Source organism: Taudactylus pleione, unplaced genomic scaffold (genome assembly GCF_031769625.1).
Source record: "Taudactylus pleione unplaced genomic scaffold, aTauple2 ptg000007l, whole genome shotgun sequence".
Classification (NCBI taxonomy): domain Eukaryota; kingdom Metazoa; phylum Chordata; class Amphibia; order Anura; family Myobatrachidae; genus Taudactylus; species Taudactylus pleione.
The window spans coordinates 20,299,057-20,543,707 of NW_028284410.1; the positions used below are offsets into that span (position 1 = coordinate 20,299,057).

A 244,651-nucleotide genomic window follows, 5' to 3' on the forward strand; every position below is an offset into this window, starting at 1 on the left:
AAGGTCTTTCTCATAGAATTTGTAGTTCATTTTTGCTGGGCATCATCTTCTCCACATTTTGGGGAAGTAGTCTCAGGCCGATCACTGACATGGTTCCCAGCTGTGCTGAAAACTCTTTCTGAGTACACACTGGAAGGTGGGCAGCTCAAGTAAAGCGAAGGCAGTTTTGTGTAAGGGCCTCCAAATTGCCTCTTTTTCCTGTCAGTAGTTATTTACATCTCTTCAGATCTGTGTCCATTGGGAAGAAAAAACAATGTCTTCATCTCTTCTGGGATGAAAATCCACTCCCAGCAGCAGGTATGGCGCTCAAGAATTCTCAAGAAAGACACAACGTAAAACTTAAACCTTAACTCTTAAATGTTGCATTTGCTACTCTGTTCTGCTCGTCCACAATATCTGCTCCGGTTAAGTGGATAGTGGGTACAATTGCAGTTTGAACTGAAGGCCACTAACTATGTTTTTTTTAATATCCCTGTACAGGTTGGCAAATGCCTTTATGGAAGGTTTGAAAAGGATTATTTAAGTCAATTGTTTTTGGAAAGCACTCTTCCTGGTCTCCTTCTGGGATGAAAATCCACTCCTAGCTGCAGAAGCAGGCGCAGGATTCTCAAGAAAGACACAACGTAAAGCCTTAAATCAGGGGTAGCCAACCTCGGTCCTCAAGAGCTACTAACAGTTCACGTTTTCCAGACCACCTAGCTGGTGCACAGGTGTATTCATTACTCACCAACATATTTGGAAAGATCCACAGGTGGAGATAATTATTTATTACACTTGTGATTCTGTGAGGAGACCAGGGTTGGCTACCACTGCCTTAAATCATAGATCTTACAATTGTCCACATATCTGTGCTGGTTAAGTGGCACTTTGAGGCCACTAACTAACTATGTTTTTTTAATGTCCCTGTACAGGTTAGGAAATGCTTTTCATGTGGAAAGCACTAATAGAAGTCTACCTGGTCCCCTTCTGGGATGAGAATATCCACTCCCAACAGCAGCAGCAGGCATGGCCCTCAGAGATTCTTCTGGGGCAAGAACTGATGTGAATGCATCAAATATTTTTTTGTAAATGCCTCCTCCCCTCCCCTTCTCCCTCATAAATCTTCTTTGAAATTAAATTTACTACCAATCAATCCTTCCTGTGCCTGCCCTGCCTTCAACTACATACATACTCCAACTCCCTCAGGCCTCTCTTGAATAATAAAAACATTTGTTTCCTGATGTGCCATGTTGGAAGTTGAACTGCCACGTGTTTGTGCCGCCCACTACTGCCGCTTAGCTTAGTCAGTCAGCTAGCTTGGTGCAAATGTTGGGCCTAAACTGGATGAAAACAATATAGTGAGCTGTGAGGTGGTCAAAATTGACTGGAAACGAGTTGATATAAATGTTATTGAGGTTAATAATAGTGTAGGAACAAAAACAGCCCCATTTTATGTGATTTTAGCTGTTTTTATGATCTTTAAAGAAAAAAATCCAGATCCAAAAACAAAAACACGGAGGTGAGGTTTTGGCAAAACCAATCAAGATCCAAAACCAGGGGAGATCCAGATTCAAAACATGGGGGTCGGCGCACATCCCTTGTAGAAATGAAACATTTGTTTCACTAAATCTCTTCCTAAAAATTTTGCATAAAGGTGCGTATCCTCTACACGAGAGTGGAACGACTGTACGATTACAACATTGTAATCGTTCATCATCCTGTGCAGTGGATAATGTGCCCACACTGAACGATATGTCGTTCAGTGTAGGCACCCTCCCTCATCCCCGAACATGCACAACCTGTCGATCTCATCAGGTTGGCCTGCATGTTCAGGCGATGAAAAGGACCAGCTGGAACGCGCATCGCTGGCTGGCATTTTACTGCACGATTAATGAACGATTGAGAGATAACGATGTCGTAATCATTCAATCACTCATTTTTCTCGTGTAGTGGATAGGTGCCTTAAGTGTTCTGCATCATATTCACGCTATTATTTTTCTTCTGTCCAGTTTTTCCAGCCCTACCCTAGCCACAACACAGTTCATAATACATTGACTGTCATCATCCCAAATTATGCAAATTTACAATATAAAGCGGATTAGCCTTTCCTTAGTATGGAGGAGCAAAAGTGCCACTCAAAGATTGGGATGCTGGATATCGCATCTCTGCACGATGGCATATTCCACAGAACAAAGGCCCTCATTCAGAGCCGTACGCTCTGAGCAGAGCGCACGCTCTGAATGAGGGTCGGGCTCCATTTTCATGGAGTGTCCTCCTGGACGCTCGTATAGCTGTGGGTCACCACCCACAGGCTATACGAGCGTGCATTGTGATGGCCGCGATGGTCGAGACCATCGCGACCATCGAAATTGCGAGCCGGAGCCTGCGGTTGAGGTTTTCAACCGCAAGCTCCGGAGTGATTTTGGCTCTATCAGAGCCAAAATCACTCCCACTGACATCACTAGTGATGTCAGTGGGCCGGCTTCTGACGGGAGGCGTTCCCGTGGGAACGCCCCCGTCAGGGAGGCACACCCCCGGCACGCCCACCAAAGGGGGCGTGCTGTCAATCAACATTGACAGCACGCCCCCTTTGATCGGACACAACGAGCGAAGGACTTTCCTTCGCTCGTCGCGTCTGGCGCATGCGCACGACGGAGCTCCCTCCGTCGTGCGCATGCTCAGTCCATAACATCGACCCACTTGCGAGCGGACAGCCGCTCGCGAGTGGGTCTGAATCAGGCCCAATGTTCTCATCTCTGCTAAATGGATTTCTTTGGAGTAGATGGTTGATTTAGCATAAACCCTTTATTTGGTCTGAATTAGTAATAATTTCATTTTCAGCCCAGGTACACCTTAAGTATGGAAGATTGTGTGGAACATATACAGATTTTGAATAAAAATTGATAACTACTTTTAAATGTGAATGTATTCAGGAGATTTGTATTCCATGCTCTCCCAGCAGGGTAGATTTATGAGTACACTGAAAATCGAATAAAAAAAACAAAAACATTGTGTTATCTGGTACCTAGGTATTTAGGTTCCACACAATACTTCCACCCCATATATTTACTCACAGACTTGTCTCGCTGCACAACTGCTCTGTAAGACCTTGTAGCTAATAGGAGTAGTGCTTTCCTATGAAAAAAAGAGTCTGGTAATACAAATTCCAGGCAGGAATGTTAAACTATTTTAGCAATGATGGTGCTGTAGAAGAACTTTCTATAGGTGCAGGTACTCAGAGCCGTTTAGTACCATCAGAAAAAAGCACTGCATAAGAGCATATTACACTGTCAGAGTGTAGCCCCATATAGACAGGAATAATCTACGGTTGGATTAACAATGAAAGAAGAGATGGAATTAGAGGAATGAAATAGCAGAGTTAGGAATTTAAGATAGATGCCAATGAAGGAGTGAGGAAGAAACAGATGGGATTATAGTAGTAGAAATAGCAAAAATGTATAGGTGAGGGTAGAAGTGTGAAAAAGAATGGAAGGCAGTGATTACATTATAAACTGCTTTAAATGTTAATATAACTATTTACTGCAACACAAGTCTTAAGCTATAATGAGCAATTAATAGTAGTGATATACTCCCTGTGTATTTAGAGCAACATGTATACTGTACCTTTATCACTGTATATTTACTTTACATGCATCTAACTGACTTTGGCTAAACAGGAGCAAGGCATGTTGGAGAGGAGAATCTGACAATCTTTGCATTATGAGAAATACACCAGATATTCAATATATATGGTCATCAATACATTAACTTTATGCTTATGGCATGTTGATGACTTTATAGCAATGTGATAAATGTACTTGGTAGATATCTAATAAATGTGGTATCTGATACATGGACTTTTAGGCTTTTGAATGGAGCTTAGGTTACTCACCTTAGAGCCATAGCTTGTGACATGGAAGGTTTATTGACCTCTCTTTCTATGAGACTGACAAGGACACAGCTAGGGCTAAAAATTAAAACTACCAAGTACACATTTCAGAATGTAATCTTTTTGCTAATACTGTAATGTAATTCCTTTATTTTGTTAATGAACAGCTGTCATAAGAATATATTTTACAATACACAATCAGTTATTTGGAATGCTTCCGATTAAGGGGGTGATTCAGCAGAGGACACAGGTGCTTATAGCAGCTGCTACCAATATTATGTTAATGCAGCAGGAGGCGTCATGCCTCCTGCATGCATTACTTATCCGAGCTGCGTCCAAGGATGCAGCATCGGACAATCTGCGATCCCATCGGCCAGCAGAGTGACATGGGGTCACACAAGCCAGCCGCCGCAGATGCAACAAAGTGGTCAGGAAATCTCCATCAGCGACGATCCTGGGATCTTCCCTCCTCCCCAACAGAGATGACACGCCTGCGTTTTGTGAAACAGAGGCCGCTGCCACCCCGCCAAACCCAGAAATGGCAGCAGACTGTCAATAACTGACAGTCTGCTGCCACTCTGCGTGCAATCATGCAGGACCTGTTTTGCACATGCAGAGAATGGGTCCAGGCGCACGCACAAATTCCCGACTATCGGAAATCTGCGTGTAGGCACACATCCCCTTAGGCCTTTGATCTGCTAGAGTAAAAAAAAAAATTCTTCTTTGTGTGTTTTATTACAGGTTTGGGAATGGAATGGTTCCAATGACCCCATAAAGGGCCACTAGCATTTGCACTTGTGGTCTGGAGTGTTTGCGCAGTGGTGCCGACAGTGGTGTCGACCTGTTTCCCCTCACCCACTGCCCTAACATTGCTTTCAGTATTGCCTAACAACGCTTACAGTGACTGTAGGAAGAAATACTCGCGAACATGTTTGTTTATGATACTATTACTGAACATAGCATTATTGACTATGAACCTAAATTCTGAGTTGAACGCTATTGGTGCAGCAGCTACGATTTCCCAAGGCAGCTGAAGATTTGTGAAAATATGGCAATGTATCAGCCACCGGGACTTGTACTGAGACACCCACCAGAGCTACCACAGCTGTCGGTACACATACGCAACATCAGACGCAGATCGTGCAAACATCCTATGGTCACTCAGAATGGCCACCGCAACTGAGATGGCGGAGCCATGTTATCTGCATACTGAATTGCAGACACAGACGGAACACACCCTGAAAACAGTCGGAACACGTCTCCATTTTAGCTGTCACTCCCCGTTACCTCCCACAAAACGTTTGCTTTCTGTCAATCACTTGCGAATGAATTTTAAATAAAATTGTAATCACTAATCAATCACCGTGCGTGTGCATTGTAGCTGTAACTCATGCGCAGACCACCAATAATCACTCAATTGTGTGAACATCGGAATAGCATACAACGCTGAATCAGGCCCTATTTTCTCTATGGTTTATGGAACAGAATAGAATGGAAATCCTCTACAGAGCCCAGGGGCAGCTTAAGAGAGGAGGGGACCCATGTGCATTCTCCATGTGCCCAGTGATTTCTCAGTTGCACATGCACAGATCTTCTATCAAATGACCACATCATTTTCCCAGCGATTTCTGTGGTGCCAATGCTGGAGAGGGAAGTATAGTAGGGTGTGTGATGTGGGCCCCCCTGGATCCTTGGCCCATGTCTGTGCCATACCTCTTTTTCCCACATAATTACAACATACCCAGACTGCCCAACACCTGGTTGAGTATGGCTTTCTGCCACCAGGTCAAACTATTGGCACACAAGTGGGTTCTGGAAACACTACACTAAGCCAGGGCTCATTGACATTGGAGGCCACATCACTGCTGCCAGTGTTGCAATAATCACAATTATGATGACATTGAGAGGACCAGGGCCCCTAGCTGTGACTCCTATGAAGCTCCAAACCTGCAATAGCAGAGATTCTGGTAGCTGTCACTCACTGCAGATCCTTGACTGCTGTCAGGTTATAGGACCAGTTTTCAGTGATTATAGTCCTGGCTGCACAATGTTCTCTGAGTACCTCTGTGTTTATAGAGACTCAGCACTATGAAATTCTCTATGATCACTAAGAACTATAAGGGGTATATTTACTATAAGTGTAGGTTTTTAGAAGCAGAGAGGTTGCGCGAAGTACCGGCAACTCGCGAACGGCATTCAGAGACTGAGTGGGCAATCAATAAGGGATTTAAAGTGCACATGGACTACAGTCTGGTTAACACCCTTGAAAAAGTCCCGTAAACGGGATGAAACGCGTTGGGAACATTGGACATTAGTACATTTATTGTATTACGATTATAATGTTCTTTTAACTTCTTTATAATACATTGATTTTATACATAGCTAGTGTGAGCATCACTTTGGCTCACCAAACCAAACGCATTACATACAGAGGTCCACTTACCCCCATTCACTCGACAGCTGAATTGGACAGAGGAGACCAGCAGAGAAGGAGTTAATGGGTGAGTACATTCTTATCACCTCTCTGCATTCTTAGTGTCAAATAAGAAAGTGATACTGTCCCTATCCTTGTTACTGAAGGTGCTGAATTTTGGAGTGGATTTCTGGAGGATTGTAATGAGGTGGACCCTGTGAAAAAAGTTTTGAAGGAACAGTGTGCTATACTAATCACATTCTTGGGATTTATGCAAAGGACATTGGAATAGCTACAGTGACTTTGGATATTTCAATTGTACAAGACTTTGGATACCATATATTTCATTTGTTTGGGACTATGAGTAGCTACAGAGACATTGGCTATATTGTGGTACGTGACTGAGTTTTATTGAAGGAACATACAAGATTATTCAGTTATTTATTTACTCATTTATTCATTCATATATTTATTTATTTATACTCTTTTGCTGGGTAGACATCAGTATAACCATATAGTTAACTATATATTTAATCATTCATATAACCACCATATATTTAACTACACACAACTGTACAAAGTCTAGATGAGCGCCGCATGTGTATATTAATTTGAACCATTCGAAAGGTTTCTGTGATACCTTTTTATGCAGGCAGCTGTCTGTTGATTTTGATTTACATTTGAGAGTACTGAGCGCTGGTATTAAACAGTCTCATGTTGCGCAAAGCAACCAATCAGATTCTACTTAACATTTATCTAGCACCTTATAGAAGCATAATAAGACCTGTTACTAAGCTGCTGATTAGGTGGAGGCTGTGAATATACTGGTAGGTTACTTGGCTCCTGACAAAAACCCTAGTATGTATGTATGTATGTATGTATGTATGAGTGTGTGTACATGTGGTAGGGAATATAGATTGTAAGCTCCACTGGGGCAGGGACTGATGTGAATGACCAAATAATCTCTGTAAAGCGCTGTGGAATGCCACCTCATTCATATGTATATCAGCAGTTTAACAAATAATAGTGATGTACTGTAGAATGTTTTACTAAAACTATAGCTGAGGAATCGCTTTCCAGCCCTACGTCACACACCCAGGGTAAAAAGGTAAACGGTCAAATGGCTGACTGATAAAAGGTTGACATGGAATTAGATTGACAGGGTCAAATGGTGGACATGATCAAAATATCGACACCTTTTTTTTTTCATGATTGTTAGGGTTGGGATAAGGGTTAGGCACTTGGCAGAGGGGTAGGGTTAAGCTGAGGAAGAGGACGGTTAGAGATAGGCACCAGGGGGAGGAATTAGGGTTAGGCACCAGGGGGAGGGTTAGGCACTAGGGAGAGGGTTAGAGTGAAGATTACAGTTGTACGACCATTTGTATGTCTACCTTTTCACAATGTCTACCATTTGTCCCTGTAGACCCTAATCCATGTCGACCTATTGCCTGTTGACCATCTGGTTTCGACCTATGACTGTATCTATACACTGTTGATGTTTTATACCACACCAGAATAGCAGCAGGGGTCTCTTTGCTACAAGGAATGTGTGTGCTGCAAACGGTGTAGTCTGTATATAAAAGAAGGACTCTGTCCTGCAACTTGGGTCCTCCATGGTGCAATGTAGAGTATATAAGCAATGGTATGGTCCCTTTGCTAGAAGCTATACTCCCAGTCTCGCAGAAAAGAAGATGATGTTACACCAACCCTCTTCCACATACAGAAAGAATGAGAAGGTTACTTAAGGAAGGAGGGTACTAAGGTGCTGGCCACTGGAGGGCACCGAGTTGACAAAAAATAAATAAAATGAAGGATGTCTCTTTCAGTCGTGGACTACTGATGACTATGGCTGATGCAGGAACTCCCCCCGCCCCTTGGCACAGCACTCTCACATATCAGTGCAGTAGAGTCAACAGCAGTGATGGGCACCCATTCCCTCTATTCTAGTTCTCTCTTTTATTCCGGGTGGCAGCCTGTCACTCATATAAAAAGTTCCACCCCACCCCCAAACAACACGAAGAGCTGTTGCTGCTGAATGGAGCCCAGTAATGTATTTTATAACTTTTTGGTGAGGAGAAAGGATTAATGGGCCGATGAGTGTGTGCGTGAAGCTGTGGGGGGCTTGTGTGTGTTAATGAGTGCAGACAGGGTTAGTGTCCGTGCGTGTGTGTGGGAAGTGGTTTTATTAAGGGCTGACAAGGTTAGTCTGTGTGTGGGGTGGTTGGTTTTATTGAATACTGGCAGGGTTAGTGTGTGTGTATGAGGGTATGAGTGCTGTCCAGGTTAGTGTGTGTATGAGGGTATAATGAATGCTGGCAGGGTTAGTGTGTGTGAGAGTATAATGAGTGCTGGCAGGGTTAGTGTGTGTGAGAGTATAATGAGTGCTGGCCAGGTTAGTGTGTGTGTATTAGGGTATAATGAGTGCTGGCAGAATTAGTGTGTGTGTTGGGGGGTCATCTTATTGAGTGCTGGGAGTGTGTGTTTGTGTGTAAGGGGGGTTAATGACTGCAGGATGAGTGTGTGTGTGGGGGTTATGAGTGCTGGCAGGGTGTATGTGTGTTAGTGAGTGCTGAAAGGGTTAGTGTGTGTGTGTGTTTTAATGGGTGCTGACATATATTAGAACACAGATGTGTGGTTTAAATATGTCTTGGGGCACAGATGTGTGGCATAAATATGTATTGGGGCATGGGTGTGTGGCATAATAATTAGAAGCACATCTGTATGGCATCTAAAGAATTTGGAACATGTGGCATATGTATTGGGGGCATTGTGTGGCATAATTTATGGCTATATGGCATACAATAAATTTGGGGCACAGCTGTGTGGTATATTATTTATTGGGGGCACAAATGTGTAGAATATTATGTATCGGGGCACAAATTAATGACATAGTTTATGTATTGAAGGCATTGATGTGCAGCATCATTATGAAGTGGGGATACAGCTGTGTGGCATATAATGAATTTGTAGCACAGATGTGTGGCATATTATGAACTAGGTGCAGTGTTATGGGGTACTTTATGATTTTAGGGCTCTGCAGTGAGGTATATTAGCTGGAGCATTTATATATAGTGTATTATGAATTTTGGACAATGCTATGTGGCATATTATAAACTGGGGACACTAATGCATGACATATTATGAATTAGAGGGAGCAGTGGTGGTGGGTGAAATGTTGTCTAGGACACCCAGAATCCTTGCACCGACCCTGGGGGCACTTAGGAAATTTGTGCTGGCACTGCTCAGACAAATGCTGGTCACCTCTGGCTGCACACCCATACCTCACCAACGTCTACAATTTGCATTGGGCTACAATAAGTATTAAGTACTCCCCAAACTTCTAAGGTTGTATGCTCATTTGAGCAGGTCCATCTTTGTCTAAGTGTAAACCGGTCAGACCATGACCATAAGGAAACATGCACAAACAGTATTTTCTATCATTTGCTGTATCCTAAATAACAGTTTATTATAATAGGTTCACCCTTGAGGAGAGATAAACACATAGGCAGTATGCATGGAACACATAGACATTGAAACACATAGGCCAGCGGTTCCCTAACTTTTTTACTTCATGGCACCCTTAGGGGTATATTTACTAAAATTAGAGTTTTTAGAAGTGGAGATGTTGAGATGTGGAGATGTTGCCCATAGCAACCAATCAGATTCTACTTAACATTTATCTAGCACCTTCTAGAAGATAGTAGCTAGAATCTGATTGGTTGCTATGGGCAACATCTCCACTTCTAAAAACTCTCACTTTAGTAAATATACCCCTTAGTGTCTTATCAGTTTCTTGTGGCACCCCTAGGCCAAAAGAAAATTCCTAACTTTATATCCTGACAACTAAGTAGCTGTTATAAAGAATGGCATAAATAAATAAATTGAAAAACAAAAAGCAAGAGGTAATCTTGCCGATATGTGACAAAAACAATAAGCCACAAAAGCGCACTTATCATTTTTTTTAATAACAACTTGATGATTTTCTGTCAGATGTTTGCAGATAATGTAGAGAAAATGTGATGTTTTTTTACATTATCTGCTTTCATACATACTGATTTTGGTTTCAGTGACAAATAGCTCTGGTTATAGTATTACATTGCTATAGATATTTTAACTAAAGATAAAGTGCTCAAGAAAAAAGTGTATATGTCTTATGCACTTTATTTCTATTTAAATATCTTTAGCCATGTAATACATTTACCATGGTCTGCAATAAATCCTTCCACCCCACACCAGTGCTAAATATACATCTTATTTAACAATCAAAAATATAATGATAATAAAATAGAGGTAAAATAAATATGAAATGATATATATTTAATTTTAATTAATAATAACAATTACACAACCTCAAAACTGCATCATTCCTCCTCTCCATCAGTATCTATTCCGAAAAGCTTTCATTTTTGCGATGACAGCTTTTCAGAAAATAGATACTTTTCCCTGCCTGCTCTAACTTACCACAGCTGGAAACAGTGCTGCGCATGCGCTGTTATGTTCGGCGCATGCACAACACTACTGCGGTAATTGTGTTCTGTCAGAAGGATTGATGTGCCAAAATTAAGTATTACTACCCAAACGGGCGTACGTTCATCTCTACATCAGCTCCATCATTTTTACACATCTAACAATAGTGAAACTAGGCCTTGTGTCCTAAACAAAGCTTGGGTGTACTGCAGTGAACAGTAGAAATTGATAAAACTACTGGAAAGGTTTCTACACAAGATGATAACAAAACACAAACAGACATGTACAGCATGTTTTATTTATTGTTGAATAGCATTAGCTTTCTTCAGAATTCACATCTATCCCAAATAAAACATTCAGATTACCAGCTGCCATAACTGTAGCTGACATCTATGGCTTTGGGGTATTGCCCCATGTCTTCTTAAGCTCTTCAGGTTCGTCACCATGCTTAAATACACTTACAGTCACTTGCCCAATCTCTGAACCATACTTATTTTTCACAGTAATGCTGTACCGCCCAGAATCATCAGAACAGATCTTCTCTATGGTCATAGTTACCACAGTACCCTTCACATCCAGTTTATAGCGATCTTTGAAGACCACCTTCTTCTCATTCTTTACCCAGGAGACTTCAGGAGCAGGATCACCAGATATGTGACACGTTAAACACAGAGTCTAAAAATACAAGAAGAATTTGAAATCTGCATTCTGCCCAAGAGTCAACAAGCAATTACATATAGTTTGTGTAAACATATTGCTTAAAGAGTAAATACATGCTTATATGTAAGTATCGATAAGCTGAAAAATGCTCCTCCATTACATATTTTAGTGATTTTTCAAGTATATTATCCAGTAACCCAGAGAGTAAAGACCGTTTGTACTTTTCCGCCATGCAGGTCAATTCATGGTCGGATTGTCTCCCTAACCTGTTTTCTAAAAGTGTTTTGTGAGTGACGTGCTGTGCTGGTATTTTTGGCGATACTTTGTGTTGTTAACATGAACCCTACGATACAAAATCCCTCTGACTTTGAAATGTGGAGGGCTATTCAATTCTTGAAGGTACAGAAAGGTAAACCTGACGAAATTTGTTGTCAATTAAAGGATGTGTATGGTGATGTGAGAAAATAGTGTGAAACGATCAATAATGGACGAACAAACACGTATGACGAAGATCGACCAGGACTCCCATCACTTGTCACAGATTTGGGTGAGAGGTTTCAATCATCCACCCTATAGTGTGGACCTTGCTTCAAGTGACTTTCACCTTTTCACTAAGCTCAAAGATTCCTGGATGGAAAACATTTTGGCAGTGATCAGTGGCGTCACAATGGGGGTGCGGGCCGCACCCGGGTGTCACCCGCCGAGTCGTGACACCAAGGTGCAGACTGACACTCCTCCACAGTGACAGGAGCCGGATGCAGCACTGTAGTATTAAGTGCAGCACCCAGCTCCTGACACTGAGGGAGCCGGCACTGCAACACAAGCAGTCAGCACCCCCTGCACCCCCCTCCCCAAGTAATCTTAAGAAAGGGACCACGGGGGATCGGGCCGTGAGGCCACGCCCCTTCGCACGAGGCCACACACCCCACCCCACACTGGGTGACACCGCAGGGAGGGACACCACTGGCACTGATGATGAGTTGCAGCTTGCAGTCAGCAACTAGTTCAATGGACTGGAGGCAGCAGAGTACCACAAAAAGTTGGACAAATATGATAAATGTTTAAATGAAGAATTTGATTTGTTTGTAAAAAAGAGAAAAGAAAACAATTTTTTGTTTATATTTTTAGCCATTTGGTTTTTACTTCCTGGATTACCCTCATATATATTTAATGTAAATGCTTCCTTCCATATGGGGCATATTCATCAAGTTAATTATGTTCTTAAAACATGCAGAAAATGTCTGTTTACACATGTTTAAGGACAGAATCAAGTATCACTAGAAGCTTTAGTGTCACCAGCCCTCACAGGAGCCATCCCCATAATTTTCTATTGGGAGAGTATGTAACAATCTCCAAAAAGTTTAGCATTTTGAAGCTTGCATTAGCTAACAACATCTTCAGATAGCGCTAACCCGCTAACCTCAGTGGAGCAGCCCTGCTGGAGAGTGATCCTGCAATCCCTCTCCGGTTGCCTATCACAACTTTTTCGGACTCTGCATGCGCAGCAGGATGGCTGTACATTTGCAGTTGTGCTGCCAGGTCTGAACCCGAAAGTAATTGTGAATGCATAAGCGACCATTTTAGTTTTTACTGGTCACTGGGACATGCTTTTATCAGAACCTAGGTACCGGTGGCTGAAGCAACATAAATACCATTCCAAAAATAGTCCTAATATCCACGATATGTGGCGATAAGGAATTCTTGTTTTGGGGGGCATATAGCAAATTTTCATAAATATGCTCCACAGTGGTTAATAAAGTGTATACATTTATTTTAAAACTTAAACTCTCAGTGTCATGTTAGAAGTTGCTGATGTTTCCTCCATTACCTGCACAAAGTAACTCAATCATTGGTTAATGCCAAGTCATGTTAAGTTTTCCAAATTGCAATGTTATATAAAAGGGGAATAAGAGCATAAGCCCTCTGGAAGCATATCACAGGAGCAACATCTACATCATGGTCTATATAATCTTCTGTAATTAGGCATTCCTATAATACAAGCTTGAAACATACTAAATGTGGCGTAAAAATGTCCTCTTATAGTTCAGACTTTTTTCATTTTGTGTAGTGGAGATGTGACCACATTGTTTAAACTTTACATTTTAATGTGGCTTTATGACATTGTTAACAGTACCTTGTCTTCCATTATAGTCGCCAGATCTGGAAGCCCTCGGACCACTTTAGCACGATCTGATAATATAAACCACAATGGCACAAATTATTAAAAAATAATTGTGACTTCATAGAAACTGTTTGTATATGGGTATACACTGTAGAAATTACATTGGTGATATATATATATATATATATATATATACACATATACATACACATATATACACATACATGCCCATCAGCCGTAACATTAAATCCACCCATCTAATAGTGTGTGGGTCCTCGTGCCACTAAAACAGCTCTGACCCGCTGAGGCGTGGACTCCACAAGACCTCTGAAGACCTCCACAAGACCTCCTGTGGTGTCTGGCACCAAGATGTTAGCCATAAAATGAACAAAAGAAGCAAAGTATTCCTATATCGGGGCACTCACGGATTAATCGTGATGTACTCAAGTGACCAAACAATTAATAAAACATAACTTTTATTACGTCCTTAAATAATAAAAAAACAAAAGCGAAATATATTACTAAATATATAAAATAAGTGTTCTCTAGTAATAATTATTGTGTGGTAATCTTATAAATGTGCTATGTAACCACTATGGGCATATTCATTCCACACAATATAGTTTAATGTAGAATATCTCACCAGTAAACGTCTCGTACCATGATTGAAACCTATGTGAAATGGATATTGGTGATTTACTGAAGAGACTGGTGCCAGACAGCACTCAATCAATTCATTATAATCCAATTACCTCAATATATGATTGTTCTATTATTAGAGCTCTACACTCTCACAATCTTCTGGTATAGCCACAGTCTCCTAATATACCACAGTGCTGTATTGTGGCACCTAAAGGGGGTTAGAGTAATTTAAGCTGTGATACACAAGAGTAAATTGATTTAATAGCTTAACTCACAACACAGTAATATTGTCCGTTTAGATTCTCTCATGAATATTCACTGTTCTTATTACTGAGCTCTGCACCTCCGTAGTCTATTAGAACATAAACAGTGTCCTGATCAGCTGCTCTATCTGGCAGTTCTTTACTTGCAACATAGTAGCATATTACGTTCTGTCTACTTAATGAATATTCACTGCTCTCATTAGGGAGCTTTTACACCTCCATGATCTGTTTGTATTTAAGCTGTCTCCTAACCCACTGCTCTATCTAGCGGCTAATGATTATCTAATAAATATTCACTGCTCTCATTAATGAGCTCTGCACCTCCATAATGTATTAGAACATGAACAGTGTTTTGCTGCTTAATCTAGTAGTTCTTTACTGGCAACATAGTAACATATTACGTTCTGGTTATTGTGTCAATATTCACTGCTCTCATTAGGGAGCTCTAGATTTCCGTGATGTGTTAGTACTTAATGAATAATCACTGCTCTCATTATTCATTAAGTACTAACACATCACAGAAATCTAGAGCTCCCTAATGAGAGCAGTGAATATTGACACAATAACCAGAACATAATATGTTACTATGTTGCCAGTAAAGAACTACTAGATTAAGCAGCAAAACACTGTTCATGTTCTAATACATTACGGAGGTGCAGAGCTCATTAATGAGAGCAGTGAATATTTATTAGATAATCATTAGCCGTTAGCGGTGGGTTAGGAGACAGCTTAAATACAAACAGATCACGGAGGTGTAAAAGCTCCCTAATGAGAGCAGTGAATATTCATTAAGTAGACAGAACGTAATATGCTACTATGTTGCAAGTAAAGAACTGCCAGATAGAGCAGCTGATCAGGACACTGTTTATGTTCTAATAGACTACAGAGGTGCAGAGCTCAGTAATAAGAACAGTGAATATTCATGAGAGAATCTAAACGGACAATATTACTGTGTTGTGAGTTAAGCTATTAAATCAATTTACTCTTGTGTATCACAGCTTAAATTACTCTAACCCCCTTTAGGTGCCACAATACAGCACTGTGGTATATTAGGAGACTGTGGCTATACCAGAAGATTGTGAGAGTGTAGAGCTCTAATAATAGAACAATCATATATTGAGGTAATTGGATTATAATGAATTGATTGAGTGCTGTCTGGCACCAGTCTCTTCAGTAAATCACCAATATCCATTTCACATAGGTTTCAATCATGGTACGAGACGTTTACTGGTGAGATATTCTACATTAAACTATATTGTGTGGAATGAATATGCCCATAGTGGTTACATAGCACATTTATAAGATTACCACACAATAATTATTACTAGAGAACACTTATTTTATATATTTAGTAATATATTTCGCTTTTGTTTTTTTATTATTTAAGGACGTAATAAAAGTTATGTTTTATTAATTGTTTGGTCACTTGAGTACATCACGATTAATCCGTGAGTGCCCCGATATAGGAATACTTTGCTTCTTTTGTTCATTTTATGGTTATATTATATTCCTGGGAGCACCTCCATCCAAAATAGTTACGTATTGAATTTATGATTATTCATATGGAATAAGGGAAGGATAATCTTCTATAGAGTGGTCTGTGCGGACATTTTTCTTGTTTCTTCACCAAGATGTTAGCAGCAGATCACTTAAGTCCTGTAAATTGCAAGGTGCGGCCTCCATGGCTCAGACTATTTTTTCCAGCACATCCCACAGATGCTTGATCAGATTGAGATCTGGGGAATTTGGAGGAAAAGTCAACACCTTTTTGTAGTGTGGCGGGACGCATTATCCTGCTAAAAGAGGACACTGCCATCAGGGAATACCATTTTCATGAAGGGGTGTACTTCGTCTGCAACAATGTTGCAGAACAGAGACGCTTTGCCGGGACCTGGTGGCTTACCATATATTTGCAAATGTATGCAACTGAGATCTCTGCAGTGCTGTTTTCAGGTATAATATCAAGCTCTTTATGCTGACCTGCTTGCCCTGTGCTTGGGAAGTTATTTGCTGTTATTTTTTAGTCTAGATTAACCCCTCCCTTTCATGTACCTGTGATGGGTTAATAAATTGACTTGAGCAACTTCCATTCTGTGTATCATGTTTAGCTAGAAACATAGAATTTGACGGCAGATAAGAACCACTTGGCCCATCTAGTCTGCCCCTTTTCATTTATCCTTTTGACAACTTCCACCATATTTGCTTCTTAGGTGGTACGTGTCAAAGTAACATCTACATGAATGGCAGGACCCAAGGTTTCCCTGCAGAACATTGCCCAGAGCATCACACTGCCTCCACCGACTTTCCTTCTTCCCAGAGTTTATCCTGGTGTCATTTCCCCAGTTAACTGTTTAACTCCCCAATTAAACAAAGCACACACACCTGGCCATCCACATGATGTAAAAGAAATGTGATTCATCAGACCAGGCCACCTTCTTCCATTGCTCCATTGTCCAGTTCTGAAGCTCATGAGCCTATTGTAGGTGCTTTCAGCAGTGGACAGGGATCAGCATTGGCACTCTGACTGGTCTGTGGCTATGCAGCCCCATACGCAGCAAGCTGCAATGCACTGTGTGTCCAGACACCTTTCTATCAAAGCCAGCATTAAGTTTTGTCTGCAATTTGTGCTAGAATAGCTCTTCTGTGGGATGGGCAAAACAGGCTAGCCTTCGCTCCCCATGCGCATCAATGAGACTTGGGTGCCCATGACCCTGTTCACCAGTTGTCCTTCCTTGGACCACTTTTGGTAGGCACTAACCACTGCATGCCAGGAACACCCTATTAGACCTGCTGTTTTGGTGATTCTCTGACCCAGTTGTCTAGCCATCACAATTTGGCCCTTGTCAAAGTCGCTCAGATTCTTAAGCTGGCCACACATCTAAAGATTATCTGTCCAACCAGCCAACTAGTTGATTGGTTGGAATGAAAATCTGGTAACGTATGGTAGTAAATGATGATCAGCAATTTGCTCCTAAATGGCAGAAAATAGATGAAAATGGTCGTCAGACAAGTTTGTTAAATGTTTGATCTAAACAATTTGTTCAAACAACAGTTTTTGTCCATTTTCCGGCCTTTGGGAACAAATTGCTGATTGTCATTTACTCCCATACCTTACCAGATTTTCATTCCAACCAATAAACTAGTTGGCTGGTTGGACAGATAATCTTTAGCTGTGTGGCCAGCTTTACTCTTGCCAATTTTTACTGCTTCCAGCACATCAACTTCTAGGACTCAGTGTTCACTTTCTGTCTAATATGTCCCACCCCTTAACAGGTGACATTGTAGTAAGATAATTAATGTAATTTGCTTCACCTGTCAGTGATTTTAATATTATGGCTGATGAGTGTATAAAATATTCCACTGATAATTAATGTGTAGGCGAATATTTAATTTAAAAGACCACTGGGGTCTAAAGCTGGCCACACATCTAAAGATTATCTGTCCAACCAGCCAACTAGTTGATTGGTTGGAATGAAAATCTGGTAATGTATGGGAGTAAATGATGATCAGCAATTTGCTCCTAAATGACAGAAAACAGGTGAAAATGGTTGTTCAGACAAGTTTGTTAAATGTTTGATCTAAACAATTTGTTCAAACAACAGTTTTTGTCCATTTTCCGGTGTTTGGGAGCAAATTGCTTATTGTCATTTGCTCCCATACCTTACCAGATTTTCACTCCAACCAATCAACTAGTTGGCTGGTTCGACAGATAATCTTTAGATGTGTGGCCAGTTTAAGATTATCCTGTCTCTCCTAATCTCACATGTCTCCCTATGGTTATAGCTCCTGCACCAGTTGTCCTATTACCAATCATAGATAAAAAGGGAGTTATCTGAAGCACTTGGTGGTCTATTAAGTACAGGGCTCAATATCAAAAATGTTAATAAGTATTATAAATTTCAAACATTTGCGACATTAAGGGGTCAATCCAATTACCCGCAACGAGTTGCCATTGCAACGTCATACAAACGTAGGCAATAGCACCTGAACTCGCACCTTCTCATACTGGACTCACACAATCTGCAAGTCCAGGGGTACCGTAAATGTGGCATACAGCCACACTTATTGGTGCTGCTAGGGGACTCGTGACTAATTGGATTGCCCCCTTATATCAAATATGATTAACCTGACCACAACAAAAAGACTAGATAAAACGCAGAGTATGGCAAACTAATACTTAGCCATTTTAGTCTTACATGATATTAAAACTTTGTAACATGGGGAGAACAAGGATAATATAATGACAGGCCGAAATCTATGCCAACTGCATTGCAACATCCTATAATTGACATAACTCCTAGCACAGTGGTTCCCAAACTGTTTTGAAACACGACGCCCTAGAGTATCGGCATTCTTTTCATGGCACCCCTAAGCCAAAAATTTGACATTGAGAAATTCAGAAATAAATGTAGTAAAGTAGTAAAGTGAAGTAAAGTGTGCTAACCTGCCATCCTTAGGTTCACTTATGTGGTGTGGACAGGTTTTAGCTTCTGTTTGTACACATATTTACATTGCATTGACCATAAATAAATAGATTTTGAGCTGGACCACTAACCTGAGGCACCCCTGCAAGTGTCCCGAGGCGCCCCAAGGTGCCACGGCGCACAGTTTGGGAACCACTGTCCTAGTATATAACATTACAGCAAAAAACATTGACAATGGATCTGAAATACTTGAGCTCTATACAGCCCAGTGCTTTCATGGGTCACTTACTTTTCTCTATCACTGCAACTTCCCTGAAAAAAGAATGTCATACAAGACATATATTACTGTATATAATACTATGTTACAAATGTTATTGTATAACTAGAATATAACATAATGGACACATTTGTCAAGAAAAAAGTATGATTTATGTTGGTTTTGGCCTGAATAGCATTTTTAACGTAAATGTGTAAACAGGTGAAACCTAAGCGGCTTAGGATGCAGCACTCGGATCTGTGATGCAGCCACAAGGCTTCTATTTACACCAGACACCTCCTGCTGTATTTGCAGATGAAATGTACGGTATGCACAGCAGCTTCCTGCACAGGCCCTGCATGCATTTGCAGTACAATATTTTTGGGGGGATGCTGCTTGTTCTATTTCAGTGTATTCAATGCCTGTCTGCTCATTATGTCCATCCCCACTAGGTGGTAACAAGCAGTTTAACCATCCTTGCAGTGTATTTTTACCAATCATGTCACTGTCTCAATTATTCCAATGGCTCATATATTTCATTGGAGTTGTGTGTTACATTTAGAAACGTATTTTAAATGAATAGGCAATTACATTAAACACTTAATATTATTATAAGTCTAGGGATTCAGGGTGTGAAGGTATTCCCGGAGCTATCCAATTGACCACGCTGTTAAGTCTAACTAGAACCACTTAAATTGGTACTGGGTACCGCGCCTTAAGCTGGGTGTTTAGTTGCGGTAACTGGGATTCTCCAAATTAAGTGCTGTCCGGAAGGCTGTTAGCTACGCGTTAAGCCGGAAAACACCATCGCGGCTGGCTCTTAGAGTAAAATTTTTGTTCGCACCTCAGGAGGGTGCGAGCAGAATCCCCTGATCGGACTTAACAGCGCAGTCGATTGAATAGCTCAAGGAACTGCTTCCTGGGGCTATTCAACATGGTGCTGAATTGAATCGTCTCCTTAGGTCCTAAGCAGGGTTACCATATTTCTCAGTATAGCCCTGGTATCCACACCTGGCATTTTAACCTGGTTCCAACCAGTTTGATGCTGAATTCTTTGCAGTATTATTTATTGCAAGCCTTCTATATTCTTTGGTTGAGGAAGGCCCCTATAAAACCCTAGGAGCATCTGTTGTGTGACATGTGTCCTTTATAGACTCACCATGTATATAATATGCTTTTATACACCTTCATTTGTGGTTTGAATATAATATCAACCCTATATTAAGCGAACAAAATAAGGGCCTGATTCAGAGCCGTTCGCTATTTGCGGTCGTTCGTTCATAAACAAGGGGTGGCTATTCAAATGATCCGTTCGCAAATTGCAGTCTGTTCACACCTCTAAGTCTGAACGAGCGAGCAAAACATACGCTCGTTTATTTGTTAAAAACGCCCCCTGGCCGCTCGCACCATACGTCATGTCCGCTATTTATTAGATTAATCGAGTACATCGACCAGCGTATGAACTGCTCGCTATTCTTGTGGCTGGTGTTTGCTACCACAAATTTGTGAGCAGTTCTGGCTATAAAATAACCCAGTGACGTGGTCAATGACGCTGCTGTATTAATTATGCACACCCATAATACGCCCGTTTTGACCTTTAAGCACGCCTGCGTTCGGATCTCCACTCCCCATTTTCAAGCACCTTCCCCTGTTACCACCCACATACGCCTCATTCTGTCACTCAAAATAGCAGGCACTCGCTATATAGCGTACAAACGATTTTTGGCCGCACTGACTGGTTCGCGCATGCGTACTAAAAACCGTACGCATGCGCAGATGTGCAAACATCGCTCGGAACGAGCGTACTGCCGCTAACGAGCGGCTCTGAATGAGGGCCAAGTACAGCTGTTTCTATCTATAACCAATGGCAATAAGGAAATACCAGTCTGATTTTGAAACAGTTCTCTTTAGCTTTTTCACCCTCTAATGCTTAATTTCAATATTTTGTTGGGACAAGATCTTGCATATTTGGGCCTGGCTCAGAGATGTATAATAATGTCACTGCAGCTGTGAATTTGTGCACAGGGTTTGTGTGAAAATATGCAAATGTCTAAGCTGTATCAACTTGTATTAATACACCGACTAGCAGCTTTGAAAATACAAGTAACTGCGTAAAAAAACGCAGCATATGTTTCAGATCACTCGATAATAGGCCTTTGAGTAACCCAATAGTCGTGCGGAATGGCCGCGGGAACTGAGAAGCCAGAGCCATTCTTATTGTGTACAAGATCGCACTGCAGACTGATATACGCCCTTAGAACGGTCACTACACGCCTATGTTTGAGTCGCCACTTACCTATTGCCGCCCACTAATGCTCCCTGCCTGTCAGTCACTTTGCAAATACCTCACTGCGAGCAACATCAACAATGAAACTTTGGAGTATTAGGGATCAGCACAGGATACAGAAGAAATATTTACACATGGGATTATATGCACCAGATTATAATGTATCAATGTGAAACTACTTTACTACTTTATTTTATGCACATTTTGCAGATGCACAGTTTCAACAAAGTTGTGCAGCACTCTAATATATTACAGTACAAAAGGAACACATTTTGTAAAGGTGAAGATGTATGATACAACATTAACTATCCTGGTACATGCAACACATGATGTCAGCTATAAATTATGCCAAGATCACATTTGATGTGCAGATTGAAATTTTAAGAATACTGGGATAGTTCATTTTATATTATAAAATATTCTGAGCATAACTGAGTGACCAGACTATTTTTTTAAACAGTTTCATTGGTATTCTCAGAAGATTGAAAAGGAGACAGGCTCTATATAGGGACACGGCCTGATTCAGAGCCGGACGCTCTTTCAGAGCGCTCGCTCTGAATCAGTGCCTGCCTATTGTATTTTTAGAGCGGCCTCCTGGCCGCTCGTATAGCTGTGTGTGACCACCCACAGCTATAGCGAGCGGCCAGGAAGATGGTCGCGATGGTCAAGACCATCACGACCATCGGGCTTGCGACGAGACCCTTGTGGTAGGGTCTCATTGCCGCAAGCCCTGGAGTGCTTTTGGCTCTATCAGAGCCGAAAGCACTCCCACTGACATCACTTGTGATGTCAGTGGGGCCGGCCCCAGATGGTAGGCGTTCTCATGGGAACGCCTCCGTCTGGCCAGCCACGCCCCCGGCACGCCCACCAAAGGGGGCGTGCTGTCACTCAACATCGACAGCACGTCCCCTTTGTAGCGAGACCCGGAGCAACGGTTTGCCCGTCGCTATCCGGGTCTCGCGCATGCGAACGACGGAGCCGCCTCCGTCGTGCGCATGCGCACTGGGCCAACATCGACCCACTTGCGAGCACTCGGCGCTCGCGAGCGGGTCTGAATCAGGCCCACTGTTCCCCAAGAGAGCTATATATCAAATACGAATGATGATTGGTTAAAGGAAATGTATGAATTAGAGAGTTTGCTAAAAAGCGAAATTCAAATTTGAATAAATGGGAGACAATAACTCTTCAAGACTTGAGTAAAGATGATTCCATAATAATCAAGGAGGCAGACAAAGGGGGGGGCGTAGTCATTCTCAATAGAGATGGCTATGTCCTTGAGGACTTACGTCAATTAAATGACAAGATCTTTTATCAGACATTAACCTCTGATCCTTCTGTACAGTATTAAGATGATTTCAAATTGCTTCTCAATGAGGCTCTTGCTGAAGAAATCATCTCCAGGGAGGTATACAGATTCCTCCTAGTTCCTTTTCCTGTCACCCCCATCTTTTATTATTTAGCCAAGATCCACAAATCCCTCACTGCACCCCCTGATTGCCCCATTATATCTGGTATTCACTCTTTAACATCTAATCTTTCTCACTATGTGGATTCTTTTCTCCAGCCTCACGTTACACGGCTAAGGTCACATCTAAAAGGACACTACACACTTCCTTAATTCCATTCAAGGAATTACTTGGAATGACAAGTATGCCTTTCTCACACTTGACGTGAAAGCGTTATACATCCATATCCCCCATAAGTTGGGGATTAATGCGATAGCAAATTGCCTTTTGGAAGATGGTACCTTATCCGTTCAACATCAGGAATTCTTATTACTTGCTATACGGTTTATTCTTACTCACAATTTCTTTATTTATTCTGACACTTTTTATCTTCAGGTGCTTGGGACGGCCATGGGGAGCAGGTTCACCCCGAGCTACGCTAACCTCTACATGGGACAATTTGAGTCCCAACATGTGTGGGGGGGGGGGTGAGTTGGGGGGGAGCCTGGTCTTTTATGGCTGTTACATAGACGATCTTTTTATTATTTCGGATGGGGACATCACCAGTGCACAGACTTTTGTTTCTACTCTAAACAATAATTCATTTAACCTCTCGTTTTCTTACACGTATAGTAGGAATCTGGTTAACTTCCTGGACCTGACCTTGGAAATAGTTGACAATCAGATTAAGTCTGTCAACTATTGTAAAGAAGTGAATTCAAATAACTATTTGCATTATAACAGCTGTCACTGTCAACCTTGGAAGACAAACATACCAAAAGGTCAACTCATGTGCTTAAGACGCAATTGTTCTGACCTTAATAATTTCAATGAACAAGCAAAAACCCTTTGTGAGAGTTTTTCTGAGAGATGCTATCCATCGGATTTGTTAGAAAGAACCTATACTGAAGTTGCAGTTATAGATAGAGCAGAACTTCTACGATCTAAATTAAAAGAACATAGTGAAAATAATATGAAAAGCAACTTTGGCTTCATCTCAAAATATAACAACTCCTCGGGGGCTATTAAAAGAATCATAGAGAAGAATTATTCGATGTTACAACAATATGATTCGGTATGAAAGCATATACTACCAACTAAACCGATAGTTATTTATAGAAAGAATAAATCTCTCAAATATAAACTAGCACCAAGCTTTTTGAAACCAATACATAAAAATCCTTCTATATCAGGTTTCGGCTGGTTTCCACAAAAACCTCTTGGTTTTTATAAGTGTGGTCAGAATAAATGTATTACTTGCCAACATGTTGTAAATAAAACCAAAATTGTGGATGTCAAAGGTTTAGAAAAAACATATACTGTAAAACAGTTTATTAACTGTAATTCCAAGTATGTGGTGTATCTGCTGCTATGCGGCTGCAGGGATACTAGATATGTGGGAGAACTATTGGAAGCCTCCGTGAGAGATTTTTGGAGCATAGGAGGAATATCTTCAAGAAACCCTGCTACATAGTGTATCGCAGCATTTTTTTTAAAAACATGGAGGGGATGTTCGCTCCCACCGTGGTATAGGACTAGAATCTATACCACCTACTCTTAGAAAAGGTGATAGATTCAGGACCTTATGTAAGCAAGAAATATATTGGATATTTTCCAATAATAGCTTGTTTCCAGACAGTCTAAATGAACAAATTGAGATGAACAGTATCTTTTGATGTGATTTACCATTGGTCTGCTAGTTCCATCCTCTATCTGTCATCCTATACATTTATATCTCTGCCTTTTTAATTCTTAATTTTTACTTTATAATTATTATTCCTATATTCTTATTCCACAATTTAGGTTTTCTGCTACTCCTTTTTTTGTTTTTGGACAATTGCTGTAAAAAGATACTATTCTCTTCCTTATTAGTCAGAATATATATGTGAATCGACTAAGATTAAGCATGTGATAGTATATTTGGTAATATAATATCTCTCAGTTAATTGCTGTTTGATGTTGAAATGAGACAGATTTATCCCTTAGGGGTCTATTTATCTCTCCTCTTAATTGATAGAAAACCGCAAAACAACTGTTATAATTAATTTTATTCATGTTCATTTACATATATAAACATACAATATCTCTACATTAAATGTTTAGTTATGATTATAGATAAATTGTGTTCATATTGAACAGAATATATTGTCTCCAGTGTTTGCTTTTAACGATCTTACCTTGTTTCACTCAGAACGGTTACTAATCAATGCAGCTGTTTGAAATGATTACACATATTGACACTATTTAAACCCCTAAGAATTGAATAGAGGCATTCACCTTGAAAAAGACTTGAGGAGGACGTCAAAACGCGTAGGTGCCTCCTACTTACCTTCATCCTGTGAGCATTGAATGGTAGCACTTGCACCTTCCCCAGCAGCTCACAATGGACACTGTTGATCTGGTTGTCATAACCTGTGAGCGGCTTTACCCATAGCCCCACATCCTCGCCTTCCCATTCATATGTGGAAATATCTACACTGAGACCTGCCGGAATCTACCAGTCACACGGACCCTCCAGAGCGGCTTCTTGTCATCACGTGAGTTCCCATCAGACCGGGTTGAACACCGGAGCCAGCCATCGGTGAACGCGGTGTTGCTGTACCGCTATTACTGGAATCCCTCTCACTGCAATACGGGATGGTACCATCACTTTTTGCAGGTATTATTCAGCGCTGTTGAAACTTCACAGGACACTTGCTCCTTTGAAAATATATTGATTTAGCATGTGCACCATCTATAATGCACCCACTATGGAATAATTTCCTATCGAGGAATATCACCACTGCTATCATTACTTAGGGGTGTTTGACTCCAGGATTTTACTGTTCATTGAAGTACAAATTTGTGCTCTTTTATTGTTACAGTCAGGTGCATAAATATTGGGACATTGACAGAATTTTCATATTTTGGCCTCTATTCACCTCCACAATGGCTTTGAAATGAAACAAACAAGATGTGCTTTAACTGCAGACTTTCAGATTTAATTTGAGGATAATTACATCCAAATCAGGTTAACGGTGTAGGAATTACAACGGTTTCTATATGTGCCTCCCACTTTTTAAGGGGCCAAAAGTAATGGGACTATCAACTCAAAAGCTATTTCATGGACAGGTGTGGGCTAGTCCCTCATTATTTCATTATCAATTAAGCAAGTAAAAGGTCTGGAGTTGATTCTAGGTGTGACATTTGCATTTGGAATCAGTTGCTGTTGACTCTCAATATGAGATCCAAAGAGCTGTCACTATCAGTGAAGCAAGCCATCATTAGGCTGAAAAATCAAAACAAACCTATCAGAGAGATATCAAAAACATTAGGTGTGGCCAAATCAACTGTTTGGAACATTCTTAAAAAGAAAGAACGCACCGGAGAGCTCAGCAACACCAAAAGACTCGGAAGACCACGGAAAACAACTGTGGTGGATGACAGAAGAATTGTTTCCCTGGTGAAGAAAAACCCCTTCACAACAGTTGGCCAAATCAAGGACACTCTCCAGGAGGTAGATGTATATGTGTCAAAGGCAACAATCATGAGAAGACTTCGCAAGAGTGAATATAGAGGGTTCACCACAAGATGTAAACCATTGGTGAGCCTCAAAAACAGGAAGACCAGATTAGAGTTTGCCAAACAACATCTAAAAAAGCCATTACAGTTCTGGAACAACATCCTATGGACATATGAGACAAAGATCAACTTGTACCAGAGTGATGGGAAGAGAAGAGTATGGAGAAGGAAAGGAACTGCTCTTGATCCAAAACATACCACCTCATCAGTGAAGCATGGTGGTGGTAGTGTCATGGCGTGGGCATGTATGGCTGCCAATGAAACTGGTTCCCTTGTATTTATTGATGATGTGACTGCTGACAAAAGCAGCAGAATGAATTCTGAAGTCTTTCGGGCAATATTATATGCTCATATTCAGTCAAATGCTTCAGAACTCATTGGACGGCGCTTCACAGTGCAGATGGACAATGACCCGAAGCATACTGCAAAAGCAACCAAAGAGTTTTAAGGCTAAAAAGTGGAATGTTATGCAATGGCCAAGTCAATCCCCTGACCTGAATCCGATTGAGCATGCATTTCACTTGATGAAGACAAAACTGAAGGGAAAATGCCCCAAGAACAAGCAGGACCTAAAGACATTTGCAGTAGAGGCCTGACAGAGCATCACCAGGGATGAAACCCAGCGTGGGGTGATGCCTATGCGTTCCAGACTTCAGCCTGTAATTGCTTGCAAAGGATTTGCAACAAAGTATTAAAAAGTGAAAGTTAGATTTAGGATTGTTTAGTTTGTCCCATTACTTTTGGCCCATTAAAAAATGGGAGGCACATATAGAAACCGTTGTAAGTCCTACACCGTTCACCTGATTTGGATGTAATTACCCTCAAATTAAATCTGAAAGTCTGCAGTTAAAGCACATCTTGTTTGTTTCATTTCAAAGCCATTGTGGTGGTGAATAGAGGCCAAAATATGAAAATTCTGTCAATGTCCCAATATTTATGCACCTGACTGTATATTGTCACAGTCTTCACTGCAGCTGCTACTTTTTATTATGGTATTAATTATTATATGCTTATTGCATTAATAAATCTTGCATTCATTTTTAGTACTGTTCTGAGTTTTTTTCACTTCCTAACCCTTAGATACTACGGCTGATTTTTGTTCTATTTTCTGTTGTGATTTGGTGAGAGTGACTCCCTCACTCAGCTGAACCGTATCTTTAAGGGTTATTTAACTCCTCAGCACCTGGGTCCCCTTTTGTGTTTCATTGGTATTCTCAATTATCTACACCATCACTGAGATTTTTTGTTTTGCAGTTTTAAGGATATAATAAAGATTCTGGGCCTCATTTATCAACGAGTTTTATCATTCACTAGTGATAAAACTCGTTAAATATGATAATGGTGCTCCAGCCAATCAGCTCCCAACTGTCATCTGTTTGAAAAGTGACTGTTGGGAGCTGATTGACTGGAGCACCATTTATCATACTCAACAAGTTTTATCACTCGTTGTGAGTGATAAGACTCGTTGATAAATGAGGCCCTAAATTCTCATTATATTGCTCCATGAGGGGCCCTTTATAGAACTTTTCTTTTTCTGCTACAAATTAGCTTGAATTTGTGACTGCTCAGTTTGTTATCCCTACAGTAAAATATTAACAGAACATAGAGAACACGAGTAATACTGTACTTGCATTCATGTTTATGTAAATATGACTTTCCCTCCACTTTTTACCTTAACGATCAGACAGCTGCCAATAGAAGAAACAAGCAGCAATTTATTCTACTCAGCACCATGATATCACTGTAATAATTCAACCCAATTTCAGGTTTGGGCTTCTGTTTGGAGCATATTGGAACTGGAATTGCAATAGGCAAGAACAAAACATCCCTGCATTTCACCCAGGGCCATTGAGAGCAATGACAAGCCCTGGTGCTGGGGATGGGGGCGTGACCAAATTGAGGAGGCAGGACCACGCCACCTACAGAAAATTGCAAAAAACTATGCGCTGCACACTGTACGGAGAGGGGGTGCTGGGGGCTGCACAACCAGGGGCAGATCAGGGGGAGGCGTGATCAGGCCATACGCCCGCTCTCCCTCACACATCATGCAGGGAGAGATAGGTCTGCTCGCTGCTGCGCATATTTGCTGCTGCATGTTACGGGGAAAGAGGAGGTGGAGAGGAACCCGGGCAATTCGCAGAGACCCTCCAACAAGCCATGTAAAGTTTACTCCCTCTGCGTAAGATTCCTGTAAACATATTAGTATTAGTACATCTTACGTAGAGTGCATCTCATAAAAACATAGAATTTGACTGCAGATAAGAACCACTCAGCCCATCTAGTCACCCCACTTATATGAAGACTTGTAACAGTATCCTAAATGAGGACTTCTAACAGAATCATTCTGGCATATGCTGTGGAAATGCCATGGGACCCATAGGTTTTGAAACCCATGTGTGGGACGACAACCACAGAGCAGAAGTATTCAATTCTCCGCTAAATCCCAGGGTATGTTTGTTTAAAATATCATTAAAAGAGATTCCAGGTAAGCATATGCTTAAGTATTGTTTAAAATTGATAACTTTTGCCATTTCATTGTTGCAAGGGTATGGATAGCACAAGAAAGCCCTGAATCCTTAGTTGGGTGGCCTTTGTCAATGACACAGTGGGTCATGAACGTGTCCTAAGCAGAAATTCTATACCTAAATTTAGCAAAATCTGGTTGACATGGTTCAGTTCAAGGTAGGCATAGAGGCCACTGGAAGATAAGCCTGAATGAGGAGCGCTGAGGCTAATCAGTCTTGTGAAAAACATGCACAATTTGTAAATATTTCGCCGAACTCTGTTGAACACATTCTTGCCCGATACAAAGCTTGTTACTTCCTTTACCCTACATTAACCAATATCTGTGACTTTTGTATAGAGGTCCTGGTTTGTCAGATAGTTTTTATTATTCACTTTTAAACTGCTGAGATACAGACCAGAGTGTGCTAGAAGCACCAGAGCAGAGAGTGACACCCCAGGCAGAAAAGAGGAACTGCATGGATTGTGACAGGTGCAGGGTGCTAGAATGAGCACTACACACTGCACATCCCTCCTCAGATGGTTGTGCTATGTAACCTACCTGCATTGAGCAGTAGAGATCACGCAATGTTGAAGTTGGCTCCTCCGGATCAGTCTTAGGGGTATATTTACTAAAGTGCAGGTTTTTTAGAAGTGAAGATGTTGCCCATAGCAACCAATCAGATTCTAGCTATTATCTTTTAGAAGGTGCCTAATAAATGGATCGTCTTAATATCCATGGGTTTTCCAATCCCTCATGTGACGTTACAGCTGCACGGTTTTATTTGTAGCGATGCTTGTGTTTTAGTTGATTGTTATTTTAAATTCTTAGAGCTCTAGTAAACAACAAGATACGTACAACCCCTTTAGCACTTGCTAAAGGGGTTATGTCCTCCTTTCAGTATTTAGCGAACAGTTTGTCACTGTACTGCTTATGCCATTTATAGATGGCGATAGAGATATGATCCCCATTGCCGGCAATAGGGATCAAGCCTCAGTCTTTCCGATTTCGGTGAAGCCTTCCAGGCATTACCGTGTTCCCGCTGGGTGAAGTGTTAGGCACATGTGGACACTGACTATCACGCAAGCGCATGATACAGCAGCCCATCGCCGGTAGTGGTAGGCTGGCAGCAACAACGTGGAGGATTCTGCCGAGGAGGGGAATGTCGCTGGGCCTCGCCAGAGAGTTGAGTAATGTTAAATACTAATGGCATATTCATTAGTTTCACTGAGATACTAAACAAAATAAGTATCTGTTAATATGTACGGTATCATTGTTAAACGGAGCCCTAAGTTAGTTATTTGTTTTGCAAAAGTCTTTATTAAATAATGAGTTAATTTTGAGTTAAAAAAGAAGCCATTTTGTAACACTTACTTGTATTTCTGATGTTGTGCCATTGCATCATCAAATGCTGAAACAAAAAAAAATCCAGACATTTAAAGAATTAAAACTGTACATAAGTATGTTACTAAGAAGAAATTTAATGCACTAGATTAAAAGAAAATTGTTATATATCTCATATTCCACATATATTTCCCAGTATAAATGAATAGCAATTGATGATTCATCAAGTTTTTTTTTCCAAATCTTTTATTCAGAAGTGTTTAGCTAATATAAGGACTTTTAAAATATAAGGCAATTAATTATAACTCTAACAATAGAGATAAAAGCTCTAAACCAGTAAAGAATGTAAAACTGACACACACAGTACGCTACTGAAGAGCTTTGTAGTGGATAGTTGCATATGGTTAATAAACAATGTTAAGGCAATATCTTCTGTGTATAGGAAAATGGTTACCAAAATAGTCAAATATAAGTGATTAATTTTGTTATTTTATATTTTGTCAATCTTCAAGAAATTATATTGGTAGAAAATTATTTTTTTTAATTCAGAGTCATCTGTGTGCTTAATAAATAAGGTGTTAAGCAGCGTACACACTAGCCGATATAATAAACGATTACGATATCGTTAATTATATCGGCCAGTGTGTATGCCGTCAATGACCAATGATGCGCGCTCCTGCTGGTCGTTGATGACATCGTTCATCGCCCAAACCTGTTGTCCAACCTGACAATATCGTCAGGTTGTGCAGGTTCGGGGATGAGGGAGGCACTTAACAATATCGTTCAGTGGGTGTGCTCAAGGTTATTAACGACATTGAGCACATCACTGCCGGGGGAAACACTAAACGATATCGCTCATGGAGTATGCAGCTTTACATAGAGGCCATAGTTCTAGTCATGGTCAGCAGTTTTACTCTTGGCCCAGGATCTAGAGCAGGGGTGGGGAACCTTTTTTCTGCCTGGGGCCATTTTTATACATACTGTATAACATTATTTGCGGGCCTGGTACAGACCACGCCCCTTCTCCGTATGATGTCACAAGGGGCGGGGTCACAATCACCGGTGATTGCAGCAATGCCCAGAGCATCCTGAGGATGCTCCGTGGAGCTGTAAGGGCAGTGGTGTGACTGTCTGAAGCGTCCAGATGGCACTGCTGCATAGATTGTGGTTGCAGGGTGCAATTCTAGGCACCCTACTAGCCAGATGAGGCTAGCAGAAAAAAGATCAGAGGGCCAGACCAAATGACTCCGAGGGCCTTATACGGCCCCACGGCCTGAGGTTCCCCATCCCTGATCTAGAGTATGAGAGTGTTTCTTGTTTGGGCTTTCATTCCCACAGTGCAAGTATGACATGGCAATCTGAATCATGCAAGTGCACATCCGTAGAGACTGACCAACCAACCAATAAATTAACTTGTAGCTATCTCTGCTATATTTTTTTCTTATAAATTACAATAAGTGATTTTTTTTTGCCATTGTAAGCAGCTATATAAACTATAATTCTTATCACTACAGTGTGGACTCTAATAGATAGGTCCCAATGTATTCCATTACACGCCATTTACGGATATGCTGAAGAGCTGTGGACCATTGTGCTGAATCTGAATTCACTTTGGTTCAATGTACAGTAAGTACATATACTGTATACATGCATTTCATCTCCCCCAAATACCTTCACAACTGGAACCTGTAGTACAAAGGAAGGAGAATAAGCACACAGTGTTCATGCTAGCATGCTAGCACCCTGCACCTGCCACCACCCATGCAGTTCCTTTTTTTCCTGCCTGGGGTGTCGCTCTCTAGTCTGGTACTTCTAGCACACTCAGCTGATGCAACAAACTGCTGAGATACAGAGCAGAGTGTGCTAGAAGCACCAGAGCAGAGTGACACCCCAGGCAGAAAAGAGGAACTGCACAGGTGGTGACAGGTGTAGGGTGCTAGAATGAGCACTACAAACTACACATCCCTCCTTTTCAGATGGTTGTGCTATGTAACCTATCTGCATTGTGCAGTAGAGATCATGCAATGCAATGTTGAAGTTGGCTGCTCCGGATCAGTCTTCTGGTGCATACACACGGTCCAACTTAATAGAACGATATAAACAATAACGATATAGTTTATCGTTTGATTGTTTATATCGTTCCTTTTTCAACCCCTCTAATGACCAAACGATGGTCGATGTGCGGGCATGGATGGTCGACGTCGATATCGACCATCGCCCGTGCATGCAGGCCAACCTGGACGATATCGACCAGGTTAGCCTGTTTGTTCTAGGGACCCGCTATCATTGATTGTTGAAGTTGTTGGGGGGGTTGGTGCATGTTGCTGGATGTTCGATATCGAACATCCAGCACATAAAGGACGATCAGACAACGATATCTGATCGACCCGTGTGTACAGGCCATAAGGGGTATATTTACTAGAGTGCAGGTTTTTTAGAAGTGGAGATGTTGCTCATAGCAACCAATCAGATGCTAGCTATTATCTTCTAGAAGGTGCTAAATAAATGTTAAGTAGAATCTGATTGGTTGCTATGGGCAACATCTCCACTTCTGAAAACCCGCACTTTAGTAAATACAGCAAATCAGTGAATAGCTCAGATCAAGGCCCTAACTCGGAGTGTGCGGTCGGTGCGACCGCACAGAGCGCAGGACTCTGTGGGTGGCACCGTCGCACCCCACGGCCCCTGCTTCTGGCTGTAGGATGTCTGGAACGCCACCCTGCAGCCAGCACCGCTGTGGCAGTGCTGTCTGTAGCGTCCATGGGACGCTAGACGCTGGCACCCTGTTATAATTACAGCTGCCTGGAGCATCTTGAAGACCCTCCAGGCACTGCTGCAGCTTCAAGTGCCGGCGGCCATGTTCCCTTATGGGCAACGTCATGACGTCAGGGCCGGATTAAGGCCCACTTGGGCCTGGAGCTGAAAATGTTGAAGGAACTATACTGAGAAGGGGAAGAGCTGTGATCGGTGCTGTGTGGGTGTGGTCAAAGTCACCTTGGTGTGTACACCCCCTAAACTATTGAGACACAATGTCTCCCTAACTACATAAAAATAGAAAAGTTGCATAATTTTTTTTAGGGGGAAAATTTAGAAAAACTATTTAAATACTTAAAATTTATGGCCAGTTAGGCAGCTGGTAATCATACTGTCATGTTGATGGGCCTATTTTTATGTGGAGGCCTGGAGCTGTAGCTCCATCCGCCCAATTGTTAATGTGGCCCTGCATGACGTCACACGGAAAAGGGGCGGGGCCAGCACAGGGCGCTCAGAGCCCTAGTTACGGCTCTGGCTCAGATTACAAACAGCTGCCTTGGGACAAATCTGCCCCTGCCAGCATCCATAGCATCGGCAGCTTGGAGTCACAAGTGGTTTCATGAAGGAGTTGGGCCATGCAGACACAAGTAACAGGTGCTTCAAATATTTTGAAGTCGTGCAAGGGAGATACTGTATGCATATCATCTCTTAAAGATGCACCCAGTAGTATCTCAAACTAGCTGAAAGAAATAGACACATTTGTTGTATGCACTTAATGTACAAGTTTTGCTCTCAAGTGTCAAATCAAAATTGCATTTACAAGTGAATTACCCCATAACCAGCATATAACAATATAAAAAAAAACTATAGTTAAACTTAAGTTTTAAACACACATGTGAGGTAACTTGCTTTTACCTTTACCACTCAGGTCGAGGGTCCGTTTATGAGTGTCCTTGCCATCAAACAGTTCCAGTGTATACAGGCCTCGGTCAGAGTCGGTAGGATTATTCACATTAAGCCAGACTTGATTTTCTGTGCTTCCTGATTTAACCCTCTCTGTACTGGACAATTTCTGATTTCTGTGTGTAACAGAAAATTACATTATTTGTTGTTCTTTGAAACTGATTTAAAAAGCAGGTGCATGATTTAGTTGACATTACTATGTTTCCAAGATTGTGTATTAGTAGCAGAATAATATATACATAAAATACATTTAGTTATTATAGTAAACTAAATCTGTTAATTATACCATCTTCCACTCCTTTCACCCTTGTGTTACAGGTTGTCATGTTAAGAAGCATGTGCATTTTTATCTGAGTCAGCAGAGTGTGAATGACAGACTTGTAGGATTCATAAATATTGCAGGGCCAGTGAGGTCAAAGGAGTTTAAATGACAGAAATGTCAGCATTTTGACCTGTAACATATTCTAACATAAATACACATACTGTAGGTTCCTGCACAATCGATCAAAATATTAACCATAATGTAGGCAATATATTATTCCCTCAAAAGGTGTTCCCAATGGCCTGGGATCAAATAACACTTCTGGTGGTGTTCCCCTAGAGTTTATGGATATACATAGAACAGCAAAAAAAAAGAAGAAAAGGGAAGGGAAAAATAAAAAGAGAGAGTTTTGTTCCTTCTTTTGCTGTGTAATTCAGGAATTCAGCTGTGTAAAGGAGTTGTATTACTCTATTAAACTTTTTGGGGGGGATGTCAGGTTAACAATATATTTTATGTGTTTCATATATATGTTTTGTGTTTCATATATGAAAATGTAAATAAATGTGCCCAGCATAAGCGTTCTGCCAGTGTTATGCCCAGGCCCAGATTAAGGGCCTACATTGAGAAGAGGCAGAGCTGTCACCAGTGCTAGGTGGGCATGGCCAGAATAAAGAGAAAAAAAATGCAGAATTTAGTAAGAAAACTAGAAACAACATTTTAATTTATGGCTGACTGTGTGGCATGATGATGGGCCTATTTTATGTGGAGGCCTGGAGCTGGAGCTCCACCCCGCCCCCTGTTATTCATACAATCGACGACTGATATATCATCCCGACCATCTGGCGTTGTGTACACAATATATATGCGACGACGACTTTCACATATATATTGCTTCAGCCGTGTAGCACGGCAGATTTGATATATCCTGCAGATATATTGTTTACATTGCTTGTGTGTAGACACAACTAAATGACCAACCCATATGCTGTCAAAGGAACCAGTGGAAAATACATCAAAACTGATTCTTCTGGACAGACAAATTGGGCCCAGGCTTGCCTACCCTCCCGATTTGGTCGGGAGCCTCCCGAATATCGAGTGCCGCTCCCGACCCCCCGGAAAGGCAGGCAAGCCTCCCGGTTGCCGTCTGATCTCCCCGACTACAGCTAGAAACCCCCTATGACAAGATTCATGCTAAATCGCGTCATCGTGGCCCTGCCCCCTGCTTCACAATGCCTTTATTTTCGGCATTGTGAAGAGGGGGCGGGGCCATGATGACACCCCCAGGAGGAGTCAGCACCTGGCCACGCCCCCCGCTTTGTGCAGGCATTCAGCTCCCTCCCAGAAGGAGTGAGCTGAATGTCGGCAACTATGATTGGGCCTGACTCAGAGTTGAGAATAGAGTAATATAGAGTAATATAGGGCAAGTAACTGTGCATCTTGGTAAAACCATGCTGTACTGCAGGTGGGGCTGATATAAAATGTGCAGAGAGAATTAGATTTGGGAGAAACGTGTCCTAACTGAAATCTAAATTGCAGTGTGAAAATAAAGCTGTGCAGAATTTGTGGGCTAAATGCAAAAGCAGGCAGTATTTATTACCCCGCATACACATTTTTTTTCATGTATTTGCACCCCTTGCATTGCAACATAGGTTGTACAGCTACACAGTTACATGCAATTTCTTACTCTATTCCCAACTCTGAATCAGGCCCATTGTGTGGCAAATCGGTAAGTGTGTATCCACAATATTGTTTGTGCATAACCTTACTAAATCTGCAGATCAGCCCGCCGGACAGCCGATAACGACATTCCAGTGTGTACCCCACATTACTCAAGATCGGTCCTCATAGAACCCTATCTATGCATTTTTTCAAGTTAACTCAGGGATAATTAGAACCACCTGTAGATCTATTGTGTTAGTCAATTAACACCTGTTCCCAGCACTGTTAGGGTTCCATGAGGAAAAAGGTTCAGAAACTGTGTTATGTAAACTATATTTACTATTATAATAATAAATGATAATATTAAACAATAGTATAATACATTATAATAAAATCATATTATTTCAGAAATTGTGTTATATAAACTATATTTAATATTATAATAATATCTTATTATTTATTTTATTATTATTATTATAATAATAATAAAATATAATTTCGAGCTGGAAAGAAAGAAAAGGAGACTCATCACATTTAATAGGATAAGACAATACTTTTATACAGTATTCATGGTAGCAGAAAACATAGCACATTTACAAAGCAATAGGCGAATCTGGCTGGATAGTGACATCTTCTCATAAGAAATATACAGCCAACTGCGCTGTTCTTTCTGCATACATATTTTGTGCAGGTGCTAAATAATATATACAGCTGTATGCTAGGAAGAGATTTTGCCAAGGACATTTAGCACCGAAAAAAAAGAGCAGCATATTTTTCCCTGGTTACATTCTAGAAAAGAAAAGCTATAGATATGTGTACACTCACAGAGTTCTCTGTCCTACAAATAAATGACATTAAATCAGTGCAATGCAGTTGTACATGAGTTATCCAAACATATCCTCAACACACTGGATTCTGCAGACACTGCAAAGTGCACTTGGGGGACCATAGTAGGTGTCACACATACAAATGGTGGGGCCTCAAAGTGCGGCTTAAAAGAATAAATACCTGGAGTTTCTCTGTACTAAACTTTTCCTTAATAGCACTCTAGCACTAATGGCTATTACATAGAAATCCAAACCAAGATCTTGAATGAGGATTACATATTCATATTAAATTTTGGTCACAGACGTGCCAACGTTTCCCATCCTCATCCTGACTATGAGCCATAAATAACATACTTGTGGTGCCACACCGGATTCATGCTCTCCGTGAAGTATTTCACATCGCTGTAGATCTTTATACCTTCAGCTGTACCTTGACATTTCAATGGGGTGGCAGAGAGAGCTTGTGGGGGAGAAATAGACAATGAATCAATTGTTAGAGCCGATATAGGAAACCCACCAATGAAAATGAGTAATGAAATCAGTTGGGCTTAAAAAGGATCATTCAGTGGGTATATCAAATATTAATTGATTCATTTGTTACATTATCATGTTATATATTCATCCTTAATTAGCAATCTTGGAGACTTAAGTGACTTATGATTTTATTTTCTAGTAAACTGGAACTAAACCCCCAGAAATCTAAACACATTTTAGAATTTCACATATAAGGTAAATATAAATATATACAGAAAGAAAAAAATTATAATTGGATATTATATGCCATGTTACATCATCTCTGCCATATAATCTTTGTAGTGCAATACATAACTGAAATGCTTCATGGTCTATTTTTGGTGCAAGTGCAGGTCAGAGATTATACTAGCTGTGTCCACATAGATAACTGTACTGCAGGTAAAACAACATTGTTTTATCTACTGTGTATATGAGTCCTTAATGTCATTTTGCAATTTGTATTTATAGGAGTGTAGCCAAAGGAGTGTAGCCAAAGCATGAAACACTTACCACTTATTCTACAAATTTCCTTCATTATTTCTTCAAAACCTAAAACAAAACCAAAACTATATAACTTGTCTCCATTAAAAAGAAGAACTTTTCTGTTTAACTAAGCATAACATTATTTACATTAAACAAGCCTATGAATATAATCAGGGCTGTAACTATGGGTTAGCGAGGATGGCACTGGTCAGGTGCACTGGTCGAGGGGGGCATAATCTGGCTCAGCCTGTAAACTCCTAGAGGGCCAGTCTTTTACCCAGATGACCCATTCTAAACCTTTTTTTTATTATTCATTACATTGGGCTTCATTTGCTCTGTTCAGCGGTGTCTGTAATGGATTCTTGACAATCAGAGGGAGGAAACGGAGCATCCCATGTCTAGTGCGGGTCTGCAGACTCTGTATCTTAGGTCTGGTGGCTGTACTCAGACAGCACATTGCAGGGAAGTCAGGCTCTGTGATGACATTTCAATGATATTACATCGGCACTGAAGATTTAAAAGGTGCCCGCAGCTAGCTATCTGGGAACTTGTCACCCCTAGAACAGTGGACACCAGGAGCTGCAACGTGTCGCCAGATGGGGGTGAGCTTCATTACTGACATGTTTGTATTGGTTTTGTTAGTATAGAGAAAACTCATATCGTTCTGACAATACCCTGCAGAACATTGTTCAGTGGGAGTGTAAAATGACATAATATCAGGTGGAGGGGCAATTACCAGGTTATGGAGGGATGTGACTAATGCTTTAGAAGATCCCATCTCCATCCAAAGCAATATTGTGCATAGGACAGCTTGTTGCGGCACTGTCTTGATGTTGTTTGGAGCTGATGGACTCTACAAGGTAATGCACCCGTCTTTACACTCTAATGCATTCTCTAGATTTTGCCCCATGTTTGCATATATCCTACAAGGCCTCATATCTTACTCCTACCTTCCTGCCACTGTTACTACAAGGTCTCATCCTCCTCAGTTTCCACTAAGGACAACTAAGTCCATTGTCCCACCACACCCTATTGTATCTTTCCCCTCCTTCTACATTTCAGGCCCAATATAAATAATGGTTAATAAATAAAGTCCTGAGATTGGTGGGGGGAGAGAATACTATAACACTGGAATAACAACATAAGATCTGTTCCCATAGTGCACTACATGTAAGATCTGCAGGAATGTACTGTAGTAGAGTTGCTGCTTCTATGTATATAGTTGAGGGAAGAGGTATATAACATAATGAAGAAATAGCAACAAAGTATTTATGTCATTATAACAAACGGAGATTGCAGGTTGTTACAATAGGTATTGGGGTGCAGTATAAAAATTAATGGGAAATTTTGTGCAATATGATGAACTTGAACTCTGATTTAAATAGCTTGTGGCCTATATACTTATGGTTATTATAATTCTGATATATAGATGATAGCTATTGGGGAAAACAGCAGGTCAAGGATAAAACAGAAATACTGTAAAAAGCTGTTTTAGTACAAACAGAATGAAAATGTAAAAACTTCTTTATACAATATATCAAGGCTGAATGCCTGACAGAAAGGTTAGTAAATATTCCATATCCTGCCCTATTATTCACTATTATTTATTGAAATGAAAGTACATTATATTAAAATTATTTGGTGACTTGGATATTATAAATTAACTGTTTGCATATTATAATTAATTATAGTGTATTTTATTTTTTAACTCAAATAATTTTTATTAAAGAGAAATTTTACATTGCAGATCATACACATCAGTAGTCATAGATATACAACAATATGGTTCCACAATCTCAAACCATTATATAACACAAAACAAAACAAAAAAAATAAAAATAAAAATAAGGAAATAAATGAATAAAGGAAGGGAAAAAGACTACTCATGAGTAGGGAGGGAAAAGAGGGAGGTTAAAATAAAAATAAAATGTACACACCCCTACTTAAGTATACTTAGGTTTACACAAAAATAAACAATTGCTCAGAAAAAAAAAGTATTTAGGAACAATATACCCCTAGGTGAGAATGAATAGAAATAATAAATATGAAATAGAAAATGTAAAAAATATAAAGGTGTTACCGGGGGGAATTAAGTAGAGAGAACTTTAGTTGAAGCCTTCTTAGAAACTTCCTGAGAACCATAAAAATCAGACTAAGAGGACCATTTAATCAGTGGTGAGGAGGAAGTGGAGTATTTAAACCCGAAGGTTTCCATTTCAAAGCTTCTTTGGACATTAGATATTATTTTTGATAAAAGAGGAGGATCAGGTCTTTTGCAATATCATGCTAAGGCCACTCTTGTAGCTATAAGGATATGCCCAATAACATATTTGTTGTGGGCTTGTACTGATAAGGGAAAATAAGGTAAAAGAGCAATTTCTGGAAGTTGTGGAAGAACCTCCGAAGTAACCTGAGTAATTAACTTAAAAACTTCTGTCCAAAGGGAACTAATTATAGGATAAGACCAAAACATGTGTACAAGTGTGCCCATGGAACCACAAATTATTGTGTATTTTAAAGTTTAGAAAGACATACTTTGTACTTTGAGGCAATTCCCCCCTCGTTACAGGCACACACAAAGCTCCATCCGGAACACCTTGGAGATTAGTGTTCTCATCCTACCTTCCTTGGTAAGGTCCAAGTCACTAATGTCCTCTCCTCTGTCATCCTTCACCACAGCTTTATAATGTCCTTTCTCTTCACTTGTAAACTATTGAGAGAGTATAAAATATTTTGCTAGCAATTAAAATGTCCGCCTGAATTTATAACCTTGTAGCCATTTCAATATGTTCATCTAGTCTGTGTGACCTCTGCTTTGCTGAACTCCATTATGTTACTTTAATAAAAGTGCTTCTTATACTGTAATTAAACAAGTAACATACCTATGTCTATAGTGATGTCCCCGCTATAACGTAACCACTGTTTAATCATATCCAGTGGTAAACTGTATACAAACTGACCCACAGATTGCATGTGACCTGATTTGTGGCTTATTGGAGGTAAACAATAAAGGTGCATACACACGTAACGATTTTTTGAACAATTTAACTATAACAATGTCGTTATCGTTCAATCGATTAAAAAATCGTTCAGTTTCTGAGTTATAACGATGAACGATTATTGTTCATGCACGTTTCCATTTGTAGTTCATTCTGACTGACCAACTGAACGATTTTCATTAAGGGAAGTTACAAAAATCGTTTGTAGTTCAAAAAATCGTTCATTACACTTTAAAAAATCTGACAGATAATCTGACAGAAAATCATTCATAAAATCGTTGGTAACAAAATCGTTGTGTGTGTATGCAGCTTTAGGGATATTGATGCAATGCAGGATATGTTCTCCTCCGTACTTACCTTTTTGATTACCAGTTCTCCTGACCCATTCTCTTCATTATATTGCCCATTAGAAAGGGGTTTCTTGTCAAAAGCCCATTTAAGAGTTGTCTCTTTCTTGGTATTTGTCACCTGTTGGGTATATGCATTTTAAGGCAAGTTCAAGAATCCCTAGAATTTTCACATATCCAGTACGGCTAGCAGAATCCCATCAACTCTATTTAACTCAATTTATTTGGTACCAACAAATTATTCATCAATACTGCCCTGAAGTGCCCTGATGCTTTGGTATCAGAGTTGCCGAAAATTGCAACGTCAGATACCATATTACCAGAGCAATTCAATATTGCTCCGGTGCGGGGACAGCTGTTCTGAAAAGAAACTGTCCCTGTGATCCCTACCACTGCCGATTGCCCCCTAATTATCAGTGGCGGAACTTTACACAGCAGTGTTAGTAAGGGCAGGGGGCACATTGTATGGAGGGGGATCCCTCTTTTCAACCTGGACCACCTCACTGTTGGTCGTAGCAGAGCTCCGGGAACCGACACCATCTGAAGATGGTGTAGGTTCACACAGGCAAACTCCGAAAACATTACATTTTCGGAGTTTGCTGAATACTAGGTGGCCATATTGGGCCCCTAATAATGAATAGGCCCATTACTAAAAACAAGTGCAAACTAGTGTGTAACGGGTCCATTTGTGATGATGAATAGGCCCCATGTCTACATTCAGTATATCAACATGGCCGGAGCTCGATATGTCAATTGTGGATACTCACAATGTCGACATTGCCAGAATGTCGACAATGCATTTTTGTAATGACATGGTAAGTAAACCCTAAACCTAACCGCAGCCTATCCCTAATTGCACCCTAAATCTAACCCTAACCCAAAGCCTAAAATCGGTAAACAATTCAAATGCTGACATTTACAGTGTCGATTATATGCCATGTCGACATTCTGTTATTGTCTACATTGTGAATATCGATATGTTGAATGTTAACATTTATGTCGACATTCTGAACGTAAACCCTCAGTACTGAAGTTACGATTTCCTAATATAAACTGTTTAATAGGTATAGACAAAACTGAAGGATCGTATCTACACATATTTTCCTGAACAAATAACTTGCAGTGTTCATGTTCTGTCATTTGTTCAGTATAATGTTACATCTCCCATTTCAACATAGGGATCAATGATCCTTTCAATACTGATCACCATTCTGTTAGTGGAACAAAGAGAATATTACTAAACAACTATTTGTATGAGCCCGAAACCTTCTTCAGCCAATACCTAAAGATTCATAGTAAGTTAATTTAGTTACTGTATGTCTCTTATTATCTTTCATTTCTTTCATGTGATATGCTTCTAAGACAATTTGCCTCATTATATAACAGTAATATAATAATAAATGTAGGATCACTCACTTTGCATATTATTAAAACATGACAGTCTTCTGTAACCTTCCACTGCAACTGCTCCAGAAAATGGGGCCCTGCCATGAATAAATTAACTTCAGCGATTGTTAACCAGGTTCACTACAAGATCAATTAAGGATACAAACTTAGCAACTTCAGTTTCACTTGTATGTAGTTTGATGCTAGCGGTAGCCCTTTCACTATTTATGTTCTGTTAACTTCTTCACTTCTTCCTTCAGGGTCAGACTGGCCCACAGGTGTGCAGGGGAATTCCCTGGTGGGCCCCACTGGCTGAGGTCCCATATCCCCCTCTAGGGGTTAGGTTCCAGACTGTGCACTGCAAGTATACATTGTTACTCTATTACAGTGGTTAACTTAACTCCAGTTCTCAAGTACCACCAGCAGGTCATGTTTTGTAGATTTCTTTAATCATGCACAGGTGAGGTAATATATGCTGTTGCATCAGTAATTATCACACCTGCTTCCACAGCCAGAAATCCTCAAAACATGACATGTTGGGAAAACTTTCGGGGGGGATTGAGAACCAATGCTCCACTATGGGGTTAGTTACCTGGTGGAGCATCACCACTGATAAATATGGGTGTTTGGTTCTCTTCTATAGAAACTACAGTAAGATTTGCCCTCCTGACAATCAAAGTGGGGTGTCACAACACAACTCTTTACCTTTTTTAGTTGGTTGTGGGCTTTAGCATAATGAACAGAGGGCCTGATTCAGAGCTGGTCGCTCTGACAGAGCGCTCGCTCTGAATCAGGGCCGGTCTTTTTTTTTTTTAGAACGGCCTTCTGGCCGCTCGCATAGCTGTGGGTGACCACCCACAGCTATAGCGAGCAGCCATGATGATGGTCGCAATGGTCAAGACCATCACGACCATCGGGCTTGCAACGAGACCCTTGTGGTAGGGTCTCGTTGCCGCAAGCCCCAGAGAGCTTTTGGCTCAAACAGAGCCGAAAGCTCTCCCACTGACATCACTTGTGATGTCAGTGGGGCCAGCCCCCAGACGGTAGGCGTCCTCATTGGAACGCCTCCGTCTGGGCAGCCATCCCCCCGGCCCGCCCAACAAAGGGGGCATGCTGTCACTCAACATCGACAACACGCCCCCTTTGGTACAAGACCCGGAGCGACGGATAGCTTTCGCTATCCGGGTCTCGCGCATGCGCACGACGGAGCTGGCTCAGTCGTGCGCATGCGCTCTGGGCCACCATGGACCCGGTTGCGAGCGCACAGCGCTTGTGTCCAGGTCTGAATCAGGCCCAGAGTTCCTGCCAATGATTGGGATGGCATAGTAGCTCCACAGTCATTCACTAACCTACAATTAAGTCATCCCAGTAGAAAAAGTTTATATAGCTGATTGTATTTGACAATGGCATGTATTTCAGCTTTACTATACCTAATGTAGCTCTCATTGAGTTTGAGATAAACTGGGGACTCCTATCACTTGTACAGGGCATTAATGTGGTCTAGACAGGATAACCATCATGTGCTTAATTATTGTACATAAGTTACTTTATACTGTACTGCATTCCCAGGACTATGGTGTATTCACTAGGGTGCATTGCTGTTATTAATATGGTTCATGATCATGTATGCATTACCAGTATTTACTATATACATTTATTAAGGGGCCCAGCAGGGGCATATTTATAGTAAGTGCAGGGTGTGCGGTGCACACTGGCCCCTGAGTACAGGGGGGCTCACACCGCACACCCTGCACGCATATTTAGTTTATACTTACCTCTCCACAGTCTTCCGAGTCCTGCTCTGCAGCGCTGCTGAGCAGCAAAAATCATAGGGAAAATATCGGCGGACATTTTCCGGGTGACTCGCGCATGTGCAGAAAAGATGACCCCGGGAATAAGGTGCGTGCGCCATTTTGCCAGAGACCTGCGCATGTGCAGCAGATTCTGGCATTAAGCTAGAATCTACTGTACTCAGGGGCGCAAGCGGAGGCTGCATACAGGCCCCCTCCTCTCTTAAAACACCCCTGGGGCACAGTCTCTAATGGTTGGCCAAGCCTCTGTGATGGCTGACCACACCTCTTCATGTGGCTGACCTCAACTCTTAAGCCTCGGCCCCTACCATTAAATTCCCCCAATGGGCTCTTCAAGTCCAGTCCCTTCTTGTCGCACATCCTAAGTCGCACATTCTAAGGAAGTGTTCCTCACGCAATATCTTCAGAGGATTCTGGTGTCTATGTACTAAGCCTTGTAGAGAGATAAAGTAGATGGAGATAAAGGTCCTCATTCAGAGTCGATTGCTAGATACAACCGGTCGCTCTGAATAAGGGCGGCCGCTTGTGGTGTGAAGTGCGGCCTCCTGGTCGCTAGCTAAGCTGTGGGTTACCACCCACAGCTTTAGCGAGTGACCAGGTTGATGTCCTGACCATCACGACCATCGGGGCTTGCGATGAGACCCTAAGGTTGGGTCTCGGCAAGCGCAAGCCCCAGGGCATTGCTGATGTCAGTGGGGCCGCCCCCAAACGGCAAGCATTCCGTCGGGAACGCCTCCGTTTGGCCGGCCATCCCCCCTGCCCACCTCCCAAACGGGGCGAGCTGTCAATCACCATCAACAGCTCGCCCCCTTTGGTGTGAGACCCATTCTGACGGAGCGCCCGTCGCTAGCCGGGTCTCGCACATGCGCACGTCGGAGCCGGCTCCGACGTGCACATGCCCAGTGGGCAAACATCGACCCGGTTGCGAGTGCTCAGCGCTTGCGACCGGGTCTGAATAAGGCCCAAAGTCCCAACCAATCAGCATCTAACTGTATTTTTTCAAACACAGCCTGTAAAGTGACAGTTAGGAGCTGATTGGTTGGTATTTTATCTCCGTCCACTTTATCTCTCTCCAAGGCTTAGTACATAGACCCCAGAGTTTGTCTTTGTGAGTTTTATTAAAAGCTTTATGCTTGAAATACAGTAAGCTATAGTACTGTATTTGATATTTTAACATTTATTTTTCAAAAACAGCATTATTTATTCATATTTAAACAAAAAAAGTGATTTAGGTATTTTGAAAATTCTGTAGCACAGGCCTAATTATATAGTAGATCAGTTTAAATTGTTGGAACCAACTTGGAAGGAGAAGACTGGCCGTGACTGTTACAGTACCTTTTTTTTAAAAGAGCTTCACCTTTATATTTAGCACCAGTGGCGACTCCAGAGGTGGGGCTGCAGCACAGCCCAAATTCAAAGAGGGGAGTCACACCAACTACCAGTGAGTCCTGACCGGCGATGCTTGGCAGCATTTGGGGTTGCAGTTGGTGTTTGAATTTTGGACTGCGCTGCAGCCCCGCCTCTGGAGCCATCACTGTTTAGAAATAATATTGTATAGGTTGTTAGTTTCTTAAACTGTACAGACATATTGAACATTGCCTATTGCTAATAACTCCCTAAGAATAATATTAATATATTTGCCACTATTTTATATGTATAAATTTGCAATTGCTGTAGAGCAATAAAGGGGATTATACTAGAATTCAAAATTGTTGCATTATTGTGTAAAATATCGACAATCAATTTTCCCATTCCTACAGCATTATATAATTCCAGCAGTATTGTTATAATGCAAAATGTGCTGCATACTGTAAATTACATATATAGTGAGTAATGCAGTAAGGAAATATACTTTACCATTCTTCTTTTTCCATTGTTTGCTTTTTTTATTGGACTCATCAAGAATTTTATTAAAGTCTGAAAATAGAAAATACTTTTTTTTAAACAATACAAATGTTTCTACAAGAAATAACAGTTTGGTATGTTACAGTCTGACACAGGAATGTATTCCCTTTGGGGTTAAAAATAAAAGTAGCAATATATATTAAGTAATGTAAATGAAAATAAATTATACAGCAAAGCCAAAGTAAGCAGAGCATATAGTTCTTGCAGCAAATCAATAATATCCTTGTGAGGAATATATCTGGCTTGACACCATGACTTTCGATGGGAAGAATGTGGATTTAAAAAAACATTCTTTATTGGTTTTAGCTTATGCCTGTGGCAAGTAAATACTACAATGACTGTAAACTCCACTGTGTGGCAGATTTTTCCAAACATTTCTTACATATTGTTTATTAAATATTTTACCAAACCTCTACCTGCTTACATTGTGCCCTATTTATATAATTAATTTACTTCTGCAAATGCCACACTCTAAGGGATATTTGATAAATACACTGTTATGATCACTAGTGTTTGTTTACCAGTGGACTGAAGACTAAAACAACACAGGTTTCTATATTATTATTATACAGTACTTTACTGGGGCTTTCATGTTCTTTTGTATCCTGCAATGCCATCGATCACCAGCTCCTCATCGAGGTATATAGGCCCTGTTTCCTGCAGCTTCTCAATAGATACAGAGTAGTATAATAAAATCATATAATTAATAATTATCGACTTCGACTAGGCTGTTACTCTGCCTTGAATCCTGAGGCCTTTGATTTGCTGTTTGGATTCAATTTCTACTTTAAAAATCTCATTAGGATTTGGGATTCTTGTTTTTTTAATAGTGTTTTCCATGTCTCAGAGTTGTTTTTTTATAGATATATTAGTACTGTAATCAATCAGTCAAACAATCAATCCTTTACTAAAACTCCACCTCTATTTACCTATGCTTGCCTCAGGACTCTGATCTAGTTCTTGTATATTGAAAATATTCAATAACATTGTATAGTTTATAGTAAACTGCCATTATGTTTCATAGATGTGCTATATTCTTTTTTAAACTGCCATGTGGTTGTACCACTGCTCTGTCGCTTAGTTTAGCAAGCCAGCTTGCTGCAGCCTTTGGCAAATATGGGTGAAAACAATATTGTGAGCTGTTAGGTGGTTAAAATTGTCTGGAAATAAATGTTATTGATTTTAATAATACTGTAGGAACAAAATTATGCCCAAATTACATGATTTTAGCTGTTTTTATAAATTTTAAAGAAATCCAAAAACAAAATAGAAAAGAACCAAAACACTTGAATATGGTTTTGTCCAAATCAAAACTTTTGAGGGTGGTTTTGACAAAACCAAAACACGGCAGTACGCTTACATCACTAGTTATTATTGAGAAGAAAGCAAATAATGAAGAATTAAAATTCTACTTTAAAGAGAATGAGTACATTCTTTTAGAAAATATTTTGTATATTAATTGGTTCAATAATTACGTGTAATTTTTGGGGTGAAAAAAAAGTGGCCACATATTACACCAAAATCAACCTTTTCATTGTTTTATGCACCTCAAATTAGACTAAAGTATTTATTTAAACAAAAAAAAATAGCTTTTTATTATACATTTTTTATCTTACAAAATGGCCTCAAATTACCCGCAAATCAACTTTTCGATTCAGATTTTTCTTTGTAAATGTTTTCTTTTTATTCATATTCAATTAAACAAAAAAGTTTGCTTTTTATAATTTTTTTTTACATTTGTAAAAAAATATACAAATCAGCCAATTTAAACATTTTTAAAGGTCTTTTTTTTCTTTGGGACAGTAAGTAACATCTATACCCAATATATTTTTTTATTTGATTTCCACATTTGTTTTGCAGCAACTATTTTTTTCCTATTGGGGTAGCACGTGAATCAGGAGCACTCATACCCACTTTAATTAAAAATGGCTGCCGTAATTTTCCCCGCAAAAAACTTGTCCCATAGTGGCTAGTGCAAGCCTTGTTTTTCACCACCTATGACCAACCCCCACCTGGCAGAGAGCATAAAAAAACAGGGCATGCCTGTAAAAGGGCCCTGACCTGTCATCTTAAGCTGCACCCATGCTAATCTTTGCTCTCTCCTGGATAGTTATCTTCCTACATCACAGATACCCTGCCTCACAATTGCATGTGAGGCAGGAGAACTGTGTGAAGAAGACTACCCGCATATAGGGCAGAGGTGGCTTAGAAAAACTGATTTTAAATTTATATTTGACAGTGGAATGGCTTTGGAAAAATCTATTTAGTTAAAAAAAACATGTTGACTTTAGATTGCATTATTATCTGTTATATTTGACATGTTACTCTGTAATCATGTGTTCCAAGAACCATCAATTAACTGAAAAACTCTGCATACTGAGCTGCGTAAACATGTTTTGGGACTAAATGTAATCAGAAAAACAGGATGCGGTTAATATACCGATACTGGGGATGCCGACTGCTGGGATCCCGGCGCCGGAATCCCGAATAGCGTGGGAAGACCGGCAATGGCTGGAGATGTCGACGCTGGAATCCCAGCAGTCGGCATCACAAATGTAAGTATAGTGGAGCCGGGTAGGTGTTAGCCGCGGGGGGGAGGGTTAGGTTTAGGCTGCGGGAGGGGGGAGGTTAGGTTTGAGCTCCAGACAGGGACTATTAGGGTTAAGCACCACTGGGTGGAGGTTAGGGTTAGGCACTAAGGGGGGAGTGTTAGATTTAGGCACTTACCGGGAGGGTTGGGGTGCGGGATAGTGAGGGCTAGTATCAGAGTGTAGCAAAGGAGGGTTAGTGGGTAAATAGGACAGGGGAACAGTACTCACCGTTTCCCCTTCAGGATTGTAAGCATTGGAATGCGGCTGTCAGTATATTAACAGCTGGCATCCCAAGTGTCGGGTTATCATACCCAACCCCAGTAAAACAATGAACCACTTTTGGTCTCACCATGTTTTGCAGTTAGCTTTACATAGCAGAGGTTTATGAATTACCAAATACATTTCAAAGTGTCTTCAACACAACATAAAGTTCAGTGCAGAAGACAAGAATTGTGTAATGTGATAAGGCAAATGCCAGACTTCAGTCATGAAGACCAAATAAGGAACACATCAGTCTTACATTTGCACCTTTTTTGCAATTATAATACAGAATCAAATGAATATGTTATGTCACTGAAATCACTAACAGTGAAAAGGCTACAGTATACTGATATCCCAGTGTACACACATGATATAGTATAGTTTCTGACCTTCTCCAGTAAGAGTAACAGTGAACTGGTTCGATGCTTTTCCATCTACCACTTTGGCAGTATAAGTTCCTTTATCTTCTTCTCCAAAGTCTTCCTTAAGGATTTCAATGAGACCATTCTCCTTATCAAACTTTATTTTCCGTTTCTACAATGAGAAGAATTTGTTTAACATTTGTTCTGATTGTACCAACACTATACGTATTGTTTCCAACAAAGGAACAATGGCTTTGGTTTACAGTGATGAAACAAGGTCTCGGAGACATAAAAAGTTAATGAGGACCAAGAAGGGTAAACGTCTGTTAGAGAACATAAAACAATTTGGGGATATCATTGGGGTCCGTGTGACTGCTAGCTAGTGCAGATAGTGCCTCTGCATATGCACACAGAAATTTTATGATGGATCATGGTGAACCGTACATTCAATACATGAATGGATGTAAATTTAACTGAGATGATATTGTGTAAAATTAACTAGCTGTGTATGTCTCTCTCTCTGTGTGTATGTGTATGTGTGTGTGTGTGCATGCGTGTATGTATGTGTGAGGAGGAGGAACAAGATTTATCAAGCTAATTAAACTACAGCATGGTACAAGTACAGTATAGGTGAAAAACAGACGTACTGGTGTATTTTCGATGACTTTGTCGTTAAGAATCAGCTCTAAGTCTGCAGCAGGAGACAGTTTCTCCACCTGTAACCAGAGGCGCACATCCCCAGTTTCCAACACTTCCACATTCCAGCCTGATATTCTCTGTATTACTATAAATGTAGACATAATGTCATATAATGTTATGTGCAGCCCAGATATGAAATATCACTCTCTATATGATCCTATAATATTAATAAGAACTCTAGATGTATGTCTCTTTTTCACTGTATAGTATTTACATCTTGTGTCTGCTGTTGGTAAAATCAACAACTAGTTTAGTATAGCAATTCTTCTCATCACCCTGTTGTATACTCTATTCTCTGTCAACAATGTAGAAACCAGAGATGAGCGGTTTGGTTATGTTCAGTTCTTTTCACCAAATTAGCGCAAGTTCAGATTTATCTTACGGCTATCGACAACATGTGAGAGCCGGATAGCCAATAAGATGCTGTTTTTCAGATCCGAAAATAACAGAGTAGAACCGAACCGCTTATCTCTACTTGAAACTGATTTTACTATTGTATTGAGCCACAATAAAAAATATTTTAGAAAGTAATTTTTCCTAATATTTCTCATAAGCCTTTTAGCTTTACCTGCACCGAATACTATAGAGATACTAACAGAGCAATACAGATTAATAGTATTAATGTAAAATGCTATTTATATTAAATACATAAAGATCAAAAAGGTGGACATTGGACCTGATTCAGCAGCGATCTGAACTGTGATTACGCACACAATCGGCCGATTGTTGCATTCTGCGCATGCGTATGCATGGCAGTGCGCGAACACACCACTGCGATCAGGATTGCGATCGCAGTGACTACACAGACCATTCGCAGAGTGATTGACAGGAAGTACCATTTTGGGGGTATTATAATAGCAAAAAGTAGGAAACATTACAACAGGGGGTGCCTCGTGATTCCAAAACGACACACTAGCTTTACAGTTCACTTACATGGGTGTTGCACATCATGGCTTTTCCGGAGCAAATCAGATAATTCTAAGAGGAAAGCAAAATTGATGTAAGGTGGTCTTACTATTACAGTAAGTACACAGTAGGTTTATATGTTTATGCTGAATTGCCTAATGCAACTGATGGGTCCATTTATGAAAGTGCAAAGAGCCCTTTTGCGACAGGGCTTGTTATTGCATCAACCTATGCATCAAAGTCTTTATATGGAAAATCCTGTTGAATAAGTTTTGCAGCAGTGTTAGGATGTTCTTAACGGAAGAATAACATTTAATAAATGCTTTATTTTTAAAATGCAGTATTGTTTAAAAATCTATTTAAAATATATATGAATTGAATTATTAAAATAAATAAGATTTTTAAAAGTATGTAATATGGAGTTGAAAGCCCAACTGTATTTATGCTACTGCATCAGAATCACTGGGGCAAGTTAGCAGCACTTAGGTCTGTCCGTAATATTTTTTTAAATAAACTATTTTGTTAATGTAATAGTGATTGCCGCAGTAGGGCCTATTTATAATTTAAATTGAATGTTAGCAGAAATGATGTTCTGGGCTGGATGAGCCCCATGGTGAGTATCTTTATCTTTCGCTGGTCTAAAAGAAAATATGCATTACTTAAATCCTTTATTCTTACAATATATAATTTGTATGCAATAATGTTTCGATAACAATCATTTAATTAATAAAATACATTTCAAAACAAATACATGCAGTTAGAATATATATACACACATATATATATATATATATATAAATTGCCATAAGAAATTATGTGATAAAGTAAATTCCAATAAAGAGCAAAAAAAACTCAATGTCAGGACCTGTGTAGTGTGGATTGTTAGTGATCAAATGTTTCACCGCTTGTACTCCCTCCTTATGAGGGATACATGTATACAAACTGGCAAAATCTAAGGTTGCCAACCACATATCTTCAGGAACTACCTCATGTTCAAGTAATTTTCTTAATAACATATTTGAATCCTTCAAGTATGTGAAGGTGTTTTGGATACAGGGCTGAAGATAAACATCCAAAAATTGAGCAATAGGCTCACACAGAGACCCCCTGGCTGAGATAATCGGTCTGCCTGGGGGCCTCTGTGCATCCTTATGTATCTTTGGAATGGCATAGAAAATAGGTGCAACTGGAAAAGCACTAGTCAGCTTCTTACATATTACATCAGAAATAACACCCTCGCTCATTGCTTGTTGCGAGATCGCATCTAATTCCAATTTAAATGCATGTGTAGGATCACAATCCAGCAGACAATACGTGTCAACATCACTTAAAAGATGCAGATATTCAGCCTGATAATCACAAGTGTTTAACACCACAATTGCCCCTCCCTTGTCTGCCCCCTCACTATAATGTCCTGTCTTTGAGCCAAGGACTTGAGGGCAGCCTGTTCATCCCGAGATAAATTATGGGTAACATGGGATTTTTGTTCATATAATGAAGCATCAAGCATACTGTCCGATGAAAGGTCTTTAGAGTGGCATTGGAAGAAATAGGTTAAAATTCAGACTTGGGACCAATGTTATGCATGGTGAGGCAGGAGAACTGTGTGAAGAAGACTACCCGCATATAGGGCAGAGGTGGCTTAGAAAAACTGAGGGTGCAGAATAATAAAAAAAAAAGCCTGCAGCCTTTAGAATGTCCCCTTAATTTAATTTGTATAAAAAAATAATAAAAAAAAATCCTTAGGACACTCCAAAAAATGTACTCTAATTTTGGGCTTGAAAAAAAAATGTTGGGGACACAATTAAAAAGTATCAAAATAGCCTCAAGGGGGGCCCCCAAATACGTGGCAGGTGTTTTCTTCATTGCGGGTGGTTGCGGCAGGTGCATTTTTGAAGAATTTTTTAAATAACTTTAGGGACTTAAAAATATGCTTGCATCCATTTTCATGTACCCCAAATTTGATGGGCATGGTTATTTAAAAAAAGAGATAAATGCTATTCTTCACACCTTCTTTGGTTCATTTTTGGGGCGTGGGTCCCCCTGGATTGCGTTGGTTGATTTGTCTCAGGGCACTGCATTATAACACATTTTCCATTATAACACATTTTAACCCTTCACTGTGTGTTTAATATATATGTACTTCACTTTTTTATTTTCATTCTTTATATGCAGCTGCAGCTGCTCCTAACTATCTCTTTACACTGCACTTTTCTTACTATGCTGGTGCCCTGGGGCGGCTTGGCTGGGGCAGTTTTTGGGGGTCCTGCGCTCTGGATTTGAACCCTAGTATGTTAGGGACCTACCCGAAAGAGGTTACCTGGATATGGTGGGTAGGCCCATAAGCTTGGCCATGATTATGCTAAAAACCTCTATTGATTGCAAAATTGTATTGCATTTATATATATATTATTAATAATTTGGAGTTGTGCACCTGAGATTTGTCTGTTTCTGTGCCTGCAATTAGTCTCATCAGGTAGCACCTCCCATTATATATATAGTCAGGTTGTGCAGTCCAGAAATCTTTCCCATATGCATCTTTAGGGGGGTGCCAGGACGAATTCCCGAAAATTCCCAGGACTTTGATACTTACCTTTCTGCCGGGTCCCGTTATCGCCGGATCCTAATTGAATACGGGGATAAAGCGGTGTAATCAGTGGGTTAAATAGTTTATTTCTACATAGACATATAAGTAACAAACACATATACCCCTTGCTAGGCCTCTTGAGGTGTGAAATGAGATTGTCTTAATACAATTGTAGTCTTTCCATAGAATGGTCAAATGACCTTTTGGGGTCAAAGAAGCCATAAATATTGAGGCCTAGGTAGTACCTGCCACTGCTTTTAGTAGAAGTATAATGAGCCATTCATAGCTTCTATGTTCTTATCAGTTAGCTACATTCCATTGTAAGATGTGTAGAGATGCTGAGCATTATGGGTAATTAGCAGTGATGTCCAGACTCTATACAAAGGAGCCTTGAAATAGAGTTCATCTCCAGCCATACTAGAATACGTCATTACTGTATCTCTTTGAGTTTATGCTTACGGAGCATGTGCAAAAGAGATAAGTTTGGTCAATGCTATGCTGGACCAATGAGTGCTTGATACCTAGCACTGTATGTAATTGATATGGGATTAATATCCGGAAAGACAACACCCCAGACTAGGGTATATAAACCAGAGGTACACAAAGGACCCTTTAGCTCGTGGTAGACCTGAGTCTGCAGTAGGGTGCTGCCAATGTATATTGAACTACCTGGGCGTTGTGAAACGATGGGCTCCCCAGAGAGAAGATAAGATGAAGTACGTCTTATGCTGATGATGATTTACCAGTGTCATCTGAATACATAGACAAAAGTTGAGTATACTGTATACTTTGTATGTTGTTTGTTTATTCTTTGTTTGTTTCTTGTAAATAAAGTGTGTTCATTTGTACTCACTCATATTGGTCATATGTGTGTAGCTATTTAATTTCGATCAGAACGAAACCCACCGTTATGCAAGCGGGCACGCACCCTATACTTTATCCCCAAAAAAGCAGCGATAATGGCGAAAAGTCCGTCCTCTGACTTTTCGCCTGTAATTGAATACCCCCTATGCATGTATATATTTTTGCATGTACATCTTACAGTGACAAGTTGTAGCCTGTCACTGGTGGCCAGTATACTGAGTAATGCTCATTGGCCTCAGCAATACTTTTGAAAAATACAATACAACACAATACAATACGTGATATTGCAGAGATAAAAGAAAGCATACTGCAATGCATACGGTAATAATAAAATATTTATCATACCATCTTCTGTTAGTGTGTGACTAGCAGACACACCATCTGTGTTTGGGACCTCTACAGAATAGGTGCCTACATCTTGCTTTGATGGGTTTGTCAGGATTAGCTTGGACCTAACAAAAAAAGCAAAAACAATTCAAGTACCCCCGTTATCAAAAGGTAAACTCTTTTTTATGACACAGGGTCTGATTCAGAGCTGGACGCTATTTGCGGTCGTTCGTTCTGAAAAAAGGGGTGGCTATTCAAATGAACCGTTCGCTCTTTGCGGTCTGTTCACGCCTCTATGTCTGAACGAGCGAACAAAACTTGCGGTCGTTTTATTGGAGACTACGCCCCCTGGCCGCTCGCATCCTACGTCATGTCCGCTATTTATTAGATTAATCGAGTACATCGACCAGCGTATGAACTGCTCGCTATTCTTGTGGTTGGTTTTTCCTACCGCAATCATGCGAGCAGTTCTGACTATAAAATAACCCAGTGACGTGGTCAATGACGCTGCTGTATTAATTATGCACACCCTTAAAACGCCCGTTTTGACCTTTAAGCACGCCTGCGTTCGGATCTCAACTCCTCGTTTTCAAGCACCTTCCCCCGTTACCACCCACATACTCCTCCTCCTGTCACTCAAAATAGCAGGCATTCGCTATTCACTGAACAAACGATTTTCGGCCGCACTGACTGGTTCGCGCATGCGTATTACGATCCGTATGCATGCGCAGTTGGGCAAACATCGCTCGGAACGAACGAGCGGCCGCTTATGAGCGGCTCTGAATCAGGCCCACAGTTCTAGAATGTCCATGACTAGTAATATGATATCTGTAAATGGAGAGTATTTGTATAACACTGGGTAACTATTCAAGAAATTGCCTGCTTAGATACTACTTGCATTTTCTTCTGGATGATTTATTATTTTATTAGTTGAAATTAAGCTGTTATAGATTTCATTACAGTACAGAACAACTACAACAGCTGGGCGACAGATATGTGGAACAGGAACACTTGTTGTCATGGGAATTCCACTACTTTTACCAACATGTACAACATAACTGTTTTTAAAAGCCTATTAATATGTACCCTCCATCACATGGAATATGTACTATCCATATCTTATTCACCCATGATGAGAAGCATGCACTCCACAATTACTGTATTGTTATAGTAATTACTTATTTCCTTCTGTGGAGATCTCTGTTTTCTCAGGATCTGGAGCTCCTTTGTAGTCTTTGGACCAGAGGAACTGTGGGGAATCAATTGGCTCTGGATTCTCAAAAGAAAGGTAAATCAATCCTTCATCGTCTACCCCAACCTCTATTTCATTTGTGCCTGTAGGTTGAAAGAGATGAAACAGCTTCCTAAATAAATCATGCTGCTGTTATTGTCACTTACCTTCAGGGATTTAATTATATAATGAGAAGAACCAAAATACAGAATATCCTCCAAGGTATAACCCATGGAAAAAGACAAACAATAGCATTGCCATCAAATTAGGGGAGCCGAGTAAATGGTGACGTGGTTGCTAATTACCCAGGCCCGGGCTTGTTTGAGGTGTCCCAGGACAGCTGGTGAGGGGGACAAATGCCCCATTTTGTGGCAGCACACACAGTATTTATCATTGATTTTATTTTAGGAGGGGGCATGGCCAAGCCTCATAATTTGCCCACACCCCCTTATCACCCGGCACGGCACATGTCTCAACAGCCCTGCATCAAATAAAGATTTTTATTGCAAGAGAAGTATAACTATAAAATATGAAATCATATAGCCATAAATGTAGCCCTAATTATTGTGGAGAAATCATACTTATACTAACTAGGTCTATTTACACTAGCTAGCTAGGTGTATTATCTTATGTAGCACTAATGTAATAAATTATAGCCTATGATTAAACAAGGATAGGGCTTTATAGACAATAGCATGAGACAACCTAATGTCTGTACTGCATGTAAATAATTCTAACAGGTGTCAGTATAGTATGCGTAGAAGAGGCCCAGTGTAAGCTATATAGACAATTGCTGGGTACACATTGGCAGATATATAGGCCGGAGGGCAGGTCGGGGGCTTGGTCGCCCCCCTCCCCGCGGCTGCCGCTTCATGTGTACGGGCGGTCGGCAGATGGACAGATATGTCTGCAGATATATCTGTACAGCACAGCTGACGCGATATGTCTGTGAACGGCGTCGTTCACAGACATATCGCTGGTACACACTGACCGACGGGCACCCAATGTATTGGTCGATCAATTGATCAGTCAATATATCTGTCACTGTGTACCCAGCTTAATTAATTTAATTGGCACACCAGCAGCTTTGTTTAACTTTGTTTATGTGTGGAAAAAATAACACACACACACACACACACGATGACAGAAATGAAGAATTGTTGAATTTCTGTAGCTCACTGGGATTTGTACTGTACATGTACTGTATTAGAGCTAAATATTTTATGCAAAAATGTATTTCTGCATCTTACAAATGAACAGATAATTGTGGTCCTAATTCAGAGTTGTACAGTATTGTACAGCCGGAGGTTACTCAGATTGCCCCTCGCAGCTCCGACGGCAATTTTGATATATCAGAAGACGCAGACACTGACCTCGGCATTCCCAGAAAATGGGGGTAATAGAGGCCACCATTCCCCTCCCCGAATGGTTGTAGCCTGTCATTCAGGCTGCAGCTTTGGGGAACTGCGAGAGAGTTTGCAGTAGAAGACCGGCACATGCACAATACAGATTCTGCGCATGCGCCAATCTTCTAACATCAGGACCATCGGGCAATCCATCTGGCCACGAATCAAGCCCTGTGTTTTTTATTGTTCAATACTAAGGGGCCTATTTATCAATTATTGTTAACACTCGTTTTTTATCCGCAAATAATAAATATCCCGCTAATGTATGTACAGGAGACTGCCGCAGATATTGGAGATATCTGCTGCAGTATTCTGTTTTCCCCGTAAACGCAGCTCCCATAAGTTTCAATGGGGGCTGTTTTTTGCAGAATTTACCAAGCTCTAGAATGTGATAGCATTAGCCATTGTAGCCTATAGCAGGGGTGGGGAACCTTTTTTTTGATATATATAACATTATTCGCGGGCCTGGTGCAGGCCACGTCCCCTCCGTGTGACGTCACACGGGGCGGGGCCACAATCGCTGGTGATTATAGCAATGTCCGGAGCATCCTGAGGATGCTCCGGGGAGCTGTAAGGGCAGTGATGTGACCATCTGAAGTGTCCTATGGATGCTCCAGGTGGAACTGCTGCATAGATTCTGGCTGCAGGGTGCCATTCTAGGCACCCTGCTAGCCAGATGAGGCTAGCAGAAAAAAGCTCAGAGAGCCAGACCAAATGATTCTGCGGGTCTTATATGGCCCCCGGGCTTGAGGTTCCCCATTCCTGGCCTATATGCTACAGATTGCAATAAGCCATTAGAGCCTATAGGCTACAGATTGCAAAAAGTACTGGTAATGGGATCCGTAGGATTCCTCCCCCATACTCTCCACTCGCACATGTGTGGTCAGTAGATTGCACATGCACACTTCTGCGCACGGCTTCTGAAGATCGCTAATGCAATCCCTTCACTTCTCATACACAGCAGGGATGGATTTCCTTTCCGAGTCCCTGTCCCTGCGGGTGTATTTTAATACATTCAGGTGAATCTTAATTTCTTATTGCCATGAATAGCAGTGATAAGAAATAATTATCAGGTCTAGCACCAACACTTAAAAAATATGCCCTTGAACCAGAGACTTGCAGCAGCCATACTTTATAAAGTCCAAACCTGGCTTGCTTTCAGGAACCATGGGGTCACATGGCAGAGACGGAATTCCAGTTCCAGATGTGTTAACAGCAAGGACACGAAACTGGTAACTTTTCTCTGTCTTTAAATCAGAGATCTAAGGAAAGAAATGTCACATCTGGTATACTTTCCCAGTAAATCTCACATCTGGTATACTTTCCCAGTCATTGTATTCTATAGCTAAGCATCAACATACATACATATATCAGGGTCTCACTGTATGGGTAGTTAGCTATATAAAGATTGTAATGATAATGTGACAGACCACCAAAAGAAAGCTCTGATCTGAATACAAGCTCTTTGTCTGCAGTTACTATATACTGTTACATACTGTACCCTCATATGTGTTTCAGGTGTTGGCTTCTCATTAATCTTCTTCCACTCCTCAGAGCCTTCCTCACATGCCTCTACCATGTAGCCAGTGACAGAGCTATTGCCAGTGTACACAGGGCACTCCCAGTGAAGCATCAGTGTGTTATTGCGTACCTCTCTGCATCTCACATCATAAGGTGGACCTGGGAATGTACAAATTGTGTCACAACATGGGTATTGTCCAGAAAATGTTGCAATCGATCCCAATTTCCCACATAAAATCCTTCACTAAATACTTGTCGCTGCCTTTATATACTTTTACTGTTTTACTTCTGTGAGCAGATTTATTTTGTTTTCTTGTGTTATTTCAATAAACGGCGATGCACTAAATATTTCTTATCTTGCACATTGGCGAACAGATAAGCTGTATGGACATCTTCTCTATGGTAATATAGATGCTCCTTTGCTGGTCACTATTGTGTGCTGTGATTTATGAGTTGAACTTTGCTTCGCAATACACATTGTTACACTACATTGTTTTTCTCCTTATACTTGAGCATCCCTTGATCAGATTATACTTTAAGGCACCACAATAATCACAACTCAAGCTACAAAAGCTTTCGGGAGTCAGAGTGTGTTAAATTGTGCTATTGTTCCTATAAGTAGTAACACTGTACATATCAAAATGATTCTGAATGATCACATGATCAGGGCACCCATGTGACAAACATTGCTTAGGCCATATATCCTCCCCACATTTCCTTTTATGTGGCAAACACATGTAAAATATATATCTCCATGTATTGTATTCATTTTGGGGTATGAGGAATCTTGATGCCTGGAATAAACAAGTATTACAAATTAAAACTGTCTAGTGGAAAACAAAGGGGCCTCTCCTGAGATAACCTTGGAGGTCTGTTCACAAAGGTGAGATAACCAGGACATAATGGAGTTGTACACATGACTTGGAAGATTGATTTATACATATCAGAACGATCGGTTGACTGTTGGAACATATAATTAACCTGTACTTTGTGTGATTACCTGGTTCAGGCATTGTCCACTCCTCACACTTGAAAAGGTCACTTGGCTCTGACATTTTTCCAACACCAGCTGAATTCAGGGCTCGAGCACGAAATTCATAAAAATGCCCATCAATCAGGCCTTTTGCCTGGTAAGAAAATATCACATTTAATCAAATTATAAGTTTGCATGGAATAGGTTATTTTATTTGAATATGCAGGAGACAGACTACACATCACATTTACTCTGAAAAAAGGGATATACAGTAGCATAGTTTGATATAATTTAGGGGCAGTAATGTGCCCTGACTGATATAGGCAATGACATGGCACCTTATACACTCTCTTTGGGATTGGTTCATTATTGATCTCTCGCCAGGCAACATCCGAAGGATCATGCTGATCAAGAAAATATCCAAGTACTTCTCTCCCTGCTGTGAATGTTGGAGCCTTCCAACATATGGTCATTTCATCTTTCCCACAGCTCAAGAGGGCAAACCCATAAGGAGCAGATGGACAGTCTATAAAGTAATGATGGATAAAAAGTATTATTTTCCTTGAAAGTCTTAAATGAGTTACAATATCTCAATGATGATATAACCATACCGATATTTTAGGAAGAAATGTCATTGTATAGCAAAAAGGACCAATTAGTAGCTAATTGTGTTGTGAATAGTTAATAGCCAGGCTCTGATTAAACATATCAGTGATCTCAGCAGAGTGGGCAATTCTAGGCTAAGCTTTAACATCGTTTTCATCAGCTGTAATATAGATGTTTGGGTACATGTATAAGAATGTTCTGTTGATTTTAGCAGATCCCATAACCTCGCATTGCTTCAGTATGAAATATTCTATGAAAAATGAGTATGGATGAAATATCAATCAGTTAGGGCCTGATTCAGCAAGGAACGCAAGTGAGAGGATGCACGCACTCGGCCAATTTTTTTGCACTGCGAATGCATCGAACTGTGCGTGCGCGAACTAGCCAGTGCGACCGGGTAAGGGTACGCAGACTACTCGCAGTGTGTACGCAGACCCTACCGATATGATTAACAGGAAGTGCCATTTGTGTATGGTGACGGGGGGTGGTCGTACGAACGCAGGCATGCCTGTGCGTTGGGACGCCGTTATAGGGGAGTGCATAATTAAGGCAGTGCGGCGGCATACGCAGCCAGATTACTCAATGCATGCAGGAAGTGGCCAAAATCCTGCACAACATCAGGTCAACCTCTATTGTGCGTATGGTTCCGATGGTTCTTGATGTTACCGATGTTTCCGCTGTCTTGCGGACTACTCAGGCTTTAAGTAATGGGAAGTGGGCGGCATTGTGTAGTGCTGGGCATCTGCATCTTATGCTGCGGTTGCCGTGCATATGCATTGATTATCATATACACGCAGCGTCCGAGTGCGTGCTTTCTCTCACTGGCATTCCTTGCTGAATCAGGACCTTTATCACGAGTTTTCAAATAATGTTGTGGGTATAAATCAGTAAGGTTTTTCAGTTAAGGTAGGGAAAGAGGTGGGCTTAGGGCTGTAACTATGGGTGTGCGGGTGGTGCTGTCGCCCAGGACGCATGTCCCTGAGGGTGGCACTATCAATGTCCCATGGCTCCTGCATTTGGTTTGTAGGGTGCCTGGAATAGCACCCTGCAGTCAGTATTGCTGTTGTAGAGCGTCCTTTGGATGCTACGGGCATGCACCCTGCACATTGTACAACCAAATGGAGAATCCTGAGGACTGGTGTCCCTGTTGCCTCAGTGTGACATCATGATGTCACATGTTTAAGGGGCGGGGCCGGCACAGGGCACAGTGCTGTCCTGCGCCGGCACTGGGTTGTCTGCCTAAGAAAAATGTATGGTACAGAAATCAACAGGGAGATTATTCAATGACATTTCACATAACATACTTACAAATGGCCTCATTTATATTCAGAGGGTCGGATACAGGTGATCTTTCACTTAGCCCAGCTTCATTTACTGCTCTCACACAAAATTCATAATCTTTCCCAGTCTGTAACTTCGGAACAGTAAACCTGCACAGATTTTAGTTAATTGTTGCATTACTTTTTTTTAATTGGAAAGGAATTGTTTTCATTTATAGTTATAATTGAAAATACGTAGTATATATTATTGCTTAATGCTTTCACGGGCCTCTAGTCACATATATTTACATACTCACAATCTTATATACATATGTACTTGTTAAGGAGGCTACGAGGTGGCCTATGATACCACTGACTGAGTAACAGACTTGCATAAGACCTAGGCACTTCCCAAATCTGCACTTTATAGGAGTTTCACAAAAAGACAACCATTGCTGAAAGAAATTCACCGATCATCTCCCAAAACTGAGGATTTGGGAGAAGATTTATATTACAGCAGGACCCGCAGCTTACAGCAAAAGCCATGTTTAAAGTGGCTTAAATACTAAAAAGAAATATCTTGGAGTGGTCCAATCAAAGCCCATGCAAATTCCATCAATACTCTGTGGAATGATTTGAAACGTTCTGTTCATCAAAGATTCCCATCCAACCTAATGAAACTGGAGCAATATTGTAAAGAAGAAGCAGTGGAAATTGCACTGTAAGTGTGCAAAGCTGGTAGAGACTTAGGGGCCTATTTATCATCAAATATTTGCGGCATACCCGCAAATATTAAGTATCCCCCAGATGCACTATGGAGGGATTGCAGCGTGATCTCCGATATCTGCTGCGGTCCCTCCATTTCCTATAGGGTTACTTTATATGGGGGTTGTGAAGCTGTCAGATTTATGCACTCTGGAGCTTGGAAGATGGCATTAGCTATTATAGCCTATAGGCTACACCTCACAAAACTTGCCAGGGGAAGATTCCCCCAGAACCCTCCCCGGCAATGGCCACATGTGTGGTCAGTAAACAGCACGTATGCAGGAGTCCCGAAAGAAGAGTACTGATTGGTCACGTCACTCTGAGCACATGGCAGGGACGGGCTCCTTTCATAGCCCCTGTCCCTGCATGTGCTATTTAATACATCCAGGTGGTATTATAACATACTGGACTGCAATTTTAGGCACACCTATCGCATTGAGTATGTGATTATTGATAAATGGGCCCCTTAAAAAAATAAAAAACTTAATCTACACTGTAAATGCAGATCAAGGTTATTTGACCAAATATTAACACCTTCGTTGTGGAGGATTAGTGGGGCTTTTCCTCCGTACATTAAGACTGTGGATTCCCCTGTTTCAAACTAAGGGGCTAATTCAGCATTGCACGCAAGTGCAATGTTGAACGCAGATTCCCAATTATCGGCAATCTGCGCATACGCAGGACCCGTTCTGTGAATGTGCAGAACGCGTGATCACACACAACCCTTTCTATGCCTGTGACTGACAGGCAGAGGCATTTAAGGGATGGCGCGGGGGTGCCCGGCATTACCAGAAATGGGGGAGTGTCTGCCCTATTTTCTGGGAGTGGCAAGTCCAGGGGCTGAGTCCATGGAGGCAGTTTCCTGGCCTCACAAGTGGAGCAGCCTGCGTAAGCCCAGCGATAGTTGCGATGGTTATCCCAGCCTGCGACCTCGGTTGGTGTGCTGGGATCGCAAATGCAGCAGGGGTGTCATACACCTCCTGCTTCATTTGCATATTTACAAGGATGAAATTGCATATCTGCTTGCGTGCAGCTTTGCAATTCTAGCCCAAGCTGAATCACCCCCTAAATGCCATGTGTTCATCAGACATTAACCCCTGCACTAAAGAAAACTTATGGGGTTTAGGGATGCGGAAGATCTGCCTCTACCTGGCGACCAATAATTTTCACCTTGTGAAAGTATAATAATAATAATTATTATTATCTTTTATTGATATGGTGCCACCAAGTGTCCCTAGCAATGTATGAGGGGAATTTACAATGATACATAAACAATTTAAAAAGGTTAAAACAGACTGTACAAAGGGCTAAATCAAACAGTGAAATAATAAGACAAGTAAGTGAGTGACAGTTAAAGACGTTAGCACTCAATAACCCAGTGTCTTGGGCCTACAGAAAGGATCAGAGTTGCTGCAGTGATTAAAATTTTTAGTAAAATTTTTGTAAAAATAATGTTAATAAATAGAGCCCTAAGAGTGCACTGGAGGCATGGATAGTGCAAGGACGTTACTAGCAGCCAGGAGGTTCATCTACTTCTTCTAGCACATTTTTGCCCAAGATGACAGGAACACATTACTACTCCCACACATTTGAAGCTCAGTCTCTGCTTTAACACCATAATGTATGACCACACTATTCCAGTTATGTGAATAAGCAGCTAATTGGCTATAGGTAATATTATAGTGGCCTTTGCCACAGCCAGTTAGTGGATTAGAACAGCCTGGCAGGATGGCAGCAGGGTTAGGAGACATTCCTCTCTTCAGGTTGGCCATTTCTCTGTAGGTACACAATTGTGTCTTGTACCACCTAGTCCAGAACTGAAGCCTCAAGGTCTCTAGGTGCTGCCCAGAGCACAAACACTGCAGCTTGTACCACAAAGTCATCATCCTGTATAACTGTAATTTCCTCCCACTGTGTCTTCACAAAAATGGGGTCTGGTGGGAATGATCAGTTTCTTCAGGTATAATCCTTAATCTATACACAAATTGGTCTCCAGTATTCATTCCTCTTTACTTGTATACCTTGGTTTAAATTTGTTTGAGATTTAGGGCATACTGCTGCAGGGTCTTTGCTTCTTGCTGAGTATGAACTGCAGAGGCGATACCATGGTAAAGATCTTAAATTGGGGCAGACTGTCCTGTTCTGGAAGCAAAAGTGCTACCAGGATTATGCTATATCACTAATTCACCATTCATGTCCTTGCATTAATGCCTATATTGTGTGTACTTGTGTTCAACTGACAGTTGCTAAGAAAAATAATAATGATGGTACTCTCTTATTATAGAAACATATTTTTTTTTAGTCTATTAGCAAAGTCAGGTTTTTTATACTTTTAAAAACCATTTGGTCACCAGAATGCCAAAGTTATATTTCCAATTAACATACTATCTTACCTTGTACACTGCAGAGGCTTGTTGTTTACTGGCTGCCAATCTTCCTCCCCTACAAGGCGGCAGTACAGGTAATAACCAAGGATCTCAGGATCACACTCAACCTTTCCCCACTGCACGACTGCCGATGTCTTTGTGTCTCTGAGGGCTGAGATGTGTCCAGGAGCTGGTGGCACAGCTGTAGGAGACAGACATTTGATATACTGTATGAGGTGCAAATCACAGCTAATATGTTCTCAAAGTGGCCGTGAAATAGATGAACACTGCAGACTGTTTTTAAGGGGTTTTTTTGTGTCATGTCATCCACATGAAATCAGTGTTTCCTACTGAATATTCCCATAGTACATTTGTTCTCTGCAGGATGCATTAGGAACCTACAATCCTCAATAAAGAGTATCATACAAAGATACTTTAATTGACTTTAACAAGATGCTATTTGCCCATCTACAAGCCATGAGACGCTGATGTTGTTTTGAAATAAGACCAGTTAATGCATCTGAATTGTGTGAAATTATGCCTCCTATTTAGACCATTTGCATTTGATCAAAATTACATTACCTTAGTTGTATAATGCAATAAAAGAGCTTGGAGTTAAGGCTTCTGTGGGTCTGCAGTGTCAAATGATTATTAGGGGTATATTTACTAAAGGTCGATTTCAATCGATGTAAAATCGATCAAAATCAATTAAAATCGATGATGGCTTCCCGACTGTCATATCCCGGCAAGGGTGAAATGCCGGGCGTCTAGATGTAGACGCACGCATTTCCCCGACACCGGGAGACTGGCGCCCGGCATCCCGATCGTAGCGATGCCGGGCGCCGCGAGCGGACAGCCGCGGGGGGGGGGGGCGGGGGGGAAGGGTTAGGTTTAGGGCTCCCGGGGGGGACTTAGGGTTAGGCACCCCCCCGGGAGGGTTAGGCTAGGGGGAGGGAGGGTTAGGGTTAGACACCCCCGGAGGGGACTTAGGGTTAGGCACCCCCCCCGGGGGACTTAGGTTTAGGCAGCGGGGAAGGGGGTGGTTAGGGTTAGGCACTTAGAGGGGGGATTAGGGTTTGGCATTTGGGGGGGAAGTTAGGGTTAGGCACCCCTAAGGAGGGTTAGGGTTAGGTTAGGTTAGGTTAGTAGATACTCACCTATCCACGATCGGGATTTCCAGCGCTGTCGGGCTTCCGCTGCTCGGAACTCTGCTAATGTCGGGCTGCCGCTGACGGGAATCATGCGGCCGGCGATATTTGATACCGATTCCCTGGGGCTAAATCACACATTTACTAACAGTGAACTTTTAAATTAGTTTTTAATTATTAGTAAATGTGTGATTTAGCCACAGAAACAAAACATCGATGTTGATCGATTTTGATCTATTTTAATTCGATTAAAATTGACCTTTAGTAAATATACCCCTTAGAGATGCTTACTGCATTTGGTATAAATATAGATTAAGGGCCTGATTCAGAGGTGGAGCGATGTTTTAATCTTTCACCATTCAGTGGAAACATATTGGAATTGAATGGAGATCCATTTAATTTTCATAGACGTTCCTGGGCAGTAGTGACTGGGGGGTGGGGGTGTGTAGCTTTCATCAGCGAGCTTGTCAGGGACATGTCGAAAGACCCAGTTCCACTGGCACCGGAGGACATGTACCATTGGACATTCTGAGCAACTATAGAGTTGCTCTAATGTCTGATGGTGTGGCCGATGCCCACTCAGTGGTGTGACTTTCAATGCATTGCAGCAGATTGGAGCCGCAGGTGATGGGCGGCCCAGTAGGAGGCCCATTAGCTGCGGCATTAGCATACATTTACAGTAGCAGCTGCAACAAAAGTCACAGCTGCTACTGCACCTCCATCCACCTCTGAATCAGGCACTATGTTACATTTACGCCATGCTTCTTTGCATTTTGTACAGAGACGTGTGACGTACACATGGGAGTGTCTACTTTAGTTTAACCTCTTTGGTTTCTCCTTAAGTGATGAATGATTTAAATAAATTATATCACCGTACATGTTTAGCTTGTTTGATGTTCATTTTAGATTAATCTTGATACTCTTGATACCCAGGTGACATTCTTGTACAGCAATGTTGCTAAACCATTGTAAACTGGGACCTCAGAATATACAGCACAACTGATAATCAGCAGACCCTGAAAGCAGAACTTGGAACTGCACCTTTAGTCTCTGTTCTAGAGTACTGTCAGTCTTATTGCAAAAAAAAAAAAAAAAAAAGCAGATGAACATAGGGCATGATTCAGACCCGGTCGCAAGCGCTGAGCGCTCGCAACCGGGTCGATGGTGGCCCACAACGCATGCGCGAGACCCGGCTAGCGACGGGCACTCCGTCGCTCCGGGTCTCGCACCAATGGGGGCGAGCTGTCGATGTTGAGTGACAACTCGCCCAGTTTGGTGGGCGGGCCGGGGGGGTTGCTGCCCAAACGGACGCGTTCCCATGAGAACGCCTGCCATTTGGGGGCGGCCCCACTGACATCACAAGTGATGTCAGTGGAGAGCTTCCGGCTACCACAAGGGTCTCGTCGCAAGCCCGATGGTATCATCCTGGCCGCTCGCAATAGCTGTGCGTGGTAACCCACAGCTATGCGAGCGGCCAAGAGGCCGCTCCAAAAAAAAAAAAAGCCTGGCCCTGATTCAAAGCGAGCGCTCTGTCAGAGCAAGCGGCTCTAAATCAGGCCCATAGTGTTATAGGGCCTGATGAATAATTGAAAGTAAATCAGAAGTATACTCTTCAAAAGAAGCATGTACGTGAAAAATGTGTCTATCCACCTCCACCCATATGCAGAGTTGTATGCGTCCTGCCTTGGAGAAAGATAAAGTCCCAACCAATCAGTTCCTGTGAATTTTCAAATACAGTCCGTAAAATGACAGGAGCTGATTGGTTGGTACTTTATCTCTCTCCAAAGCTCAGTACATCTTCCCCTATGTTTTTTTACCATAAAATTATTATCTGCGAAGTTAATGACAATTTATATAATGTGTGCCTGAAGCTATGACGGTTCTCTAACACAAGTCTAAATCAATGTTAGGTGAGAAGTAGTAGTAGCAGTCACCTAATGTTGCCCTGAGAGAGATGGGTGCGCTTGGTGCTGATGGATCACTGACTCCATATTTGTTCACAGCTTGTACTCGGAAGCAGTAAGATTTGCCTTTATCAAGATCAAAAAGAGAAAGCCTTGGCGAATGGATGGTTGTGTCCAAATTTATCCTCTCCCATCTCTTGCTTCCTGCAATGCACTAGATAAAACAGTAATGTAAATTCATACATGCTTTTCACAGAGAAATAAACACAAAGATCTTTAGGTCATGGAAATAACCCTTATATTAATTTATTCATTAATAAATTGTACAGTAGAAATGCACACAACACACACAAACGTACTTTCGGGACACATGTTCTTGTATTAGTTAAAGTACATACCTTTTCTATGTTGTATGTCAGAGGCTCTTTTCCACATGGATCAGGTTCATTCCAGCAAAGTACAATATAGTCCTCACTGACCTCTGAAGCATGAACATTTGTTGGTGGTGTGGGTGTCGTGACATCTTCTGTTTCCGTTAGAAGAGAACATAAAATATATATTGTATGCTTTCCATCAGATGTGTTCCAATGGGAATATAAAGTGGTTAGGATATGGATTGTGGTTGGTAAATACATGCAGGTTCAGAATTCAGATATGCAGTAGTTAAATACAGTAGAAAAAACAAGTTGTCCATATACCAACAAAGCTAGCACACACATGTAAATAACCACTGCATGTGAAAAATAAACACACTTTTAAGAGGTACTTACAGTATACTGTAATGCTATCATCATACATCAGAGACGATGTTGAAATAAAAACTGCAGCATGTACGGTCTAGTTTAGAGTTTAAAAACAAACCACATCCAATGTGTGACAGGTTACAAACGCCTAAAACGCACCCTCTTGTGTTCTCCAATTCTCTCAACCCTGCCCCTGCCCTTAGCTCCTCATACACTGGCTCACTCCTTAAGTCTTCCATTTGTCTCCCCTTTCCCTTTAGACTGTAAGCTCCATGAGCAGGGCCATCATCCCTCCTGTTCTCATTAGCTACTTGTCTTGCACACCAGCTACACTCTACCCCTCCTCCTTGCGCTCTCTGCCCCTGGACTCCACTCTTACGATCTAAACCCTTTATATATGCGCCCATGCCAATAGTTACAGGTTTCAGCTTACACTGAATATTTCCATTGCACCCCTTGCATCAGTGGCTGTGTTGAGAGTTGTGTAGTGTTAATTGTTACTTGTCCAATGTATAGTACTGTACTGTTTTACGCTGTACTGTCTTATTGTTTTGCTCTCTGTATGGCACTGCAGACCACTTGTGGCGCTCTATAAATAAAGTAAAGAAGAGTGCTGGACAATGTGTATTATGCCCCACTTGACAGGCTGGGCAGGAGCCATCATCCCACCAGGTACACTTATATTAAACTAGCGACCCGTGCCAGCTTCACACGGAAACAATTTTCATCTTGCCACAGCCCCCTGCATCTCATACCAACCTACACCATGTCACCACAGTCCCCTGCATCTCATAACAACCTACACCATGTCCCCACAGTCTTCTGCATCTCATCACAGCCTCCTGCTTCTCACTACTGCCCCCTGCATCTCACCCCAGGCCCCTGCTTCTCACTCCTGCTTCCTACCACAGCCCCCTGCATTACACCACAGGCCTCTGTACTTCACCACAACCCCCTGCTTCTCCCTTCTGCATCTCACCAGTGTCACCACAACCCCCAATGCTGCTGCTGCCCTGCAGCTGGCTGGGGCCCAGCCAGTGGGAAGTGCTGGGAATGGCAGAGGCAGGGCCGGCAACAGAAATCATGGGACCCGGTACACCCATTTTTTTAGGGACCCCCCATCCCCAGGTCCCCGGCAGGTACAATCTTCACACAATAATAATGACCTATAACTGCCCCCTCCTAACACAATTATGTCTCATAACTGCCCGCCCCCACAATTATAATTAAGTCCCATAACTGCCCCTCCTCCCACAATTATAATTAGTTCCCACAATTGCTCCCCTCCTGACACAATTATGTCCCATAACTGCCCCCCTCCAACACTTCTAATTATGTCCCATATCTGCCCCCCTCCTCCATCAATTATACAATTGTCCCATAATTGCTCCCCCTCCTCATACAACTATGACATGATATCCCATACCCCTCCTCCTTTCTTCCTCCCTGCATAATGATCCATATAAATTCAGACCTCAGATCTTTGGGGGTGGCTATCTCCTCCTGCTGTCTGTACCCTCCAGCTTTTCCTCTCCTCCAGTTGGTGAATATTTCCAGCCATCCACCAATTAGGGCTTAGATACTCCCACAGCAGTTATTGGTGGATGACCAGTGTCATCCACGAATCAGTAATCTAGCATACTAAACAGTGTACAAACACTGTGACAGCAGTTCTCTGTGGAGGGGCATGACATGACTGACAGAAGCTGCGCTGCGGCTGCCCGGCCGCTCTGATCCGTTTGTGGCCGGGCAGTATCTCTAGTGCTGTAGAACCAAATTAATATCTCAAAAGAGATGAGAAAGCAGAATGTCCTTTGTAGGCGCACAAATACAAATGAGAAATAATAAAATATAACCTTTATTGGTATATATTAAAACCTGGTTTTGTGAAATATAATTAAAATAATATAGATAGAAGAGATAGTGAACAAAGATAGAAGGTGAAATTAAAATATCAAGACACTTGACTCGCTGAATGCTGCTTTTATATTATTATTTGGTGTTAGAGAATCTATGTCTCTTTTATTTAGTAGTGAATCACGGACCTTATGAGCCTTCACATAAAACAGTCGTTACTCTGTGTGTCTTATGTTTCTTATGTATTCTGAAGCATACCACAGTATGTATATTAGTTGGATATATGTGACTAGGTATAGATTAAGTAATTATACCAGCTCAATTGGCACGACCATATATTAAATTAATATAATACATAAATTCCTTATTCCAATATAAGACACATAATGGTAACCATATTCCTATGTGTTGCGGTTAAGCATCATTAAATACTTATTATTGTCACTGCATGTAATATTCTACTCCTTCTTAACTATACTAGTACACACTGCCTTAGAATGTAATTGATATATGCACTAATAAGCTGTCGAATCACTTTAGTTCACCCCCATAAATCATGGTAATATCATGCGCATCATGGTATGCACGTATATTTACATGTGATAAGCTCCTATAATGTAAAAACTTTAATAAGCTGCTTTGAAATCAAGATGGTCGTATCAGGGTATTATATAGAATCTCTGAGAGTATAAGATAACCGGTCAGGGTAAATATTGGTCATACTGTATACTACATGGTTAACTGGTATTCTCTGTTAAAACCTAAACTCCTCTCTTATAAATATATCATGCTTCTCAACTTCTCATTGCAGGTGTAACGGTAAAATGCTAATCTTTATGCTTATAAAATTAGCATGTGGTCACACATCTCCTCTGAACCTTTAACAGGTCTAGTAATTATGTCGCAACATTCAGTTATATTGTGACCTGCACTAAAAAACTTGAAATGCTACAAACCACTAATATTTAACCCTACCAACAATTTCCTGGCATTGTATAATGGTATGATCACCAGAGCATTGAAAGATGGTGTCATTACGAAAAAGGACTACGAATTCCTGAAAGTTGACAAACCTAAGGTGGCCACGCTGTACCTACTGCCTAAAATACATAAAAATGAAACAACACCACCAGGCAGACCCATTGTCTCAGGTATGGGAAGTTTGTCTGAAAAGGCAAGTATTTTTGTTGACCAATACTTACGGCACTATGTACTATCTTTACCTTCCTATACCAGAGATACATTGGATGTTTTGATGAAATTGCAAGATTTGACGGTGAATCAAGACACCTGGCTGGCAACCTTTGATGTTGAAAGCCTGTACACAAGCATTGACCATATCCAAGGTATTTCAGCAGTGAAATACTTTTTGGATATGGGAATTCATAGGGAATTTAATGAATTCCTTATATCACTCCTGGAATTCATACTCTCTAAGAACTATTTCATGTGTCAAGAACGGTTCTATCTTCAGGTGAGGGGCACGGCGATGGGTACCGCCTGTGCCCCCACCTATGCCAACCTATACATGGGTTGGTGGGAACGTGAGTTCGTATTTAATGAAGATCTTGAACAGTATACCAAACATGTCTTATTATATCTTCGATATATCGACGATATCTTTATTCTCTGGGAAGGAGAAAAACAAATGTTGGATGACTTTATAGTCATCTTAAATAGTAACAACTTTAATTTGAAATTAACTGGTGAAATAAGTAAGAAGGAAGTCAACTTTTTGGATTTGACTATTAGGATAGAAGATGATGGACGGATCAGCACAGATGCTTTTCGTAAACCAACTGCCACCAACAGTATCTTACACTCCACTAGCTCACATTTACCGACCACCATCAAAGGAATCCCCAAAGGGGAACTCCTACGTACTAAAAGGAACTGTACGGATATATATACATACCGTACACGGGAATTACAAGTATGTGAGAGATTAAAGAGGAGAGGATATAGCTGAAATATGATTAAATCTGCTGTACATGATGTTAAGTCATATCCTAGAGATACACTATTAATTCCAAAGACTAAATCTAGAAAAGAAGAATCTGTGAGATTTATTGGTACATTTAATTCCAATTGGCGACAAATCAATGATATTTTACAAAAACATTGGGGTATCCTGCAGACAGATATGGATTTAAGATCTATTCTCCCAGAAAAGGTACAGACGAGCTGGAGAAGAGCTCGGAACCTAAGAGATATTTTAGTCCAGAGCCATTTGAAACCACCAAAGAAGAATATTACATTAAATAAGAAAGGATCATTTAGTTGCGGACGATGTAAAGCGTGTAAATACATGGTCCCAAAATTACACTTCTTTGATAAATTTGGCCAAAAACAGATAATAACCAATTATATATGTTGTACCACGATGGGCATCATATACCAACTTGAATGCCCATGTGGGAAAATCTATTTGGGGAAGACGATTAGGCCAATGAAGGTAAGAATATTGGAATATGTGAACAGTATTCGTAATGCCAGTAAAGATGCAGCCAAATTTAAAACACTTACACCTGTGGCTAATCACTTCCTACGGCATCATGGTAGTAATCCTGTGGGATTAAAGGCTTTTGGGATGCAACATATACAGACAGGAATTAGAGGTGGAGATGTGGACAAGGAATTGTTAAAGGCAGAAACTAGGATGATATTCCTAATGGACTGCATGTCCCCGAAGGGCTTGAACGAATATAATAGCTATTCACCTTTTTTATAATTTTCGTGGATTCTATTGGACATTTATTACTGGACTAAATTACTATCTATAACTAGACTGATATTATGAATGTTCATTTACATCTACTCTATATATATTAACTTTATTTAATCATATCCCATATGAATTAAAGAATATTATTTACTTACCTTCTCCTCTCATTTTTCTTCCGTTTCTGTTTATCAATAATGAGATGCTCTAAGAACATCTAGGAGCGTCAGTGGAGTATGATACTCAGAAGAAATTAATAACTATATTAAGAACATAATGTAATAAACATACTCATGTAAGAGAATAACATTGAGTATTTGAGGAGATTAAGTTAAAATAACAGCATCATAATCTATTAAGCTAGGGTATGTTATTGCAATTTTGTTTCTATGTAACTTTTAAGGTGCGATATATAGAGATTAGGTAATTTTAGAGATATATGTTTATATTTTATTTATTTTTTTATTATTTTTTTATTTTATTTTATTTTATTGGTAAGTTGATTTATCCTATTGTATTTCACATAATTTGTTTGATTCACTTAGTTTTATTATATTATTTTATATTTTGGCACTTTATAATAAAATATTAATTATCAATTAATTCAATATTTACTATTTTTATGTTTTCACCTATGGCACTAAATGGTAACATCATTATATTAGATTTATATATGATATTATCATTCCTATTATAACTTAAAATTTCTGTATCACATTATCACAGCACCTTATTAACTTTATTATTTCATCTTATTTTAAATAAATATATTCCATATATAGGAATAATTATTGTTAACATTACACTAATTCATATTTATTTGATATATCAAACCATGATTTAATTATGATGCACACACAGCACATTATAGTGTATGTATACGAATTGATTTATATATATATATATATATATGGGATGTTTCGAATTCATATGGAATATATAGGGATAATTAGGAGCACATTTAACATTATTTTGATGTAGAAAACATGCCCGGTTAACATCGGTAAATTGAAGTAGATGATGATTCTTTGTATAAATGTGTATGTGATTTAAGCGCACGTATAATTTGGAAGATTGATCAGATTTGTTATGAGAGATAGCTTAAGTCCGGAGTAGTTATGTCCAGATTTTATACTATGGGGACGTTCCTATTGGAAGCCGGAGGCAGATGACTCTGAGATTGGATTTGATTGGATGCTAGTATCTACTTAACCCGGGCAAACAGCACACTCGGGTTTGCCTTGATAAAGCCTATTGTGAAACGTACGTCGGCGTTGTCAGACGCTGACCGCTGATGCTTGTGCTAATTAATATGAATCACTAGTAGTCTATATGACCGTAGCCTGAATTTTATCCACCGAATGTGTTGTGGTTTACTTAAGAATAGACATTGATATATAGTTACCGCTGGCACTTCATCGTGCTATCCATGTGATGCTCCACTAACAGTACACACTGCTTTATGATTACTATTGGACAAACCCTTGTATAGAATATTTAACGACCAGCTGGAGATCCGTCGTTTTATATGTGAACATCACGTATATTGTTATACCAGATATAAATGTATTTAATATATGTGTCGTGGATTTTCTGGTAACTGCACGCTGCCAGATGATTACTCCCAGACATTCTCTTATGCTATTAATTTAAAAATATGTCCATCTGGGACTACATCCAGCTTTATGATTATTACTAGCTATCTCCAATGTATCACATGGTGTATAAACCAGGTGGAGATTTAGTGCAGGTTACAAATATAACTGAATGTTGCGACATAATTACTAGACCTGTTAAAGGTTCAGAGGAGATGTGTGACCACATGCTAATTTTATAAGCATAAAGATTAGCATTTTACCGTTACACCTGCAATGAGAAGTTGAGAAGCATGATATATTTATAAGAGAGGAGTTTAGGTTTTAACGGAGAATACCAGTTAACCATGTAGTATACAGTATGACCAATATTTACCCTGACCGGTTATCTTATACTCTCAGAGATTCTATATAATACCCTGATACGACCATCTTGATTTCAAAGCAGCTTATTAAAGTTTTTACATTATAGGAGCTTATCACATGTAAATATACGTGCATACCATGATGCGCATGATATTACCATGATTTATGGGGGTGAACTAAAGTGATTCGACAGCTTATTAGTGCATATATCAATTACATTCTAAGGCAGTGTGTACTAGTATAGTTAAGAAGGAGTAGAATATTACATGCAGTGACAATAATAAGTATTTAATGATGCTTAACCGCAACACATAGGAATATGGTTACCATTATGTGTCTTATATTGGAATAAGGAATTTATGTATTATATTAATTTAATATATGGTCGTGCCAATTGAGCTGGTATAATTACTTAATCTATACCTAGTCACATATATCCAACTAATATACATACTGTGGTATGCTTCAGAATACATAAGAAACATAAGACACACAGAGTAACGACTGTTTTATGTGAAGGCTCATAAGGTCCGTGATTCACTACTAAATAAAAGAGACATAGATTCTCTAACACCAAATAATAATATAAAAGCAGCATTCAGCGAGTCAAGTGTCTTGATATTTTAATTTCACCTTCTATCTTTGTTCACTATCTCTTCTATCTATATTATTTTAATTATATTTCACAAAACCAGGTTTTAATATATACCAATAAAGGTTATATTTTATTATTTCTCATTTGTATTTGTGCGCCTACAAAGGACATTCTGCTTTCTCATCTCTTTTGAGATATTGATTTGGTTCTATTGGTTTGTGTCCCAGGCAGCACCCCCAGACTATTAAAATGTGCTTGAATTAGTCGATTGGGGTTCCATAATAAAAGTTAGTGCAGTGGTTCCCTTCCCCTTTTCCCATTATAATTGAATCTTTAGTGCTGTAGCCCTGCTGCTCCCCGTTGGACAAACCCCGGACCGCTACCTACGTTGCTGCTGCAGTGATCAGCAGGGGCCCCGTACTTGCCTGCATCCTGCAAATCACTACAACATCAGCCCAGGAAACAATTACACTCCGGGGCCCCCTAGGACGTCGGGGCCGGTACAGTTGTACCCTGGGCCCAGCTGTCGCTGGGCTTGGGCATTAGGATCATGGATGAGAGATTTGTATTGCAGCTACTGTAAGCATTATTAGCAACATGTTCCCGCATTATTAGCAGCATATCCCCGGGGCTGAGGCTCCTGTGTATATTTCTGCAGTCTCCATGCAAACCCCTCCTCAGCTGCTGAATATGGCAATGAGCAATGTCCTATTTGCACAATGTACTCTGTATTTCCTGGTCTTCCTGTTGAGCTTCCTCGCCCTGGTGCCACTGGCCAAGAACAGCGCTGACTTCCATGGGAAGTACTTCCTGTTCACCAAGGGTGTGTGGCTGAGCGGAATATCATGCTGGAGAGGAAGCACTTCACGGTGGATGAGGGTTGGCCGAAGTCCGCCTGCAGGTTCAGAGTATGGATAGACATTGGAATCCGATGGTCATTAACCATCGATGTTTGTGTTCCAATGGTAGTGTTTTTAATATTTGTGTTTGCCACCATCGATAGGGAAATCATTTAATGGTGTTCTAATGGTTGTTTGTTTTTAATAAATTCCTGATAGCTATTCCTCCCCTCGCTCCTTCCTTGCTACTGTGACTGCATCAGGGCATCTTCATGGGTTTGTTGGAGTCTGTCTCTCACTCTCTGGGCCCAATTCAGATTTGGGAATAGAATAAGATAGAGCAAGTAATTCTGTACATGGACAAATCAAGTTGCAAGGCAATGAGTGCAAATACATATTTTTTTTTGCATGTGGGGTAAATACTGACTGCTTTTGCATGTAGCCTACAAATGCTGGACAGCTTTATTTTTAAACTGGAGTTATGATTTCAGTTTGGACACACCCCTCCCAAATCTAAATTTCCCTGCACATTTTATATCTGCCCCACCTGCAGTGCAGCGTGGTTTTACCAAGATGCACAGTTACTTGCTCTTTCTTACTCAAATCTGAATCAGGCCCTCTGTCTTCTACCTCAGACATGATCCTGCTGCAGTCCCTGACTCCATCTACTCTCTAGGCCAGTGGTTCTCAGTCTCGATCCTCAGAACCCCACACATTTTCCAGGTCACCCAGTAGGTGCACAGGTGTACTCATTACTCATTGACACATTTTAAAACATTCACAGGTGAAGCTAATTATTTAGCTGATACCCCTGTCAATGAAAAAGTGTCAAAATATAATAAAACCTTTAGTGGCACTACAATTGCCAGCATGCACTTAGGTAAAAGTGCATACTTGAAGCCAGAAGTGTGCACTAATATGTACCCCCAATCCATGATAATAACTGGTGCCCCCATCATAATTAAATTCTTGCTTTCCCAACAAAAAAAAAAATGTAATAGTAGTGTCCCCAGTAGAAATAAGTTTTGCCCCTCATACATTTAGAACCACACATCAGAACAGATGAAAACCTGCTGTTTCAGTAAACTGCACTTTATTCATGCAATGTTTCTTTAGAACATACACAAGTAATTCCCTTTAAGGGAACACTTACCCACAAGCTCATCTTTGTTGAGCATAATCTTTCTTCCTTCATCATATGGAATTACTGCAAAAAAAAAACTGCTTGAGATACAGCCATTGCAATCCACTTAGATATTGTGCAAATAACTTTTATCAATAGCTACACCTACTTAGTAATTATTCAGGTTAATCCATATCAAGAGCATTTTTACTGTTCAATTGCACACTTCATATTTAGGTGTATTTTGCCAAAGACAAGATGCGTCTTCTGCTCTTGTCTGACCGGAAGCAGAAACAGATCCAGCCAACCTGTCCAACATGATGTCACAGAGATGGTGGTGCCAGAAGAGAACCACTTGGCAGGGGTAGCTTATCAGAGACACACTAGATCCTACCAAACTATTTAGATGTGGTAGGACAGTTTGTGAGGCACAAAGCTTATGCCATCGGGTTGAAGACTGCAGAATTGTGATGGACGAAGCTGAAGTCAGGAAACAGGCAACTAAAACAAGACTTTGAAGCCCCAACAGAGAAAAGCAAAGCTTGGTAGGAGTGAGGGCCTTATAATTGCTGCAAGCAGGTGTGGTTTTTAGTGCTGACTGACTTGCCCTTTAGGAGAAGTGCTTATTGCAGTAAGTTATTAATGTTTCTACTTATTAATGGGAGGTAAGGCAATTCTCTGGCAAAATTAGTTTTTTTTGTCTGAGTTGGGGATTTTTTCTATAACTAAATGGTTACTGATAGCTAGTGGTAGGCTCCACCAGAAAATAATTTGCTTGGTTTTGCCGGATCAAGCCTATTTAAGAAGGATCATGGCAGTGCATGTAAAGTCAAAAAGATTTTTTATTTATTTACAGTACATATATAAATAAAGCTTTTTTCACGGCCATTTTCAGATTGATTAATCTTTTAATAATAATAATAATAATAATAATAATAATATTATTGAAACTACTTTATTTTTATTTTAAACTTTCTTTATTTTAAGGGAAGTAGACAAAGCTGGTTTACACATATACATTCCTAACTGGCCAATAAAGCAGTAAGATCAGCCTTACTGCCAGCCGCCAGTATTATTAATGAGCTGGGTATCGCTCAGCTGTCATGGCAACATTTTCTTTATAAACTGCGGCATTTTATGTATAATGCATAAAACAAAACTTGTGAGTGTATATATAAACTTATTCAGAATTTTAAAGGTGCCTTACATGCCACAATAAAATATATGCTATAGACTCAGTACAAACCTATTTCTTTTTCCTCCCGAGCTAAATCTCTCATAGTCACTGGGTCACTAGGCTTTGATGGATTACTTATGCCAGCTTGGTTGAGGGCTCTTACTCTGAACTGATAGGTGTTTCCCACAATGAGACCAGAAACAGGAAATCTGCAGATTTTAGCTGGTATTTCATTGTACCTGATCCACTGATTTGTTGAAGCATCAAACCTTTTAGTGGAGACATAAAGATCTTGTTACAGTGTACAATATACTTTTGATTACAGTTCCAACTAGGACATGTTACAAATTAAATATTTTGTTACAATTTAGAAATGTAATCCTCATTGTCAGGGTGTTATCACTAATACTAGAAATGGTGATAAACAGTCTTATCAGTAAATTGGGATTTGTTCAGAAACATTTCAGGAATCAAGATTAATTTCTTCAAAATTATTATTGTTGTTATTGTTTATTTATACAGCACAAACAATTTTATGAAAAACTGTGCCTGATCTAGATGCTGACACTAATGCATTAGCAGCTACAATTTTGTACGCAGCTGCCATGTGAAAATATGCTAATGCTACAGTCGCCTGGAAATGTATTAAGACGCTTTGGCATTGCAGATCCAAGCAACTACGTACAAATACGTAGCGGTGGTCGCAGATCCTTCGATAATCGACCATCTGAGTAACCTTATGGGTGATACAGAAAGCGGTTTTGGTTCAGCACAGGAATTGGAATTCACATATTGCCCATATCAGAGCATCTGAAAACAAACCAACAATGTATGAATAATATAATCCAATCTGGAGAGCAAAATTACTCAGTTGGTGGTGCACTTTGAGTCATTGTAGTAGTACTAAAAGCTATTAAGAGAAAAGAGAGACTCTTTAGTTGGTGCACTCTTAGCTAAAACATAAAATATCCTCTGTTACACGTTGATGATGGTCTACATGCAGTCTGAGCTATCCTATTATAAACCCCATCATTTACATGCAGACTTTTGAAGCCTATAAATGTGCTGCATGCAACTGTCAATAAATGGTGAGAATTAACCAAAATTTGTTGTTGCTATGGGCAACTCCCCACAACAGTTACTATATGTGGCGCAAAAATTGTTGGTTTTATATGAGACCATATATCAACAAAAAAGGCCCACGACAAAAAAAAGTCACACGAAAAGACGCTCAGCGTTCACGTGTTATGTGTAACGCGACTTTTAGTGCACGGAGGATAAATGTATGTGGACACATCTGTATACAATCATAGATTACTGAACTCACTCTAAACTTAATTTAAAGTTACATGGGTAACATAGTAAACTCTGTATAAGGAACCTTTTGGGCCTGGTTCTGTTTCAAACTGAAGTTTTAGCAAACATGCTATTGTAAACACACACATCTCTGCATATCTCCAGGTGATTCTGAGTTTGGACGCATTTCAGACATTTCTCTCCATCCATGAAATGGTCTTTTCTGGGTGTCAATTGGGTGCAGGATGGACGGTGCCCCCTTGATCCATGGGCCTTTGTGTACCGCACAGCCTTTACCCATTACAGATACTCCACTAGATATGTTTTGTTGAAAGGCAAACAGTTAATACCGATTAGTGTACCCCATAACTACTCTTTTGGTTTAATAAATAGATTTTTCACCAGCTCCCACTAGACCACCCCTTCCTTGATTTTCTGTCTGACACCTGTTGAGTGAAGTTAGACAGAGTTAAAGACCACTCTCCTTGAAGGCCAGTCTCATATCAGAAAGCAGTGCCTATCATGAATGGGCCCCTAGGAAAGGAGAGAAATTGTCACTGTTTTGCCCTATTGCCTTCATTAGGGAGATGATATTTGCAAAGTGATGGGTATCCGGGGCCTACCCGGTGAGGGGAGAGAGTGGCTGAGCTATGCAGGGGTGACAGCTGCCTGGATATTAGTATATTTATAGCTATTACACCTTGACCTCTGAGTTGGTTCCCAGGACTGGACTTCCCCAAAATCCAGTTAGAGAATACTGGGTAACCATGATGATCCAGAACGTTGCACCTCTCAGTAAATTATGAGGTGTTATACTCAGTTAGGAGGTTACTGGAAGATGTATCACAGTATTTAAACTGAGCATATTTATAGTACATTCCTGCACATTTGTATTTCTGTACATGTGAGTATAGATGTGTGCGGCATAAAAAATTCTCTTTATTTAATGACCCATTTTATTTCCCTTGGTCTATACTCACCTCTCAATGTAGTAACCACATACGGGGCTTCCTCTGTCCTCACTCGGAGGAGTCCAGGATAAAACTAGACAATCTTTTAGAACGTCATGGCACTGCACACAGAGCGGAGACCCTGGCACCCCAGCATTTTCTGGCTCCGCATCTAAGTAAAAAATAGTTTTATCGATATTTTAAAGTCATGTTACCAATCCTGTATTCAAATAAAACGTCTGCAGTCTGACATATATAAGTAGTGCAATGGCTAATATAGATCAAAGCTGAATACACATGTACGTTTACCAATGTATCTAGAAAATGATACATGTGACGTCCCATGTGCAGTTTTGTTGGTGTAATAGTTTTATTGCAATATTCAGGATTAAAGTAAATGTCTGAATGGTTGCTATGGGAAACAATAATAATGTCATGAATAATATTATGTAATCTAACTGGAAAAGTTGAAAACTGTTAAATTGTAATATAGTGCAAATTGATAAAAGTTACTTTGTCTGCTGTGGACTGTAAGTTATAATAAGTAATGGAACATAATTGCAAACGTTTTAAAATAGGAGAATTTTGCAGCTAAGCCACTTTTTAGAAATTAGGAACAGTTGATGATTATGATTACTGTAATTAAGATAACAGAGCCACAAATCTGAATAACTCTATTTTCTGTTGTACAATTCTGTGTGCTCTCTCTGGATATATGATCTGTATTGTGACCTATCTTGCGTTGTTACATAAGATGAGACTATTTCATGTTGGGTTCATAAACCTCTGGGTAAAGAGGTAAAAAGCCAACACAGTGTTTCTGCTACACTGGAGTTCTAGTGTACTAAAGTCAACAGCGCAGTAGGGGACTTAACCCTTTAGGGGCTCAAAATCTATTGCCAATTACTGATTGCTTCTGATGTTTTATTTTAAAAGTTGCTATATTGTATAATCACATTTTCTGTAATCAAATCCTTGGTAATCATAGAATAACCAGTCTCATTGAGGGAAAAGTGGATAGGTTGTTTTGTAGTTTTTCTGGTTAAAACTTATATAAAATAGGATATAGGGTCTGATTCAGCAGTGCACTGCTGAACGCAGATTCACGATGTTCGGGTATCTGTGCAGATGCCTGACCCCTTCTGCGCATGTGCAGAACGTGTCTGCGATCCTGCACGCAGACTGGCAGCAGACTGTTATTGATTTATAGTCTGCTGTTTGTGGGCATGGAGGGAGTGGCGACAGCCTCCGTTTCCCGAAACAGAGGCGTGTAGCTGCCGTTGGAGGGGAGGGAAGAGGCCAGGATCTCCATTCGGCAGACTGAGATTTCCTAGCCTCCTTCTCTCATCTGCGGCAGCCGGCTAGCGTGACCCCAAGGGTCACTTAGCCAGCCGATGTTCCCGCAGATTATTTGATGCTGCATTGTACAATGCAGCTCGGATAAGTAATGCAGACAGGAGGCGTGACTGACTAGGGGGCAGCACAGTGTCTTAAATGTTATTTATTTCATATTTGTTTTAAATCTACAACAATCTGACTGACAGGTACTTGCAGGGTACATGAGTGTGTGGAAGGTGAGAAGGTTAATTGTAGAAATTGAGTCTGTGTAACACTTGATAATGACTAATACTGTAGTATAAAGTGGTATGTGGTGATACATGTCTATTTTCTCTGGAGGTCCATGCTCTGCTCATTTGGGCATGTGTGGGGGATGAATTATATGCAGTGAGTGAATCCCTCAGCTCAGAACTGAAAACCCAAATGGGGGCTATGCCGGTTTTCAACCACTGTGCTGCGGCACGGGCAATTGTTCAGTGTGCTGCGGTGCGGTCAGAGCCGCCGTTCAGAATAAGCACTGAAGACTGTGGCCCATGACATATGTAGATGCGATGGTGAGACATCACAGGTCACGCATGGCGCGTTGCCAGCCGGCCCGCCCACTCTGCCAGCCAGTCAGTCTGCTCGCCCGCTCTGCCAGATGCCAGCTGCCCAACCGCTCGGCCAGCCAACCCGCACCCTGCTGTGCTAACAGCTCTGCACTGTGGGCCTGATTCAGAGCTGGTCGCTCTGACAGAGCACTCGCTCTGAATCAGGGCCGGTCTATTTTTTTTTTTAGAACGGCCTCCTGGCCGCTCGCATAGCTGTGGGTGACCACCCACAGCTATAACGAGCGGCCAGGAAGATGGTCGCGATGGTCAAGACCATCACGACCATCGGGCTTGCGACGAGACCCTTGTGGTAGGGTCTCGTTGCCGCAAGCCCCAGAGAGATTTCAGCTCTAACAGAGCCGAAATCTCTCCCACTGACATCACTCGTGATGTCAGTGGGGCCGCCCCCAAACGGAGGCATTCACATGGGAACGCCTCCGTTTGGGCAGCCACTCCCCCGGCCCGCCCACCAAAGGGGGTGTGCTGTCACTCAACATCGACAGCACGCCCCCTTTGTTGCGAGCTGGGGCCAATCTAGCGTGTTATATTCCTGTGAAGGCCAATGTATGTGCATTTTATTCCTGTGGAGGCCAATGTAGTGTGTTTTATTCCTGTAGGGGCCAATGTATGTGTGTTTTATTTCTCTGGGGCCAAGCTATTGTGTTTTATTCCTGTGGGGGCCAATGTATGTGTGTTTTATTTCTCTGGGGCCAATCTAGTGTGTTTTATTCCTGTGAAGGCCAATGTATGTGCATTTTATTCCTGTGGAGGCCAATGTAGTGTGTTTTATTCCTGTAGGGGCCATGTATGTGTGTTTTATTTCTCTGGGGCAAGCTATTGTGTTTTATTCCTGTGGGGGCCAATGTATGTGTGTTTTATTTCTCCGGGGCTAATCTAGTGTGTTTCATTCCTGTGAAGGTCAATGTAGTGTGTTTTATTCCTGTGGAGGCCAATGTAGCGTGTTTTATTCCTGTAGGGGCCAATGTATGTGTGTTTTATGTCTCTGGGACCAATCTAGTATGTTTTATTTCTGTGGGGGGTCAATGTATGTGTGTGTTCTTTCTTTGGGGCCAATGTATGTGTGTTTTATTCCTGTGGAGGCCAATGTGTGTGTTTTATTTTTATGTAGGAGCCAACATGTATGTTTTTTCATAGGCCTCGCACTAGGGTGGGTTTAAAAAACAAAAGTTTTTGCATCGACTGCGAGGGTCGAAATTAACTTGTGGGACCACTCGAGAAGATGATTGCCATTTAGTTTTTCAAAATCGGATAATATCTCACTGGCACACAGGATGTAGTTACCATCCCTATGGTCGTGCTCAGAATACCGGCGCCAGAATCCCAACAGCAGTAAGAATCCAAGTATAACAGAACTAGACAACTCCACTGAGTAGTAAGAATCCCGGTGCCAGCATCCCGATGGTAAGTATTAGGGTTAGGGGGAGGGTTAGGTTTAGGGTTAAGGGGTAGGGTTAGGCACTAGGGTTACGGTTAGGGTAATGCTGCTGCGGGGGAGCAGGGTTAGGCTGCAAAATAGGTGGATTAGGACACTTACCTAATTGGGTCAGGATTCTGACTGTTGGGAAGCCACTGTTGGTATTCTGACCACCAGCATCCCAACTGCTGGGATCACTTAACCAACCCCGGCACACACATGCCCAAGCCATGATCAGAAAATGCCCCCGTGTATACGCAGAAGAACAGTTTGGATGCCTCCACACCAGATGGACATATATCTCCAGGCACTACTCCCTGCAGTACACTTCAGTAATGGGAATAATTAATATTGTATGGTTTCTGGTTTATGAGAAGAATGATTGGGAGCACAGATGGTGTAATGGTTAGCATTACTGCCTCACAGTACTGAGGTTTTGAGTTCCATTCCCACTACGGTCCTAACTGTGTGGACTTTGGGCCTGATACAGACCTGCTTGCGAGCGCTTAGCGCTCGCAAGCGGGTCGATGTTGGGTCAGTGCGCATGGGCACGACGGACCCGCCTCCGTCGTGCGCATGCACGAGACCCGGATAGTGACTGGCAAGCCGTCGCTATGGGTCTCGCTACAAAGGGGGCGCGCTGTCGATGGTGAGTGACAGCACGCCACCTTTGGTGGGCGTGCCGGGGGAGTGGCTGCCCAGACGGAGGCGTTCCCATGGGAACGCCTACCGTCTGGGGCCGGCCCCACTGACATCACAAGTGATGTCAGTGGGAGTGCTTTTGGCTCTGATAGAGCCAAAAGCACTCCAGGGCTTGCGGCAGACGAGACCCTACCACAAGGGTCTTGTCGCTGGCCCGATGGTCGCGTTGGTCTTGACCATCGCGACCATCTTTTTGGCCGCTCGCTGTAGCTGTGGGTGGTCACCCACAGCTATGCGAGCGGCCAGGAGGCCGCTCAAAAATCAGGAAGGACGGCCCTGATTCAGAGCGAGCGCTCTGTCAGAGCGTCCGGCTCTGAATCAGGGCCTCTGTGCTTGCGTGGGTTTCTTTCGGGTCCTTCGGTTTCCTCCAAACTCCAAAAATGTATGTGTGTGCGTATACATATGGTAGGGTACTGATGTGACTGGCCAAATATTTTCTCTGTAAAGCGCTGCGGAATATGTGTGTACTATATAAATAACTGGTAATAAATAAATTAATTGCTTATTAGATAAGAACAAAATCATCTCTAGATTAGGGTGTAACAAGGGGAAAACATTGATGAGAAGGACCTGATTAAATTCTGCTTACCTCTCACAAACAAATATGAAGTTTGTTCCTGATGCCCAGATGCAGCGGGCACACAGACTGTATAGAATCCTTCATCTTCTTTGAAAGCAGGAGACCCACTGAAAGAGACATCATAACCCTCACAGCTTATTTGCTTGCCCCCTGACTCTTTGAGTAATGTTCCTGTTGAATAGAAAAATAACATATAGATCACATACATACATAACATATAGATCACATGTTTGTGCAATAATACCACCCTCCATGTTTATAATGCATTGCCTTGTTGGGACGGAATGCAGAGTTAGCAAGTCAGGAGAAACAAGGAGCCATTTCCGTAATTTAAGGCTTGTGTTAGCAATCATATGTGTAAAGTTTGCTTTCAGTTATCAACCCAGATATGTACTGATCAAACCAAATGCAGTACTAGGAGATAATTTATTTGAGGCTGCTATTGCCTGAAACATCTATTGGACTCACTATATTAGTTTGTAAGTTCTGCCAGTGAGATCCATTCCTTGACATACCGGTGGGACAGACTCTAGTCCAGCAGTTAGCATGCTACTACGCTGTGCACCTGGTTTCCAACAAATCTCTGGTGAGTTTGTACATTGGCTGTTATAAAATATCCACCTTTTATGCTGTGGTTGCTGAACACTGATATGCTCCATCTCTGAGTGTTATATACAGAGGCTATGCATTACTGAGTGATCTAATACAGAACACTCAGAAGATCTGGCCTTCTCATTGTGCCAGCATTCATTTGTTAAGAAAAGACGGGTCCTATTGGAAAATATAATGACCAGATTTTTTTACACTTGTGTGGCCTAAAGGATTCATGAGAGGTTCCTAAGGTTAGCAAGCCTGTTATGATATATGTTACTCTAAAACACTATAAGCTGGTTAGAAAGGTTGAGTGTGGTGAAATGCAGTGAAGCAGTGGTACTGGAGGCACAGCATCTTCCCAGATGGACTCTAACAATCTAATCACTCAGTCACTGCTGCTGTCCAGAGCTGTTTATGTACTGTAAAGTGTCACCTCCCATTCTCACAGTTGTGTATCTATAATGGGTGTAAGGTGTGTGGTGAATACTGACCTCTTGGAACAGGGGACCCACACCATACACCCTGCACCCATGTACTATACTTACTGCTCCGGAGTCCCGGTTTGGCGACATTGTAGAAACCAATGGGAAAATGGCGCAGCTGCCATTTTCCAGGAAATTTGCATATGTGCAATAAAAAATCTGCTGTAGACTGAATCCTTTCCAGTGGCGTAACTATGGTATTTGGAGCCCAGGGCAAGATGAAAAATGGAGCCCCCCCTTGTGTGCGCTGAAAAAGTGGGTTTAGCCACTGAAAAATGGGGGTATGTCAACATGACACAACACTGTCACTCTGGGAACATTCCTTTCCATATGCACCTTAATGCCCCAAGTAGTAGTGTCCCTTATAAAATGCCCCTAGTAGAATGCCCTCATGGAATGCCCACTCGTGTAGTGCCCCTTATACAATGCCCCCAGTAGTACTGCCCCTTATGCAGTGCCCCCAGAAGTAGTGCCCCTCATGCAATGCCCCATGTTGTAGTGCACATTATGCAGTGCCCCAAGTAGTAGTGCCCCTTATGAAATGCCCCATGTTGTAGTGCACATTATGCAGTGCCTGTTGTAGTGCATATGTTGTAGTGCCAATAGTGCCCCTTATACAGTGCCCCCAGTAGTGCTCCTTATATAGTGCCCCCAGTAGTGCCCCTTACACATAAAACACAGATACACCTTATACCCAAATCCCCGCTTGTTTGCCCGCTGCTGGCCGCTCCTCCGGTCCTGCTCGGTACTATGGGAGAGACGTCATGACGTCTCACCCTTCCCCCGCTGCGGGAGCCAGAAGGTGGAGCTCATGAGTGAGCTCCAGCCCATCTCCAGCCACGGCTGCAGCAGCCACTGAGAGTCTGTCTGACTCTTATTGGCTGCTAAAACACACTGCCGCAGTGCCCCTTATGCAATGCCCCCAGTAGTGCCCCTTATACAGTGCCCCTTTTGCAGTTTCCCCATTAGTGAATGATTTAGCCACCAAACGATGAACGATATATCGTTCCGTCAATTGTTCGATTGCACAGTGTGTATGCACTATATCGTTTGTCCGGGAGTTCAAGGGAAATGAGCATCGTTTAATGTGTACCCAGCTTTACCATTGTACTTTTGTTTCTACCCAGTTAGCAACTTTGGAGCCAGAGTCAGTAATAATTGTGGTACAGTACATTATGTTGCAGTTCTAACGAAAGATCTTATAATAATTATTAAAAACAATAGTAATAATAATAATATTCTCAGATGTATGCTTCATAGATGTTCCTATATATCTAGTCAGCTTGAACACTTGAGTGATTGTACTGTATTCCTTTTTCTGATATTTCTACCAATAAAATCAGAATTGTTGGAAAATAATAATAATAATAATAATAATAATAATAATAATAATAAAAACAAGGGGCAAAGTTAAAAAAATTAACGTTAACATAAATTTTGCCCAGCAAACGTCCAGAATATAATGTTTATTGCTTTATATAGGCAGTAAACAGTTAACATAATAAGGTTAAAAAAGTCTTCCTACTTCTCCATGGTAGGAAGCAAGCGTATGGAGTTACTAGCACTCATAGAATCAGTGTAACGTCAGCCATTACTGAATGTTTAGTATATAGTATTCATTCACAGGATTTTACAATTGAGTCACTCATCACTTTACATCACTTTACATGTGTGCTCTGTATGTCTCACTGAAAAGCATAGGAGAAAATAAAGTGACCATCTGGTGCAGGATCATTACAACAGTCGTTTCCAGTGGCGTAACTAAGGTATTTGGAACCCAGGGCAAAATGAAAAATGGAGCCCCCCACTGTTCATGCCAAAAAAGTGGGCATAGCCACTGAAAAATGGAGGTACAGTACGTCAACATGACACACCACCGTTTCTCGTCACTCTGGGGCCATTCTTTTCCATTCCATATGCACCTTAATGCCCCCAGTAGTAGTGCCCCTTATGCTATGCCCCTAGTAGTAGTGACCCTCATGGAATGCCCACTATAGTAGTGCCTCTTATGCAATGCCCCCAGTAATAGTGCCCCTTATGTAATGCCCCCGGTAGTAGTGCACCTTATGCAATGCCCCCTGTTGTAGTGCACATTATGCAGTGCCCCAAGTAGTAGTGCCCCTTATGCAATGCCCCCTGTTGTAGTGCACATTACGCAGTGCCCCTTATGCAATTCCCCCTGTTGTAGTGCACATGCAGTTCCCACAATAGTGCCCCTTAAGCAGTGCCCCCCAGTAGTCCCCCTTGCACATAAAACACAAACACACATTATACCCGAATCCCCGCTCCTGTGCCCGCCACTGTCTGCTCCTCCAGTCCCGATTGGCACTATGGGAGAGACATCATGACATCTCTCCCTTCACCCACTGCGGGAGCCGGAAGGCGGAGCTCATGAGTGAGCTCCAGTTTGGCTCCGGCCCTGGGTACAGCAGCCAATGAGAGTCTGTCTGACTTTTATTGGCTGCTAAAACAAACACACTGCCGCTGGGTAGTACACTGTCAGTGAGTGTATTACCCGATGGCAGTGTTTGTTTTACTGTGCGCTACACACTAACCACTGACCTGGTAGTCCGACCACCCTTAGTTATGCTACTGGTCCTTTCTCCATACAGCCATATACTAAGTGGCATATGTAGAGTGTGCCACAAATACTGCCTTAAATAAGATATATAAGGGTAATATTCCTAGGAAGTAGGAACCTCTGCTCCTGACTTCCAACCTAAACGCCACCAAACAATGGGCGTGGCTTTAGGGTACATCCCCATATTCATCAATCTGGGGGGTACAGCCCTATAATAATTACTCTGGGGGGGTTACACCCCCATATTGTCAATCAGGGGGGTATCTAGTACTCCTGGGGTTGCTGGATGACATTTATTTGGTGAGAGTGCGTTGACAGCTGATGGGAGTAGCTGATCTGTCAAGTCTCCGAAAGTGCTGGTGGCTGGCTGACTGTGAGTTGCAGTACCTAGGGCCTCCCCTCCCATACTAACATGCCCATGCATACATAACACATAGCCAACCCGCTGTAACCACCCAGTAACGCCCAACACATGTCTAATCCACATCTTTGTGCGTGTGTTTAAATCTGCACTGCAACTCTGGGCCTGATTCAGACCCGCTCAAGCGAGTCGATGGTGGCCCAGTGCACATGTGCGCGAGCCCTGGAGCGAGCGCAAAAAGCACTCACTCCGTGGCTCACTACAAAAGGGGCGGCTGTCGATGTTGATCGATAGCTCGCCCCGTTTTGTAAGCGTGGCGGGGGGTGGCTTCTCAAATGGAGACGTTCCCATGTGAACACCTGCCGTTTGTGGGCGGCCCCACTGACATCACCAGTGATGTCAGTGGGAGAGCTTCCGGCTCTATTAGAGCTAGAAGCTCTATGGGGCTTGCGGCCACGAGACCCTACCACAAGGGTCTCGTCGCAAGCCCGATAGTCTTGACCATCGCGACCATCATCCTGACCGCTCGCAACAGCTATGGGTGGTCACCCACAGCTATGCGAGCAGACAGGAGGCCGCTCCAAAAAAAAAAACACCCTGATTCAGAGCGAGCGCTCTTTTACAGTGCCCGGCTCTGAATCAGGACCTCTATACGAACACTATTGGGATGTTTGTGCAGCCAAAAAATATCACACAAGAAAAAAATAAAACACATTGGCCACCACAGAAACAAAATGAAACACATTGACCCCCACAGAAAAAATTAAACACATTTTCCCTCACAGAAAACAAACAAACACATTGGCCCCTTACATGAAAAAAAATAGAACACATTGATCCCCACATTGTATGCCCCAGCCAACCACAGAAGACTGAACTGTCAGTAAGAACTGGGCTGGACCCAATTATCTTGTAGGCTGCATTCGGCCTGCAGGCTAATTACAAGGCAACTGCTGGTCTCCTGGGTTGTCCATCCCCCACCTAAAAGCACCCGGAAGTGCCCGTTAGCTGGAGCAGATGACTGCAACGGTTTGCATTCCACAGTATGATGAAAATCCTGGAAGCATGGCAGCCAGAAATAATTGGTCCGGTGGCATGGTGCTTGGAGCAAGCACATGCTATGGTGTGTGTGTGTGTGTGTGTGTGTGTGTCTGTATGTACAGTATGTATATGTATATATATATATATACATATATATATATGTGTGTATATATGTGTATATGTATATGTATGTATATATATGTATATATATATATATATAAATATATATATATATATATATATATATATAAAATTAGGGGTGTGCACCGGCCACTTTTTGGGTTTTGGATCTGGATCTTTCTTCGGGTTTTGGATCTGGATTGGATTTGCCAAAACCACTCTTCCGTGTTTTGAGTTCTGGGTTTTGTGTTTTGGATCTGTATTTTTTGGGAGAAAAGCTTAAAAACAGCTAAAATCACAGAATTGTTTTGTTTTTTTTGTTCCTATGCTATTATTAACCTCAATAACATTAATTTCCACTCATTTCCAGTCTATTCTGAACACTTTACACCTCACAATATTGTTTTTAGGCCAAAAGGTTGCACCGACGTAGCTGGATGACTATGCTAAGCGACACGAGTGGGCGGCACAAACACGTGGCCCATCTAGGAGTGGCACTGCAGTGACAGACAGGATGGCAGTTTGAAAAACTAGCCCCCAAAGAGTACATACTGCAAAGAAAAAAAGAGATGCAGGATGGAATTGTCCTTGGGCCCTCCTACCCACCCTTATATTCTATAAACAGGACATGCACACTTTAACAAAACAATCATTTCAGCGCCAGGGTCTGCCACACGACTGTGGCTGAAATGATTGGTTCGTTTGGGCTCCAACAAAACAAGCTGGCAATTAATCTGTCCCTGCACAAACTGGCTCTACAGAGGCAAGATGTTGTCCTCATCCTCCTCATCCACCGATTCCTCACCCTCTTCAGTGTTGTGTACATCCTCATCCTCACAGAGTATTAATTTGTCCCCGCTGGAATCCGCCACCACAGGTCCCTCTGTACGTTCTGGAGGCTGGTCTCCCTGGAAGAATTGATAATTCATTTTGATGAACATCATCTTCTCCACATTTTGTGGAAGCAACCTCCTACGCCTTTTGCGGACAAGGTTCCCCGCTGCACTAAAAACTCTTTCGGAGTACACACTGGAGGGGCGGCAACTCAGGTAAAATAGAGCCAGTTTGTACAGGGGCCTCCAAATTGCCTCTTTTTCCTGCCAGTACAGGTACGGACTGTCTGACATCCCTACTTGGATGCTGTCACCGATGTAATCCTCCACCATTCTGTCAAGGTTGACAGTATCATATGCAGAGACAGTAGACATGTCAGAAATTGTTGGCAGGTCCTTCAGTCCGGACCAGATGTCCAAACCGGCCCTTGACTTATGACACAGGCGCACGCTTGGCACTGCTACTTTGTTGATGCACGTGCGGCTACAGCAAACACAAACAGAAAAAAAAGAAGTTTTTTTTGCACTTGGGGGGAGCACCCCTGATGGACAGAGCACCCCTTGGACAACACTACAGCACCTCTTTAGGACTACAGCCTTTATGGGACACTACACACAAGTCACAAACACAGATTTTTTTATTTTTTTTCCCGGCACTTTGGGGGTTACATTGCCCTTCAACAGACGAGCCAGCCGGCCCTTTAGTTATGACACAGGCGCACGCTTGGCGCTGCTACTTTGTTGATGCACGTGCGGCTACTGTTCACACAATTCACAAACACAGAATAAAATATTTTTTTATGTTTTTTGGAGCGCACTTTGGGGGTTACACTACCCTTCAACAGACGAACCAGCTGGCCCTTTACTTATGACACAGGCGCACGCTTGGCGCTGCTACTTTTTTGATGCACGTGCGGCTACTGCGCACACAATTCACAAACAGAAAAAAAAAGAATTGCTTTTTGCACTTGGGGGGAGCACGCCTGATGGACAGATCACCCCTTGGACAACACTACAGCACCCCTTGCACAACACAGCCCAGCCAGCCCCTATGGACTTTGGAGTGGACACAGCCCCTATGGACAACAGCAGCACAACACAGCCCAGCCAGCCCTAACTCCCACCCTCCCTCTTCACTGTCCACAGCCGGAGTGAAAAATGGCGCCGACACGGGGACCTTTTATAGAATCCAAAACCTGCGAGATCCGACAGCAGGATGATGACCTTTTGCCTCGATTTTAGATCAGACAGGCGGGAAAACCCGAGCCGGACTCTGTTCCCAGCACTGATCGGGGGGGGGGGGTTCGGATTTCATAAATCCGTACCCGCTCATCCCTAAAAATGTATATAAATGTACAGCAGGTAAAATAAGTATTAAACACATATTTCTCCTCAAATATATTTGTAATGGGGCTATTGTAATTAAGTTTTCACCAAATGTCAGCAACAACCCTTAAAATCCACACATGCAAAGAAATCAAACCATAGATGTCCATAAATTAAGTTATGTATATTAATGTGAAATGACACAGGGAAAAAGTGTTGAACACATGAAGAAAGGGAGGTGCAAAAAGGCATGGAAAACCAAGACACCAGCTAAAATCTATCAGTAATTAGAAAGCAATCCTGCCCTTTGTCAGTGCAAATTAATATCAAGGTGTCACACAAGAAACATCTCATGATGGGTAAAAGCAAAGAGCTCTCTCAAGACCTTCACAGCCTTGCAAAATATACTGATTGGTTGCCATTGGTTACAGAAGGATTTCTATACTTCTGAATGTTCCAGTGAGCACTGTTTGGGCCATAAACTGGAAAGAACATATTTTCACCATGAACCGACCATGACCAGGTGTTCTTCGCAAGATTGCTGACAGAGGAGTAAAAAGAATTATCAGAAGAGTTGTCCAAGAGTCAAGGACCACTTGTGGAGAGCTTCAAAAAGACTTGGAATAAGCAGGTACAATTGTTTAAAAGAAAACAATTAATAATGCACTCAAACCACCATGGCCTGTATACATGCTCACCATGCAAGACTCCATTGCTGAAGGAAAAGCATGTTGAAGTTCATTTAAAGTTTGCTGCACAACATTTGGACTAGCCTGTGAAATACTGGGAGAATATAGTCTTGTCAGATGAGATGAAACTGTAACTCTTTGGATGCCATATTAAACACCATGTTTGGAGGAGAAATGGCACTGCATATCACCCCAAAGACAACATACCAACAGTGAAGTTTGGAGATGGGAACATCATGGTGTGGTGCTGTTTTTCAGCATACGGTAGACACTCTCAATTGGTTTCAGAGAAAGAAAATAAAGCTGCTAGAATGGCCCAGCCAATCACCTGACTTGTGATCCGATTGAACATCTATAGAAAGATCTAAAGATCAGAGTTCATAGAAGAGGCCCATGGAACCTTCAAGATTTGAAGACTGTCAGGGGTATTCAATATGAAAGGTTAACTTCCCTGGCGAAGTTAACGTTTCATATCGGAGTTTTTTTCTGCGTAAAGGTATGGTGCGCTCCCGCTTATCCCCATATTCAAAATAAAATTAACGAAAACGGGAAACTCCGAAGTTGGATTTACGTAAAGTTACGAATTTTTCCTTAAAATAATTGTAAGACCCCTCTAAAGTTGTAAAAACATGGGGGATCACTATGGGTTCCCCCGTTTTAGCCTTTAATTGTAAGTCGGGGTTTTAAATAGCCGCAGCAGGTGTTTTTTTTCCGACATTGAAGTGATGCAGAAGAGCACTTAGGTTATTTTTTTAATTTTTTAAGTGGTCCCATCAAATTTGGGGTACATGAAAATGGGTACTAGCATATTTTTAAGTCCCTAAAGTAAGTTTTTATAAATTCTGCATTTGTGCACCTGCCGCTATAATTCTATTCTAGAAAACATCTGCTGCATACTTGCAGAATAGCCCTGAACCTATTTCCCTATTGTTAAACAATTCTTTCCCATTTTTTTTTTTTCACCCCAATTTTTTAATACATTTTTTGGGGTGTCCCTATTTTTTTTTAAACTTTTTTTGACACAGTTCTTTTTTAAATGTCATTCCCAGGGGTGCAGGCTTTTTTTTTTAAGCCTGCACCCCTAAACCCCAATTCTGCACTTTTTTTCGACACCCATTCATAACTGCGATAAGTCTTTGAAATTGAATACGGTGTAAAACTAAAACCAGTGTTATTAACGCAAAAAAGTTAAAAAGTGCGATATTAACGCAAAAAACGATGTTATCGCACCCATATTGAATACCCCTGTGTGTTTGGAAAAATGGGCCAAAATCACACCTGAGCAATGCATGCGTCTTGAAGCTGTCATTACCAACAAAGGCTTTTGTACAAAGTATTAAATACATTTCAGTAAGCGTGTTCAATACTTTTTTTCCCTGCGTCATTTCACATTATTACACAACTTAATTTATGGACATCTATGGTTTAATTTCTTTGCATGTGTTGATGTGTTCAATACTTATTTTACCCACGCACAATGGTGAAGTACATTGCAATATCACAATTAAAGCATGAGGAAGCGGAAATATCCGATTAAGAACTCCAAACCGGCGTGGAGTAACATCAAGGATGCCGGTTTGGAGTTCTTAATCGGATATTTCTGTTTCCTCATTGTCAGAACCCGAACTGTATCCCTGTTTAAAGATAAAATACACTTGCCAAGGTTCCGTTGTGGTCGCTGGAGTATCCTTCCGGGCTGCTGGCATGTATCGAATGGAGTATACAGAGGGTTAAAGTGATCCTCTATTCCTTGGGCATCGTCTGCTTGCTGGGGTCTGTGATTACTTGGTTTTCTAATCCTGGTTCTGTCTGGATCACATGCTTTAACACTTCCAATGGATTTCATGCATCTGGTATAAAAGTCTGTTAGTAACTGAGCATTGTTGTCTGTGCAATGTTACCTTCAGGTTCTTCCTTGGACTCCTGCCAGATCCTCGCTGTACTTGATATATGCTGTGGACTCTCTTTGCCCGGTTCTGCTACAGATGCTTGACGGCACTACAGATCCCAGCACTGCTACTGAACTCGCTACAATACTAAACCTAACTCTGCTGGTAGTCTCCGCTGTACTATTAGCCTAGCTTTGCTGCTGTTTCATGGTCTCTTCATGTGTATCTTCAACTAACAGTTGTCAACTGCATCATAAAAGTTTCTTCACTCCGGACCTCTGCCTCATCTCAGGGCTCAACCTTGCACCTCTTCACTCCAGACCTCTGCCTCATCTCAGGGCTCAACCCTGCACCTCTTCACACCGGACCTCCGTCACGTCTTGGGGCTCAACCCCATACCGAATCTTCATGGCACTTCAGGGCTCAACCCTGCACCTTTCCACACCGAACCTCCGTCACATTTTGGGGCTCAACCCCAGCACCTCCTCATACCGGATCTCCTTTGCACCTTGGGGCTCAACTCCATACCGGATTTCAGTCCGGTTCAATCTGGGAATATAACCAGATTGAACTTCCTTTAGGCTCTAAATCATGTAATTGCTGCCTTTTTATTTAGCATTGGTAACCTTGGTTACGGGCTGACACTGGGTGACGTTATCGGGCACGTGCCCACTGGCTGGACATGTGGGAGGACGTGCATGGTGATTGGGAGCACATAAATTTGGTGAGTGCAATATGTAACATTGTCCTGACAAAAAATATGAGATATGGTAAGAACTTACCCTTGTTAGCTCTATTTCTACGAAGTCCATAGGGTTCCACAGGATACCTTGGGGTATAGGTGTGACGTCAGTCGCTGGGCACCATAGAGTTAAGCTTTTCAGCCTCCCAGGATGCACTAGGGTCCCCCTCCTATACCCCGCCCCCGAGCCAAAGCACCTCAGTTAGTTATCAAGCCATAGGCCGGAGGAGGAGAAGGAAGAGAGAGAAAAAAGATCTGGACACATACAAGAATCACATTCTCACCAGAGGGAGACGGAAAACCGGTGACCAGAGCAAAGCCCATCTGCAGCACAGGTGCGACAGGGCGGGAGTCCTGTGGAACCCTATGGACTTCGTAGAAATAGAGATAACAAGGGTAAGTTCTTACCATATCTCATATTTTCTACTTCAGGGTCCATAGGGTATCCACAGGATACCTTGGGGATGTCCCAAAGCAGTATCCTTTAAGGGTGGGGACGCTCCTGTGCAGAAAGGAGAATCCGCCGCCCGAAGGAAGCATCCTGAGAGGCGAAGGTGTCAAACCTGTAATACCTCACGAAGGTATGGACAGAGGACCACGTAGCAGCCTTGCAGATCTGAACTGCTGAGGCACCACGTCGAGCTGCCCACGAAGGACCCACAGACCTAGTGGAATGAGCCTTCAGAGAAGGAGGAACCGGTAGGCCTTCATGAAGATAAGCTTCAGAAATAGCCATACGGATCCAGGCTGCCAAAGTTTGCTTTGAAGCAGGCCAACCCTTTTTACGGAAGCCATAGAGGACAAACAAAGCGTCCAACTTCCTAAACGAAGAAGTGCGGTCAACATAAGTCCTTAAGGCCCGCACAACATCCAAAGAGGCCTCACCCACGGAAAGACCCGGTGAGTTAAAGGCCGGAACAACGATTTCCTCGTTAACATGAAACTGGGAAACAACTTTGGGAAGAAACTCGGGCCGAGTGCGGAGCACTGCCCTGTTCCCATGAAAAATCAAGAAAGGGGGTCTACAAGAAAGAGCCCCTAACTCAGAAACACGTCTGGCCGAAGCAATAGCCAGAAGGAAAACAGTCTTAGCTGTTAGCCATTTAAGATCCACTGAGCCCAGTGGTTCAAACGGCGGTCCTTGGAGAGCCCTCAGGACCACAGCCAGATCCCAAGGCACCACAGGTGGAACAAAGGGTGGCTGAATGCGGACAACACCTTGCATAAAGGTGTGCACATCCGGGATTGTAGCAATCCTACGGTGAAACCAGACAGACAGGGCCGAAACCTGTACCTTCAAAGAAGCAAGGCGAAGCCCATGATCTAGTCCCGCTTGCAGGAAGGCGAGAATCCGAGACAGACGAAACTTCCGCGGTGCATAACCTCTCGGTCGACACCACTGGAAGAACGTATGCCACACGCTTTGGTATATCCTCGCGGAAGACGGTTTCCGAGCTCGCAACATGGTACGCACCACAGAGCTGGAAACCCCCCAGGACCTCAGCATGGCCGTCTCAACAGCCAGGCCGTCAAAGACAGCCGAATCAGGTCCGGGTGAAGACAAGGACCCTGAGACAGAAGGTCCGGTCGTAGCGGCAACCGCAGAGGACTGTCCACGGACAGACCCTGAAGGTCTGAGAACCAGTGCCGCCTGGGCCACGCAGGAGCTATCAACAGGAGCGTCCCTCCTTCCTGTTTGAATGTCCGGATTACCCGAGGAAGAAGGGAGACCGGAGGGAACAGCTATGCGAACAGGAACGTCCACCGGACGGACAGAGCATCCACCAGAGACGCCCCTTCGTCTCTTGTGCGAGACCCGTACATCGGCAACTTGTTGTTGTGCCGGGACACCATGAGGTCGATCTCTGGAAGACCCCACCTGTCCACCAGCAGTTGAAAAACGTCCGGGTGCAGGGACTATTCCCCCGGATGAACGTCCTGGCGATTTAGAAAGTCCGCCTCCCAATTTAGCACTCCCGGGATGAAGACCGCTGATATGGCCGGAAGATTGCGCTCCGCCCAAACCACGATCCGAGAGACCTCTACGAGAGCCGCCCGACTGCGAGTTCCTCCTTGCCTGTTTATGTAGGCCACGGTGGTAGCGTTGTCCGACTGGACCTTGCAACGGGTGCCCCTGTAGAAACCGATGTGCCTGCTGGAGAGCATTGAAGACCGCTCGGAGTTCCAAGATATTTATTGGAAGCTCCGCTTCTGTCAGCGTCCACCTGCCCTGGAACAAGTGTGGACCCGGAACTGCTCCCCAACCCCGAAGACTGGCGTCCGTTGTCAACAGGACCCAATTTGGAACCCAGAACGGACGTCCCTTGTTGAGGTGGGTCGTCTGTAACCACCACGCAAGGGACAGGCGAACCTCCGGGGTGATCACAATCGTCTGGGACTTCAGAGACTGAGGCAGCCCGTTCCACTTGGACAGGATCAGGTGCTGCAGAGGTCTGGAGTGAAACTGGGCATATTCCACCATGTTGAACACCAACACCATGGAGCCCAGTAACCTCATTGCCGAGTGTAGGGACACCCGGCGGCTGTGCAGACAACTGCACACCCTTGACTCTAAAGCAGAGATCTTGTCATTCGTCACGAAGATCCTTTGCTGTCCCGAGTCCAATAAGGCTCCAAGATGCAGAATCCTCCGAGACGGGATTAGAGTGGACTTCTGCCAGTTGATTAGCCAGCCGTGCGGTTGCAGCAGTGCAATGGTCAGGTCCAAGTGGCGTAACAGGAGCTCTGGAGATCCTGCCACCAATAACAGGTCGTCCAAGTACGGCAACATGCGGACTCCCTGCAGCCGCAGAGAAGCCGCCATGACCGCCATCACCTTGGTGAAAACACGTGGTGCTGTCGCCAGGCCAAAAGGTAACGCCCGAAACTGGAAGTGGTCGCTGCGGATTGCAAACCTGAGGAACTGTTGATGGCGCAAAAGAATAGGGACATGCAGGTAAGCGTCCTGTATGTCCAATGACACCATGTAGTCCCCAGGTTCCAGCGCCAGAATGATGGACCGTAGGGTCTCCATCCAAAACTTCGGAACCCGCAAAGACGTGTTGAGTGCTTTGAGGTTGAGAATCGGACGATACGACCCATTGGGTTTCTGTACCAAAAATAGATTTGAATAGAAACCCTGGCCCTCTGGGAGAATGGAACAGGCACTATAACTCCAGCCTGGAGCATAGTGTGCAATACCTTCCGCAGCTCCGTAGCCTTGTTCCGGTCTGATGGTAGACCCGTGGTGAAGAATCGAGCCGGGGGTCTGTGCCGGAAGGAGAGGGCGTATACGTGGGAAACCACCTCCAGAACCCAAGTGTCTGTCGTAGTGGCCGACCAACACTGGGCGAACTGCAGCAGGCGGCCTCCCACCCTGGGATCCCCCAAAGGGAGACCCGGACCGTCAGGCCGCAGGCTTGTCATCTGGCTTGGGGGCCGGACGTCTGGTACTCCATGCCTGCTTCCGGGGCTTGGCCAATTTCTTAGGGCCAGCCTGTCGAGGAAACGACTGTGGTTTGGGCCTGCCCTGGGCCCTAGATGACCGAAAGGACGATGGTCCAGAACCAGAAGGAGCAGCGGCCGATGGGAGACAAGCTGATTTGGCTGCCGCCAGCGTGGCCACAATCTTATCCAGATCCGGACCGAAGAGAACTTCTCCGGTAAACGGCAACGCCTCCAGACCCTTTTTGGAATCTGCGTCCGCCTTCCAGGATCGCAGCCACAAGGTGCGACGAGCAGCCACCGCTGCTGAAGAAATTCTAGACACCAGAGTACTAATGTCTAGGGCCGCCTCGTTGATATAAGTGGCCGAATCACGGAGATTACCAATCAACTCCGCCTGTTCGGCCGGACAGTCGGAATCAAAAGAAGCCTCTAATGAATCCGCCCGGCGCTCCATCGCTCTGGCAACCCAGCAAATGGCCATAGCCGGCCGTGCTGCCCCCCCCGCAAGGGAATAAGCGGACTTCAGGCAGATCTCCACCTTGCGGTCCGTAGCATCCTTAAGTGACGACATAGATGGCATCGGCAATGTGGCACTACGGACAAGACGGGTCACGTGAGAATCCACCTGTGGAGGGGATTCCCACTTTGCAAAATAATTATCCGCGAACGGATAAGCCACCACCAGGCGTCTCTGCGGCTGGTATCTTTTGCCAGGCTGTTTCCACGCCTCCTCTAAATGGTCCACCAACTGACTCGAAAGAGGAAAGACTGTGGCATCGCTCTTCACATCTTTGAAAAAGGCATACTTAGATTTAGCCGCTGGGGGAACTTCGTCCTCAATCACCAAGGCTGTGCGGACCGCCCGAATAAGTCCAGGAATATATACTTTGGACTTAGCATCAGCGTCCTTAGTATGGAGAGGTTCCTGATCGTAAGGATCCAGAATCTCCCCATCATCAGACGTCCCCCCGTCATCCTCATAAGGAGCCGACAGAGACGCCACCGGCCGTTTATGCGGCCGCATCACAGACTCCCCCTGCAACACATCCGACAAGTGCTGTACAGAACTCGTCAGGGAGTTAACCCACGCTGGCTCCTGAGAAAATCGGGAGCGGGGAAATAGGGAGACTGTGGGGTACCACCAATTGTCGTGGGGAACCCTGCCTGGGTGACGACACCACTGACTGCTGGGATAAACCCATCGGTGTAAACGCGGGCTGCGGAGCTAACTGGCCAACTAAGGCTGTAAGCGCCTGAGCGAAACAAGCCCTGGGCGGCTCCTGTACCGGTGCTTTAACCGTAAGAGGCCGCGCCATGGACAAACACTGCCGGCAAAGGCCCTCCGCGCTACCCTCCCCCTCCGCTAACGGTACTTTACACGTAGTACACTGTAGCCGGAGGGGAAAATCACTTTCGGACATGATGGCACCACGTATGTGACCTCTCTCACCAATTATATCTTAAATAGGCGAGAGACCACCCTGCAGCACCGCACCGCAAGGGCTTTAGCAGAAAGAACAGGGACAGTAATAAAGCTGACAGTTTAGAGAAAAGTTACAGGCAGCAGCGCTAGCACAGTCACATACAATGCAAAGAAAATCAATTCCTGCACTAACAGCGCTGATCACTCAACTACGCAGACACAGGGCCTGGTAGGACACAGCGCTGCATACACAGACCTGACCACAGCGGAGGAGAGGTATGCGGGGGGACCCAGACCACGATGCTTCCTTCCAGGCTTCCAGCAGCGTTCACCATGCGTTCTGGAGAAGATGGCCACCGAGGAGCAGAGAGGAGGCTGGCCTGGGGGAGGAGCGCTGCCACAGGACCAGTCGGCAGCATGCAGAGAGGGCTGTGTGCAGCGGGGGAGGCGCCGGCTGTGAGACAGGGAAGGCGCACTCCCCTGGCATGCATTTAACCCCTGGGACGCCGCAGCGCTACCGCTCTGCTGTGGTCCGCTGTCCCAGGGGGTAGTGGAAAGCGCAGGTTGGTCGCCTGGCTCCACGCTGCAGCCAGTCCCCAGGGAGCCCCCTGCCTGGGGACTTAGGACCATGTGACCAGCGGGGACCCACCGCGGGACCCAGCTGCTTACCTTTGTCCCACTTGGATCCGGCCATGGTCCGGAACATCTGGGGTCACCGCTAGCTGTGACCCCAGATGCTCACCAGCATCCCCGGATCGGTACCGGCGTTCTGGTACCGGCGGGGGTGTAGGGAAGACAGCATGGATGTCAGGACTGACTGTCCATGCTGTACATCCAGATGTGCAGCCACAGCTGCACTGAAGAAAGCTTCAGGGGCTCTTCTAGCCCCCACTCCGACAGGTGCACCCGACTCCGGCCGGGCACCAAACTAAACTGAGGTGCCTTGGCTCGGGGGCGGGGTATAGGAGGGGGACCCTAGTGCATCCTGGGAGGCTGAAAAGCTTAACTCTATGGTGCCCAGCGACTGACGTCACACCTGTACCCCAAGGTATCCTGTGGATACCCTATGGACCCTTAAGTAGAAATGTTGTTTTGACATTGAAACGTTAACACTGCTGGGAATCGTTTGAGTGTTTTTTTCAAAGCCCTGAGTGCCGCATCTCTCTGTATGTATATACTTGCTGCAAGGCTTAATTTAAGATGAGGGCAATGGGGTGAAATAATTACATTGTAAAAGTGAGTGCCGGACTTTGCCAGTGTGTGTGTGTACAGCATGTATGTATAAGAGTTATCCACACACCTAAAAAAGAGAGCGCCGGAGCACATTTTCCACCCTGAATGCCACCACATACCCCTCTGACCTCCTCAAGTGTCACTCAAACCACCCCACCTGTTTCTAAATACCACGCTTGCCACTCTGGCCAGCCCACCTGCTTCCACATACCCCAACACATGCTACTCTGACCACCCCACATGCCACTTAGACCTCCCAACATGCCTCCACATACTATAACACATGTCAGTCTGACCTCCCTTGCAGGGATATGACTAGAACATTGTGGGCCTACAATGTACTGGTTACAATCAGAGACAGACTTTTACCTAGGGACTGTGGGGCTGCAGCCCCCCTAGAATATCCTCCACTTTAGTGAACCACTGCAGTCCGTGACTGCACAGGCTACAATGTGACTGGAGGTGGCTTCCTATGAGAAGTGCTACTTGCCAGTCATGCACAGGACAGGCAGCCCCAGGGCGAGGTGTCTCCTCCCCCTGGGACTGCCATTTCGGGCTGCGATTAGCAGAGAGCGGCTTCCAGTGGAAGCCGCTGCTCTTCTGCCTTTCGGGCAGCCCTACATGGTTTCTCGGGGATGCAGTGAATGCAGCCCCCAAAAGCCGGTGTCATGCACATGCATGGCCAGACCAGCAGCAGCGGCAGCCCCCCTCAGGTAAGAGGGCAGGAGCCGCTACTGGTTACAACCCTACCCTAACTGCAGCCTATTTCTAAATTCATCTGTCGACATTCTGACTATCAACATTCACAATGACGACATATGTATGTGTCAACCATTGTGAATTCGACATATTGAATGTTGACATTATAAACATGTAGACATCCTGAATGTTGACATCAGCATTCTAAATTTTAACATGATGACTAGACAGTAACTAGACAATTTGCTGCCCTGTGCGAGAAAGAAGGTCGGTGCCACCCCCCCCTCTCCTCACACTTTACAGTATATGCACTGCACTAGAACAGCGGCACTGATACTGACCGCAGGGGAGCAAACACTCCCCACTGACTCATACATGTTGGATGCCGACGCCAACCCTGGCCGTCAGTGGCGACCAGCTGGTAAAAGACACCGCCGCTGGACCCAGGGCCATTGCAAGGTTTACGGGCACCCTAGGCAACATTTCATCAACTGCCCCTGCTCCTTCCAAGTCATAATATGCCGCGCATCAGTATCCCCAGTTAAGTAACATGCCACACATCAGTGTCCCTAATTCATAACATACTATATAGAATATTACACACAGCAGAGCGCCAACATCATAATGTACCTCATAACACTGCCACAAATTCATAATATGCCACACAGCTGTGCCACAAATTCATTATATGCCACTCAGCCATGAATTATGCCATTCATTGTATTTTTGTGGACTCAGCAGCGCCCTCCAGTGGCTGGCACCCTTAAGCGGCTGTCTAAGGTTGCCTAATGGTAGCATCGGCCCTGGCTGGACCTATCGCTGTGCGCTGACCTGGCAGTGAATGGGGACCTCCTGCAGTGCTGGACGCCATGCAGACGCCTACTGAGCACTAGACTCAACAGCTCCTCACCCTAAGAACTGTGGGAGGAGTGATGTCATGACGTCTCTCCTGTCCCATCGGACAGTGCATGATGAGTGACATGCAGGGGTGAGGCTGGCGCTTCAGTGGAAGAGCCGGGCACTGCGCACTGCACCGTTATTAATATACTTTATATTTATATATATATATATATATATAGCAGTGGGCGCCCGGTGCATAGAGATTGCGGTGGGTGGCCGGTTCCGCCCTCAGAGTGATTATCTCCTTGTACCCGTTATAGTAATACTGTATAGTACATATACTGTTCAGCACATACACACACTGTATGACTACGCTGTACAGCACATACTGTAAACACATTGTATAACACACTGTACAACACATACAAACTGTATAACACACACTAAATAACACACAAAGTATAACTACACAGTATAGCACACACTGTATAACACACACTGTAAAACACATATACACACTGTATATCACACTATATAACACACGCAGTATAACTACACAATATAGCACACACTGTATAACACACATTATATAACACATATACACACTGTATAACACACACTATATAATACACAAAGTATAACTACACCGAGCATAACTATACAATATAGCACACACTATATAGCACACACTGTACAACACATATACACACTGCAAAAAAAACTATATAGCACACAGAATAACTACACAGTATAGCACACACTTTATAACACACTGTACAACACATATACACATTGTATAACACACACTATATAACACACACAGTATAACTACTTGGGGTGTGCACCGGCCACTTTTCGTGTTTTGTGTTTTGGTTTTGGATCTGGATCTTTCTTCGTGTTTTGGATCTGGATTGGTTTTGCCAAAACCACCCTTCCGTGTTTTGGGTTCTGGGTTTTGTGTTTTGGATCTGTATTTTTTTGAAAAAAAGCATAAAAACAGCTAAAATCACAGAATTTGTAGGTTTTTCTGCTCCTATGCTATTATTAACCTCAATAACCTTAATTTCCACTCATTTCCAGTCTATTCTCAACACCTCACACCTCACAATAGTGTTTTTATGTCCAAAAGGTTGCACCGAGGTAGCTGGATGACTATGCTAAGCGACACGAGAGGGCGGCACAAACACGTGACCCATCTAGGCGTGATACTGCAGTGGCAGACAGGATGGCAGTTTGAAAAACTAGGCCCCAAAGAGTACATAATGCAAAGAAAAAAAGAGGTGCAAGATGGAATTGTCCTTGGGCCCTCCCACCCACCCTTATGTTGTATAAACAGGACATGCACACTTTAACAAACCAATCATTTCAGCGCCAGGGTCTGCCACACAACTGTGGCTGAAATGATTGGTTCGTTTGGGTCCCCACAAAACAAGCTGGCAATTAATCTGTCCCTGCACAAACTGGCTCTACGGAGGCAAGATGTCATCCTCATCCTCCTCATCCACCAATTCCTCACCCTCTTCAGTGTGTACATCCTCATCCTCACAAAGTATTAACTCGTCCCCACTTGAATCCACCACCACAGGTCCCTCTGTACGTTCTGGAGGCTGGTCTCCCTGGAAGAGCTGATAATTCATTTTGATGAACATCATCTTCTCCACATTCTGTGGAAGCAACCTCCTACGCCTTTCGCTGACAAGGTTCCCGGCTGCACTAAACACTCTTTCGGAGTACACACTGGAGGGGGGGCAACTCAGGTAAAATAGAGCCAGTTTGTACAGGGGCCTCCAAATTGCCTCTTTTTCCTGCCAGTACAGGTATGGACTGTCTGACATGCCTACTTGGATGCTGTCACCGATGTAATCCTCCACCATTCTGTCAATGGTGACAGTATCATATGCAGTGACAGTAGACATGTCAGAAATTGTTGCCAGGTCCTTCAGTCCGGACCAGATGTCCAAACTTGGTCCTGCCTGCCCTGCATCACCGCCAGCGGGTTGCTTAGGATACCTAAGTTTTTTCCTGGCAGCCCCAGTTGCGGGAGAAAATGAAGAAGGAGCTGTTGACGTGTCACGTTCCGCTTCAGCTGACAGTGTGTTCACCAGCAGGTTTTTGCACCTCTGCAGGCTTGTGTCGGCCGGAAAGAGAGACACCACATAGGCTTTAAACCTAGGATCGAGCACGGTGGCCAAAATGTAGTGGTCTGATTTCAACAGATTGACCACCCTGGAATCCTAGCAAAGCGAATGAAGGGCTTCATCCACAAGTCCCACATGCCAAGCGGAATCGCTCCATCTTAGCTCCTCCTTCACTTTCTCCAGCTGCTTCTGCAAAAGCCTGATGAGGGGAATGACCTGACTCAAGCTGGCAGTGTCTGAACTGACTTCACGTGTGGCAAGTTCGAAGGGCTGGAGAACCTTGCACAACACGGAAATCATTCTCCACTGCGCTTGAGTCAGGTGCATACCCCCTCCTTTGCCTATGTCATAGGTGGATGTATAGGCTTGTATGGCCTTTTGCTGCTCCTCCATCCTCTGAAGTATATAGAGGGTTGAGTTCCACCGCGTCACAACCTCTTGCTTCAGGTAATGGCGGGGCAGGTTCAAGAGTGTTTGCTGGCGCTCCAGTCTTCGGCACGCAGTCGCTGAATGGCGAAAGTGGCCAGAAATTTTTCTGGCCACCCAAAGCGTCTCCTGCACGCCCCTGTCGCTTTTCAGAAAATTCTGCACCACCAAGTTGATTGTGTGAGCAAAACATGGGACGTGCTGGAATTTGCCCAGATGTAATGCCCGCACAATATTGGTGGCGTTGTCAGATATCACAAATCCCCAGGAGAGTCTAAGTGGGGTAAGCCACTGGGCGATGATTTCCCTCAGTTTCTCTAAGAGGTTGTCGGCGGTGTGCCTCTTACTGAAACCGGTGATACACAGCGTAGCCTGCCTTGGAACGAGCTGGCGTTTCTGAGATGCTGCTACTGGTGACGCTGCTGCTGTTGCTGCGTAAGGTGATACATCTACCCAGTGGGCTGTCACAGTCATATAGTCCTTAGTCTGCCCTGTTCCACTTGTCCACATGTCCGTGGTTAAGTGGACATTGTGTACAACGGCATTTTTCAGGACACTGAGGACACTTTTTCTGACGTTTCTGTACAGTCTCGGTATCGCCTGCCTAGTGAAGTGGAATCTAGACGGGATTTGGAACCGGGGACACACTACCTCCATCAATTGTCTAAATCCCACTGCACTAATAGCGGATACCGGACGCACGTCTAACACCAACATAGCAGTCAAGGCCTCAGTTATACGTTTTGCTTCAGGATGACTGCTGTCGTACTTCATCCTCCTCGCTAAGGACTGTTGGAGGGTCAATTGTTTAGTAAAAGTAGTGGTGTTCCTACTTCCTCTCTGGGATGGTGAACGACTCCCAGCAGCAGCAACAGCAGCAGCGGCAGCAGTAGGCGTAGCAATGCAGGATCCTCCGGAGGAATCCCGGATAGGAGAGTCAGTCATGCCAGTGACATGGCCTGCAGGACTACTTCCGATCCTGACTAAGGAGGAAATTGATGAGGAGGGAGTTGACGGTGTGGTTTGCAGGCACTTGGATACAACAGGACAACGGGATTTAGGTGTCCCTGGACTGCTTACGGTCTTAGCCAAAGTTTCTGAACTTGACAGTAACTTTTTATGAACGCGCTGCAGGTGCCGTATAAGGGAGGATGTTCCTAGGTGGTTGACGTCCCTACCCCTACTTATTTCACCTTTACATATGGTACATATGGCAAGACAGTTGTTGTCCAGATTTGGATAGAAATATTGCCAGACCAAAGAGGTGGAATGTTTGGTTTTCTGCCCAGGCATGACCGTGATGGGCTTTTTCATCCCACGGACAACAACTGTCTCCCCCGGAGCCTGATTTAAACAAACCACATCACCATCAGAATCCTCCTCGCCAACTTCCTCCTCAGCGCCAGCTACACCAGTATCCTCATCCTGTTGTACTTCAACAGTGACATCTTCAATTTGCATATCAGCAAGTGGACTGTGGGTGCTCCTTTCAGCACTTGCAGGGGGCGTGCAAATGGTGGAAAGAGCCACCTCTTCCCGTCCAGGGCTGGGAAGGTCAGGCATCGCAACCACCACCACACTTGGACTCTCCTTTGGGATTTGTGATATCTTCTTAGAAAGCACAGTTCTTCGCTGTGCTTTTGCCAGCTTAACTCTTTTGATTTTTTTAGTGGGAGGAGGGCTGAACCACTAGTCATGAACATACTAGGGATCGACCTTAGCCGTTCCTTGCCACTCCGTGTCGTAAATGGCATATTGGCAAGTTTACGTTTCTCTTCAGCTGATTTAAATGTTTTTTTCAAGGTCATTTTCCTGAACTTTGTCATTTAGGATTGTATGTGCCCTCTATTATGACATTGGGCATCGCCCTTGGCAGACGACGTTGATGGCATGTTATCGTCTATATCATGACTAGTGGCAGCAGCTTCAGGACTAGGAGGAAGTGGTTCTTGATCTTTCTCTATTTTATTTTTATCGGAGAAAGTTTGGTCCTCCATTTATGTTATATCGATTTGATATATACGTGCGGCTAAACACAGAAAATATTTTTTTATTTTTGCTGGAGAGTAGTGCACTTTGTGGGTTACACCAGCCTTTAAGAAATGAGCCAGCCGGCTCTTTACTTATGGGACACAGGCGCACGCTTGGCGCTGCTCCTTTGTTGATGCACGTGCGGCTACTGCGCACACAATTCACAAACACAGAAAATATATATTTTTTTGGTTTGGAGTGTACTTTGGGGGTTACAGCACCCTTTAACGGTCAAGCCAGCCGGCCCTTTACTTATGACACAGGCGCACGCTTGGCACTACTTTGTTGATGCACGTGCGGCTACTGCGCACACAATTCACAAACACAGAAAATATATATTTTTTTGGTTTGGAGTGTACTTTGGGGGTTACAGCACCCTTTAACGGTCAAGCCAGCCGGCCCTTTACTTATGACACAGGCGCACGCTTGGCACTACTTTGTTGATGCACGTGCGGCTACTGCGCACACAATTCACAAACAGAAAAAATATTTTGTTATTTGGTTTGGAGTGTACTTTGGGGGTTACAGCACCCTTTAACGGTCAAGCCAGCTGGCCCTTTACTTATGACACAGGCGCACGCTTGGCACTACTTTGTTGATGCACGTGCGGCTACTGCGCACACAATTCACAAACACAGCAAAAATATTTTGTCATTTGGTTTGGAGAGTACTTTGGGGGTTACAGCACCCTTTAACGGTCAAGCCAGCCGGACCTTTACTTATGACACAGGCGCACGCTTGGCACTACTTTGTTGATGCACGTGCGGCTACTGCGCACACAATTCACAAACACAGAAAATAATTTTTTTTTGGGTTTGGACTGGAGTGTACTTTGGGGGTTACAGCACCCTTTAACGGTCAAGCCAGCCAGCCCTTTACTTATGACACAGGCGCACGCTTGGCACTACTTTGTTGATGCACGTGCGGCTACTGCGCACACAATTCACAAACACAGAAAATATATATTTTTTTGGTTTGGACTGGAGTGTACTTTGGGGGTTACAGCACCCTTTAATGGTCAAGCCAGCCGGCCCTTTACTTATGACACAGGCGCACGCTTGGCACTACTTTGTTGATTTACGTGCGGCTACTGCGCACACAATTCACAAACACAGAAAATAATTTTTTTTTTTGGTTTGGACTGGAGTGTACTTTGGGAGTTACAGCACCCTTTATCGGTCAAGCCAGCCGGCATTTTACTTATGACACAGGCGCACGCTTGGCACCACTTTGTTGATGCACGTGCGGCTACTGCGCACACAATTCACAAACACAGAAAATAATTTTTTTTTTGGTTTGGACTGGAGTGTACTTTGGGGGTTACAGCACCCTTTAACGGTCAAGCCAGCCGGCCCTTTACTTATGACACAGGCGCACGCTTGGCACTACTTTGTTGATGCACGTGCGGCTACTGCGCACACAATTCACAATCACAGAAAATATATATTTTTTTGGTTTGGGGTGTACTTTGGGGGTTACAGCACCCTTTAACGGTCAAGCCAGCCGGCCCTTTACTTATGACACAGGCGCACGCTTGGCACTACTTTGTTGATGCACGTGCGGCTACTGCGCACACAATTCACAAACACAGAAAATAATTTTTTTTTTGGTTTGGACTGGAGTGTACTTTGGGAGTTACAGCACCCTTTAACGGTCAAGCCAGCCGGCCCTTTACTTATAACACAGGCGCACACTCGGCACTACTTTGTTGATGCACGTGCGGCTACTGCGCAAACAATTCACAAACACAGAAAATATATATTTTTTTGGTTTGGAGTGTACTTTGGGGGTTACAGGACCCTTTAACGGTCAAGCCAGCCGGCCCTTTACTTATGACACAGGCGCACGCTTGGCACTACTTTGTTGATGCACGTGCGGCTACTGCGCACACAATTCACAAACACAGAAAAAATATTTTGTTATTTGGTTTGGAGTGTACTTTGGGGGTTACAGCACCCTTTAACGGTCAAGCCAGCCGGCCCTTTACTTATGACACAGGCGCACGCTTGGCACTACTTTGTTGATGCACGTGCGGCTACTGCGCACACAATTCACAAACACAGAAAATAATTTTTTTTTTGGTTTGGACTGGAGTGTACTTTGGGGTTTACAGCACCCTTTAATGGTCAAGCCAGCCGGCCCTTTACTTATGACACAGGCGCACGCTTGGCACTACTTTGTTGATGCACGTGCCGCTACTGCGCACACAATTCACAAACACAGAAAATATATATCTTTTTGGTTTGGACTGGAGTGTACTTTGGGGGTTACAGCACCCTTTAACGGTCAAGCCAGCCGGCCCTTTACTTATGACACAGGCGCACGCTTGGCACTACTTTGTTGACGTTCGTGCGGCTACTGCGCACACAATTCACAAACACAGAAAATATATATTTTTTTGGTTTGGAGTGTACTTTGGGGGTTACAGCACCCTTTAACGGTCAAGCCAGCCGGCCCTTTACTTATGACACAGGCGCACGCTTGGCACTACTTTGTTGATGCACGTGCGGCTACTGCGCACACAATTCACAAACACAGAAAATAATTTTTTTTTTGGTTTGGACTGGAGTGTACTTTGGGGTTTACAGCACCCTTTAATGGTCAAGCCAGCCGGCCCTTTACTTATGACACAGGCGCACGCTTGGCACTACTTTGTTGATGCACGTGCCGCTACTGCGCACACAATTCACAAACACAGAAAATATATATCTTTTTGGTTTGGACTGGAGTGTACTTTGGGGGTTACAGCACCCTTTAACGGTCAAGCCAGCCGGCCCTTTACTTATGACACAGGCGCACGCTTGGCACTACTTTGTTGATGCACGTGCGGCTACTGCGCACACAATTCACAAACACAGAAAATATATATTTTTTTGGTTTGGAGTGTACTTTGGGGGTTACAGCACCCTTTAACGGTCAAGCCAGCCGGCCCTTTACTTATGACACAGGCGCACGCTTGGCACTACTTTGTTGATGCACGTGCTGCTACTGCGCACACAATTCACATACACAGAAAATATATATATTTTTTTGGTTTGGACTGGAGTGTACTTTGGGAGTTACAGCACCCTTTATCGGTCAAGCCAGCCGGCCCTTTACTTATGACACAGGCGCACGCTTGGCACTACTTTGTTGATGCACGTGCGGCTACTGCGCACACAATTCACAAACACAGAAAATAATTTTTTTTTTGGTTTGGACTGGAGTGTACTTTGGGGGTTACAGCACCCTTTAACGGTCAAGCCAGCCGGCCCTTTACTTATGACACAGGCGCACGCTTGGCACTACTTTGTTGATGCACGTGCGGCTACTGCGCACACAATTCACAAACACAGAAAATATATTTTTTTTTGGTTTGGAGTGTACTTTGGGGGTTACAGCACCCTTTAACGGTCAAGCCAGCCGGCCCTTTACTTATGACACAGGCGCACGCTTGGCACACAAAAAATATTATTTTTTTAGCACTTGGGGGGAGCACCCCTGATGGATAGAGCACCCCCTGGACAACACTACAGCACCCCTTTAGGACTGGGACACTGCACAGGACTTTGGAGTGGACACAGCCCCTATGGAGAACTGACTGCAAAACACGGTCCAGCCAGCCCCTATGGACATTGAAGTAGTGGACACAGCCCCAGTGCCAGATTAAGGTCCAAATGGGCCTGGAGCTGAAATGTATTTAGGGCCTATTGTGTGCTGCTACAGGGGAGTTTGGTAAGGTTTGACTAGTGATGTTGGTGGTGGTGTTGGTTTGACTAGTGATCAGGGGGCGTGACCAATGCTGTGTGGGTGTGGTCTGCACAGGGTGTGTACCTGTGCTGTGGGGTCCAGCTAACTCCACGGAGGGCAAAGCTAGTACCTACCTTTAACCACTTTGTAGTGCAGCTATTGCAATGTTTTTTTTATGTGTGAGACATGGTGTGAACACTGGTCTTAATACCGACATCTGAATCCCAACAAAAGAGTTAAGATAGGCGTGGAAATTACCGACACCTATGTTAATCCCGACGCCGGAACGCCAGACAAACAAGGTAGGTCCGGGATGCCCTTAGCGTTAGCCATGGGGAGGGTTAGGTTTAGGGTCTGTAGCGGGGTTAGGTTATTTTGGGGGGAGGTTAGGGTTAGGCACCCCTGGGGGGAGGTTAGGGTTAGGCACACCCCCGGGAGGGTTAGGTTTAGGGTGTGTTAAGGGGGGGGGGTTGGGCACCCCCGGAGGTAGGTTAGGGATAGGCACCACTAAGGGAGAGTTAGGGGGGGGGTAGGGATATGGTACTTACCTGCCCTGTCGGGATCTTCTTCCTTCGGGCTGCTGGCGCCTGGACTTCATACCCATTCCGCTGTGAACTGTATTGTTTACCTTTCCTTGAGTGCTAGAATAGTTAAGGTTATTAAAAATAAAAAATTGTCCACTGTTGCCATATTTTTTTTTGGAGTGTTCACCCCACATCTCTAGCCACTGTAGTAAATTAATAGACAGCCTTCTTCGCTGTAGCCTTTTTAAAAAATACAATAAATAGATGCAATCACAATACTGGACGAGAACAGTAATGATGGGTACCAGTGGTCGCACTGAGCAAAAAAAAATTGTAAATTGGGGTCCTACTCCACAGTTTCTGGGACCCATCACATAATATGGCGGGTGAGGGCAAGCAGCAGTTGGGACAGTGCTGGAGGCAGGTAGCAGTTGGGGTAGAGTTGGGAGTATGGGCAGGGATAAGTTGGGGTAGAGGTGGTTAGGGGCATGCAGTACTGGGGGGTATGGAGTGGGGAAAAGTACATAGCAGTACTGGGGGTAAAGGGACTCAGGGCCCGATTCAGACCCGGACGCTAAGAAGCGTTTGCTCGTTCACAGCGTATGCAAATTTGACTGACAACAAGGCAGGCGATCGCATGCCAAGGTATAAGCACGCCCACTATGTCTTGCCGTGCGTTCGCTTTGTTTATGCAAACGCCCACCAGCCTGTCTTAAGACGTCCACTTGCGCACGTCATCTCCAGGAAGTGTATGCAACCATCGGTACATCGAGTACCATCGGAAGCAAACGCAGCACTTGAGGTTGACTATACCCTACCTCAAGCACTGCGATCACTTCAGTGTAAAATTCAACCAGGTGACATGTACAATGATGCTGCCTGTTAATTATGCACGCCTCTGAAACGGCGTTTATGCTTAGACACGCCTGCGTTCGCACCTCCACTCTCCCCCGTTTCTAGTGGCTTGCCCGTTACCACCCACAAACGGCTTCTCCTGTCAGTCATTCAGTTGGGCTGTCTATGCGCAGTAAGTGAACGCTTCCTGATTGCTCGACTAATTTGCGCACGCGCACTGCGATGCATGCGCACAATGCGAACCATCGGCAGCTATGAGTGAACGCTTCTTAGCATCCGGGTCTGAATCGGGCCCTCAGTGCTATATCGTGAGCGGCGGGACCCGGGGGGTTGCATACACACTTGCCTATGCTGGCAGCGACGGAACAACAGCGGGGGCCATGCTGCATTCGGCAGCAAGGCCTCCACTGACTAAATCGCCCATCAGACCTGACCTGCATGCAGGTCCGATGGGTTATGTCACCGACGATGTGCAGGAGCGCCCATCATCAGCGACAGCTGGTACACACTGCCTGTTGTGGATGATATCTCGTCCGATCCGCCGGATCGGATAACATATTTTCTATTGTGTACCCGGCTTAAGAGTTGCCTACTATGTTTTAGAAACCATCAGAAATATTCTATAGTTGCTGTTACCTATACACATCCATAGCACCACTACAGGGATGCTGAGGAACCATTGCTGCCCACACGATACATTGATAGAGGGAAGCCAGAAGGACCATGCTATTACCCGACTTCTCACAGTGAAGGAATGCATACACTCACCCATAGCAGGAGAAGGTGTTGATGATCTTCCAGAAGTGCTCCCTCTCCAGCCTCTCCTCCTCTGGGCTCTTGCGCTGCCTCTGCTCGGTGTGGGGGTGTATGATTGGGACTCCTTGTGGTCGCCTTGCTGCGCTCTGCTCCCAGCCCTCTGCTGTTCAAGCAGTGAGTGGCCGCGTGCGGACGTTGCTCAGAGAACAGCTTGGGTTCGGTGGGAGGCGCTGCTTCTGCTCCTGGGCAGTGGGCGGGGGCTGGCAGTGACGGGACGGAGCAGCAGGCTAATTGGGTGAGGATCCCTTACACTGTCTACTACCACCTAATGCAGGAAGAACACTTCCCATTGTCCAAATTTCATAGGGAAATTAAACTGCGGGGTCAAAAGTAATAGTGAAAAAAAAAAAAAAAAAGTACTTTTGCCAACTCCTTTTCACTGCACTAGGCTGCTCCTGTCATCAGGTGGCTGAGCGGCTCTGCTTTACTGCTAGCAGCGGCATAGCTTCATTCAGACAAGGAGAATGGGTAGGGCTTCATGAGGATGGGGGCGGGGCTTAGGGCACCCGGCGGGAAGGCTGAAGCTTCAGTAAGGGGGGCGGAATAGGCAGAGCTTCGGGAGGCCAGAGGGATTGGGCTAGGCTTTGCAAAACGAGTGGGTGGAACTATGGTTGACGGAAGCGGAACTTAAGACTTCCACAAGTGGGCGTGGCTCCAGGACCCAGCAGTGTGATTCACAGTGATGCTTTTGAATTGGCCAGGGATGAATGGAGTGTGCTATAGACGGTCACCGGTGGTGACAGGAAAACATTTTTCTCCTGTCAAAACCATCTGCTGGGGATCCTGTGGGCCTATTTTCAATGGTGGCCTGGAGCTGTAGGTCCACCCGCCCCATTGTTAATCCGGCCCTGCACAGCCCCTATTAACAACAGCAGCACAGCACAACACAGCCAGCCCCTATGGACTTTGAAGTAGTGGACAACAGCAGCACAGCGCAGCACAGCACAGCACAACACTACTCTGCACTACACTACACTACACTACACAGCCCAGCCAGCCCTAACTCCCACCCTCCCTCTTCACTGTCCACAGCCGAGTGAGAAAATGGCGCCGACGCGGGTACCTTATATAGGATCCAAAACCCGCGAGACCCGGAAGGCGGGATGATGACGTTTTGCCTCGATTTCAGATCCGAGTCAGGCGGGAAAAGTCGAGCCTGACTCGGATCTGACTCGGATCGGGGGGGTTCGGATTTCAGAAATCCGAACCCGCTCACCCCTAATATCTACACAGTATAGCATACACTGAATAACACTCACTGTACAACGCACACTGTATACTTTCTAACTAATATTTTTTTTTTATTCTATTGGTACACTCCTAACTAGGGTGAACTTGTCAAAATATGTAAAGAAATGTGCCTTTTTAATGATTCTTCCCAAGAATATTTTCACACACTTAGCACAACTGTATTAATTTATATAGCTGTCACAATTTTAATGATATGTGTACTTTTGCATTTTGTCAGTTATATTGCTGGAAATAAGGCTTTTTTTAAACATTGCTTAATATTACAGATTTATTTTTTTTAACTACTATATATTGTTTTGCTTTTAAAACAAGTTGGTACAAAGGGTGGGATGCACTATTGCAGTTTTTGCTGTCAAAACCTCCAAAAAAGATGTACTACATAATATGCACCAAGCCCCGAAATGCGATACATTGCAGGGCTTGGATGCGTCTTTAGATGGAGTTAACCAATAGAATCCTATGGGCTTCTAATCATGACTCCCCCTGATAGTGATCCAATTGGTTCTCTCCCAGCACCCCCAGAGGAACTTCTGAGTCATAAACCCAGAAATCCCTTTATCGCAAACGACAGCTCTTACTGGGAGAGCTGTCCTTTGTGATTTTATTCATACATACCAGTGTTATTTACGCCAGCATGCATGCGATAAGCGGCGGGGTGCATCCCGCTCACTATAACATGTGTACTAATTAGAACTTCTTTAGTATAAATATGTCCAGAGTCTATGGATGAAAATGCACAGGAGTGCATTTTTAATGTTGTTTATGAATGTCTAATGACAGATAACAGAAGTGTCATCTGTTTAGAAACGTCCAATAAAGTCAGTTATGAAAAAAATTGGATAGAGCCTTGTATTTCCTGCAGCGTGTTGAACTCTTAAGCCGCGTATCCACTACGCGATGTTACTGAGTGATTGCACGATTCCGACATCGTAATCGTGCAATCGCTCAGTATTTGTGCACAAATCAGGCATGTAAATGTCGGAAACTACCAGCGATGCGCTCTCCCACTGGTCGTTTCCGGCATCTATCATCGCCTGAACATGCTGGTCAATCTGCCGATAACGACAGATTGGCCATGTTCGGGGTTGAGGGAGGGTGCCTACTTCAGTGTAGGCACAGCACAGACTGTGAAACGACTGCATGATTACAATGTCGTAATCGTGCAGTCGCTTCACAGTCTGCTCGTGGATACACACCATTAGTGCAATGCTGCTGCATATGTTGTTATATATGAAACTTACATACCATCTCTAAACCACTGGACACTCGGCTTGTGTCTTTCAAGACTGGAGGAAACAGAACAGGACAGGACAAAGGATTCTTTCTCCCTGGTGAACACTGGTCCCAAGACACTGGTGAATTCACCTTCATAGTCTGGCAACAAAGCTTTAAAAAAACAAAAACAGAACAGTATAACGCTGGGTTCAGGCTCTTAGGAAGAGCTAAAGATATAGGGTCGTATTCAATTAGAAGCGAAAAGTCTGCTTCGGCGATACTTTTTCGCTGATGATGTAATTTTTGCCGGTTTCAACTTATCCCTGTATTCAATTTTAGTGTCTTTTCGCCGGCGCGATAATGCAATGCAATATAATAGGCGAAAAAGTTTTGCCGATGAATAGCCGGCGGAAAAAAGTGCAGAATTGGGGTTTTGGGGTGCAGAGGTACGGAAACCACCCTGTACCATTTGTACACCCCCCTTGATGCAATTTGTTTAAAAAAACGCAAATAAATACACAAAGGACACCCCAAAAAAGCACTTTGAAAAAATGGGCAAAATAAAAATCAAAGTGGGGGTACAAATTCAAAAACTAGCGAAATAGCCGTTGAGGGGGTCTGCAAGTATGGGGGAGGTGTATTTTTGATTGTAGGTGATTGCTGAAGGTGCGTTTTTGGCACTATTTAATGCTTGACTTTAGCAACTTTAAAATATGCTTGCTCCCATTTTGATGTACCCCAAATTTGATGGGACTACTTCATTCCCCCCAAAATGCTATTATTCACCACTTGCTTAAAGACGCTAAATAACGCCTATTGAGACCATTTAAAGACCCCAAATACCTTTAGCAGGCCTATTCGGGGGTACCCATAGTGAACCCCCATGTCAGAGCATCTTTAGGGGGGGTGTCAGGCTGATTTCCCCAAAACTGACAGAACTTTTTGCCGATTTCGATTTTGCCGGGTCCCGTTTTTGCGCATTTGCAATTGAATACGGGGATACGCGGTGACTTGCGCGATAGTTTTTCACCGACAAAACCTCCGATGATGGCAAAGTCCGGCCTTGGACTTTTCGCTCCAAATTGAATACTGGCCATAGTCGGTTGGATTCTGTATTGACTTTTTATGATTTTGTACATTTTACGGATGCCAGTTTAGAAGACCACCAAGTGGGTGTGCACTTTGCAACAGCTTTAGACAGAAAATTGGACACATCTGCGCAATGTAAAAAGCAGTTGTGGCCCGCAAATTGTGAGGTTTGTAAATGACCCTTTATATAATCTTCTTCACATAATAATAAAATCTAAAATCTCCTGTGAAACGCTTAATGTACTACTGATTTTATCAGGTAATCATCATTTTCACCTGTGTTGTGAACGTCCCAGAATCTGTACTTTAAGTTTACTCACATGGGTAGGTAACAGAATCCCAGCCTGCTTTTAACCCTTGGTATTCTGAAAAAAAGTAAATAGAAATTATTCTAAATTACTAATTACAAGATACAAAAATACAGCATGTGTTTTTTTACTACAGTTTTCCCCAAAAATATTCATAGGGGTATATTTACTAAAGTGCAGGTTTTAGAAGTGGAGATGTTGCCCATAGCAACCAATCATATTCTAGCTATTATCTTCTAGAAGGTGCTGGAATAGATAAATGTTAAATAGAATGTGATTAGTTGCAATGGGCAACATTTTCACTTCTAAAAACCTGCACTTTAGTAAATATACCCCATAGTGTGTGACTAGGAGGTAAATTTACTAAGATTCGAGTTTGGTCGAGATGACAATCTCAGGTAAGTTTAGGCATGTTTTTCATCTCGCAAATTTACTAAAGGAAAACTCTGGTGAGTTTGGGAGAGAGTTCTCTCTTCTCACTCGTAAAACTCAGGTGACATCGCAAACTCGAATCAACTCACCATCGGGCAAATTCGGAAGTACTTTTCATGAAAAAGATGCATCTTGCAAATTTACTAAGAATCAAGATTACAATCTCAGGTAAGATTAGAGCAAACTCGCCAAGAAATTGAAGTTTCAAACACTCCACCTCCTGAGCTGCGAGTTTGCCATAAACATACACAGATCAGTGTGATTTCTGTATGTTTCTGCATGTGTACTTAATGTAAAGTGTTTACATTTTAAAAAAATTACGTAGGCCCCCCCCCCCCCAAAAGACATAACCAGCCTCGTACTGGTCAGCCAGTCCTGGCCCCTTAAATTACGAGTAGGGTTTCATTATAATTCAGGAACCAGCACCTGGCTGCAGGGCTGTGGGTACGGGGGTAATAATGTGTAAAATAATTGAAAACTATTGTATTTTACAGTGGAACTACAGGTGCCAGCTAGTGGCCGGCACCCGTACCCCCACTGTAAAATAAATAGTTAAAAAACCACAGTACACACACACCGTATACAGTAAACCTTTATTACATACACCTATCCCACTCACACATACTTACCTGTGGCAGCTGGTCTGTCCCCTTGTCCCATGTAGATTCCATGGGTGTACCTGGAAAAAAGATCCCATACTCAACTCCATCCTGACGCCGCTCTCCGTAGCATCCTCGTACTTGACAAAATAAGAAAATGAGTAACGCGATCCATGCGGACAGGTGCAAGTATATGTTGTGATATAATACTTGCACCTCGCGAAATAACATATGACCGTGATCATCTGTTATTTCCCACGGGTCGCTAGCCAATCGGAAGCCGCTTTACATGTAGCAGCCGCTCATTGGCTGGTTACACGTGGGTCCCAGCCAATGAGTGCCCGCTACATGTAAAGCAGCCTTCACATATCTCACTGATATGTGCAAGCTGCTTGCTCGGGAGAGTTTTGCAGAGAGATAAGACACTGTACTCTCGGGGGAGTAATCTCATCTAAACTTGCTACTCCGGGGAGAAATCTTGATCTGCTTCACCATCGGAAAACTCACTTTCAGCTAAACTCACTTCTTAAAGTAAAAAAAAAATTTGCGAGTTGAAAAACGGGAAAATCACCCGAGATTCGGCGATGCTAATCAAGTTTAAAAAAAAACAAACTCGATCAGACTCGTTTCTTAGTAAATTTACCCCTAGCACTCTGAAATTTCGTGGGATGCAGGGAAGGAAGTGCTGATGATTTTTTGTGCAAGTGGTGAAGGTAAACAGGATAATTTTATTACTGTGGCTGGCAAGAAGAGTAGAGATTAGTATAATCCTAAATTAAATAGGGATAATTCTCTGTACCCTTGCTGACTCCAGCCCGATGAATTCACCAAAACTTCTTTTAATTAATGTGATATAAAAGTACAGTGTTTAGTCACTGTGGTTCACAATATATTTGAACATTTCCTATGTAGAAGTGAGCTTCCTATAGACAACAACTGCAGTAATGCCTATTTATACTGTAAATAAGGGGTTCTCAACTCCAGTCCTTAAGTACCACCAACAGACCATGTTTTTTGCATTTCTTTAATCATGCACAGATGATAACTTGTTGAGGAATCGGAGAAACTTATGGGTTGACGTTGAGAACCACTGCTGTACTGTTTTTGCGACTGAGGATTTGAAAACAAAACAAAGGCGCTAAGACTTCATGGGAACATGTAAAACTTTGTTAGGAGACTCTAATATATATAAAAAAAGGGATTTACTAGGGAATATGTAATGTCATTTATAAGTACAATTCTAATGATATAGTCAGTATGTGTTAGTACCTATACTATGGAGGGAATTCAATTAGCCGGGGTAATTTACCGTGGGCTAATTGGTCATAAAGAGTAAATGAAGCTTAGTGGCATTTATAAAAAGAAAAGTGACTTAATTTTGCAATAATTCATCTAAAGCATCTGCTTTAAAATGGTTTAACATATTGGCATCTAAATGTTTCCGTCTATCTTAAAGCAGGATAACACTTCTTATTGGCATATAGGATTACTTACGTTTTACCAGCACATTAGCAAAAGAAGTTGCCTGCCCAAAATCATTTGTAGCCACAACACTGTAGTCAGCAGAATCCTCCATGGTGCATCTGTTCATAAATAAAGGAAAGTGTTTGCCTGTGAAAGTTGTGCTCCCTGAAGAATTAACTACTGTACATTGTGCTGTTGTTTTTGCACCACTGCTGCTATTTAATGCTATACGTTGCGGCTTTGTGATATAGATATATATTTTATGTGCGCTGACCCCCATGTTTTTGTTTTGGCTCTATTTCATCATCGGTGTTGCCAAAACCATCCTCATGTGTTTTGAATTTGGATCTGTATTTTTGTTGAATTGATAAAAACAACTAAAATCACATACTTTGGGCCTGTTTTTGTTCCTACTGTATTATTAACCTCAATAACATTCATTTCCAGTCAATTTTGTCCACTTCAAAGCTCACAATATTGTTTTTATCCAGTTTAGGCTGAGCTAGCTGGCTGACTAAGCTAAGCAACAACAGAGGGCGGCACAAACATGTGGCAGTTCAACTTCAAACATGGCACATCCAGGAAACAGAGTGGCACTGTAGTGGCAGGCAAGATTGCAGTTTAATATAAACTATATAATGCTATAGAATGTTTTCATTAATCAAGAACTAGATCAGAGGGCCAAGGGCAGTACAGGGAAATGGAGATGAAGTATGTAGTGGAAGGGAGAATGATCGACTGAATTATTATTTTATTACTGCTATCAAACAAATAAATCAGAGAAGTGGAAAATGCCAGTACAAGCACCCAAAATTGATTAAAGTGGAGCATTAATTAATTGATTTATTATAATTGATTGATTAAGAAAATTAAATTTAAGGCCATAAAAGATTACATTGCTAATAGCCAAGAACATCTCACAAAGGTTGTAAGAGAAGCCAAGAACTCCTAAACATAGCAACAAACTCAAAATCAGCCTATCTTATACTAGCAAATATTTGTAGGCTGACCTTCTGGCCATACTACTTCGCCCCCCCTTCCTAAATGGGTAACACACCGCTGTAGTACATTTATGAGGTATACCAGAGAGTATGAGTATGAGGGATAATACACACACAAAAATGTTGATTTAGTAAAATAATAAACAAAAAACTGGCCACCAACTGCAACACACTGTGCAGACATTAAGGCGGTGACCCTTGACCTAGCGACCATTAGTGTTCGTAAACATTTCTGTATCACAGGATTCATTTTTTAGAGCACACAAAAAAATAATGATTTTGATAAAAGTAAAACAAATAAAACAAAATACTGGCCACCAACTGTAACACACTGCAGATATTAAGACGGTTGCCCTTGACCTACTATCGGTTATTGACTGTTATATTATATATCACAGAGAGCGTATCACGGTCTGAAGTTTTATAAAACATATACAATTTTCACTTGCGGACACACTTTAGACTCTCCTTCAGGGATTTTTAATGTTTCTGAACACACAGTTTGCTCTACAGGCTTAGTGTTTTTTTTTCAGCACTGATTTTCCGGTTTTCATTTTTGGACACCTCTTCTACACTCTGAGGGGCCTATTCATCATTACTTAATTTCTGCAAAAGCAGGTGAAAATTAACATTTTCACCTGCAATTGTAGAAATCAAGTTATTGGGCCTTCATCAAGAAGGTAAAACAGGAGATATCACAGATATCTCCTGCTACCTTCCTCTCACGGAATGGCCCGCTGTTCCCATACATTAGTATCACAGATATCTCCTGCTTACCTTCCTCTCATGGAATGGCCCGCTGTCCCCATACACTAATATGGGGACAGAATACATCAATCTCCGAAATTACAATATTTCCGGAGCTTGAGTGCGGGAGCATTCTCCATCTCCAGATGGCAAGTGCTCCTGCTCTGGGCTCGTAACCTGCTCCTTCCCTATGGGAAGGAGTCCCGGGTTGCAAAGAGGAATCCTTCTGCTGGACGTCAGGATTCTTGTGCGCATGCATGACCTGTAGGTCACCCATGTGCACTGGAGTCACTGCTCCGACAGCGCACAGACATAGTGCAAACAGTAGAAAATATATATTTTCAACTTTTTTAATTTGCAGCTCAGCTCACACTCTGTGCAGTCACAGCGCTTATATGTTTGTGAACAAACGCACGGGGACAGCGCACCTAGGTTGTATAGACAACATTTTTTTTTTTACTTGTTATAATTTTGTTTCTTAACTTTTTCCACAAACGACAACTGCAGAGTCACACTGTTTATATCACATATTTTTTTTCGATGGGAGATTCTTCCGGTTAGTATTCATTCATGTAATAGTGACTGTACAGGTCACTACTATGTCCGTGGGCTCTGCAATTTTCTTTTTTTTTTTTTTAAATTGAGTTTATTTATAAAACTTTTTTCACATCAAAAACTCAATACAAGAAACACAATCCCCCACCCTTATGAAACCCCCCAAAAATAAATAAATAATAATAAAAAAACCCACAATAAACAGCCATTTACATATAGTCTCATTAATACCAATGCACAGGCAAATCCGATATATAATACAGAACAAAATATCTGCACAGAAGAAATCTCAGCTATTCAATGTAGCAGAAAAGTCATAAACAAAAAAAACCTCAGAATATCAAGACATTATTGTGCCGTCTCGCTGGTCGCTAACCCATCAGCATCTGAAATCCCCCCACCTCCAGTAACATAATGGGAAGATGAGATCCATGGGCCCCAAATACGCTCATATTTGAGAATACAGTTACGCTTAGTATATAAAAAACGTTCATGCCCCACCACTTCATTCATCAACCCACACCATTCAGCAAAAATAAGTAGGGCCCCTAGATGCCATCCACGTATGGGCAATACAAACCTTTGCCAGAGTCATTGCATTAATCACATACTGGACCGTCAAACGATTAGCCCTGTCCACCAGACCCAATCCAAAAATACACATTTTAGGTGACAAAATGGGGATACCACGTTCCGTGTTGGTGACACAGTTAGTGACTTGGGACCAAAACACCTGGACAGCAGAGAACTCCCAAGAGGAGATGCCAAAATGAGCACTGGGGAGTAGAGCATTTAGGACACTTATCTGAAGCTCCAGATCCAAATCTATTCAATAATAGGGGGGTAAGATACACCCTGTGTAATAAAAAAAATTGTATCTGTTGAAATCGCACTGCAGAGGTGGCAGTCACATGACTATTCAACATTAGAGACCACTCATCATCATCTAATGGACCCAAATCATCCACCCATTTAAGTCTAAGTGGTGCTAGGGTATCATCAGAATTAACGGTTAGGAGGTAGGAATAAAGTCGAGAAATCAATCTCTTACCACTAGTCGCATGCAGCACAGCCCTAACTGGATCAGGAGTAAGTTGCAGAGGGCCAGAAGAAAACTGGACGGATAAGGCATGTCGAAGCTGTAAGTAGCGGAAAAACATAGAATTCGGGACCCCAAATTCAGTCCTAACAGTGTCAAAAGTTTTTTAGACCCCATCACTATATAACTGTCCGAGGGAGAAAACCCCCCTTCTGGACCACAAAGAACTACAATCTAATAGGGCCAGCTCTCCAAGAGCAGAAGAATGCCATAAAGATAAATCAGGATCAATATCTTCTGCCCCCACTAAAGCACCGGCCTGTTTCCACAGTTTATGAGCCTGTGTGACCAATGGAGCTCCCCCCGTAGGGCACCTGTCATCAAGTAATAATTGCAAAGGGGAACATCTTCTAGAAACAGCATGTACCAATAAATTAGGCAAATCCTGGCTCTCTTCACCCAAAACCCACCCCCGTAGATGAACCAATTGTGAGGCCAAATAATAAAGGCGGAAATACGGCAATACTAAGCCACCCAATGCTCTAGGTCTACATAGGGTCTTAAGTTTTATTTGAGGACGTTTTTCTGCCCAAACTAAAGAGGAGATATAACTATCTATCAGTCTAAATATATGAGGAGAGATATACACAGGGGCCTGCTGAAAAACATATAAAAATTTGGGGAGAACAATCTTTTTTTACCAAATTCACCCGACCTGTAACAGTCAAGGGAAGTTTATTCCAGACATGCAGCTTGGATTTCAAGAAGTCAGTTTGTGGCTGGACATTAAGTGGGACAAAGTCCGACATAGATGCCGTTACCCAAATTCCAAAATATTTAAACCTGGAGGTCCATTCCAAGGGAGTATTCACAGCACCAACAGGAGTGGAAGGACCATGAACAGGAAGAATGCAAGATTTGTCCCAATTAATGTGTAGCCCAGAAAACCGTCCAAAAGAATCTACCACGGAGAGAACGGTGATCAAAGACTCCGATGCATCAGACAAGAATAACAGCATGTCATCCACATAGAGAGCCACCTTGTCAACCCTTTGCTGTATCTGAATCCCCCGTATTGTGGGGTGACTTCTGATAAGACATGCCAAAGGCTCGATGGCCAAGGCAAAGAGAGTCGGGGAAAGAGGACAGCCCTGTCTAGTACCTCTAGAGAGGCAAAAAGAAGGAGAAACATACCCATTAATACAAATCCGCCCTAAAGGGGAAGAATATAGTAATTTAACACAAGCTATAAATCTAGGTCCCATCCCAAAACGAAACAGGATCTCCCAAAGATAGTGCCACTCTACAGAATCAAAGGCCCTGGCTACATCCAAGGACACCACCACTGCCCCGTCATCCACAGAGTCCGCCAGCTGCAAAATCGAATATAATCTCCTAAGATTTTGTGAGGTAGACTTCCCTGGCATAAAACCAGTCTGGTCAGGATGCACCACCTCACTAATTACCTTACTAAGCCTAAGTGCAAGCATTTTAGCCAATATTTTAATATCCGTAGAAAGGAGGGAGATCGGGCGATAAGAGCCAGGATCAAGGGGATCTTTGCCAGTTTTAGGGATCATAACAATAATGGCCTCTGACAAAGAACAGGGAAGAGCACCTAGGTCACACAGTTCATTAAAAAGGTCAAGAAGCCTGGGAAAAAAGAAAAGGGCATGTTTCTTATAAATCTCAATGGGAATCCCATCCACCCCTGGGGCCTTACCTCCCGGAAATGAAGAAACAGCAGCCCCAACTTCCTCTACAGTAAATGGGGAGTCAAGAAATGCTCTGCTGTCCTGGGAAATGGATGGGAGGGATATGTGTCCCAAATATTCAAATAATTCATCTAAAGTATAGTGGGCCTGGGAACAATAAAGACTAGCAAAATACTCATAAAACACCTTCGTAATAGCAGGTGTAGAGGAGTGCAAATTACCTAAGGAGTCCCGAATTTGAGCTACGACTGTGGTGGGTCGGACCTCTCTAGAAAGATACGCCAGGAAAGCCCCAGATTTATCTGAATCTGAATAATAACTATGCCTAACAAATAGCAGACGTCTTCTAGATTTATCTAAGAGGAAATCAGATAAAAGTTTAGCGGCCTCCATATATGAGGATCTAGCAGTAATAGAACCCGAGGACAGATATCTCTGTTCCAACAAAGTACAACGATTTTCCAGCTCGGTCTCCTTTTTCTTATGAAAAGTTTTAATATTTATCACCCTACCAATTAAAGAACCACGCAAGACGGCCTTAAAGGCATCCCACAAAATGTCAAAGGAAACAGAACCAGCGTTCTCAGTGAAAAAATTAGCCCATTGGGATTCCAATTCCGAGCCCGCACCCATTAATGTAAGCCAGAAAGGATTAAATTTCCAAAAAGAGTGACTTCATGGAGCAGCAACATCAATAGTCAGTATTAAAGGTGCATGATCCGACACACCACGGGACCGGTACTCCACCTCCACAACCTGTGGGACCAGCCTCCCGGATATCAGAGCAAGATCAATCCTAGAAAAGGAATGATGAGAGGCTGAAAAGCAAGAGTACCGAGCCAAGCGAGGATGCCGAACCCGCCAAATATCCACCAACCCAAGCTCATCTACTAAATTGGCAAAAGAATGAGGGGAGGGACCAGACACACTCAAACTTTCATGCCACCTATCCAGGGCAGGGTGTAGCACATTATTAAAATCCCAGACACAGATAACCGGGGTATCAGCAGACTTTTTCAGGACCCCACTAGTATAAGGAGGAGGAATATAAACTGCAAGAATATGAAGTGGGGAGGAGTGAATAAATGCCCGTATGAAGACATATCTACCCAAGGGGTCAAATCTAACTTCATCCAGCACAAAACTTAGGGATCTACGAACAAGGACTGACACACCACTGGAATACGAGGAGTGTGTGGAGTGATAAGCCCAGCCTATCCAAGGTTTATGCAAAGCCAAGACTTTCCCACCCACTAAATGTGTTTCCATCAAACAAATAATATCAGCCTGAGCCTTTTTCACCTGAGTCAATACTAAGGAGCGCTTGACCCGGTCATTGAGGCCCCGGACATTCCAGGAGAGAATTGAGAGGGGAGCCTAAACTAGTAGACATCCTGGAGTTAGCCACACACCAGAGGGAAGAGGAGATACAGACAACTGAGACATCACAGCCAGGGGCAACCAGCGAGACATGGCAGCACTACATAGTAAAGAATACAGTAGAAGCTGAAAATATAATAAATAAAAGCATAATAGTTTAGAATATGATATTGCAATGGCGTAAAATAAAAACATAAAATAAATTCCCACATAATAACCCTGAATAAAAAAACCCGCAACCCACCCTGTATATCCACCCCAACCAGATATACCTAAATCCCTAACCTACCGACTACTAACCCGAAACAAAATACCCAATAAACCACTTATTTATTTAGTTATAATAAAGAGTAAGAGAGAGGGGGGGGGAGCAATTCTTACCTCAGCCGTAAGGTGAAGTATCGGCCAGCCCAGAAAAGAATTTCCCTCCCCGGCACCCAGCACCTAAGATTACAGTATAAAACGGGTACCACAACAACATTATCATTTGGAGAGCAACTAAAATCTAATAATCATCAGACTATCTAAAGAACAAACACAGCTCACGGAATAACAAGTCCAGGTCAGTCCGGAGGAGCATCTTCACCACGGCCCCTAAGATCCAGCCACGACGAAGCTTCACGTGGGGAATCAAAGAAATGAGATCGTCCATCAGCCACCACATGCAGACGGGCAGGAAACAACATAGCGTAGGAGAGGCCCAGATCACGTAGGCGACGTTTAATCTGTATAAATTGGGATCGAGACTTCTGGACATCCATAGAAAAATCCGGGAACACTGCCACCCGATTTCCATTATATTCCAAAGGACCACGTAGACGAGCCAAACGAAGGATCGAATCTCGGTCCTTGAAATGCAGGATCTTGGCAATTAATGTGCGAGGGGGGGAGCCAGGAGGCAGAGCCCTACCAGGAATATGGTGTGCTCTTTCTACTGCAAAGTGGGCAGTGAAATCATCCCGGCCAAAGGTGTCTACCAACCTTTTTTCCAGAAACGACTCCGGTTGAGAACCCTCGGACTTCTCTGGTAGACCAACAAAACGGATGTTATTTCTGTGAAGTCGGCCTTCTGTATCAGATATTTTGGTACAACAGGCCACCATCTGGGACTCCAAGGTTGTAAGCTGTCCAGCCACCGGAGCAGTGATATCCTGTAATGTGGAGATACGAGTCTCAGCCTCACCAACATGTTCTCGCATCGTCTGCATATCATGACGGATAAGGGAAAGCTCCACATGAACTTCAGAAATCTTGCCAGACAGCGTCTTCTCTGAAGAGGTGATTGCCTGCATTAAATTATGCATAGTGATCTCAGGCTCTGAAGGAGAATCCTCAGGAGCAGGCGGAGAGGAGGGTTGAGAGTGAGATGGAGTCCATGAAGAGCTGGGTCCCGTAGCCCCGCCAGTTACAGAACGGGAGAACCTCTCCAGCCATGCAGCAGCTGACTGCTGGGAGTTTTTTCCCATTATTACTGGATCACAGGGACAGATGCAGGGAACAGCAGGCAGTGGAGAGCAGTGCAGGGTGGTAGCCAGCAGCTGGGTTCAGGAGGAGGAGGACCTGTATTTTCCAAGTTTCCCCAGAGATCCAGGGAGAGGATCAGCCACCCCCCTAGCCGCCCAGGACACTAACCAGCAGTGTGCTGCACCCAGCACTGAAGACAGGAGCCACAAGTCAGCCTGATCCGGATCCAAGATGGCGGCCGTGATCGGGAATCACGGATCCACAGCGGCAAGCAGGATACTGTGCAGGCAGTGAGAGAGGGTCCCTCACCTCCCCAGCCCTCCAGGGCACCCTGTGGACAGGAGAGGAGACGAGCGCCGGAGCCAGGAGCAGCCTCAGACACCGGGGGCCGAATCCAAATGGCGCCCATGACGAGGAGATGCTGCAGGGAGAGATCTTCAGCTCCCACAGCACAGCAGCCAGTGCACCCAGACTGACCCTAGGGCTCCTGGAGCAGGTAGTGGTGAGTGTTGAGGGACCGGGTACAGGGATCAGGATAGTGTGTAGGATATTAGGGCCTAGGAGCTATGTTATTAGCTTCCTACATCCAGCCCATCCAGGCCATGCCCCCTCGCAATTTTCATTTTTTCATTTTTAAGAAGACCCTGGATGTCTACATGGACCAAAGTGGACATGACACATGGGGTAGGTGAGTATGGATTTTTTTATTACAGCGATCATGGATGCTACTGGACAAGAGAACAGAATGGCTACAGGGAGTGAAGATAAGTATTGTTGTGTGTGTAATAAAATAATACAATATTCAGTGTATGTGTCCTGTAACTTTTTGACTATTTCTTTAAAGGGGGGCTACAGGCACCAGCAATGATGGTACTTGTGGTTCTCCAAGTACCGGCAAGTGGGGCAGACTTGTTGGGACCTGTAGTCCCCCTGTAAGAAAATATAGTTTTTTTTCTATCTTTTACACCATGAACTCGGCACCCACTGCCACCAGGGGTGAGAAGAATAGCCCTCGGCTATCAGCCTAGGGTGTGCCTGGGAGGGAGCCCACTTTATTGGGGGAACCACACACCATTTTTTTTCACCCATACAAGTCTGCATGTATCTCACTGATTTGTACAGGCTTGTGTGTCTGATCTCTAATATTTATCTACTTTTTATCTACCTAATTTATTTGAATTATTTATAGAACTTAATAGATTCACAAGAGACCTCTGTAGGAAGCGTTACTTTACAACTAAAGCTCTCAAATCTAGAGGACAAACAGGTAATCCCATAGTTCTTGATGCCTCTGATAATGACACACTACAGACTTTAATAGAGCTAGAAGAAACTAATAAAACCTCTGATGATATACCACTGTTTGATGTACATGACCCCCATCTGCATAGGTTCAAAAATAAATCAGAATTCTACCCCACACAATTCAAAAGTGGCCCCATTGAAGCTTTTTATAATTTAACTTTGAATAAATTTAAGAAGATCTGTGCTGAGTCAAATTTAGAAAGAAAAAGAAGGGATAATTTACATCCATGTGAAAGGAAAGCACTAAGGGATCTTAGGAGAGATGACTCTATTATAATTAGAGCGGCCAATAAAGGGGGTGGTACGGTATTTCAAAATAGGGCTGATTATGTTTCTGAGGACTATCGCCAACTGAACAATACCTACTTTTATACTACCTTGTCTGTTGATCCTACTACTATATTTCTGGGTAAATTTCAGAGACTTCTTGATGAAGCACTGATGGAGGGTGCTATATCCAAGAGTGAACACTCATTTTTATTTACTGCACACCCCATTGTTCCCACGTATTATCATTTACCCAAAGTGCACAAATCCTTCACTCACCTCCTGGGAGCCCTATTATTTCTGGGGTTGGGTCCCTCACATCTAATTTGTCAGCCTTTGTTGACTCTTTTCTCCAAACACATGTCGTCACTTTAAAATCACATATTAGAGATTCTACCAATTTTGTTTTTTATTTAATTAAAGATTTAAAATGGTAAGATAACTTCATTTTCATGACTTGTGATGTGGAGTCTCTTTATTCTAATATACCTCACAAACAAGGCCTTTTGGCTTTAGAAACTTTTAAATTTTGGATGAATCTCGTAGTGAAAGTAGACGTAAATTTATCTTGGATTCTGGTGAATGTATACTTTCTCACAATTATTTCACATTTGGTGGTAAGTTTTATTTACAGGTGATGGGTACCGCCATGGGTACCAGGTTCGCGCAAAGCTTTGACAACCTATATATGGGGCTTCTTGAAGAACAATTGGTATGGAATGGCCCCTTTGGTGCGAACATGGTGCTCTATGGTTGGTACTTTGATGACATGTTTTTTATTTGGTATGGGGATTTACAATCGGCCTCTTCAATTTTGAGTTATATTAATACTAACACTTTTGATTTAAAATTCACTGGCACTATTCATAAAACTTCTATTAAATTCTTCGATATTGCCCTCTCCATCAGAGGTCATAATTTGGTAACCTCTACTTACCAGAAAGAGGTAGATTGTAAAAGCTTTCTGAACTAATGCAGTTGTCACTACCGTCCCTGGCTTAGGAATATACCTGAAAGCCAATATTTTAGACTTAGGCAAAATTGCTCAGAGATAGACCAGTTCAATATACAGGCTTCAGATTTGACTGAATCCTTTAGTGCACATGGTTATCCTGATGAAATTTTGAAATTAGCACTCAAAGCAGAGACAGAGACTCCTTATTATGTCCATCTACTAAAAACATCAATGCGAACCCTTTGGAGTGTAATTTAAAGTTTATCTCTAAATTGAATTCCTTTTCTAGTGAACTGAAGGCTGTGATAAAAAAGAATTACCCTATTCTGAAAACTGATAACATCTTATCCACATTGCTTGAGAATGAACCAAGAGTCATCTTCAAGAATGCAATGAATTTACAGAGATACCTGGCCCCTAGTCATTTCAGATCAAATAATTTAATTACTCCTAATGCTAACACCTGGCTTGATGAACACTCCCTTAAAAAGGGTAATTTTCAATATGGTAAGATTGGTTGCATTACCTGTAGATTCATGCTTGATAAAAGCACTCAATTCAAATCAGAATCATTAGGCTCAATCTTTGACATCAACAGTAGGATTAACTGTCGAACTATATATGTAGTCTATGTCATTACATGTAAGTGTGGGGTTCAGTACGTCGGAAGGACAACTCGTATTCTTCATATAAGGTTTCTTGAGCATAGAAGAAATGCCCTAAAAGGAGTTAAAACACACAGTCTCTCCCAACGTGTTAAATTTAAACATGGGGGAGATGTGAGTGTACTTACACTCCAGGGTATTGAACATATCAAAAAGACTCCCAGAGGAGGAGATCGTTTTAATCTACTCTTCAAAAAAGAAGCCTTTTGGATATTTTCTCTGGGCACTTTATTTCCATTTGGTCTTAATGACTGCATTGAAATGAATAATATCTAACTATTTAACTTTGGGATATCTATTTTATCTTTGTTTGTGTAACATCTAAATACCTAATCAATTTATCTAGCACAATTTCCATGTTAACCTTATTGTTAATTAATTGTATAGTAGCCTTGGCTATAAAATGGAGGTATGGGTTCCATAGACCTTGATGATGATCATTACCAATGAGTGTAATATGTGCATATGAAAAAAAAATAATAAAAATATATATATATAAATATATATATATATATATATAAAATAAAAAAAGATAATTAATAAAGAACATTTTTACTGTTGCTTTGTGCTGGTATAGAACCTGGGTCCTTGTGAGCATTGTGCTCTGACGTTAGCCCTCTAGACCATTATGGCTGATCAACTGTTAGAGCTACTCAACGGGCTTTTGTATTTTCAATTTTCTGTATTAAATATCGAAATGACTGGGGCTAAAAAGAGTGACCGTTAGTTCTATCTCTCTCTATATATATTTATTTCTAGTCATCTAATACTGTATGTTGAATGTGGACATATTATTTATTTTTTTTCCTATATATATATATATATATATATATATATATAGTATTTTTTTCGCTTCTTTTCTCTAAATAAAGATTATCTGAAATATATTAAGATCTCTCTAAATAGAATACTGAAAATATATTAGTCACTAGGTTATTAAACTCAAAATATCACTCTGTTGGATTTGAACCTGGGTTTCTCTCCATCTCTCTCTCTCTCTCTCTTTCTCTCTCTTATATATATATATATAGATATATATATATACAGTCCAGAGGGTGGCACTCCCAATAGTGACAATACACAATCCAGGTGCCTTCCAAAAGAGTCTGACACCAGTCAGCCCCAATACAATACCAAGCAGGCGGAACTCTGTACAGCAAATGAAGGCTTCAACACAGGGATATCACCAACGTTTTGGAGCCACTTTAATACTCCATGATCAAGGTCAAATAACATAGTACAAACAACACATATAAATACTCACAAACATCACCACGTGAGGTCCGAGCCGCCCGGCGTCCGGTACCGGGACGCTACTGAGGGGCGTTCTCCCTGATCTCTGAAGCTGACGCATCATCAAGCGGCGCCAGCATGCTGATCAGGTGATGTGACGTCATGACCGGGCGACCCGATACCGGACGCCGGGCAGCTCGGACCTCACGTGGTGATGTTTGTGTATTTATATGTGTTGTTTGTACTATGTTATTTGACCTTGATGATGGAGTATTAAAGTGGCTCCGAAACGTTGGTGATATCCTTCATTTGCTGTACAGAGTGCCGCTTGCTTGGTATTGTATTGGGGCTGACTGGTGTCAGACTCTTTTGGAAGGCACCTGGATTGTGTATTGTCACTATTGGGAGTGCCACCCACTGGACTGTATACATTTGGTGAGCAGCCGCACAGGAACTGCTTACATTGGGTTTGGGCACCCATAACTAAGGTGTATTTATATACTACACATCATCTGTTATTTTGTTCCCTACTGGAGTAGGGCAATTGGACATTGACACATGGCGGAAGGTATTGATGAGGAGGGTGATGGTACCTACCAGGCCATTAATATGGCTTTATTAACACAGGGAAGTACATTTGTGTATTCAGATTCTGAGGCTGAGGCCATCCTGTTCAAAGAGCAGTTTTGTGAGGATGAAGCTACACGTTCCTTGCAACATCTTTATCGTGACTGGTTAAAACTGAAACAAAAGGAATTAGACTTTCACTACCATGGTCTAACCCTTAGCGATTATTTCAAACAGAAACGTATCCCATGTGGATTTCGCATAAAGAACTGTCCGACAATTGGTAGGCATAACACTAATTTTTGCAAAAGGTGGATAGCCATACTCAATAAGTGCAGCTATGATCTCATTCTGCTTGTGATTGAGGAGGCCACCAGAGAACTTGCCGTGGTAAGGGAGACATTGTCCATTTTTGAAAAAGAATATAAACCAGCATTCGATTTGGACACTAGTACAGCGTGGATTGAGAAACTTAATGCACAAGTGACATCATACAAACATGAACTGATTCAATTTAAGAAGAACAAGATGGCTAAGGTAACCCTTGATTACGAACAAAATAGGGTGTACAACTGGATCAGCAATGGTCGCAGTGAACCCCGCCGATTTGAGAAACGGGGATTTCGTCCGATTTATGGACATTCGGATTCGTCACAACAGAATACCAGTGATTCAGATGCTGGTATTAGTAATACATCAACCCGTTTAGGCCCTTGAGGGAGAGGTACCAATCAATCGGTCCCCCTAAGAGGTGGCGTAAGTATACCCGGCGGGGCAGACAATGGACGAGAGAAAAGAAAAGTGGGGAGACCACCAATCTACCAGAATCGACGATAATCAACATCTCTTCACGCACACTTACGGCGTTGGAGGAGAGTGTGTTAAGTCGTGGTCTTTCATATGTACCGACTACTAAATTCGATCCTATGCAGTGGGAGATAGAAAGATACCGACTTAATAGACAGTTGAAACTACATGAACTGTATAACGGAACGAAAGCTACTTTACGACCACAGGAATTGATCAATTGTGATATTCCCAAAGTATTACAGAAACTGCAACCTAGATCACAATTTGAACCGGTGTCCAATAATGCGGCCATTAAGACCTTTACACGTCTTCTTGATCATGATGTGAAGCAATTTCAGAATGTGATGAATAATGAAGTCAAATGTAGTAATTTATCTAGGGGAGAATGGAGAGCTCTTAAAAACCTTTTTGAGTATGATGCCGTGGTGTATCATCCCGCCGATAAAGGCGGGGCAATAGTTATACAAAATCTCACTGAATACATGCTAGAAATTGATAGACAACTGTCTGACACTACGGTATATAAATTGTTAACTTGTGATCCTACAGAAATATTTCAACGACAACTATATGATAGGTTGGATTTGGCAGTATCAGATGGTGTTATCACTTGTCAACTTAGAGAGGTATTGATTCCAAAATATCCGGTTAAGGCAATTTTATACACTTTGCCGAAAATGCATAAGCGCCTGGACAATCCCCCTGGCAGACCCATTATATCTGCCAGGGGGTCCTTGTTCCAGGCGGTGTCTGTATTTTTGGACAATGCTCTACAACCTTGTATTAAGGAACATCCGAGATTTCTTTTAGACACGACTTCTTTTTTTAAACAAATTTCTAACTTACCTAAAATTCCACATGGTAGTCTTTTATGTAGCATAGATAACAATAGCCTTGATACGGTGATTCCAAATGTGGAGGGTTTGAACGCAGTGAGATGTCTGATTACGGGGAGTTCAGTGTATGAGGGCCCTGATGTAGATCTGGTCCTTGACTTATTAGAAATGATTTTAACCAAGAATTTCTTTATGTACAACAACAAGCTGAATTTGCAGCTCATTGGCGTAGCGATGGAGTCAAATGTGGCCCCATCCTATGCCAATGCATATATGTTTTTTGCGGAACAGGAAATCTTTTTTTAAAGATGCCTATGTGTCTGGCAAGATTTGTTTCTATGCCAGATACATAGATGACATCTTCTTAATTTGGACAGGTACAGAACAAGCGCTTAGGGCTTTCTTAGAAGGACATAATGCTTCGGCAAGTCCTATTAAGTTTACATTTGATATTAACTCCAGTACCGTACATTATTTAGATGTTCAGTTGAGATTGATTGAGGAGAAATTAACTACTGAATTATTCAATAAGCCCACGGATAGGAATACTATCCTACATCATGGCAGTTGTCATCCCAGACCATTAAAGTATGGGCTACCCTATTCGCAATTTCTCCGAGCTCGTAGAATTTGCAGTAATGAGGAAATTGCCCTCAAACATATTGATTTAATGATTGCTAAGTTCCGTCAAAGGGGATACCCCAGTAATGTTTTATTGTCGGCAAAAAACAAAGCCCTTCGAATTCCTTGGGGTGAGCTTTTGAAATCTAAGAGTATTGATGAAAATGTTGATCATAGGCTCCCATGGGTGAATCACTTTCATCCTTGGAGTAATAAAGTTGCTAGTACTACTAAGAAATTATGGCCCATTGTAGGCACTGACCCGGAATTGAATCTCCATAATACTCGGATGTTACTAAACTATGTTCTAAAGAACAGGAACATTTTTTACGTCCTAAACTAGGATGCTATAAATGCTTAAATTGTTTAACCTGTAGGTCACTTATTACAGGACAAAGTTTTTGTCATCCTTATAGTGGTAAAAGATTCTTTATAAGGCATCGTGTTACATGTACTACAAAATACATAGTTTACATGATTATTTGTCCTTGCAGATTCATTTATATTGGAAAGACCGATAGGACCCTGAGGGAACGTATGGCAGTGCACAGATCCGCCATTCGGGCGACATTGACCTCAGGTAATAGCGATCAGCCGGTTGCTCGTCATTTTGCAACCAACAAACATAATCTATCTGCATTACGCTATATGATAATTGATCACATCCCAATATCTCCACGTGGGGGGGATAGATCACGGAGATTACTCCAATGTGAATCCTGTTGGATTTTCAGGTTAGATTCATTGGCTCCTAGAGGACTGAATGAAAGTTTGGGATTACACTGTTTTTTATAAACAATATCTGGGTTAGCTCAGATACTTTATTACTAGTTTATATGAAAGGATTAAGGTGTTTGCAGGTTACAGGTATATTTATGAATATTTTATGAATATTTTATAGATATTTCATATTATGGGTCCTTGGTGGTTGATCACTGTGAGTTGGTAACTGTATAGTATATATCAGCTAGCACTAGGCTGTCTATATGACCATTTTACTACAACATAGTTAGGGACTGGATGTGATTTGCCTCTAGGAATCTGACTACCGATGCTTCTATGTTATGAAGGATGATTGTTGTACTCATCAATATTACATTTAGTATAATGAATTTACTGTATTTTATTGTGCTGTTTATGATTTAAGATCATTTAACCATGTGTCAATACGGTTTTTATGTACAGGTTTCCAGCCGCGCGTTGCCCGGGTAACCGGGACGCTACTGAGGGGCGTTCTCCCTGATCTCTGAAGCTGACGCATCATCAAGCGGTGCCAGCATGCTGATCAGGTGATGTGATGTCATGACGGGGTGACCCGATACCGGACGCCGGGCGGCTCGGACCTCACGTGGTGATGTTTGTGAGTATTTATGTGTGTTGTTTGTACTATGTTATTTGACCTTGATGATGGAGTATTAAAGTGGCTCCGAAACGTTGGTGATATCCCTGTGTTGAAGCCTTCATTTGCTGTACAGAGTGCCGCCTGCTTGGTAATATATATATATATATATATCATCTAAATTCATTTTTATGTTGATGTCTGTGTCTCTCCATGATGCCATTATAGTTTTAATTATTTAATATGTAATATTTATTTTTCTCTATGTAATTGGTTGTTTATTATTATTATCAAAGTTTTTTTTGGTAATGACTTGTTGAATTACGATTATCCGTATGTTAAACTGTTACAAAAAAGTTTTGTTCACCAGCAGACTTCCCTCCTCTCTCCTAATTAAATACAGCTGTGACTGTTTGGTCAAGTTAATTGTTGGATGGAAGCTATTGGCTATGACACATTTAAATATCTTACCTGTGAGATACCTGCAATACCCTTCTGAAGAAACCGTTACATGTTTATGATGGAGAAACTGGTCAAGGACTTATCCGCAGGCTTGCCCACTATTGCCACAGATTACAGTGATTTATATGAGAACAATCGGGACCCCGTGGATACAAGCAATTTGGATCTATTATGCTACTCCATCTGCGTCTCTCTCCCTAAACACCTGCCGATGATGTGTTGCTCCCGCTGACACAGCTCCATCTTCAACATCAGGTGGTTGTATGTACATCTCACGGGGTGCGTAATTCACTGGGGTGTTGCCCTCCCACCGCTGCTACTTGAGTTCTGGGGATCAAGATCTGCAAGGTGGTGAGGTTGATTCACGGTGAGGAGGTTGAGCTTGAAAAGCCAGTATTTGGGCTTACTGATCCTTATATTGTATACCTGGATAAATGTACATGTTATTTCACAAAGTGGATCCCTGCATTTTAAACGGATTTCTAAAGGCTCAGTGGACTTTATATCTGTTCTTCTTGAGGTTATTTTGCCCTATTCTATACTAGTTTTTTATATATTTTAATTATTTTTGGCTATATTAAGTGGTTTTATTACATGTAAGGTGTAAAATATATTCTAACAATTATGTTATATTAAATGAATTTGTAACTTTTTACTATAGCACTCCCTTGTGTGTGTATTTTTTATCTACCACCCTCAGAGAGGGACTATGGGGGTGGGTAGGTGGGCCATCGGGTGTGATATGAAGAGAATTGCATAATCACATCCCCCATTCTGCCAATCCAGTTGCCCCAAAACACACAAACTGCTCCTGTCAGAATATAACACATTTTTGACACACCCCATCAGATATGTGGGTCATGTCATCCATACTTTCCTACTTTTGAAAAATAATTTCAGAGAGATTGTGAAAGCAGCACCTATGAGTGTGGTGGTAAAGTGGACATGTACTGCTACATCTGAAAGGCGTGCCATAAAATTGATTTACATCCAAATGTAGATAAGCCCCAAAGCAGTTGGTAACATCTATATTGTAAGGCATGGTCACATTAACTCTGAAAAGTATAGAGATGATCTCAATAACTCTGTGCTCCAAAATTGTAGCAGTTCTACGGAAACAACTAATGTTTTTATCAGGGCGACAATGCCACCTGTCATGTTTACAGGGTGACGATGGACTGGTATAGAGAAATTCGGTAACCCGGATGGACTGGCCAGCTCAGAGTCCAGATCTTAACCCCATTGTGAACCTTTGGGACGAATTGGAGCGACAGGTGCGTTCTAGGCCGACTTAACCTTCTTCAGTGTCACAAAAAGGCGGAATGACAAAACATACTTGTGGACAGTTTACCAAGAAGGGTGTCTGCAGTAATCACTGCATGTGGTGGACCTACAAAGTACTGACGTCAATAAAAACTTGTTGATCTATTTGCTGTCAGTGTCCAATCGCTTTTTGTCTACATGGTGTATTTGTTGATACTTTTCAGGATTTACACTGTATTGTGTTTTACAAGGGGTTCCTTATAAGTGGTTAAGAGAAACCTTATATAAGATATATGTATATATGTAGCCATAGAGATCATTGTGCCTTATGCAGGGATATGATAATGATTATATTGTTCTGAATTTAAGTGTATAACAGCTACATAATGAGGGTAAGTTGCAACCAGAGAGTCAGGGAGATTGCTACTATTTCAGGGTGACTCCCTGTCAATCAGGGAGAATTGGCAAGTATGATTTGACCTCTAGACCGAAGTTTACATTTGTCTGATATCTTCAACCCCAGTATTTCACTATGACAAGATCAAACCTCTGCATTGTAAGGCATACCATGACCCCCCCCCCCCCTTCTTTCTGTCACTCTGGATATGTTGCACTTATCTTTATAGAGTTGTTGCAATAGGACTCACACAGCTACTTACATAGGTCAGCACATACATACTGTATGTTTACACTCACAGTTAGCATAGCCATGGTACATCTGAGCATGTAATGTACAGGTTGGGTGAGGGAACTGCTAATCATGTCTTGCTCAATTCAAATTGCACTTCACTCATTCAGCTCTCACTTTATTCCTGACAGCAACGTGCAACATAAAGCTTTTTTTCTGTCAAGTATCTAGACTTTATTTATAGCAAACTTTTATGTATTTATAGTTATTTATTTATATTGTATTTATAATGCAGCACTTTACTGAGAAAATTTAGGGGTTTGTTTATCAATAAGTCCCCAAAAGACAGACTTTATATCATCATTCATCGCAGCAATAGAAAAACCTTTTCAGGGCTCTTTACATAAACAAATTGCAAGGACAGCTTCCTGTTGATACTGCCAGCCAGTCAGGGTCCCTACTGGGTTTGCTGGGTCACACAGGAGAACTGGATCTGGAAGTCCAGTCCCGGGATTTCAGGTGCAGATTCCTAAAAAGTTCTTGATTACTATGTGAAGCATGGTTGTCACAGCAGGTTAGAGGGAATGATCAATAGGGAGAATCCCTAAATTAAAAAAAATATTTAACTTTGTCTGAAGTCAATAAACCCATCAGTGTAACCCACATAAACCCTGGATGGAATTTAACCAATGTACCCAGTGCTGGGCCATAAGTTTGATTGTCCCACAAATAAAATATAATTTCTTCTGATTCTAACCCCTTCATGCTAAATATTGTTAGAAACATCATGGGCCAAATGTAATAGGATGAGCATTTAGAAAATGTGAGGGTTTAGCAGTAAACTCTCATACTTTTTAAACTCGGCCAATGTAATAGAATCCTAGAACATGCAAACTCGCAAGTTTTTAGACTCTAAAAACTCTCACGATTAAAACTCTTATCCAGATATTTTCCCATTTTGAGGATAAAACTCGACCAATGTGAGAGCTTACTGCTAAACTCTCACATTTTCCAAACTCTCACCCTATTACATTTGGCCCCATATCTATCTTGCCTTGCTAAAAACTGATTCACATGTAACAACCCCCTGCACACCCATCTCAATACCACTGACTGAGGTCAATAACAGATGTGGGCCAGGAAGATAATAATAATATTAATAATAAGTCAATAGTTATTACATATCTACTAGCTGATTAGAATTTTTTTTATCAATACAATAGTATGTACCAGTTTTTCATGACTGTCGTTTTCAAAATCTGTAATATTTTCCAACTAGTCAATGTGATAAATTACAGTACCTGCTTTAAATTTAAATTAAAAGAAGAATAGTATTGTTATTTTAAAACAGTGATAGTCTACATTTAAATAATTTTCCTCTAGATGGCAGTGTTTAACAAAAAATGGCCTTCCAAGCTCTCTAACTGCTACATTGTCTATAGGCAGTGTTACAAATGCATGTGCTTTATTTACTTAGTATTACATGACAATATATTTGACCATAGCTCTATTTATTTACTCTTATTTAATCCCAATATCCCTCTGCCACTTGATTTCTAACTGAGATCATATTCTGGAGATTCTCCAGCTACTTATTTACCAGCCTGGCATGCTTATAGCAAGAAATAGGGCTTTGGCAGGCAGGCAAGCAGGCAAGAATTGCAATACAGGCCTAGAAGGTCTTGCAACATGCAAGTTAGCTCAGATAAGATACTAACAAGAGTTTATATATTTTGTTATTAATATACTTTGCCATATAGAAATTATTTATTGATTTTTTTGTAAGGCTACTGAATCCAAATTGAAAATGTTAATTTCATTGGCTCAGATTCGCACCACTCCATACAATTATTTTATTCTTTAACCTTCAGATATTTTTTTTAACCAGTCATTAAATAGTCTGCTGCTTTGAAAGTCCGTTGGTTCCTCACTTTCTCACATAACTAATTTAATTCTACTGCGCTTTCCAAATGTGCATGACTTTTGTTTTTTTGCGCAAACTCAGTTTCCAAATAGCAACAATGCACTGTGACAGTAAGAACGCTGCTGCAGTCTACACAAGCCCTTCAGTGCCATGGTCCTGGTCTTGATGATCCATACATTCCAACTTTCCGTCTCTCCTCTCTAGGACACATCTGGAATGGAGACGTAGTTGACCACTCAGGGGGTGGGACCGGGCTCTTCTTAAGGCGAGTCCGCAGTGCAGGGGCAGGGCTAAAATTATGCAAATCATCATATTGGCCAACCCCCTCCATACAGACAATATAGTGTGAGGTATGGCTCTTATAGTAGACTATAAGGTACACAGTTCAAGTGTGGGGGGGGTGTTCCAGTTAACCAAAAACATCCTCTCTGGCTTACTAATTGGGGTATGGGGATCTCCTGTGACCTCTATCCTGGGACCAGCCACCTTTAAGGTGGGTAAACTAAACACTAGACGATAAGTCTTCCGATCAGAGCGACATATCTGGTACATCGTCTAGTACCCATGATATGCGCACACTCCCACGGTTCGTTAGCGACATTGCCTGTTGGCCCTACTACAGGGCCAACAGGGGATGCCTCTAATGATGTCATTCCGCAAAATGCAGCATGACATGTCTCTGCCCCGTGTGTATGCCCTTGCCGCATGCCAGGTCCTGTCGCCGGCAATATTGCGCTGGGTATACATCGGCTAATGTGTACCCAGCTTTAGATCATCCTGATCAATCCCTTTCTTTACTTCCCCCTCTGTGTGTGTTGTACTTGCCCCTCCTTCTCCTGCCAAGAGCATGTCACACCTGGGTCATGACCCTCCTTACATGTCCCAGCAAGAGAGGACGACAGCACTGGATGTAAGTGTGTGCAGGGTCATAACTAGGGAGGTATGTGTAAGCCCATAGTGCACAGCTGAGGGGGTGGCTCCATCACTGTCCAGTGGCACCTGTATTTGGCCTGCAGGGTGCCTGAAATAAGCTACTTCTGAAGGGGCCATGTTTGGGTTGTGGTTTCACTGCCATAACACGCCAGGCCCCCAAGTTGACCTGAGCTAATTTATGTTGTACCCACAGACACACTCTTCTAACACACATCCATTTTACAATATTAACCTACAAGATTTACAAATGTAGCATAATGGCTTTACCTGCGGATCTTCAAAGTAAGCATTCCAAATTCATTAAGGATTTGATATTTCCCAGGTGGTGATGATCGCAGGTCAATAGGCTGTCCATTTTTAAACCTGTAAATATAGTCACAGTAATAGGTTAGCAAAAATACTGAAATCATATACAGTATTACTAAATTTACAATGATAATGACACATATTGTATCATCTATTTATGATTAGGGGCCTGATTCATTACCGATCACAACTGTGATTATGCACTCAATCGGCCGATTGTTGCATTCTGCGCATGTGTATCTCAGTGCGCGTGCGCAAAAAATCCACTGCGATCGGGACTGCGATCACAGTGACTACACAGACCCATCGCAGAGTGATTGACAGGAAGTGACCAGTTGGGGGTGGTGACGGGGGGTGGGGGGGAGAGGGGTGGTCAGCGAAACGCAGGCGTTCTAGTGCATTTGAACGCCTTTACAGGGGCATGCATAAAATAGCCATTGCGATGCCTTACGCAGCTTGGGCTTTCACTGCATGCAATTACGTTAGCTTGTGCAAGTATGCGTGAGGCTCCGATGGTACTCGATGTTACCAATGATTTTGCAGACTTGCATAGTATTACAGATGTGTATGAGGTAAAGTGGGCACCCTTATGTTTGGCTGCGATGGCATTGCAATTGCAATCATTAACATATTTTCGCAGTGAGACTGCGTGCGTAAACGCTGTCGCGATCGCAATAACTATCTGTAATGAATCAGGCCCTAGGTTCAGGGTACTGTTTTCCAGATGTTTATGGTAGGAAAACAGTACTCTGAACCACAAATATATATATACTAAATGCCCTTATTCTGCGCTAACAAAAGGTTTTGCTGCAGTTTTGCTGCACCTCAAGTGGAACCCCTGTTAGTGGGAACCCAACAAATAAATAACAAAAAAATATCCTTAGAGGGCGCAAAACAAATGTACTTTTAAGTGTGTCAAAACATTTCCAGAATGTTCAATAATTAGCACCAAGTCCTGGTTTGAAGTCCTTTTTTGAGAGAATCTCTTCTTTTGATAAATGCTCCAAGGAAGTTGAAGACGGATACCATGAACTCAAGAAATGAATATCTACAAAAGACCCACTCACCAAAAGAATACACCCAAAAAATGGCCCAAAGGCCTACTATTAGATGTAATAAACAATAGGTATATTTTTAAATATTTGTTAAAATTTGTCAATTGACAATAAGACAGTTTATAAAAATTGCTTACACGATCATTTTGTCCACTGGTTCTGACAGTGGAAGAAGATAGTAATTATCCTATTTCCGATTTGGGATTAAAGCTTTCCAATAGGAAGATTTTTCACTTCAGACCAATGAACTTATTAAATTCTCAACCCAACGCGTTTCGTCCGTTAGGACTTGATCAGGGGTATATACATCGCAAAAATACGTGATCCAGTAGACCACTGGTAAGATAAAAAGTCCCTAATAAGGACCAAAAATTGTTCACTACAGAAGTTCATACACAATTTGGTCCTTAAGAAGAACTAAACAACTGGAGACAATTCCAAATGTGATGAGCTCTGTAGCAGCCTGATCCTCGCTCACCCCTTTACGAGACTCAGGAGGTGTGTTTTCATTGTGAATGTGCGCTGCGATTTTGCGCTTGATTTGCATTTTCTCGCTCTTTTATGATACGACCGAATGCACCCTAGTGACCGCCTCTGAATGAGGGCCATAGTGCTATGAATTGTTTGAGTGAGGAGGGCCCCAAACTGGTATCTTGCCTAGGGCCCCATGAGATCTAAATCCAGCTCTGGCCTGCACACAGGGCTGTATGTAATAATCAAGATATTCTGATACATTACTCAAAAGTGAGCCCCTTGCTGATATAATTGGACGACCTGGAGGTCTGTCCAAAAGTTTGTGTATCTTCAGGACAATGTACAAAAGGGGGGCCTTTGGATGGTCTGTCTTAAGAAAATCACCAGTATTAGTATCTATAATCTTGTTGCTTATGGCATTATCAATGATACAGTCCAACTGTTCCTTATATATTTCTGTAGGGTTATTTTCTAGTTTTACATGGACAGTCTCGTCTTTTAATTGCCTCTCCAATTCTGCCTTATAATGACTGAGATCTTGGATAACCAGGCCGCCACCTTTGTCCGCTGGTCGAAATATAACATCAACATAGGAGCTTAGGTCTTTCACGGCACTATGGGCCTGATTCAGACCCGCTCGCGAGCGAATAGCTCTCACAAGCGTGTTGATGGTCGGCCAGTGCGCACGTGCGGCGTCTCAGGGTTTTAAGATGTAATTGTTCAAATTCTTTGATCTTGTGTTTATAGGTGGTTAATTCACGTGCTGCTTCTTCTATGACCAAGGTAATGAGGTCGAATGCACATTTATTTAGCACGGCAACCCAATGTCGGCAGAACTCATGGTTAAATCTGCCGATTGTAGGAACATTTCTGACCCTGAATTCCCTTGGGATCTTTTTTTCTCGATGGTATTCGGATAGTGTAATCCCATGGAGCAGAAAATCTGTTTCTTTTTTCTTTAATTTAAGTAACGTATGAAAGATTTCTTCAGGGGTAAGTTCCCCACTCACGTCCTCCAATCTCTCACTGAACCATATTGCTTCGCTCTCGCTTTCAGAGAAGGAAAGGGTCCCCCCTACTGGTAACTTCAGCCTGCTAAAACCTCCTGTTTCTGTACTAGTAGCAGATTGTGACATATTGATTCAGCTATGTATAATTTCAAGGATTTTGAACAATTACTTCTTAAAACCCTGACAAAAGATACCTCTAATCAATGGATTGATAAACTTACCCAGCAAATTGCCACATACAAAAAGGAATTAGTTAATTTCCAAAAAGAAAAATTTGGTAAAGTTAATAAGGACTATTCAGAACAACAAGTGTATAGATGGCTAGCAGGATCTAATACGGATAGGGGTAGATCCCGTACTTTTGCATCACTCCGCCATTATCCACAATTGGACCTTCAGACATCTAGTGAGGCATGCTCATCCTCGGGAGATGATAGTCTTTTTCCACCCTTAGTTGCCCATGCCAGCCGTAGACCCCCTTTAGGGGTGAATATCTGTGTGAGACGCGGACGAGGTGGAGGAGGACCACTTGGAGAGGTGGACAGTGCCGCTGTAACAACAGAGGCAAGAGCAGGGCACACAACAAATAAATGCAGTCTTCAATCTGTCATCAAGAACATTCACTACAGCAGAAATGAGGGTCCTAAATAAGAGGTTAAGTTTTATACCAACCACCCCTTTTAATAATTTTAAGTGGAAAGTGGAACAACACATGCTACATCGGCAATTAAAACTAAAAGAGTTCTTTGGAGTAGTAAAAATTCCTGCTGATAAATATGACAAGATTTTTCGTAAAAAATCACATTTCGATCCGGTCTCTAATAATCTTTCCATACAAAGCTTTATGAGGGCACTGGACGTAGAAGTAACGGATCTTACTAATAAAGAAATGTCTCATATTAGATATAACCTCTCACAAGAAGAACATAGTGCCATGAAAGACCTAAGCTCCTATGTTGATGTTATATTTCGACCAGCGGACAAAGATGGCGGCCTGGTTATCCAAGATCTCAGTCATTATAAGGAAGAATTGGAGAGGCAATTAAAAGATGAGACCAGGCCCTGGCTGGCAACTTTTAGCCTGGGGGGCAAATGCATGCAGGCGGCCCTGGCAGAGGAGCAGCATGTAGCCAGGGTGCCCGACAGAACGTGCGTGCTACGGCGCCCCCCCCTCAAGTGTTCTAGGGAGGAGGCAGGTCCATATGGGATTAATGTAAGGTAAAAATAAAGATTAGGGGCAGCCCCCTGTCGTAGTGCCCATATGCAGTGCCACCCTGTGCCACAGGAGGACACCCTTATGCAGGCCTCCAGTAGTGCCCCCAGTAGTGATCCCCCCTATGCAGTGCCCCTTGTGCCCCCAGTAGTAAGCCCCTTATATAGTGCCCCCAGTAGTGGTAACCCTTATGCAGTGCCCCTTAAATAGTGGCCCCAGTTGTAGTCTTCCCCCTATGCAGTACCCCCCACTATTGCCCTTTATATAGAGCCCCCAGCAGTTGTCCCTCGATGCAGTGCCCCCAGTGGTAGTCCCCTCCCCCCTATGTAGTGCCCCTAGTAGTACTCCCCTCCCCTTGTGGTGCCCCTAGTAGTAGTCCCCCCCAGTAGTAGTCTCCCCCTTGTAGTGCCCCCAGTAGTAGTAGTCCTGCCCTTGTAGTGCCCCCAGTAGTAGTAGTCCCCCCCTTGTAGTGCCCCCAGTAGTAGTAGTCCCCCCCCTTGTAGTGCCCCCAGTAGTAGTAGTCCCCACCTTGTAGTGCCCCCAGTAGTAGTAGTCCCCCCTCCTTGTAGTGCCCCAGTAGTAGTATTCCCCCCCTTGTAGTGCCCCCAGTAGTATTCCCCCCCCTTGTAGTGCCCCCAGTAGTATTTCCCCCCTGTAGTGCTCCCAGGAGTCCCGCCCTTGTAGTGCCCCAGTAGTATTCCCCCCCTGTAGTGCTCCCAGTAGTATTCCACCCCTGTAGTGCTCCCAGTAGTCCCCCCCTTGTAGTGCCCCCAGTAGTATTCCCCCCTGTAGTGCTCCCAGTAGTCCCCTCCTTATAATGCTCCCAGTAGTATTCCCCCCCTGTAGTATTCCCAGTAGTATTCCCCCCCTGTAGTGCTCCCAGTATCCCCCCCCCCGCAGTAGAGACATAATAAAAATAAAAAAAAACACACTTACCTGACACCCGCTCCTGCTCCTGGTCCCGCCGCCGAGATCAGCTCCTCCATCCGTCGCTTTGCATTATGGGAGTGACGCGTCACTCCCATTACCCACTGCGGGAGCCGGAAGATGTCCGGCTCTGGCAGTAGGAGCAGCAGCCGATGAGAGTCTGTCTGACTCTCATCAGCTGCTTAAGCAAACACACAGCTGCCGGAGCCGGCGGCTGTGTGTTTGTGCTGTGTAGCGCTGACCGAACTCCGTCCGGTCAGCGCTACACACTCGGTGCAGTCTGTGACGCTGCAGCCCGGGGGGCACATGGCACCCTGCCCCCCGGCCCAGCCCGCCACTGGATGAGACTGTCTATGTAAAACTAGAAAATAACCCTACAGAAATATATAAGGAACAGTTGGACTGTATCATTGATAATGCCATAAGCAACAAGATTATAGATACTAATACTGGTGATTTTCTTAAAACAGACCATCTAATGGCCCCCCCTTTTGTACAGTGTCCCGAAGATACACAAAAGTTTGGACAGACATCCGGGTCGTCCAATTATATCAGCAAGGGGCTCACTTTTGAGTAATGTATCAGAATATCTTGACTATTACATACAACCCTGTGTGCAGGCTCAGGGTACATGTCTTAAGGATACAACTATGTTGCTAAATAAATTACAAGATTTAGAGGATTTGACCACAAACTTGTGGATGTGTACCCTTGACATAGTTAGCCTTTCTACCAATATACCTCACCAGGAAGGTATCAGGGCTACCTTTGATCTATTACATAATAATGATCTATATAAGGGTCCTGAATAAAAAATGTTCTTATCATTGCTTGAACAGGTATTACATAAGAATTATTTTATTTTAATGGCCAGTTCTATCTACAATGCATAGGATGTGCAATGGGTTTGCATGTAGCTCCGGCTTATGCGAATACCTACATGTTTTCCATTGAAAGAGATTTCTTCTTTAGCAGAGATGTCAGAGACAGAATCAAATTTTATTGTCTGTATATAGACGATGTACTTCTATTCTGGCAGGGGAACCATAGTGATTTTGTCAGTTTAATGGATGATATTAATAGCAGAGATTGTCCAATAAAATTTACTTTCCATTTAAGTTTGGAAGAGGTCAATTACTTGGACGTTACCCTCAAAAGAGAAAATAATAAAATTAATACATATATCTTTACCAAGCCCACAGATCGCAATACGTTACTCATAGCGTCTAATCACCACCCAATGGCAACTAAGAAAAGTCTACCCTTCTCTCAACTAGTTAGAGTCAAAAGAATCACAAGTGATCAGGACAAATTAGATGATGATCTAAACAAGATGTGTAATAAATTTAGAGATAGGGGATATGCATCTCAGACTTTAATACAAGCAAGACAGAAGGTAGATCAACTAAGTAGGAATGACCTGTTGAAAAAAAGTATTAAAGAGAAAACTGACAAACATATACATTGGCCACGTAGGTACACAACACCAGACTACACGTAATCTTTGGCCTATATAGAACAAGATAAGGATCTTAAAAGTCTTAAACAGACAAGGATCCTTTTGTGCCTAAAAAGAGGCAAAAACCTCAGGGAACATATAGTAAAATCGGACATTACCAACTTGGTCAATAGATCTAGTAATATGCAAACAAAAAATGCAGATTGCCATAAGTGCATTGGTTGTATAACATGCAGCCATATGATAACTGACAAATCTTTTACCCACCCTCATACTGGACAAAAATATACGATAAGATATCCACTTACATGCTCTAGTTCATCGGCAGTGGCTGGGACCTCACGAGTGAGTTGGAGGTGGAGCTGCTTTGGTGGCACACGCGGTGAGGGTTTTTGTATTGTTATATGTATGTCCTGATGACGAGTTTGGATTAAAACTTGAAATGTTGACCATATGACCTTATGTGATGTCTTATTGCTAAGTCCGAAGAGTGACACTTATTTGCATTGCTATATATATATATATATATATATATATATACATACATACACAAACACACACATATATATTAGGGGTGTGCACCGGCCACTTTTCGTGTTTTGTGTTTTGGTTTTGGATCTGGATCTTTCTTCGTGTTTTGGATCTGGATTGGTTTTGCCAAAACCACCCTTGCGTGTTTTGGGTTCTGGGTTTTGTGTTTTGGATCTGTATATTTTTGAAAAAAAGCATAAAAACAGCTAAAATCACAGAATTTGTAGGTTTTTCTGCTCCTATGCTATTATTAACCTCAATAACCTTAATTTCCACTCATTTCCAGTCTATTCTGAATACCTCACACCTCACAATAGTGTTTTTATGTCCAAAAGGTTGCACCGAGGTAGCTGGATGACTATGCTAAGCGACACAAGTGGGCGGCACAAACACGTGACCCATCTAGGCGTGAAACTGCAGTGGCAGACAGGATGGTATTGAAAAACTAGGCCCCAAACTGTACATAATGCAAAGAAAAAAAAGAGGTGCAAGATGGAATTGTCCTTGGGCCCTCCCACCCACCCTTATGTTGTATAAACAGGACATGCACACTTTAACAAACCAATCATTTCAGCGCCAGGGTCTGCCACACAACTGTGGCTGAAATGATTGGTTCGTTTGGGCCCCCACAAAACAAGCTGGCAATTTATCTGTCCCTGCACAAACTGGCTCTACGGAGGCAAGATGTCATCCTCATCCTCCTCATCCACCGATTCCTCACCCTCTTCAGTGTGTACATCCTCATCCTCACAGAGTATTAATTCGTCCCTGCTGGAACCACAGGTCCCTCTGTACGTTCTGGAGGCTGGTCTCCCTGGAAGAGTTGATAATTCATTTTATGAACATCATCTTCTCCACATTTTGTGGAAGCAACCTCCTACGCCTTTCGCTGACAAGGTTCCCGGCTGCACTAAACACTCTTTCGGAGTACACACTGGAGGGGGGGCAACTCAGGTAAAATAGAGCCAGTTTGTACAGGGACCTCCAAATTGCTTATTTTTCCTGCCAGTACAGGTATGGACTGTCTGACATGCCTACTTGGATGCTGTCACCGATGTAATCCTTTAACAGACAGACGCACGCTTGTCGCTGCTGCTTTGAGGATTCAAGTGCGGCTACAGCCCACACAATTCACAAAGACAGAAAAAAAAAAGAATATTTTTATTGTTTGTGGAGCACACTTTGAGGGTTACACCACCCTTTAACAGACAGACGCACGCTTGTCGCTGCTGCTTTGAGGATGCAAGTGCGGCTACAGCCCACACAATTCACAAAGACAGAAAAAAGAAGAAGAATATTTCAATTGTTTGTGTAGAACAATTTGAGGTGTCACCACCCTTTAACAGACAGACGCACGCTTGTCGCTGCTGCTTTAAGGATGCAGGTGCGGCTACAGCCCACACATTTCACAAAGACCGAAAAAAAAAGAACAATATTTTAATTGTTTGTGTAGAACACTTTGAGGTGTCACCACCCTTTAACAGACAGACGCACGCTTGTCGCTGCTGCTTTAAGGATGCAGGTGCGGCTACAGCCCACACAATTCACATAGACAGAAAAAAAAGAACAATATTTTAATTGTTTGTGTAGCACACTTTGAGGGTGTCACCACCCTTTAACAGACAGACGCACGCTTGTCGCTGCTGCTTTGAGGATGCAAGTGTGGCTACATCGCACACAAGTCACAAACACATTAAAAAAATAGTTTTTTATTTTTTGGAACACTTTGAGAGTTACACCATCCTTTAACAGACAGACGCACGCTTGTCGCTGCTGCTTTAAGGATGCAGGTGCGGCTACAGCCCACACATTTCACAAAGACCGAAAAAAAAGAACAATATTTTAATTGTTTGTGTAGAACACTTTGAGGGTGTCACCACCCTTTAACAGACAGACGCACGCTTGTCGCTGCTGCTTTAAGGATGCAGGTGCGGCTACAGCCCACACATTTCACAAAGACCGAAAAAAAAAGAACAATATTTTAATTGTTTGTGTAGAACACTTTGAGGGTGTCACCACCCTTTAACAGACAAACGCACGCTTGTCGCTGCTGCTTTAAGGATGCAGGTGCGGCTACATCCCACACATTTCACAAAGACCAAAAAAAAAAGAACAATATTTTAATTGTTTGTGTAGCACACTTTGAGGGTGTCACCACCCTTTAACAGACAGACGCACGCTTGTCGCTGCTGCTTTGAGGATGCAAGTGTGGCTACATCGCACACAAGTCACAAACACAAAAAAATAGTTTTTTATTTTTTGGAACACTTTGAGAGTTACACCACCCTTTAACAGACAGACGCACGCTTGTCGCTGCTGCTTTAAGGATGCAGGTGCGGCTACAGCCCACACATTTCACAAAGACCGAAAAAAAAAGAACAATATTTTAATTGTTTGTGTAGAACACTTTGAGGGTGTCACCACCCTTTAACAGACAGACGCACGCTTGTCGCTGCTGCTTTAAGGATGCAGGTGCGGCTACAGCCCACACATTTCACAAAGACCAAAAAAAAAAGAACAATATTTTAATTGTTTGTGTAGCACACTTTGAGGGTGTCACCACCCTTTAACAGACAGACGCACGCTTGTCGCTGCTGCTTTAAGGATGCAGGTGCGGCTACAGCCCACACAATTCACAAAGACAGAAAAAAAAAAGAACAATATTTTTATTGTTTGTGTAGCACACTTTGAGGGTGTCACCACCCTTTAACAGACAGACGCACGCTTGTCGCTGCTGCTTTAAGGATGCAGGTGCGGCTACAGCCCACACAATTCACAAAGACAGAAAAAAAAAGCACAATATTTTAATTGTTTGTGTAGCACACTTTGAGGGTGTCACCACCCTTTAACAGACAGACGCACGCTTGTCGCTGCTGCTTTGAGGATGCAGGTGGAATCTAGACGGGATTTGGAACCGAGGACACACTACCTCCATCAATTGTCTAAATCCCACTGCACTAATGTCGGATACCGGACGCACGTCTAACACCAACATAGCAGTCAAGGCCTCAGTTATACGTTTTGTTTCAGGATGACTGCTGTCGTACTTCATCCTCATTGCTAGGGACTGTTGGAGGGTCAATTGTTTAGTAAAAGTAGTGATGTTCCTACTTCCTCTCTGGGATGATGAACAACTCCCAGCAGCAGCAACAGCACTAGGAGGAAGTGGTTCTTGATCTTTCCCTATTTTATTTTTATCGGAGAAAGTTTGGTCCTCCATTTATGTTATATTGATATATATACGTGCGGCTAAAGCGCACACAAACACAGAAAATATTATTTTATTTTTGCTGGAGAGTAGTGCACTTTGTGGGTTACACCACCCTTTAAGAAATGAGCCAGCCGGCTCTTTACTTATGGGACACAGGCGCACGCTTGGCGCTGCTCCTTTGTTGATGCACGTGCAGCCACAGTGCACACAATTCACAAACACAGAAAATAATTTTTTTTTTGGTTTGGACTGGAGTGTACTTTCGGGGGTTACAGCACCCTTAACAGTCAAGCGAGCCGGCCCTTTACTTATGACACAGGTGCACGCTTGGCACTACTTTGTTGATGCACGTGCGGCTACTGCGCACACAATTCACAAACACAGAAAATAATTTTTTTTTGGTTTGGACTGGAGTGTACTTTCGGGGGTTACAGCACCCTTTAACGGTCAAGCCAGCCGGCCCTTTACTTATGACACAGGCGCACGCTTGGCACTACTTTGTTGATGCACGTGCGGCTACTGCGCACACAATTCACAAACACAGAAAATAATTTTTTTTTAGGTTTGGACTGGAGTGTACTTTCGGGGGTTACAGCACCCTTAACGGTCAAGCCAGCCGGCCCTTTACTTATGACACAGGCGCACGCTTGGCACTACTTTGTTGATGCACGTGCGGCTACTGCGCACACAATTCACAAACACAGAAAATAATTTTTTTTTTGGTTTGGACTGGAGTGTACTTTCGGGGGTTACAGCACCCTTAACGGTCAAGCCAGCCGGCCCTTTACTTATGACACAGGCGCACGCTTGGCACTACTTTGTTGATGCACGTGCGGCTACTGCGCACACAATTCACAAACACAGAAAATATATTATTTTTTTAGCACTTGGGGGGAGCACCCCTGATGGACAGAGCACCCCCTGGACAACACTACAGCACCCCTTTAGGACTGGGACACTGCACAGGACTTTGGAACTGACTGCACAACACAGTCCAGCCAGCCCCTATGGACTTTGAAGTAGTGGACACAGCCCCTATTAACAACAGCAGCACAGCACAACACAGCCAGCCCCTATGGACTTTGAAGTAGTGGACAACAGCAGCACTACACTACACTACACTACACAGCACTAACTCCCACCCTCCCTCTTCACTGTCCACAGCCGAGTGAGAAAATGGCGCCGACGCGGGTACCTTATATAGGATCCAAAACCCGCGAGACTCGGAAGGCGGGATGATGACGTTTTGCCTCGATGTCAGATCCGAGTCAGGCGGGAAAAGTCGAGCCTGACTCGGATCGGACTCGGATCGGGGGGGCTCGGGGGGGTTCGGATTTCAGAAATCCGAACCCGCTCACCCCTAATATATATATATACAGTGTATATATATATATATATATATCTCTCACTGTAAAGACTGTAATTTGAACTAATTAAATTTTATGTGTTTTCATAGTCTCATTATTATTAGCTGCGATAAGCCGCTTTTTCACAAAAAAGGCTTATTGTGCAAATTTATACTTATCACGCTATCCTATTAGCTGCTGTTTTCGTGGGTGTGAATTTTGACATGCAATTTTCATGAATTAGTTTTCACTACCTCCTGAGCAGGTGAAAAGTTGGGTAAAATCCCTATTTCAATGTCAAAATGTCGGATCTTGGGGCTCAATTCAGACCCGCTCGTTAGATGTGTTCGCACGCAGCGAAAATATGCAAATCTGCAATCGCACGGCAAGGCATTAGCATGCCCACTATGTCTTGGCGTGCGATCGCGGTGTGTATTTAGATGCCCACCAGCCTGTCTTAAGATGCACACTTTCCCACGTCATCTCTAGGAAGTGTATGCAGCAATCGGTAACGTCGAGTACCATCGGAAGCGAACGCAGCACTTGTGGTTGACCATACTCTACTGCAAGCATTGCGAGTGCTTCAGTGTGTAAAACAACCATGTGACGTGTACTATGACGCTGCGTCTTAAGTATACACGCCTCTGAAACGGCGTTAAGACGCTCAGGCACGCCTGCGTTCGCACCACCACACCCCTGTTTTCTTTGACCATCCCCTGTCACCACCCATAAACGGCTTGTCCTGTCACTCATTCTAGCGAGCTGGCTATGCGCAGCGAGCGAACGCTTCCCGATTGCATGGACTAGTTTGTGCACTGCGATGCATACGCTTGCGCAGATTGCAAACATCGGTAGGCTGCGTGTGAACGCAGCCTAGTGAGTGGGTCTGAATCGGGCCCTTGGTTCACAACCTTTGGGACTAATTAGGCAAAAATAATTTTTAATTAGCTTAATTTGGCCAATAATGCAGGAAAATGGTTTAATTAATGTGGGACAGGTAAATAAGGGTGCTATATGAATGGGACAGGTAAATGAGGGTGCTATATGAATAGGACAGGTATATGAGGGTGCTATATGAATGGGACAGGTATATGAGGGTGCTATATGAATGGGACAGGTATATGAGGGTGCTATATGAATGGTACAGGTAAATGAGGGTGCTATATGAATGGGACAGGTAAATGAGGGTGCTATATGAATGGGACAGGTATATGAGGGTGCTATATGAATGGGACAGGTATATGAGGGTGCTATATGAATGGGACAGGTATATGAGAGTGCTATATGAATGGGAGAGTTATATGAGGGTGCTATATGAATGGGAGAGGTATATGAGGGTGCTATATGAATGGAACAGGTATATGAGGGTGCTATATGAATGGGAGAGGTGGTTTTAAGATTGCAGGTGGGTTTTTTAAAAGTGTCTTTAAGTGACACAAATGCATACTTATAGGCATTTTAGTGCACCCCAAATTTAAAAAGCACATTTATATTGCCAAAAACACTTGCTCTCTATCATTATATGGCTGTTTTACAAAAATGCATATAACAGCCATTTGGCACAATTTAAGAATCTCAAATTCTATTATTAGGGCACTAATTCACTTCTATATTGTTATCCTATATCATGTTGGCTTTTTTTGGAGTACAGGGAGATTTCCCCATTTTCACCTACACATATTTCGAGTAAAACCATGAAGAATTTTGGCGCAAATGGCGAAACTCGACTTTTGGAATTGATTTGGATGCAAAACAGGTGCACGCATACACGCGATTTGCGTAATTCCCATGTGTCAAAATGAAAGGAATAGATTTGGTGTCAACCCAAGGGAGTCACACCAAAATTGCAGAGCAGCTATTTTGGTGTCACCCCCTTGCATGGTGTCACCTGGTGCAGCTCGTACCTCCCCACCCCCTCGCACTCCCCTAGTGATGCCACTGCATTATCCGTGTAGCACAGGAGATACCACTGATATCTTTTGGTTACATTTCACCCCTGATAGTAGCTGCTGTTCCTATACTTTAGTATCGGGATGGAAAGATTATGCCATTCAACAAGTTCTGAAAAAAATTTTTTTTTGGTACTTGTGGGTGTAACTGTACACCATCCAGAGATGTCATACAGCAACCAAAAGTCTTCACTTGTGTGGCAAAAAAAAGTCAGCAGCTTGTGTGGCAAAGGGATGTTTTCAGATCCCTCCCCACTGATGCAGCAACTCCACCTCTGTCCTTCCTCCCCTCCATGGCACCCACATGAACAGGCTCACAGTTCAGTGTCTATCTGCACAGCTTTATTAAGGGGGCACTTGTGAGTGATTCCTCGAGTCAGTACCAGACCAAAATGTGCTGGGCTTGCAGAGGGTCCAGGGAGGCTGCTGCCACTGAGCAGGAGTAGTCTACTCTCTGCCTCCATGATGTACAACAGCCAGCAGAGAGGTAAGAAGTGTGATGTAGGGATGGCGATCGACCATCGATGATTCAAAATAATTGATGGTTTATGGCCAATGTCGAATGTTTTTGACATCGATGGGGGAGAACAGATGGTTTCCCTCCATCGATGTAAAAGCATAACCAAATGTTTTTTTTTTCTTTTTTTACCAAGTGCTAGGACAAGGAGCATAGCTCCACCCTCCAACACCGATTAAGCCCCGCCCCATTGTTCTACAGGCTAGTCAGTCAAAAGACAGGGATGACCATCAGTTGGTGGAACCATCGATGGTCATCCAACGGATAATTTGTAACCATCGATGGTTACTTGATATTTTACCATCGATGGTTACACCACTGATGGCTATCCCTAGTGTGACGGGGGGCACGCAATTGCACTGATCACTCCCGCCACCCCAGGATCCGTTGCTAGCTCAAGCTCTATAGTATAAATCCATTATTACGGTCCCTCTGGTCACCATGCGTCTTTTCTCAGCGGGAACACTGCGCATGCCTGAGCCCTGAGATGTTAAAGGAGCATGTGCAGTTTGAACACAGGCAGCACATACATTGTATGAACGTAACAGAGAAGCAGCAGGTGAAGTGTCTCACCCTTCCCAAAAGCTTTCTCTGCAGAAAGAGCAGCTTTTCAGAAGCGATGTCCGAGTAAATGAAGGATGATGAATGGGTCCAATATTTACTGTAAACTCACTGTTTATCACAGTGACTTCAATACTAACTTAAAACTTATTGCTCGGTCTGGCATGCCGGATTGTCCAGCATGCCCGTCCGATGCGATATTTAACAAGTAAACTGTTGGCCGCATCGGGCAGTGTATGCCCAGCCGCGGCCGACAAACAGACATTTCCTGTGTTCTTTCCATGGAAGGAACAGGGAAATGTCTCCTCCCCGGGGGCGCAAATGTCGATGCTAGTACACTGTGAGCAATCTCACAGTGTATGCTGTGGACATCTGCGGCTGGCAGGCTGCCAGATAAAATGTCTGTCGGTCTGACAGGCATGTTATCTGGACGTGTATGCCCAGCTTAAGTATTATTCCAGTAGGTTCAAATCGTATTTTGTCTTTCTTCAAAAAAATGCTTTCTGACACACCTTACAGCTTGGAAATAAATCAGGATTGCGAACTAATAAACACATACATAAATATTTAAGGCTTTTGCAGTCTTATTGTAATGGAATTAAGGTGTGTTCCAATGTTATGACAAATGAGAGAATGCAGTTTCCTAAATGTGACTGAAGAACTTTCTAGCAAATTCCTCTATATATCCTGTTTAACATGTTGCTTTGCTAAGAAGTGTCAATGACTAAAGCCAAATATATATGGTAATAAATGAGTAAATATAGAGGACACAGAAATATTATAAATATATGTAACACAAGTACAGTACACCAGTGAACTGTAAGCAGCAATAAACCAAGGTTTGGGGCCAGTACACTTTTACAACTCCTGGGAAATAAATGCAGACATTGGGGTATACTGTATGTAATGCCCCACGAGTGGCAGGCAGTTGCGAGATGTTGGAGATTTATAGCCACTAGATTTAAAGCAGTAATTTTTTATTTAAATCTGCGACATCTCTGGCATCCTCTGATGTACAGTATAGTCACTCTGCTAATCAGGTCAGAGAACTGGGGGTAAATGTACTAAAGGTCGATTTCAATCAATTTAAATTTCAAATCTAACTAAATTGATGTTGTGTTTCTGGGGATAAATCACATATTTACTAACAGACAATTTTGTCTATTTTTTTTAAGTGTTAATAAATGTGTGAATTAGCCCCAGAAACACAACATCGATTTAGATGGTTTTGAAATCGATTAAACTTGATTGAAATCGACCTTTAGTAAACTTCTGGCTGGTCTCTATTCTTCCTCCCCTACTTATTCTTCTTGATGCCACGAGCCTTTGGCTGCTAATTATTAAGCCTTCATCTTATTTTTTTGCTCCCCTAGACTACTTTTGCTTTACCCCTCCACCAACATACTGTATTTACATAGAACTCCATGGCACCATCCTTTCCATGTACCATCTATATAAACTAACACCACAATTAATTTAAAATCATTATTGATTTTTTTATGCTAGCAGTAAAGCAATGTGATAAAATACAAAATCCTGCTGTCTCTGCAATTCTGTTGCCTGCTGGTTCTCATACCGACGCCTAAAGCCTGAAGGGAGGACATCCTGACAGCGGCTGGTAAGTACTCTAACCCTCCCCTCTCTCCCCCTAACCCTCCATTAGGGGTGCCTAACTCTAACCTCCCCCCAGTGGTGCCTAACCCTAAGTCCCCCTGGGAGTGCCTAAACCTAACCCCCCCCCTTCCCGCACCCTAAAACTAACCCTCCCTGGGGAGGTGCCTAACCTAAACCTCCTCCTGGGGGTGCCTATCCCTAACCCCCCCTTCCCTTAGTCTAACCCTAACCCACCCCGGGGGGGTGCCTAACCCTAAGTCCCCCTGGGAGTGTCTTAAACCTAATCCCCCCTCCTGGCTACAACCTACCTATCCCCGGCTTACCTTGTTCGGGATGCCGGGTGTCGGGATTTCAGCATGGGGCTAAAGATAGGCGTCTGCATTTTGACGCCTATCTTTAGTCCCAGGTTGGCCTTCCGCCGTCGGGATTCCGACGGCCGGCATACCGGGAGGCGGTAATTTAACCGCATCCCCCAATGGCATATGTGGTCCTGCCACAGTCTGGGGCCTGCTAATTATATCCAATGCCGACTAACTCCTCAAAAGATACAGGGATGAATTTACTAAACCGTGGAGAGAAATAAAGTACCAACTAATCAGCTCCTAACTGTCATTACTCAAACACAACCTGTAAAGTGACAGGAGCTGATTGGTTTGTACTTTGTGTTTATCATAGGCTTTGTACATAGAGCCCACAGTATTTAAACCGGGTCATTCCATATTTACCAACTATGTGTAAATCCTTTCTGGGAGCAGCCCTGACACCTGCTGCTGCAGGCCGGTTTGTTGGGCGGGGGCCGGACTGTTGATGTCATTTAGCCCCGCCCCCTCCTTGTGGACCCTTGAATTCTCCATTAAATCTCCCCATCCTGCCTGCTTCACTAGGAAGTGGGCAGGACATGGGAGATCTGCCTACACTTCCGAGGGTGTGGGGGTTACCCAAAAAATTTGGAAGCCTCCCGCAATTTCTGGGAATGTAGGCAAGTATGGGTCATTCTCAAATAATTTTGATTATATTTTTAAGCCCAACCTCATGTTAATGAAGAAGCCCCTTTCCAGGACTAAGTGTTGTTCTTTATCAGTGTTTTGAAATCTTGTCATGTGTCAGTGGTTTACAATCTACAGTTCCAGTTTATCCGTTGAGTACCTGTTGTGTCTGCCTTAGATGCTTTACCTTCCCCTTGCTACCCATTCTATGTTAAATCTTTTGACGCCTATGTTTGTTTTATCACCATCCATACAAACTATTTTTTCTTTCTGTTTCCCAAAATGCCATTCCACAGCCTTCCTAAGAATCTCTGATCCTGCCTTTTTATTCATTCACGCACCCTGATGGTCCATTCATGTGCATTCCAATCCACAATATATTTTCTTTTGCAGTTTTCTTCTGTGTGTAGGACTCAACTCTGGTCCTCTAAGAAGATTGCCATTACATGGTACTGAGGAAGACCATGTGCAGAACAAATACTCAAGGATGCAAGGAGCATCTGAAATTTCCTCATGTATTGCAAATATCTGAAAACTGAAAAAGTAGTAATAGTACAAACAGTGCCGTTTTCAGACAACATGGGCCTGGGACAGAAGAACAAAATAAGCTTACCATATTATCAAAAATGTACAAAAACAAGTTAGATGTGTCAACTTTGTTTCATTTAAAGGTGTCTTTGTCACCACTACCTCGTACATGTCTTTGACAGGAGCCTTACGTCATTTCTTTGTAATTAGTCTGAGGTATTTTATTTGCCCAAGACAACTCCATGGCAAAAGAATCAATGGGCCTGATTCAGACCCACTCGCGAGCGGCTGTCCGCTCGCAAGTGGGTCGATGTTATGGACTGAGCATGCGCACGATGGAGGGAGCTCCGTCGTGCGCATGCGCCAGACGTGACGAGCGAAGGAAAGTCCTTCGCTCGTTGTGTCTGATCAAAGGGGGCGTGCTGTCAATGTTGATTGACAGCACGCCCCCTTTGGTGGGCGTGCCGGGGGCGTGCCTCCCTGACGGGGGCGTTCCCACGGGAACGCCTCCCGTCAAAAGCCGGCCCACTGACATCACTAGTGATGTCAGTGGGAGTGATTTTGGCTCTGATAGAGCCAAAATCACTCCGGAGCTTGCGGTTGAAAACCTCAACCGCAGGCTCCGGCTCGCAATTTCGATGGTCGCGATGGTCACGACCATCGCGGCCATCACAATGCACGCTCGTATAGCCTGTGGGTGGTGACCCACAGCTATACGAGCGTCCAGGAGGACGCTCCATTTTCATGGAGCCCGGCCCTCATTCAGAGCGTGCGCTCTGCTCAGAGCGTACGGCTCTGAATGAGGGCCTATGTCTTTACTTGTGCAATCAAGAGTGGATAGGTCACTGCTTCCCAAAAGTTCAGCAAACTTATCTTATATATTGTTTGCATCTGTCAACATTTTGATAATCCAACTGGCTACAGATGAATCATTCATTCAATCCATCAATCAATCAATCAATCAATCCCTGACATCTTCAAAACTGGAGACAACTAATCATGAGATGAAGATTGGCCATCAAAAGTGCTCTGACACTAGTCAACTCATCCTTAAACTGGGTACACACTGGCCGATATATTGGCCGATCAATTGATCGGCCAATATATTGTGTCCCCCGTCGACCAGTGTGTACAGACGATATGTCTGTGAACAACGTCGTTCACAGACATATCGCATTGGCTGTGCTGCACAGCCAATGAATAGATATGTGTGAAGACATATCTGTCCATCGGCAAGTGTGAACGGGCGATCAGCCGATCGCCTGTACACAGGGGTGCAGAGAGTGGGGGAGCCGCGAGTGGGTACTACTTACCCAGGTCCGGCACAGCTCCCCATCCACAGCAGACCAGCACACGCTGCTGTGTGCTGGGCTGCACTGGGAGACTGTCTGAGGCTGCAAAAGCAGCAGCCCGAGCAGTCTCCTATGCCAAAGGGGGGCAGCGATCACACTGATCACGTCCTCCATTGGCTGTGCGCCGGGCTGAGGGGCACACAGCTCCCTCCTCCCCAGTGCCGCAAATGTGTATTTTTTTTTCTTCGAAGGGGCGTGGCCACGCCTTCCACGATTAGGCCATGCCCCTACCCACCCCCTGGCCGCCGGGACCCGCTGCAGCTTGCAGATGATGGTCGTTCAGTGTGTATGAACAACTATCATCTGCAGATATATCTGCAGATCACTTGATCTGCAGATATATCTGTCAGGTGTGTACCCACCATTAGAGACAAAAATTGTGGTTGAAATGTACAGTACATGCTGTATAAAGAGTAATTTAAGTAACAGAGATCAAATTTTCAGCGATTTCTGTTGTTGAAAATCACATTGAGATTGCATTGACTTTGGGGTGTAATAGCTCACAATTTGGAGGCTGAGTTGCCAATCTGCTGCTAATGTATGGTAGCTTTTCAAGCAACACACCGCCGACATTCTGACATGTTTAAGGTGCCCATCCACTAGACGATTAAGTTGAGCGATTGAACGATAATGATATCGTTATCATTTAATTGTTCATAAATCGTTTGCAAAAATGTCTAAAACGACCAGCGATGCACATTCCCGCTGGTCATTTAGACATCTATCATCGTGCAAACATGCTGGACAACCTGACGATAACGTTAGGTTCATCATGTTTGCAGATGATTGATCTGCCTACACTGAATGACTGCTCGTTCAGTGTAGGCACATCACAGACTGACAAATGACTGCACGATTACAATGTCGTAATCGTGCAGTTGTTTTGAGGTCTGCTAGTGGATGGGCAGCATTACAGTGAGATTTAAACATAAATTGATCAAATAAAATAAAAGCAATAAGGGTGTAGGATCCCCCTTAAGCCTAATCAGCACTAGTACTTCTGCCTAGGCAATACACATTACCAGTCAGGGCTGTGGGCACCAAAGCATAAGGGACATGTGTTGTGGGGTCCCGATCATACTTGCCTACTTTTGAAAAAGCATTTCAGGGAGATTGTGAAAGCAACACCTATGAGTCCGGTGGTAAAGTGGGCGTGTGCTGCTACATCTGAGAGGCGTGTCATAAATTTGACTTACATCCACATATAAATGAGCCACAAAGCAGTCGGTAAGATCTACTTGTTGCTGAAAACACACTGATACTTTTCAGAAAATGCATGTAGCCATAGGGATCATTGTGCCTTATAGCCAATGCAGGGAAATTCTACTAATGATCCCATTTGAATGTGTATCGCTCTGTTTTTTATATATAACAGCTTCACAATGGGTGTAAGATGCAATCAGGGAGATTGCTAGACTCTTCAGGGAGTGTGGGAGATTGCTAATATTTCATGGAGTCTCCCTGACAATACTTAAGTATGGGGCTGTTAAAAGGAATCGGTATGACATACCGCCGGACCTAAGCCCGGCGGATGAAATACAGACGCCGGAAGTCCGGCAGGTGAAGATCCCGATGGCGCCTGATAAGTATCCTAAACCTCCCCTCTCCTCCCCCTAACCCTCCCTTAGGGGTGCCTAATCCTAACCTCCCCCCCTAGTGCCTAACCCTAACCTCCACCCAGGGGTTCCTAAACCTAGCTCTCCCTCCCCACTCCCTAAACCTAACCCTCCTGGGGGGTGCCTAACCCTACCCTTCCCCCGGGGGGGTCTGAACCTAACCCCCACTTCCCCTAGCCTAATCCTAACCCTGCCCGCAGTTAACTTCTCCCAGTGACCACATACCACGGACATGCCTGCTGCTCCCTGTTCCCTTGCTTCGTGGTAAGTGGTCACCAGCGCCTCTTCCAGAGCTGTGCCTGCCTGCCCCGGCTTCCTTTTTAAGTCCTGCATATTAATACATGAATTTTAAATAAAGTAATAAACAATAGTATTATTTTTTTTTTTTTAGTATTGTTTCTCATAGCTGCAGGTGAAAATTAGCACTAATCTGAAAAGCTGTCTCCGCAAGCAGAGGCACTGTTCGGAAGTGATAATTTTATAAAAGAGTTGAATGATGAATTGCACTATTTTTTTGTCATTTAAAAATGAGAATAGAAAACTAAATTTTCACTACATACAATTTTATACTGATGAATAGGCCCTTAGTGACATATTTATCACAATCTGCATTTTTAATGTTGATTTCCTGTAATAATTATGGCCGAACTCGCAATGCAATAATGAGTATTTTTGCATGCATGTATCATTGATGAGGCGCCGACACAGAGCTCCTTAAAAAGCCCTGTCGTGACGAAGGGTTAGAGAAGCTGTCGCTATCACTTTGCTTCCAGGTATAGTCCCATCAAACGTACTGTGCATGCGACTATGGGCTAATGCCATGTGAAAAAGGCATTAGCTCCGAACACTTCACATTCTGGAGCTTGGTAAATTTGACATAGAAACATATGGGAGCGGCTTTTGCAATTAGAAATGGAGGAATTGCAGAAGATATCTCCGATGGGAATGCTTACATTTTGCTGGTGTCTTCCAATAACTGCTGTTTTCAGGTGATTACCCGCAAATTTCCTTTAATAAATATGTCTCATATGAAGGCACTCTTCCATATTCCTCCAGCATAGTGTTAACAGTCAGAAGTTTACTCTTATTTAATCAATCACAACGCAGACTACAACATGGAACATTCACCAAGTTACAAAATATTGTACAAATTGAATATGGAGTAGCACTTGTACTATGCATTTTCATGCAGTCTCATGAGCAACAAAAAGTTGTCAGCAGCATTGCTATGGTCATGAAACATTCCAGGGCCTATTGACATATTAGGCAAATCATTGGGGACTCATTTTAGCTGCAAGAGGCTTCAAGGAAATGGTAATCTTAGGTACACAATTACAAAAAGTGTACTAAAGTGTGCTATATCCAATGTCATTCCAGCTGTGCCCAAATAAATGAGCATCCCCAAACTTCAACAAGCTGTTCAGGTCACATAAACGCGCAAAAGATTTATCATTTTGTAGTAGATTCTCACCAAAAAAGCTATAGCCTTCACAGAAAATGAATGAGCAAATTCAGTACTACTGCTGTCAGGGCCAACTCAAGGGCCATTCAAGCGAAGCAGATGCACGGGGGCGAACCCTATAGGGAGCCGATGACTATAGGGTTACCACCCATCTGGGATTCCTCCGGACAGTCTGGAAATGGTAAGATCTATCCGGAGTATTGCTCATCCCGGACAGGAGGTGCCCAAAATTCTTGGAGTAACCGTGTAGCTGCGACGTCACCTCCATCTGCCCGTGGCATTCCTCCTACCCCCATGGTACGCCTCCTGGTCCTCCTCCACCCGCCTCCATTCCTTCACAGCATACCTTTTGGCCCTCCTCCACCCGTCTCCTATATCTGTGATGAGTTGACATCAGAGAAAGCGGAGCCTGCCTGAGGTGAGGTCACTAGAGACACTGGGATCACGGGACTGAAGAGAGCCATTTAGAGTTACTCACTGTCCAGATCGCGGATACAAAAGTACTGCATATGCTGCAACCTGTAGGAGAGGTAAAACAATTATAGGAGACAAGAAGAGGATCCTCTGTATGGATGGTAGGGTCAATTTGGGGGCCCCAGTGGAGGTGGAATCGGATGAATATACAGTATATGAGGAGAAATGATTGCATGGAGGAGAATGTTGCATGTGTGGAGGGGGCCTATATTAGGTAATGTGGAATGTACATATCACTACATGTCTTGTGTCAGTCTTGGGGGAAGGATGCTGCATGTGGTGTATTGGGGTGTGAAATTACATGGGGGATGGAGAGGGTGTCTGTGTGAGGTAATATAGAGGAAGTACAGGCACTACGTGTCTTGTGTCAGTCTGGGGTGGTGAAATCTGCATGTGTTGTATTGGGGTGTTACAATACATTGGGGTAGAGGGAGGGTCTGGTGAGGTAATATGGAGGATGTGCATGCACTACATGTCTTTTGTCAGTCTGATGGGGGAGGCTGAATACTGAATGTGTTGTATTGGGGTGTGACATTACATGGGAGATGGAGGGTGGGGATCCATGTCAGGTAATATGGGGGATATAAATGCACTAAGGGCCTGATTCAGCAAGGAACGCACGCTAGCAAATGCACGCACCAAGCCGCTGCAAGAATATGCTAATCAATGCATACGCACGGAGACCGCAGCACAAGAAGCAGACACCCAGCAAAACATAAAGCCGCCCACATATGCCGTGATTGACAGCATAAACATCAGGAACATCGAGTGCCATCAAAGCTGCGTGTAAGATAAGGGTATACCTGACCCTTCCGCAGGACTTGAGAGATTCCTGCACGCAGAGAGGTGCCCGGCTGCATTTAGGCGCCGCTGAGATTAATTTATGCATGCCCCTGTAATGGCGTGCGAATGCACAGGCACGCCTGCATTCGGCCGACTAGCCCCCTGTCACTACCCACAAACGGCACTTCCTGTCAATCAACAGTGAAGGTCTCTGCGGGCTCCCTGCGTACTCTGAGAGAGCCCTTACCGTACTCAGCAACCTGATTGCGCATGCGCAATGCGATGCATACGCATGCGCAGATCGCAAACATCGGCTCACACCGTGCAGTCTCTCGCTTGCTGAATCAGGCCCTAAGTGTCTTGTAAAACAATGGGAATAGTTCCGCACAGAATTTACATTATGTTCATGTATTTATTCATTTGTATTTACATGAAAAACAAAACCAGGTTCCCTTGTATATTTTTATTCCCTCTATATGTTAATAATATTTATCAATTTACATCCTGGGATACAATCCATTGGATGTATGTTTCTTCACATGAGATACTTGGGTGCTACCTTTCTCATGGTATACTAACGTATACCTCTAATGAGAAAAAGGGGGCAAAAAACAAAACAAAAGAAAAGACTCTTATGATTTAATAGAAAGTGAGATTAGTTGGTGCACACCTGGAACCATGAATGTAAGGCTAACATCAAAATGAAAACTTAACTTTTATTTGGCGGTTTATAAATAGCATGAAAAATAGATTAAAATCAGTAGAGTAGTGAAAAAGATTGAAAATAAAGTCTTGTGTAAGTCTGGGGGGAGGATGCAGCATGTGATACGAATCTGATGCCATAAATCCATTTTTCTTCATTTATTTTTGTTACTGTAGGCAGCGCCGAAACTAGGATTTTTGTCACCTGGGGCAAGGCCATAATTTGGCGCCCCTCCCCCCCCCAAAAAAAATAATAAAATAAAATACAACATAGAGGACAAAAAGGGTGTGTGGTTTTGTGACACAGTAATGCCCCTTATAACACATTATTCCACGCATTAATGACCCTTATAACACATTATACAACACAGTAATGTCCTTACAACACATTCTAACACAGTAATGTCCGTTACAACACGTTATGCAACACAGTAATGCCCCTTACAACACATTATGTCACAGTAATGCCCCTTATACATTAAGTCACAGTAATGCCACATATACATTCTGTGACAGTAATGCCCCTTTTACATTATGCCACAGTAATGCCCCTTACACATTATGCCACAGTTAGGCCCCTTATACATTATGCCACAGTAAGGCCCCTTACACATTCTGCCAGAGTAATGCCCCTTTTATATTATGTCACAAAAAGGCCCCTTACACATTATGCCACAGTAAGGCTCCTTACCAGCAGCGGCTCCTGCCCTCTTACCTGAGGCGGGCTGCCGCTGCTGGCCTGGGTCCCGGCACCTGCTCAATGAATCTGGCAGGTGTCAGGACCTGCGCATGAGTGGCGGTGACGCTGTGCATGCACACGCCTAACACCAGCTTCTTGGGGCTGCATTGTTTTCAGCCCTGAGAAGGTTTGTAGGGCTGCCCGAAAGGCAGAGCAGCGGCTTCCACTGGAAGCTGCTCTCTGCTGATCACAGCTCGGACTGATTTCTAGAGGGGGGTTTCCAAATGCTGGATTTTAGAGTGCGTATGGCCAGTCCGGTATGCAGTCGGGAAACCGGCGGACCTAATCCCGACAGCCGGCTTCCCGACTGCTTAATCCCAACGAGGGTTAAAATGACATCTAGATGCCTGTCATTTTACCGACGCCGTGAGACCGGCACCCAGCATCGCGATCGAAGGGACGCCGGGCGCCGAGTGCGGATAGCCGTGGGGAGTGGGAGGGTTAGGTTTAGGGTTCCTGGGGGGGACTTAGGGTAAGGCATCCCCCCGGGAGGTTAGGGTTAGGCTAAGGGGAGGGAGGGTTAGGGTTACGCACCCCCCGGGTGACTTAGGTTTAGGCGGCGGGGAAGGGGGGGTTAGGTTTAGGCACTTAGAGGGGGGATTAGGGTTAGGCACTGGGGGGAAGGTTAGGGTTAGGGTTGGGGGAGGGAATTAGGTTAGCTAATACTTACCTTAGGGACGATCTGGATTTTCACCCATGTCGGGCAGCCGTTGTCGGGATTCCAACCACCGGACATGCGTCCGGCGGTTAATCATACTGGTTTCGGCCAGTCCATGAATAGAGCATAATTAGCACTTATCCAGCTTTAATATGCGTCATACAAAGTGTATTGTGAGTCATAACTCCAACATATACAGGACCAGCGATCACAGTAAGCCATTAGATGCAGCAGTAGGGCCATCCTGCCTGAGCTGAGTGTTTTTATTTCAGATGTGGGCAGCATTCCAGAGCATGGGGGCAAGTCCGGGAGTCTGGGGGAGCAGCAGAAGGACCTAGCACTGCCCTGGACATATATGTACATATTGGTCTCATCATGCACTGGATAGTGTATTATTATATGGTATTAATAATTAAGCCTAATAATGGTCTATACATAGCAGCGCACCCCTAACAGTGCATGTTTTCTAGATCTAATTGGCACACAGGTGTATTTATTACTGGCTGACTTATGTTAAAAGATCCACAGGTGGTGCTTACCATTTCATTTGTGATAGTGAGAAGAACATGCAGCACTAGTAAAATTCTGTATTACTATTTCTAATGTAGGCTGGGTAGGGGTGGTTCCAGGCAACCGGAACCCCCCCCTGCATTTGCCTATGCACCTCCTCCTGGCTGCCTGTCTTCAGCGTAACTGGCAGGTGGCGCTTCCAATAGGAAGCCACCTCCAGTCACAGTGAAGCCAGTGCAGTCACGGACTGCACTGGCTCACTGAACAGTGGAGGACTTTACTGCTCCTTACACATTATGCCACAGTACGGCCTCTTTTACATTAAGCCACAGTAAGGCCCCATCTCCCTTCTCTTAGCTGCCAGGGCCATGTGGTGGGTGAGCTTGGGGTGGTGCGGGACGGGGCTGCCACATGCTGGGGAACTTTCAGTACTGCCGTCATTATAATGTGGCACTGGTCGCGAACCAATTGGAGCTCATGGACCAGCAGCCTCTGCTGATTGGCTGCCATCCGCGAGCACTGATTGGCTTGCGACCGGCACCACATTAGACTGACAGTGTCTCTGTGCCTCTCAAGGCCAGGATGTGGCTCCAAACCCTCAAGAGCAGCAACCTAGCCTCCCAGCAGCCTCTCTCTGGCACCCCCTCAAGTCCGGCACCCGGGTCACGTGCCCCCTTAGCCACCCCCTAGATGCAGCCCTGCTGTAGGGAGATGTACATGGATTGGGTGGGCTCTCCAAAATTTCTTGCACAGGGTGCTAATAGACCTGAATCTGGCCCTGACTGTTGTATTGTATTTGGATATGGGAGACTCAACCTGTATATTCATTATGATAGGCAACTGCCAAGTTTCAAAATTAATGCAGTGTCAGAACTTAAATGAATGCTCTGGGGGGGGAATTTACTTAGGCGCGGGGTTTACCCTGCAGTTCATTGAATGCGCTGCCCAATTCAATTAGCTGAGGGAATCCCCACGTGCTAAGCCCCAGAGGGTGGATTTTTTTCTTGCAGCCTCAGGATCTGTGAGGAAAATTTGCGTTAAAATGCAGACTTCTGTATTTAACGCACAGGGAAACCCATAGATTCCTGTACTTTGGGCGGAGTATATTGGTTAGCACGCGTTACCGCAGGGTTTACCGCGCAGGGAAAATTAATAGTTCTGAGTCTGAAACCCAGAGCTTTTCCCTGCACTGCAAATCCTGCACCTACAGTAATTGAATTTCCCCTCTGTTTTCCCTTTCACATTCCTATAGGTGCCCATGTGGAGGACACAACTGAAATGTTCACACATCTTTATTGGAGATGTACTGTAGTGGCTGCATCATTGGCATATCTATAATAGGTGCAGGATGTTAAATACTTACCTCACTGGAGTCCAGTGTCGGTGCTGCCGCAGTAGCACAAATCATTTGGGAAAATGGTGCCATGTTACCGGAGACCTGCACAGTGCTAGAGTCTACTGCACTGCAGAGAGAAGGGGCCCTGCACGGAGTCTGCAGACGGTCCCTCTTCTCACTTAGACCACCCCTGGTCTACATATATGATGCATAGGTTAAATAAATTAAACATTTTACACATGACAATTAGTAAACTAAAATGTTAATTAGCCTGAGAATGGATTTGACACCAGACGGCTTAACAGTAGCCGGAGAGAAGAGAACATGCAACGGCAGGATGTTGAAACTAGTTAGAGGAAAAAATGAAATGGGGAAGTAATAAAAGCTGGCACAATGAGGACATGATTATAGACGAATTTAAGGGAAGAGATTGTGTAAGATCCAACATAACAAGCCAAAGCAATGATGAGCATCTGCCACAATTGCAAACGTAAAAAAATCCTGACGTTCCAAATTGCAATATAATTACCAGCTGCATATTAGTATCAACAGACAAACGGGATCAGAGAAGGAAAAGAATAAGTGCCAAAATCTACTCTATTTAATTAATATATATATATATATATACACACACATGCATATACAGTGTATGATACTTTTAGTAATTAGGGAGCTGAATGTGTATTCTGAATGGATGGATGTATGGAAGACCCTGTGGGATTGTTGTGAACGAATGGGAAGATTGTGGGAGCCACTTAACTGCTCAGACCACAGTTGCACAGACTGCATGTGTGTATTCCAATAAGCACACAATTCTGTGATTAGCAGCTCCACCATTTTGTGATTGACAGCAATCTCATTCTGTGAGAGTGCTGAATCTGCAGTTAAACACAAGTGTGATGGCATACCAGATCTGTATTGCGCAAGGAACTCGTCAATCAAGGCGTCAACCTTAATGATTGTAATTTCATTGCTTAAGCTTGATTGCCAGAAATTCCTTAGGTTTTGTGAAATTTCAGATCATGTTTAAGAAGCCTTAATGGGACATGTGAAACCGTAAGGTTTTTTTGTCTATGAAATATATAAATATATAAGTGTTAATAGTTTATTTTTATCAATGAACAAAATGCAAAGTGAATGGACAGAAGAGAAATCTAATTCAAATCAATATATGGTGTGACCACCCTTTGCCTTCAAAACAGCATAAATTCTTCTAGGTAAACTTGCACAAAGTCAGGGATTTTGTAGGATTATCGCAGCCTCATGCACACTTGCACAAGCTCTGACCTTACTTAGGAATTGCTAACCTCATCGCACGCACTCGAGCTGCGTATGGCATCGCAGTGGATCATTTATGCATATCCCTGCAACAGCGTTCAAACGCACTGGCACACCTGCGTTTCGCTGATCACTCCCCGTTACCACCCACAAATGGCACTTCCTGTCAATCACTCTGTGATGGGTCTGCATAGTCTCTGTGATAGCAGTCATGATCGCAGTGGCCAGTTTGCACATACGCACTGCGATGCATAAGCATGCGCAGATCGCAACAATCAGCCAATTGGGTGCATAATCGCAATTGCGATCCTTGCTGAATCAGGCCAATAGTTAGGTGTATGATTAACCAATCATACCAAACAGGTGATAATGATCATCATTTTCATATGTATATTAAAACAGTCATTAAATGAAACAGAAACAGCTGTGTAGGAGGCTTAAAACTGGGTGAGGAACAGCCAAACTCTGCTACAAAGGTGGGGTTGTGGAAGACAGTTTCATGTCATACACCATGGCAAGGCTGAGCACAGCAACAAGACACAAGGTAGTTATACTGCATCAGCAAGGTCTCTCCCAGGTAAAGATTTCAAAGCAGACGGGGGTTTCAAGATGTGCTGTTCAAGCTCTTTTGAAGAAGCACAAAGAAATGGGCAATGTTGAGGACCGTAGACACAGTGGTCGGCCAAAGAAACTTAGTGCATCAGATGAAAGACACATCATGCTTACTTCCCTTTGAAATCGGAAGATATCCAGCAGTTCCATCAGCACCGAACTTGTAGAAACCAGTGGGACCCAGGTAAACCCATCTACTGTTCGGAGAAGTCTGGCTAGAAATGGTCTTCATGGAGAAATTGCGGCCAAAAAGCTATACCTTTGACATGGAAACAAGGCCAAGCGACTCAACTTTGCACAAAAACATAGGAATTGGGGTGCCGAAAATTGGCAGCAGGTTCTCTGGACTGATGAGTCAAAATTTTAAATATTTGGTTGTAACAGAAGATAGTTTATTCGCCAAAGGGCTGGAGAGAGGTACAATCATGAGTATATGCAGGCAACAGTGAAGCATGGTGGAGGTACCTTGCAAGTTTGGGGCTGAATTTCAGCAAATGGAGTTGGACATTTAGTCAGGATTAATGGTGTCCTCAATGCTGAGAAATACAGGCAGGTACTTATCCATCATGCAATACCATCAGGGAAGCATCTGATTGGCTCCAAATTTATTCTGCAGCAGGACAACGACCCCAGACATACAGCCAATGGCATTAAGAACTATTTTTAGCGTAAAGAAGAACAAGGAGTCCCGGAAGTGATGATATGGCTCCCACAGAGCCCTGATCTCAACAACATTGAGTCTGTCTGGGATTACATGAAGAGACATGTGTGCAGTTTTGCAATTCCATCCTAAAATGAATCACCCCCATAACGCTGTAATTATTTATGGGTCATATTAATCAAGTCTGAGTTTGCCTCATTTTCTTTCCAGTCTGATTTTATTGTAGTCTTGACTTGTATATAGTAACAATAATCATTACCATAAATTGCATGTATCAGCTTGGTTGGGCAGTATGCCACATTACTCAGGTACAGTACACCTTGTAGCTCCTAATTTCTCAGAACTTTTGAGTTAGATATGAGCTGTATTCTTTTATATTGCACAGGCTAAAATAGTACAACAGTTCTATGCAAAAGTGTGTTCATCTCTGGACACATTACAACTTTCACTGACTCTGTAGGTGAAAAGACGGTAACTTCAAAGTATAAAATTATACATGACACTTCTGCACAATTCAAGGTATGATTACTATGTATTTGATGAATGTAACGTACTGAGAAAATGTAAAACAATGAATTTATTATGTGGAAGGCTTGTCATTCAGTACATAAAAAACCCCATTGGCAGAAATAGCTAAAGGTTCTTCTTTTGCTATAAGAATTTTTCATATTGATCCTTGCGAAAACGTTTGTTGGTGAGAAATATCCTTAGGTCTTCTTGCATATACAGGATGTTTGAGATCTCTCCATAAAACCCCCTGAGCATAACAGATCCACGCAACGCTTAATATTTGTAAAGGTGTTTGCTTTTTAACATCTTTCCACTGTTATTCTCCAAATGTATATTATTTGTATGTGTTTTTTTTTTTTTTTGCTTTATCAGTCAACAGTACTTTGGGGGTCATTCAGACCCGGTCGTTAGCGCCGATGCGCTCGGACCAGGTCGATGGCCCCCCACAGAGCATGCGCACGAGCATGCGCACGAGAGCCAGAAGCTCTCCGGGGCTTACGACAAGGGAGACCCTACCCTAGGGTCTCGTCGTAAGCCCCGATGGTCGCGATGGTGTAGACCATCGCAACCATCACCTTAGGTGGTTGTAAGGCTGTGGGTGTTAACCCACAGCCTTACCACCGCAAAGAAGGACGTCTTGAAAATTCAAGACGTCCTCCCCTCATTCAGACCGACTGCATGCTCTGTGCGACCGGCTCTGAATGAGGTCCTTTGTTCCAAAAGCTTTCTGACTCTGAGGGGTAAATTTACTAAAGTGAGAGTTTTTAAAGTTGCCCATAGCAACCAATCAGATTCTAGCTATTATCTTCTAGAAGGTGCTAGTTAAATGTTAAGTAGAATCTGATTGGTTGCCATGGGCAACATCTCCACTTCTAAAAACTCTCACTTTAGTAAATTTACCCCTAAGAATACTGATAGCCAAAACAATTATGATAAACTCTACAAATAGCATGGAGTACTGTATAAATGAGGTACTTTGCACATGTTTGACCAAAAATGCATGCCAGATCTTTGTTCCTCCAGGGAGGCTTCATTCCTTGTTCCAAGATGGCCACCAAGTGTAGTACTGCACATGTGCAACGCCATCTTGTCACTGAGAAATTTTGCAGTGCCTCTGCATGCTGGCGAGGGGAGCGCAGTGAGCCCCCTCTGCCTGGCGCATAACCAGTGGGGGGCGCAATCAGCTTGATCGCTCCCCCACAGGCATAGGAGACTGCTGTGGCTGCTTCTTAGCAGCCACGAGCAGTCTCCCAGTGCAGCCCAGCACACAGCAGCGTGTGCTGGGCTGCTGTGATGTAAGAGGGGGGAGCGGTGCTGGACCCGGGCCCCCGCCGGGCCCCTCCAGCAAGTCCGGGCTCGGGTAATTAGTACCCGCTACCCCTCTCAGCGTCCCTGTATATAAACTCTGCAATACCACCGCCACCTGTACACATATATTTCTAACATTATATTTGTGCACAAAGTGTGGGAGTACATAAGGCTGACTTGTACCCAACTCTGCATCGGTCCCAGAGTATTTTATTATATCTGGAATTATCTTCCCCTCGCTTAATTGAAAGCATAATGAGTTAATCAAGTTTGTTTTGAGACTGATTCTCATGCTAGTTTGAATGTGGCCACGTCTAGCTTTTTTTTGCAGATTGGGCATGTGCCCCAGTGAACATATGCTTCTCTGGGATTCTGAGTTGGACTCATCTCGGTTGTTTCTCTTAGTTTGTTGAAATGATGTCACTGAATGACAGCTAGGTGCATGCTTGAGATACGTCTCCTGTATGTGTGGTGGGCATATAGCTAGAGTTACACCATCTTCTGAGTCATGCGCATGCCCAGTAGTCAACTGTAACTCGTTCACCTAGCATGGCGTAGGTGTGAGTGCCGATGATAGTGATGACAGCTGCTCTGATAGATGGTGGGCTGGGGGCAGCACAGTCGCAGAGATCTGTGCTGCTCAGAATACGGGTGGGTAATCACATTACATTTCCGTTTGCAGGCGGTGAAGAATACTTTGGCAGAGCTGTGTTTGACTCAGAATCACGCCTTTTATGTTTGTACCCTAGAGAATTTTTGAGTTGAAATATTAATTAAAATTAAAATATGCACTATTATAGGAAACAACACTGTGGAAATTATTCCCTGAGACATAAATGCCTTTTCATGATCAAGCCATAGTTAGAAATTAATTTTAGATCTTAGAGTCGTGCAGATTTCAAAGAACACCTTTGTACTCACTTTACTAGTTAGTCCCTTGTAACTCTGCCACTTTGGAATGCCACAGATAATAACCAGCAGAAAAGTGTGTGCTTATCATTGGTTGTCTCAACCCATATAGCTGTTCAGGAAGCTGAGAAAGGAGTATGTACAGCAGTAAACATGGCTCCTGAATGGATCAGATGCATCTCTCATCCATTCAGAAGAATTATTAAATAATGGGCTACATAGAGTTACACGTACATGGCTGGCTGTAGCTCTCAAAGGGCTCTATTTATCAATCTTTTTTTTACAAAAATATTGTTTAAAAAGATTGTTTTCACAACCTTTTCACATTATTTTAGTTTCACTGACATGTACTAAAGGGCTTTTGGAGCAGTTTTCATGAAAAATTACTCCTTTAATTCTCATTTCTTTAGCAAGCAGATCGCATTTCCCATAATTGTAATAGGAACTACGATCTGCTTGAAATTTACTAAGGGAGAAAATACAGGGAGGGAGCCCTGCTATAACAAGTAAGGTTCCCCCCGCATCCCCGACTCCTGCTCCGCTTTGACAGGCAGAGCAGAGTCGGGAACCGGCCCCGTCATCAGCTTTGTTGTCTAAATAGACCACAAGCTGATTACTGTAAATAAAAAGCAAAATAGTTTTAAAAAAAAAATCAAACACCTGCAGCCGGGGGTCTGTTGATCGGTGATCGGTGAGCTCTCTCCTCCGGTCAGCTGGTCGCCGGGGCTCCTGCACTGTGACCCTGGTCAGATGTGCAGTAAACCGGAATCTCAGTTTACAGCACAGTTGACCGGGGTCACAGACAAGGAGCCCGGAGACCAACTGACCGGAGGAGAGAGTTCACCAATCACCGAGGCAAGTAGTGTCAGCTGGGGGAAGAGGGGGGGGGGGGTGTTTCCACGGGGGAGTTTGGGGGGGGTAGCACTAGCCACCACATGCGCAGAGGCACTCTCTGTGCTGTGATGATTCGCAGGGACAGAGCTTTCTTGCAAGCTCTGGCCCTGATTCAGAGCCGGACGCTCTGAAAGAGCGCTCGCTCTGAATCAGGGTGTTGTTTTTTTTTTTCTTGTGCGGCCTCCTGGCCGCTCGCATAGCTGTGGCTGACCTCCCACAGCTATAGTGAGCGGCCACATTGATGGTCGCGATGATCAAGACCATCGCGACCATCGGGCTTGCGACGAGACCCTTGTGGTAGGGTCTCGTGGCCACAAGCCCCAGAGAGATTTCGGCTGTAACAGAGCCGGAATCTCTCCACTGACATCACTCGTGATGTCAGTGGGGCCGCCCCCAAACGGCAGGCGTTCACATGGGAACGCCTCAGTTTGGCCGGCCACGTCCCCGGCCCGCCCACCAAACGGGGCGAGCTATCACTCAACATCAACAGCTCGCCCCTTTTGTTGCGAGACCCGGAGTGACGGAGTGCTCGTCGCTATCCAGGTCTTGCGCATGCGCACAACGGAGCCGGCTCCGTCGTGCGCATGCGCTCTGGGCCACCATTGACCCGGTTGCGAGCGCTCAGCGCTTGCGACCGGGTCTGAATCAGGCCCTCTGTCCCTGCTTGAGAGTGTTGATACATTCTCGTGAGTTACTAAATTCGCAAATTTAGGTGAAATTATCACACTACAATGCGCATTTAAAATGCAGATTGTAGTACATAGGGGCCTAAGAGCTAAAATAAATTCTTAATTTCAGCTGTTCATACATATGTACTTATATAATATATATATTTAAAAAAAATTCCTATTCTAGATTTATATAGTATCCTTAGGGTAAGGAAATGGACTTTACACAGGGTTTGGTTTCTTCCCTCCCGTTTCTGGTATTCATCACCTCAATTAGTTTTTTGCTAAGTTTAAGATAGAAAATGAATTGTGTTTAGCTTTGTGTCAGGATTATAACATAGGATAGGATAGAAACAGTGGCAAACAGAGGACTTCCACTGCATCTTAGTTCATTTTTACTGTTTACACTGGTAGCCTTGACATTACTTACCTTCTCTGATACTTAGGTGTTTCGTTTTGACTGTCCTTGTCTGCCACTAACCATGGCTTCTGCTTGTTCTGGTTATCCTTGCCTGCCACTAACCCTGGCTTCTGCTTGTTCTGGTTATCCTTGTCTGCCACTAACCGTGCCTTCTGCTTGTTCTGGTTATCCTTGCCTGCCACTAACCCTGGCTTCTGCTTGTTCTGGTTATCCTTGCCTACCACTAACCCTGGCTTCTGCTTTTTCTGGTTTTCCTTGCCTGCCATTAACCCTGGCTTCTGCTTGTTCTGGTTATCCTTGCCTGCCACTAACCCTGGCTTCTGCTTGTTCTGGTTATCCTTGCCTGCCACTAACCCTGGCTTCTGCTTGTTCTGGTTATCCTTGCCTGCCACTAACCCTGGCTTTTGCTTGTTCTGGATATCTTTGCCTGCCACTAACCCTGGCTTCTGCTTGTTCTGGTTATCCTTGCCTGCCACTAACCCTGGCTTCTGCTTGTTCTAGTTATCCTTGCCTGCCACTAACCCTGGCTTCTGCTTGTTCTGGTTATCCTTGCCTGCCACTAACCCTGGCTTCTGCTTGTTCTGGTTATCCTTGCCTGCCACTAACCCTGGCTTCTGCTTGTTCTGGTTATCCTTGCCTGCCACTAACCCTGGCTTCTGCTTGTTCTGGTTATCCTTGCCTGCCACTAACCCTGGCTTCTGCTTGTTCTGGTTATCCTTGCCTGCCACTAACCATGGTTTCTGCTTGTTCTAGTTATCCTTGCCTGCCACTAACCCTGGCTTCTGCTTGTTCTGGTTATCCTTGCCTGCCACTAACCATGGCTTCTGCTTGTTCTGGTTATCCTTGCCTGCCACTAGCCATGGTTTCTGCTTGTTCTAGTTATCCTTGCCTGCCACTAGCCATGGTTTCTGCTTGTTCTAGTTATCCTTGCCTGCCACTAACCCTGGTTTCTGCTTGTTCTGGTTATCCTTGCCTGCCACTAACCATGGCTTCTGCTTGTTCTGGTTATCCTTGCCTGCCACTATCCATGGTTTCTGCTTGTTCTGGTTATCCTTGCCTGCCACTAACCATGGCTTCTGCTTGTTCTGGTTATCCTTGCCTGCCACCTGTACTGATTTCAGCCTTCTAGCTGTATTGTATGCAGTCCGCCCTGACTTCAGTTTGTGACCCCAACAAATCTTTTAGCTGCCTACCCCGATTTTGTACTGTAGAAAATGATTTTTGTCATTTATATTATTTGCCCTCTATCCCTCTGTGCATATATGAGCATGAATGTTGGCCTACACTTTTAAATAATTCCAAAGCAAACTGAGGCAGAGCCTTTCCTGTCATACTTAGGTATACTCCAAAGTTTTCACTATAAAAATTATAAGAAAGAATATCTTCTTTGTATTATTCTAATCATTTTTATAGTCAAAACTCTGGAGTAAAAAGTGTATTGCAGGTGAGGCACTGCCTCCCCTGTCTTCCTTTTCTGCACACCCCTGATCAAAACACACCACATTTCCCGCACTATATGCTGCTGTACCTTTGTATAATGCCCACATGAACCCTCGGGATCTGTATCTGTAAATCTGGCTCTGATACTACCCAGTGCCTTCCCATTCATTTACCTCACTGTACGTCACTTACTACTACTAACATTCCACTTACAGTGGAGTTAATGCAGCTCCTGCTTTGCCTTGCTAGCACTGTTTACTAAGAAACCTGCTGCCAAGGAGGGTGTACATTAAGTTCACCCCTCAGCAGTTTCCTTACAGATGCTTTTCGGCTCCTGATGCTGTTATGCGCATGTGCGCCTCAATTCCTTTGCTGCGTGACCTCTGGCATCACTGTATTTTTTTTAAACCAAAACCAACTTTATTGACATTCAACAAAACAAACAAAAAAGACTTCACTATCGCATTACTACAATCAACAGGAAGCTGATAAGAGCAGCAAGGGGATGCAATGTCAGAGCTGGAGCAGGCAGGAGTTGGTAAGTAAACAAACAGAATGATAACATCTTTAACACTTAGGGGGAGATGTATTAACGGCAAAACCCCCGAAAATGCAGTTTTCGGGGGTTTTAGCGCATTCCCCGTATGTATTAAGCAGCAGAATGCACTGCATTCTGCTGCTTCACGTCGCTAGGTAACGCCACCTTCAGGTGGCGTTACCCAATAGAAGCCTATGGGCTTCTTTGCGCGACGCTCGGGACTGGGAGGGATCCGATCGGATCCCTCCCATGAGCCCCCGCGACCCGCGTCCTTCTGCGCATGCGCAGAAGGACTTCTGGGTGTTCAACCCGGAAGTCCCTCTGCCCGGCAGCATCGCAAAGGACAGCTCTCATCGAGAGAGCTGTCCTTTGCGAAATCCTTGGTACATACCGCGGTAATGAACCGCGGTATGTACGCGAAGTCGGGGGGCATGTACCGCAACGGCGATGTCGCCGTTAATACATCTCCCCCTTAAGCTGGGTACACACTGACAGATCTATTGGGCGATAAATTGATCGGCCAATATATCTGCTGCCCGTCGGCCACAGCTGATGAGCAGATATGTCTGCACACCACCCGTACACATGCAGCGGCAGCAGCGGGGTCCCAGCTCCGACCCACCCCCCGGCCAGGGGGACCTGCCCCCTCCTACACACTGAACAGTTCAACACAGATGATGGTTGTTCAGTGTGTATGGAAAACCATCATCTGCAGATATATCTGTTTAGTGTGTACCCAGCATTAGCGTTGCCATAGGCAGTGTGAAAAAGATACAGCTAGCTAGCGCAAGAGGCAGAAAATCAGAGAAAATCCAATAGCAAATATCGAGAAGCAGTATGTATTAGGGATGTGCAGGCTCGGAGGGAAAAATCCGAACTCAACGTGCAAACTCGAACCTATCCGAGCCTGCACATCCCTGGTATGTATATGGATTTTCTCTGCCTTTAGCGTTTTTACCCCTTTTCTCTTGATAATACATAGACCCCTGAGTGGTAAATGTAATAGCCTGCGACTTGCAGGTATCAGCGATTTCCCACAAGTCTGCACCAATATTTTAAAGTGGATTTCTTGCTACATACTATAATGAAACATAATTAATGTTAATAGAAACTATTTAAAGTACATTTCACAAAACAAATTAGGTATAAAATAAAAAATAATAAGAATAAAATAAATAAAAATATCTAATTCTTCCCCTAGGGACATATTACCTACAGACTTCACTAACCTCATATCTATTTGTATATTCTGTGAACTGAATGATCCAGGACACTTGGCAAATTATGTGGTTGTTATGTATGAGCATGATGGAGGAGCAGTTTACAGTTTGGCCAACGATGCCTGCTGTCAGTGTGTGCAATCATCTGACACCTGGATTATGCTGTTGGTGATGAGCAATACACATGGCAGTATCAGGCCAGTTTGTTGATACCAATGTATGCCAAGCTTATAGGTTTGTGTTGTCATATTTTCAAAAACAGAATGCTCATTTAGGTAATAATAGTATCACTTATAATATTGCGCTTTCTTTCAAAGTTTGGCTCTTCAAAATTACAGTATAATAGACAAGCACCGAAGTCAGTAAATAAATTAATACAGTTTTCTTTTTACATAATAGTAATGTACTGGTTAAGATGAATATGATGCTGTCTTACCACTGTATAGCTGGCTTAGGTGTTCCCAACACAGTACAGGCCAGTGTGACTGACATCCTCTCCCACACACAGTGCGCCCTGAGTGGGATCCAAAACATAGGTGCACGTCTCGCACACAGCTCTTTGAACTCTTTGTTCAGTCTGGCTTTCTCTTCAGCCTACACATAATACACAACCACAATGTAAATATCATATGTCATGTATATATCCTCTCTCCACAACCCATATCTCCCTGAACTCCCAATGAACAAAGCAAAACATTTGAATATAATGTTAAACAGAAGTTTCACTGAAAATGTTACTGAGTTATCCTAACAGATCTTTAAACACAAACCAACATAGGCCCTCATTCAGAGCCGTACGCTATTTGCGGTCGTTCGTTTAAAAACAAGGGGTGGCTATTCAAATGATCCGTACGCACATTGCAGTCTGTTCACGCCTCTAAGTCTGAACGAGCGAGCAAAACATACGCTCGTTTATTTGTTAAAAACGCCCCCTGGCCGCACGCATCCTACGTCATGTCCGCTATTTATTAGATTAATCGAGTACATCGACCAGCGTATGAACTGCTCGCTATTCTTGTGGTTGGTGTTTGCTACCACAAATTTGCGTGCAGTTCGGGCTATAAAATAACCCAGTGACGTGGTCAATGACGCTGCTGTTTTAAATATACACTCCCTTAAAACGCCCGTTTTGACCTTTAAGCACGCCTGCGTTCGGATCTCCACTCCCCATTTTCAAGCACCTTCCCCTGTTACCACCCACATACGCCTCATTCTGTCACTCAAAATAGCCGGCACTCGCTATATAGCGTACAAAGGATTTTCGGCCGCACTGACTGGTTCGCGCATGCGTACTAAAAAGCGTACGCATGCGCAGATGTGCAAACATCGCTCGGAACGAGCGTACTGTTGTTAACGTGCGGCTCTGAATGAGGGCCATAGAACACATATTCTAAGGGGCATATTTATTAAGCACATTTTGTGGGACGTCCGTTTTCGAGGGGTGTCTGCAAAATCTAAGCATCCCCTAAATGTAACAAGGAGAGACTGCAGCAGATATCTCAGATATCTGCCGTGGTCCCTCCATTTCCGACCACAAAAGCAGTCCCCATAGGTTTGCTCAATATGCACGCCAATGCCAGTCCAAGAAACAAAGTGATAGCTGTAGCTACCCAGCAGATACCCAGAAACAAACTATTCCATTACAAACAGCAGCTAAGAACAATGTGTCATCACTAGCAGTAACTTATAATATACTTGCCTACATTTTAAATGCCACATCTGGGGCATCCCTGAGGGAACATCTAGGTGGAAGTGGTAAGTCACCATAAATTGTGCCATTACTGCCCCACCCCCACTGTACAATGAAAATATTTTGCATTATTGTAGAGCCATGAAGATATGATTCACCACAAATTGTGACATTGCGCCCCTGCACCACCTTTTTCACTGGGGAAGATGCCAATATATGGGAGGCTGGTCTACTCTACCGGGAGTCTCCAGGATATTCCAGGAGAATAGGCAAGGATGACTTTTAGTAACTCACAACTAGAAGTACTTAGGAGTGGGACTTGAAGTCAGTGCTGTACAAGGAAAGCCACCTGAAGAAAGTATGCCTAGATCCACCACATCTCTGTTATGGAGATACATATGCATTGTAAGATCCTCATTTTCAGAAGATCCCTGTTTTGTCCTACACAAATAGGCAGGTGTGGTATGACTTACCGACATTCAGAAGGTCAACATTCAGAAGGTCAATACCAGAATGTCGATGGGCTCTGAATGTTGACAGTCAGAATGTTGACATGGTCTTCAGGTCGACAATCAATATGTAGATATGTATCCATGTCAACATGGTTAAAATATTGACACATTCAGCATGTCGACATTTAACATGTCGACACCAATGTTTTTTTGTAAATTTTAGCTTAACCCTAATACCTAATCCTAAACCTAAAAATCAACAAAAAAAACAAGTCACATTTGACACCAAAATGTTAAATGTTGACATTCTGAATGTGTCAACAATTTAACCATGTAGACCTAAATGAATGTCTACATATTGATTGACGACCTTATGACTATCGACATTCAGAAGCTGTCAACATTCTGGTATCGACCTTCTGAATGTCAACAAGTCGACAGGATGCCAAATAGGCACATTTCCATGCAACCTACCCTCACATCTGAAGTACATATTGCATACTGATTCCCAGCGGACAACAATATTACAAAATTCCAGTTACCTTCATGTATTTGGCCAAATGTTGCGTTCTGCGCATGCGCGAAGGTCTCACTGCGATCAGACTGCGATCACAGTGACTATGCAGACCCATCGCATAGTGATTGAGAGGAAGTGACTATATGGGGGTGGTGATGGGGGGGTGGTCAGCAAAACGCAGACATGCCCGTGAGTTTGAACGCCGTTACAGGGGCATGCAGAAATTAGCCACTGCGATTCATATACGTAGTTTGGCCTTTCACTGCATGCGATGTGGTATTACGGATGTGAGTAAGGGGATATGGGCGTCCTAGTGTTGTGCTGCGATGGCATAGCGATCACAGACATTAGCATTTTTCGCAGTGAGACTGCGTGTGTAATCACAGCTGCAATCCTTAATGAATCAGGCCCATTGTGCACTAAGGGCCTAGACTTAGGAGTAAATCCATCTACAGGGGCAAATGCAGGATTTTTAAGGGGGGGTTTCCATACATTACAGTATATAATTATATATATATATATATATATATACACACACTAGGGGTGAGCGGGTTCGGATTTCTGAAATCCGAACCCCCCCGAGCCCCCCGATCCGAGGCCGATCCGAGTCAGGCTCGACTTTTCCCGTCTGACTCGGATCTGAAATCGAGGCAAAACGTCATCATCCCACCTTCCGGGTCTCGCGGGTTTTGGATCCTATATAAGGTACTCGCGTCTGCGCCATTTTCTCACTCGGCTGTGGACAGTGAAGAGGGAGGGTGGGAGTTAGGGCTGGCTGGGCTGTGTAGTGTAGTGTAGTGCAGTGCAGTGTAGTGTTGTGCTGTGCTGTGCTGTGCTGTGCTGCTGTTGTCCATAGGGGCTATGTCCACTACTTCAAAGTCCATAGGGGCTGGCTGGACTGTGTTGTGCAGTCAGTTGTCCATAGGGGCTGTGTCCACTCCAAAGTCCTGTGCAGTGTCCCAGTCCTAAAGGGGTGCTGTAGTGTTGTCTAGGGGGTGCTCTGTCCATCAGGGGTGCTCCCCCCAAGTGCTAAAAAAAATAAAATATTTTTTCTGTGTTTGTGAATTGTGTGCACTGTGGCTGCACGTGCATCAACAAAGGAGCAGCGCCAAGCGTGCGCCTGTGTCCCATAAGTAAAAGGCCGGCTGGCTTGTCCGTTAAAGGGTGCTGTAACCCCCAAAGGGCACTCCAAACAAAATAAAAATATATAGTTTTCTGTGTTTGTGAATTGTGTGCGCAGTAGCCGCACGTGCATCAACAAAGTAGTGCCAAGCGTGCGCCTGTGTCCCATAAGTAAAAGGCCGGCTGGATTGACCGCTAAAGGGTGCTGTAACCCCCAAAGGGCAGTCCAAACAAAATAAAAAAAATGTTTCTGTGTTTGTGAATTGTGTGCACTGTGGCTGCACGTGCATCAACAAAGGAGCAGCGCCAAGCGTGCGCCTGTGTCCCATAAGTAAAGGGCCGGCTGGCTCATTTCTTAAAGGGTGGTGTAACCCACAAAGTGCACTAGTCTCCAACAAAAATAAAAAATTATTTTCTGTGTTTGTGTGCGCCTTAGCCGCACGTATATATCAATATAACATAAATGGAGGACCAAACTTTCTCTGATAAAAATAAAATAGGGAAAGATCAAGAACCACTTCCTCCTAGTGCTGAAGCTGCTGCCACTAGTCATGACATAGACGATAACATGCCATCAACGTCGTCTGCCAAGGCCGATGCCCAATGTCATAGTAGAGGGCACATACAATCCCAAATGACAAAGTTCAGGAAAATTACCTTGAAAAAAACATTTAAATCATCTGAAGAGAAACGTAAACTTGCCAATATGCCATTTACGACACGGAGTGGCAAGGAACGGCTAAGGTCGATCCCTAGTATGTTCATGACTAATGGTTCAGCTTCACATGACGATGGAAGCCCTCCTCCCACTAAAAAAATCAAACGAGTTAAGCTGGCAAAAGCACAGCGAAGAACTGTGCGTTCTAAGAAGATATCACAAATCCCCAAGGAGAGTCCAAGTGTGGTGGTGGTTGCGATGCCTGACCTTCCCAGCACTGGACGGGAAGAGGTGGCTCTTTCCACCATTTGCACGCCCCCTGCAAGTGCTGAAAGGAGCACCCACAGTCCACTTGCTGATATGCAAATTGAAGATGTCACTGTTGAAGTACGACAGGATGAGGATACTGGTGTAGCTGGCGCTGGGGAGGAAGTTGGCGAGGAGGATTCTGATGGTGATGTGGTTTGTTTAAATCAGGCTCCGGGGGAGACAGTTGTTGTCCGTGGGATGAAAAAGCCCATCACGGTCATGCCTGGGCAGAAGACCAAACATTCCACCTCTTTGGTCTGGCAATATTTCTATCCAAATCCGGACAACAACTGTCTTGCCATATGTACCATATGTAAAGGTGGAAAAAGTAGGGGTAGGGACGTCAACCACCTAGGAACATCCTCCCTTATACGGCACCTGCAGCGCGTTCATAAAAAGTTACTGTCAAGTTCAGAAACTTTGGCTAAGACCGTAAGCAGTCCAGGGACACCTAAATCCCGTTGTCCTGTTGTATCCAAGCGCCTGCAAACCACACCGTCAACTCCCTCCTCGTCAATTTCCTCCTTAGTCAGGATCGGAAGTAGTCCTGCAGGCCATGTCACTGGCATGACTGACTCTCCTATCCGGGATTCCTCCGGAGGATCCTGCATTGCTACACCTCCTGCTGCCGCTGCTGCTGTTGCTGCTGCTGGGAGTCATTCATCATCCCAGGGAGGAAGTAGGAACACCACTACTTTTACTAAACAATTGACCCTCCAACAGTCCTTAGCGAGGAGGATGAAGTACGACAGCAGTCATCCTGAAGCAAAACGTATAACTGAGGCCTTGACTGCTATGTTGGTGTTAGACGTGCGTCCGGTATCCGCCATTAGTGCAGTGGGATTTAGACAATTGATGGAGGTAGTGTGTCCCCGGTTCCAAATCCCATCTAGATTCCACTTCACTAGGCAGGCGATACCGAGACTGTACAGAAACGTCAGAAAAAGTGTCCTCAGTGTCCTGAAAAATGCCGTTGTACCCAATGTCCACTTAACCACGGACATGTGGACAAGTGGAACAGGGCAGACTAAGGACTATATGACTGTGACAGCCCACTGGGTAGATGTATCACCTTACGCAGCAACAGCAGCAGCGTCACCAGTAGCAGCATCTCAGAAATGCCAGCTGGTTCCAAGGCAGGCTACGCTGTGTATCACCGGTTTCAGTAAGAGGCACACTGCCGACAACCTCTTAGAGAAACTGAGGGAAATCATCGCCCAGTGGCTTACCCCACTTAGACTCTCCTGGGGATTTGTGATATGTGACAACGCCACCAATATTGTGCGGGCATTACATCTGGGCAAATTCCAGCACGTCCCATGTTTTGCTCACACAATAAACTTGGTGGTGCAGAATTTTCTGAAAAGCGACAGGGGCGTGCAGGAGACGCTTTGGGTGGCCCGAAAAATTTCTGGCCACTTTCGCCATTCAGCGACTGCGTGCCGAAGACTGGAGCGCCAGCAAACACTCTTAAACCTGCCCGCCATCACCTGAAGCAAGAGGTTGTGACGCGGTGGAACTCAACCCTCTATATGCTTCAGAGGATGGAGGAGCAGCAAAAGGCCATTCAAGCCTATACATCCACCTATGACATAGGCAAAGGAGGGGGTATGCACCTGACTCAAGCGCAGTGGAGAATGATTTCCGTGTTGTGCAAGGTTCTCCAGCCCTTCGAACTTGCCACACGTGAAGTCAGTTCAGACACTGCCAGCTTGAGTCTGGTCATTCCCCTCATCAGGCTTTTGCAGAAGCAGCTGGAGAAAGTGAAGGAGGAGCTAAGACGGAGTGATTCCACTCGGCATGTGGGACTTGTGGATGAAGCCCATCATTCGCTTTGCCAGGATTCCAGGGTGGTCAATCTGTTGAAATCAGACCACTACATTTTGGCCACCGTGCTCGACCCTAGGTTTAAAGCCTATGTGGTGTCTCTCTTTCCGGCCGACACAAGCCTGCAGAGGTGCAAAGACCTGCTGGTGAACACACTGTCAGCTGAAGCGGAACGTGACACGTCAACAGCTCCTTCTTCATTTTCTCCCGCAACTGGGGCTGCCAGGAAAAAACTTAGGTATCCTAAGCAACTCGCTGGCGGTGATACAGGGCAGGCAGGACCAAGTTTGGACATCTGGTCTGGACTGAAGGACCTGGCAACAATTTCTGACATGTCTACTGTCACTACATATGATACTGTCACCATTGACAGAATGGTGGAGGATTACATCGGTGACAGCATCCAAGTAGGCATGTCAGACAGTCCATACCTGTACTGGCAGGAAAAAGAGGCAATTTGGAGGCCCCTGTACAAACTGGCTCTATTTTACCTGAGTTGCCCCCCCTCCAGGGTGTACTCCGAAAGAGTGTTTAGTGCAGCCGGGAACCTTGTCAGCGAAAGGCGTAGGAGGTTGCTTCCACAAAATGTGGAGAAGATGATGTTCATAAAAATGAATTATCAACTCTTCCAGGGAGACCAGCCTCCAGAACGTACAGAGGGACCAGTGGTGGTGGATTCCAGTGGGGACGAGTTAATGCTCTGTGAGGTTGAGGATGTACACAACACTGAAGAGGGTGAGGAATCGGTGGATGAGGAGGATGAGGACGACATCTTGCCTCCGTAGAGCCAGTTTGTGCAGGGACAGATTAATTGCCAGCTTGTTTTGTGGGTGCCCAAACGAACCAATCATTTCAGCCACAGTCGTGTGGCAGACCCTGGCGCTGAAATGATTGGTTTGTTAAAGTGTGCATGTCCTGTTTATACAACATAAAGGTGGGTGGGAGGGCCCAAGGACAATTCCATCTTGCACCTCTTTTTTTTCTTTGTATTATGTACTGTTTGGGGCCTAGTTTTTCAAACTGCCATCCTGTCTGCCACTGCAGTGCCACTCCTAGATGGGCCACGTGTTTGTGCCGCACACTCGTGTCGCTTAGCATAGCCTTTTGGACATAAAAACACTATTGTGAGGTGTGAGGTGTTCAGAATAGACTGGAAATGAGTGGAAATTAAGGTTATTGAGGTTAATAATAGCATAGGAGCAGAAAAACCAACACATTCTGTGATTTTAGCTGTTTTTATTCTTTTTAAAAAAAAAATACAGATCCAAAACACAAAACCCAGAACCCAAAACACGGAAGAGTAGTTTTGGCAAAACCAATCCAGATCCAAAACACGAAGAAAGATCCAGATCCAAAACCAAAACACAAAACATGAAAAGTGGCCGGTGCACACCCCTAATACACACACACACACACACACACACACACACACACACACACACACACACACACACACACACACACACACACACACACACACACACACACACACACACACACACATTTGAATGGTTTGTGTAGCTCTGTCTTGGTAATTTAGTGTTGTTTGTCTTTTTTGTAGTAATTGTCCTAATGTAGCTTGTAGTGGTGAACATCTTCGATTTACAGTTCACTCTGATATGGGTTTGCTGCTGTGCCACGTTACTTAGTAACTATCTATGCAATCTATCTGTTTGATTGATCTTATTCTTTCTGTCTAGTGCGTTTTTTATGAGGGGATTGTCCCTATGCTAACTGTACATTACTGGCTTATTGTTATGCTGTGTTACCTAGCAACTGCTTAGGCGTTTGGCTGGCACTGACCTGTCGCGTCACTTCCGTGCTGGTGCGTTCCACTTGGTGGAGCGCATGCTATTTCCGGTCTTGACGTGATGCAGGCATTAACTGTATTTGTTTTGTTGACTAATAACACGCTAGCGGCTGATGCTGCATTAGCGGTATGTCTGCTTCACACAATATAGTGTTGTAAGTATTCCCATAGTGCTCTGATGCAGTGTATGTGATAGTAGTTTCCTTATGTTCACTCATTGTGTTGATTGACAGGGTGGAGCTTACTAATTGATGTGGCTATATCAGCAGGCACAGGGGATAGTGTTCTGTGTGTCTTGTTGGTGGTAGCTTTGTGGCGATTGTCTCTGTCTTGACAAAGGTCCTGGTAGGACCGAAACGTAGATTTCATCATGCTACATATGTGAGTTATTAAAGATTCCTTCTACTGAATGGTGAGTGCCTATTCTCTCGTCCATATATATATATATATATATATATATATATATATATATATATATATATATATAGGGCTATTTTTCTGGTAAAATACACACACAAACACACATATTTTGTTTTACTGTAGCAGATTGAATATGTATTGGGCTGGCACTGCCATTAGTGAACCTAGATGGTTACCTACTGTGCCTGAGTTTTTTAAAACCCTTAGAGCACCCCTCAGACACGCACACCACACACAACTCTGCATATAAACACTGCTGACATAATTTTATTAAAGATGCGCCCTCCCCAACACAAATTGTTCCCACATAAGAAACAATCACATTTCCCCCCACATTAAAAAAAACATTAAAAAAAAACATTGCATTGTCCCCACAACAATACATCCCACATAAAATCAGAACCACACTGGCTATAAGATTTTATATTGGCCCTACCTGTCCGTGGAACAGAAAGGTGTTTCCTGCTCCTCAGCCGTGGAAGCAGGTACAGCGACAGCCTATCATGGAGGACCTCTCACTGCGCAACAGGGAGCACTGTGCGGGCATGACGGCGATGCGGCGGGCGTGACCTATGATGTCACGTCGTCACGTGTCCATTGGTCATGGCCCGGGCAGCGGCTGAGCCCAGTGCTGCCCGGACCCAAAGTAAGTTAGTTTACTGCGGGCACGGGATCTCTCCACCTCTTATCCGGCGGCACACCTGGAAACCTCTAGATATGAGTAGGCAGATGCCGCGCTACTGACACAGCTGTCTCCTCATATCGGTCAGCTGCAGCGATGGATCGGCAAGCAGGGGGGGTTTCTAGGTACTCAGAAACCCCCCCTGCGTGCGCTAGTGATCTAGAAGGTGTAATGTAATGTTGGTGTGCTGCAGTGGGGGGAATATATAAAATGTGCTGACAGATTTACAGTTGGGAGGGAGCATGTCCCAGCTCAACCAACTAAATTGCAGTGTGAATTTAATGGAAAAGTAATACACTTTTTCACATTTTCATGAAAAGTTTGCATTTTACTAAAATACCTTCTCTTACAGCAGCATAAAAAACAAAGGGGCATCATGCCAAGAAATATACTAATAGTAGATCAGTATGTCCTAGGTCATACTGTTACATGGTGCAATTGGCTGTACAAAATCCAACTTCTTTGAGATAACTTACTTTTTTATACAAGGCTCTCCGATCTGCTCTCACACGTAATGATCTGCAGGCCTGAATCACTTTAATTTCCAACTTCTCCATGTTGTTCGTGAACCCAGCTTTTTTCTGCCCTCTGGTCTCGAATGACGAATCTCTGGTGTCCCATTTGAATCTGTAATCACTTCAAGAGTAGTTATTATTGATCAATAACTTTTACATACCATTCCCACTCCACAAAAGGATTTAAATTATTTTTAGGAAAATAAGTGTAACATACATGCTACAGCACATGACATGCTACAGATTGCCTAAGAATGGTACTCTATATGAATATGATTGCTTGTTATAAAAACTAAGATGATAATTATACTCCTGTTCCAACTCTTACCCCCTCTGTCGACACTGTGCCAGCTTCCACCCAAATCTGCTTCTTACCTTATAGAGAGGGAGCTAGGGACAGGGTGCCTGATTCAGAGCCGGACGCTCTGAACGAGCGCCCGCTCTGAATCAGGGCGTTTGGTTTTTTTTGCGAACCGGCCTCTTGGACGCTCGCATAGCTGTGGGTTACCACCCACAGCTTATGCGAGCGTCCATGATGATGGGCGCGATGGTCAAGACCATTGCGACCATCGGGCTTGCGACGAGACCCTTGCGGTAGAGTCTCGTTGACCGCAAGCCCTGGAGTGGTTTTGGCTCTATCAGAGCCATAATCACTCCCACTGACATCACTAGTGATGTCAGTGGGGCCGGACCCAGACGGTAGGCGTTCCCATGGGAACGCCTCCTTCTGGGCAGCCACGCTCCCGGCACGCCCACCAAAGGGGGCGTGCTGTCACTCACCATCGACAGCATGCCCCCTTTGGTGCGAGACCCATAACGACGGCTTCCCCGTCGTTATTCGTGTCTCGCGCATGCGCACGACGGAGGCACCTCCATCGTGCGCATGCGCATTTGGGCAACATCGACCCGCTTGCGAGCGCTCAGCGCTCGTGAGCGGGTCTGAATCAGGCCCAGGGATCGATCTCCTCCAATATTTTGAAAAAAACAAAACTATTTCTATACACGAGGTATCAAGTTTTTTTTATATTTATTTTTTTGAGGGGTGGGGTCAATTCTGCACACACTGGTCCTGATTCTTAAGCTGCATACACACGTAACAATTTTAGTAACCAACGATTTTCGTTCAGATTTTCCCTTGAAAATGTGAACGAGAATCGTTTACAAAAATCGTTGGTTACTAAATTAATGAACGATTTTGTCAATGATTTTCGTGAACGATGAACGATTTTTTAAACATGCATACAGTGAATGGACATCGTTCATTGTTCATTCTGTAAAACATATATGATTTTCTGAACAAAAATCGTTATGTTGGACAGTCAGAATGGACGATGAACTACAAACAACATACAGAAGTGCGCTTGGATGATTATCGTTCATCGTACACACTAAAAAAAATGAAAGATTTTTTAAAGATTTAATGATAACGGCGTTGTTATAGTTAAATTGTTTAAAAATTTGTTACGTGTGTACGCACCTTTATGTACACTCAGAAACAGACGTGGCTGTGTCTTTTTACGCACCCGCGTCTGCGTCTCACTGGCAGCACCTCTATTCCATCTCATTACGTTTTTGGATGCATCATCAATACTCCATCGGTCGCAAAATCAAAAGCTTGCACCAGCCTTATAGCGGGTGCCATTTTACCATCTGAATATGGCATCCTGTGTCAGCGCTAATGGATCTTTAGATGCAGTTGCAGTCAGCAACACATTAATGACACTTCTGCATCTGTCTAGCCACCCTCGTTACCAGGAAGTAGGAACGCCCACTGACACCTGATATAACCATCAGGATGTATGCACAGTATAACTTGGATGCATGCACAGACTGAAAACATTGGCCACTTGCATCCACCTTTCAATCAGGCCCATGATGTATTATTAGAATCGATCCAAAAATCCATAAGCAGCAACAGTGATTTACTTTCCTGATCCCCGACGTCTCTGGCTGAACTGCCCATGTGTCACCTTTTTATTTTATTTTATTTTTTCTTACTGCAGATGTGGCGTTTTTTCTCCTATCTTCCCAATTGGCATTTCACCAAAATAATATTGCTCTCAGGAAGAGCAATATTATCAGATTGCACAGTCAGGCCGAACCTGCATCAATCCAAGCCAGCGATTGTCCATCCCTAGTGGGAACAGTGCACTCATCCTCTGTTCCTCTGTGTCAGGCTGGGAGTGTGGCAGTGCTCTATAACATCACTATGCATCACCATGCTCACAGACTATCACTAATGACCCTATGGAGCAACAGCATCAAAGAGGAAGGGGCCATATCATTTGTATCCCCAGGGCCGTTGAGAGCCAGCCCGGGCCCAGGGAAAGGTGGCGTGGCCTAAAAAAAACCAAGAGAATTAAAAACGGGGAGGGAGCCCAGTGCATATCCAGGCAGGGGGGGGAGGGCGCGATCAGTTTGTCACATCTGATTTTGGTTACAAAAAAAATGCAAAAAACATGCTTGTTGCAAGCAGAGCCGTAAGGGACCTGGCACGCTGAGTAAGGATGTTTGGCACAACAGCAATAGTGTATGAGGACACATCTGTAGATGGCATACTACTTTTCCTGCCATGCCTAGCTAATAAAAGAGATATTGTGTACCTTCACACACAAAGTAAGCTGGAAACCCGAAGGGGTAAATTTACGAACAATCGAGTTTGTCCCAAGTTTTCTCGAGAACAAACTCTCTGAGCTTTGCCGGGACACGGGGGAGATTAGAAAGATGAAAAACGCAAATTTACAAAGAATCGAGTTTGGACTGAATCAAGTTTTCCAATGGAGGATGTATTTATGTTTTCTCTGGTGAGTTCCCTATGTCTGACCGCAATCAAACACTCCCGAACATGCGGCCTGCACATATCTACAGTAGGCAGCCGCTGATTGACTGTGACCCGCATGGCTGTTGATTTGACTGCATAGCCCACTGCTATTCTGAGTGCCAGTCCTGGCAACAGGCAATGTAGGCTTTGATGGATTTGGGCAGTGAAGTCACCCTGGTGTCCAGCACTCTGGTTCCAGAAGGACTGATGGACCGGCTGCCGCCAGTATAGGTCCTGTGTGTCCACGGGGGCACTGAGGAATATGACTGTGTCTGTCTTCACGTGATTGTGAGGGGACAAGTGGTGCAAGGGATAGCAGCAATAGCACCAAGGTTGCTGTATCCCGTTATTCTGGGGCAAAACTTTCCCCTGTTCTGGGAGATTATACTCCACCGGATCAGTCTGGATATGCTGGCAACTGATTTACCGGCCGGACGTCCGACCTTATATGATCCTGTTGCTTACATTCCGGAACTGGAGGTAGAAATCAGAAAGCAGCAATATCTGGAGCCTGAGTGCAATCAGACTAGCGTAGCCTACTAGAAGACGTGAGGAAGTAGGTCTGCTCAGAAAGGGATGTGAAGAAGCAGAAGCCAGGCCAGCTGGTGGGGAAGACTGGTCTCCTGTGTCAAAGGCTGTAACACTCCAAGACTTTGCTAGAGACCAATTAAAGGATTGTGCATTGGCGAATGCCTATAAAAATGTTGTGGAGATGAATGAAGTGTGGAAGGCTGGGGGACTAGCTAATAAAGAGCCATACATTAAAATGGAAGGGAACCTGCTCTGTAAGGTAGTGGTGGTTCAAGGGAAACAAATTAAACAGCTCTTATTGCCACAGGTACATGTTCCCTTGATATTGGCAGTGGCCCATGTACACCCCAAGGGAGGGCATTTGGAAGAGGAGAAAACTCTAATTTGGCTACTCCAGAGGTTTTACAGGTCAGGCATCCGCATGGTGGTTAGGAGATACTCAAATGGGGGTTGATTAGAGCGCTGTGACCAAATAGTTTGTCTGTGGGGTATTGTTTGTCATTAATTGTGTATCAAAACCGTGTGTGTACAAAACTGGTGTCTATGTGTGTGAGTAACGACAGAGTCTAAACTAGTAATTAATGTTTATTCAATAAATTAGGCACATTGCTCTAGATATAAACGTATATTATGAAAGTCGCATGTGGATAAAATGGGTTTTGGTCACTCCTTCAGGGAGCACCTTCTGTACATACCTGGTCCGGTCAGCCTTGATGTACGTCCCCCTGACTGGCCGCTAAGTGGCTCTGAATATTCCTCTAATTCAGTGGTTCCCAAACTTTTTTGAATCACGGCTCCCTAGAGTATCAGCAATGTTATCACGGCACCCCTAAAGCAAAAGTTTGTTGTTGAGAAATTCAGAAAAAATGTAGTAAAGTGAAGTAAATTGTGCTGACTTGTCATCCTTAGGCTCAGATATGTGGTGGTGGACAGGTTTGTGCTTCTTTTTGTCCACATATTTACATTACATTGACCATAAATAATTTGATTTGATGTTGGACCACCAACCTGAGGCACCCCTGCAAGTGTCCCGAGGCACCTCAGGGTGCCACGGCGCACAGTTTGGGAACCACTGCTCTAATTAGATGTCCTAGCCTTTAAATGCAGCGACCTGTAAATGGATAGATTGAACCATAGGCACTCTGAAAACAAAGTGTGCTCCTTCCTATAGTCCCAGATTCAAAAGTAAAGCAACACTTAAAGGGCGCACAGGGGCAGCAAAAGAGGGGTTCTGATGCCTGAGCCTCCAGCTCTTATAATTCAGATGACAAAGGGTTTGACCAAAAGGGCAAATGGTGTACACAAACGCCAGGCTCTTGTGAAGTGATACAGTTCCGTAAGCCTTTCCACCTTCGAACCCCAACCTCAACAGATTACAGAAGGAGGTGACGGGAAAATCAAAACTGGGGTTCCCAAAATATGCCCGCTCACAGATGTTTGAGCTGCACAGGGCAGCTGAGTCGTTAAAGTTGGCAAAGGAGGAGTAGGGAAAAGGAAAATCCTTTTCAGTTAAAGGGTCCACTTCACCAAGCTAAGGGGAATGGTATGTGGCAAAGAGGGTTCTTTACCCTCTTCTGCTATAAAGAAAAGGACTCATTCTCTGGAACAAAGAGGCTGCATACCTTTAAAAAACATCTGCACTGCATGGATCTAATTGGTGTGTGCCTGTGTGATTCATAAAGGGTTCGAGATTCAGGGGGAAGGTGCTCCTGATGTTGAATTAGTCGGCCAGATGATAGGGAGCTGGTAATGTTTACCTTAGTGTCAGGGAGCCATATGCTGGATGTTAATGTGCTGACATAATATTTTGCATCAGTAAAAGTCATCTGGACAAGGACAACTGCTGTCAAGTGTGTTCTTTGTAAGGAGAATCTTACAACATTTCACCTTTGACAAGAGGAGAGCATCCTGCCCAGTCACCAGACCCTTTCCCTCGGCAGACCAAGCCCCTTAATAGACTTCACCCCCATTAGGCTGCTTCCAGAAATTTCCTGGTCTGGTTTTCAGACCCAATATGCCCCCGACCTGACTATATTTGCTTAAACTTCCAATGTTTTTGTAATGGACAGTCAGGAAAGTTTATACATAGAAGATAAAGCAACCACAGATTATGTTAGCATAAATGAGGATCACTCAAACCAGTAGCAACAATGTGCATAATAAAAATCAATTGTATATTTATTGTAACAGAGCAACCAATGCTTTGCAAATCAATTAAAGCAATAAGAACATGTATAAATAATGACATTTGTGAAATACATATAAATAATGAATTCATAAAATATATAAAACATATAGAAAAAATGTATGAAAAAAAAGTCCCGGACTAATAAATAGGCATTTGATGAAACCCTCTAAGAAACGCCTCCATAGACAAATGTGGATTTTGAACTGATGTTACTTAGTACATCATCCGGTAATGAAGTCAAAGTGTAATGAATGTGATATTACCTTCCGTGCAGGCTGATCAGACCCAGGTCTTAATGCTTGACCACAGTGTGGATGGTGATTATCACATTCATTACACTTTGACTTCATTACCGGATGATGTACTAAGTAACATCAGTTCAAAATCCACATTTGTCTATGGAGGAGTTTCTTAGAGGGTTTCAACAAAGGCATATATATATATATATATATATATATATATACATTAACAGACAAGTCTTGTCTATTATATTCTGGTTAAAAACTGACTAGGTTACAAAGTGTTTACTTACGATGTGGACTTCAAAGTTTGTTCAGCTCTGAATATTGAGAAGTCTATGGAGGAAACCGGTATATCAGCAAGTTCTTCCTCACTAGACATGCAAAAAAATAAAGAAATGCATCAATTGGTTATTTCATTATACCAGAGGTTCCCAAACTCTGTAATCAAGGCTCCCTAACAGTCCAGGTTTTAAGGATATTTATGCTTGATCACAGGTGAATTAATTAGTACCTCAGTCAATTTATTTTAACCACCTGTGCTCAACCATGGATATCTCTAAAACCTGAACTGTTGGGGTGCTTTGAGGGCCGTATTTGGGAACTTCTGAATTATACTAGTGGGCATAAGAATAAACTAGCAGATAATTTATGTGTTTCTGGATTATAACTTATTTTAGCCATTGCATTTACTTAAATCAGTTTATTTTTGTTAGATCAACTCAAGGTTGCAGTTATCATGAAGCAAGGTGAGAGTTGTCATGTTTTTATTGCAGTGGAATGTGACAGCAGGTGTCATCATTGTTTATTTACAAGGTAACACCGTCTCTGCAGACAGTCAGCATCACACCATAGATAATATAGTTAAACATAAAGTATGGTAAGTATAAATAAGGTAGCAACACCAGTCATATAAGTAAAGATTAAGCAAACACGCATAATACATACGAGATAGACAAAGGACACGTGAAAGGGTAGAGAGGGTCCTGCTCTTGAGAACTTACTTTTTTTATATGCTATATTAATTGCTATCAGATTGTACTTATGTAGAGCTGTAGGATAATAAAACTATGCTCTGCAGCTTAGCAAGAGATTTTGAAAAACAAAATGCACTATAGTTGACAAAAGGAAGTGTTTTCGCTGGTTTTATGGCTACGCTCACTCCCAAGAGTCTGGTTGACTTTTCCCAAGTTCTCTACAGTCTGTTATGACTGCACCAATTGCCCAGACAGTACTATTATATCGGTCTTACAATAGAAAGGTTTCCTCCATAATGCTTTTCAAGGCCTCTACTTCACGACACAGTTGCTTGTTGAGACTTTCTAATTCCCTATTATTTTCCTTTAACATTTAGATCTATATTTATATTTCAGCATCTCTGTTGCTCAACCACTAAGCCTGCAACAAGAAAATGGATTTATTTTTTTCATCAAAGCATTCTTGAAGCGCAATCGGTATGACATACCGCCGGACATAAGCCCGGCGTATGTAATACCGATGCCGGAAGGCAGAAGACTGCAGATCCCGACAAGGTAAGTATTTTAACTATCCCTAACCCTCTCCCCCCCTACCTTAACCCTCATTTAGGGGTTCCTAACCCTAATCCCCAGCTAGTGCCTAACCCTAACCTCCCCCCAGGGCTGCCTAAACCTACCCCCCTCCCCGCACCCTAAACCTAACCCGCCTGGTTGGGTGTAAAATGTAAGTTCTAATCTCCCCCCGGGGGTGCCTAACCCTAACCCCCCCTTCCCCTAGCCTGACCCTCCCCTCCCCTAGTCTAACCCTGACCCTCCTGGGGGGGGTGCCTCACCCTAAGTCCCCCCAGGAGCCCATAAACCTAACCCTTTCCCCCCCTGTGGCTGTCCGCTCCCAACGGCCGGCTTACTTTCATTCGGTATGCCGGGCATCAGGATTTCATCAGGATTTCATCATTAGTCCCATGCCGGGATTTCACAGTCGGGAAGCCGTCGGTCTGCATTTCCACTGCCGGCTTCCTGACCACATACCCTTGAAGCATCCCAGGTAGGTCTACAACACATTCTGAGGGGCGTGGCCAGGAGAGGGGGTAAGGCCACATCATCTTGGAGACATGGCCACACTTCCCTGGCAGCCCCTCTCCCTGCACATTCTTTATGTTTTCTTGTCAGATCAGTTTTCTTTGATTTAAACTCCACAAGTTCCACTTGAAAGGATTCACTTAAAGAGTCTTCCTTTCAGCAATAGAGTTTGATGAGTCACTTTCTCTCGTGCACATTCTGTTTCACTCTGATGTCCATTTATACATATTCATAATGTTTACATTTCTTGCTAAATAATTACAAAGTTTTTGGTTCAAAATACCAATTTCTTGCTCTCACACTGATCTCGTTCACTGCTTCGTATTCATCAAGGTGCTTAATCTTATCTGCCAGCTGTATGCTTGTCTTTTTACAAGCAGTGATAGCTGCCTCTTTTTATTGTTGGCTCTGCTGATTTTGCCTTTAAAGGAGCATACACACGGTCAGATTTGTCAGACTTGTCAGATTTGTCAGATGAACGATTTGAACGATTTGAACGATTTTACCAAAGTTTTGAACGATTTGAACGATTGAACGATTTTTGACTGCATTAAAATGAATGGAATCGTCCAAGTCTGACTGCAAACACATCAGATGTCAGAAATCGTTATCTGACCATCGGGAACGCGCATCGTTGATCGTCCATCGTTCAGGCATGTCAGATATGAACGATTTTCCTTCAGATATGAACGACTGAACGATTTTTAAATCGTTATCGTTCATATCTGAAGGAAAAATCTGACCGTGTGTATGCACCATAAGAGACTTATGCAGAATTGACCCAAAGCCAGTTTTACATTCGTATATTTACATCTTTTCGCACTGATTATGCTCCAGAGCAGTGTGGGAGATTATACGGGAGCTGTAAACAACTCCACTTGCAGCTGAAGGGACAGAACTGCAAACAATGCGGAGTTGCACATATGCATAGTTACGCCTATTTAAGATGTACATTTTTTGCACCAGAATAGGAATTCGCTGGTAATGGTGACACCTATGAAACCAAGTTTACAGATAGGGACAGTCCGGTTGTAGAGTTGTGTACCAATTGCTTTCCGTTCTTGGAAAACAAAAAAGTTGCAGATAATACCCACATTTACATGTTCTCTATGGATCTCTCACAATCTGTGTTGGCCTGTGGTCCTGAATGTTTCAGCTATATCATCTTGGCTGTCTTCTTGCCACTTTAAAATGAGTCTTTAAAAATTGAAGCTAATAATTTTCCCCCCAGTCAGTAGAAACTACCTACCTGGCATCTCTAGATGTATTGATGACAATCAACCCTACCATTCAAGCCAGCTGCCTGTGTCATCCTTGATTGTTCTTAGGCCCCTCATTCAATCTTCTTCCAAATCATATTATATACATCTAAGTAATAGTTCCAGGAAATGCTCATATCTCATGCAAAACACTGTGGCCATGGATGTGCTGTTCCTGAGGAGGGTGCATGTCATCATTACCAGCCATTCGGATGGGGGAGTGACAGCCACTGAGCAGATGGGAGGCTGTGTGTGCCAGGAGCCGGGAGCAGAGGAGGGACGGGATCATCAGATTGGACAGCCAACTGAAGGTATGAGGACACAGCAGAGAGGGATCTGAAAAGATCCCTTTACTGCACAAGCTGGCGTCTAAACGACAGCTTGTGAATGGCATCGTGGGCTGTACGCTATCTTAGGATGGCGTACAGTTTTACACGCTACTTCCGAAAAAAATATTTTTTTTCGGAACTTGATGAATTACGTGATTTCCACTTCCCCATACTTAAGTATGGGGACTGTGCAAATTAATGAGGGAGATTAGTAACCAGGAGATATCAATAATATCTCTTGCATTATAGTAATGATAAATGGCTCTGACACTTAATTTATGCAAAAGTAGGTGAAGCTGAAAATGTTAATTTTCACCTGCTTTTGGATATTTAAGTGATGATGAATAGACCCAATTAGTATCTCACACCACATTTCAACACCCCCACCGATGCAAGCATTCCCCATGATATACAAACATTTTCACGTATAGCTTTGTTGCTACAACCTATAAAACAAATTTGGTTAGTTAGACAAGCTAGAATATATCAACATTTCAAGTAAATTCTAGAACAAATTTCTTTAGAAACATGACCAGTGACTGTGACTTAGGACCTCATTCAGAGGCGGTCGTTAGTTGCAAGCGGTCACACTGAATCAGGGCGGCCGCTTGCATCCTGAACGACCGCCTCCTTGTCGATCGTTCACCACCCACAGCTTAACGACCGACCAGCCATCGGTTGGGTCTGGGCACTCATAAGCCCAAGGGAGTTTTCTGCTCTGATGGAGCAGGAAGCTCCCCACTGACATCACTGATGATGTCAGTGCGACCGCCCACAAAACGGTAGGCATTCGTAAAGGAACGCCTCCGTTTTGGAAACCACCCCCCGGCCCGCCTACCAAACGGGGCCAGCTGTCGATCAGCATCGACAGCTGCCCCTTTGGTTATGAGCTCCAGAGCGACAGAGCTTCTCTGTCGCTCCAGGGCTTGCGCACGTGCAGTGTGGCCGCTGCGCATGCGCAGGACTAACCATCGAGTCGGTTACGAGCGTATCGGCGCTTGCGACCGACTCTGAATGAGGTCCTTAATCCTTTGGTAAGCATGTCAGCAGGATTCTCCTCACTAGCTATGTGAACCACAGCAAGGGAGCCTTCCCCACGAGCTCTTGAATAAAGTGATGCCTGATCTCAATGTGCTTGGATCCTCTATAATGGTTGGTGCTATACAATAGATCAATTGCACCTCTATTGTCACACTCAATGTTGATGATGTCTTCCTTGTTTATAAGACTCAGGACCTCATTCAGAGTCGGTCGTAAGCGGCCGCTCGGTCGTACGCATCCGATGTTTCCAAACCACGTATGCGCACGGTTAGTTGTGCGCATGTGCGTACGATACCTTGCGATCCAAAATGCTGTTGATCGTACGGCTTATGAGCAGGAAGTGGCTTCCGAGGGTTGATTGACATGAAAGGTCCATTTGTGGGTGTTGACGGGGGTGGTGGTCTGAAAACGCAGACGTTCCTCACCGTTTTCATGGTGTTTTAGGGGCATACATAAATTACCTGCTACGACCGACACAGAAGGCCAGAAGTAGTAAAACGTCACTCTGCAAGCAGGTTCGAGGCCTGGCTGATCGTACAGCTTGAGGTTGGGTACGTGCTCTTGTAAGCCCTAGAGTACAATCAATACTATCGAATGTTACTGATGTTAGGATTGATGTTTCTATTTTGAGCCACACAATGCAAGCAGCTAATAATCGTTTGTTGTAGCTAATAACACTGCTAATTGGCTTGTAATTGATTCAGTTGCTTTTGCATTAGCGAATAATAATAATAGAGATGAGCAGTTCAGAATCCGAACCGCTCCGAACCTTGGGGATCCGAGTCCACATGAACGCTGTTCGGGTGTTCCCTGCCTGACTCGGATCCCCATTCGAGGCCGAGCCACAGCCTCGTGATGTTGGATTGTCGCGAGAGAATCTGACGTCAGGGCTCCTCTAGTGTAGGGCAGACCGCTGTGATAGCGGTCTGCCCTACACAGGCACAAGCACACAGCCGCCAGCGGCAGCTGTGTGTTTGTAATAGCAGCCAATGAGAGTCACACAGACTCTCATTGGCTGCTGCACGGAGGGAGCCGGTTGGAGCTCACTCATGAGCTCCGTCTTCCGGCTCCGTCCGCGCGTTGTACAGCAGAGCAGAGTGAACGGCGGCGGGAGCGGGGATTCAGGTAAGTTTTTTTTTTTTTAATGTGTGTGTGTGTGTGTGTGTGTGTGTGTAAGGAGGCATTACCCGGGGGGCACACTACTACTGGGGGCCTGCTAAGTGGGGGCCTGCTAATGTGGGGCATACTACTACTGGGGGCCTGCTAGTGTGGGGCATACTACTACTGGGGGCCTGCTAAGGGGGGGCATACTACTACTGGGGGCCTGCTAAGGGTGGGCATACTACTACTGGGGGCCTGCTAATGGGGGCACTACTACTACTAGAGGGCCTGCTAAGGGGGGCACTACTACTACTGGGGGCCTGCTAATGGGGGGCATTCTACTACTGCGGGCCTGCTAAGGGGGGGCATACTACTACTGGGGGCCTGCTAAGGGGGGGCATACTACTACTGGGGGCCTGCTAAGGGGGGGCACTACTACTACTGGGGGCCTGCTAATGGGGGCATACCACTACTGGGGGCATGTTAATGTGGGCACTACTACTGGGGGCATGTTAATGGGGGCACTACTACTGGGGGCATGTTAATGGGGGCACTACTACTGGGGCACGTTAATGGGGGCACTACTACTGGGGCACTACTACTGGGGGGCATACTACTACTGGGGGCCTGCTAATGGGGGCATACCACTACTTGGGGCATGTTAATGGGGGCACTACTACTGGATGCATGTTAATGGGAGCACTACTACTGGGGGCATGTTAATGGGGGCACTACTACTGGGGGGCATACTACTTGGGGCATGCTAATGGGGGCCCTACTACTGGGGACCTGCTACTGGGGGGCATACTACTGGGGGCATGCTAATGGAGGGCATACTACTGGGGGGCATACTACTACTGGAGGCACTGCATAGGGGGCCCTACTACAAAGGGGACTCCATAGGGGGCACCACTACTGGGGCCATTGTGTAAGGGACACCACTGCTGGGGGCATTGTATAAGTGGCACTACTACTGTGGGCATTGTTTAAGGGGCATTACTACTGTGGGCAATGTGTAAAAGGGGCACTACTGTGTGTTGTAAAATAAATAAGAGAAACTACTTTATGGTGTAATGTGAATCAGGGCCTATGTGCGGTGTAATGTGAAGATTGTGCACTGTGACTCCTTGGGCTGGAGCCCACTATGTAAACAAGTACTGTGATTCTGCTGGCCGTACCCCACTGGGAGGGTGCACTACTTTTCATTTCTGCCACTACTGTGTGGCAATGTTTCATAGATGTGCTTTAAATTGTGATGTCTGTGCTGCTGCGCCGCTGCTTTGTCGCTTAGTAACCAGTCAGCTCACTGCAACCTTTGGCCAATAATGTTGAAAACAATATTATAAGCTGTGAGGTGGTCTAAATTGACTATAAATGAATGGAATTTAATGTTATTGAGGTTAATGATACTCTAAGAAGAAAAAAAGGACCATTTTATGTGATTTTAGCTTTTTTTGTCAATTTTTGTAAAAAAAAAAATCCAAATCCAAAGCCAGTCACCCCAGTTTGGCAAATCCAAATCCAAAGCCAGACGATGAATTACAACCAAATCCAAATCCGGCAAAAATGGTCCGGCGCACATCCCTAAATAATAATTGTCAACAAGCTAGTAACAAGCTGATCGATAGAGCATGGAAACATGACATGTGGGCATCAACACAACACAAGCGGCCGCAACCATCAGAAGAAATTAACATACAGCGACTGACAACGACTGACAACGATTGACTCGATCGCTAGCTGCTATCACTCACTAGCTAGAGAAGGTGCATTGTTCACGTATGGGCATCACTTTGGTTACGACCAACCGGCCGTGCGATTGCTTCCTTTATCAGTTTCTCAGTCGTTAGGCGTACGACCGAGCGGACGCTTATGACCAACTCTGAATGAGGTCCTCAGTTCACTCAAAGTTTCTTTAAGACGTATGGCTTTCTTGGCTGAATCCGTCAATGCCATATACTCTGGCTTGGTGATAGACAAGTCCACAGTGGATTGATTCCTACTCGACCAGCTTACCACTGCGCCTGCCAGTAAAAACAAATATCCAGTATAAGATGACAATCATTCTCATCTGCTCCCAGCTGACATCACAGAATGACGACAATGTACAGTAGAACTTCCAAACCTGGTCAATTATAACTTCAAGAAAGATGTCCCTATTAGATATAAGGGTGATAAAATAAATAAATAAGGTAACAAGACCTCTCATTGCGTAAATGTATTCAACTTGAACATATACGTATAATCAATAGTGTGACCTTGGTACACATTATATTTTCCACATAGTCCCAATACTTGTCTAAGCATTTGTTCCAATGTTACACCAAGGCATTTATCTCAACATAGAAGAAATCACTGTCAAGCACCTGAAGCCAGGAGATGGTGGCTTGCTGAACTTCACTGTCGGTTGTGAATCACCTTCCATCCTGGTGCTTCTTAAATGGTTCAAAGAGATGGATATCACTCGGTGCCAGGTCAGGGCTGTAGGGAAGATGGTTAGTACCTCCCAATGGTAGTGCTGTAACAATTCACGTGTGCAGTTGGCTGAGTGGGGTCTGGCATTACCATACAGCAATATGACAACTGTTCCCAGCAACTGAGGTAATTTTCGATGAATTGCCCTTCACAACTGGCTCAATGTGTCACAATAGTATACAGCATTCTCAGTATCTCCCTTGGTGAGGAAATCAACAAGAAGCATGTCCCAAAACACTGTCGCCATGACCTTTTTGGCTGATGGAGTTGTTTTGAATTTCTTTGACGGTGGGGACGATTTTTGTTTCCAGTTCATGGATGCTTGCTTGCTTGTGTCCAGTGTCACATGATGCACCCACATTTCATCACCTGTGGCAATGCGCTGTAGGAACTGCACTCCTTCCTCATGGTACTGTGTCAAGTGCATGAGAGATACACCAATCCTTTTGGTTTTGTGAACTTCTGTGAGTTGCTTCGGTAGCCAGCATGAACACTTTTTCCTCCTGAAGGAAGGAGGTACTTTTTCCTCCTGTACGCCAGTTGCTCATGAACAATGTTGTGCACAGTACCCACTGAGATGTTCAGTTCATTAGCAATATCACCTACTTGAATGCGTCTGTCTGAATCAGACCTTCAATGCAGCACAAATTGTCATTTGTGGTGGACGTGCTTGACCAAACAGATCGCTGCTCATCTTGAACGTCTGCCCTGTAGTTATCAAAGGCAGTGACAATGAATTTCAGCTGCTGATGTGCCATTTAGAGGCAGAAATCTGATCACAGTACGCATCTCAATAATTGACCAAGTTTCTGCCAGCCCCCCATCTTACAACAGATGTTGGGACAGTATGACTGATATGAGGCACAGTGTAGTGATTGTGAGGTGAAGCTGTGGGATAACTGTTCTGGCTTGGTAGGAAATTAGAATGAAATAGAGAACATTACATATGTGAGATTCTCTGGACTGCTTTTCAATGTTGTCTACCAAGATTGGTGGCAAATTGGCTCATTCTGCTCACCCATTGTGTGATGTTGTGGCGATGTCTGACACTTGTCTACATCAAGTGCCCAATGGCATTGTAAAAAGGAATGTTCCTCATGCTGTCAGCTTCCTGCTTATTCATTGGTGACATCGCTTTAGTTAGCCTGGTACCTTTATCAATGGGTGTCCCTATTGGTTTAGCATCTGACATACCCTATTTCTTGACTATTTTCTCAATGTAGGTTTGCTAATCAATGGATATGATCCCTTTCTCTAAGTCTTGGTTGGTTCTCATGCCTAGCAAGTGATGCACAGGACCTAGATCCTTAATCTTGAATCTTTGTCCAAGCAACTCTTTAACTTCTGCATTGTGTCCTTCTTGGCTTGCGAATAGCAAATCATCCACATACTGTTTAAAACAATGATAAGAGTTTTCCACCTATGTACTTGTAATAGAGACAGATCATTTTTTGAACATTCAAAATCCATCTCTTGCAATATAGCATCTAACTTTATTTACCAACAGTAACCACTCTTCTTTAGGCAATACAACGCTTTCTTTAGGAAACAAACTTATAATGCTCTGGAAGTTCAATGTATTTGTCTTCCATCATTTCTCCATTTAAGAAAGCTGACTTGAAGTCTAATTGGTATAACAGCAGATTGCGCAAGGCAGATATGGAAATGACCAGACATCTACTACCAAGCATGATGCATTGGGATCCAGCTTACATCTTCTTTGTTTGGGGATGTGTAAATAGACAAAACACCCAAAACCTCTGAGATGTTTGATATTTGGTTTTCTTCCAAACCACACTTCTATTGGTGTATTGTCTTTTAAGGCAACTGTGGGAGCATGATTCTTCAGATAGACTGCCGTAGATACTGTTCCTGCCCAAAAACACTTGCTTAGGCTGGATATTGGACTTTATCTACTATGGTTTCATTTGCACGTTCACTTACACCATTCTGTCCTGGGGTATATGCAATGGTCAGTTGATGTTCACTGCCATTATTATTTATGAAGATTTCCACATCTTTGTTAAGATATTCTCCTCCATTATCAGACCTAAGACTTTTAGCATGTGACCGGTTTGAGTTTCCAATTATTTTTGTGAAATCATTGATTTATATTATGCAGTACCTGTATCCACTTATTGTTTTAACCTCCATCGGACCATACACATCTGTTGTTATGATTTCTAGTGCCCACTCCAAGTATGCCATCTAGAGCTCTGAGCTATGATATGAGGTCTTCCACCATTAACAACTGCCCATTGTTGCCATGGAGATGAATAGCTTACCGGTACTTAGGCGGCCACCTGGATTTACTGCTTGGAGTAGTAGCAACTTAGAGGAGTGTTGTCTGGAATCCTGAGATGAAAGGAAAGAGTCTAGTACAGGAAGAGCAAATTATAAAGTTGGAGAGAAGCGGCTTGGGAGCCGATGGTGTGAAGTGTGCCAATGATGTGGCTACTGTGCCGATGGTGTGGCAAATGTGCCGATGATGCGGCAAAGGTGCCGATGATGCGGCAAAGGTGCCGATGATGCGGAAATAGCCAATGATGGACAGCTCGTAGTAATGTTGTGGCTTTGGGAGCTGATGGTGCGGCAAATGTGCCAATGCTGCGACTTGTGTGCCGATGTTGCAGTAATAGTCGTTGGTAGACAGTCAATAGTAATGCTGTGGCTTTTTAAGCTGATGGTGCAGCAAATGTGCCGATAATGTGGCAAACTTGCCGATGATGCAGCTTGTATGCCGATGGTGCTGCAATAACCAGCGGTAGTCAGACAATGGTAATGCTGTGGCTTTGAGAGCCTATGGTGCACCAAATGTGCAGATGATGTGGCAAATGTGCCGATGGTGTGGCTTGTGTGCCGATGGTGCGGCAATAGCTGGTGATAGATAGTAAACAGAAAATGTTGCGACTTGGAGAGCCGATGGCAGCAGGGCGGTGTAGGTGCGGCTTTGAAGCCATGGAAGAAGCTGAAGAGCTGGGGACAGCACGGAAGCTGTTGATGCAGCAAATGTGCCAAAGGTGTGGCAAAAGCCGATGATAGAGGAGTAGGTAGTCGTTACTGCGGCTTGGAGAGCCGATGGCAGCACGGTAGTATAGGTGCCGCGTGGAAGCTGTAGAAGAAGCTGGAGAGTCAGGGACAGCACGGAAGCTGTTGGTGCGGCAAATGTGCCAAAGGTGCAGCAAGAGCAGATGGTAGAAGAGTAGGTAGTCGGTGCTGCAGCTTGGAGAGCCGATGGCAGCACTGTAGTATAGGTGTGGCTAAGAAGCCGTAGAGAAGCTGGAGAGCCGGAGACAGCATGGAAGCCACTTTGGGAAGGCCAAAATCTGCACCACAAGGCGGAACAGAATGCTGACCATGTAGCCAAGCCAAGGGAACTCACATACATGCTATAGTTGGCGAGGCGGCAAAAGTCCAGTGCGTACAAATAGAAGGAACAACCAATCATGCTGCACTGTGGATGACACGTCACTTCCTGAGGTGTGCAGATTGCCTAACAACAGGAGAAACTGGAGTAACCCTGTCCTGACTGGGTAACCTGCTTGAAGGAGACAAGTCGTGACCGCGACTGTATACACCAATTGTATACACCAATTCCAGGGGTGCATCACCTCTGCTTGCTGTTTCTGGAATGGCAACAGCTTTGCTTGTCTGTAATACAGCTTTCACACATTGGTCAGTATCAGTCACATATATACCAGTAACCATCCCATCTAGGAGTTTTTGGACACAACTCTGGCACAACTGTCATAACCACTTGTGCCAGAGTTATATAGACTGTAAGTCAGAGACCATCATCGCATAACACTCAAGGACATACAGCACTGGGCATCTGTTGCTATTACAGTCCCTCTTTTGTTTTGCACAATGTATTTTCCTTTTGCGAACTTGCCTCTGCAACCGCTTTGCTCTAGGATTCTTATGGCTATGAGGTTTGTCCCAATATCAGGTCCATACAACACATCTTGGTTTTTTGTGACTTTGGTTTTAATCCCTATTTTCAGGTGGGCAGTGACTGTCCCAACTTCTGTAGCTGTAAGTGCTGCACTTCATTTCCTATTCCTCTGATTGTTATAGGATCAAATGTGTTCAATGTAGTAAACCACTATTTACTACAACTCAAATGTCTTGTAGCACAATATACCAACAATCTTTTTTGTGCCTGTCTGTGACACTCAAAGCTGACTTATCTTTGCACTTCTTACTTTGTGTAGCATTCACAAATTTTCAGTTTGCAGTCAGACGCTCTGTGTCCTATGTTATGACATACATAACGCTTGTACTTTAATTTTCTGGGCTTTTAGTGTGTAATGCCGTATTTTCAGCATTTAATTCAACTGGCAAAAATTCTAGGAAGTGTAACAGTTTTGTCCTGACATGTTCTGTAGTTAGCTTGGCTATGTTAGCTTCTAATACTACTACCAAGAAATCAAATTCAGGTGTTAAGATCTGTAGCATTGCCATGGCAATCTATTTGGACTCCTACAGACATTAACTGCTAGGATATTTACATAATTTTATTAATGTAGTCACCCTTACTTGTGCATTCACTCAACTTGGTATTATACAATATATGCCTCAAATGAATTATTCTCATCAGGCTATTATGCTCATATGTTGCCTGGAGGACTGCCCACATGTCTTTAACTGACATTTTCCCATGTATAATAAAATAAATGTGCTATTCAACACTTAAGCCTTGTATTATTCCTATGGCTTTTTCTACATTGTCTAGCCTTGGACTGTCACCTGGGTTAACTGTAATTTTCTACAACCTCTTCAAGCTGGCATTTTCATTGCAAATTTCCATGTGGCGTAATACTCTTAGCCTTTCAGCTTAATAAAACCCATCATGAATGCAGCTCCTGTGTACATGCTGTTTATTGAAAACACTGATGCAGCCTTACTGTTTAACTTCTCTGGTTAACTTTACTGATTTGCTTTTGCTGACACGTGTGATTACTTTTGGCACCTGGTGTGTCTGGGAAATTTAGGTTCCTGGGACAATAACCTGTTGATATGTGTGTACTATTTGGAGTGGAATGCAGTCTATAATCGTAGACACCAGTGGAATCCAGATACATGAGGCAGCCTTAGTACTTAACAAGGTGTTTGTCACAAAGTGCCGGACACTGGCACACACTTACTGGGTCCGGCGGTGTTGGTCTGCAGAGGGGCAGCGGGCAGGGAGTCCCTGGCTGCTGGACGATGCTCCTTCCCTCTGGTGGCATGGTGGGGGTGGCCGCGGCTCCCTAAGCGTGCGAGCGCCGGCCTGTAACTAATTTAAAGGGCCAGAAACACTTCTTCAGTGACGTCATAGGAGACGCCTCATTCAAGCCCTGTCTATAAAAGGAAGTCCCTAGGAGCACTCCTGTGCCAGAGTATAGGCTCCATTACCTTACTCCAATGTTCATGTGTATACTTAGTTACTCGTTCCTGACCTTGGCTTTGTTCATGACTCCAATTTCGTCTGACCCCTAGTACTGTGTTTGGTAATCTGGCTCTGACCTTGGCTATCCTCCGTGACCTGCATACGTCTGCTTCCTGGTACCATCTTGTCCGTTTGTTTCTGACCTGGCCTGTCGACTATGCTGAAAGTTTTCTCCAGCCTATCCAGAGTTCACCAGCGCCTGTATAGGGAAACCTATTCTGAGGGGCCCCCGACCTGTGTGTCGGATGCAGCCAAATCCATACCTTCTTCTAAGGTTCCCTGGTTAACACCGCTGGCACTTTAGACTCCGCGCCTCAGAAATCGGTCACCCCCAATCCCCAAATACGGGTTGCATTTATTATCTACCCAACAGTTGTGACAGTGTTTAGTTTATTGAAGTGTATGAGAGGTGTTTTGTACGGCTGTACGCACAGTAATACATTATTCAGTGGTTCTGGAAGGAGCGGTGCTTGAGCAGCACATACAGAGGACCAGCCGGTCATGTATAAGGAGAGTGGTGTTCGAATATGCAGTATACCAGCAGGGTATATGTAGGGTCTCTGGAGCTAAGAGCACTGGGGTGCTCTAACACAGTGACAAGACGGCGCTGCGCATGTGTAGAAGACCAAATGGCGGCTGTCTTGGTAAACTGAAATGCTTAACTTATGTTGCATATATGAAGTTAGTGCAAGTATGACATCAAAAGAGACTCGGGGCGGAAAGTATCAAGTATTGCATATACTATGCAATATATCCTACCACCAATCGCATGCATACCTGCATTTATTAACACCGGTTTGAATAAATACTTACCTTCTGGGACAGCTCTTTCACTGTATAGCTATCCCAGCAAAGTACTGACTTCTGGGTTCACCTATCATAAGTAAAACCCACCAAAATCGATAGTGAGCAGTGATATCCCTGAAATGATTTTTCTAAAAAGGAATATTTTCCAAAATTTATAATTAAGGTTATATGTATATAATGTCCTCAAAATGATTTTTTTCCATAGTTTATAAATAAGGATATATGTATATAATGGTGTTTACATCTTGTGTGAAAAAAGCTAAATAACCAGATTTGTGTTATTAAATCTGGTGTGTAACAAATGAGCCTCTCCCGTGATAAATTGCCATAAATATAATCCTATTTCCATCTAGTAGTAAGCTGACAAGGAATCAAGGATAACCCAGTCTGAACGCATGTGGAGGTATCTGATGGGTTAATGCAACAGCTGCCGCTCTGCCGAATTAGCAGAGCAGGGTTTATAAGGAACTACCGGGAGAGTAATCACACACACTGTTCTGAGGAAGCCGCTGAACGACTAAAATAGGGGGAGAAACGCGTTAACATCCATCGGGTTGGAGAGCAGTATTAGCCGGGAAAAGGAGTGACATCTGATGATCCATAATCTGGTACCACTGCACAATCTAAATCCAAATTCGAGGCACAGGAGGTGACATGCGGGAGTAGGCTGATTTATAGCCAATATTTGCCAGCTGAGTGAGGTGGTTTTTATATACACCTCTAAATACCCTAAATACTGTGGTCCTGAAGTTGCTTAATACGGACAGTAGCCTAGCCGCGAGTCAGCATATGAGTCACACGCTGACACAGTGGATACTTGCAGGATCACGTAAGGCTGTAAACTTAATAATCAGAAGGATATAGGTTATATATATCGTATATACTCGAGTATAAGCCGACTTTTTCAGCACATTTTTTGTGCTGAAAAAGTACCCCCTCGGCTTATACTTGAGTGAAGTGTGCAGCGCTGACCGGACGGAGTTCGGTCAGCGCTACACAGCACAAACACACAGCCGCCGGAGCCGGCAGCTGTGTGTTTGCTGTAATCAGCAGCCGCTGAGAGTCTGTCAGACTCTCAGCGGCTGCTGCTGCTCCCACTGTGGGAGCCATCTTCCGGCTCCCGCAGTGGGTAATGGGAGAGACGTCATGAGTAATACGTCTCTCCTATACAAAGCGGCCGGAGGAGCTGTTAGCGGCGGGACCAGGAGCGGGAGTTTCAGGTAAGTGATTTTTTTTTTTTTATTCTTATTACGTCTCTCTCTACTGGGGGGGGGACTACAGAGGGCACTAACAGGGGGCAATTACTACAGGGGGCAATTACTACAGGGGGCACTAAAAGGGGTTATTACCACTGGGGGAACTACAAGGGGGGGATTACTACAGGGGGCACTAAAAGGGGGGATTACCACTGGGGGTACTACCAGGGGGGATTACTACAGGGGGCACTAAAAGGGGTTATTACCACTGGGGGAACTACCAGGGGGGGATTACTACAGGGGGAACTACCAGGGGGGGATTACTACAGGGGGCACTACCAGGGGGGGATTACTACAGTGGGCACTAAAAGGGGGGAATTACCACTGGGGGCACTACCAGGGGGGGATTACTACTGGAGGCACTGAAAGGGGGGATTACTACAGGGGGCACAACCAGGGGGAATTACTACTGGGGGCACTACCAGCTGCTGCCATTTCCCACCCTAGGCTTATACTCGAGTCAATAAGTTTTTCCAGTTTTTTGTGGTAAAAGTAGGTACCTCGGCTTATATTCGGGTCGACTTATACTCGAGTATATACGGTAACCATTTTTTGCATGGATGCTCCTCCTTTTTCTGTTGTCTGAAAAAATTACACTCCACCATACCGATATCCCCGGAATATATGGGGCACAATTTTCTTTTTCTTTTCTCTACGTTATGGTATTGCAATGCAAACTGTGATAAATGTTTAACATCTACAACGGACTATAAGTATTTAACAGTTAATTTTTTTTTTCTGGACATTACAAATATCTAAACCAAATCTATATATTTTTTCAAAACAAATAAAATACAAATTTTTGTGGTTTACATCATCTTCAGTTGGATATTACGCCTGATTTTATTCTACAATAGCACTATCAGTTCCCGAGGTGGGAAAATATTTTATACACTCAGCTTTTTTTACCACCAAGTATACTATCGGTGGCACTCTTCGTCATTGTTTCTAGTTGGATACTATTTCTATCACCAAGTACCTTGCAACATTGTACTATTATTGTATATTGATATGTTCACAGGTATTTTCAGTCTTCTGATTCAATAGATATATCATGCTGTAAAAAATTTTTGTTATCCATATATGGTTTATTCTGTATTGGTTTTATACATGATTTTAATTTGTTTACAGTAGACTATTTTTAATTTTTTTTTGTTTTGTTTCTTGTTTTTTATATATTGTAATAAATGTATTTATTATTTGACTAGCGCCTATATATCCTTTTTTTTGTGTGTCATGACCTGGGAGTCCTATTGCACATACGCAGCCCGTGGCCTACACATGTGCAAGCGCAGGGAAAGAAGAGCAATCCTTCAGATCATTCTCTGGGTAATATCTGCAAAGCGATGCCCATAAGCTTCTATAGGCAATGGTATCTATAGATGGCATTGCCTATCTTGCAGAAGCTATGGAAAGTTAAGCTTTCAGGAGCTTGCTGCATATGGGCAAATTGCAGCCCCATAGAATTCATGAGGGACTGCTGTGCCAGTGGTCTGCACTAGATATCTGTGATATCTTCTGCAGCCATATTAATATAGAAAGGGAACCATATGTATTGTGGTAAGCCTCCGAGCACTGCAGTTTTCGGAGGTTTGACAGTATTTTTTTGATTGATACATCCTGCCCTCTAACCTCTAGGGGGAAATGTATGAAACTTTCTAAAGAGTGGAGAGATGGAGAAGTCGTGCATAGCAACCAATCTGCTTCTAGCTAGCATTATCTAGTACATTCTATAAAATGATAGGTGATTTGCTGTATTTTCCCCAATGTCACTGGTGTCGGGGGGGGAGTAATAATTACCTGAGCCCAGGCTCGTTGTAGGGGCCCAGCGGGGGCTTCTGTCCACTGATCCTCCCCCTCAAAGTATATATTTACCTTGTGATGGCAAGCGGGTCCCTCCTCCTCTGCAGCGTCATCTTTCCAGTGACCTCTTCGGGAAGATGGCGCTGCACAGTGGCGCCAGAGACTTTGTTCTCTAGTGCACATGTGCCATCTTCCCGATTACTGGGAAGATGGTGCAGCTGAGGAGGAACCTAAATCCCAAAAAGAGAATAGGATGTTGCTGTGGGGGCAGCCAGGGGCGTATCTATAATGGGTGCAGGGTGGGGGCCCACACCGCACACCCTGCACCCATACTTTGTATTAATTACCTCTCCGAAGTCCCGCGTCAGGTCTCCCAGCACTGTTCAAATGGCGGAAAATGCCCACCGTGGCCATTTTTCAGGCGTTTTGCGCATGTGCTGTGAGGAGATCGCCGGGAAAATTCCATGTCATTTCCCTGGTGATCTGCGCATGCACAATAGACCCTGGGCACACTCTAGTGCCCAGAGTCTATTGATTCTGCAGTGGCCGGCCAGCCGCGTCAGTCGGCTGCTGGCCACCGGAGTGAAAGGAAGGGGCCCGTGTCGGGGGATGCACACAGTCCTCCTCCTCTATAAAGACACCCCTGGGGGGAGCGATTGCACTTATCACCTCCCTGTATCTGCCCATGGCTGAGGGGCAGCAATTAATATTCTATTTAGTTTTTTTTTTGTAGGGGGCATGGCCATGTCCCTACAGTACCTGGGCCCGGCTCTACTCTCTACAGCCCTGCCCAGGGTCACAAACTATGAGACTACCAATGGAACATGGCAGATCTGCACACCATCTTCAACTGAATACCATCCAGGAATCCTGAGAGTTGTACTTCAGCCCCTTTCTACAACTATAGCAAATAACTGTTTGATTATTAGGGCTGATGGTGAATTTCTATATAATAGAAACTGTCATTTGCATTGATTATTTTCACATTGAGTTGTCACATGCTTTCAAATGCAGTACACTCTCTCCGTGGCTTTCATGACAGGATCTGACTTGCGAGGCTGTGAATATATATATAATGTTGACATACTGTTTACAGCACATGGAGTTTTGCAAGATATACAGTATTTGGAAAGTAAAAAGAGAAATGAAAATAAAAAGGTGTCACTCTATTTTTAAATGGGTAGCAAACACAGAAGCATGATATTTTAAGTACCAATAAATCTATTTTAATGAGGACAGTATTCCCCTGCCAGAGAGGATTAGTGCCTATGTAATACTATCATGGTATGCAAACATGTTCTAATATTTGGCATTTGATCTGCATTCACAAGCAATACAAGGGGAACGCAATGGGTGACATGAAAATTACAATTAAAGTAAACATTTTTGACAGCTGCTTGGAAATATAAACAATAATGACAAAACAGGTGTTAGATTTACAGCATGTGATATCCACAAAATAAGAGATCATAAAGTGTTGAGTATGAAGGGCCTATTCATGATATCTTTGGGCCCATTACACATGCATAAATTCTAATTTCTGCATGTTATTTGTAAATTCTTTATTAGGGGCCGCCTAATATTCTGCAAAGTTTTCGGAATTTGCCTGCAGGAACCAATGCCGTCCTGAGATTGCATTGGTTCCCAGAGCCCTGCTCTTTGCTATGGGAAGGAGCACTGGCTTGCAAAAAGGAATCCGATTGGATCTCTCCGCCACCCCTGCACTGCTTGCCCCGTGGCCTGGGCATGCATGAACTCAGGCCACTTATGCAATTGGCCTGTATTGGCAGGGGTAAGCAACACTGCTACTATGGTAGCAGTGTTAGGAATTGTGGGGATAGCTACTTATCGGCAGTGACGGCTCTAGGCACAAGCTAGCAGGGACGTCGTCCCCGGAGCACAGCCCTGCTCCCTGCATGAGCTCGCCATCGCTGGCTTCAGAGGAAAAGCCCACCCCCCACCCTCCTGCTGGCACTATTGGGTAAGCGCTCAGGGGGAGGGAAGGGGCGTGACTATGCACTGCAGGTCGGCGCTGTGCACATGGAAGCCTAGCGCCGGTCTTGCTTATTGGAGCAGCTTTTCCCTGCTCCAGAGCAATACTGAATTGCAAATTGCGAGTTGAATACATAATTACCAGGGGCCAAATATGCCTATGAGAAATCACTGATCAGTAGTTTGAGTCAATAAATTCGACTGAGAATGGCTTTTAATCAGTAATTTAAATAATGTTATGTTTAAGGCAAATTATATTAAAATGCTGTGCCACCTTACTAACACTACAACCACAAGTGGTAACCCTACAGGTTCCAAACTTGCCAGCTCCTGGCTGTAAACTGTTTGGCCTGAAGTGTTTGACAAAGTTCCCAGATTCCAACTTTCCTGGATGCCCCTGACATAGCAGGCAGATTATTATTACATGCTATGCTATGATAGTACATTATAGTATAGCTCATCTTCTCATGTGATATAGTATAGGAGAGAGAGAGAGAGAGAGAGAGAGAGAGTGGTCAGTGATAGATTGTGCTCACTAATACCCCTTTTACACTGGAGCTAAAACCCGGGTTTTTGAAGGGTTAACCCGGGCAGCTCCCTGGTGTAAAAGGGGAGAGAGTCGGATCGCCGGGTCGAGTGACCCGGCAATCCAACCCAGGTAACCAGCAGGGTTTAACACGGGCGTAGCCCGTGAAACCCTGCTGTGAGAACAGCGCACTCCGGGTCACGATGACCTGGAGTGCGCTGCTAGCCAGCCGATTGGTCCGGCTTAAGTGGAGCTTGGAGATGACGTCATCTCCAAGTGACCACTTTCACTCCGCAAAAGCCGGGTGTATGCAGACCCGACTGCCGTGTGAGCGGCGCTGACTCGGGAATATCCCGAGTCGGCGCCGGCAAAATTCCGGGTCTGATCCGGATAGGAACTTTGTTCCAACTCCGGGTGAGACCCGGAATTTATGTGGAAAAGGGGTATAAGTAGGTTTGGCATTATTAGAAGATACTCTGTGATTGTGATGAATGGTAGTGGTAAGTATAAAAAACATTTAAGATAGAGAATTTCTTTAACTATGTCAAATTACACTGTCTTCTATGAAGAACAATGTGTGACTGGACTGGCAACCAGAACACAGCAGTCAGTAATGAATGACCAATTTAAATAAAACAGAAAGTGGCTCACATCATCCGCAGTAGCAGGCTGCATGGTAATATAATCACAGCAAAGCCCTTTAAGAGCTTATTTAATCCCGTTGAACTTTGAGAAAATAGAGTATTACTGGGCACATAACTTTGTTACCAGAGATAAAATGTGTAATCTTCTTCTCATTACTTCAAACTTCATAATTTTTTGTGTTTATATTTACATTGGCTCTATTACAGTCTAAAACCTACTACAGTGAATTTAATAAGCAGATCATACATATGCAGTTTTGTACTTACAACATAGGAATCGGAAATGTTCACCATATATCAGAAAAGCTAACTATCAATGAATACTTGAAGTAGGTATTTTTTTACTGTTGAAATTTTACATATTTGATGTCCTATTAGTGTAAGATTATTTATGTATAATATATGTATGTATGTGTGTGTGTAGATATAGTATTTTTTTTTCTATGGGAAAAAAAAGCTTCCAGTACTCTCCTAAACTTCTGAATGTCCTATGGTTTGATGTGATACAAATTGTAGATATTAGAATGTCGACACCAAAATTTTGACATGGCCTGAATTTCATTTGGACATAATGTCTGCATTCACAGTATTGTCACTGACAGTCGGCATGTCGACAATGCTGTTCTTCATAGAATTATCAACTATCCCTAAACACAGACTAACCCTAAAGCTGGGTACACACTGGAGCAATGTGTACACGGACGATATGGTGCCCGTTGGGCTGACATATCGTATCTGCGGTACACATCAGAATGATGTAATGAAGGTTGAAACAATCCCTCGTTCCATCTTTTATTACCTTGCTTGGCACCGCATGCTATAACGTCTGCCTGGCCATGCAGCGCGGCCGACTGGAAGATATCGCTAACTACCACGGGAGTGCGCAAATTGGCCATACACACTGAACAATCCAGCTGATATGTCGTTCTGATTTGGCCGTAAAGAACACATTCGGGCCGATATCGTTCCAGTGTGTAACCAGCTGAACACTTAAAATTGTGAAAAATTGTCTGTCGACATTATAAAATTTCAACTGTCATTATCGACATTCTGGATGTCGACCCTGCGAACGTACACCCCTGTGGCCATATACATTTCTCTTGGTCTATAAACTAGTTGGAATGTATTAGTCTGGGTATATAAGTTCACAGCAGGTGAAGGCAACTCTAGGTACTAACCTGTGGTATCCATATTAAAGATCGACAATTTCTAGATAGACACTCAATACGTCGACACCAATATGTCAGGCAATATATCGATTAGGGGTGTGCACCGGCCACTTTTCGTGTTTTGTGTTTTGGTTTTGGATCTGGATCTTTCTTCGTGTTTTGGATCTGGATTGGTTTTGCCAAAACCACCCTTCCGTGTTTTGGGTTCTGGGTTTTGTGTTTTGGATCTGTATTTTTTTTTAAAAAAGCATAAAAACAGCTAAAATCACAGAATTTGTTGGTTTCTCTGCTCCTATGCTATTATTAACCTCAATAACCTTAATTTCCACTCATTTCCAGTCTATTCTGAACACCTCACACCTCACAATAGTGTTTTCATGTCCAAAAGGTTGCACCGAGGTAGCTGGATGACTATGCTAAGCGACACGAGTGGGCGGCACAAACACGTGACCCATCTAGGAGTGACACTGCAGTGGCAGACAGGATGGCAGTTAGAAAAACTAGGCCCCAAACTGTACATAATGCAAAGAAAAAAAAGAAGTGCAAGATGGAATTGTCCTTGGGCCCTCCCACCCACCCTTATGTTGTATAAACAGGACATGCACACTTTAACAAATCAATCATTTCAGCGCCAGGGTCTGCCACACAACTGTGGCTGAAATGATTGGTTCGTTTGGGCCCCCACAAAACAAGCTGGCAATTAATGTGTCCCTGCACAAACTGGCTCTACGGAGGCAAGATGTCATCCTCATCCTCCTCATCCACCGATTCCTCACCCTCTTCAGTGTGTACATCCTCATCCTCACAAAGTATTAACTCGTCCCCACTTGAATCCACCACCACAGTTCCCTCTGTACCTTCTGGAGGCTGGTCTCCCTGGAAGAGCTGATAATTCATTTTGATGAACATCATCTTCTCCACATTCTGTGGAAGCAACCTCCTACGCCTTTCGCTGACAAGGTTCCCGGCTGCACTAAACACTCTTTCGGAGTACACACTGGAGGGGGGGCAACTCAGGTAAAATAGAGCCAGCTTGTACAGGGGCCTCCAAATTGCCTCTTTTTCCTGCCAGTACAGGTATGGACTGTCTGACATGCCTACTTGGATGCTGTCACCGATGTAATCCTCCACCATTCTGTCAATGGTGACAGTATCATATGCAGTGACAGTAGACATGTCAGAAATTGTTGCCAGGTCCTTCAGTCCGGACCAGATGTCCAAACTTGGTCCTGCCTGCCCTGCATCACCGCCAGCGGGTTGCTTAGGATACCTAAGTTTTTTCCTGGCAGCCCCAGTTGCGGGAGAAAATGAAGAAGGAGCCGTTGACGTGTCACGTTCCGCTTCAGCTGACAGTGTGTTCACCAGCAGGTCTTTGCACCTCTGCAGGCTTGTGTCGGCCGGAAAGAGAGACACCACATAGGCTTTAAACCTAGGATCAAGCACGGTGGCCAAAATGTAGTGGTCTGATTTCAACAGATTGACCACCCTGGAATCCTGGCAAAGCGAATGAAGGGCTTCATCCACAAGTCCCACATGCCGAGCGGAATCGCTCCGTCTTAGCTCCTCCTTCACTTTCTCCAGCTGCTTCTGCAAAAGCCTGATGAGGGGAATGACCTGACTCAAGCTGGCTGTGTCTGAACTGACTTCACGTGTGGCAAGTTCGAAGGGCTGGAGAACCTTGCACAACACGGAAATCATTCTCCACTGCACTTGAGTCAGGTGCATACCCCCTCCTTTGCCTATGTCATAGGTGGATGTATAGGCTTGTATGGCCTTTTGCTGCTCCTCCATTCTCTGAAGCATATAGAGGGTTGAGTTCCACCGCGTCACAACCTCTTGCTTCAGGTGATGGCGGGGCAGGTTCAAGAGTGTTTGCTGGCGCTCCAGTCTTCGGCACGCAGTCGCTGAATGGCGAAAGTGGCCAGAAATTTTTCGGGCCACCCAAAGCGTCTCCTGCACGCCCCTGTCGCTTTTCAGAAAATTCTGCACCACCAAGTTTATTGTGTGAGCAAAACATGGGACGTGCTGGAATTTGCCCAGATGTAATGCCCGCACAATATTGGTGGCGTTGTCAGATATCACAAATCCCCAGGAGAGTCTAAGTGGGGTAAGCCACTGGGCGATGATTTCCCTCAGTTTCTCTAAGAGGTTGTCGGCGGTGTGCCTCTTACTGAAACCGGTGATACACAGCGTAGCCTGCCTTGTAACGAGCTGGCGTTTCTGAGATGCTGCTACTGGTGACGCTGCTGCTGTTGCTGCGTAAGGTGATACATCTACCCAGTGGGCTGTCACAGTCATATAGTCCTTAGTCTGCCCTGTTCCACTTGTCCACATGTCCGTGGTTAAGTGGACATTGTGTACAACAGCATTTTTCAGGACACTGAGGACACTTTTTCTGACGTTTCTGTACAGTCTCGGTATCGCCTGCCTAGTGAAGTGGAATCTAGACGGGATTTGGAACCGGGGACACACTACCTCCATCAATTGTCTAAATCCCACTGCACTAATGGCGGATACCGGACGCACGTCTAACACCAACATAGCAGTCAAGGCCTCAGTTATACGTTTTGCTTCAGGATGACTGCTGTCGTACTTCATCCTCCTCGCTAAGGACTGTTGGAGGGTCAATTGTTTAGTAAAAGTAGTGGTGTTCCTACTTCCTCTCTGGGATGATGAACGACTCCCAGCAGCAGCAACAGCAGCAGCGGCAGCAGTAGGCGTAGCAATGCAGGATCCTCCAGAGGAATCCCGGATAGGAGAGTCAGTCATGCCAGTGACATGGCCTGCAGGACTACTTCCGATCCTGACTAAGGAGGAAATTGACGAGGAGGGAGTTGACGGTGTGGTTTGCAGGCGCTTGGATACAACAGGACAACGGGATTTAGGTGTCCCTGGACTGCTTACGGTCTTAGCCAAAGTTTCTGAACTTGACAGTAACTTTTTATGAACGCGCTGCAGGTGCCGTATAAGGGAGGATGTTCCTAGGTGGTTGACGTCCCTACCCCTACTTATTTCACCTTTACATATGGTACATATGGCAAGACAGTTGTTGTCCGGATTTGGATAGAAATATTGCCAGACCAAAGAGGTGGAATGTTTGGTCTTCTGCCCAGGCATGACCGTGATGGGCTTTTTCATCCCACGGACAACAACTGTCTCCCCCGGAGCCTGATTTAAACAAACCACATCACCATCAGAATCCTCCTCGCCAACTTCCTCCTCAGCGCCAGCTACACCAGTATCCTCATCCTGTTGTACTTCAACAGTGACATCTTCAATTTGCATATCAGCAAGTGGACTGTGGGTGCTCCTTTCAGCACTTGCAGGGGGCGTGCAAATGGTGGAAAGAGCCACCTCTTCCCGTCCAGTGCTGGGAAGGTCAGGCATCGCAACCACCACCACACTTGGACTCTCCTTGGGGATTTGTGATATCTTCTTAGAAAGCACAGTTCTTCGCTGTGCTTTTGCCAGCTTAACTCTTTTGATTTTTTTAGTGGGAGGAGGGCTTCCATCGTCATGTGAAGCTGAACCACTAGTCATGAACATACTAGGGATCGACCTTAGCCGTTCCTTGCCACTCCGTGTCGTAAATGGCATATTGGCAAGTTTACGTTTCTCTTCAGCTGATTTAAATGTCTTTTTCAAGGTCATTTTCCTGAACTTTGCCATTTGGGATTGTATGTGCCCTCTACTATGACATTGGGCATCGGCCTTGGCAGACGACGTTGATGGCATGTTATCGTCTATGTCATGACTAGTGGCAGCAGCTTCAGCACTAGGAGGAAGTGGTTCTTGATCTTTCTCTATTTTATTTTTATCGGAGAAAGTTTGGTCCTCCATTTATGTTATATCGATTTGATATATACGTGCGGCTAAACACAGAAAATAATTTTTTTTTTGGTTTGGACTGGAGTGTACTTTGGGGGTTGCAGCACCCTTTAACGGTCAAGCCAGCTGGCCCTTATGACACAGGCGCACTCTTGGCACTACTTTGTTGATGCACGTGCGGCTAATGCGCACACAATTCACAAACACAGAAAATAATTTTTTTTTTGGTTTGGACTGGAGTGTACTTTGGGGGTTACAGCACCCTTTAATTGTCAAGCCAGCCGGCCCTTTACTTATGACACAGGCGCACGCTTGGCACTACTTTGTTGATGCACGTGCGGCTACTGCGCACACAATTCACAAACACAGAAAATAATATTTTTTTTGGTTTGGACTGGAGTGTACTTTCGGGGGTTACAGCACCCTTAACGGTCAAGCCAGCCGGCCCTTTACTTATGACACAGGCGCACGCTTGGCACTACTTTGTTGATGCACGTGCGGCTACTGCGCACACAATTCACAAACACAGAAAATAATTTTTTTTTTGGTTTGGACTGGAGTGTACTTTGGGGGTTACAGCACCCTTTAATTGTCAAGCCAGCCGGCCCTTTACTTATGACACAGGCGCACGCTTGGCACTACTTTGTTGATGCACGTGCGGCTACTGCGCACACAATTCACAAACACAGAAAATAATTTTTTTTTTGGTTTGGACTGGAGTGTACTTTCGGGGGTTACAGCACCCTTAACGGTCAAGCCAGCCGGCCCTTTACTTATGACACAGGCGCACGCTTGGCACTACTTTGTTGATGCACGTGCGGCTACTGCGCACACAATTCACAAACACAGAAAATTATTTTTTTTTTGGTTTGGACTGGAGTGTACTCTCGGGGGTTACAGCACCCTTAACGGTCAAGCCAGCCGGCCCTTTACTTATGACACAGGCGCACGCTTGGCACTACTTTGTTGATGCACGTGCGGCTACTGCGCACACAATTCACAAACACAGAAAATAATTTTTTTTGGTTTGGACTGGAGTGTACTTTCGGGGGTTACAGCACCCTTTAACGGTCAAGCCAGCCGGCCCTTTACTTATGACACAGGCGCACGCTTGGCACTACTTTGTTGATGCACGTGCGGCTACTGCGCACACAATTCACAAACACAGAAAATAATTTTTTTTTTGGTTTGGACTGGAGTGTACTTTGGGGGTTACAGCACCCTTTAACGGTCAAGCCAGCCGGCCCTTTACTTATGACACAGGCGCACGCTTGGCACTACTTTGTTGATGCACGTGCGGCTACTGCGCACACAATTCACAAACACAGAAAATAATTTTTTTTTTGGTTTGGACTGGAGTGTACTTTCGGGGGTTACAGCACCCTTAACGGTCAAGCCAGCCGGCCCTTTACTTATGACACAGGCGCACGCTTGGCACTACTTTGTTGATGCACGTGCGGCTACTGCGCACACAATTCACAAACACAGAAAATAATTTTTTTTTTGGTTTGGACTGGAGTGTACTCTTGGGGGTTACAGCACCCTTAACGGTCAAGCCAGCCGGCCCTTTACTTATGACACAGGCGCACGCTTGGCACTACTTTGTTGATGCACGTGCGGCTACTGCGCACACAATCACAAACACAGAAAATAATTTTTTTTTGGTTTGGACTGGAGTGTACTTTCGGGGGTTACAGCACCCTTTAACGGTCAAGCCAGCCGGCCCTTTACTTATGACACAGGCGCACGCTTGGCACTACTTTGTTGATGCACGTGCGGCTACTGCGCACACAATTCACAAACACAGAAAATAATTTTTTTTTTGGTTTGGACTGGAGTGTACTTTGGGGGTTACAGCACCCTTTAACGGTCAAGCCAGCCGGCCCTTTACTTATGACACAGGCGCACGCTTGGCACTACTTTGTTGATGCACGTGCGGCTACTGCGCACACAATTCACAAACACAGAAAATAATTTTTTTTTGGGTTTGGACTGGAGTGTACTTTCGGGGGTTACAGCACCCTTAACGGTCAAGCCAGCCGGCCCTTTACTTATGACACAGGTGCACGCTTGGCACTACTTTGTTGATGCACGTGCGGCTACTGCGCACACAATTCACAAACACAGAAAATAATTTTTTTTTTGGTTTGGACTGGAGTGTACTTTCGGGGGTTACAGCACCCTTAACGGTCAAGCCAGCCGGCCCTTTACTTATGACACAGGCGCACGCTTGGCACTACTTTGTTGATGCACGTGCGGCTACTGCGCACACAATTCACAAACACAGAAAATAATTTTTTTTTTGGTTTGGACTGGAGTGTACTTTCGGGGGTTACAGCACCCTTAACGGTCAAGCCAGCCGGCCCTTTACTTATGACACAGGCGCACACTTGGCACTACTTTGTTGATGCACGTGCGGCTACTGCGCACACAATTCACAAACACAGAAAATAATTTTTTTTTTGGTTTGGACTGGAGTGTACTTTCGGGGGTTACAGCACCCTTAACGGTCAAGCCAGCCGGCCCTTTACTTATGACACAGGCGCACGCTTGGCACTACTTTGTTGATGCACGTGCGGCTACTGCGCACACAATTCACAAACACAGAAAATAATTTTTTTTTTGGTTTGGACTGGAGTGTACTCTCGGGGGTTACAGCACCCTTAACGGTCAAGCCAGCCGGCCCTTTACTTATGACACAGGCGCACGCTTGGCACTACTTTGTTGATGCACGTGCGGCTACTGCGCACACAATTCACAAACACAGAAAATAATTTTTTTTTTGGTTTGGACTGGAGTGTACTCTCGGGGGTTACAGCACCCTTAACGGTCAAGCCAGCCGGCCCTTTACTTATGACACAGGCGCACGCTTGGCACTACTTTGTTGATGCACGTGCGGCTACTGCGCACACAATTCACAAACACAGAAAATAATTTTTTTTTGGTTTGGACTGGAGTGTACTTTCGGGGGTTACAGCACCCTTTAACGGTCAAGCCAGCCGGCCCTTTACTTATGACACAGGCGCACGCTTGGCACTACTTTGTTGATGCACGTGCGGCTACTGCGCACACAATTCACAAACACAGAAAATAATTTTTTTTTTGGTTTGGACTGGAGTGTACTTTGGGGGTTACAGCACCCTTTAACGGTCAACCCAGCCGGCCCTTTACTTATGACACAGGCGCACGCTTGGCACTACTTTGTTGATGCACGTGCGGCTACTGCGCACACAATTCACAAACACAGAAAATAATTTTTTTTTTGGTTTGGACTGGAGTGTACTTTCGGGGGTTACAGCACCCTTACCGGTCAAGCCAGCCGGCCCTTTACTTATGACACAGGTGCACGCTTGGCACTACTTTGTTGATGCACGTGCGGCTACTGCGCACACAATTCACAAACACAGAAAATAATTTTTTTTTTGGTTTGGACTGGAGTGTACTTTCGGGGGTTACAGCACCCTTAACGGTCAAGCCAGCCGGCCCTTTACTTATGACACAGGCGCACGCTTGGCACTACTTTGTTGATGCACGTGCGGCTACTGCGCACACAATTCACAAACACAGAAAATAATTTTTTTTTTGGTTTGGACTGGAGTGTACTTTCGGGGGTTACAGCACCCTTAACGGTCAAGCCAGCCGGCCCTTTACTTATGACACAGGCGCACGCTTGGCACTACTTTGTTGATGCACGTGCGGCTACTGCGCACACAATTCACAAACACAGAAAATAATTTTTTTTTGGTTTGGACTGGAGTGTACTTTCGGGGGTTACAGCACCCTTTAACGGTCAAGCCAGCCGGCCCTTTACTTATGACACAGGCGCACGCTTGGCACTACTTTGTTGATGCACGTGCGGCTACTGCGCACACAATTCACAAACACAGAAAATATATTATTTTTTTAGCACTTGGGGGGAGCACTCCTGATGGACAGAGCACCCCCTGGACAACACTACAGCACTCCTTTAGGACTGGGACACTGCACAGGACTTTGGAGTGGACACAGCCCCTATGGAGAACTGACTGCACAACACAGTCCAGCCAGCCCCTATGGACTTTGAAGTAGTGGACACAGCCCCTATTAACAACAGCAGGACAGCACAACACAGCCAGCCCCTATGGACTTTGAAGTAGTGGACAACAGCAGCACTACACTACACTACACTACACTACACAGCCCTAACTCCCACCCTCCCTCTTCACTGTCCACAGCCGAGTGAGAAAATGGCGCCGACGCGGGTACCTTATATAGGATCCAAAACCCGTGAGACTCGGAAGGCGGGATGATGACGTTTTGCCTCGATTTCAGATCCGAGTCAGGCGGGAAAAGTCGAGCCTGACTCGGATCGGACTCGGATCGGGGGGGCTCGGGGGGGTTCGGATTTCAGAAATCCGAACCCGCTCACCCCTAATATCGATAGGGACAAAAGGTCAAATGACAAATGGTCGACAGTGACAAACGATCAGCACTAAATGGTAACACATGTTTTTTCAACATTTGTAGGGTGAGGGTTAGGGTTAGGCACTTGCCGGAGGGTTATGGCTAGGCTGCAGAAGGGGAAGGTTAGAGTTTCGGCACTGGGTGGAGGGTTAGGTTTAGAACTTGGGGGAGGGTTAGGGTTAAACACTAGGGGAAGGGTTAGAGTGAAGATTAGACTTAAATTACAAAAAAACAAAGTGTTGACCATTTTTCATGTCGACCACATGTATCAACTATTTATCCCTGTCAACCATTTGTATTGCCAATCATACGTATGTCGACCGTTTGATAAGAATACAGTGCACCGGTGACCGGCTTACAAAAATATCACAAATTTACCAACTGGCCATGGCTGCAGGGGGGCATGGTGGCGGGCCCCTACAAGCTTTGGGCCCTTGGGCAACTGCCCAACAAACCCAATGGAAGAGATGGCCCTGGGGGCCGGCACAGGGTGCTCCAACCCCTGGATCTAGCCCTATGACCTGACCAATGCAGGTGGTAGTTTTTCAATATTTCTGAAGCCTATAAATGTGGTGCAGAAGATGTATAGTATGTTCCCATTTCCATTTGTGTAATTGTCAGTAATTAGCAGTGTTACTTGTCCATTGATTATATGCATATAGAGATTCAAAATTAAATTATTTTGCCCCCCCTCCCTCTTACTTTACAGCAGCCCAGGACACGCTAGTAGCAGCTGCAGCAGTTTCCTATGCCTGTGGGCGGCGAGTGATCACACTGATTGCAAACCCTAATGGGGGCGTGACCATAGCTCCCACGATTAGGCCATGCCCCCTTCCCCTGGCCCAGCCCAGCTCTCTTCGCCCCTGACCTTTAGACAAGAGCAGCAAGCCAATCAGATGTATATATAGGTACAGACTGACCTTGTTCTAAATTTTTTCTTCAGAATCGATGTTCCCATTTGAAATTTACATTTCACTTTCTCAGACTCCTCTACCTGTGCATGGGAATATGTAACACTGTTCTCCATCATCAGCAAATCCTAAAAAGAGAGAAAGGAAAACATAAAAAAACATTATATCAGTGTACAGTATGTCATTGAATAGGTAATCATTATATCATTTGGCAATATTGCAATGATAGAAAAACTTTATCGGTCCAGTTTACTTTTGAAGCATCTTCAGGGCAGCTGACCACTGCTGAGCTCCTCCTTGATACTGGCTGGTCGTGGTAAGAACAGTCTTACCGCTTTGTCGGACAGTTTATGTTCATTCTGCCCATGCATGACCAGTCATTTCCAGGTCACACATGCACACTGCACTGAAAGATTCAACCAAAAATGAAAAGGAAATAGTAAAAAATAGAAAAATATTTTAATTATGCAAGGAAAAAACTATTCTAGTAACAAAATATTGTTTCCTTTCCTTCCCACGCTGTTGTCATCCTGAGAAGGTGATAGTGATAGGAGGACAGTGGCAATACTTATTGGTAACCTAATAAGGTGGTAGCCTTTGGCAAATAGGTATAAATCCTGCCTCCATTAAAAAAAGTAATTTTCAAAAGAGAATGGGATTTTCAAGGTGTGATATTTATGTTCATATTTAGGTGTAAATTTATCAATATGCGGCAATAAACAAGGTTTTCTACCAGTGTCAGTCCAGTTGCTGGGCCTCATATGCACAATTACCTAGAAGCCTAGATTTGGACTTTCAGTACTAGATTCTTAAAAAATATATATAAAAAAATAGGAACAGTAAAACCTACAGTATCTGGTTGAGAAGAGTTCTAGGGGACTATTCACTATAATTTGTGATGGCAGCATGGTAATTGTATTTCTAACTCACAAAAATGCTCTGAAACAATTCAGTATTGCTCCGGTGCCCAGACAGCTATTCTGGAAAGCAGTTGTCCTCCCGCGAGCCTTACCATTACTACTTTTGCGATTTACTAGTAGCAGCCCAAGCTTACACTTCGGGCAGTGTTTTTGTGCGTATGTGAACTTAGGGCCTGATTCAGACCCATTTGCTAAGTTGCAGATGCATGCTATGGGGGATTGTCGCCCGACCGGGAATCGTGCGTTCGTAGTACACAGACTGGATGCTACTTTGAGTGACAGAATGTGCCGTTTGTGGGTGGTAACAGGGGAAAGTACTTGTGAACGGGGGTGTGGTGCTGCGAACGCAGGCGTGTCTGGGCGTCAAAATAGAGTTTTATGGGTGTGCATAATTAGCATGGAGGCGTCATTGTGCACGTCACTTGGTTGTATTTCAGCCTGCAGTGATCGCAGTGCTTGTGGCGGTGTAGGCTCCACCTCAAGCTCTGTGTGCAGGTCCGATGGCTTTCGATGGTTCTGATTAATCATACACTTCCCGGATATGACGTGTGTTAAGAAATAAAAGTGGGCGTCTTTATAGTGGCGTGCATTCGCTCTGCCGTCGCTCTCTAAGATATAGAGGGTGTCCTTACACCAGACAGTACGATCATGGAATTTGCATACCTGGCCCCTTTTGGCTGCGAGAGAGCGCAGCTTAGCGTCCGGGTCTGAACCAGGCCCTTAGTTCACGGCACGCATGCTCACAGCAAGGGCTGGAGGAGGCAGTGGGATCCCTCTTCACAGTAGGAGCAAGGCTCGGCTAACTTTTTGGAGCTTGATTAAATTACAGCAGATATAACACTGCTCTATTGGTGAATGGGTCCGTTACATAAAACTACTGTTTCTGCATATATAACAGCCCTGTTCACTGCCAGTGACTCTTGCTGATGACATCACAAGTGCTCTGCACAGATTGCTACATAGAGCAGCAGAGTGAGACTTGCAGCAATTATACTAGTCACTGAGGGACAGATTCAGCAAGGAACGCATGGATGCAGATGCACGCACTGGGCAGCTGCGAGAATATGCTAATGATTGCATATGCACGCCAATCGCAGCACAAAGTTGCAGACGCCCAGCACTACATAATGCTGCCCCCTTTACCCTTCGTACTGATGCACAAGGCTGAGAAAACATTGGGAACATCAAGTAACATCGGATCCACACGCAGACTAAAGGCAGACCTGACCCTGCTGCAGGAGTTGAGAGACTTCCTGCACGCAGAGGGATGCCAGGCTGCGTCCGGCATCTCAGTGGCTAATTTCTGCACGCCCCTGTAACAGCCTGCGTTCGGCCAACCACTCCCCGTATCCACTCACAAACGGCACTTTCTGTCAATCACTTTACCCTGGGTCTGAATATTAACTGCACTCACTATTGCGGATGCAGTGAGTGGTTCGCGCATACGCACTGCGACCCAGATGCATGCGTAGACCACGAACATCGGCGTGCATCTGCATCCGTGCGTTCCTTGCTGAATCAGGCCCTGAGTTTCTTCTACATACTATATACAGTCAACATATAGGGGCCTCTTTTATTATTTATTGCTCCAAAAGAAAGATTTTTTATTGTTACAAGAAAGTCTTTTTCAGGTCAATTAATCAATAAAGATTTGCTGAGGCAGATTAGTGATGTCCAGCTCCACAGGATTTTGGCTGGCAGTGGTACTTCCACTGCTCTAACGTTACAGAATACAAATTGCATTACATGGCAAGAGACATAAATCGCTTTAAATGTAGCAATGACATTCTTTAATCCTGGAACAAACAGGGAACAAGTTGTCCCCAGTCACATATATTGTACAATCTTCATCAGGTATAAGGCAACAGCCTGTGCGATATATACACAAGTTCCAACTCAGGAGTGGATTAATTAAACACCCATCCATGGCATGATTGCAACATATATTACATAATGTACTAAATCATACATTAGAAAATATGTATATCATAGTTATCATCACTTGACGAGGTGCCCCATGATGATGGTGCGTTCTAGCACCGAAATGGCCGTCGGGCTGTCCATTTACTAGGATTGACTGTTATTTACTTCTGAGGCCAGAGAGCAACACAAGCAGTTTGGATAAGTGTACATGACTATATGCACTTTAATATGTGGCTCCTGGACAACAGTATTTTTTGACATGCTTTCTATATAAATTTATATCTTTTTTTTCAATTACTTGGTGTGCTGTTCTTTCCTATTGTGGATATCTATGTATATATATATATATATATATATATATAGTATAAGGGTGCTATATGAGTGGGACAGGTATATTGGGGTGCTGTATGAATGGGACAGCTATATGGAAGTGCTGTATGAATGGAACATATACATATATATATATGAGGGTGCTATATGAATGGGACAGGTATATGGGGATGCTGTATGAATGGGACATGTGTATATATATATATATATATATAAATATATATATATATGGGACAGGTATATTGGGGTGCTGTATGAATGGGACAGGTATATGGGGGTGCTGTGTGAATGGGACAGGTATATGGGGGTGCTGTATGAATGGGACAGGTATATGGGGGTGCTGTATGAATGGGACAGGTATATTGGGGTGCTGTATGAATGGGACAGGTATATGGGGTTGCTGTGTGAATGGGACAGGTATATGGGGGTGCTGTGTGAATGGGACAGGTATATGGAGGTGTTGTATGAATGGGACAGGTATATGGGGGTGCTGTATGAATGGGACAGGTATATGGGGATGCTGTATGAATGGGACATATATATATATATATATAAATATATATATATGGGACAGGTATATGGGGGTGTTGTATGAATGGGACAGGTATATGGGGGTGCTGTATGAATGGGACAGGTATATGGGGGTGTTGTATGAATGGGACAGGTGGTTTTAAGATTGCAGATGGGTGTTAGAGGTGTAATTTGAAGGTTATTGAAAAGAGTCTTTAATGACACAAATATACAGTATACAGTATAGGCATTTCTATTGACCCGCAACTTAAAAATAACATTTTTTTAGCCTAAAAACTCTTGCTTTCAATCATTATTTCACTATTTTAAAAACATGCATATAACAGCCATTTGACACATTTTAAGAACACAAATACTTTTATTATGGCCATTAATACACTATTATACAGGTTGAGTCTCCCATATCCAAAATGCTTGGGACCAGGGGTATTTTGGATATCGGAATATTCCGTATTTTGGAATATTTGCATACTATAATGAAATATCTTGGGTATAGGACCCAAAACTAAACACAGAATGCATTTATGTTCTATATACACCTTATACACACAGCCTGCAGGTCATTCTTTACAATATTTTTAATAATTTTGAGCATCAAAAAAAAGTTGTGTACATACATGAAATTCATCTATGTTTCATATACACTTCATACACACATGGGGGTAGGGGGGGTCAGGTGCGCTCTTCCTGCTAGTAATGGTGATGACTTGTGTGTGTTTGTGAGTGGTGTTAATTAGAATGTTTCTTCTGGTGGTGGTGATGTTTTGGGAGTGAGGAGGGTGTGATTGGGTATGGAGTGTAGTTTGGAGTAATGTGAAAAGGGGAATGGAATAGGTTCAAAATGAGGCCAGCGAGACACAGTAATTTGGGGCAAAAAATTAAAGATTTTGCCCAAAATTACTGTCTCGCTGGCCTCATTTTGATCCTATTCCATTCCCCTTTTCACATTACTCCAAACTACACTCCATACCCAATCACACCCTCCTCACTCCCAAAACATCACCACCACCAGAAGAAACATTCTAATTAACACCACTCACAAACACACACAAGTCATCACCATTACTAGCAGGAAGAGCGCACCTTACCCCCCCTACCCCCATACGTTTTCAGTGCGGGAAAGGTACTCCCACACAAAGGTGCAGCACCCCGAAACCACAACACACCACCCCCTGGTCAACGAGAGCGCAGTTCTACCGCCCATCTTCATAACTTCATACACACAGCCTGAAGGTTATTGTATACTGTATTTTAATGATTTTGTGCTTTAAAAAAAGTTTGTGTACATTGAACCATTACAAAGCAAAGGTTTCACATTCTCAGTCATACTAAAAATATTCCGTAATTCGGAATATTCCGTATTTCTGAATATTTGGATATGGGAGACTCAACCTGTATTGTTATCCTATATCAGTTTGGCTTTTTTGGAGGTACATGCAGAATTCCCCATTTTTACCTATACTTATCACGGCGAAATACATGAAAAATGATCGCAGGAATGCTGCATCGTGACTATTGCAATAGGATTGCATGAATAACGCAGAAGCTCATGTCCGCGATAAGTGCTAAAACCCTGCAAAGGGTGAGAAAACTTAAAGTGCGCTAAGTTATCCCATTATTGCGGATAATTGAATTCCACCCATAATGTTAAATCTTCATTATTCTGCATTCATATCAAAGCTACCAGCTATAACCTTTTTTAAATACCTTAAATACTAGTTTTCACTGCTTTAGTTTTAATACAGTTGGCCTTATAAAATAAAACCCACCTATCCATTCTTGTAGTGTAAGAAATTAAAAGATTAATAACATACAGTGACTCCAACATTTTGCTGTACCCAATGTAAATTCCATTTGTTCAATAAAGAAGCAACTAAACACTGACCTCTAGAAAGACATCTAGCACCCAAACACTATCCATCAGTGCATTCCTTTTGCTTTTTATCAACTATTTCCACTAAACCTTAAATCCTTTTAGTTTTATACTGAATATTGCACATATGGATGGTGATGTGTAAATAAACCATGCATGCACACACATTCTGAGCACGGTAGACTTTGTATATAATTAGCAATTATACTTACAAAATTACTTCCAAATATTGTGACTGCCAGAGAGCTTTCTGCTTACAATATTACTCGAATGTTCTTTTCAATTGCTGGTGACATCAGGAAGGCACTCAAGGAGGAGAGCATCATATAAATAGCTTCTCCCTGAGTGGATGAGTCTGTGATCCCAAACAATCTCTGGTTTAATTTCAACAAAAGTTTCAGTGCACACTGCATCTTCTATTTTATAACGGTAGGATAGAATACACTGTGGGGATAAAAATATACTAGGGATTAAATGGCTTTCAGAAAGGTCATTGGGAGGGGTTTGATCAACAGTGGATTAAACCCAGTACAGGGACACAAAGAGATAAAATTAACCCCTTGGGTAAAAATGTTTGTGATTTCTCTCATTGACTCCTATCTATTTGCTAATGTGCAACCGTGGGCCAGATGTACAGAGGCTGGCTGCCCCTTCTGCTTGGATAAGCAGATCAGGTGCATTGATGAGGAAAGATTCAGATACATCTTATTATGAGTTACCTAGATCTTGAAGTAAATGTTGTACCTAGATAAACCAGGTGCAAGTATTGGATAATGAGGGACAAATCTATGCACTAGATATCTTAAGATGGGTTCAACTCAAAATCCGAATTTGGAACCATAACTATTTAGATGCATCTTTGCTCATACAGTACTTAAACAGTACATGTTTATGTCAGTGCATCAATGTGTGTATTTAATCTACCGTTTAAAATGTATATCTCAGATCTACCATATCTTCAATTTTATATAATATAATATAACTCAGCTATGCTTACAAATCACAGATAATGATGCATAATTTGCCCATCGTAACAGGCTGTCAAGAGAGAACACCAAGCCCCACACCAATAGCTATCGTATGCTTTAATTCAATGTATTGAGCATTGAGACATACATTTATACTCTAATAGAGGAATCAAAATGAATGAGTAAAAGAGGCACCATAAGAAAGGAATGAAATACATAGTAAAATTCACTTCTATCCAGTTCTGAAGTTTCTTATTTGGAAACAAAGACGAACGTACCATGTATTTTGTTGCATAAGGGTGAGATGGTGTACATGGAAGAAACCTCCCAGCATGGTTCGAGCATATGAAATAGAGAACTGTGGTCAGGCCGGATTTTTAGCAACTACATTCAGTTGTTTTAGAGTAGACGATCATCACCTCCACACCATTCGATGGAGGTCAACTCCGGAAAACCACCATGTAATGGAAATAATACTGTCATCATAAATGATTGATAAATATCGACTATTGATGTCAATCCCACTCCATCCCAGATCAAGCACAAAAGGGTAGTTGGCTAAAGGTCCAGGAAGATGACATTACTAGTCCATCACTATTGGTGCTAAAGAGGGGACGTAGCCAAGCGTAGTGCTGTGGCCACGTCTTGCTCGGCATACTTCCTGTGAAGATTGTTGTGACCACTACGTGGAGGGGATCATTGGGGCCTCTGACCAATGATAAGCTCCATGGCAAGTATGGCTGCCAGCAGTATGAAGAGTCATACTGCTTCACTGCATGTGTATGTGATGTTACATTGCCAGGTCACACATGCGCACTGCACTGGAATCCTGGATTTAGGCGTACAGTTGCAGTTTAAAAAAAAATAGAAGAAAGACAATGAACAAAATAGTTAAAAAGGGAAAAAATCTGTACGGCCCCCCAATATCGTCATCCTCAGAAGGCGATAGCTATAGGAGCATTGTGGGTGTACAGTTGATAGCTTTTACTGTCTTTAGGACTTATTAAATAGTCATATCTCTGGTGAAATTGTTGGATTTAGGTCTCTTCTCCCTATGATAAATATACTCATATCTGCCAAGTTGTAACAAGGTGCTCTCTCCAGCAAGGGGTTGTTAAAAGGGATAAATTCCCTCAGTGGAAACTAAACTCTATACTGTGCAGTGCCTGGGAGGAAGGGACACACACCGTATTTCCTTCATCTATGCTGTTGCCACCCTTGTGTGCCATGTACTTACAGTTATGTACAGGTATTATTTCTCATATTCATATTCTACATGAATCTATCTGCAACATCTATACTGTCCTCTGTATGTTCCCTTCCTGTTCTCCCGCTTATAGTAAGTCAGGAGGCAGAGCACATTCATGAAGGAGGCCAGCCACCAGTAAAAGCAGAAGTACAGTGGGGTCAGTCAGACGTCCCTGATTGTCAGCACAATACGGCAATCATCTTCATATTATTGTGTGCCTGTACGGGCCCCTGAGAGAGTGGGGCCCATGGTACCTTCCCCCTGTGCCTCCCATTAATCCCACTCTGGTTCTGTATGTTTCTGTAGCTATGTGCACTGCCATAAGGACACTTATTTCCCTCCTGGGCTAATATTATATAGATTGGTCTAATATTTTATATCGATCATTGAATGCTCTCTCTATTGTAAATAACATGCCCTCTGTATCGTACATCGGTCAATTGAATGGTGTCTACATTGAGTCCTAGTCAGGTAGAGTTGGTGAGAGTTGAATTTGATTGTTGTCCTTTCGCATAAAGAGTATTTGTATATATTCATTTACTGTAGATATGTAAATCACTCCTTTGTTATGCAAACTATGCCTGCCTTTGTTATACTAGGGTAATTGTCACGGGCATTTATGGTTTATTGAAATACAGGATGGTTCCAGCGCTTTCTGGTTTATTACCTTCTTACTAAGGACTGCAGTTGCCATATTTAGAAATATGGCAATATATGTTAAATAACCATAATAATGTATGTACTGTATGTCCTTAAATGTTGGTAACACCTGTGCAGATACTTCAGTCTGCGTGCAATACCCTGGAACCTCTGCGAGTCATATTGCTGGACTAATCTAATAAAGTGAATGGCACACGTCCTAAGGAAATGCTTGGGCAATGTAACATATACCTTTGGTTATGACAGTAATATTTTGGGCTTTTTATCCTGCAGCTGAATGGCATCTCCGGAGGCCTTCTCTCTACCTTGACATGGGTAGACATATAGTGGGTGAAAGATGCACCATTTTATTATTAAGATGCTCAACACTAGAATGCAGTACATTTGAGAACAAAGACCAGGAGATTCATCACACTGAAAATTACACACCCATATACCTCACCAATGTCTCATTCACTTTGATACCCAATCCTGGTTGCTGGTTGCTATTTCATACCCTTAACTCCTCTACCCATGTGCATTCCAGTGGCTGTCCAGCTTCAGCTGCTGTGATGTGTGGCTCCAGCATGTCTGCTCTAGCAGGATGCAACTTAGAAGGACACTTCCTCTCAGCTTATAGACCCAGCGGCCAGGTTGCATATTACAGTAAACAAACAAAAGGCATGATTACTCAATAGTTGCAGTGTGTTCAATTCCACTTGGCAACATTTAAGAATTTTATATACAGTATATGGTTAACATAATTCACGCAATGTTAAACACAGTTTGGAAAAAATTGGGTTGTAGCAGTCAAGGGATTGCTCATTGCATTGTATAGATCTGTATTTTGTAAGTTTGTGAGCAGCACCCTATTACCTCTTTTGTGCGTCTGTTATTATTACCCAGCCTTCTTTTAATATTGTTTTAGTACTGTTTTTCTGTTTTTGTAAAGTGTATATGCTGGCGGTAAATAACTAAAAATAATAATGATACTAAATATTTAGGGTTTTTTGGGACAAAAGAGTGAACTTTCATAATATTAGTTTAGTTCTTGCTGTCAATCATTTTTCTTCTTCATCCCGTTATTAATTTAATTTGTTGAGGATTTGTATCCTTCTGTGTTTTACTTTAACTTTTTCCTTTATAATGCACATATGCCATGATTATCGCATATATCTGCACTAGCCCTCCATTATCTGCAAGAGATACCTGTCCTGACATAAGGTGTACTAAGTCAATTATGTGACCACATGCTTACCGCAAGCTGGCCTGTCCCTTCTATCACCAAACATACTGCTTCACAAGTCAGAGATGCAGAATAAACCTGATATGGACATATGCAGGGCTGGATCAGCCGCTATGATTTGTAGACAGCTGCCTAGGGCCCGATAGTTCCTAGGGGCTCACCCCGACCCACTATCAGCATGACTTTAAATCTGTTTTTCTTTAAATGTGCACAGATTGTGCCACCGGTGCCATAATGCATGTTGCAGAGGCACTGGCAATGCGTGCATGCTGACAGATATAGCAGTGGAGTTCCCTGCAGCTCTGACACAATGATGAGGCTACAGCTATGTGTGTGATCCATATATCGCTTATTGTGCCGCCAGTGTGATGACTTAATGTATATCGCAGGTACAAACAGTCACACACATGCTGCGACTAAGAGACATCCATTCCCCTCTCCTCTTCCTTCTCCTCCTAAGATACCATCCCCTCATCTTATTTAGTTACTGACAATATTGCTAATCTTTCCGACAACCTCTTCCTGATAGTACAGTGTTGGATGCACTAATGTTTTAACACGGAAGTGATATTATGATATGCATCTAGCCATGTACAGATGTGTTCTCATACACCTAACATCTATAAGCCATACGGTGCGAGACACCCACAGCGGCTGAGGTACTTCTAAAGGTGTAGCGTAACTATTTTCTTTACATTGGCGTCTTATTCACATTACAGATGCAGCAATACACCTCTCAGACTGTACCAGAGGTGCTGGGCTGCAACTTTATTTGCACAAGAATTAGTATTAAACCCATACAAAGTCACAGATGAAGCACAGCAGAACTCAGAGTGAGAGAAAGTCACGGCCATTACATTGCAGCATTTTGTATACAGATTCAGTCTCATTCGCACATGAGAGGAGAAAACCAACTGTCACAAATCAAATTGATCAGTGCATGCTAGCAAAGTAGTTTTGCCATTTCCAGTTGTTTTATTTATGCCAACAAGACGCACATTTTGAGCAAGAAAGACGCTCAGAACAGCCGAGACGCTAAGACCTTGCACGCTGAAAGGGGCTATCTGGCATGATTGAAGCCACAGTGCAAGAGGACACATCTGTAGTACTTTATGCAGTGTGTGTGCCGCCAGACATTTTTAGCATTAACTGTATATAGCAACACCACTGTTTTGTTATTTATTGGCATTTGTATATTTTATTTTATCTTTATTTTGCACATGTCTTGGTGGCTATATTTATGTAATGTCACTATTGAGCTGGTTTTGCCGCCATTTTTGTGTTCAAAAATGTATAATTTAGGTCCAATGCTCAATTCAGCTTTAAAAAGGACCCTATTTGGATCCAAAACATTGTAAATATACATCATGGATTATTACTTTTGCATGCAAGGGTGGGGACCCCGAACAAGTATCCTGTCTAGGGCCCTATCGTATCTTAATCCTGCTCTGGACATATGCATTTTGAGTGCCTGCACAACATGAAAATGTGTACCTACAAAATACTTGCATGTTTTCCTTATAGTGACAATTTCATTGCTTTCCCATAAAATTGCATTGTTCAGTAAGTTTGTTCAGAAAGGGTAAACACTCCCAGCATAACAGAGGAAGACTGCTAACTTAAATACAGGCTGTCAACTGTCACCAGGGTTTTCTGTAGACAGCAGGCACATGCCAGTGTTGATTTGCTGGTGACACGGTGGTGTAGCAGGTGTAAGGGATTATCAGAGGATGCCAGCATACTGCACATTTTTTATGTCACCTCAGTGACTAATGCCGCTGTCTCATCACACAGATCCAGAACCGTTGTTTGTAAAAACCATACAGCTTTCAAGTTATACTGTAGCTTAAAATTGTAAAGTTGTTTACATTCTTTGACATGGCTTTCTCCTCTCATCTGTTTCTTATGTACTGTATGTATTTCTGCTGTTTTTATAACCTCATCAGCTGTAATCTCTGTAACTGTAAATACTGTACTATGAAAAAAAATCAATGGTTTTAATGATTATTTTAGGGGCTTTATGATGCAATGACAGGCCTACAAATCGCATCACCAAGCTGCAATGACACCCGCCACACACATCATATCCTAAAAATGTCATGCATGATTCCTGTCTTTAGATAATTGATTTCTGAAATCTACCCCTACCTTTTGTCTGCCCTTTCCCCATGCCTGCTAAATCTTGACTTATCTTGCTCTCACCTCCCATGCCGTACCTATTCTCAGGCATTTTCATGTCTACACCAAGGCAGCACATTATATATATATATATATATATATATATATACACAGTATAGATAACATGTCACAGTGTATAAACAGGGTGGTAGAGAGTCGGCCAGGGCCCCATTACTTGTTACAGTATGAGAAGCGCTGACTCAATACTGATGAAGTAAGTGCGACTGTGGAATATATTGCAAAGAAATGTGAGATGTTATTCTATCATGTAGTCTAATGAAATATGGATCAAGTATGTCTGCAAACCATTTTAAAATGAAAAGTAAATCAAAATAAGGAATCAAATTAGAAAAAATAATAAGAAAAAACAAATGAAAATAAAAATAATAATCCTAATAAATATAAGAAATATAAAATTTCCTCAGAGATGGAGGAAAAAAGGAGATGAATATCTCTCTAAATGATGAACTGATATGAGGTAAATGTCACTCAAAAAAAGAGTCCAATGTTAATATCCACTAATAAAATAGGAACTGATGAGTATATACACCACGCAGCAGGCTAATGGATAAATCTCCAAAAAGGCTGATGGAATGAGAGCCGTACAATAGAGTAGGATAGACGCCTCACCTTTGCCTGGGAAATATGTCCACACCTTCAGTAGGTACACACAGTCCGTGTACAGGTGCCCCGGTGTCTAGGCAGGAACCATGAGAGCATCCGCTGTAAGCACTCGGTATGTGCACGCTGACCACGGTTGCTGTGGATGGGGCTGAAAATCACAGCCACTGACAGTGCATGCGGGGGCCCAGCTCGGAAGGTAAAGGGAGAAATCACCACTGTGAACGCTCAGCCTGTGAGCAAGCAGCTCAACCAGCCGTAGGAGGAACTTGTGTAAATGCAGCTGCAGTTGTTTTGACTTGGTGCCGGCGTGGTGTCAGAGAGTCTCCTCTCGGCTGGGGTTCTCCAAATCGGGTATGGACAATAAAGGCAGGTGTATAATCGGTAGTGTACAGCCCATAAAAAGCCTTAACGCGTTTCTCCAGGACAGCACTCCCGGTTCCTCAGAAGGTGGGCTAATGTCCTGCCTGTCATTTAACCCTCGCCGGGATTAAGCAATCGGGAAGCCGGCTGTCGGGATTAATTAGGTCCGCCGGCTTCCCGACTGCATACCCTCTTGGGAAGGAGGGCTGCTGTGAGCCCCTCAGCCCGGCACAAATTCAGGTGACACGATCAGAGTGATCGCTCCCCCCCACAGGTAGAGGTGCTCAGCAGCAGCAGCAATCTCCTTGGTCTCCCACTGCAGCCCAGCACACAGTAGCGTGTGCTGGGCTGCTGACAGGGAAGAGTAAGGTGGGAGGGCGGTGTCGAACCCGGGACCCCATTGGGCCCCTCCCCTAGGGAAGGGCCGGGTCCCTCCAACAAGCCTGTGTAAACAGTACCCACTCCCCCCTTTTGGTACCACTGTATACAAAAAGAATCATATTAATGCTATTTTAGTGCTTTCTGGAAAAACAAATCAGCATGTGTCCCATTGCGTGTATATACATATACAGTTACTGCACCCAACTAAACAAATGTATGTAAACTGCAAGCAGAAGATAGTTATCATGCACAACGGGTGGGATGCATAACGCATCGCTTTCTGGATGTGATGCATCCTGCCTGTCTTTGTATGCATGCCGGCGTTCAATACACCGGTATGCATGTAGAAAAAATGCAAAGGACAGCTTTCTCGGTAAGAGCTGTCCTTGCGAATGAGGGACTTTCGGGTCTATGACCCAGAGAGTTTTACTAATGTAGGAACCTAACAGTTAAAGTTACAATTTATTTCAGGGAACAAATACAGGTTAAACAATGTAACAACATTCAATAATGTTATCAGATAACATTCACCAGTAAATCACACTTTCAAAGAAATGAACATATAAGTTTTATTTTACTGGAACAGGCTGTTTACGTCCAAGTGAACAGTAATCATGGAAACTGTGGATACTAATTGATTACATTAACAAACATGCATGTACATGACAATAAATTGCAACTTGTTCACATAAAATTAGGTTTTACCCGTTAACTTTAAAATATCCCTGCATCTCACCGCCGTCTGAAGCGGTGACCAGCGGAAGAGGCTACCTTTCCTTAACGGCTGCAATACTGGACAGCCGCTTTGATCCACACACGCTGCCCTCTCAGTTTGGACTTATTACAACACGCAAGTATTGCCCTTTCAATTTGGACTTATTACAACACACAATTACTTTGCTGCTATGCTCTGAGAATCTTCCAAGTAGAAATTATTATACAGCTGTTGAGCTGTGGTATTATAGGCTCATATACAGTACTTAGCATTCACTGTCCCTCTGGGACTATAGCTAATATTACCTTTGTACGGGCTTAACATACTTATGCATCCGTGTTAACATTGTTAAGAACACCTAATAGCCATACATGATTTTTTTTGGTTCATGGCTAATTGGACAGATATAGTCCATCGATGTCATAGCCTAATTCTTGTTACTCTGTGATACATGTTGATATAAGAATTTCTGTTCATACGCTGCACTGTATTTCTCCATTTTCTGCACTCTCTCATCAATTGATCGGCTCCATATGTCCTACAATGTTTATTAATATCAGGATAGCTGGAGTTTGTGGAGACTGACAGCAGAAGTGCCCATATCCCTTCCTTCCCACCAGCTGCCAACCCCACTCTCTCATCCCATGTCCTCTGTTTTTGACAAGACGCGGTGACAGCAGAAGTGGGGGAGACAGACTCTGGGTCCCTATTTTTCTCATATTCATCTGTCACCTCAACGGATTTTTTCTGTCATAAATTTATATTACTCATTTTTGACATTGTACTATCTAACCTGCCATTTATTTTAGGTGACAATGCTGATATACTTTTTGAATTTTTGGAACAATATGTAGACAATACTATGTATGGGAGTCACATGTGCTGCCTATGGTCTAAAGAGCATCTATGCTCGCTCAAATACAGTGTCAATTTAAATCTAAGGAGCACTATGAACTGATAACTATTTGGTACTAGTGTTTGTGGGGCCCATTTATCAAAGTGCATTTGAGGTAAATTCCCCAAAAACACCTGTTTTCGGGGGTTTACCTCAAATACTTAGTATCCCCCGAATGTATGAAGGAGGGACCGCAGCAGGTATCTCCGATACCTGCTGCGATCCCTCCATTGCCGCCGGCAGCCGCCTCCCCCATAGGTTTCTATGGGGGATGCGATGCTGCCAAATGTATCAATATCAGGAATGCGAAGCATTCCCGATATTGGCCCCCGCAGCTAACAGATAGCGTTAGCCGCTGTAGCCTATGGGGACTTACTGCATATCAGCCGGTGGAGGGATCTGCCAGATCCCTCCGCCGGCAATGGGCGCAGCTCATGTGCAGTCCGCGGGACTGCGCATGCGCAGAAGCCCCGACTGCCCTCCGGAGACATCGCAGGGACGGGCTCTTTTCGGAGCTCGTCTCCCTGCATGTCCCAGATAATACATCCGGCAGATAGGATCGCATTTTGCAATGCGATCAGGGGCGGTACTGCATGCCCTGATCGCATTGCAAAATGCAATCATTAATAAATGGGTCCCTGTGACACCTATTATTCGATTCTCCATGACTGGATACATATCACTGAGAGAAGATTTTTTGATCAATAGTTTTTTCCAATTAATATTTCTTCATATGTATTATGATATGACACATTTTTCTATATATAATTTAGCATGCTAAGGATCTGTGGAGCAGCGAAATTTTGAACCTCTAAGTATATTTGCCGTTTTGAGGAGTATTCTATGATATTGGATTTGGAGACCAATTATATCGATTCATATATTTACCGTGATGTTATATACTGAATTAGAATATTCCCTCTATATCTGTATCAATCCAATTTTTGTAGGGATCTACTGTTTTATTTTTAAATATTTGCCTTCATCCAGATTAATTTTCACTATTTTTTCTTAATTTTGTCACTGTCTACGAATACATACATATTGGGTTCCCTTCTCTTTGGCAACCATTACCTATGTTTATACGTTGTCTATAATATTTTTTTTTTTGTGTAAACTTATTTTACTTTATTACTATTAAAAGTTACATTTTAAATACTTTAATATACAAACTTTGAGTGCCCCCAAAAAGAGTCCTCTTTTTTCTCCATACCTGTATACCAACTTTAAAATAGGCAAGATCAAAATAACATTACACAAGAAAGGTCACACTAAAATGTACCCTGCAACTATGTGTATAACTCAATTTCCCTATTTCCTAAACATATCTATTGCAAGCATATAAATTGTTGACAGCAATAAAGTCCATCCATTTCTGTAGAGGTGATGCACTTTAAGAGATTGCCCTGCTTTGTATCCATTAGTGGATAATGGAGCCCATTCAGACCTGATCTCAAGATGCTGCCGCTTCCTAGCAAAAAGGGGCCGGATATTTAAATGAAGGGCTCGCACTGCGTCACATAAGGAGGCCCTCTATGTCTTAGCGAGCTAGGGCAAAGTGCGCTCGCAAGTGTATAAAGACGCCCCATTGCCACTCGCAACACACGTCATCTCTGGGAACTGGAGGATTAATCGGTAACAGCGAGAGCCATCGGAGCTGCTCGCAGCCCTTGAGGTTGCCTTTCCCCGCCACAAGCACTGCGATCAGTGCGGGCTGAAAAACATACAGGTGACATGTACAATGACGCAACTTTGCAAATTAAGCATGCCCTTTAAAAAGCGTTTTGGCGGCCTGACACGCCTGCGTTCGTAACACCACTCCCCCATTTTCAAGCACCTTCCCCTGTTACCACTCACAAACGGCACTATCTGTCACTCAAAGTAGCGACCTGATAATGTCTTACGAGCAACCAAAATCAGATTGCAAAACCTGGCTTGCGCACGCGCACTGCGAATTATACGCATGCGCAGATGGGGCGAAAATTGCTCACAGCGAGCGAGCACACTTTAGCAACCGGGTCTGAATCAGGTCCAATGTTATAAAAGGTGCTGATGGGGGAGCAAGCTGCCGGCTGTTGCCAAGGTTAGTTTGTATAGAAATGTGTGATTGTCCCTTTATTGTACATTGGTTCACTAGATGCAATTTGACATATCAGTTGAGTCTCCTGAGTTTTTATAAACTGTATTATTAAACCTTGCCTTTTTTCCTGCAAACTTTATGAAGAAGTCTGATGGGAACTCTAGTTCACAAGCCCTAAACTATTTTATATTGCAGATAACAACTTGCTAAATTTCTGTAAATCACTTGTAACTTTTCTCATTTGCTATATCAAGTTGGGTTAATTACAGTCACTGGTGTGAATGTATCTTTGTAATGGAGGAAAGGTTTAGGGCCTGATTCACTACTGCTCGCAACTGTGATTACGCATACAATCGACCAATTGTTGTGTGTGC

General features: G+C 43.4%; 1 protein-coding gene across 1 annotated transcript; it reads right to left on the minus strand.

The window, feature by feature from the left end:
* Window positions 1–11,137: 11,137 nt before the first annotated feature.
* On the minus strand, window positions 11,138–233,231 carry MYOM3 (myomesin 3). Its single transcript, XM_088460571.1, has 37 exons — window positions 233,155–233,231; window positions 227,375–227,493; window positions 196,587–196,667; window positions 190,476–190,635; window positions 180,949–181,106; window positions 143,002–143,097; window positions 121,056–121,144; window positions 118,543–118,587; window positions 117,164–117,304; window positions 85,858–86,019; window positions 81,234–81,375; window positions 79,027–79,226; window positions 77,811–77,864; window positions 68,339–68,466; window positions 67,971–68,154; window positions 64,916–65,090; window positions 61,807–61,928; window positions 60,231–60,418; window positions 59,920–60,046; window positions 58,900–59,078; window positions 58,546–58,660; window positions 55,940–56,096; window positions 54,780–54,886; window positions 51,011–51,055; window positions 50,026–50,162; window positions 49,406–49,550; window positions 46,117–46,176; window positions 42,479–42,546; window positions 41,073–41,183; window positions 40,339–40,426; window positions 37,744–37,782; window positions 37,075–37,180; window positions 33,925–34,088; window positions 30,286–30,322; window positions 19,149–19,171; window positions 13,543–13,598; window positions 11,138–11,423 (listed from the first exon to the last, which is right to left on the minus strand). The coding sequence occupies exons 2-37, from the start codon at window positions 227,482–227,484 to the stop codon at window positions 11,139–11,141; spliced, it is 4,284 nt and encodes a 1,427-aa protein (XP_088316697.1). The 5' UTR covers window positions 227,485–227,493; window positions 233,155–233,231; the 3' UTR covers window position 11,138.
* Window positions 233,232–244,651: the final 11,420 nt, after the last annotated feature.

Bases quoted from the DNA above. Each gene is read 5' to 3' on its own strand.
- MYOM3 (XM_088460571.1), bottom strand. From the start codon at position 227,484: ATGATGGAGAACAGTGTTACATATTCCCATGCACAGGTAGAGGAGTCT. The intron at 117,305-118,542 runs GTGAGTAAACTT...GTTTTTTTAAAG, and splicing joins GGATTCTGTTACCTACCCAT to CTTTGTTGCCAGACTATGAA. The intron at 49,551-50,025 runs GTACGTCTGTTT...TTCTCATTGTAG, and splicing joins AAGTCATCGAAAATACACCA to AAACGGAAAATAAAGTTTGA.